Source organism: Papio anubis, chromosome 3 (genome assembly GCF_008728515.1).
Source record: "Papio anubis isolate 15944 chromosome 3, Panubis1.0, whole genome shotgun sequence".
Taxonomy (NCBI): domain Eukaryota; kingdom Metazoa; phylum Chordata; class Mammalia; order Primates; family Cercopithecidae; genus Papio; species Papio anubis.
The window spans coordinates 56,070,087-56,358,444 of NC_044978.1; the positions used below are offsets into that span (position 1 = coordinate 56,070,087).

The following is a 288,358-nucleotide window of genomic DNA, read 5'->3' on the forward strand; positions in this document are numbered from 1 at the left end:
TTTACTTATCTTGGATGGTTTAAGATTTGCTCCTGCTCCCACAATTTCCAATTATTATTTATAAAATGAATAAAGTAAAATTTACAATATCCAACATGTCATTTACCAAAACATTTATTTTCTTTTTCCCCTGTAGAGCTTTATTTATGAAGTCTTCAACAAATGCTCCTTCCATCAGACTGTAAAGAGAATTACTTCAAATGGCCAAAGAATCATCTGTCATTTTCAAAAGGCAGTATCTTTGCTGAAAAGAGATGATAGCTAGAAATTTTAATTGACCGAAACCCTGATGTCTAAGACACTGAGTAAATTTCTAAGAATCTTTCAATTTTCCTGAGGTTAGGAGGTTTGGTGCTGTTTCATACACAGCATGATAAGCCTAAACCACTAACCACTGTTCTCACTGTAGCACAATAGGCTTTGTATTATATGGCCATTCACCTCCTATGTTAGAAACAGATTTATTATTAGTTTCATTGTTATACATTACAGGATTATATTTTTATTAATTTTTATTCTAGATATTTCAGTGAGAAACTGAATAAACTCTATTAGCAACCATATCCCGTGCTGATCTATCTCTCAGAAGTACTTCAGAGTTCTGTGGCTACTGGATCATATAACAGACTCATGCAAATATTTTTCTTAGCAATTATTTTATTTTGAATAAGTAATATTTCTGACAATGTGTTTTGCCCATCTGGAAATGAATTATTTAAGTATGCTAATAATAAATGAAAATGGTAAAATATTTCATAAAAGTTATTTGATTTGATATTTAGTTTACTAGAAAAATGAGAACATTTGCTCCTTAAAATTTATTCACTTTTTCATTTTGTAAACTTCCAAAATAAGTTTTGAGATTTGGATTTCTCTTGCTTTTTTTGAGTCATAATAATTCTTCAGAAATGGGAAAAATCTCATGGTCCACAAAAATTTCAATTCTACAAAGTGATAAAGGCATGAAAAGTTGAAATAATGAAACATATGATTTGCAGTGAGAAAAAGACTTTTTTTAACCACATTTTTTTTAAGATCACAACTACTATATTAAGGTGGAAAAACTCCTCAAGGACAAAAGAGAAGACTCTGATTCAATGCTGTAAAGCCATATATTTTTAATAAGTTCTATATAAATCCTAAGAAACTGTTTTATACATTAATAAATAAATGTGTTTTCTTTAATAGAAACAATGCACTAGGGCTTTAGATGGTCTTTTTCTTGGAAGGCAGCTCTGAATTCTTAACTAACTTACCTTTCAGTCAAAGATAGCCATGGGATATACTCACAAATCAACACATTACATGCACCATGTAAAAGCCAAATTTGGTGTTTTATTCATTGAAAATCATGAAACTGTCGTTAAGTTGCCTTAAAAGCTTTTCTAGAAACATAGTCCCTCGTTGACTTACTAAAGAACAAGTGATATAAAGAACCGTATTTGAAAAGTGAACCACAAATTTATATAAAAACATCTTCATAACTTCCTAAATTTTCCATTGAGGACTACAATACTCCCAAAATATTTTGGAAATGTCACATAAAAATTTTTAGCTGAACTACATGCTACAAAGCTAAACTACAATACAGCAGCCACATTATTTCCAGAATAAACTGTTTTCCTTTTATTACTCATGAGCTAAGCATTATGGTTGTAAAACTACACCTACGTAATATAAAATTTATTTTTGGGCGCAGTTCTACATGGTGGTTTTAAGAAAATCATCTGTTCTCCCATATGGATCCCAGCTTTCTCTTGATATATGCTGTCAAGAATTGGTAGGACCAGGCTCTATCTCCCTGTTCTATCATAATTCGTAGCTATAAAAAGGCCATTAATAATCAGAAACATAATAAAAACTTAAGTCTAGGAATTATATTTCAATGCTTTATACTTTCCCCAAATCATCACAAATACTTATCACAAAATTCTGTTGGTGAAAAATAAATGTGATGAGAGTAAGGTAACATGGGTCCCTTATTTATTTCTCTACTATTGTTGGCTTGTTTCCTGAATAAAAAAAGTCTAATGAGAAAATAATCAGTAATATTTACCTACAGACACACACTCACAAATAATATGTGGTACCAGTTGCAAAAAAAATCAAGAGCTGATCTTCTTGGTCCTATAATCACTTGAATGATCGTGTTAATTAGGCTAATATAGCACAGTAAACAAAAATTGTCCTGACGTAAGGCTGTAAGGCACACTTAGGTTTGTGGTTATGGTGTTCACAGTAGTATTAATATTTAATTGTTCTTTTCGGTTATTTGCCCAATTCCTTCTCACTACTTTCAGATACAGAGTAGGTCACTGGGTAAGAAGGTGAACAAACATATTCATGAGAAATTTCCCCTTAAAAGTGATTCACCATGAGGTGAGAAGTTTCTAGATGTCAGGCAGGAGCAGCTCAGAGAAGTATCTCAGGGTCCAATTCTATAAAACGGGTGTGAGTTGGATGCCCCTTACATCCCAGCAGTGTGATGCTTTGAGGAATAGTTGCGGCCATACTGAAAATGTATGATAAGCATGTAGATATGTTAAGAACGCTTTCCACTCCAAGAGAAAGCCTTCACACCCTGCAATGTCCATGCCTGAAGTATAAAGGAAAAGGTATTAATGCAGGGTGAAAAACTCTTTGTGGGTAGTGTGCCTGAGCTTCAACAGAGATGATAAGAGACCAAAGAGTACAGCATATGCAGGAGTGTCGTTGACCTATGAATCATGTGTATCAGAATTGCCACTTGAATCAGATTTCTGGGGGAACATCCAGGGAATTTTTAACAAGAATTCCAAATAAACTTTGTGTATAATCAATTTTAAGACCAAGTGAGTGGATTAGCTTTCACTGCTTCGTGTACTTGAGCCCAGTGGGTTTGGGCAAACAGGGGAAAAGAAGCCTCAAAAGAAACATATTTCCCACATATAAGACTGATGAATATCTACTCGTTTCTTGCTTGGAAAATAAAACTTGAGACTCCATGTATATGCTCAAGTGTGTGGAGCAAACCTAAGTAATTTGTATTCATTTATTATCACGAACATCTTCATCACTGCTCCACAAGGCTACCATTTAAAACACTTTTCAATCTTGTTTGACATGAGAGGTGATATATCTAGAGATGTCTACTCTCTCTTTCTCTCTCTCTCTCTCTCTCTCTATACACACACACATATACACACTCATACACAAACATATAGAAAGAGAATTGGAGATAATTAGATATAACTGGGGTTCTGTTTCAACATTATACATACATAATGTATATGTTATATAATAGGTATATACATATTTATGCAAATGTTTACATGCTTATATCTACTGCATATTAGTCATAAGACGATATTGTATCAATATATACATATTTAATATGTGTACATAATACATGTAAATATGTATATATAAAATTCATAACGTAGGCTGGGCTCAGTGGATCACGCCTGTAATCCCAGCACTTTGGGAGGCCGAGGTGGGCAGATCACGAGGTCAGGAATTCAAGACCATCCTGGCTAACATGGTGAAACCCCGTCTCTACTAAAAACACACAAAAAAAATTAGCTGGGCGTGGTTGCAGGCGCCTGTAGTCCCAGCTACTCGGGAGGCTGAGGCAAGAGAATGGCGTGAACCCGGGAGGCGGAGCTTGCAGTGAGCTGAGATCCGGCCACTGCACTCCAGCCTGGGAGACAGAGCGAGACTCCGTCTCAAAAAACAAACAAACAAACAAACAAACAACAAAAAAATGTATAATGAGACATGTCACCATATTTATACACACGCATACATATACAGTGAGAAACAGCGCTCCAATTATATAGATTCAATCCCTATCTCAAGGTGCAACCCAAATTTCAACTCCTCCGTGAAGCTATCAGCTAGAAGGAAATTCTCCCTCTTTTGAACTCTAGTAATGCACTATCTAAACCTTCCATGCGGTTTTATAAGCTGTTACCAGAATTTATCCACCACAATGCACTCTTAAAGTAAGCAAGATCCACCTGAAAATAAGCAATATACGGAAGTTGGACAAAGGTTTGGACAAAAATGAAACCCATTCATGTCTCATTAACAAATTATATTAACTAAATATGAGTGAAATAACCAAAGGATAAGCAGACGTAATTGCCTAAGTGAGAAGTTTCAGGCTCTAGAACCAAGGACTTAGAAGAGATAAATTGGAGATGATAATGTAGGTCCGGTGTTCGTAACGTTTCTTTCCCAGTCTCAGAAAGGGCGGGCCAGAACTAGCATAGTTTTAAGATAAACTTATCTCAACTGTGTTGAACGCTGGACAAGGACAAGTTATTATTGCTCGTTGGAATCTGGGACCAGGATTTCCATATGCTTGAGGTGCAAGGGAGAAGTCCCAGAAAGAGAAGCTATTCTGAGTCAGTTTATTAAGATTATAACTTTTTTTTTTTTTTTTTGAGACGGAGTCTCGCTCTGTCGCCCAGGCTGGAGGGCAGTGGCCGGATCTCAGCTCACTGCAAGCTCCGCCTCCCGGGTTCACGCCATTCTCCGGCCTCAGCCTCCGGAGTAGCTGGGACTGCAAGCGCCCGCCACCACGCCCAGTTAGTTTTTTGTATTTTTTAGTAGAGAGGGGGTTTCACCATGTTAGCCAGGATGGTCTGGATCTCGTGACCTCGTGATCCGCCCGTCTCAGCCTCCCAGAGTGCTGGGATTACAGGCTTGAGCCACCGCGCCCGGCCTTATTAGCTTTCTATAAGTTATTGCCTGCTTTATTATGAAAACAAAGTAAAAATTTTTTTTGAGATATGGAATGGGTAGTGACTTCTATAAAGAGAAAAGTTGTATTTCCTTCTATATAACTTTTTTTTAATATTAGTTATCCAACATCAATAAAAAAGCAGATAATATGAGGAGAGTATGTTCAAAAGCTCTTATGTGAGTCAATTATTTAGAACTTAGGAAACTTAAAAGTACAGAAATGATTATTATATACTGGTGTTGACTCTCAAAATATTATTAATGTGAAAAAATATCAATAGTATAAATTCAACTATACCTCCTTGAATAAATTTATAAAACTATCTCCATGGGAATGGATAAAGGAGGAATTTGATGATCCTATCTTAAATGTTATCTTCCCACCCAATTCCCATCTCAGGTGGCAGTATTCGTGGCAGCATCAATAGACAGAAATTTATCTTTTGTGTTAAATACTTCTGGTAGCCAATGGTTTATTAACTCTTATTTTCATAGCAAAAAATAAAATGTTTTTTTTTTGTATATCTATATACACCTGCAAAAGAAATCTTTGTTTCAGTCTCTGATGTACGTTTTACAAAAAAATACTTGACAATTAATTTTCAATTATTTACAAAACCCTATAAGGACAGAAACAATGGTAGTTGTATATATAACTGACTATAAACATAGCTCTTAACATATTGCCTAGCAGGTAATACATACTCAATAAGTGCATGTTGAATGTATACATGCTCGATTCAATTAATAAGTAAATGAATGAAAAATGTAGAAGAAGAATTAAAATCACTTTGACAGAAAGTTAACTATTATTTAATCAGAAATTTATTTACTAGTTTCCTTAAGTCAATAAATTTGTTAATTGCCTGTTATGAGTGAATAAAATGAACCATAGAGAGAAAGCTGTACCTCTTAGCAAACACAAAATTAAGAAGTCATAGTTTTCTAAAAGAATGCTGTATGTTGAGTGTCATTTCCTTTGAAATATTTGCTACCTTCCTGGCTCATATACATTGCAGATATTTCATTGAGTTTCAAGCTTGTTAGTGCTTCAACTATGTTGTAAAATGGAGGGAAAGTGTCTCATGTGTTTTCTAACTGGCTACACTTTGCATGCCCATCTTATAAAAGCATACTGATAATGTTTCATTTTAGATTGAATACTGCCACAACGGACACAATGGACACAGCAGCATTGTTTCTGAATCAGCAGTAACAGTGTTGCCATTAGTGTGACAAGAGCTAAAGCAATTAGTTTTAAACTTGATGAAATAGCTGTTCCGTCCATTTGCTAGATCATGTTGATACATTTCTACATCCTTTTATGTGTTTGCAATGGCAGATGCCCTGTGTGTTAGCCCTAGTGTTCCTGTCTGGTACCCTGACTTGTAATCATGCATGCAAAGAATGTGTTATAGCCTTAAGGGACTGATTATCTCTTTTGTGACATCCCTCCATGGTACTGTATAATTGTTTCAACTGCAAGTAAATTCCTGAAATGCTTAGTGTGGCACACAGGATGAGGGTCTGCTCAACCTTCCAAACTGCTAGTGATTACAAATGGGGAAAGGAGGCCCCTTTAGAGGCATTAGGTTGTAATGCGTTCTTTATGTGCTTACCTATGAAAACACAGATGGAGTTGCCCAAACTAACATGTCAAATGACAGCTCCTGGAAAGTTTATTCTGACTATATAGTGAAGGAGAGTTATCTTCAATGATTAGGACTGTATATTAAAATACAAAGGAATAATTGTATACACCACAAATGCAATATGGTCTGGCTAGCTAAAAATAGACACTGCTTTGATATTTTTGCTGTTGGAAATTTAGATGTTAGTCTTTTATTTACTTTTTAAGTACTCTGTATGTGTGATATGTATAGCTAAGACCTCTACCATCTGTTGATGGCATTAAACATCATGAATGAATTCTTCCTTCCTACAAATACGTCTTTCTTTGAATTTAAAATATTATTACTGTATTTGAATTCTTGACAATAGGAAGAAAAATAAGCAAACTTACTCGAATTAAAATATTTCCTTTGGTTAATCTAATCTTATTTAAACTTGACCAGATGTTTTTAAAGTTATACGTAATTATCTTTGAATGAAAACACAGTACTTTTCATTACTAGACAGAGCCTGAACCTGATTGCCTTCTAATTAACCGAATATCCTACCTTTGAGAAAGCTGGGCCATATTTATCTGGTTTCACAATAAAGTTGAGATTGACTTAGAGTATCAGTGTATGAAAGAGTAGCACTTTGTTAAAGATCTGAAAAAAATATTGAATGGATACAACTACATTGGTGCTTATATTTTGGAGTGAATAACTCGGCCAAATTAAGGGGGCAGATAAATTATTAACAGTTGTAAAATTCTGTTATGTTTGTGAAATAAAAGATTATCATTTTAAATTTATTTACCTGGGTATCAGTGTATATCATATATTTGAAATCAACATCCATGGGCTATAAATATTTTATTAAATATTTTAAGAACACAGGAATATTTATGTGTAAAAGCATCTTTTGACTGAATAAATGTTTTCACTTAATGGGAAAATGCATTGGCAACATTTCTGGAAACCGCCTACTTTTCTTCAATTCTCCTGCTGTTCCTACACTTCAATATTTTCTTTGTAGGCACTAATTTGTATGCCAGTGTGGTACTAGATTGACAGGTAAATTACCCTTTAAAAACATTAAGAATATTCACCAGATAAACTATTATACTAAAATAAATCACAGAGCTCAGTTTTTGTGGCCTTAGTCATGAAAAATATTATTTTTAAATCTACAGTGGAAATGAGCATAAATTATAACATCATTTAAAAAAGAGATTCCCCTCCCCTATGAAACAATACATGAGAAAGTCAAGCTCTGAAAAAGAAAATAACTAAGCTCTGATTCTCCCGTTTTGAAATCAGTATACACAACCTCAAATTAACTGCAAAATCTTTGTAGATGACCCAGGCAATAAAATATACACCAACTGTTACCTTTGATCTTCCAAAAAGCTCTATTTGTGGATTTGGCTGTGGTGTGTGCCAAATAAAATTTGGGGTTTGCACTAGATTTTCTTTCCCTTGTAACATGTTTTATTGTAATTCCAAAAGAGATTCACAACCATGTCTTCTTAAAGAAAGCATTAGACTGGCAATTGGAAAGTAATAGATTAGATTATAGGGGTACTTCAATTTGATCACAAATAGAAAACTTGAAAGTTTCTTTTGAAGTTTCCATTTAATTTCTGTAGAATTTCTGTTCTATGAATTAGTGAAGTAAAGTTGTGATAATTCTCCAGAGTTACAGTCCTACATAGTTATATTTCTATAAAGTTATAGTTACATTTATATTTACATAAATGTATTTATATAAATTTCAATAATACTATTTATAAAAATTATGTTAGATATTTTTAATATTTGCTAGGTGCCCTAACATATATTAAGTTACAACAAAATAATGTGTTAAGTAAAATATCATTCTCACTTTATTATACAGAAATCTAAGGCCCAGCCGAGGTACAAAAACAAGGTAATGTAAATTTTGGACATTTAGTATTCTACAAATAATTAAATATTTATATATATTGGCTGAAATGTAGTACTGTGTCTGCTAATGATAAATCCTATACCAGGTAAGCCATTTACAATTAAAAAGAGATATCCATTCTAAAACCTTTAATTTAAAATGTACACATATCTATATTCACTTATTTAATACTTTTACTTAGTCACTTCATAATCATTTATCATCTTTCACTTCTATCTTCCTAAATGTAATTTAATATAAAGAAAAGAAATTAAAGATTGATTTTAACACAGTAAAAACACATCTTACTTACCTATGAATTCCCTCAAGTGTATTTCCAAAATATGTGAGTAAACATGAATACAGAACCATATTTTATATATATATTATGTTCATAATATGATTTTACTTAAAGTAGAAGTACATCAAGTATATGTCAGATACAATGATCTTGACCCTATTTCTAACAAGAAAAGTGGACACAATCATTTCATCTCCCATAGAATTTTGTTTTCATCTCTGTTAAATATGGACAATAATTAATTCAATTTTTTATTATAGCAATATTATCAAAACACTATCTGTTTTTAAATATCAACTGTTGTTTACATGTTAATTTTTTATACTTACAAAAAATTCTCTCTAATTAGTTTTACTCAAAAATTATTGCTCTACATTTTATTTAGAAAGCTAATCTTTGTGGAAAGTGTAGAACTAGAGTGTAAAATCATTTAAATATTAAAAGTATAATATATTGTTTCATTTTACAACTCTTAAAGATGCAAATTAATACGAATCTGTATAGCGATTAACTTTCATAAGAACATGATTTTTATTCACACTACACTGATAAATTCTGTCCAGGTAATATCGATGTGAAAATATTTATGGACTAGTGCTAATTGTTTTAGAACATTGCTCATGCTTTTTGGATGTGACCATGTTAATATATACAACCAGCTCCAACTCCTGTCACAAAAGGGTAGTCTCTGGAAAGTACCTCAGGGGTTCATTTGGGGCCTCTGAAATAGTATATCCCAGGAATAAAAACACACTAGAAATATAGCAGCCCTCACAAGGACTGAAACCCAGTTTTAAGCACCTTAACTTCTTATTTGATTAAGGTGATGTACCTCTAGAACAGCAGCCTGCCTAGGTACAAAAGTAATTTCTTTCTAGAGAGAAGTCAAAAACATCCAAAAGCTCTAATTTTTTGATAATTTGTCATACACAGAATCATATAATTAATACAAAAATTATCAAATAAAAAAATAAGAAAAATAGAAAAAAGTCAGTATAAACAGAACTAGAAGAATTATAGACATCAAACAGAGGTTTTAAATTGGCTATACCTAATATGTTTAAGAATATAAGTGACAACATACAGAACTCTAGAAAATACCAAGAATTTTTTTAACAGTCAAGTAGAAGTTTTAAAAATAAAAGTCTACATATAATGAATAAAATGTGGAATTCATTCATGGCATTACCATTAGATTAGACCCAGCTAAGTTAGTGTATTACAAATAGTTAAAAGATGTTCAGAAAGAAAAATAGAGACATAAAAGGACAGACAAAATCCCAAGAAGTATGTAACAAAAACAGTGCTACTTGGTAAAACATTCCAATATACATTTAATCAGAGTCCTGAACATATAAAAGTTAGAAAATTACAAAGTAATATTTGATATAATAACAGTAAAATATAGTAAAAATAAAAATTGAAGACAGTCATCAAATCACAAAGTCAAAAAATTGCAAAATACAAATGATAAATACAGAAAAAAACACAACTGGACATTTCACAGTGAAACAAAGAGAAAAAAATAAATAAATAAAACTGACAGTCAGGAGATAATAATATTGCATATTCAAGGTGCCTATGGGGTACAACTGTCACCTAGAATCCTATACCCGTCCAAAATTTGCATCAAAGCAGATAGCAGATCTTGTCTTGCCACTACCCGTGAGACAGATATAGCTTCTGTTCATTTCAATATCTGAGCAGTTAAGACAGCACCAGAGTAATTAAAGCAGCAAGTGTCACAGCCAAACTTGCCTCTAGGCATTGTTTCTGTTCAGTACATTGACAGAGGGAGGAGCCAAGATAGGGTACTAAAAACCGCTTGTGTACACCTCTCTCATGAAAAGGAAACAAAAGAGCTAGTGAACACGGACTTGGCAAGAAACCGCATCAAGATCCATCAAGGCAGCAGTGGGACAGAGAGAGCAGAGAGGAGCCAAGCTGGGCACTGGCCTATCTGGGCTCAGTGGGGAGCCAGGAGACTCTCTCCAACACAGGAAAGGGTGAATGAGTGAGATCTTCTCTACAGGGACAAATGCAAGACTGAGAATGGGAGAAACCCCCCGCCACACACCTCACCCCACCCACTGAGCTTCTAAGCTGAGGCAAAGAGCCACTCAGATGTTTTGTGAGGGCAACTCTCAAGTCCGAGGGGCCCTCTATATGCTTTGGGTCCCAGAGTAGACAAGCACCAGCGCCATAGCCCTAGGAGAGGCCGCAGTCAAGGTGCCTGGGAGAAGTAAGATTCTTCTACCCAACTTCACCAGACAGGGCTTGGCACCAGCTTCCAGCTCAGTGGAGCCTCTTCTGCCTGACCTCAGCCTGCAGCTACAGCCTCCTGTTGTCCTGGGAAGCATCCAGATGGCACAGTGGGCCACCTAACCCACCCCTGCCACTGGTAGCCATGTAGGCAGAGCCTGCTAGAGTTTCTGGCTCAGTGGTCTGACTTCTGTGTGATCTCAGCAGGCGGGCGCAGCTTCCCCTTGTCCTGGAAAATACCTGGATAACAAGATGGGCAATCCCACCCACTCTCACCACTAGCAGTCAGGTGGGCAAGGCCTGCTAGAGCTTCCAGTCCAGCGATCCTTCTTCTATGTGGACTCTGCCAGCAGGCACAGCCTCTTGTCCCAGGAAGAACCTGGGCAGCAGGGTGGGTGACACCACCCACCGCTGACTGCTATTAGTCAGGCAGACAATGCCTGCTAGAACTTCCTTCCCAGTGGTTCTGCTTCTGCTTGAATTTGCTCAGGGGTGTAGGGTCCTGCTGTCCCATAAACACCCAGACAGGGTTGGAAACACCACCATCCCTTGCCTCTTGTAGCCAGATGAGCCACCCTCACTAAACCTTCTAACCCAGTGGTCTCACTTCTGTCTGAATTCTGTGGACTGGTGCAACCCTGTGTTCTGGCAGGAAGCACCTGGACAGCAGATCAGGGCTGACCTGGTAAAGGATACAGCCTGTCTGCCAACTGTGACCCCTGCCAGAGGGAGCCCCATGGACTAGAACACCCAACAAAAGAAACATGAGCACAGAAACAGCAATCGGAGGGGGCCCTTTGAAGACTCAGGAATGGACTAACACTGAGGCCAGTTTACAGAACTCACCTTATACCACAGTGAAATCCCCAAGGGCATCAAAGAAGACAAAAACCAAAAAAACAACAACAACAACAACAACAACAACAACAACAAAAACATACAGTTTTTGGAACCACAAATTCAAAGATTGAAGGAATAACAAGTCACACACATGATGAAAAACCAAATACCAGAACTTGAGCAATTCAAAAAAGCCAGAGTGCCTTTCACCTGCTAACGACTGCACTACTTCCCCAGTAATTGTTCTTAACCAGAGTGAAATGTTTGAAATGTTCTAAATAGAATTCAGAATATGAATAAGAAAGAACATCATTGACTTTCAGGAGAATGTTGAAACCCGATCCAAGGAATCTAAGGAATAAAATAAAACAATACAGGAGATAGAAGGCAAAACGGCCATTTTAAGAAAGAAACAAGCTGAACTGATAAAGCTGAACTACTTACTTCAAGAATTTTATGCCGGGCGCGGTGGCTCAAGCCTGTAATCCCAGCACTTTGGGAGGCCCAGACGGGCGGATCACGAGGTCAGGAGATCAAGACCATCCTGGCTAACATGGTGAAACCCCATCTCTACTAAAAAAAAAAATACAAAAAAACTAACTGGGCGTGGTGGCGGGCGCCTGTAGTCCCAGCTACTTGTGAGGCTGAAGCGGGAGAATGGCGTAAACCCGGGAGGCGGAGCTTGCAGTGAGCCCAGATGGCGCCACTGCACTCCAGCCTGGGCGACAGAGCGAGACTCTGTCTCAAAAAAAAAAGATTTTTATAATGCAATTGCAAGTATCAAGAGCAGAATCCACCAAGCTCAGGAAAGAATCTCAGAGCTCCAAGACCAGTTCGCCAAAATAATTGAGTCAGTCAAAAATAAAGAAAAAAAACAACAAAAAAGAATAAAACTCTGAGAAATGTGAGATTACATAAATGAACCAAATCTGTGATTCAGTGGTGTCCCTGAAAGAGAGAGAGAAAGCAAGAAAGTTGGAAAACATTTATAGGTAATATCCATGAAAATTTCCCCAACTTTGCTGAAGAGGGCAACATTCAAATCTAGGAAATGCAGAGAACCCCCACGAGATGATCATCTCTAAGACATAGCACCATATAAACCAACCCCAAAGCTAGCGGAAGACAAGAAATAATCAAAGTCAGAGCTGAACTGAATGAAACTGAGATGTGAAATAACATACAAAAATCAATGGATCCTGAAGTTCGTTCTTTGAAAGGATAAAGAAGATCGATAGACCACTAGCTAGACTAATAAAGAAAAAAAGAAGATGCAAATAAGCACTATCAAAAAGGACAAAGGAGACATTACCAATAACGTCACAGAAATACACAAAACCCTCAGAGACTACTGTGAACACATCCATGCACACAAACTAGAAAAGTCAGAAAAAAATCAGTAAATTCCTGGAAACACACAACATCCCAAGTTTGAACCCTAAAGAAATTGAAACCCTGAACAGACCAATAACAAGTTCTAAAATTGAATTAGTAATAAAAAAAACTATCAACCAGAAAAAGCTCAGGACCTGATGGATTCACATATTCTATATGATAGAATAGACAAATTTTATCATATACATCAAGAGCTGGTGCCATTTCAACTGAAACTATTCCAAAAAAAAATGAGGAGGAAAGACTACTCCCTAACTCATTGTATGAGGCCAGTATTATCCTTATACTAAAACCTCGCAGAGATGCAACAACAACAACAAAAAACTTCCAGCCAATATCCTTGATGAAAATAGATGCAAAACTACTCAACCAAACACTAGCAAACCAAATCCAACAGCACAGAAAAAAGCTAATTCCCCAGGAACAAGTCAGCTTTATTCTTGGGATACAAGACACGTTCAACATAGGCAAATCAATAAATGTGATTAACCACATACACAGAACTAAAATAAAAAATAAAATAAAATAAAATACCCTGCATAATCATCTCAATAGGTGTAGAAAAGGCTTTTGATAAAATTCAACATCCCTTCATGTTAAAAACACTCAAAAATCTAGGCATTGAAGAAACACAACTGAAAGTAATAAGAGCCACCTATGCCAAACCCACAGCCAACATCAGGCTGAATGGGCAAAAGCTGGAAGCATTCCCCTTGAAAAGAAGAGCAAGACAAGGATACCCTCTCACACCACTCGTATTCAACATAGTACTGGAAGTCTGAGCCAGAGGAATTAGGTAAGAGAAAGAAATAAAAGGCATTCAAATAGAAAGAGGCGAAGTCAAACTGTCTCTGTTTGGAAACAATATGAGTCTATGTCTAGGAAACGCCATATTCTCTGACCAAAAGAGCCACAAAAAGAATAAAATATCTACAAATATAGATAACCAGGGAGGTAAAATATCTCCACAATGAGAATTACAAAATACTGCTCAGGTCAGGTACGGTGGTTCACATCTGTAATCCCAGAACTTTGGGAGGCCAAGGCGGGCGGATCATGAGGTCAGGAGATTGAGACCATCCTGGCTAACATGGTGAAATCCCATCCTTACTAAAAATACAAAAAAATTAGCCAGGCATAATGGCATGCACTTGTAGTGACAGCTACTCGGGAGGCTGAGGCAGGAGAATCGCTTGAACCCGGGAGGCGGAGGTTGCAGTGAGCCGACATCACACTACTGCACTCCAGCCTGGCGACAGAGTGAGACTCCATCCCCCCATTACTCTCAAAATAAATAAATTAATTAATTAAATTAAATTTAAAATACCCTTCGAAGATATCAAAGATGACACAGAGAAATGGAACAACATTTCATGTTCCTGGATAGAAAGAATTAATATGGTTAAAATGACCATACTACCAAGAGCAATTTATAGGTTCAATGTCATTCCTATCAAACTACCAATGACGTTCTCCACAGAATTACAAAAACAATTTTAAAATTCATATGGTACCCAAAAAGAGCTCTAATAGCCAAGGCAATCCTAAGCAAAAAGAGCAAAGCTGGAGGCATTATGCTACCCAACTTCAAACTGTGCTACAAGGCTGCAATACCCAAACAGCATGGTACTGGCATGAAAATAGTCACATAGAACAAAGGAATAGAACAGAGGGCACACCTACAACCATATAATCTTTGACAAAGTCAACAAAAAATATCAATGGAGAAAGGACTCCCTATTCATGAATGGTGCTGGGATAGCTGGATAGTCATATATAGAAGATTGAAGCTAAACCCCTTCTTTATACCATATACAAAAATGAACTTAAAATGGATTAAAGACTAAAATGTAAGACGTAAAATTATAGAAACTCTGGAAATGTACCTAGGAAATATCATTCTGGACATAGGCCCTGGCAAAATTTCATGATGAAGACACCAAAAGCAATTGCAACAAAAACGAAAATTGACAAATAGGACCTTATTACACTAGAGTTTCTGCATAGCAAGATAAACTATCAACAGAGTAAACAGACAACCTACAGAATGGGAGAAAATATTTGCAAACTATACATCTGGCAAGGTCTAATATGCAGACTCTGTAAGAAACTTAAATAACAAGCAAAAAACAAACAACTTCACTAAAAAATGAGCAAAGGACATGAAGAGACACTTTTCAAAAGAAAACATATATGCGGCCAACAAGCGTGTTAAAAAAATGCTCAATATCACTAATAACTAGAGAAATGCAAATCAATACCCTAATGAGATAGCATCTCACACCAGTCAAGATGATTATTATTCAAAAGTCAAAAAATAGCAGAGGCTGGCTAAGTTGCAGAGAAAAGGGAATGATTATACACTGCTGGTGGGGAGGTAAATAAGTTCAACCATCGTGAAAAGCAGTGTGGTGATTTCTCAAAGAACTTAAATCAGAATTATCATTATAACCAACAATACCATTATTAGGTATATAAACAAAGGAATATAACTTATCTTACCATAAAGACACATACACACATATGTTCATCACAACACTATTCACAATAGCAAATTCATGAAATTAACCTAAATGCCCATCAACAGTAGACTGGATAAAGAAAATGTAGTACATTTACATCATGGAATGCTATGCAGTCATAAGAAGGAATGAGAGCATATCATTTGCAACAACATGTATGGAGCTGGAGACCATAATCCTAAGCAAACTAATACAAGAGCAGAAAACAAAATACTGCATGTTCTCATTCATAAGCGAGAGTTAAACATTGAGTATACATGGAAACAAAGTGACAGCAAAAGTCACCAGGACCAGCATGAGGGTAGAAGGTGGGAGGAGGGAGAGAATCAAAAAACTACCTATTTGGTACTATGCTTATTTCCTGGGTGACAAAATAATCTGTGTACCAAACCCCCATGACACACAATTTAACTATTTAGCAAACCTGCACATGTACCCTTGAACCTAAAATAAAAGGTTAAAAAAAAAAAAAAGCAAAAGAAAGTGGCAAATAACTTCAGAATATGCTTCAAAAATGTTTCCCATTCTTTGGGTCATACCATCCATATCATTTGCCGAATGTGTGATAGAATTTTTATTATATTAGCAAGCATTCTTTATAATTCCATGGTAACCTTATATTAAGGAACCACAGCAATTGAAAACCTCAGATATTGTCTTGCCATATTAATGCTGAAGGGATCTATGGAAACAAAGTAAACCAAAATAAGAGCTTTGGGTTCATCATGCTTTGCTTCAGAGACACATTTAACAAATTCACGGTTCAGCAAAATGCTTCTGCGCTTCTGGAATCTAAGTTTTATGGATATGTTAATCTTTTAGAAATTTAATATTTGAGAAATCTAATTTCTTTGTAAATAGAATGGCTACTTTCTAGTGGATTTGGGAAGAATATACAAAATTGTAAACAAAGGTTTTTAGCATTATGATTGGCATGGAATAAGAACTCAATAAATGTTAATTCTTTTTCTCCAATTCACTGAGAATAGTTCCAATGCACAGAGAGTTACAGAAAACCATGGAAAGTGAGTTTAAAATAATTGTAATGTCTTTTGAAATTTATCTTGGCTTATATTTTAAGATATAAATTATTAAAGTCACAAAAGAGCAAAATGAATAGATTTTCAGACAAACGAAAGATCTTTTAGTATATATATTCAATTTTAAGAAGTTAAAGATGCATGTTTTAAATTACAGCATATTCCTTAGAAAATAGTAAAGTAATGCATAATAATGAGCTTCTGAGAAGAAAAATAAGTTAATAAATACTGGATTAATCCAAAAAAAGTAATAGAGAAAAATTTGTATGAAATAGAAGAAAAATAGAAAAACAAGTAAGAATATAGTACATTTAAATACATACATGCACACACACACATATATATATATCAATAATTAAATTTAATGAAAACAGTGTAAATAGAATATTTAAATGATAAAGTGTGGCAGACTGACTAAAATAATAAAATTCAACTATATACATGTAGGAGACATATGCTAAATATATGCACAAAATATTTGAAAGTAAAATTTTCAAAAATATATATTATTTCAAAGCTAACCAAACAAACTAAAACATCTTGGTGTATATTTACTAGTATATATTACGTATATATTATATTATGTTATTCTATATTATATTCACACAAAATAACAGTTATTGCATAGCAAAATTATTAGTTATAATGAGGTTCATTTAATAATCATAGAAATGTCACTCTACCATGAAGACATAAGAAATTCCAAGTAAGTAAGCAATCACTTCATTGTTATTCTTTCCCATGTAACAAAACCACTTCAACAGTTAGTGACTTTAAATAATAATTTATTGGCCAGGCACGGTGGCTCATGCCTGTAATCCCAGCATTTTGGGAGGCCGAGGCAGGCGGATCACAAGGTCAGGAGATCGAGACAATCCTGGCTAACGAGGTGAAACCTTGCCTCTACCAAAATACAAAACATTAGCCGGGCGTGATGGTGGGCGCCTGTAGTCCCAGCTACTCGGGAGGTTAAGGCAGGAATATGGCATGAACACAGGAGGCAGAGCTTGCAGTGAGCCGAGATCGTGCGGCACCACTGCACTCCAGCCTGGGCAACAGACCGAGATTCCGTCTCAAATAATAATAATAATAATAATTATTATTATTATTATTTATTTTTCATGATTCTGAATGTTGAGCTCAACTAAGTGGTTCGCACTCAGGGTCTCCTACATATGATCTGCAATCAGATGGCAGCTAGTGATAAAGACATCTGACAGCTCAACTGAATTGGATGTCCCAAGTGGCTCATTTGCAAGACTGGCAATTATTCTGGCTACTTCCTTGAAGTGTAGGTAAGTTTGTACACTGGAGGATTTGCATATGGCCTTAACTAAGGTCTTGGCCGTCTTACATGACAGTGGCTGGGTGACTGTTCCATGATTTTCAGGTACATGCTGAAAAGCTTCTTAAGATCAGTCTTGGAAATCCCAGAGCATCACTTCCATGGCATTCTACTAGTCAAGCAAGTCACTAAAGCAAGATCAGGGTCAAGGAGAGATGGACTAGAGTCCTCCTCTTGATAGGAGAAAAATCTGATGTGTAGAGGGAAGGAAGATATTGATTGTGGTGTCTTTGGCTACTCTCCCCCATAGAACTTAACAACATAGATTCAAACTATTTTCATAAAAACTGATCAAAATATAATGAAAAATAGACAATCATAATCACATTATAATCCACGGTGAAAACAGAAATATTTTTTTCCTTTCAAGATGAAACAAGCAACCATTCTATCCAGCATTTTACTGAAAATATCAACTAATGAAGTAAGATAAGAACAAAACATAAAATAAGCAAGAATTAGAAGGGATGAAATAAAATATCCATGATTTATATAAGACAATTTTATGTACATAGAAACTCTAAACTATTCTAAAATAGACTATTACAATAATGTGGTGTGTATAGCTCATTCACTTGATACAAAAAAATCTGAATTTTGTTACTGTTTTGTTATAAGTAAAAATTAAGTGTAAAAATTCTACCATTGACAATAGCATCAAAAAAATTAAATACTCTGTAATAAATCAAATGAAACAAGAATGAACCCTACACAAATACAATGTGTAACACATAAAATATTGAAAGAAATTTAAATCAATCTAAATAAACAAGGTATATTCCATGTTCATGAATTGAATAACTCATATTGTTAGGACATTAGTCTTCCCAGTTATTTGTAGATTTAATGAGCTTCCAATCAAGTTATTAGTAGGTTTTATTATAGCGATCAATCGGATCATGTTATAATTCATGTGGAAGTACATACATATTTTGCTCAATGTTGGCCAAAATAATTGTAGAAATCAAAATTAAAATTGAGATTTTACACTATTGACTCTCACTTTATTATAAAATGTATTAATTAAAACAATAATTATTGTATATAAAGATATGTAGACCAATATAACTGAAAACAGTGTTCAAAAACAGATGAATATGGAAACTTGATTTTATGAGAAAACTAGCGTTATTGAGAAGTAGGAAAAGAATACATCTTTTTAAAAATTGGCCAATATCACTATGGAAAAAAATCAGTTTTCATTTTTGAAGGAAACCATACAATGAAATCTATACAGGTAGACTATAGACTTAAAATTTAAAGTTAAAAAAAGAAAGCTTTGAAGAAAAAACATAGGAGAATATATTTATTACCTGAATTTTTTAAATGCTCCTTAATCCTTATATATAAAGAACTAACCAGAATATAAAATATATTAAAATTGAACTACTAAAAATTCCTGTACAAAAAAGGCATCATTCATGGCCGGGTGCAGTGGCTCACATCTGTAATCCCAGTTTTTTGAGTGGCTGAGGCAGGTGGTTCACAAGGTCAAGAGATGCAGACCATCCTGGCCAACATGGTGAAACCCCGTCTCTACTGAAAATACAAAAAAATTAGCCAGGCCTGGTGGTGTGCACCTGTAGTTCCAGCTACTCAGGAGGCTGAGGCAGGAGAATCCCTTCAACCCAGGAGGTAGAGGTTGCAGTGAGCTGAGATCGTGCCACTGCACTCCAGCCTGGTGACAGAGCAATACTTCTTCTCAAAAAAAAAAAAAAAAAAGGCACCATTCAGATAACAAAAAGGTAAATTATATAATAGAAGAAGGTATTTGAAATATATTTTTAAAAATTGTATCACAATATATTTATCAAAATCCCATAAATCAAAAATAAAATACACAGTCAAATAAGATAATTGACAAGAGGCTTAAACAAGTGTTTCACAAAACATAAGAGCTAAATAACCAATAAATATTAGAAACTTGTTCAGTGTACATCAGAGCAGTGCAACTTAAAACCACACATGTGTACATATAAACACACACGAATAGAAAAGCAAATGAAAACACCACCACAAAAACAAAAGCCTGCAAATCCTGTGGAAGAAGTGGAGCAAAGGGAACTCATGTATTGCTGGTAAGAGTGTCACTGGGTCTAAGCATTTTGGAAAACAGATAGTACCTTCTGAGGCAGAATGCACTTAAAAACCATGCATATATGTGTCTAAGAATGTTTGAGGCAGAACAATGCTAATCGTGCAAAATGCGAAATAACCCAAATATCCATCTGCACTAGGATTGATGAATTGCAGTATATTCCCACCATAATTACTATGAAGAATTAAAATGAATGAACTAGTTTCATATGAAACATGGAAAAATATGGGCAAAACAAATTTAGATAGTTAGAGACACACAATAGTACATACTGTATGGTTCCACTTAAATAATGTTCAGAAATACGCTAAACTTAAAAGTCAGGACAGTGATAACCTTTCTTAAGTATGGGAGTGATTGATGGGGAGGGCAAATCAGGGTCTTCTGTGTGAAATAATAGATGGGTATTGTTTTAAGTTGGTAAGTATTATGGTGTTGGTTACACAACAAAATAGAACTGATTCACCACATATTATGTTATGCCCTGACTCTTAAAATGGAACTGTCTTTAAGTCTATCCCTGGCTAAATGCAAAGATCCCATCTACAAGTCTGAAAGAACCACCATTATAAAATGTGTTCAGAATATTCAATGCCAGGGATTTTATTTTCTTAACATTAATGTTCACTTCATTCTTGAGCAGCCTTTTTTTTTTTTTGAAACGGAGTCTTGCTGTGTCGCCCAGGTGGGAATGCAGTGGTGCGATGTTAGCTCACTGCAACCTCCACCTCCCAGGTTCAAGTGATTCTCCTGCCTCAGCCTCCTGAATAGCTGGGATTACAGGTGCCTGCCACCACGCCCAGCTAATTTTTGTAATTTTAGTAGAGATGGGGTTTCACCATGTTAGCCAGGCTGCTGTCAAAACTCCTGACCTCAGGCAATCCACCCGCCTCAGCCTCTGAAAGTGCTGGGATTACAGATGTGAGTCACCGCGCCTGGCCCAAAGAGTCTTAATTAATGCAAATATTATCCTTCTGTTGAAAAGTAAACTCCGTAAGTTTTACTTATTTTTCCTAATTCTGCATTCCAGCAGCACACATGAAAAGACAGCTTTCTCCTATTAGGACATTCCCACATATGTGAGAAACAAAATGTTAAGTTTATTTTAAGTATTTATATCTCTATGGCTTCTGCATTCACATACAAAATTCAAGTTTAGCATTTCTGATAATTTCCTCAGCTAAAATTTTCCGGAAAGAAAAAATTTTAGTGAATTCCTGCTAAGAAATGTCAGACCAAAAGGATTAGTACTGCCCTAGGTTTGAAAGGTCAGTGGGTTTGTTAAAGAGGGAGGGAGAATGATTTCCTGAAGCAGTCTTCACCATCAGAAATGTCCTATCTGGTTCCCAGAAACCCAAATCTTCAGACAGCTCACAAGGCAATATTTATAAATCTTTTATGACAGGGTCAAGGCTAGGGTATTGCAGTACAAGCCATCATCTCTGGAAATAACATATAGGCCCTGCTGAAAGGTATCATGGTTAGCCCAGCATACATTGTAAGAAAGCAGTATCACCTCCACTAGTATTTTCCAATCACTACAGAAGACCCTTGAGGATTATTATAATTGAATTCTACCTTTGTTAATAAGTACCCTGGTGGGGCGCAGTGGCTTATGCCTGTAATCCCAGCATTTTGGGAGGCTGAGGCAGGTGGATCACAAGGTCAGGAGATCAAGACCATCCTGGCTAACACAGTGAAACCCCATCTCTACTAAAAATACAAAAAAATTAGCCGGGCATGGTGGCAGGCACCTGTAGTCCCAGCTACTTGGGAGGCTGAGGCAAGAGAACTCTGGAGACAGAGCTTGCAGTAAGCCGAGATTGTGCCACTGCACTCCAGCCTGGGCGACAGAGTGAGACTCTGTCTAAAAATAAATAATAAATAAATAAATAAATACCCTGTAATTAACTGCATAATGACTCATTGGAGTATGTTCAAATAGTCCTCAGAGAAATTAAAAACCTGATCATATTTTTAATATTTTTTATCACAAAATGTCTAAATTAATGATTAAAGATCATATACATAATCAATTTTCAAAGAAAATATTTTTATACTGATGCTTGAATAGTTTTTATAAAATCATGCAGTCTTGATCCCATATACATAAAGTAGATAAAGTGTATATTTTAAAAGCATTGGGAAAAGCATGTCTCAGAAGAACTTCCACTTCTGATATTAAGCAAGTATGACACCATGAAAATTATTCTGATTCAAAATACCAAAAACCCTGGATTGAAAATAACAAAGTTGTTTTTTTTTTTTTTTTTTAAAAAAACACACACACACACACACACACAGCTGTAGTCATAAATGGTTAAAAAGAAAAAATCCTTTGAGCCCCCAAATGGAGAGGATACTGGAAGACAGAGTGATGAAGTGCAACTGAACTACAGATGTCTTCGGAGGACCTTCTGATCTCAGAACCAAAAGGCTTGCAGTTTAACTACTTTTCCAAGAACTGGAGACAATACTTTGAGTCTACAAAAATGTGAGGTTAAAACTGAGACCTACACAAAACAAAGATGTTAGCCACAAGGGTACCAGGAAAAATATGCCCAAGGGGTATCACTAGAACTCTTCTGTTTGTATTGGCTCTGGATGGGAAAAAAATCGGTCATGAAAACTTGAAAACTTTGCCCTGACTTTATGTGGCTTTAGAATTTGGGTTTAAAGTAAGAATATATTATGGGAAGGCCCAAACTAAGCAATTACTTTAAATTTCAGTAAGATATTGGCATCTCAATTCATTTGAAAATGCAGCTTTTCTCCGAAGAGCAAGCTTCACAGGATTTCTACAGATAACATCTTGCCAAGAAGGCTCATAATCCTAAATCATCAAACACACAGGAAGCAACCATGAGTGAGAATTGGTAGAAACAACCCACAGCAGAATTAATCTGCTCAAATAATTTAGGCTTTTACTACTCACACATAGACTACAAATACTTATATATGAATGTTTAAATGAAATGAAAGTTTATCTCCATCATTTAAGAACAAGGTACTATCAAATAAGTTTAAGTATATTTGATACAGAATTAAGTGCAATTTCTAGATTTTACAAATATAATCAGTAATGATAAGAATCCAGTGTGAAGTTAAACAGTCAAGTAAATATGAGTAACAAAAGAATTAATGATAGTGGATGCAGATGAAGAAATAACTCAAATTTGCAGCATTCTTTTTACAAAAAGCAGAAATAAGAAGTGAAAAAACAATAGTGGGTGATAAATTGAAAGGATCCCAAATTTCCCTTATTAGACTTCAAAAAGACGAAAAAAGGGAAAATGAAGAATAGACTATATTTTAAAAAATATAACTGAGAATTACCCCAGAACTGATATAAACAAGGCACATCCCAAACAAAACACATTATTATTTTTTATTTTTTATTAAGAAGATTGTATTTTTTACAGATGACTGCAACAATATGCATTTAAACTCTTTGCTATAATGTGACGATAATACTCTTCCACTAAGAAAGGAAATCAAATTCTCTTCTCCTTGAATCTGGGAACGCCTTAAGATTTGTTTCTAACCAACAGGATGTAGAGGAGATGATGCTACTTGACTTCTGCAGCTTTGTCAGAAAAGCCCACTGCTTCTTCCTCTCCGTAAATGCTCGCTCCTGTAAGTTCCCCCTCAGAAATCTCCCTCTTGGAACTGAGACACTTGCTGAGACGCCAACTCTAAGCCACATGGAGAAGCCACAGGTAGGTGCTCTACTTAGCTGATGAAGCTGAGCTCAGCCTTACAGTCATCGCAGCCAACGTGCCAGACAAATATGTGAACAGGCTCCCTGAAGATTCCAGTCCTCCAAGTTCAAGTCTTCCCTGCTGAGGCCCTAGACATTTCTGAGCAGAGACAAGCTATCCCTGCTGCGCCCTTTCTGATTTCATGACCTATATATTTCCTGTAAACATAGTGAAACGGTTGTTTTATGTCACTATATATAGGACACTAACGAGTATTTACCCTTACCTAAACACGTGGTAATTTCATTGAAGAATAACAAAGGAAATTGGATAGTCTTAAAAATCTATCTGATAATTTGCTATTAAAATACTTATTTTAAAAAAATATATCAAGAATATGCAGAAAACAACAACAAAAGCACAAATCTGATAGAAAAAAAAATGTACAAAACTGACAAAAGCCTTGAAAAGATACTTAAAATCTGTATGGCCAATAAGCATTAAATACATATTTGCATTAGTCATTGGGGAATATAAATGAAAACTGTGTATAAATGAATACAGCTCACCACACCACAAAGGCTAAATTGAAAAATATCAAGTGTTAGGGATATATAAAGTAACTGGAACCCATACTGTTGTTTAAAGTATAAATTTGTACAACTCTTTCAGGAAATGTTTTTGAAGTGCTTACTAATGTGGAATATGCCTAAATTGTAACCCAGTGAATTCAACTTTTAGCTATAATAGCAATGAAATTATGTACATACATTAACCAACCAAACAAAAACAAAACAAGTACTAGAATATTCATAACTGTTATTGTGAACCTAAATGTTATCAAAAGCAAAATGGGTAAATATACTTTAACACAGTCAAATTGTGTAATACTATGTAGTAGTGAGAATGAACAAACCAGCACAAATAGATGCGTATAAATATTACAAACACAATGTTTAGCAAAAGAAGACTAACACAAAAGAGGACATATTGTGTAATCCATTAATGCAAATCAAAAAGCAGGCAAAAAGTAATATACTTTATTACAAGACTGAATTCTATGTACCATTTAGAGGAAAGGGCTTAATAATTCTAAGGGAGTCCAAGAGCAGAGGTTCTGAGGCTGAGGGTGTTGGTAATACCCTATTTCTTTGTGGATGGGGGTTGATTATTTTGTGGCTCAGAAATGATACTTCAAAATGAAAATAATACTTCAAAATGAGAGCCACAAAATTCACCTCAGAAGCAAAAGTTTATCTCTGACCTTCACTTGCCCTCCTGTCTCATTGTCTCCTGCGGCTAGCCACAGAAATATCCCAGTTCCCCAAGGCAGTTATAGAAAGTGGAATGAAAATGTGGTACATATATACCATGGGATACTATGTAGCCATTGAAAGGAAGGAGATCATGTCCTTTGCAGGGACAAGAGTGGAGCTAGAAGCCATTATCCTCAGCAAACTAACACAGGAACGGAAAACCAAACACCACATGTTCTCACTTACAAGTGGGGACTGAACAATGAGAACACATGGACACAGGGATGGGTACAATGCACACGAGGGCCTTTGTGGGTAGGGTGGGGAGAGGGAGATCATTAGGAAAAATAGCTATGCATGCTGGGCTTAATACGTAGGTGATGGATTGATAGGTGCAGCAAACCACCATGACACACATTTGCCTGTGGAACAGACCTGCATATCCTGCACGTGTACCTCAGAACTTAAAATAAAAATTAAAAATAAAAAAAGAAGCTAGAATCCCTTTTCCCCAAAGCCAGTCATAAAGCTTAAAAATAATAGTGTAACTTATACCTTTCTGCATAAAAACTGGCCATAAAGAAATGATCTGACCTATCTTGTTTGATTGTAGGTCATAAGACTCATTGCAGAGAGAGTCCTACCCCATACCAGGAAGGAAGGAATGCTGCACAGAGAGGCAAAGAAGAATCTAAACAGACAGCCTAAACCCTTGCTGAGTTTCCCCACTCAGTCTGCTATCATTCGATCATACCATTTGGGTCCAATAATATTTCTACACAGCTGTCCATACTTTGTCTAACCTAAGCAAAAAATGGGCAGTTTCCCATGTATCTTTGGGTCTTCATCCTGAAGGCTCCTGTGTCATGTAAAACTGCGACCAAATAAGTTTGTTTGCCTTTTTTCCTATTAGTCTGGCTTTTGTTTGCTAATTTGCAGCAAACACTCAGAATGTAATGGGAAAGTTTTCCGTTGGCCCCTACAATTACATCAATTTCATTTGTGGAAATTCATAGTTGTAAACTTATAGTATGTGTATGTTTTTGTATATTTAATATATTTCTGTAGCAGAACGAGCTGCAGACAAAACTCCTCAGACATCAAATTAAAGAAGGAAGGGGTTTATTCAGCCAGTGGCATTGGCAAGACTCCTGTCTCAAGAGCCAAGTCCCCCTGAGTGAGCAATTCCTGTCCCTTTTAAGGGCTCACAACTCTAAGGGGATACATGTGTGAGGGGGTCGTGATTGATTGAGCAAGCAGTGGGTACATGACTAGGGGCTACACGTACTGGTAATTAGTTCAGAACAAAACACGATAGGGATTTTCACAGTGAATTTCTATACAATGTCTGTAATCTATAGATAACATAACTGATTAGGTCAGGGGTCCATCTTTAACCACCAGGCCCAGGGTGCAGCACTGGGCTGTCTGCCTGTGGATTTCATTTCTGCCTTTTAGTTTTTACTTCTTCTTTCTTTGGAGGCAGAAATTGGGCAGAAGACAATATGAGGGGTGGTCTCCTCCCTTATTCCCCCCTTTTTAGACTCTCACTCATTTTATTAGAAGGAGTTCTCACTTTCATTTTCACTACCCATGTCTTCTTGCAAGACAGATTGATAGTGATTCGCATAATACACTTGTGCTGAAGCATTTTGGTGAACTAAGGTAACAATGAAGCTTTTTATCATTTGAAGAAGTACAGGTAGCAAACAAGGGAGCAGTAGGCAGGTTCCTATTATTATTATTATAACTCCTATTATAAGAGTTTTAAATCCTCCTAGTGCTGAGAACCATTTTCCAAACATGGCCCCAGGATCAAATCCATACCACACTTGCATGGGCACATGTGCCAGTTTTGTCATATCTCTAACTATGTCTTCAACTACTTGCCCTTGATCATCTAATTGTAGACAGCAATTAGTAAGGTTAAATTTTCCATAGACCCTTCCTTCAGCTGCTAGCAGGTAGTCAAGAGCCTATCTATTTTGATAGATAGCATTTCTCATCTGAGTTTCTTGCCAGGCCAGAATAGTCAAGGCTCTGCCAGTTTCTTTAGTGATTATTTCTAATACAGCTTGTAACTGTATAATTTGGTTGATCATGTAAATGGGGGTGCAGTATCCCCATGAGTCGTCTTGTGCCCAAGTAGCAGGCCCATAATATAGTATGATTCTCTCAGGGGGCCATTCATCATCTTTCCAAATTCCTATAGCCATGCTTCTCTTTTCGTGGGAATCATAGACAGGGAAACTCAGGAGTTCGCCTGTTTTTATGGGCAGTAAGAAGAAAGATGGTTTAATAGTGCCAATAACACAACTACCTGTCCACTGGTCAGGTAATGTTGCATAAGCTCTATTACCACCTATCCAGTATAATCCAGTGAGGGCTGTCCAGTCCCAGTGGGACTCTGGGTGGGTCCATACAGTTTGCAACTTTGGGAATTTGCTAAGCGGATTCCTCTCTGTTCCATTTGAACTCCACCAAGTGACTGTTTTTGTGGTACCATTATACAGTTTCTGTCCCAGACAACTAAGTCATCCTATGGGGTGAGTGAATTCTTTTCCTTCTCCAGCTATGCAATATTGTCCAATAATTGAGGCTTTTAGGACCCAGAAATTATCAGAGTGATTCTTTTGAGACGGGAATTCATCAGGAACTGGATCTGTAGGTACTAATTCTCAGGCTTCCCATGGTCATTGATCTCCCATTAAAGTTCCTCCACATACACAATATGAAGTGACATTGAGAGACTGGGCTACATGCTCGGCTAATGGCAAAAACAAATTTCTTGTTTTTCCTGGAATTTCTAGTACTGGTACATTTAGTTCATCATAGAAAGTTTGAAACACTGACTCAGAAGAGTGTTTGTAAACTTCTCCTCGAACCAAGATATTTACTCGAGGATTCAATCCAGCCCCATCAATTCCTAAGGTCACACGCTCCGCTTTTTTCCAGCGAGGATAAAGGGTATTGGCTTACTAGCTCTAAGGGGTTACATTGTCCCTTAGTACAGGAAGGGCCATTTTTTTCCTTTCTGAAGGTGAACTGGATCCTTTTCATTTTTTATCCAAGTGGCCCAAATGACACAAGACCAATATCCACATTCATTTCCACGCAGTTCTAATTCATGACGAATATACTTATTTTCAGTCATATAGCCTTTTTTCCCAACTAAAAGAGCCACATCCCCTTCCTAACTTATTGCTATCAATGACGGCACAGGCATCAAATTTCAAGATTATGCTTTTGGGCACCCCTTTTTCTTCTGTTCTGGCTAATACGTTACTTATATCATTTGTGAGTCCCCACTAGTCTTCAGTCCTTAATCTTATTTCAAAAACTGTGGACATGGGAGGCTCAGAGGGGTCATAACACACATCTGGTCGGTCGTTTCCTGGGCTACATACCTTGTACTGAGTGTCATTATATAAACATGTTCCTTTTAAATGTCCTAGGCATTAATAGTAACTATAGAACAGAAAGATTGTTTTAACTTGTTGCCCTACCTCGATAACCTGATGTATACACTGAGAGCAGTCTTCCATGTGGGGAAAATCAGTGGAACTTTTTACTATACAAGTCCAAATTATAAGGAAAATGAGTCCCACAATGATTCTCCTCATGCTTCGGCCGTGCGTAGACCAGTCAGCTTCCAGATGTGAATGGAGCAGGGCTTGTCCTCCTCCTCAGAGTCACTTTGCAGGGATTGTCCGGGCTCGGTTTTGCCTCCCAGGTTTCATCGGCTGCAGGTTTCACACGGCTGTGGTGGATACAGGCTGGGATTCCTTCTACCTTTACAGCCGTGGGGATGATCAGGATGACGGTCTGAGTTCTTTTCCACCGTGGCTGCAAAGGGGCTACGTTCCAGTCCTTGATCCACACGTGATCACCTGGACAGGAAGGGTGAACTGGGGAGAATAAGCTGATGGGACACTTCTCATTTACCCAAGTTGAGATTGTTTGTGTAATTTTTCCTAAAGCCTGTAGCTGTCGCTGTAATTCAATTTCACCTAATTCTCGGGGAGTACCTGGAAGCTCCCATAGTATAGGAGGAGGCCTATGATACAGTATTTCATAAGGGTAGTATCCTGTTTTCTTAGAAGGAGTGCATCTAATTTTAAACAATACCATAGGAAGGGCCTATATCCTCTTTAATCCAGTTTCCTGACATACTTTCCCTAAACTATTTTTGACAGTCTGATTCATTCGCTTCACCTTTCCGGAACTCTGAGGTTGGTAGGCAGCATGTAGCTTCCAAGGGATTCCTAAGGCCTTTGCTGTCTTCTGTACCAAGTCAGCCACAAACGCTGGCCCATTATCTGAGCCAATTCGTAAAGGCAGTCCAAACCTAGGAATAAGATCTCAGAGAAGCACACATAGGCCTTTTCAGTTCATGTTGCATAAGCCTCCGCCCACCTAGAGTAAGTACACACAAGAACTAGCAAATACTTATTAACTCCACGCATTTCTTTGAAACTCACCTGAAGATCCTCAAAAGGAGACGCTCCATAAGCTTGCATGCCGGGTGGAACAGAGGGGCCTTGCCTCGCATTGTACTGTCTGCAAGTAATGCACCATTGTGCTACTGCTTTGGCAAGGGCTGGCAAGTGTGAGACATAGAAGCACCAGCCTAACAATTTTTCAAGTGACTCTTGACCTAGATGAGTGGTTTCGTGCACGGCCAATACGACTGTGGCTCCCAGCAACTGCGGCACAGCTACCCTCCCATCTGGCAGTCTGATCCATTCTTCTTTTATTACTTGCCCCTCTTCTGTGTGGAAGAAGTCTTTTTGTTCCTTAGAATAGGTAGATACGAGGTCAAGTGTTTGAGGGAGTAAGGGGGCTGCTACCGATGCCCGGTAAGGGGTGGATGCTGCTTTTCGAGCTTCTGAATCAGCTCAAGAGTTTCCTAAGGCCACTGAGGTGGAGGCTCAGTGGTGTCCCCTGCAGTGCATGACTACCACCCTCTGAGGTTTCCACACTGCCTCTAATAATTGTAGAATTTCTTGTTGATATTTTATGTCCTTTCCCCCAGAGTTTAACAGACCTTTTTCCTTATATAATGCTCCATGCACTTGGAGGGTTAGAAAGGCATATGGAGAGTCAGTGTAGATGTTTAGTCTTACCTTCAATGAGTTCTACAGCCCGAGTTAAAGCAATGAGTTCAGCCTTCTGGGCTGAAGTGCCCTGTGGAAATGGTTTTGCTTCAATGACAGCATCCAATGTTACCACCGCATATCCTGCACATCTTTCTCCTTGTGGGTTGATGAAGCTGCTTCCTTCCACGTATAACTCCCAGTCTACTGATGCCCATGGCTGGTCCCGAAGGTCAGGTCTGCTCAATAGACTGAGTCCAATACCTCTACACAGTTATGCCCTACCGGGCTCTCTGATACTAGGAGCAGGGTGGCGGGATTTAGGGTGTTACAGACTTCAATATTTATTCAGGGATTTTCACCTAGCAAGCTTTGGTACTTAGTTAATCTAGCATTTGTTAGCCAGTGATGTCCTTTGGTATTCGTCAAAGTTACCACAGCATGGGGGACCTTTATATTCAGGTTTTGCCCAAGGGTTAGTTTATCTGCTTCTTGTGCCAACAGGGGTGTTGCTGTCAGGGCCTTTTGACATGGTGGCTAGGCTTTGGAAACTCCGTCTAGTTGTTTTGAGAGATAGGCCACTGGCCTTGGCCAGGGCCCCACACTCTGGGTTAAAACTCCAACTGCCATTTTTTCTCTTTCTGACGCATAGAGTGTAAAGGGCTTTGTCAAATCTGATTGTCCTTGGGCTGGGGCCAACATAAGTTTTTCCTTTAACTTACAAAAGGCTTGCTGTTGTAGAGGCCCCCATTCAAAAGGCTCCCGGTCGCCCTCCTTCGTAATCCGATACAAAGGTTTGGCTAGTACTGCAAAGTTTGGAATCCGTAATCTGCAAAACCCCACAGCCCTTGGGAATTCCCTTATTTACCTTCTGGTTTTAGGTTCCGGAAGGCTACAGATGACCTGCTTTCTTTCTGACCCTAGGCTGTGCTCCCCTTTCCGAATAGTGAATCCCAGGTAGCGTACCTGCTGTCTGCAGATCTGAGCTTTCTTCTTGGACACCTTATACCCAGAGTCCTCCAGTTGCCGAAGCAGGTCATCTGTCCCTTTTGCGCGCCTGGCTGCCGTGGAGTGTCCTAGCAGAAGTTCACTCACGTACAGGAGCAAGACGCAGCCTACGTCTTTAGCAGGAAACTTTTGCAGGTCTCCAGCCAGGGCCTCTCCAAAGATAGTAGGGTAGTTCTTGAACCCTTGGAGAAGGCGGGTCCAAGTGTACTGAGTAGTGACACCTGACTCCGGATCTTCCCACTGAAAGGCAAACAGCTTCTGGCTCTCAGGAGCTATTCTGACGCTAAAGAAAGCATCTTTTAAGTCCAGACAGGTAAAAAAGCTGTCCTCAGCTGGCAGCAGCCCTAACAATGTGTAAGGGTTAGGAACTGTTGGGTGCAGAGTCACTGTGGCTTGGTTGACCAAGCACAAGTCCTTTACTGGTTGGTAGTCCTTGGTCCCTGACTTAGGGGCAGGCGGGGCAGGCAGGTCAGGGGTGTTCCATGGAGACTGGCAAGGAACTACAATTCCATGGGCTTTCAAGCATCTGAGATGAACCTGAATTCCTTCGAGAGCTTCTCTGGGAACCGGATACTGCTTTTGTCTAATTGGTTGGGCCTCAGGCTTAACTTCCATGAGTAGGGGGGCTTGGTTGACCGCCAGTCCCGGAGGATTATCCTCTGTCCATACTTGGGGCCATTGCTTAGCTAGAGCTAGTTTTATCTTCTGACCTGGCTCAGTTAGAAAAAGTCTCCATTCTTCTTCCTGGGGGACCGTAAGGGCCATGATAACTCGTGTTCCTGGTAACTTTAGCTGTAAAGAGTCCTGTTTTGTAAAGGAGATGGTGCTAAGCAAGTCTCTTCCCAGCAAGGGCAAGGGACAGTCAGTCATGTACAAAAACTGGTGAAATATCTCATGTCCCCCCACCGAGCAGGTCTGTGGTAGACAGAAAGCCTAGTTGTTGGAAACTTCTGTTGCTCCGATTATATTAATGGTTTTCTTCAATAAGGGGGTGATCAGAGTGGTCTCTACTGAATGTTCAGCACCAGTATCCACAAGAAACTTAATGTCCTTGCTCCCAATTGTAATCCTGACCGTGAGCTCCTTGGGGGCACTTGAGCCTGGTCCCCTTGAGTCCAATAGCCCTTCAGCCAGATTGAACAAAGCTCCCTCGTCTTTACCTGATGTCTTTTGTTCCGAACCACCTTGCTTTCCCTTCAGTTGGGGACACTTATCTTTCCAATGTCCTATTTCCTTACAATAGGCACATTGGTTACATTGCAAGCATGGATGATTAGACTGGGTATTCTTTCCTGAACCCCCCTTTCCCTCTTCTTTTGGGGGAATTCCCTTAATGGCAGTGGCCAGTAAGTCGGCGTTTAGCCTAGCCTGGCGTTTGCCTTCCTTACGGCTTTCTCTGCAGCTTGTTACATCTCTATTCACAAACACTTGATTGGCTATTTCCAGTAACTGTGAGGTATTCATACCTGCAAACCCAGCCTGTTTCTGGAATTTTTTCCTGATATCATCCGCGCTATGACTAACTAAGGCCATGTTAATCATGCGCTGATTTTCAGGGCTATCTGGATCAAAAGGAGTGTACATACGGTAAGCCTCACATAGTCTTTTCATAGAATTATGCTGGACTCTCCTCTTTTCTTTGGATGACCTCAGAGACCTTATTTACATTTGTAGCCTTTTGAGCCCCTTTCTTTAGACCTTCTATTAATGCCTCACGCTACCATCTTAGCCTCTCCATGTCTGGTCCCTCGTTCAGGTCCCACTGGGGATCTGCTCCTGGCAGTTGAATTCTTATGTATTCTTTGGGGTTTTGGTAATTGACTGGGATGTGCTCCTCTAGCCACTTAGTAGCTGCCTAGAGCACCCTTCGCCTTCATCTGTATTAAAGAGGTACATGAGCAGCTGGTGGCAATCAGCTCAAGTAGGACTATGAGTCTGTATAATAGTATGGAGCAAGTCAATTAAAGCTTGAGACTTTTCAGTGTAAGAAGGAGTATTATTTTTCCAATTGAGGAGGTCAGTAAAGGTGAAGGGTTGATACACAAAAGCACGCCTTTCCACCGTGCGCCCGTCCTCATCTACGCTGGCATATTGCTGCTCTCTCAGGGGCATTTGGATTCCACTCTTGGGCTGTAAGCAAGCTGCCAAAGGAGGAGTTTCTCCCATGGTTTCATTCCCTCTCTTTTCTACTCTGGGTAGTCTAGGGGTGTGGTCATCTGGTGGAGGTGGAGGTGTTGTGGGCCCAGGGGTCGGGAGTCCTTCCTCCCGATGAGAAGGGGATACTGCTGGTACCGGTTCCTGCCATGATTTTTTTGGTGTTGGGTCGGACAGGACTTTTGGTGCTGACTTCCCACAGCGGGTGGAGCGAGGTCCTTCCTTAACTGTCTCTTTGCTACTAGTACTGCTGCTGCCTGTCCTCTTAACCACTGTGGGGGTCCAAAACTAGCTGTAACCAATAATCTACATATGGGAACTGATCTGGGTACCCTGACTTACAAATTACCCTGTGCCATACCTTCGAGACAAGGGACCTGTCCAGGCTTCCTTCTGATGGCCAACCCACCTCTAATGCTGGCCAGTCTATATCACACAAAGTTCTAAGTTTTCCTGGTGTCATGGTGACTCCATAGTCTCCCTTAAATCCCTTTTTGAAAATTTTCAGCATAGTCCCTAGTGGATTGGGCTTACTTTGTGCCTGACCCATGTTTCCTCCAGACAAAACACCACGCTTACACCACATGCACACCACAAAACAAAGAATGAGTAAAAAGGGCACAACCACACTTTTAGAGTTTATGCCAAACCAGAATCATAACCAAAATCATAGTATCAAGAAATCTAAGCTAGGTCAAAACCAAAACCAAAGTATCAAGCAATCCACGTCAACTCAAAAACAAAAACCAAAGTGCCCGTACAGGCACAATGTGGGTGATCAGGCCATGCTTCCACACAAATGGAGCAGGCAAGTTTCCAACACTAGTCCTGTTAAGCAATTTAAACCAAGTCAAAACCAAAACCAAAACCAAAGTCCGATAAAGACACGCTGTGGGTGATCAGGCCATGCTTCCACTCAAATGGAGTGGGCAAGTTCTCAAGACTAGTCTTACCAAGTGTCAGATGTTCAGACTCCAAGAACCAGTTCCTTCTCGGTATTCAGCCATTGTGTTGATCCTCCACAGAGACCTGCCACACACTGCTCTGCCGAGGCGTCCCATCAGGGCAAATGCCTATCCAGGAGCACTCTCGGGATCCCTGTCGCTAGGGCTGGGTGGAGTCCCGGGCACGGATGTTCCACAGGGCAGGCTTAAGCTGCCTAAGGAGCTGCCTCGATCATCCCCCAATCACCTCGTTTCCTGTCAGGGAACCAAGAAATGTAGCAGAACGAGCTGCAGACAAAACTCCTCAGACATCAAATTAAAGAAGGAAGGGGTTTATTCAGCCAGTGGCATTGTCAAGACTCCTGTCTCAAGAGCCAAGTCCCACTGAGTGAGCAATTCCTGTCCCTTTTGAGGGCCCACAACTCTAAGGGGGTGCGTGTGAGGGGATTGTGATTGATTGAGCAAGCAGCGGGTACATGACTGGGGGCTGCCGTGCCCCGGTAATTAGATCAGAACAAAACAGGATAGGGATATTCACAGTGCATTTCTATACAATGTCTGTAATCTATAGATAGCATAACCGATTAGGTCAGGGGTTGATCTTTGACTACCAGGCCCAGGGTGCGGCGCCGGGCTGTCTGCCTGCGGATTTCATTTCTGCATTTTAGTTTTTACTTCTTTCTTTGGAGGCAGAAATTGGACATAAAACGATATGAGAGGTAGTCTCCTCCCTTATTTCAATTTGAACTTTTTAAAAATAAAAATAATTGTGGAGAGATAAGGTGGATTTCCTACAAAAGAATGAAAATAGCAGCAGGAAGCCATAATGAAGTTAAATATTTTCAAAGAATTAGAAGAAAATAGGTGCCCATCAATAATTTTATGGCCAACTAAATTATTCAATAGAGTGAAAAAAATACTTTACAAAGAACCAACATGGAGAACACATATCCAAAATAGGTGTTCCTAAAATAAAGTTTTCTAACGCTGCAGGATTTTTTGAAATACATAAATACATATTTCAGATACCAAAAAGACTGAATCACATATTCAGTCTTTTTGGTATCTGAAATACACAAATAAATAGATACCAAAAATATGAATCAGTATATTGTAGTAGCAGAAAGGCATATGGGTATTTAAGACAATTGTCAGCATTTCAAAATGCAATCAGGGTTAAGAAGGGTTAGCATTAGGAAAATCCCAGATTTAAATTCTAAGAATGAAGAAATAGTAACATTTAAATCCAGGTTGTCAGCTCTAATATTTATTTTTTTATATTCCCAAGTGTTTATTTCTTCATCTCAATTAGATTGCAAACTTCTTAAAACAGAAGTCCTTTTTGTGCGAGACCAGGTTGGTCAGGGAGACCCTAACCCAGTGGCACTGCAGGAATGAAAGACACACACATAGAATTATAGAGGTGTGAAATGGGAAATCAGGGGTCTCACAGCCTTCAGAGCTGAGAGCCCGGAACAGAGATTTACCTATATATTTATTAACAGCAAATCAGTCATTAGCATTGTTTCTATAGCTATTAAATTAACTAGAAGTATCCTTTATGGGAAATGAAGGAATGGGCTGAACTAACTGCAGCAGGAATGCGCCTTTCAGACACAGTTCGCTCATGCTAATTGTTTGTGGCTGAAGAATGCCTTTAAGGGGTTGGTTTTCTGCCCTGGGCGGGCCAGGTGTTCCTTGCCCTCATTCTCATAAACGCACAACCTTCCAGCTTAGGCCTGAAGGCCATTATGAACATGTTACAGTGCTGCAGAGATTTTATTTACGGCCAGTTTGGGGGCCAGTTTATGGCCAGACTTTCGGGGACTTGCTCCCGACATTTTTACACTTGATCTTAGCCAAAAGGCCGAAAAGCGATACTCCCAACATTTTTGTTTTGGTCTTTTGTTCTTTTTAACTTCTTGAGCAGTAGCATAGTGGTTATTTCACCTTCAAAAGTGATTCTGATATTGAGATGTAATTGCCTGTTAGGTGGTGCATTTAATGTAGTTGTATTCTTTCTGGCCATTTTATTATTTTACTTGAAAATTTAGAAATTCTCTAAACAAATACATAATTCAAAAATATTAATGCAAGAATAATGGTTTCATGTACTTGTTCAAAGTTGTCACTCCAGTGAAATAGGCTTGTTTGACCACTCAAAAATTGTAAGTACAGAACATTTTATGAGTCAATTCATAAATTGTGAACTATACAGTCTTTCTCTTTTGTTAACAATCAAGTTTATTATGAGGTAGCCACCTCATAATGCAGTGATTGAAAGTTTGTACAACAGTGTGTTTAAATATTGTCTTTGTTAGATATCTTGATTCTGTCCCAGTATCACATTTTAACTGAATGTTCTCATTTATAAATATAAAAAATTGTCATAATGTGATAATATATGAATAAATTTATATAACAGAAAGTGTCTAGATTTTAGTAAATAATCAATGAATGTTATCGATTAATATCATGGAAAATTCTTTGATAGAAAATCATCTATGTCTTTCAAGAATTCCTATGTTTGAATTTGCTTTTAATTTTCTTTATTTTTATTTAAATTTTTTCAGATTTAATTTAAAGTTTACAGGTTAATTTACATTTATGTTTCAAGAGATCTATTTTGCCATTTGAAGTTATAAATTAGATTATTCTGCCTCAAAAATCAAAAACATGTTAACATAAAAGACAAAATATTAATAACTAAGTAATTGTACTAATGGTTAATTTTGCAATTAAGTTCAGATTATTTCTTTGTAAAATTTGTATAGAATTAAATTCTCCCACTTTTGAAGTTTTTTTCAACATACTTCAAATAATGAAAAATGTATGCATGAAGTAAAGTTTTTAAAACAGCATTCTATAGTTTCCTTTTTAATCTAGATTTTTTGAACCTTTTTCAAACCAGGCTAACAAACCGACCTTAAGAAATAATGCAGAAAAAAGTTATTTTAGATGAAAGATAACGCCCCAAAACTTGCCCACTTCTGACCATTAAAAGATTTTGATCACTTCTCTACTCATGTTTGATGATGAAGGTGAAAAAACACTAATTAGACATTTTTTAACTTGCTTAATCTTTTTCTTGTCTATATCTCAGGGAATGTGTTTGATCTGAAGAAGTGATTTAGAATAAATTTCAGTAAGTACAAGCGGAATTTTAAAAAGGTAATGAATTTAACATCTGATGAATTCGAAATTTTATGTAGTTTTGTATAATATCAATTTGGCAATCTCAAACAAAGAAATCTGTCAAGGTAATGTGTATATATTAAGTATCTTAGCAATTTTAGTATCATTTATATACACATTTTATTAATACCTAAAGTTATTGAGTTTAATAGTGAAAACTATATAAAATATTTAAAACATCTTAAGTGACAAACTATTTAAAAATATTTTCATTGCAGCATTTTCAGTTCTACAATGTTTAAATGAAAGTTATAAAAATTTACAAAACATTGCATAATTAAATAGGAAACTTCAATTTTTGTAAGCCTTATTTTATGTGTATTATAATACAGATTGCTTGTAGCTTCCACAGGTCAATAGGAAATCTTTTAAATAGTAAAATCTCAGATGAATTATTCCATATTGCTATAAGTTATAATGCAGTAGAAACTTTTTCAGATAGTACTCAAATTGTAAACATCTTGTTTGTTGTAAACAGTCAGAGCATTCTACATACTCTTATCCTCCTACCTAGATAGAACACAAATTAGATAGAACAGGCTGCTTAGATGCAAAAAACAAAAGGTAAAAATCTTCTTAACATATGGCAAAGAACAGCAACTGACTTTTCCTATGTTAAAAAGTAAAGTTTAGAAAAAATGCATTTTACAGAGTTTAACTGAGCAAAGAACAATTTGCCGATTAGGCAGCCTACAGAACCAAAATAGGTTCAGAGTAACTTCAAGGCTGCCACATGGTCAGGTAATATTTAAGACAGAAAAATAAAAGTGAAAGTAAGGTACAGAAAACAGGATAATTGGTTACAGCTCAGCATTTGCCTTATCTGAATACAGTTTGAGCAGTCAGCTGGCTGTGATTGGCAAACACTCAGCCACTGTGATTGGTTGAGATTCAGCTATTTCTTACAAAAGTAGGCTACAGTCTGTTTACACATCCAGTTAGGCTACAGGTCACTATGTACCAATAAACCTTTAGACCAAACTCAAAATATGTAAAAAGGCAGCTTTAGAGCAAACTTAATTAATCATCTATCATGAAAAGAGTAGAAAAACATTGAGAAAAGAAAATAGATCAGAGCAGCGTGAGCTATGTTTGGTATGCAAAATTTTTCAGGCCGAGAAAGACATGAGTACCTGACTTCAGCTGTCTAACCTCAACTATGCCCAATGGCAATTGTTTAAAAGCATTTTTTTTTTTTTTTTTTTTTTCCCTCTCCAGTAGTTTCTTGACTAGCTGCCTCATTCATTATCTTCATGTTCCTGGAATTTGTAATACACAACAACGTACAGCCAATGAATAGCTTATGTTATTTTAACATGAAATTTTGGTAAACAACTTAGAAACTTTTAAAAACCCACTTGTAACTGTTGTTAATCAACATATATATTCAGGTAACCGTGAATCTGTGCTCTGGTGTTGCAGTCCTCAAACTTGGACCAAATACTATTTATATTTATTAATTCTGTCTCAGCGTCTTCCTTTATGTTGACGACATGAATTAATATAGATATTTATAAGAGTGGAGAGTGAGAATCTATAGAAATACTTTGAAGGTCTATATAAAAGTATGAATTATAAACAAATGAAAATTAGAAATTAGCTACAACTTGTCTATCAGAGGTGCCCAAGAGCATTGGTCACTGAATAATGAGCAAACCAGAGTAGAGCGATGAAGAGACACACGAAGAAGAAGAATAGGCTTGATTTCTCCTGTTCTATTGCTACTTTTATAAAGGTGTGTAAAATTTGATACATCATATTTGTTTGGCTTATCCATGATTTTACTGATTTAGTCAATAATAATCATTATAGCAAACCCAGTAAGTTTTTATTTGCGTTGGATCATGTTCTAAAGTACTTCTTTTTATATTCGCAGCGAGGTCGATACTGTTGGGACTCAGAAAGGAAGACTGACACTTCAACATGCTGAGAGGCCTTGGAAGCTTTCTTAGAATCCAGGTACCTCTAATTTTGTCTGGTGTCCCCCAACTCCCAAGTGCAGGGAGGGGTTTTCTTTTTGATTTTTACATCTTACCAACAAATCTCTCCAAAAGAAACACAATTGTTTCTCTTCTTCGTGAAATCTTATGATCTATGTCAGAAAAGAGGACTGGAATGCAAATGCATCTGGAGAGACTTTTTCACAAAATAATACTTGCCACTTGGACTTATTCAATAGAGAGAATAACTTACAAGTGAATTCTGTCCGTTTATTCCCTTTAATAATTATCGGTTGTTCCTCGAGAGAACGCTCTCCTGTCCCCATACCCACATACATTATGAAAAAGACTTCTGTATTCCACTGGGGTACCGGGTAATTATTCTTCTGTGATTCCTTCATGCTATGCACGTTAAAATAAAATGTTGTATACCTTTTCTCCTATTAATCTGCTTTTCTCCAGTTGATTTTCAATGGACCTTCAGAGGGTGATGGAGAAGTTTTTCGTTGGCTCCTACAATATTATTATTACCACTTTTTTTATATATGAGGAAATTGAGGCACAATATGATTAAGTGACTTGTTGAAGGTCACAGAAATAACTAATAATGCTATCTCTTTCAAAATAGATCCCAATTATAAACATTTTTTCGTTAAAAAAAGAACCCTAATTTAAGGATTACGATTGTGAAAGGAAAATATCTTGGGTCCCTTCAAGCTGGGAACTGCTCAGGGCAAACCTGCCTCCATTCTATTCAAAGTCATCCCTCTGCTCACAGAGATAGATGCACAGCCATCTGTCTCTCACCTACCTGTGACCTGGAAGCCTCCTGTGGGGAGGGCATAGGTGGCTGGCAGGGGTGGGGGGTGGTGGGGAGGAGGTGGTGGGGGTTGGAGGAGACTTGCTTTAAGGTGTCTCCACCTTTCTGGATGGAACTAATGCGCTGCTTGCATATATTGATTGATGTTTTGTGTCTCCCTAAAATGTGTAAAACTAAGCTGTGCCCCAACTACCTTGGGCACGTGTCATCAGGATTCCTGAGGCTGTGTCATGGGTGCACTCCCTCAACCTTGGCAAAATAAACTTTCTAAGTTAACTGAGACCTGTCTCAGATTTTCTGGGTTCACACTGTGGTAACCACGGGGCGGGGGGATTCTGAGTGGCGATACCCTTGACTTTGATGAATATCCTATCAATGCTTGGTACCAGCATGAGCTGACTTTATGGCTCAAACCAGTAGGACAGTTTGCTGTGGTCTGAGAGCACCCCCTCCAGAGAATCCATGACCTCCAAAAATTTGGTTGAGATCAAAAGTTTATTTTGCTGTACAACTCCTCTTTTTGAGGGAGTTTTACTTGCTTCCAACAGGAAGGCAGATTTTCCTGTTTCCATGTTGATGGAAGGCAGGAAACTCCTTTATGGAGTTTGAGCTTGCTTCCAACAGGGAAGATTAGTTTTTTCTTATTTTTTTTCCTTCTAGGATGGTAGAGAGCAGTCTACAGCCTGAGACTCATCACCAGGTAAGAAACTGGTTTGGGATTCTGTCTTGCAGATTGCTTTTAAACGACTAAAGTTAGCATTTAACAACCAGCTGGTGTTAATTTCAACTTACACTTAGAGCTCTCAGAAATCGTATAATTCGTGTGTTCATTGTTAGTTTTGCTTAGCTGTTTTCTTGTTTGTTTCTGTCTTGGTCAAATCCAAAGGAGAACCTTAAATTATGGGGAATAAAGCCTCTGAAGTGGGAGGAAAACAGCTAGCAAAACCAAAAAAAAAAAAAAAAAAAAAAAAAAAAAAAAAGATTTTTATTTTTAACTGCTTAAGGGACTTTATTTACATAATAAGGGCACCTTTACGCCAGGCTGACCAAACTGAAAGAGCAATGGCTGTACTTCTGAAATAGCAGCATTTTGTCCTAGCTGAAATATGGTAAAAAGATTTTCAAAAAAAAATTTTTAAGGAGCTCAATGGTTAAAAGCTAACTTAATTAAAAGGCTAACATCCATGATGTATGAGTGTATGTGTGCAAGTTTGCATTGGAAAGGACTTCATGTTTGTGTTTGTTTTTCTCTCCCAATATCTTTTTCTTTTTTGGAGCAAATATTTTATTTATTTTTTTCTTTTTCTTAGTTGACTGAATTCTGTTTTCACCTGATTTTTTTTTTCTTTTCTTTTTTTTTTTTTTTAAAGCTATTGCAACAGAGGCTACTCTGGTTTTTAAGAAAGAGTGAGGCTGAGCATGGTGGCTTATGCCTGTCATCCCAACACTTTGGAACACCGAAGTAGGTGGATCACGAGGTCAGGAGTTCAAGACCAGCCTGGACAACATGGTGAAACTTCATCTCTACTAAAAATATAAAAATTCGCTAGGTATGGTGATGCATCCCTGTAATCCCAGCTACTTGGCAGGCTGAGGCAGGAGAATTGTTTGAACTGGGACCCAGAAGGCGAGGCTGCAGTGAGCTGAGGTTGTGCCACAGCACTCCAGCCTGGGCTACAGAACAAGACTCCATCACACACACAAAAATAAAGTGCAGTTCAATTTTATGTATACTTTGGCTCAAAGAAAAATAAAAGCATCTCCCTCTAGCACCACCAGATTTTCTTCTCTCTGTACCTTATGATGCAAATTTTGCTATTTGATTTTCACCTCAGTTGTTTCCTTTAAAGTGCAAATGTAAGGCTATTTACCTGACTACTGCCTAGGGTTGTGAAGGAGGATATCAAGAATCTGAAAGTCTAAGAAAGAAAACAAAAAAGTACCGTGTGCATTTCTTTATAAACCTATAAAATATACTTCTATGGTCATGCCTAATATACATTTACCTGTATGTATATGTTCTCTACAAAATGTTTCACTACTAAAAATATATACAAGAGATCTAATTAATTGGCTTAAAGAAACATAAAAGCCCTTAAATCAGCTACTATAAAAGAAGAGACTAGTCAAATATTTTTTCAAGTTTACATAACTTAAGTAAAATCTTTAATAAATAAGCTAGCTTTAAAATTATTGGTAAAGTAATATTAAAAGTGTCTTAAGAAATTATCAGCATACATTTGTGCTGCATTTATTAATCAAGCAAATTTTATACTCATCTCTGCCAAACACTAAAATGTGTCAAAATTCAGCATAGGAGATACAAAACTATAAACCCGGCCCAAATCAGAATGATCTTTGTGTAATTTTTAACAAATTAGACATTTATATGGATTTAATGAAAATAGCTGCATCTTGAATTTAGTAAGATTACCTTAACTTCTAATCCTGAGGCTTTAGGCAGTTTGGTCCACAGGCAATAATGAGGTTTGTTTTGGGAAAGGACTCTTATTGTCTTTGTTTCAAAGCTAAACTCTAAGTTCCTCTCAAAGTTGCTTTGGCCTATGCCTAGGAATGAACAAGGACAGTTTGAAGGTTAAGAGCAAGATGGAGTCAGTTAGGTCCAATCTTTGTTCACTGTCTCAGTTATAATTTTGCAATGGTAGTTTCATAACTTTAAATCATGACTATCACCGTTTTCATAAATAATCTAGGTGAACAATTAAAATAAAATAATTAGCTAAATGTAATGGGATAAATACTTGTAGTCAAACTGATCTTAATTTAGAATATACGACTATATTAAATTAAATGATATATATTTCATTATTTGGGTATTTTCCAATAAATAGATACTGTAGGGAAACATTCTTTCCAAAAAAAAAAAAAAAAAGTGTCCTTTTTTTAAAAAAAAAGTGAAGAAGTTTTGTTTAATTCAAAGTTTATTTAAAGGTTATGTACAAAACAAGGTAAAAGGAACCAGGAGTTAAAAAAAAAAAAAAAATATGTAAAGAAACTTATAAAAATGAAGAAGGTTTTTTTTGAGGTAAAACGTTTAAAGATAAATAATTTCATTTAAGAAATAATCTTCTGTGGTAAATTTAGTCCTAAAATAAAATAACTGGTTGTTTAAAAACGAGGGATGTTCAGGAAAACCAAAAAGTCTGAACATGGGATGAATAGTCGGTGTAAGTCACAATAAGAAGATTTATATATATATATATATATATATATTTTTTTTATATATATATTTTAAATTATGTAATTAAATTGTCATATTATTATGAAGTTTTGGTTTGCTTAAGGAAAACAAAAGTGAGATACTTTTTTTTTTTTTTTTAATTAAGGCTATTACATCCATGTGTCTTCCTGTATGTGCTTTTAAAGTCCTTGTAACACTGAGTTACAGCGCTTTAACTCCTAAGTCTAAAAAGGACACCAAGTCTTGCTAAATGTTAAATACTGACAGCAATTAAAGCCTCATCTTCAGGCCCTGCAGAAGATGCCAATCAAAATAAACTGCATTCCTGAGACACAGGGCAAAAGAATTAAAGCTATTCAATTCCTCAAGGCTCAGTGACTGTCACGGAAGAGGTGGAGATGTAAGATTACAAGGGCCGATTTTGAAAAATAAAACATATTCAGTTTATCTATAAATTAATCATTAGTGTCAAAGGCACACTGATGCAAAACCAGTATATGGCCCCCTGCATCAGATTAACAAGGTTTTCTTGAAGCATTAACCAGCTCCTTAATAAAGGTTATAAAAGGCTTATGGAAGTTATATTTTATAATCAAGATTAAATTTTATAGATCACAAAATTTTGAAAAAGAAAAATAATTTGCTTCTCGCTGTTTTTATTAGGGCTTCTTGTCTAGAAAATTAAATCTCCTCTCTCAAAGAATAAAGGTCTTCATTTTTATTTATGTATTTTTTAATTCTCCAGTTATCACTTTGGTTAAATAAATGACTTTCCAATGACCTGTAATCCTATTTTGTCACACCAAGTGTCTTAAACGTTTTATATTTGATGAACTTCCCAAAATTAAAGTATAAATTATGTCTTTTTCTAACCTAACTAAACCTTTAAGACATTAGATTTCCTAAAGTCCAAAAATCACATTTGTTGGCTTATTTGGTATAAAAATTTTACAGGAAGCATTTGTCAAATATGATATGGTGTTTGGTTTTCTTTAGGCTGTATTTGTATGAAAATGTTATCGGTATGTCTTCCAAAATTATGAGAAACCCCTGTAATTCTGATATAACAGTGTACATTATCAGTAGTAATCATAATTGTTATGTTAAAATTATTGTGTGCCACAGAGGTAACAAATTTCCTTGTCAATTGTGTCTTTGAACTATGGCTGCCTTAAAACGTTTTTTTCATCCATGGATAGTTGTCGTCTTATTTTGGGCCTCTTTAGAAGGTGGTTTATAATTGGCTATAAAACGCCAGTAAACGCTCTGAAATGCAGGTTTCTGATAACTTTGGAGATAGTGACATCAGAATAGAAGAAAAACTTTCAGGACTCATGGAGAGCTAAAATGTTCATGAGTATCAAGCAGAACGGGAATTAACTTCATGGAGGGAACCAATCTTTTTGACTTTTGCTTAAAATGTTTGCTGATCCTTTGTTTTGTTTTTCAGAATCTTAAAACTTTTCTTTTGAGCTATTGACAGCTTTTAATAATTTAGTATACTTCTTATGAATAATATTTGGAGCATATTTGTTTCTTTCTACCTTTGGAATTGGAAACTATTTGTGACTATTGTTAACTTATGGCAATACAGTTATTTGCATAGGTGTAGTTAGAATAAGTTTTCATTTGTAAATGGACACAATTGGGGAAATTATTTTACCAAGGCTTTGACTGTAATGGTGTGCTTTCCTTTAAGGAATAAACTTGACTTATGGAGTCAATAAAGCCCTTTTGAAAAATTGGTGTCGTATTTTATCTACACAGTCCATGTGCAGAGTTTCTGACCTGTGGTAAGTAAAGAATGTTACTTTCTGACAGGCACAGAAGCCCCCAGGTTCATCTTGGAACCTCAAGAGGAGAGGAAATTCACCCAACTCATAGGTATTTGATGGCACAAAGTCATGGCTGGGCTTGGCTTTAAAAAGTCTTGTCTGAGATTCATCCTATGGAACAAAGTTCCATCAAAGTCAATTTAAAGCTTATGTAAAAAATAATTATTCTTGCTGTGCTGTATACAAACAATTAGGCCAAGTATAGTAAGCAAACCAGTCCTACCATGATTTGTCTTTAGTAAAATGAAAAACTTGAGAGAGAAAAAAATTTATGTTTTATAATGATTGTATGCCTATTGTTAGATTCTAGTCTTGTCTAATGTTATTTTTCAGTGTTTATTATTTTCTGCCATTTGGACCGAATTCTATTTTTTCTAGGCTACGACTCTTCAAAATAATGTTTTTAATTTTTTCCTTCTTTTTTTCCATTTTTCCTAATTTGAAGTCACTGAAAACTAAGGTGTACTTTCTTGAAACCCTGCGAACTGAAGCCAGACAACTTACACTTCAGAAGAAAATAACAGTAACCCATTTACATACATAAACCACTTTCATACCTGCCTACTAATGTATGGACTTCAGAGTAATGGGGCCTATATTAATTTTCCCAGGATTGTTCGTTTGTTGTTGTTTTTTCTCCCTTTCTCCCCTCTATTTTCTCTTCACAGGACATGAGACCTCACAATCTGCTAAAAAATGAGCTTTTGGGACCTACTCATCTAGAAATAAACCATCCTAGCCACGAGAGATCAGATGAAACCTGAGGCCAGAGACTTATATTTTTGTAAAATGCTTTCTACAACAGATTTAAAAAAGAAAAGGGGGAAAAGTTTAAGGAAAATATCTTGGGCCCCTTCAAGCTGGAAACCATTCAGGGCAATTCTCCCTCACATTCTATTCAACTTCAACGTGATCCCTCTGCTCACAGAGATAGATGTATATTCTGATTGGGTTTGCTTTAAGTTGTTTCTGCTTTTCTGGACAGAAATAATGGACTTATTACATATATTGATTGATAGTTCATGTCTCCTTAAAATGTACAAAACCAACCTGTGCCCCGACGACCTTGGGCACATGTCATCAGGATTTCCTGAGGCTGCCATGGGTGCATCTTCAACTTTGTCAAAATAAACTTGTAAATTAACTGAGACCTGTCTCCTATTTTCTGGGTTCACAAGATTATTCCCTAGCTCTTATAATTGTGGCCTTCTTTTTCATTGTTTCCAGAATTATATATTGGTGTTTAACAATACCTGATTGAGTTGTTAATCTCTTGTGAATTTATTTTGGTTGTTCAGCTGTTCTTTGTTGTGGATTTTTTAAAGTTATTTAAAATTTTCCAATTATACTAAAGATCTATCAGCAGCTTTTTAATAGGAATGTCCAAAAGTTGGAGTTCTAGAGAAGTGGAGGTAAGAAGGAATTTTGATCAATGTGCAAGTGTTACTTAAAAAAAAAATTAAGTTGAACAGAAACGTAAGCCACTTTAAGTGTTATACCAATTTATTAATGACAGTACACTAGATATAGGCCTGATTTTGCACTTATATCTGCATGAGAAAAAAAATGAAAATTTAAGTTGCTATAGTCTTATGAAAGCATCTTTTGAAACTTAACACTTGATAGTCGGTAAAAGAAAGAAATGTGGTCTTTAGCAGGGAAAGAAAGAACTCATTAGCTATCAGTATTTTGTTTCACTTGATGTTAGCATTTAAAAATAAGTTAATAAGGCAGTATTCTAATTATAATATGACTGTCACAAAAATGAATTACTTTACCAAGGCAATCAAATTACTATGGAAATTGTACTGGATGTGAATAAAAGGCCTATGCTTAGAGTCTTGTCTTCCATTTTATAGTTCTATGGCCTTGGGCAAGATACTTTAAGCTCTCTGATCTTCAGTTTCTGCACTTTTAAAGTGAAGATACTAAAATAGCTTATATTTCATAAAGATAAACTAGGTAAAATTGCCAAGGCTAAAACATACTGATATTTGTTAAGCCTAAATTCTTTGAAGAATCCTTTGACTAAATTAAAACTGAAAAGCTTCAAGCAATTAGATTAACAAAGTCCAGCCATATAAAAGGTGAAAGCAGAACAGCCTGCTAGAATTACCATTTAATGAATATTACTGTTAAATTAATTTATTCATATAAAATATAATTTATAATTTATATTTATATTAGAAATGTAATGTATTTATCAAGACAGCTATATATACCATTAATTAATTATTATATGATAGCTGATCTGATATTTAAATGGAAGTTAAGGGTGTGATTAACAGTATCCACACTATTGTCATAGTGGCCATTTGCCCTCTATCTAAATGAGAAAAAGTATTTTGATGAACATTTAAAAATATCTGAATATTTTTCCGAATTAAAAATATTTTTCAGGTTGAGCCAAATGTCTAAGTTATTCACTATCATCATTTACTCAATGTAACAGAAGCCTTATCGAACCCAGATAGTTCCCTTTTTTACACTAACGTGTACATTTATTGTCTGCCACATCTGGATATGAAAAGTGAAGAGAAACTAAAATATTATTTCCATCTAACTAACAAGGCTCATGTAAAACTGGTAAAAAAATGTAAGAATACTTTTTTGTTCCTTGTACAGTATTATCTACAGCAACCAATAAATTATAGTGCATATCTAATTAAACTCTAAATATGAACAAATTAAAGTATATATATTTGTGATGAATTACTTTTGTTTTTATCACAATTTACTCTTAAATATTAAAATACAAGACTTATCCTTTATTTTTGTTTATGTACAAGATGCTAAAAAATAATCAAGTTATGGATTTCAATACTTAACCTGTGCATCACCAGTCCTAACGGGCCAAAAGTATGTGAAATGTAGCAACTGGGAACAGGTTGAAGGTGTCTATTTTTCAAATACTTTATGCTAAAAGATATTTGTTGTGGAGACTCATTGTAATGCTATCTGCAGGGTCTAGACCTAAGAAAACTGCCTTCTAAGGAAGGTATATTTTATTATGAGTTTCTTTGTAACTTAATATGTAAATTCTCTTGATTATGACCCAATGGTATCATTTTATATTAAATTACATGTCAAAAGTTTCTGATTTGTAAATGCATTTAAATGTGCATATATTAACACAAATTGAAGCATAACATTGACTTTTAAATTATTTATTAGAGAGTTATTTAATGATCAAATATTCAGTATTTTATATTACACACAACATATGACATTCAATACTCTAGATGGACTAGGTTAAAAGTAAATATGAAATCTAATATTTCATTATTTGCCATTAAAATATTGCTGGAACCATGTGTGTATTCTCAAAAGCACTTCATATCAAGTGTTGGCAATTTATATTTTCTCTCTTTCCTGTTCCATAATTTTAGTACTGCTTCCATAGTTGATTCAGTAGTCAACACGAGATTATTACCAAAAAAAAAAAAATTCACTAAATTAATTTAACTTTTGTTTTGGGTAGCATTTCCATTTATAATTGGGAGGAAGTTTTGGATGTAGTAGATATAGGTTTTTAGAAATACAACACATACAGGCTAACAATTTATCAAGATTCTTTAGATATTCTGGTATTGCATAGAAAGTTTGATTCATTCCCTTGTACTCATTCCCTTATGTGGCCTTTTCTTTTTTCTTTTCTTTTTCTTTTTTTTTTTTTTTTTGAGATGAATCTTGCTTTGTGGCCCAGGCTGGAATGCAGTGGTGCAATCTCGGCTCACTGCAACCTCCGCCTCCTGGATTCCAAGGATTCTTCTGCCTCAGGCTCAAGAGTAGCTGGGATTACAGGCACGCGCCACCACACTTGGCTATTTTTTTACTTTTAGTAGAGACAGGGTTTCACCATGTTGGCCAAACTGGTCTCAAACTTCTGACCTCGTGATCCACTCACCTCGGCCTCCCAAAGTGCTGGGATTACAGGCGTCAGCCACCTGCGCCCAGCCGGGCCTTTTCAACTACAATAATCTATGACCAGATCCTGTTTTCAGGGTTATTTGTTAGTTTCATTCTGTGCTATGAAAAGACCTTCAGTGGTTATGTTACTTGATCAATGGTATGACTTCAGGGTGGCTGATTAGCTTTGTGATTCCTGTTTTCCCTCTCATGTTCCAGTGTGTTTTGTTTTCTGTTACTTAACAAACACTAATAATAGACACTGAATTTTGAACTTAACTCTCGAATTAAGCCAAAATAAACTGAACATATATAATACACACACACACACACACACACACACACACACACACACACACACAGGTTGAAATCTTTATTAAGAATACTATTGACCTCTTCTGTCCTGTCTTGGCCTAGATCTTGGACATTAGATATTCTAGGTATGTCTATGCAGACTCTCCTGTGATGTTTACTTATCTCTATGCTCTATACAATGTTACTCTTCTGTCTAAATCTTATTAAATGTTTACTGTCACATTCTCATATACACTTTATTTACTGTACTATTTTACCTTCAGTGCTCCTTATGACAGAGAAAGGCACTGTAACTTAAGTATGTATTTTGGATTCATTGGTGTTTTTATTATTAATTCCTGATACAATTATTAATTTCTATTAATTTTACCTCTAAAATTTCTTCCTGTGCTCTTTTATTTTCTCAATGTCTGTGGCTATTATTCTGCTCTGACCACTGTAACACTTACAAACTGGTGAGACAACAAAATCCTTCAAACTGGTGTCCCTGGACCTAATAGCCCACACCAGCCACTCAATTCATCCTTTATCCATCCTTTACCCGGTAGCCAAAGTAATTATCAAATAATTATCAAAATAATTATCAGTAAGTCTGACCATATCAGTCTCTTGTTTAAACCCTTAAATTGTCCTAAGTCAAAATTTCTTAACATGATTTACAAGTTTTTTGTGATCAAGATTCAGCGTAGCATGCTAAGTACATTTCTGAATTATTTTTATTACCATTAATAGGTGACATGTTCATGATGTTCTAGCACATCTCATTACGTTAGAGAAGGATATTTTCTTCTCTGGAAATATTTTCCCACCATGCTCACTTTTTATTATTTTCTTTATATGCACTAGTTATTCATCAGTTTTCTTCCCCTGGGGTCACCTTTTCTGACATCAAGTACACATAATTTGGACGCTTTCATGTATGAATTTATGCAATCTTAAAACCAAGTACTTACCCTATAAGAGAACATGGCTTGGTTTTCAATTTCTTATTTACTTGTCTTCTTCTAGCAGAGCCTTAAAAACAGAGGGAATACACAATAAACATTTATGGGAGGCAAAAAGGGGCAGGAAAAAGGGAAAAAGAGTGGAAAGGAGAAAGGAAAAAAAATGGCTAAAACAAGATGAAAAGTAAGAAAGTAATATTTTGATCAAAGAAGAAATATGTTGCTTAGTTATTTGCCTATGCTTCATTTGTAAAAATTAAACCATCTCTAATAACAATAATACTACCTTTACTATCATCTATCCTAATGAACATTATCATCTATCCTAATGTATCACACTAGGAATGATCACCAATGAAAATTTTCCATATTGAAAATCAGATAGGCCTTTACTTTTCTTTCTTTCTATTGTTAGTTCTTAAAATGATTGTGTGTTAAACTAGACACAATTCATTGGAAGGAGAAAAACATACTGCAGGTGACAAAATTACAAGTATAATAGAAAACAGTCTGTTTGATATTTTTTTCTTAGTAACACTACAACTTTTAACATTTTAAAAACTGCCATTTTGAGTGCCATAATCAGGTATTTAATTGAACAGAACTGACAAAATGTTAAAACAGTTAATATGCTTGCTCATTTGTTCAATACTTTTTACTAATTCGATGAGATTCATATGTAAGTTAGTAATTTACTCTGCTGCATGATTCATTATAACAGAACACTATTTAATTTGAAAGTCTCAGAAAGAAAGTGATGATACTCTGTATAAGCAAGTAAAATTATCTTGTTAATATAAAATTTAGAAGTTAGACCGATAATATAAGAATGAAAGTATGGGAAAGCTGCAGCTAAAAAATATTAAGATGGGGTATTACATAAAAGGAGAAATAAAGTTTTCAGCAAGATGATTATTTTAATTTGTTTTCAAATTGCAGGTCCTAGGTCAGATATTTAAGGTGAAAAATTCTTTATTCACATAATAAATATTTATTTATTTATTTATTTATTTATTTATTTTTGAGACAGTCTCATTCTGTCGCTAGGGCTGGAGTGCGGTGGCACAATCTCAGCTCACTGTAACCTCCATCTCCTGGGTTCAATCAATTCTCCTGCCTCTGCCTCCCAAGTAGCTGGGACTACATGTACCCGCCACTACGCCCAGTTAATTTTTTGTATTTTTAGTAGAGTTTCACCATTTGGGCCAGGCTGGTCTCAAACTCCTGACCTTGTGATTCGCCTGCCTCAGCCTCCCAAAGTGCTGGAATTACAGGCGTGAGCCACCACGCCCAGCCTGAATTTTTGTGAAGCTAAAAAACATTTGAGATCATTGCTCAGTAATTCTTTGTGACTAAAGGATAAATTTAATTTGAAAATAAAAATAGTATATAAATCTCACAAGATAACATGCTAGTGAAACTGTTATTTGAACATCATAGGTCAGGTGCAGTGGCTCATGCCTATAATACCAGCACACGGAGAGTCCGAAACAGGTGGATTGCTTGAATCCAGGAGTTCAAGACCAGCCTAGGCAGCATACTAAGTCTTTGTCTCTACAAAAAAAAAAAAAAAAAAAAATTAGCTGAATGTGGTGGTTGGAATCTGTAGTTCTAGCTTTGCTGGAGGCTAAGGCAGATCCTTAAGCTAAGACAGATCCTTAAGCCCAGTGGTTGACACTGCAGTGAGCCATGATCACACCACTGCACCCCAGTCTGGGTGACAAAGTGAGACCCTGTCTCAAAAAAAGAAAAGAGAAAAAGAAAAATAATTATTATGAATACTGTGGGAATATTGATATAAATTCCAGAAAATTGAGATGTAATTGTGAATACTTATTCAGTTACAAATTAGATAAACCTAACTAGAAAAATCCTTAGGCCAAAAAGGAAATTTCACTGAACCATCTCTCTTCCCTGTCCCCATTCTCTTTCCCTCCATCCTTTCCTCTCTCCATCCATCACTCTGACCATCTTTCTTTCTCTTTCTCGTTTCTCTGTCCCTCACCCATTTCGCTTTTCCTTTCACTGCACTCCTTTGTCTGTCATTTCTGTATGATCCTTCTTTTATATGTAGATTGGATAAGCTTCTTTAAAACAACAATGGCCAGGACTACCAAAAGCTCTAGTTCCTCGTATCTTCACTATTAAAAAGGAAGCACAGGTCACTAGCCTGGGAATGGGTGTTGATTTGTCCACTTTGAGTCAGATGTCTGTGTCTGGCCTGAGCATAGCTTAGATTAAGTTCTTATTTCCAAGACAGAGGGTTCTAAGAAGGTAAAAGTTCCCATTTGAACCAAATGATTGAGAGAATTTTCCAGATATGAGAGATGATGCTTTTATCAGAAAAACTATATATGGCATTTCTTCAGGTTTTCAGAACTATACAAAAACTGAAAGAGCAAAGGAGAGACCTGAGGTAAAATGTATTTACTATTTAAGGGACTATTTAAACATTAGGTAGTCAGACTTGAATTAGAGTACTAATAGTGGACAATAGCAATCCATGGAATAACACAGAAAAACCTATGACATTTTTCTGAAGCTTTTATTTTTTTTTGAGATGGAGTCTCCTTGTGTCATCCAGGCTGGAGTGCAGTGGTGCGATCTCGGCTCACTGCAATCTCTGCCTCCCGGTTCAAGCCATTCTCCTGCCTCGGTCTCCTGAGTAACTGGGACTACAGGCACATGCCACCACACCCGGCTAATTTTTAGTATTTTTAGTAGAGATGGGGTTTCACCGTGTTAGCCAGGATGGTCTTGATCTCCTGACCTTGTGATCTGCCCACCTCGGCCTCCCATAGTGCTGGGATTACAGGCATGAGCTACCATGCCTGGCCTCTGAAGCGTATTTTCTAAAGTTGCATAACAATGTCAATGTATTAAGGAATAAACCAAGGTGTTTTTTTTGTTTGTTTGTTTTATCTGTGAAGTGATCTAAAATTAACTAGAATTAGTCAATACATCCATTTAAAGCTTTTTATAAAAGCTACATCCTTCTCTCTCTACTTTCTGAGCTCTCTTTGCCTGAAAGCAAACTATTATACTTTGGCAAATTTGTCTTCTGACATTCATCAAGAAGCTGCACACAATCAAACAGCAGAAGACCATGCCTATTTCTGTTCTAGGTGAGATGAAAGCAAATAAAAAGACTTGCAAATGGCATGAAGCCTCACAAATCCATTTCTGGTTTGGTATCCAGCCTAGAATGGAGTAATGGATATTTCAGCTCCGGGTTTGCCTGCCTCCACCTCAAAAGTTTGTTTACTCTTCATGATTCATGATAATATCAATATTCTCCTAGTGCCTAAATTTTGTATCCACAGATTTATTCCCTTTTTCATTTCCATTCAATTAGCTAGTACTATCAGTACTTAAAACGTTTTGGGTTCTGTAAATTTCTAGATATTGCACTTACATTTTCTCATTTAATTTTTCTTAATCTTTACAATAGTTCTGTCAGTTAATTTTATTCTTATGTTTGAATAGAAAAAAAAAAGAAGTAAAGTAGGGAATAAAGGTTAAAGAAATTACAAAGGGTTAAATAAGTAATAAATAGGTGTGGGTTTCAGTCACAGGTATGGCTGACACTATTACCCATGTTCTTTCCACTTCACCTACTGCAGCATTCAGTTTCTTAAATACATTGCTAGTGTCTGCCGCTACTGCTTTAATTCAATTTCTATTACCTAATCTTTAGCTACTCCATTAAGTATGTATTGTACCTCAGGTCTTTCCCTACTTCAGTACATTCCTCAGATCCCAGCTTTAAATTGTTTCTACTGGTTTTTTTTTTTTTTTTTTTTTTTTTTGAGATGGAGTCTTGCTCATCCCCCAGGCTGGAGTACAGTGGCGAGATCTTGGCTCACTGCAAGCTCCGCCTCCCGGGTTCACGCCATTCTCCTGTCTCAGCCTCCGGAGTAGCTGGGACTACAGGCGCTGCCACCACGCCCGGCTAATTTTTTGTATTTTTAGCAGAGACGGGTTTTCACCGTGTTAGCCAGGATGGTCTCGATCTCCTGACCTCGTGATCCACCCGCCTCGGTCTCCCAAAGTGCTGGGATTACAGGCGTGAGCCACCGCGCCCGGCCTGTTTCTACTATTTTACCTCTTACATATTTTAGTGTCTAATTTAAGTTTCTGAAGTATCCTCTAGTACCATAGAATACATATTTTAAAGAGACTATATATCCTAATTTATTTAAAAATGCCATCTTGTTTTGAATTTGTTGTTGTTGTTGTTTGTTTGTTTTGAGACAGGGTCTCACTCTATCACCTAGGCTGGATGGAGTGCAGCAGTGTGATCTGCAATCTCTGCTTCCTTGGTTCCAGCAATTCTCCCATCTCAGCCTCCTGAGTAGCTGGGACTACAGGTATGCACCACCACACCTGGCTAAATTTTTTTTCTATTTTTTGTAGAGACAGAGTTTCACCTTGTTGCCCTGGCTGGTCTTGAACTACTGGACTTAAGCAATCTGCTCATCTCAGCGTCCCAAGTCCTGGGATTATAGGCTTGAGACACTGTGCTTGGCCTTATTATTATTATTTTTTCATATGCATGATAATTTGTCTTTTGTCCATCCTTATACTTTCCACTGGGGTTTTAGATTATTTCTTGGCAAAATTATGTGTGTTTGTTCAGAATTTGTAATTTCAACAGTAAGTAAATCATTAGAAACTAGAGTTATAGCACAATAAAAAAATAACACAAAGAAAAGTGCAGGCACTTTTTCTTAGCCACATGAAGCTGAATTTGTAATTAACATTATTATCACAAATTAAAACTTATTTTATCCTGGTTGATTGTAAGCTTATTTAATTATAAGTAATTTTATAATGGGATTAAAATATTATCAATCATTTTAATTTCATAGTTAGATTTTTACTATATGCAAGCTTTCTTCAGTGACTTTTTTTTAATTGCAAGGAATGAGATAAATTAATGTAATCATGGGAAGGAAAAGGTTATGATGGCAGAGGGGATGTTTGTACCAGATGCAAAGAGAAAGTAAAATAGAATGATTCCATTCCTAGAAGTAAAGGGAGAAAAATGGAGGTGATAGTTGAAGACAATTGACATAATCAGACAAATATGTTCTAGCTCTTATTCTCCATGACAAAATCTTAGCAGTTCCAACATTACATAATTTGGATGGAAATTCTAGAGATTGTGCCCTGATCCACTACAGAATTCTGGGAGATGACGATGAAAGAGAAATTCTTAAATCAAGTCAGATGAACAAAAGCAAACTAAAAATGGCAGCATGACATAGCAGGCTGAGAGAGGATCAGAGGTGAAATAATCCTCAAATTTCCAACATGCTTCAAGGCTGAGTTGAGATCCACAAGACCTTCATGCAAGGGAAGAGATGACCTTGTCATAGAGGATAATGAATGGATAACCTGAGCCAGGCTTCAGGTGGAGTACCTGACTAAAACTGAGGAAGAGTCTATAAAGTCTATATAATTCAAACTGGGTTTGGCACAAAGAAGCACTAGGCATTCACCCAACAAAATAATGGAAACTTTTATCAATGGTCATTTGACAGGTATAAGTGCAAGCAATTTAGAAACTACTCAACTCAACGATCTTGCAATGGAGTTCAATTCAATTAAGGACCAAGAATAAAACCTCTGTATTATGTTATGGGGTCTCCGCCTCCATAATCAGGAGTCACAGGAACTTCTCCTCACACTCAAAGTCCTTTTTGAGACAGAAAGAGGGATAAGGAGGTGGCTATAAGGAGGCTGGTTAAAATGGAGGAAAGCTGTCTGAAACAATAACTGATCAAGATACCTTAATTAATGAGTTTAAGAGTCCCTTTGCTGTAATAACCAGGTGGGAGAGGGATTCCTGAGAGTAGGTTTAGAGAAAGTAGAAAATGTGAAAAGTCATCTATTTCCTTTCAATAGAAGTAAAGAGTAGTACATTTTTAATCCTGATGCAGTTTAAATCATATTTGCAGATGGTAAGTATTTGAAACACTTTTTTTCAAAGCTTTTAATCCCTAATTAGAGGAAAAAATGTGAATGTTGGCAGGGAATAGTATACGTCTTCCTCAATATCTATTTTCTTCTACTTCTTTAGAAATAAAATATAAGTGTTTTAGCTAATCACATAGTCATTCAAAATGAATATTACAATCCCCAGAAACCCTTTCACCACTAGAAGTGACAAAGTTCTGGACAGTTAAGCATATAAAATTTTAAGTGCCATCTGCTGTAAAAAAAATCTTTATGAAATATCTTAATTTTTTTTTTAAGATTAGAAAATATCTTTAACTTGCAGTTACTAGGAAACATAGATATAATCAGTTACCACCTGGCTCTAATAGACTCTTTGGATTTTTCTAAGTAATTTTATTAATAATGTACTAGAGTAATCATAAAGGGATAGTCAAAACCAATTTTATTAGAAATTTTAATTAAAAATAAACCTTTTTGTTTCACATAAACTTTGAAATACAAGTATCGTAAAAGCTAAAAGGAGACTGTTATTCTTCTTTATACCAAAAAAGAATGGCCTAAATTATTTTAGAAATATATTGTGTGGTAAAGTCTACCATATCATCAACTGGGTGAGAATATTATGCATCTTTTCATTCACTAAGAAATATATATTTCGCAAGTTGATTCTTGAGTTTAAGAAAATTAGCTAAGATATAATACTGATAGTCATTGTTTGAGATTCTACATACTCAATAAATTTCACCATCATTGTTATATTCTAGAGCAGTGCTGTGTAATACAATTACATGAGCCATATATGTAATTTTAGAATTTCTTACAGCTATATTGAAAATGTTAAAGTAGGTAAAATTAATTTTAAACATATATTCTATTTAATACAGTATATCAAAAAGGTATTAATATTGGATGTTTCAACATGAAATCAGTATAAATCATGAGATAGCTTACAGTCTTTTTTGTTTTGTTTTCATACTGAGTTTTCAAAATACAGTGTGTAGTATACACATATTACATGTTTCTGGTGCTCAATAGCTAGATGTGGCTACTATTAGTGGCTACCATATTAGATAGTGTAGCTGTATTTATATGTCTCTTTGCATTTGTTTTTTAATGATTGTAAAAAGTCTAACCTTACCAATATTTTTCTCTTTCTCATGATAGGTGGCAAATTTAAAAATTCTACTCAATGAAAGCTGAAGGCAGACTTTAAGGATAGACTTTCTTTATACCTTCTTGAAATAATTATCTAATACTTGGAGCATTTCAATAAGAAATATGAAGAATTACAATGTTATTATAGCATTTTTTGATAGCTCCGTGGTCTTTTGTATACTTTGAAATGTTTGATGAGTAGTGCAATAACTCTTAAGATGATAGCAAAAAGTGTAAAGACATTGCAAAATTAAGACACGAACCCATAAGGTATCTGAGATTTATAACGTTTAGTGGACTCATACAAATATGGTTAAGATACAATGAGTTTTATTCTGTTACTTTAAAACAAAGGTACATTTTTTCTGTTTTCTTTGGAAGAACTCTAAGATAGTTTTAAAATATTAGTTATTGTAAAAAGTTAGAAATCTTCAAAACTATACTCAAAAACCAAAATTAAGTACAATGCACCCTAACAGTATAATGAGAGTTTAAGGTATACGGTGCCTGCCACTTGATATTGTGTCTTTGTCTAGTCCTCTATTCAGCTGCCTGGAATGTGATATAAATACTGAAGGTTTTACTGTCGTCTCAGATGACAGAGCACAAAGTGCACACACTCAGGAATATTAGAATATTAGAATATTGGAATATTAGAATATTATTACTAGAATATTAGAACATTATTAGAATATTAGAATATTATTAAATATTAGAATATGGACTATTAGAATGTTATTAAATATTAGAATATTAGAATGTTGACCTGGAAAAACCTTTAACTGAAACAAAAGCTACCTCCTGTCTTTTGAACATGAGAGATGTTATTTGGGGGTTGCTCTCCATGCAGCCCTCTTACAGAATTGTGTACCAATGAGGATCATGCTCTTTTTGTTTGTTTGTTGTTTGTTTGTTTGTTTTTTGAGATGAAATCTTGCTCTGTGGCCAGGCTGGAGTGCAATGGTGCAATCTCAGCTCACTGCAACCTCCACGTCCCAGGTTCAAGTGATTCTCCTGCCTCAGCCTCCCAAATAACTGGGATTACAGGTGCCCGCCACCATGTCCAGCTAATTTTTTAAAATATATTTTTAGCAGAGATGGGGTTTCACCATGTTGGCCAGGCTGGTCTTGAAATCCTGACCTCAGGTGATCCACCTGCCTTGGCCTCCCAAAATGCTGGGATTACAGGCATGAGCCACTGTGCCCAGCCAAGATCATGCCCACTTTTTAATGCATTTCCACCATTCCTACACACAGAGAGACTTTCATACAGAACAATTATAAAGTCAATACTAAGTAACACTGCCAAGAAAACCCCACACTAATGTATCTTATTTATTAAAAACATAATTTACCTATCTTTATTTTCTTCATTTTTCCTGTTTGTGCTTGTTTAATGAATGCCCGGACAATTCAAGTGTTACTCAAGGTTTCTTTCAGTTTTAAGACTACATTGATGTTAAAATGATGAGAACTAGTGAATTATAATTACCATGTAAAGTGAAATTTACTGTAAAAATAATGGCAAATTGTTGAATAGGTGAAAACTCTGCCAGTAGGTTTATTACCATCTCCAAAATAGTACTAGTTCCTTAAATAGAACTATAGTTGTTACAATATGATTTTTATCCTTTGGGCTTTTTAATGCTTTCTTAAGTCTAGGCGCTGTATTATATCCATATTTGTTTCATGACTGAATATGAATAAAACATGAGAAACTAAGTTATATGTCCAGGTAATATAAAACTGGCTTGACCTCTCTGTAAATATCATCAAATCTAGCAGGAAAACACATTTTCTTTATTTCCAAACTAGAAGGTGGTTTCTTTAGAAGTAAATTACATGCATTTGATAATATGGATATAGGAAACTACAAAGAAGAAAAAGAGTATGTAGGTCAGGGTAATGATCCTTTGCTTATCACAAGCTGACCAAAGTCTATAAATGTTAAAATACTTTTTAGGTTATTTTCTCTGCACAAATTTCAAGTGTTTGAAAAATTGGCACAGAAATGCTATTTTTCACTACTATTTTCTAAACACAACCCCATTTTCCTTTTGGTGTTAACACTTGTAAGAAAATATGTAAACATCAGGCTTATGACTGCAGGGGCTTAGAGGAAGATAATTAGAAATATTAAATCTAAAAAAATAGAAAAGATTTTGTAGATGAAACAAAAACGTGAAATGAGCTTTTTTTAAAAAAGAAAAAATAACCATAAGCAACATGTGTTTTTCTTCTACAAAACTTACTTTTTTGTCTTAGCAACTTTTAGAATGAATTGGGATTACAGGTGAAATTTAAAAATGGGTTAAGATTTTCAAGTTTTCTTATTTTGACTATTTATATCTAATACCTGAACAATACTTGCAACTAGGATTGCTTTTACTTTAAAAACAAATCTACCTTTACAGCGACTCTACAGTTTGAATTAATTTATTGGAAATTAAAAGCACGGCAACAAACACAGGGAAGACAATAACTGCATTCTGAGTTCTGTTCTGACCTTTATCTTTCAAAACAGTAACTCTCCAAAATTGCTGAAAGGTTAACTAATCTCTTAAAAGGTCACCTGTCTTTAAACTAGCTTCAGTATATAAATGCTTTTCTGCTATCCTGGAGCAATTCATCAATAACTCATTAAAATAGCACTGTTTATTTCTTGAAGTTTTTACTTTCTTGAAAGGCTATTTCCTCTTGGTCAATATAACATTTAATGTTATGTCATAATTTACAGAAATATAATTATATAAAACTATGTAGTGCTGTTCAGTTAATTAAAACTATTTTTGAGTATGTAGTCTATGCCAGTCATAGTTCCAGTTGCTAGAAAAGAAAGCTAAGAAATACAGAGCCATAGACCAGAAAAAATGTTTGTTGTAAAACGTGTTTATGTATAGTGAGTATGGTGTGTGTCAGCATGTAACATTTAAGTCAATACAATGACCAATAAACCCTTTGAAAGATAATGAATTTATTTCAATATTGTTGATATTAATTCAAACATTTTCAAAACTTTTTTTCTAACTCATTTGAGAGCCAACGGCACTTTAAAAAAATACCCTAAAGGTTAAATATAAATTAATGCAAAAATCTGTCCTTGAATGTACAATTGGATTATTTTCATGTGATCAAATACCATTACAAGTTTAAGGGGTTGAACAAGGTGACTATGATAGGTGATTATGGTAGGTAAAAAGGGGTGCCTATTTGCAGACAAGAACAGAATTCTAAAGTAATAACACAGAATTGCTTCTATATTCTGCAATTGATTTCAGACAATGTTCTTTTTGTTACTCTGAAGGAAATATTTGTTGTATAATCTTTGATTATTGTTTAAAATAAATCTCACTAAAGCCCACCAAAATGTCTTAATCATTACCCAATCATTAATTGGGGCCCAGTATTTCATTCTACTCAGAATAACAATGATATGCTTTATGAAGACAGGCCTTTCTTTGAAATAAATAACAATCTATCCAACCATTTGGATAAACAATTGCAGTTTTTAATAAAAGTACAAACAGTTTATAAATCCATTTTGCTTAAAAGAGTTCTCATTTTGGACATTTATTAAATTTACGTAATTTTTAAAACTGGCTTTTTGACAGATAATATCCAAGTTTTAGCAAGCATAAAAGAGTATGAAACAGAAAATGCATCAATAAATACAGGAGTATTTATCATATGTAGTAGAACCAAGAATTGTTTTATGAATCGTGTTTTAATTTTATTTGTTTTTATGTATCTTTTTATATATATATATATATATAAATGCAACATAAATTGCATTTCTTGCAAGAGTTTCTTTCAAAAGACTTGAAAGACACTGAATTAGAACCTAAAGTGTGACAGCCTGAAAACATCAATACAATATAATGTCTGATTTTCACAAATACACATTAATTTCACATCTCTTATTTTTCTTCCTGAAAGCTTCAGCATTCATTGAATGGGGATATAAATATTCATGTCTATTTGAAGAAAGAACACGGAGTTTAATTGGAGTTACAGGAAAAAATAGAAAAGCAAATGGATATTATTTAAAGCCATCTACCTATATTGGCATTCAAAATACAAAAGTCCATTTATTATAACACACAACTTACATATATCCATGAGATAAACTTAAATAATACAGTTTACTTGGAAAATATTTTGCAATTGTAGCTATGTTAGCTTCCTAATAAATTTATTTTAAATAAAATTTTATATATCATAATATATGCCTTTAAAAATATTATATTAATTCAGTTTCTAATTCATTGAGGGAAATGGAGGTGACAGTTTTTGACATTGATGTTGCTATTGTTGCATTTTAACTATCCAAATGAAATCCTGTAAAGCTTACGGATTCCTTATTTTTGAATTGGCATTCTTGCCTAGGGTTGAGTCTTAGTATACTCCTGTGTTTCTACTGAAAATTAAATAGGTACTACTCTGTTCCTATCTTAGTATACATTTGTCAAGAAGTCAGATTTTATTCATTTATACTGACATCTACCATACACTCAATTGTTGTCCAAGAGAGTAAGTATGCACTTGTGCATATGAAGCATGTTACATGCATAAAAAGACTGTGTAAAACATATTCATATAGTTTAAGGATTATAATAATATAAACATCTCTCTGCCTACCTTAGAGATTAGAAAGTGAGTATTTTCAGAATTGTCCACCCTCACGAGCAACAAATGAAAGATAATAACTTGTGTGAATGTTGAGTTCATTAGCCCCTTACTTTCTTTACAGATATATGAGTCATTTATGATTCCTACATACCAGCCATCTCATTATGGACATTTTTAATTTTATATAAACAGAAACATTTGTGGATCTGAAGAAGGTAGCTTTTTGAAGTCTATAGCTGAGAACTCCAGCATGTACCCATGAAGACAATACCCAATATGGGGTAAGGAACCACGCACCCAAATCAATGGAAACAATATCTGTGTATCACACTGGGCTGAAATAGCTTCTGTTCTCACTAGCTACCTGAATGCATAACAACAGAAACTACCAAAAATGAAAAACAGATGAAAAAAACAAAAACAAATGAATTTATACTAGTGAAATATAGAATCTATTCAAGTGACCTAATATGCATACAATTGTATTCTTCAGTGGATATGAAAAAGAATGTGGAAGAAAAAATGATTGAAGAAGCAACGGTCAAAGGTTTTCAAAATTTGATTAAAACTATGCAGCCGCAGATCCAAGAAATTCAACACATTTCAAATATAAAAAACCCAAAAATAGGCACATCAGAATCAAATTGGTTAAAAACAGCTGTAAAAATCAAATCTTAAATCAATCAGAGCAAAGAGCACATTATGTTCAGAGAAAATGTAAAAATAATGTCAGGCTTTTTTGGAAGAAGCAAGGCATCCTAAAACACAATGGAATTGCATATTTCAAACACAAAAGGGCAGAAAAGATATATTAAACATATAAAAGATGAAAAAATATATCAGCAAAGATGAGAACTTCAAGAAATGTTAATAAAAGTTCTCCCAGTAGGACATAAATTATATCATAGTTCTGTCTCATCTTGTGAGTGAGATACTGTCATTGTTCGCCCATTTTTCTTTTTGAGGACATTGTATAGGGCAGAAGCTTGGAAGACTGAATCAATGTTTCTGTCTAGAGTCAAGAGCAGGTTTTCTCATAGCCTGGGAAGATAAGGATAATATCTCCCTTTAGAGCAATTGGCAAGTGTATTTGCTGCCCAATATAACAGAAAGTGTGCCCCTATGGAAGAAAGCAAAGTCATGCTTACTGTCTATTATAAAAGACTGAAATTCCCTACGGTAAGACTTCCTCTCCTGTAATGCAACCCAGGTATTTTCTTGCCCTCTTCATGTTGCCCTGTGGGAATGAGGGCTTCAGGAATTGATATAAAATGATGATACTCTTGCTACTGCTATTGCTTCTGGTAATGAACTATCTTTTGTCTCTGACCCAAGAACACAATAACTTCTGTCAATAACAATGAAACTCTGTCAGACTAATTGCTTAGCATGAAAATAAGGTAAAATTAAACTCTTCACTCTTCCTGATGCTTGAACATATGCATTGATCATTTCTTATTTCCTTAATACAGATTGGAATGCACATACTTAACAGTTGGTCAAACACTCACACTGGTTTCTTTACCTGTAGAGTAAGAGATATTGTAATAAAAATGACCAATTGGAATTCCTTAAACTGAGCATCTTACACTTTGGCAGTGATAGTATACTTCTGCCTTCCGAGTACATTTCACATAAGATTATATCTCAACATGTTCACTTCCAACATGTGGACTCTGAGCTCTCCTCACAAGACTAGATTTCTGTAATAGACTCCTAAAACTGATACTCCTGATTCCACTCTTATAATCAATTAAGAAACAATTCTGGTTAAAAATAAATAAATAAATAACCACTGTAGTCATTCTAAGTAGGAAACACTTCAATATAAGGCTTATATTTGATTGCAAATTATTACAAAGGCTGAAGGAGCAAGTATTAGCTTGTGCTTCTGAGGCACACTCCCAGAATAATATACAGTCCTCAGAAATGTAACCGCTATCACTGCAGTCATGACTGTAGCTATGACTTTCAGGGTTTAGAATTATCACTGCCTACAGAAGACTCTGACACCAGCGAGCTGGAGAATAGGCACAATTCTGACTTGAGGCTATGGTATCCGTTCAAGAGGTTGCCTATGGTGATATTGTTTCTTGAAACTCAGGAGACCTCAGGTTTAGAATCTTTTTCAAAAGATCCAAAACTTTGTCAGATATTGGTTAAAATCCAGGAGCCACAGGAGGTAGTGTTCCTTTGACTTCTTTCCATGTAAAGTGTTTAATGATAGAATTTTCTTTGCACCCAGAATCTTGATTGAAAAGGAGGTTGGAAAAATAGACTTAGCTTTCCAACGCTAGAAAATAGAAGATGTAATAATGTTTTGAGGAAAGAAATTCAAATTTCTACTACAACACCTCTATAAGGTTTTTCCCATACAGTTACTTTAGTGATATCATTATGTTACATAAAACATAAAGCCTTACCATTGTATATAGAATAAACCATAAAAATCTTACTACGGCTCAAAGTTTAGTCCATAATCTAATTCCTTTCTTATCCCATCTCCTGCTTTTCCCCTTCTCTTCATTACACTTCATCCACACTGATCATCTTTCTTTTCTGCCAATACTAGGATTTTTCTCTTTAGACTTGGAGAAATTGTCCCTGGAAATCTTCACTAGACTTTTGTATGGTGAATGAATTATATAATGTTTTAGCTCCAGTGACAATCCCTATTAGAAGATTTCCTTTGACACTCCAATATTAAGCAATAACAAAAATTTCACTTGTGGATTCATAACTTTTCTCACTTAGAGTACTTTTTCTTGCATAACATTTTTATTGTAATTTTAGTTATAATTGTTTTAATTTTTTATTAACAATGCCTGTTAATGGTTAGGTTGAAGTCTTATTTATGTCTATTATATAAACATATGTTCATTATTTTGAAACTTGTTTTTCTCTTGAATTTTCAGGTCTATTTTCTATTTTTTTAAAAAAATTAAATTAGAAGTATTTATTCTTTTGTTTTTTGTTTATTTTCATATTATTCTGTCTTTGGGGATATTTTATTTCTGTCTCACAGAGAGTACTGTTTAGAATTTCTAATCATTGTCTGCTTTTTTTCAGTACTGATAACAATTCATTGTTTGAATTATTTTTACTTTTAGTTAAATGTGATTATTACTTTTCAACAGGCCTAGTCTTACTATTTGTTTTTTTCTTTTTATTCATTATCAGAGATACATATATCCATCTGTTTGCAAAGCACAGAGCCTTACTGTTATATGTAGAATAAATCCCAAACTTCTTTATGGTTTAAAGTTTACTCCATAATCTAATTCCTTTCTTACCTTATCTCCTACTTTTCCCCTTCTCTTCATTACACTTCGTCCACACTGACCTTCTTTCTTTTCTCACAACAGATGGACACATCTATTTTGTTTTCATTCTTCAGTGATTTCTAAGTATTCTTTCTGGACATTTAAGTGTGAAAATGACAAATTCATATAAATTTTGAAACCTAGTTTCTAGTTCCTGTTCATCTGTACTATAGAGGAATACTTTTCAAACTCTTTTTGAACTGGAAGCCCCTTTCAAATCAAAATAACATCACATGAAAACTCTAAGGTATTATTTAAAAGAATCTTTAGTATAAAATGTATTTCAGTTAAACTTTTTGTTAAAAAATGCATTATAAAGTTAGTTTTGATACAGTATTTAATAATATTGATAATATATGACTGTGATTTTATATTTAATAGGAACAGATTCTTATTAATTTAATTTATTATAAATATATGGATTTATTGCTAAAACTCTCTATCTTTTAAATGGAGTGTTTAGCCCATTTACATTCAGGATTAGTTTTGATATGTGAGATTTTGACCCTGTCATCATGTTGTTAACTAGCTGTTCTAGAAACTTAACAAGTTTCTAGATTATGTAGCTCCTTCATAGTGCCTGGGGGCTATATGCTTAAATGTGTTTTTTGGGACAGTAGGTGTCATTCTTTTGATTTCATGTTTAGCACTCACGTAACAACCTCTTGTATGACTGCACTACTTAAAACAAATTTCCTCAGTCTTCGCATATCTGAGAAGGATTTTATCTCTCCTTCACTTATGAAGCTTAGTTTGATGGTATATAAAATTCTCGGTTGGCATTCGTTTTCTTAAAGATGCTGAAAATAAGTCCTCCAACTCTTCTGGCTTGTAGAGTTTCTTCTGAGAGGTCTTCTGCTAACCTAATGGGGTTCCTTCAGTAAGCAACTTGACCCATCTTTTTAGCTGCCTTTAATATTTTTTCTTTTTCGTTAACCTTGATGAATCTGATGACTATGTGCCTTGGAGATTGTTGTCTTGTATAGTATCTTGCCAGGATTCTGTATATCTCTATATTTCTTAAATTTGAATGTCAACCTCTCTAGCAATATTAGGGACATTTTTTGTGGACAATATCCTTAAATATATTTTCCAAGTTGCTTATTCTCTCTTTCTCTCTCAGGAATGCCAATGAGTCATGGATTTTGTCTCTTTACACAATCCTATATTTCTCAGAGGTTTTGTTCATTTTTATTAATTATTTTTTCTTTTCTCTGACTGAGCTGATTTGCAGAACCAGTCTTTTAGCTCTGAGATTCTTTCCTCAGCTTGATCAATTCCAGTGTTAATACTTCCAATTGTATTATGAAATTCTTGTAATGAATTTTTCAGTTCTAGAAATTCAGTTGGGTTCTTTATTTAAATGGTTATTTCATCTTTTTGTTCTTGTATCATTTTACCAGGTTTCTTATGTTGGATCACAACTTCCTCCTAGATCTTGATGAGCTACTTTGCCATACAGATTCTGAATTCTATGTCTGTCAGTTCAGACATTTCAGACTGATTGAGAACCGTTGCTAGAGAGCTAGTGAACTTGTTTGAAAGTAGGAGACATTCTGGCTTTTTAAATTTCCAGAGTTGTTGCACTGATTCTTTCTCATCTGGGAGGGTTGGTGTTCTTTTAACTGTGGTATAACTTGAGTATAGTCAATTGTCTTCATTTCTAGATATTTTCACAGGGCCAGGGCTCTGGACAGGGTCTTTATGGCTGAATTCTTGCCCTTGATTTCACAGGGAGGTATATTAGAAAAATACTTTTGGTGTTATAGTTTAGGCTGCAATTCGGTAAATGGTGCAGTTGTGCTCTGCAGTGCAAGGGGCAGAAAAATGACCCCTCTTACCTGGCCCACTTCTGGACTTTCAGGCAATGCCATCTTATCACTGGCCCTGTACCCACATTTATTTTGTTAGTGGTTCCAGGCTGTGGGGTTCCCTAGGCAGAGGCCATGGCAGGGAGATAGATCCACACCATTTCCAGGACTGCCCTGGGGAGGAAGGCACATCCCACTCCCGCTCCAGCCCATAAACCCACACATCTCACCTGTATTATTGCTGTGAGAGTGTGGGCTTCTTTCCTGTTCAAGTGCTGGCCATAGATCTCAGATTGGCCCTCCTAAGTTACATGTTTCAGTGCTGAGGGCCCAGAATCAGCTGGCAGCTCCATCCTTTGAACCCTCTGAGTCAGATTCTGAGTGTGACTTGGTATCTGAAGTGCTCCCAGGCTGCCAGGAACATAATCAGGTGGATCAAAGCACCCAGACTAGGCAGCAGAGGCTGCACTGTGCACATGGTCTTGCAAGGAGGTCATACAGGTGCCATGGGAGGTACTGCAAAACGGATTTGCCCTAGTCCCATGGGTAAGTCGGTGCCACATTCTCTTTGCCTGGCGGTCAGCTGGGACGAGAGATTATTGGAAGGAGATGGGGAGCCCTGGGTAATGGAAGTCTATGGCCACACTCCATCAGAGCTACAACATGCACAAAGACCCCTGGTTCCACACCAGCTGAAACCCTGTCTCAGTCTACTCTCTGGGCAGATCCCTCTGTCAGCTCAAATGTCCATGGAAGACATGGGACCACCTTCAGCCAGGATTCCAGAGGTTTTCAGAGAAGGTGGGCAGTCCCACACTCCCTTTACTCACCCATTTCCCAGGAGCCATCTGGGGCCAGGAGCTAGCCCCTGCATTTGGATACCCCACGTAGGGTTCCCAGCCTCCTCCTTCCTCAGCCTCAGTGTCTACATCACATCTCCATCCACTATTGGTGTCTTCTCTCCGAAGATCTGTTCAAATTGCATTTGTTTACTCAAAACCTTTGTCTCCATGGAAGTGACGCTTCCGGATCGTGTCTAGTCAGCCACCAAAAAAAAAAAAAAAAAAAAAAAAAAAAAACCTAAACCCACTTTAAACATAATGACACACACTAGATTAACCAAAAATTCTGACAACACTAAGTGTTTGCAAGGACATGAAGTAATCCTCATACAGTGCTGGTGAAAAATTTTGTCAGTGTCTACTCAAGCTGGGTTTCTGTCATACAGTATATTATTGTCATAAGGAAAGCACAAGGGACTGCAATTCCAAATTGACTATCAATTGTCAGCATTTCTGTTAACGAAAATTCAAAACCTGTCAAACTTGGAGCATTCGGGGCTGTGATACTTGGAGATATATTCCAATATTAAGAAATTTGGCCTTAACAAGAAGTGTAAGGAAAGTAATACGGATCAAAGCCAAACCTACTACGTTCCATCAAGGTTAGACATTTTGTGTAAATTGCCTTTTCTACAAGGGGCATCATTTCAATTGCGAGCTATGTAAATGGAATGCTCCAGACCTACGAAGTACACTCTCTGATGATTTTAAGTGACGGTTCTTTCCATGAGCAGATAACTAAACAAACTAAGGACTGGATATAAAGAATCATGCAAAAATTCATTTGTGTTCACCTAAAACTAACAGTTGAAAGAAAATAGAGAAGATGTCTGTAAGTATACCTTTGTAAAATATTTTCAGCAGACAATAACAATAACTAATAAGACCTTGACCATAAGTACTGGTCAATGTTATGAGGGAAAGATCAACTATTTTTGTGCACACTGCTAGATTTAATTATTAAAATAATCATCTAAGTAGCAATCATAATGCAAAATGAGAGATATTTCTTTTCAAATAGATTATACATTCAAGCATTTGTAAAAGAAAATAAAATAGGAACCAGCCAACTTATAAATGAAAGAACGTTAACATTTCTGTCTAACTTTATGTTAGGTAAAATAAAGCAATGAAGTATTTTGTTGGTATACAGCAATTATGAACAATTGGTGCTAATCACAGTAAATTGGATAGAAAGTGATAATAATTACAATATTAATAGATAAGTTTTCCCCCTGTAGTATGATATGTCAAAATGTTGACTGTACAATAGATTATATAAAAAAGAAGTGCATTTTCCCTCACAGTATTTGTGAAGCAGTCTCTGTTAACACATTTTCCCACTGAAGTATTTTGTAAATAAATAAAAGATATTTCAAAATGAAATTATATTAAAGCCATGCTTCATTAGGAAATCTAGTATACACATGTAAATTAGCTTTGTAAAGTATTCCATTGGTTCTGAAACTAGATTCACTGCCTAGTGAAAATATAGATAATACAGAGAGCACATTTATTCTTAGAAGTTACCACTACATGCAATCTATCAAAACACTGTAGCAGTAATGTGTTATGTGACACCCATTAATGTCTCGTCATGTAGAAGCTTATTTTTGAAGAGCTTCTAATCTCTTTCATAATCCACCTATAGGGCACAGAAAACTTTACTCTTATACTAACCACTACTAGTTAAAATTCCCAAGCTTAACGAAAATGCCCATCATCAGTATAGTAAATTTTTGAAAAGAAAGGAACTGATTGTCAACTTTGTGGCCATATCTAATGGGAGACAAAGTATGGAATAATTTTAACACCTGGAAAGTTATCTATTAACTCCCAAGTCTGCATTTGTTTCTTACTTGTAGTATTAATTATTCTGGCAGAAAAAAAAGCCATATGAAATACATTTGGAGAAAGTCATAAATCGAATATTGAATGAAGTAATAAAGGATTTATATCACTTTGCAAAAGAAAAAACATAGATAATGACCTATTATGAAAGACATTAAGCAGTCTTTTCTATAAGCCCTGCAAAAATCGAACTGAACATGGAATCATCTTCCATTATCTCCTCCATATATTTCTTGGGTACTCAACCTCTGTGAAGAGGAAAAAGTAAGAACTTCCCAAAGATGTAATGTTTGTAAATTGATTTATTTGTCTAATACTTATTTGAAGAAAAGTTATTAATTAACTTCTGTATTAATCAGAATACAGTTGGTGGCAAAGAATAGAACACCATCACAAATTAATTAATGGTAAAATGATAATTTATTTCACCTGAATTCTAAAATTCAAATAAATAATAACATCAGGTTTCTTTCTCTTTCATTGGTTCAGTTTTGCTTACCTTCCATTGTTGTCTCATTCTCATTTCTTTCTCTGCAGATAGCCTGTGTCTACTTGCTTGGAAAGAAGCTTCAGACTTAATATTCTTGTTAGGTAAAATCCAAAAAAGAGAAGGTAAACACTACCTACTTACAGTTCAGAAAATTCTGGGCAATGGGACACTTTGGACTATATGCCTATACTCCAGGTGTGGTTCAATGAGCAATAATCACGCCAGGACCACAAGCAGTGGTTACCTACTCAGTCAACACATTCCTAGATTTACGTTGTACTCTCTCAACTGGTTGGCTAGCCTTCCTTGTTTACGTTGTATTTATACATTTGGAAATACAATTTCCAAATGCATTTCATATGGTTTTTTTTTCTGCCAGAATAATTAATAATACGAGTAAGAAACAAATGCAGACTTGAGAGTTAATAGATAACTTTCCAGTTTAGGTGTTCCAAACATCTAAAACCATGACTTGTACATAGTAATGCCTGGTCTAAAATTATATGATCTTATACATCAGTGGTTCTTAAAGTATATTCCAGAAACTCTCAGGCTTTTTAGACACCTTCACAGGGTCCACAATATCAAAACTATTTTCATAAAAATACAAAGTTCAAAAAGTTGATTGACATGGCTTCGGAGTTTGCATTGTAAGTAACTTTCAAAAACAACCATTTAAGTTTTCGTATAGTATCAGGAAAAATACCTACAATTATCTAAGAAATGTATTAAAATACCTTTCCCTTTTTCAACTACGTGTCAACTATCTACTTTATATTCTTTAATCCTAAAATTACATAGCAAGAGATTAAAAATGGATGCATTTATAAGAATCCAGCTCTCTTATAATAGCTAGATATTAAAAAGATTTGCAAAGATATAAAACAAGGTCAGTCTTCTATTTTTTCATTAATTAATTAATTTAGACAAGATCTCACTCTGTCACCCAGGCTGTAGTTCAGTGACACAATCACAGCTCACTATAGCCTCACCTTCCTGGGCTCAAGCAACCTCCCACCTCAGCTTTCTGAGTGGCTGGGACTACACATATGTGCCACTTTGATTGGCTATTGTTTTTTTCCATTTTTGTAGAGATGAGGTCTCACTATATTGCTTTTGAACTCCTGGGCTCAAGCAGTTCTCTCACCTTAGCACTCAGAGTGCTGTGTGAACCACTGCTTCTGACCTCTATTTTTTGTTTTGAAAGATATGGTTGTTAGTATATTTATATTAATATTCCATGGTTTTAATTTTTTAAACTTTTCATAAGTTTCTACAGATATATTTATAATTTGAGTTGTTATTTTTAATTCAGAAAATATCAGTACATAAAACCCATGTAAACAAAAGGTCATTGGTGTCCTCAATAAATTTTTAGAGTGTTCAAGAGTTCTTCACCAAAAAATTTGTGAACCACTGCTATACGCACATAAATATATAAATATATATGATATGGTAAACTAAATACAATTCTGTATGAGCAATTGAACTGATTTCACTAAGAGGCTAAACTGTTGTCAGCATGAGCTGGGCACTTTCTAACAAAGAGTCCTTCCAGATCAGAGCGTCAAGAGTACCAAAACAATATTGTATATTTTAAAATACGTACATCAAGATTCTTCATGAGATTGAAAGTGAAATATTTTCCACAATTTAAAATTTCACTAGAGCATTTTCTTCTGTACATTTTCTTCTGTACACTTCTTCTGAGACTGAAAGTGAAATATTTTCCAAAATTTTAAATTTCATGAGAGCACTTTCTTCTGTACACTGAAGACAGAGCATGAATAAGACATTCAGAATGTCTGCTCTCATAGAGTTTATGTACTTTTGGCTGCATACAGAGACCACACAGGTAAACACGCAGGTAAACAAAATAGACAAGATACTTCCAGATTCCTATTAGCGTTGTTAGAAAAGAATAAAAGAAATAAATAAGCTAGAAAGAGACTTGCAAATAGTACAGAAGAATTTAAGTGAGGTATAGGAATGTCTCCATGAGGTGAATTTTGAACTGAGATTCGAATGACAAAAAGAAACCACACAGCAATAGATGTTTGGGAAAACATCTTTGGTTTTGGACATAATATGTTTGAATGTCATATTACATCCAAGTAAAAATTTTGAGTAAGCATTGTTATAGAAAAGTCTGTAGTTATAGGGAAACACAGAAGACCATATTATCTCTGCTGTGAATCTGCAATCTAACAGAGCCCAACTAACTGAACACGCTAAATGAATATTTGTTGAGTAAATAAATTAATGAAGCATCTACTTCCCTGACTGTTAATTTTTACTCCTCATGTAGTCTTCTATTTAATTAGTTCATTATTAATTATCTTCCAGTCTTGCTCCATATGAGGTATAATGACATAAACAGGAAATCTGAGCATTCCACTTACTGAAATCTTGTTAAATTGATTCTTAAATTGAAATGATTCTTATAAATTAAGATAGCATTAATACTTACCTACTATATGAAAAATCACTGGAATAACTAAGAAAATTTAAGTTTCTGCTACTATATCTGCCTATTATAAGTGTTTACCATGTCAGGTTCTGCCGAAGATGAACATATGTATTCATGTATGTGTTCGTTCGTTCGTTTATTCATTCATTTTTGATAAACACTTGTTGAGTCTTTACTCTGCTGCAGCAATTTCCTAAGTATTAAAGATATTCACACTTAAGGACAATGTCTGTCTCTGCCTTACAGGCCAGAGCTGGAGACTGTGCCTTATAGACCAAGATGGTAACCAGTACTTTGGATTCAACAGAATGGCACTTACGAAAAGTTTAATGGAAATATGAAGTGGAATGTTCTATCAACTTCCTGGGGAAGTTAGTAAATATTTTGTAATATTTACATGAAACTTGGAACAGAGGGTGAGAAAGGCCAGTCCAAGCAAGGGCAACAGCATGTCATCTAATTGGCATATTATAAAAACATTGTGGCAATATTTTATTTATTTATTATTTATTTATTTATTTATTTATTTATTTTGAGACGGAGTCTCGCTCTGTCACCCAGGCTGGAGGGCAGAGGCCGGATTTCCACTCACTGCAAGCTCCACCCCCTGGATTCACGCCATTCTCCTGCCTCAGCCTCGCCAGTAGCTGGGACTACAGGGGCCCGCCACCTCGCCCGGCTAGTTTTTTGTATTTTTTAGTAGAGACGGGGTTTCACCGTGTTAGCTAGGATGGTCTCGGTCTCCTGACCTTGTGATCCGCCCGTCTCGGCCTCCCAAAGTGCTGGGATTACAGGCTTGAGCCACCGCGCCCAGCCTTATTTATTTATTTTTGAGACGGAGTCTCGCTCTGTCGCCCAGGCTGGAGTGCAGTGGAGCTATCTCCGCTCACTGCAAGCTCCGCCTCCCGGGTTCACGCCGTTCTCCTGCCTCAGCCTCCAGAGTAGCTGGGACTACAGGCGCCCACCACCATGCCCAGCTAATTTTTTGTATTTTTAGTAGAGACGGAGTTTCACCCTGTTAGCCAGAATGGTCTCCATCTCTTGACCTCGTGATCCGCCCACCTTGACCTCCCAAAGTGAGCCACCGCGCCCGGTCGGTAATATTTTTAAAGAGAAACTGAAAAGGTTGGTGGAAGGGAAAAAGAAGAAAACAGGAAAATAGGGACAGAGAACAGAATAAGAAGGTTATTTGAAAAATTCAAGGGAACTCCCTGAACTGAGGCAGAGACAGCTGGGATGAAGAGTGGCTTCCAAGTTTCAGTCTTTGAACTTTGGGAGCAGATAATGTCATTCATCTGGAGGTGCTAAGGATAAAATGGAAGATTAGAATACCCAAATGGGAATATCAGATGGGCATATCTGGAGGGAGGTTGAAATTTAATCTTTAAAGCATTGTTATATAAGTGATAATTTAAGAAATGACCATGAATATGATCACTCAGCAAAGAGACGATTGGAGAGGTAGGACCTAGTAAGAACATGTGTAGATAAAGAAAAAAGAGCGTATGTAAAAAACTGAGTAGACAGAGATACACATATGGAAGAAAGGGGATGCAATGTCTTGAAAACCAAAACAAGAGAGTACTTTGAGGAGAGATGAATTAATGGTGCCAGATGACACCACTGTGAGTTTTAAAGTATAGTATCTTAAATCAATTTTGATGTAGTGATGCAAGATGAAAAATAAATAATAATGTCCTTCTATCATTTAGACCAATGTCTAGAGTTTTGCTGGGAGATTATGTGCAGTTTTAATTCAAGAAAATGCTCTTTGGAGACGGTTTAGAAGATAATTAAAATGCTACAAGATTTGGCGCAGCAACAGAAGATTAAAGAAAGTACAGATCTTCTGTCTATGGAAAGGATAATTTAACGTAGTTCTTTGAGTAGTTCTCATTTATATGAAGAATTCTTAAATGGAGAGTGTTATCTGGAACAAACTTTTGGAAGTCAAAAAGTTGAGACCAGACTATTTCACCGGAAAATGCACTATTCTAGTTTAGAAGAGTAGAACTAGTTTGTCATAAATAAAGAGAAATGTATGTGTGAATTTGTTTGGGGTGGGAAGCATTAGGAAGGAGTCATATAACCACACATTATGGTACCTAAGGAAACGCTAATGTTTAATTCAAGAAAATAATGTCATATTGAAGTATTTTTGGAAGTTTTATTTTCAGAAAAAAATAAATATACATGATTGTGTTTGTAGACTACATGAATGTAGCATTTTATGGAGATTAAATAGCTTTTGCTTCCAGTTAATAAGTGAATAATACTATTTCACTTTAATATTTCCTCTAAGTAGATGCAGCATCATATTTCTAGAATAAGTATAGCAAGCACAGTAAAACCTTGCTTTTCATCTCCAGTGGCTTCTGAACCTGGAAGATATCATAAGCATTAGAGTCATTATTTAATGTTTATTAGATACTCTGGGATCATATGAAGGTTGAAGCTATAATTTAGTAACAAAAGTAAGTATAAACCTGCTCTATTTTTGTTGCAATCCAAGAAAATAATGTAAATCTAAGTTATCCTTATAATTCTGGTTTATGATGTATTTTTATTGATCTTAATAGTATGAAAATAGCAAAACATTGTCTACTTAGCTATACATAAAACTATCTAGACTTTAAATGGTAGAGTAGTATATTTAAAAATATATGACTGACCTTTCATAACTAATGGTTTGTGATTTATTATTTTACTTCCTTCCATGAAAGTGGACTTTAAGAGAGTGACAGATAGTTAAAGAAATTGAGGGTCTTCTTCCTGGCCAAATTTATGATGGACTTTATTATGCTTCCAAGAAGGAAAAGGATAGCTTCAAGGATGGTGATCTTGAGTATAAATTTAGCCATTATTGATTATGTTGTACTCTAGTTGAAGTTGCTAATCCTTCAGTTGATAGCAAATGAAAGAGTAGTCTGATTATTTCACTTTGAATTTTATTTTATTTTTTTGAGACGGAGTCTCACTTTGTCGCCAGGCTGGAGTGCAGTGGCCAGATCTCAGCTCACTGCAAGCTCCCCCTAGCTGGGTTCACGCCATTCTCCTGCCTCAGCCTCCCGAGTAGCTGGGACTACAGGCACCCACCACCTCGCCTGGCTAGTTTTTTTGTATTTTTTAGTAGAGACGGGGTTTCGCTGTGTTAGCCAAGATGGTCTCGATCTCCTGACCTCGTGATCCGCCCGTCTCGGCCTCCCAAAGTGCTGGGATTACAGGCTTGAGCCACCGCGCCCGGCTTTCACTTTGAATTTTAAAAGACCCATAGTCAAGTTTAAACTTAGCCATCTAAAAATAAAATAATGGAAAAAGGTGTTGTCAGCTAACTAAACAAAAATAGATATGTTTCCATTACTTCAAAAATAATGAAAATATATTTTAGTAAAGAAGAAATCAACACTCCATTTCCCAACATTATTTTGGAAACAGATCTTAGAATGACAATGTAAGAAGACCAGATGGAAAACACAGGAAATAAAAATTACATTTTTTTTTTTTTTTTGAGACGGAGTCTCGCTCTGCCGCCCAGGCTGGAGTGCAGTGGCCGGATCTCTGCTCACTGCAAGCTCCGCCTCCCGGGTTCACGCCATTCTCCTGCCTCAGCCTTCCGAGTAGCTGGGACTACAGGCGCCCGCCACCTCGCCCGGCTAGTTTTTTGTATTTTTTAGTAGAGACGGGGTTTCACCATGTTAGCCAGGATGGTCTCGATCTCCTGACCTCGTGATCCGCCCGTCTCGGCCTCCCAAAGTGCTGGGATTACAGGCTTGAGCCACCGCGCCCGGCCTAAAAATTACATTTTTAAAGTAGTTTAGTACATGGTATAATAGAATCTGGAAACTAAATCTATGCTTTAAAATATAATTAATTACACAAAATTTACCAACGATCTTTTTCATTTGGGTTTACATAAAAAAATTAAAGTGTATATGTGTGTATATATACATATGTGTGTATACATATATGCACTTATGTAATGTCTACATATTCAAACTTGTATAATATAAAACATGTATACATTCGTGTACAATGTTTGCATTTCTTTGTGAGTGTGTATATATGTGTATAAATATGCATATGTTTTAAACGTATCTTGGTCTCAATGAAGTGAAACAGAAAATTGGAAACCATTCGGTTGTTTTATAGATTGTGTAAAAAATAAATTACAAAACCTTTTTTGAATGTTGTAACACATAGTATGGTACTAAATTTAACCAACTGTAGCATATTATAAATCACATTCACAAACAGCTTGCTGTTATGACCATAATAGAAATCATTGCTAATAGTTTCCTCATTGGAACTTGTACTTTGTGTTTAAAGAGAACTTCAAAGGAAATTGCAAAGAAAATAATAGTAAGAATCATTTCTTTTCAGTTCAATATGAGAAAAATTATACACAATCTAAATTAATGTTAATGTATTATATATGTAATTTCACATTTTGGTTAAATAGTCCATTTATCCAAACTTCAGGGCCCAATTTTAAAAATCAGTGACTGTAATTTTTAAAATCAAATACCATTGAAAAAAGTTACTTGTAAATTTTTTACAGCTGTGCAACATCAAATATGATCAGAACTTCATGTTTAAAAATACATAGAAAATTTATTACATTATTTTGATCACTGAGATCAATATTTCAATGTAATTTTTTCATATGGCTTCTTTTGAAAAAAAATAAAAGGATGGACCATGGAATTGAAACAACTGACTGTAAACACTTTTTTTTTCCTATTTTTTAAAATTTATTTGTAGATTTTCTTTACATGTTAAACATTTTTTTCTTTTTTTAATTATACTTTAAGTTCTAGGGTACATGTGGATAACGTGCAGGTTTGTTACATATGTATACTTGTGCCACGTTGGCGTGCTGCACCCATCAACTCGTCAGCACCCATCAACTCGTCATTTACATCAGGTATAACTCCCAATGCAATCCCTCCCCGCTCCCCCCTCCGCATGACAGGCCCCGGTGTGTGATATTCCCCTTCCGGAGTCCAAGTGATCTCATTGTTCAGTTCCCACCTATGAGTGAGAATATGAGGTGTTTGGTTTTCTGTTCTTGCGATAGTTTGCTGAGAATGATGGTTTCCAGCTGCATCCATGTCCCTACAAAGGACACAAACTCATCCTTTTTTATGGCTGCATAGTATTCCATGGTGTATATGTGCCACATTTTCTTAATCCAGTCTGTCACTGTGGTTTCAAATAATATGATTAACCTTAGAGAAATCTACGCTGAAGAAAATGAATATCAGTCATGAGATAGTTTTGATCTATTAATATATATTCTTGTGAATAGTTTAAACTATGTATAAGAAAGTAAATCACAGATCACTTTAATGTACTTAAATAGAGTGTTACAAGTAATTCATTCATTAAAAACTATTAAACTTACTACTACCCTAGACTATAAAATGTGCTTAGGATAAAGACATGCATAGAATACGGTTCTTCAACTTGAGAATTGGAGGATCTCATGCAGGGGTAGACATTGTAATCTAGCTTCTATATCTCTGAATTGATCATCTGTATACCCATCTTTCTCACTTCTATCAGGCTGCGATAGCCTACCCTTATTCCTCAGATGCCACAAAGACTGTTACAGATACAGAGTTTCCCTCTGCCTAGACTGCTTGACATGAGTCCTTCTCAACATCCAGATCTTTGACATCCAGTGCTGTTTGCCTATACTTCTCTGTATAATACTCAGTATGCCTCATCTTTGCTTAAAATGTAGTTTAGGAGACAGAGATCATATTTGTTTTAAGCCAAATATAACAGCAGTCTAGAATTTTCTAAGCTCCTTTGCTGTTAGAGCACAAGTAGTTCTCAGTTGTGAGGATACAAATTAAGCAAAAATCTGCTGTGCACTTTTTAATGAAAGCTTTTGCTTTCCTGAAAACAGACATAGATGTGACTATTCCTTACATCTTTCTGCTTTGATCAGAAGTAGGAAAAAAAGTTATTGCAGCGAGGTATGCAAAAAAGTGAAGGAAACTTCAATCACGTTCTTTAACCTTCTTTAAGTGTGATGGAAGAGGACTGACATATTAAAGAGACTTATGGGTTAAATCTATGCTTTATTGATGAATTATAAGAAAAAAAGATAATGCCATGCAAATATTACAAAAGGAGAAACACTTTAGGCAGAACAATGAAATCAGTTTTATTCATACTGATTATGAGATTCCTATAAAACAGTAAGTTGCCATATATCATGATGATCACTAGGCAGTAGTTAATCCTAGATTGAAAGTCTAAGAAATTGTCAGGTCTGAAGTACAAACATGTAGATTTTGTTGAGAATATGGGAGTAGATAGTTTCCTTTCATACAGTGCATAGAGAGTAAAATGAAAAGAAGGTCTAGGAGCAAACTTTGGAAAACCCAATATTGAATGGGCAGGGATGAAGAAAAAGAGAAAGAAAGAGAGAGAGATGGAGAAGTTATAGTTAAAGACCTAGGAAGATCAGAAAAAAAAAAAAAAAAAAATCTCACAATGCAATTAAAAGGACAGTTCCATATTTGATGATAAAATATTTTAAGTGTTAACAATATATCAAGTTAGAAGACAATGTCAGAATGCAAGCTGGATTTGGTATTTAAGATGTCTGCACTCAGAACAATAGAAAAATGTATGTTACATATCAATTATTTTTTGACTGATAAGCATGTGTGTACATAACTCTCTGCTTTTTACAAAATAACAGCAGTTAAGAGGAAAGGTCCACATTAGTGCCTGACAGTGGACATCTCTCCACTCTGGTCAGTGAGATAGTAGAGCCAAATATAATTTAATTTCAGAAATCAGAAGATATTATACTTACAACTCACAACTTAAATTGAGAGCACTACTGAGATGACTACCTAGTGCAAACTAAAGATTATGTAACTCGTCAATGTATGTAACTCCATCAGGAACAATCTACGCATTCTCAAGTTACAATTTCTAGTCATTTTAGGAATATAAAATGACAAAAAAAAAACCTGCTAGTTAATATTATGCAGCTGGGAGCAGTAGCTCCCATCATTCCCTCAATATGAGAAAAATATCTCTCTATTTATTGAGGGATGTTTCCAACTTAGATTTATACAGCAAACACCGAATTTGGACCTCCACATTACGTGGTACAGTAGTTTTTTTACACGTGATTATTTGGCTCTGTATAAGTTATTATGAATTCTCATGGCTACTTCCTCTTTATGCATCATATGCAATTCATTCGTATTGCAAAATTCTCCAGCATTCTCTCAAGAAGGGCCTTTTTATTTTTGTATGCCTTTTCAACAATTGTGTTCTTTATAGTTTCTTTAACTTTTTGCTAAACTTTAAAATGCATCTAGAAAATTGCACATATAGAAAATTGCACATATCTTAATCATAAAGCTTGCTGAATATTCACAAACTAAACACAACTGAATAATTAGCACTCAGGTCAAGAAATAGGATTCCTCCAGCACCCAGAATCCCTCCTCATTCGCCTTTGGATAGTCCCCATCGAAGGGTAGCCATTATCCTGAATTCTAATACCATATACTATTTAGCTTCTCTTTGTACCTTATATCAAGATAATTTATAATGTGTGCTACTTTGTGTTATGTTTTATTAGCTCAACATTATATCTGTGAGAGTGCTCATATTATCCTGTATAATTATAGGTGATTTATTCTCACTGCTGTATACTGTTCCATTGTATACTGATAATTATACTGTATCTATACATCTACTTTGGTCACTGGAATAGACTTTTGTCTTGTCTGTTTTATGAGAGCTATTTTTTTTTGTTTTCTTTTAATATATTTCTTTTTGTGAGTGTTTCCCACAAATAGAGATTCTAGAAAATATTCTCAAAATGGGTTTCAGTGAACTTATATAACACTTTCTTGAAATGGTTCCTTCTTAAAATGTGATGTTCAGCTTTGGTCAATACTGCCCATTTTTCCATACTGAATAAGAGTTTTTGTTGCTTCACATCCTCCCCAAGAAATTGTAGTTGCTGTTTTTCCTTGTAGACATTGTAGTGAATTTGTAGTGTATCTCATTGTGGTCATAACTTGCATTTTCCTGATAACCAATGTAGTTTAGACCTTTTTATATGTTTGCTGATCTTGGCAACTTGGATCTTTTTTATTAAGTAAAAAATCTTGTTCAGATCTTTTGCTCATTGGGCTTATTTATTTTTTTCTTAAACTATTACTTTGTAAGTGTTCTTTGCTTATTTTGAATACAACTTCTTTTTTTCTTTTTGGGTACATATACTGTGAAGCAATTTCCCACTCTATGGGTTGCCTATTCATTCTCTATATGGTGTCTTTTGAGGAACAGAACTTCTAATTTTAAGGCATTCCAAATTACCATTTTCCTTTATCATGAGTTCCATTTAAGACATCATAAGTCCTCCAAAGTGATAAAGATACTACATAATTTTTTTTCTAAAATATTCACTTCATTGGTATTTTATTTTTGTGTATGGTGTGAAGTAGTAGTCAAGACATATACATAAATGCATACACATACATACATTAATATATGCATATTTAAACAATGCGTATTTAGCTAAACCTACTTACTTCAGTTTTGTTTTTATAACATAAATGGAAAACAATTCTAAAGCTGCATATTATAGAACCCATTATTTTAAAGTGCCAACCTGAAACCTTTGAGGCTTTCTTACAGTTTTAACAAGCAAAATATTGCAGTAAGACAAGACCTTGCCATCCTGACACCTACTGTAGAGAGTTAACTATAATGGAACACAGAAAATCACACACTAACACTGCATTCTCATTATGAAGATCCTGTAATGGGAAGCCCACACAGAAAGCACTGAGCCATGGAGAAATGGAGACACAGAGGCTGGAAGGCAGAGGAGAGAAATACAGAAAAGAGATCTACTGGCCGGGCACGGTGGCTCACGCCTGTAATCCCAGCACTTTGGGATGCTGAGGTGGGTGGATCCCAGCACTTTGAGAAACCAAGTTCAGGAGTTTTAGAGTAGCCTGGCCAACATGGTGAAACCCCGTCTGTACTAAAAGTACAAATACTACGCGGGCATGGTGCCACACACCTGTAGTCCCAGCTACTCAGGAGGCTGAGGCAGGAGAATCGCTTGAACCCGGGAGGCAGAGGTTGCAGTGAGCCGAGGTCCACAATTGCAGTCCAGCCTGGGTAACGAGCTAAACTCCGTGTCAAGAAAGTAAAAAAAAAAAAAAAGAGAGAGAGAAAGAGAGAGAGAGAGATCTATTTAGTGAGAATTTTCATAAGAAACTAGGCATGCTATAAAATTCATACCTTTTACTCTGTTTTCCCTACAACAATCTTTAGTAAATTTCCAACAAGATCCACTTAGTAAAGAATATTGATTTGAAAGAACACCAAGTTAGTAATCTAAAGATGGCAATTGTATTTCGTAAATCCTTGTGCATAATCGATTTCACTTTATAAAGTTGTGTAACATCAGTAGTCCTTGTAATATATACCCAGTAATGTTTCATGTGTTCGGGTGTGAGTAGTCTCTTATGATGTCTGAAAATGTAAAAAACTATGGTGGATACAGAATGACAAACAATATCAGGAGCAGATGTACATAGGAGATTTCAGCAGGCTTTCTTGTCCAGCACATCATTCATTAGATGGCCCAAGATATTTTTATAATGAATAATAAAAGATATAAAAGTTAACATTGTTTAAAGTGTTTCTGAGTGAAATGACATTGATGGTTTAAGTTACTGCAATATACAGACACAAAAAAAGAGAAATACTTTCTCATAAAAAACATTTGTCTCTTAACACCCAAAGTTCAATACTAATGAATCATTAAGTTTATCAGAGATTTCTTTTAACATTTTAAGTGTAAAGATCAATTACTACTAATGTTTAACTTGCTTCAATGGGAAAATAAAAGCAGCATTTTTTGCCTGTCTATGTATTATGAACTTTATTAGGCTACTCATATTTTGCTCTATTTTAGACTTGATTTCAAACTCAAAGAATAGTTTGTCTGCCTTGGAGCTCACAGCAGATCCTAAACCAGAAAATATGCTCAAGAAACATATATTCTGTAGTTTTATGAAATAATAAGTAACGAGCATATTATTCTTTACTACAGAGAGGATAAGTTCTTCTTTGGTGGCCGTATGCTTACATGTATGTTGTAAAAACAAAAAAAAAAAGTATTATTTTATTAATATAGAACTCAATAATTTGGAGAAATTCAATAATTCAATAATTTTTGTGTCTTACTTGATAAAACTTTTCTTATGACAATGTAATGGCATATTCCTGATGATGGTAGTTTCTTGAGTATGGCAGTGGCAAAGCTGTCACCTGCTGATCAGAGATATGACAGTAGTTCTCCTAGAAACTTAATCTTACAACATGGCTTTCCTAAAATCTCAACCAAAAATCTCTCCTGTTTTAGCACTACCCAGGATTACATGAGCCATTTAATAATCTTTAACAAATTCTTTCCTGCTTAAAATACCTACAAGGGACTTTTTCTTCCCCAATTGTACTTTGACCAACAGTGTTTGTGGTAAGAATTACATGTAATGTATATTGTTTAACACCATGATTAGGATACAGTCAAGGTTCAACAAAGGTTAGTAAATATCATGATTATTGAGAAGTTCTCAAACTTGCATGAAGCATGAGCTATAGTTAACCAATTATAGATAAAATACATTACTAGAAAGTTTAAAAACAAAGTAAATTCCTGGCAATTTTGAAATATGACTGGCTATCTTCTGCAATTCATCCTTGTTGTCAATTGCAACTTACTTTAGAGATGTTAACCTTCAGTGTGAAGTGTCTAACAGCATTCTGCCTCACTTATAATTCAGAAAATATTAAAAACTCATTTCTGATTGCCTGCTTTAAAACACAGTATGGAACATAAGATATACTTGATGACTGAATGAAGGAATACAGCATCTCTTTGGTTGTACTCCAAGCTTATTTTTCTAAATTTTGAATTCAAGCCAGAAACGATGCTATTCTGCTCCATCTGATATAAGGAGAAAATAAATTTTTCAGACCAGATGAAGGCAATTCGATCCTCGATGGTTTGCATTTTGGTGTTCTTCACAATTATAGATAATTTGTGCATAATGGAACATTAGAATATAAGTTTTTGTTTGCTTGTTTTAAGACAGTTTCACTTTGTAGCCCAGACTGGGGTGCAGTGGTATGATCTTGGCTCACTGCAACCTCTGTCTCAGGGGTTCAAGTGATTATCATGCCTCAGCCTCCCAAGAAGCAGGGGTTACAGTCTTACAGTCGCACACCATCCCTCCTAGCTATTTTTTGTATTTTTGTTAGAGATGGGGTTTCACCATATTGATTGGCCAGGCTGGTCTCAAACTCCTGCCTTGTCTTCCCAAAGTGCTGGGATTATAGGCATGAGCCACCATGCCCAGCCAGAATTTAGGTTTTGAACACCAGAGCTGTCTTACTTATTGAATCTCATGGTCTTATCTCAGGAACTGTAGTAGTGGCTCACTTAAAAATCACTATTGTTGCCATCATTAATATCAGAGCAACAGTTTATTGTCACTTTGTAATATGTTCGTGTGACCATGCTTGAGAAAAGTCATTACAAACCCAAATTTACCTAGGGGCTCTGAGGCTTAGGGAGATTACCCACAGTTACAAAGACAGAAAGTGGCAAAGCCAAACATTGAACACAGATTTGTTTAAAACAATTGTTAATGAATGAATAACAGAAACCACCTTTAGTGTGAAATATTGTTTTCCCAAGGCATTCCAGAGATTATGCTGCTGTCTGCCTTTCCTATTATTTTTATCAGATGAGCACAATGGTAATTTACTGACCATTCTGTTTCTACAACTAAAGTTGATATGCCTGTTCAAGTTTATCCCCTAGCTTAAAGAAAAAAAAAAAAAAAGAAAGAAAAAACATAAGAATGTCCTGCTTGAAGCCAAATTTTTCTCTTTGACTAAGTCAAAAAGATATTTAGAAAAAAATATTTTATTAAGAAATAGAAAACTACCAAAGAAAAAAGATACATGCACACTGAGCACGCAGATTCCATAGGAAAAAAATGACAAATATTTTGATTTTTTAAATATTAAAGTATAACATAAAATAGTGAATCTTTCTTTGGAAAACTATTGTATATCTGTACAATTTTCTCTGCAGAATATTTCAGTTATTCCTAGAAGTCACATCACTTAATTAAAGACAATTAAGTCACATTAGGAAGATATAATTAAAAGGAGTCAGAAAGCTATCCAGGTACCCCTTCTGCTCCAAAGTTAATTTGTCTCTGCTTTTACGGCATAATAAAAAAAAAAAATACATTACTGCTCAGATCAATGCAAAACATCAATCTGAATTGAGTAGCTTTATTCACAAATCCTTTCAATTTATATTTATTTAAACTGTACTAAGCACTGGGCATGGCACTAAGCTCCTGGGTTAAAAAAAAAAAAAAAATGAATTCTTTGTAGTTCCTGATTGTGAGAAGATTTCAAACAAAACCCTGCAAATAAAAGCTTTCCTAAATAGTAATCATCAAAATAGTAATTTAGGTTAACATGGAAAAGAAACTTCAAAATGCTTTTCATTTTATTGTTCTAAAATATCTAGGGTTCATTTGGATGATAATATATAGATAAGACAGTAACTGATATATTCAACCAAAAGTTAACTATTCTTACACAAATTTAAAATTCCTCTGTGGTGGTTATATAAAATTCTTTATTTCATCAACATATTGCCTTAATATGTAAGTATTATCACATCAACAAAATAAAGTGAAGTAGTACCCACCACAACACTTATGGCGGAGCATACATATTTATTACCTATTAATTATAATAGAGGTAATCTACACACACGTAATTGAGTTTCATTTGTCTTCTGTAATCTCTACTTAAATCTAACCTTTACAAATAAATTCTCCTCTACCTGCTTTCACTCCAAAATCTCTTATCTCATAAGTACATCTTAGACAATTCTTACATATTATCTTTCTCATTCCTAAACATTGTGTATATGGTTTGTTTGTTTTCTGAGATGGAATTTTGCTCTTGTCACCCAGACTGGAATGCAGTGGCATGATCTCAGCTCACTGCAACCTCTGCCTCCCGGGTTAAAGAGATTCTCTTGCCTCAGCTTCCCACGTAGCTGGGATTACAGGCATGCGCCACTACGCCCAGCTAATTTTTGTATTATTAGCAGAGACGGGGTTTCACCATGTTGGCCAGGCTGGTCTTGAACTTCTGACCTCAGATGATCCTCCTGCCTCAGCCTCCCAAAGTGCTGACATTACAGGCATGACCTACTATGCCTGACTTGCATATGGTTCTTAGATGTCCCTAGATAATAAATTCCCAGAAGCTGAAAGTCATTATTTGATTCATTTTCAAATCACAATAGTTTTCATCAAATCTAGATAGGTCAAAGACAGCTCTGGAAAATTATCATATGACACATTAAGGAGTCAAGAATTAATAGGGGTTCTTTGGGTAAAAAGTAGTTGAGAATGTTTTATACACAATGAAGTAGTTTATGTTTTAACCTGTAAGGCAGTGTGGTGTTCAAGTAATATTAGCAGCAAAAATCATTTAAAATGTTATTTGATATCTTAGATATGAAAGGAGAACCTTATAGTTAGAATGGTAACCCAAATATCCAGATATCTTCTTGTCATAACCCCATGTCCAACACAAATGACCCTACCTTCTAAGTTTGAGGATTTTTGTCTTAAGATCACGGTTTCATGTTCATGCAAATAATGCCTCAGTAAGGGGAGGACTTGACTCATTTGAGTTGGAAGAGAAGCTTACCAGCTCTTAAAACGTGGGCAGAAGTAAAAGCCAATTATAGTTAGCAATTGAATTATGCATGTGCTAGCTTTAGAGGGGACCTAAAATCTAAAGCAAAGAGGAAAAGTTCTAAGGAGATTCAAAGTAAGGTTTTAATTTTCAGATATATTGAGTTTGAGGAGTTGGCTTTTAAAAGAAGATTTGAAATGAAAGGGCATTGAATATTTGAGCTAGGGTATCTTAAGACAAAGGGAGAGATTACACATAACAATGAATTTAGATGCTGTGGAAGGATATATAAGTTTGGATAGACTGGACATGTTTATTTACTGAGGGAAAATACATTGGAGGGGATAAAGAAAAGGAGTAGATGATTGATGGACATCCAAGGAGGCAAGCAGAAAGAAATGGGATTCAAAGCACTAATGAATAGATGAATCATAGAATTTAAAAATTAGTCTTCTCATCTGGATCCTTGAATGAACTCATGCAGAAGCCTTCCAGTTACCTGAACCAATGTTGTCGTTTTCTCTTAATCCAGTGTGGGTGGATGTTCTATTACTTGTAACCTGACTAATACAGATAACCATCAAAAATGCTTCTCTTAAAATGTAAAGATGGGTAAGATTATGAGTGTCTTAGAGGATGTTACAGAATCTTTTCTGATGCCTAAATTATTTCTCTGAACTAGAAAGCAAGATTATTCACTGAATGGTGTGGGTGAGGCAGGTCTGAAAATAGTAATGGAAACATTGTAACAATGTAAAGGAAAGAAAGGAGAATAGAAGTATATGTGATAATAAACAATGAAATGTAGCTAACTATAGAGTTACTAAGAGAATATCTTTCAGATTATCAAATTTGCTTAAAACTCCTTGTCTCTTGATTTTGGAATATACACATACTAGAGTTATTCAAACTTGAAAACGTTGTTATATGACCTGCTATTACTGATAATTGCACACATCAAATATTAATCATGTAAATCATGTTAGAAAGCCTTTCTGTAATAAAATTAAAAAATCATAATTTTTTCCAGTACTTACATTAATTCCTTTCTCTCCTCTGAGGTGTTATTTCAATCTCCTTTTTAATTAAGAATAAGTGATGAATATAATTTATCAGTGTTTTCAAGAGCTCCTTATTGGCCTTGATTACATGCAAATCAATTACTTACTAATAATCTGTTTTTAAACAAATAGTATTATTTTTCACACTATTTCTGAAGAGCAATAGATATACTTTTAGATAATTTGGTAAAATATCATTACATAACAATATGTATGTGTATATATATACAAAAATAGAAATATATGTGTGTATGAAATATGTGTGTATACACATACCCACACTCAGTATATACAATCATCTCTCAGTATTTGTGGGGGATGGGTTCCAGGACCCCCATGGATACCAAAATCCAAGGATAATCCAGTCCCTTATATAAAAGGTGTGGTATTTGTGTATAACTTATGTACATACTCTCATACTCTTTAAATCACCTCTGGATTACTTACAATATCTAATACAATGTAAATGTTATATAAATTGGTGTTATGTTGTATTTTAAAATTTGTATTTTTGTTGTTTTATTATTTTTATTGTTTTGGTTTTTAAAAATGTTTTTCATCACAGTTGATTGAGTCTATAGATATGGAACCCATGGATACAGAAAGCTGACTGTACAGAATGTGACCATGTGTTTCCTGGACCCAACTTTGTAAAAGAATGTTTATTTAGAATTCGCACTTTCTGATCAAGAGAGCTAGAATATATTAAAGTGTGAAATAAAAATAAATCATATGTTTGTGTTCATTGTACTTCTATATAAATTACCTAAAAAAAGGAATGTTCTACAACAGTAAAATAAATAAAATGTGTTTTATCCATATATGGAGAAAGATAAGGCATTAATTTTATTTTCCTCTGTATTATTCAAAACATATGAATAAACATTATTTTTGGTAATCCCTGATATAAATAATTTATTTGCTAAAAGTTAATTTATAAGATGATTTTTTATGTTATTGATGTGTTCCTGGGTCACCTGGCTACCACGTAAAGACTATTCAGCAAGTAGATAAAACTGTATATATTGATAATAGAAAATAATTTTACAAAAGTCGATAGAATTACAAATTGTTAGAACACTTAGCTAAAGCTCCTCTTACACAGGTATTCAAGGCATAGTTAGGTAAACTTCAAAGACATTTATAGTAAAGTGTACATAGTTGATATAAAATTTGTACTGCCTTTTATCTGATGTAGAGAAACGAAGGAACAGGTGAAGATAAGCAATATTATTCTGAAAAAATAACCAAACATGAATGCTATTAAAAAGAGATTTTAAAGGTGTTTTAACGTTCTTATAATTAGTCTTTTTAGATTCTTTTCTAAAGTCAAATATTATTAAACTGATAAGCAATTTGTATTATCTTCATGTGCTTTTAACAATCTATCTCCTTCTCTCAAATATTATTCTCTTAAAAAGTCTTCAAATAGGAAAATAAAAAACACTGACATCATTAAGTCCCTGGTAGGAGATCTGACTACCTTTGACTTCTAAAATAAAAATAATTGTTAAGTATATAATAAGGACCAAGAAATAAGATTTTTAGCACCTTATTACAAGTTATAATTTACAGAGAGACATTTATAATCAATATGATCTGACTCTGTGTCCCCACCCAACACTCATCTTGAATTGTAATCCCCACATGTTGGGACAGGGAACTCATGGGAGGTGATTAGATCATGCAGGCAGTGCCCCCATGAGATTCTCATGTTGGTGAATGAGTTCTCATGAGATCTGATGGTTTTATAAGGGGTTTTCCCCACTTTGTTCTGCACTTCTCTCTCCTGCTGCCATGTGAAGAAGGACATGTTTGCTTCCCCTTCTACCATGATTGTAAGTTTCCTGAGTCCTTCCAAGCCACGTGGAACTGTGAGTCAATTAAACCTCTTTCCTTTATAAATTACCCAGTCTCATTTATTTCTTCTTAGCAGCATAATACAATACTCCTCCAATAATCTCAGGAGTATAGTTGTTGCTACTTCCATTAATGAACTAGTGAGTGATACAGCCAGGATCTGAACTCACATAGATACTGTCCAAAGCCATGTCACAATTTTAATTATTTCTCACCTGTCAGACATGTAATTATTTAATGATAATGTCAAAAGGTTTTTTTTTTTTTTTTCTTAAGATGAATTCTCAACAGGACCATCTCTTGCTTCCTACAAATACATAAACACGATCCTAGAGCTTTGTTTGCAAACTTAATGAAAAGGAACTATGTAGAACCTTTAGTACCTTGTAATAATTCTTCTCACTTCTTCTATAATCTGTCTAAACATATATAACATACTACAACATTTATTGTAGCCATGATGCATATAAATTTTATATGCATTTTCCATGGAACGTGCTGATAATCCAGTGAGGAAAGTTAAATAATTAGTCACAAATCATAAAATAAACTAAGGCACAGTTTGGCTAAGTGATTTTTCAAAAGTCACACGGATTTAAAGTATTAGAAGACGGATGGCAACCCAGGACATCTACTTCCATGTCCTGAGTTTGATGTGTGCATAAAACGTATCAGCTTTGTGTATTTCAATTCCAATTCTGCTACTAGTTTGCCAAAGGACCTTAAGTCACATGCCTCTGGCCCTAATTTTCCACTTCTGCAAAATACATGGAACAATAAATCAACCTTTCTCAAAGTATGTCCCTTGTAACTCTCATTTGTAGCTGCTAATTTTATTTTAAAAAAAGTTTCATGAACAGTGGTTAGGAATAATAGGCTAAAAAGTGTTAGATAAGCTTTTTTTTTTTTTTTTTTTTTTAATTGAAGGACTCTTACGAGACTTATTTATTTATTTATTTATTTGAGATAGAATCTCGTTCTGTCTCCAGGCTGTAGCTAAGGAATTGTACATCTTTCAGGAATTGATATAGGATGCAGTATCCATTTGAAAATAGAAATTCCAATACTTCACTTCCACCCAACCCTCAATCTAGTGGAACTGAAGGCTTAGGGAGCATACATTTGAGAATTTTAAACAAGATCTTTAGATCTCATTTTAATCTAACGTATTATATTGTGCTTCAATGTATACTATTCTATTCATTACCAATAATGTTACCATCTATTCTAAACTCATTTCTCTCTCTCTTTCACTCAAACACACACACAGAAATACACATACACAGACACACACACACAAACAGTATAATATGAGATATGCTGTCATAGTCTGGAGATGTAGGAAAAAGCATAAAACCTACGACTTAAGCCTTAAAGTCTTGATCATTTCCATTATTTGAACTATGAACTAACTTTGTTTTACACAGCTATTCGGTTTAAATATGGGAGGGATTAATGTATCTAAAATAATTTATCTTTAAAATTCAATACATAAGATATCTATTTTAGACCTTTTTAATAAACATTAAGTGATGAATTGCTTCATTTTATTTTGTCTTATTTCCCATACCACTTAAGGGAACTAACAGCAGGTGTCATTTGGCCAGAGGCCCCTTCTCAGCTCCAATACTCACTAGCCTTAAAATTAAGAAATAAAGTTTACATGATTTTCACATCTTTATCATTTTAAACAGATTAAAGATAGTACATTTCTCATGTAAGTGTAGTGATGACCAGCATAGCACTTGTCACAGAAGGAGCACTCAATAAGTATCAGCTTTCACTGAACTTTAGAACTATCTTAGTTTTTATTTTTAAATGAATCTTATATGCTTGTCACGGTTTGTGCCAGTTTGGAGCTGCATTTTCTTACAAAAAAAAATGTTTTTATTACTTTTGGTGCATATCTTCGTATGGAGTTGTATAAAAACTCATGGTAGAGATGCTCTTTACTTCCCTTTATTCACTGGAATAAAATGAGGTCTAAATATCTTGTTTAAGAAGAGATGACTTGTCATGCCTGCTGATAAAATCTAGAAACCACTATTGCCCATCACCAATGACAGGAACAATTTTAATAAGTCATTAAGAGTATTACAAGATTTTAACAGTTTATTTTGCTTTTTTATTTCTGTCCAGAATTTCCCTGAACAGGGAATTCCACATGAATATATGCAATGAGTATGTCCCCAGATCATAAAGGATTCTCCCTATAAAATGGAAATTATTTTGTCGAACATCATTCTGATTAAAATTTAATTCATGACCCTAGTTCAGATATTAGAAATAATTTGTGTCTGTGAGTTAACTAGCAAAACTTCACCAAGGTCACAGGATTTTAAGCAGTAAAGTGAGAGTTCAGTTTGTAATAATTTTAGAGTCATCATGCTATCCATTATATATTGTCTGTGTATTTCCTAAAGTATCAATTAATTAAGTGGAACTAACCTAATGCATACATTAAGGCATAGGTTTGAAACCTTTTAATTTTTAAAAACATTATGTTAATTATTTCAGGAAAAAAACATTTTAGTAGATTGGATTTTTAAAAAAATTTTAGTGTCAGAGCTAATTAACAGTTATGTTTTCCTTAACTATTACTTGAGTTATCATCATTTCCTTCCAATACGTACTTTACACATTATAAGTGATAAAGTTTGCAAAGTGCAAAACTTGGTAGAATTTCCTGGCTTAGAATGAATACCTAAGTATTGTATTCCTCACATACACAATTCCCTTTGAATCAGCATTAGTTTCAAAGCATATGCTTTGTTCAAAAAATTTTTGCCCTCCTCTTATATTGATTTCAATTGTACCTACTTAATATCTGCACATTCTAGAAACACTAGAATTAAGGGGATTTTTGTCTTAAATTTTAAAAATATTTCTTTCTACTAACAAACCCAGATAATGTGGATATTCAATTCCTTTGTTTGGATATGATTTCAGGAGAGGATACGCGCTGTAAGTAGAAAAAAAATGGATTGCCTATGAATAGCTGATGCAAGAGAACAATTCTAAGATATATTTTTACTCAATTCAAAATAGGTATGATAATTATCGGATATTAAAAGTTAACACTACGTACTCTTCCAGTATAAAGTTGAGTTTCTTTATAATCTGTTTTTAAATAAGCATAGTATTGATTTCAAGTTGTGAACATATAAAAATCCATTATTTTTTTTTAAATCTTCCTGCTGTTAGTAAAACAGAATGTGGGTGCTTTAAATACTCTTGATGTGTCTGTCACCGGCTCAATAGTTTCCCCTCCTGTGCAGAAGAGGCCTTTGTCTGTCACTGGGATCACTATGGAGGTGAAGATTGCCATGTCGGTTTTCTATCGACTTCTTAAAATGTAAGCACCTCATCCAGGCTGCCATCTCTAGAATGTCAGATTGGGTAGATGATTCCATCACTAGATCGCACCGTGTTTTGCCATTTGAAACCAGATGTCATTTCTGGGAAGAGAGTTAATGCTTTCGTCACAGAGTATTTCTCTTGTTTTGCTTAACATCTACTCACCTTTCGGTTTTGAAGAAATACAAAATACTAGCTGATAAGGCTATCCCCAGGCAGAGTTTTCATGCTACCCATGGCAGTCTCTGCACTTATAAAGACCCTTCAATAATCTGTCAAAAACTGACATCACTGTGTGAAAGCTGTTCATTTCTATATCTCATTTTGGATTGATGTACGTGCACTTTTATATCCTTCAGTTCGACATAACATTTGGCCTTTCATGTTCTCAGTTTAAGCTACAGGGAATTCAGAGCTATTTCAAAGCATAATTATACCAATCTGCATATAAAAGGCTATATGTCCTACAGAGGATTCTATGGAAAGCAAACTGTTTCAAAGAAGAAAATTAGAAGTAATTCCCACAACTAAAATTCACTAAAGTTAATACATTTTTCATCTGATGAGGACAGCTTTATTTTTTTTAAGCCAATAGATCAATCCCAAAAATGGTGGGGATGATTTTTTGTGTGCAAGGTCAGGAAAAGAGGAGTAAGCAAGAACTGAAAATTGAAGAGAAAGTAAAGCAACAGGATGTGTACATTACACATATTGTTTTTGAAAATGGCCACATCACACCAGAAAAAATACTTCATATTACTGTAATACTTCATATTACTTCATATTACTGTATCAGACAATAAGATTCTCACCTACATAATGTATTAACTATTTATTGTTGCATGGCAATATACCCCAAAACATAGCAACATAAAACCACAAATATTTATTATAGCACAATCTGTGTGGTTCAAAAATTTTAGTGCAGCTTAGCTAGGTGCCTCTGGCTAAGGACTCTCAGAAAGTTGCAGTCAAACTGTCAGCAGGGGCTGTGGTTTCATCTGAATGCTCAACCTGGGAGTCTGTTTCCAAGCTCACTCATGTGGTAGTTGACAGCCCTTGATCTTGTGCCACATGGGTCTCTCCACGTAGTTGCCTCCACAACAGCTCTGCAAGGAATCCAAAAAATAGCAAGATAGTATATAAGAAGTTCTTCAAAATGGAAACAATAGCATTTTGATACCCTAATGTCAAGTGAGAAATCACTTCACTTTTATCACATTGATTTTTTAGAGGTGGTTTACTATATCCCATCTACATTCAGGGGAGAGGTATTACTCAAGGCTGTCAATGTTAGGATGTGAAAATCATTATGGGCCATCACAGAAACTGTCAATCCTACATAAACACAGTCATGTTAAATTGCTTTAGGTACTTTTTTATATTGCAAAAGGCATTTCAGAATGCAAGTTCCGTCAATGTGGTTTTAAACTAAAAGTAATTCTACTATACAAACTCTGCATTCCTTTTCCCCAAATATATTGCTCTCCAAATATAATCTTGCTAGTTTTAGAAAGTTTCATAACTTGTAATTGATGAATACAGTTACTTACATTTTGTAAGTAACAGTTTTTATCTTTTTTAAACTTGAAAAATTGAAATTTGAAAAAAAAAAACACAACTCACAAATATAATTGTGTAAATTCTGGAGCTAACAAAGTACTTAGCACAGAAGTTACGCAGCATATGGTTATCCTAGTCTTAAACAGTAAAATGTGTCTGTATGTGCCAACTCTTAATTATCAGCTCATTAACACTCAGGTGTCAATTGCTGGTGGCAAAGGCAATGCCCAAATGGCCTAGTTTCTGTCATGCACAGTGTAATTAAATTGACCTCAAGTACTGAAGCTTGCTAGTTGTCTGATAGTATTTGGACACTAATTTCAGGCCACTATTCAAAATAGAGTAATATGGTAAATAAACCAATGCAATGAGAGAAAAGCTATATTAAGTTTTATATTGTAATATAATATAATAACCTTAAAGACAATTGAATAAATAATCACTATTCTAATCTATAACAAATATAACAATGCATATTACCCCTTTGGTTTTAACATTATTGTTTTAAAATTACTTTAGATTTCAAGATAATGATATTACAAAAAAAGTAAAAATAAGTTATTGTAATAGTGACATAGGGAAAAATGAATTACACATTTTATTATTTTATTTATTGATATGTAATGAAATAAATGAATTATTTATATTTAAAATTTTAGCTATTAATTCCAAATTGTGATTCAATTTCAAACATATCAATGCTTTTCTATATAGCCCTAACAACAGCAAAAATATAAAAAAAAATACTAAAGAGAATCCCATATTCAAACTCTCAATAATGTAAGATCAAATTTCCACATGACATTCTGCGTTATGCTTATAAGACTTTGCTTATTATGTCCATAGATTATTTTCAAGCTCCCAGTTACAGAGAGGGGAGAGGTCAATTAATGCACTAACATTCCTTCCTCCTAAAACTTTATGAACGTGAAAAAAAGTTTAATGAAAAAGTTACAATGACAAATAAAAGACAAACAATTGAGGAAATAACTATGACAACATTCTGAACGTTTGGAAGTAGATAAAAAGGTATAATTGACATACTAACTGCAAAAGTTTTAAAACCTTAGCTGGAATCTAAGAGTGTAAAGAAGAAACCTGGTTTATCCCACAGAAAATTCCAAAGGCTCAGTAATTGATAGCACAAATTAGTTCTGAAGTAGGGGTAAAAATAAACCTAATAAAAAGGACCAAAAATGTTATTAAGAAGCAGTTAGACCTCCAGATGTCCTCATCAACTGTGCACATGTAGGTGATCAACTATTCCCTCTGGTTAGAAGACAGGAGATTTATTATTCTCTAAGGAGGTTGAAACAGAGCGCTCCTACATTAGAAAACAGCAGGTACAGTTTAAAGTGCAATCGTCATACCAAGAAGTCTGGATCTTGGGTCTTCCAGATTTTTTTTCCTAGTTAGTTTTCAGAATTCAAGTACCCAGGCTTATACCCTTATACCTCCAGGCAGAAGACCTGAAAATATTTCTCTTGGTTATCTAACAAGACCAAGAAGAAAAATATGCCTAAACATATTGACCAGGAGTTCTCCAATTAAATGTTAGCCAGATTATCCTACAGACAAACATACTCAACAAGTCCTCCACACAGGGGCAGAATTTATCTTCAGCATTTTAGAGTACCTAAATTCTTAATTATGAGATGACAGCCAAGTATCATAAAACGTTATGAAAAGTCTCTAACATAATTATAGGAGACACTATCTGGAAAAAATGAAATGTAAAATAAACTGTCATCAATATATTTGGATGAATAAAATAAAGTATTGCATACACAAAGAGTTAAAAGTACTTTAAAAGAGGAACATTCAGAAAACAAAAATAACTCTTAGAATTCAAGTAACAATAATAATAGTAATAATAAAATAAAAAGCTCAGTAGAGGTTTGGCATAGATACATAACAAAATACCCCAGAAAGTACATTTTTAAAGTATAGAAAAGAAAAAGTAATGAAAATTGACAGAGCAGTAGAGGAGGTTCAGCATCCAAATAATGAAGGATCCAAAAAAATGAAGAAAAATAAGGGAAGAAATGATGAGAGTAATAACTCGAGAAAATTTCCAAAAGTTGAAAGACTTGAGTTTGAAGATTGAAAGAGCTGACAAAGTGCCTGCAACACAGATAAAAATGGACCATCAAGTTACACAATACCAGATTTCAGACCTTAATCACAATGAGATTGTCTCACAAGTTTACAAAAGAGCTGGGGGATCCTGTGTTCATGAAAAGTTTATTTACAAAAATGGTCCACTTTGTTTAGAAGATGATATGGAAACCCTTTCAAAGAATCAAAGCTTAACAACAGAAAAATTTGGCATGAGTCAAGCCTGACCAAGACCTAAATTCTTCAAGTGTTCACATAGAGTTTTGGTCTTTTTCATACTAGATACTGCTCACCCTTAGTGTCTGAGGCCTAAAATTAAGGCCCATTGTTATGTGTTGGTATCACGAGGAAGGACTCAAAAAGTCTAACTTCAAGTTCCCTTCCCACTCTGCTCCAGAAGATGAGGTCTCTTAACCAAACCATCCTCCTTATCAAGGAGACCAGGCACAGGCCCTGCTTATCCTGGGTTTCCTAGTAGTGGTTTCAGTTCCCTGTGAACACATGGAATTATTCAAATAAGCTAATCACATCATCCCCTTGGAACCAGGGTTCACTTCTTGAAACACAAAGCTTTTCTCCCACAGTCCCTGGTTGTTCCCTTTGTTTCCAAGTGCAACCTCCACATGGTCCTGTGCAGAATGTAGTGTCCTCCTCTCCCAGGATGTGAGAAGATGTGACTAATAAATTGTTGTAGATGCCATTTGTCCAGTGTCCAGCTGCAGATTCTCCATCCCAATAATCCCAGGGCAGGAATGTCTCCCTCACCAATAGAGTGAATAGGAGGCAAGTAAAATAACCTCTTAAAGGATGACCTCCAACCATGACCAAGGACACCTGGTCAACTTTAATTCATTGCTTTTGGCTAAGTGGTTTCATGATACTAGGAAGGCCACATGCGAACAAACCACTAATTGGTTCCAGTACTACTTTGTTCCTTCTCTTCCCTTTCTAGGAAGCTCTTGTTTTTCTCCAAAAGAAGAATTCTTGTTAATTGACTGTACCTAGGCATGACTGACTGTTGGGTTTGGTCTGTTTTTGGCAAGTGTCCCTGAGTCTCCTGCCCATAAAAGTAGTGACAACACAGCACCTTAAAGGTAGGCTGGTGCTTGAGTACTGCCTATCAAGGGTAATCTAGAGCTCTCTGGTTATAGCATCTAATCTGGTGACCTCCATTAGCTGCTTGGGACAGCCACGTGGATATTAACTGTGACTGTACACCCCCAGGAGGAACATGGGATGACACATTGTCAGGTTTGTAGAAAAGAAGAAGACTGATACCCTAGAAAGAATTAAGCATGGCTCCCAGGTTGCCTAATGAGAGCTGCCGTTCAGGCAAAGGTAGCCACCTTGCCCATTTCCTGTGTAACTGTTTCCCTCAATGCATCCCATGCATCCTCCTGACTCCCAGGGGTACAAAGGTAGACATCCATGGCAGCCCATGGTCAAGGCACTGATGGAAAAACAATGAGAGAGAGTTTAGGAGCATTTCTTACCAGCCCCTCTTAAAACAATGGAGAGGTAATGCAGCTACTCTCCCAGTGAAAAACCCTATCCAAAATACCTAGGCTTTTCTTAGTGTTGCTGTTTACCAGCATGCAAAAGTACTTCACTGCCATGCCTGCCTCACAGTCAAAATGACCTTACTAGATGCGGACTCCAGCACTGAGGAGATTGACTGATATTCACTGGGGAATGAGATAGCTGTCTACAGGTGGACTACTAGGCTCCCAACATTTTTACCCTCGACCACACAGAAGGTCTCCACCAAGAGTGATCAGGAAACAGACTGAAAGCTGTGATTATTAAACTTTATATGTTTAGAAATTCAAAATATTCTGAGGAAATTTGTACAGAGAGATTAAAAAAAAAAAAAAAAAAAAAGGAGAGAGGCTGCATGCCTATAGTAGACAATGGTTTTGAGAATGACCTCTGGGTCATGACCCCAGAACTCTTCCATTGTGCCAAAATGTTGTCTGTTTCTCTGTTGCAACAAAGATCATGATTCTTAGCTTGACAGGGTAAAATACCCATGACACCCCTATGGCATAGCATAGGTGTTATTTAAAACCCAACTTAAGTCTGAGGCTCTTAAACCCTATGATACAACCATTTCCTTGGAAAGGGCCCCTAACCTTTACGATAATTATTTAAGGTTTGCTAAAGTAAAAAGTTTATAACTATGAGCAGAGTATAGAAGGGAAAAACTGTTAGAAAAAGAAGGAAGGAATCTTGGATACAGAGAGAGAGAACAAAATTCAAATAAAGGTATATAATTTGACCACTTCTCATTGCTTCTGGAATCTCTATACCATGGCATAAGCTGGCAGTGGACTTCTCCTTGGCCCTACACCATACATCTTTAGCGTGGCAATTTTTGGTCACATATTGGGCTTTTCTGGAAATAGAGAACTCTCATAGATATTGGCTTCTGATCCTCCATACCAAGCTGGCCATTATGCCCTGAGTCATGAAATTAGCATTTCATAAGTTCTGCATAGCTACCTAGTACTTCCTTCAACAGACTGGCACCAAACTGGACCCTCTAATATAGCCTTCCTGCAAGAATGAGTGGCTTCACCTCTCCTCAGCCTCTTGTCTGATGCCTCAGTGCTAGAAGAGATCAACTCACTTGTGGAACTCTTAACAACCTGCGAACAACTGAGAGAACATGTTGATACACTTTATGGATCAACTACCACCATTATACGTGATGGAGCTCAATGGAATTTTACTGCTTTTCATCCCTCTGTCAGGATGTCCCTGATAAACAACAGGATGAAAGGGTCAGCATAACTGGCCAAACATAAGGCAGTCAGTTTTGTACCAAAAGCCCCGGATGGAAAATACCTTCTTCCATACATTTTCATAATCTCTCTGTCTGTTGTCTAAGAGTTGATCCCTTGGAGGTAAAGATCTCTGAGAATCTCTTGCCCCAGAGAGACATAATATAAAAATCAAGGCAACAAATGTCACAATATGTACCAGGGCCACAATACAAGGCCTCACCAGAACACTTCTTATTCCTTTAAAATTGTAAACATTATTGATAGTGATTAAGGCATTTACTTTACTTCTTAAAATAGACAACGTTGGGCTCTTGAAGAAGGTACTCAGTGCAACTTTCATGTACCCTCAAGACCCTGAACAGCCAGGTTAAGTAAGAGGCATAATGCTATCTTCAAAGAATTGCTGTTTAAGCTACTAACTGGCAAATAGAACCCCTGCTATTGCCATAGGTATGGATTAGCTTAAATCCACATCCCTCTGTATTCTCTGCAATAATGCCACACAAGTCCCTCACTTTTCTTTATTGGTCATAAGCGGGATACCACTAAAGTTTATGTTTTTGAAGATTCCGTCATTCATAGCCCTCTTTACCCTGGTCAAGTGCATACTTCACATCCTAGGGAGTTTCTTCCACTGCATAGCAATCTACTTATGACAAAGATATAAACTGATGCCAAGGCTTCAAGGAGCTAGCGGGGGTCTAAAATTAAGGCCCAATATTACGTGCTGCCTTGGTATCTTGTATAACCGAGACAGCCTCAAATGCCCTAAGCCTTCTTCACTCTGATCCCAAAGATAAGATTCCCCTAGCCAAAGAATTGTCTTTATTAGGGATCCTCAAGCACAATTCCTTTTTTTCTTTTTCTTTTTCTTTTTTTTTTTTTTTTTTTGAGATGGAGTTTCACTCTGGTTGCCCAGGCTGGAGTATAATGGCATGATCTCGGCTCACTGCAACTTCCACCTCCCAGGTTCAAGCCATTCTCCTGCTTCAGCATCCAGAGTAGCTGGGATTACAAGCATGATCCACCATGCCCGGCTAGTTTTGTATTTTTAGTAGAGACTATGTTGGTCAGGCTGGTCTCGAACTTCCGACCTCAGGTGATCTGCCCGCCTCGGTCTCCCAAAATGCTGAGATTACAGGCGTGAGCCACCGTGCCCGGCATAATTCCTTTTTATCCCTAAGTAGTGAGGTTTCAGTTCCAGGCCCAGACCCACAGAATTACTCAAACAATTCAGTCACATCCTCTAGTGGGAGGTTGTTTGCTCCGTCCCCGAGTGCAACCCCAGCATGGCCTTTTTAGTCGGGCAGGGTCTTCCCCAAGGTTGTGAGAATATTTGACTAAAAAATTGCTGTCATTGTCACCCATCTGTCCACTGTTAGGTGTGTGTGTCTCCATTCCCATAACCCTATGGTGGGAATGCCTCCTTCAATGGGGTGAATAGTACATGACTAAACTACCCTTTGCATGCCTTCCTATTTTTCTTTCAATGCTTCACTAAATTAGTTGAAGTATATTGAGCTAGCTTGGGTGAAATTATTGGGTGAAATGACAATGATTTTGTAAAATCAGGTTAGTCAGATTTACTCTTGGTGATGCAGCAGTTTGTTCAATGTGATTTCTCTGGGAGACATACTCATATTTGGGTCTAATTGTGCTTACTCATTACCAATATAACTTGTCATTAAGAGGAATAAAAATGCCTACATTTCATTTTAATATAAATCCATAAAAGAACAGTAAGAACTGTCTTTAATTTCTTAGACCAAATTTAACAGTGCCTTTTATGAGAGAATCATCATTATGGATGAACATACTAAGAAGTGGAAATTTTAAAATATAAAGTGAGGTTCTAGATGTTATAATTTATTTGCATATTTTCAAATATAACTACTCCCAAGATTTCAATTTAAAATAAGACACAGAGAATGGAAACATAGCTTGGCACAGGTGGAGAGTTCAGAGTCAAGAGAAAGGATTAGGGTAGATTGTTAGGTTTATTATTAGGTTCTTCCATGAGTTGACTTATATTTGTGTTATTTTCTTCATAGGTGGGATTCAGACCAAAATATTTTTAAGGCCCTGTTCTGCATTAAAATTCTATCATCCTGTGGGAGCTGCTTAAAAAATAGAAAATAAGATTAATTGCTAGTAGAGGTTAGAAGATAGTTGATGAACATAGACTTAACAACTTGAAGGTGTTAAGACGTCTTCAAAAATATTTGTTGAAAACATTAGTTGAACTCAGATGCATAGGAAAGATTTTAAAATGCCTTTTACAATTGTTGCATCTTTTAATTTTTTTATTAACGTTTTCTTTATCTTTATTACTTATTGTTATGGGTGTGTTACAAAACAAACAAACAAAAAAGCCAGAAAGTTTGACTTAAACTGTGTTATTTTTACATGAGTCAAGCCTAATGGGGTACATATACTAGTCAAAGTTATACATACAAAAAAACTTTAAAACTATTTATAATTTACATATATTTATAAAATTACTTCTAAACATTAATGAGAAAGTTTTGACTTAAGATATTTAATTTAAATAGTATTAATAACCATCAGTTATTATACAGAGAATAAAGCAGAATGCAGCATGGATAGTACCATTTTATATTAGAATAAAAATTAAAGGCCGGGCGGGGTGGCTCACCCCTGTAATCCCAACACTTTTGGAGGCCGAGGCGGGTGGATCACGAGGTCAGGAGATCGAGACCATCCTGGCTAACATGGTGAAATCCCGTCTCTACTAAAAACACAAAAAAATTAGCCAGGCGTGGTGGCGTCCGCCTGTAGTCCCAGCTGCTGGGGAGGCTGAGGCAGCAGAATGGCGTGAACCCAGGAGGTGGACCTTGCAGTGAGCTGAGATCGCGCCACCGAACTCCAGCCTGGGTGACAGAGCAAGACTCCGTCTCAAAACAAAAAATAACTAAATGAATAAAAAATAAAAAATTAACAACAACAGTGGAATTGTTCAACTATAATGTACTTCAGGCCCCACATTGGCAGAAAGCATAGTAAAATTAAATAATATAATTAGAAAGCCTTTCTACAAATAAGATACCTTTCTGCACATTGTTTTTTTGTTTGTTTGTTTGTTTTCCTTTACCTTAACTTGTTTAATGGCATTATGGTCCTCTCCATCATTTCTCCCTCGCCTTCATCAGCTGACTGACCATCAAGGTAGTGAAGAAGTACAGTCTATTTGTCCTCTGAAAGGCCTCTCAATTCTCCCCCCTCCCCTCCATTTTTACCAGTTCATTCTAAGTCAGTTGGGTTCATTTGTTCCTTACCTAGAGATTCACAGTAGTCTCTTCTTACCCCAACGTCTCTTTTTCTCTTTTCCATTGTTGCAAGTTATCTTGCTATTTAATTAATCAATTTATTATTATTATTATTATTATTATTATTTAGACAGGGTTTCACTCTGTCACCCAGGCTGGAGTGCAGTGACACAGTCTCAGCTCACTGCAACCGCCACCTCTCCGGCTCAAGTGATCCTACCATTTCAGCCTTTCAAGTAGCTGGGACTACAGGTGCACGCCACTACTCCCGGCTAAATTTTTAAAACATTGTTTTGTAGAGACAGGGTCTCTCCATGTCACCCAGGCTGATCTCCAACTCCTGAACTCAAGCGATCCTTACACCTCGTCCTCCTAAAGTGCTGGGATTACAAGTATGAGCCGCCAGCCAGACAAGTTATCTTGCTAACTCTAAATTAGTCAATTCTTAGTTATTTGTAGCATTTATTTTTATCTTTTATTGTTATTATATGTAGGACTTGGATAGACACTTCTATAGAGTGTTAAAAAAATGCTTTCTCACACACACAAAAATACATCTTAAAGTAAAAAAATCACCTAATATATCCTTTTCACTCCCAATAACTGATTTCCAGTTAGAAGTTTGCTTCTCACCTCAGCAGTAACATCTATAACCAATAACCACAGTGTTGTAGCCTTATCATATAACTTGATAAAAAGCTAGGCCAGTATTACATATTTTTGCATGATGTTAGTGGTATCACCAATGTTTCCCTATTCTGGTTTCTAAAGTTATAAGGACATCATCCTAGCATCAGGAAGACACCTTTAAATGGAGTAATATTTGCAAACACTGTCACGTGAGGCCATACATCATTGTCAAAGAGGCAATGGAAGCAACGTAAGCATCTATGGAGGCATTCAATGAGGTGGTTTGATATTACCACATTTTAAAATAAAATTTAATATACTTCTTAATGTTGCTTAAGGAGTACTATACCACTTTATTTCATTCTTTGTCAGGTTAAAATAGAATTACTTATCATTTGTTTTCATTAATTTTTTCCTTATCTTAACTTATGTATCTTAAAATGTAACTCTCACACACCTCTCATTCTCTCTGTCTTTAATTCAGTTTCGTTTGGTATATTCTGTTACAACCATGTTTTTGTTTGTTTGTTTTGTTTTTTTGTTTTTTTGTTTTTTGTTTTTTTTTTTTTTTGGAGTCTTTGTAGCCCTGTCATAAATAAGGGTGGTTTTCATGTAATGTTAAAATAAATCATTGATTGCGTGGTGTTGAAAGGCCCATGCCAGTTTGTTGATGATCAAATACTATTGCTTTCCAAACAGGCATGTTGATACTTTAAAGACTAACATTAGAGGGGAACAAAAGGCAGATGTTTTACCTATAATATGATCCTTTATGTTCATGCAATTCTTTCATATGAGCCTGTTATTACCTTTCCCAATTACACACACACACACACACACACATACACACACACAATTTTGAGAGAAATATTTTGCTAGAGAAGTTTGAAATTGGCTATTCACTCTATTATTAATTAAGAAACACAACTGAGAATAAGAGAATTCTCACATTTTTGAAGTAACATTTAGAGTTGTGGGCTTACACAATTCACCATGCCAACACTTCTTTTTTTCATGATCAAGATAAGAGTTTTTCATAATGATAGGGAGAAAATGGAGATGGGGATTGTGTTTCAGATTAGGTGATTGCAATGTTATCTAAATGTTCCTATCTTTCAGACAGATTGGTTGAGGAACTGCCCAATGATCATCAGATGTTTTCTACAAAAAATAAAGAAGCATACCAAAACAAAAATATCTTCACCTACACAATATTTTCAATATGGATCAATTAATTCCCTTCACAATATGAATACTCCTTTAGAAATATCAGTTAAGTTACAGATTAATTTGAACTACCTTAACTGGGAAATTTAAAACCTAGTTTTCCTGACAAGGAGATAAAACTTTTGATTCAAAAGAAAAAAAAAAAAAAAAAAAAAGAGGAGATTTTAGTTATATTCTGAACACCCAAAGGACACCTCTAGGGAACAGAGCCTGTCAAGCTAAGTAATGACAATTTCAAGAAGTCTACTATTACAGCAACTTTTAAAATTCAATTCTATTGAGCAGATACTAAACACTGCCCTAATTCATTTTTATGAAAATCATATGCAAACAAAATGATTCTTTCAAATATTCGGTATTTCCAACAAGCATTTATTTGTATGGAAATACATATTCAGAAAGGACATTGGGGTCAGTTAAATATGTCCTAGTGCAAACATACACATGTATTTTTCAACAGTAGAGATAGAGGACTATTTGAGAGTCGTAAAATGAAGGGGAGGAAGAAAGTGAAGCTAGCCAGATGTGTTTTATTTTTTGTACTCCATACTACTGATAAATGGAGAGGCAAATATGAACTGAGCTGATGAGTGGATACCAAAGGCAAGTCTACTTTCATCTTGAGGGTTTGAAATTTGCACTGCTTAGACACAACTCTGTGGCAGGTTGGAATTTTGAGAAAAGAATTTCTTTTGTTTGTAGACTGTATTCTATACTTTTGATAACCAAGATCAGTGGTTAAATGTTGAAAAAAAAAGTAATAACATATACTACTTTCATTGTGAAACTGCCGTTGTAAAATTATAACTGAGAAAATTATTGCAGTGAAAGAGATCCAAACTAGCCAATCCCATCTTGCTTTTAACCTCCAAGCTGTCCTTGTTCACTCCTAGGCATAGGCCAAGCTAACTTTGGGAGAAACTTGGTTTATAGTTTAACTTTGAAACAAAGATGATAACAGCCCTTTCCCAAAACAAACCCCTTTCCTGTCTGGGGAGTAGACTGCCTTTGTAGGACTAAAAAATTAGCCACAAGATTAGAGATTATGGTTTAAGAGTCATGCGGCTGGAGGCTACAAGATTCTGACCTTTTCTAAATTTCTTCCGGGGATAACCTCACTATTGTAATACCTAAGATCACTGTTTGAGATATTTTGGAGACTCTGTACTTAATCAATCAGTTGGCACCACCCAGATTGATAAACTGGTGCATCCGGTCTTGTGACCCCCAGCCAGGAACTAACAGTGCAACATGACAGCTTAACAGCTTCTATTTCCTATGATTTCATCTCTGAACCATCTAATCAGACCTGATTCACTGGTCCCCTTACCCACCAAATTATCCTTAAAAACTCTGATTCCCCAAATACTCTGGAAAACTGATTTGAGTAATAATAAAACTCTGGTCTCCCTAACAGCAGGCTCTGCATGAACAACTTTCTCTATTGCAATTCCCCTGTCATGATAAATTGGCTGTGTCTAAGGAGTGGGCAAGGTGAACCTGTTGGGCAGTTACAAGTCTGTGTTAGCATTGTGCTATGCATTTCAGATTTATCCGCTCATCTAATCCTCACAGCTATTCTACAACTAAGTGTACTTATCCATATTTTACAAAGGGTAAAAGATTAAGATTCAGATGTGAGCTAACTTCAAAAATATCTTCCCGGTTTCCACAGCATTAAATAAGTTTAAATTTGAAATACAGATCATATGGTGTAGTGCTTTTCAAATATTTTGGGGAGTGATTCACAGTAAGAAATATATTTTACATTGTGACCTATTTTATACATATATCTGAAAAAAGTTTCACAAAGAACCATTTGCTTTTACATAAATGATGTATTTTGATGCTTTTCTAATCTATTTTTCTATTCTATTTACTTATTTTTTTATGTTATAATCTCGGGCCACTGATAACTCTCAACCATAAATTTTGATCACTTAATTATTTGATTATTTAATATTTTCCTCCAATTTCCTTGGAAATTAGAATTTTCCTAAAGGCAAATAGTACCATTCATTCGTACATTCTCTCACTGTCAGACCTCAGTATATGTCTGTCATCTAATACAATTTAATTTTACCACTGAAAATTCATAATTTTAAAGAGTCTATGTTATATTTCCCAGAAAGAGTGAAAGTAAGGGATAAAAGGTAGAGATATACAGGGAGAACCAAGGCAACTTGTAATCATAGCTGTTAACATTTCATTGGGAACTATCATTCTTCTGTATTTCATTCCGTTCTCTTCCACTGAATTGGTTTATCAGATGTTCAAAGCAAGAGAAACACCTAGCCACACCCTCCCCCCCGGCCAACTTGTTGCCTTATAAAATGAACCTTGGTTCAGATATGTGCAATTTGAACTCAAGAAAATCAGTTACAGAGAAAAAAACATGAGATTAAGAAGCACATTTCTTATTTTACCTTGTAGTTAATTCAGACCTAAATTTCTATGGGGTTAATTTGATTATTTTAATATTGTAAAAAGTATCTATCCCTTAATTCACATTTTCTACTTGGAAAATGATACCCATATGCATTTTTTCTTTACATTTCTGTCAACTTTAAATATGAAATGCTGTGTTTCTAAAGTTTTAGATAAAATCCTTTTCTTTTATTGCTTGAAGGCACTCATATCTTAAGTACAACCTCTATGTTAATCTTTGTGGACCCTTGGATTTACTACACATCAAAAAAAAAGTTAAAAAGTAAATACAGCATTAGGTGGAAAAATAGATGCTTCTATGACTCATTTTGGGTATCATAAGAATCATATACAACTAAATGTCTACTTTCAAAACTATAAATATAATGAAATTCTTTAAAACCTAGCATATGCTGCTTCAAATGAGACTCAGTTTTGAACAGATGTCCCCTTAGACCTGTTATATTAAGACTGAAATTACTAAATCAGCATTAGATGTTTTTAAACTTAGAGCCATATTTGCCACTGATTTTTATTCAAAGCTCCCTCAGGCGTCAGTGGAAGATGCATGCATGGAAAAATGGCATAATATGTATCCTAGTTTTATTTATTTCATATGTATACAGCAGTATAAAATAATTTATTACATTTACACTCATTTTACTTATGTATTATTATAGCATTCACAGTAACAAACACTATAGTTAAGATTGAAACTCATCTTTAGTTATAATACCCTGTTTTCACTCACAGATAACTGTCTCAAAAATGTGTTTAGAGCTGAAATTCCCTGCTTACTTTCAGCTCTAGCATGTATGAATGTATTGGAAGTCTGAGTTCTATCATTCAGAAATTTTTGAGTCTCATGTGAAATTTAGTATTTTTTGAATGATGAATGCAAGATTTTTATGCAACTCAAAAACATCTGGAGAGTAAAACTTCAAACTAAGCATGTGACAAATTTTCAAGAAATAAAAGCAATTTTTCTAATGTTACAAATACTTAAAAAATAACAGTGATTAGAAATACATGCATGCACACTAAAAGTATTAGAATTTTAGTCGTATTATTGCCTGCAATACTCTGGCGGCACCCATCTACCCGCATTCTTACAGAATGCTATAATCTAAAACCTATGCCAAGATTTGAAGAAAAAAATACTCTACTGAACAGTTTCACAAATTACTGTATAAGGATTTTGTCTGACTTCACAGAGGGATGTTTCTTGAAGTACTAACAATATATAAAATAATTTTACTACTTCATGGTGTAAAAAATATGGAATTCCATTATTTTCTGTTTTTCCTTGTTAAAAAGGAACATAAAAGGATGTTAAGTGCAAAGCCTTTACCACTACAAAATTAGACTTGAAAAAGATAAAGAACCCAAGAAATTGTAATATGAAAAATATAAGATTTTCAGAAAAATCATCAAGTATACCAATATTTTAAGTATTTTTGAGTTCCTTGGGTATCAATAGCACACATAGAAAAATGAGGGGGGAAAATACATGCAATGACAAATAACAGTGCTATGATCAGTCAGTAACTTAAATACTTTTCTTGATCTTGCTGAACTTTTGCCACATTCTGCCTGAGTAATTGTTTTAAAGATTAACTGAGCTCCAGTAAACAATGTTTAGAAGGTAAAATGGTACAATTAATGTACAGTTGTTAAAGATTATGTTGAGAATTGTGAGATTCTTTTTCCTCCTCTTAATTGAAGAAGCAAGATAGCTTCTATAATACAGAGAATCTGATGGCAAATTACAACCCAATTAACAAATAAAACAATGAGAAATTAAAATCTTCAAATATTCAACTATAGTTCTTAATTTGCAATGTTTGATAAAGGCATTGCATTTAATATCTTTATAAAATAAAATACACATATTTCCTTAATATTTGCCGAGAAAAGATGACACACATATTGACACTATTATATCTGTGAAGTAATTCTGATGTGATATTTAAATATGATTTAAGATGATTTCACCAAACTATGTTCACACGTTAAAAATTAGAATTCTACATGTGGATGAAATATTTTCTAAAAGTTGTCTTTTGACATACCTTTGAAACATTAAGACACTGTTTCCACAGGAAATTTTTTTTGACTTTGACTGCTCTAAAACTAACCATGTTAACAAGGAGTAAATGACATGATTATTTTTTTCTGAAATAATTTATTGATGAAATACTGTCTAATAAGATGGATATTATTTTTCTTTGATGTATATAAAATTATGTAAGATTGGATATTAGAATTACCAGATTAAATAGAAAGCCTATTCTAAAATTCCTTGATATATTAATCTAGTAAATGCTTAATTAGAAACTTTCATTATTTGTTGGTTGCACTTTCCATTTTATAGTACCCCTCATGGGAAGAAAACATCTTAACCAACTTACTAGAATCATATCCTTACTCTGCTGTAACTTCTAATTTACTTTGGATGCAACAGATAGTTGATTAATGACCTAATAATTTAGCATTTTATCCTTAAACAATACTATTTGTCCCCCAAATTAGGAAGAAGTTCTGGTTTTGGTTTTGTAGATTGATGGTGTAATTTAAGAACTAAAATGTAAGTTAGTATAACTGGTTACTAGGATATATGAAAATAACTAATACACAAATATATAATATAAAAAATTGGTTCAAGGGAGATTATATACAATGATATAAAAGGTTAAATAATTAAAGAAAATGTCTTTGAAGTAAGTGACTTAATATAATTACTATACATGAAGTGAGCATAATCTTATTTTCAATGCATGCAGTAAGGAAGATGGATGTGGATATTCATCCATGATTGCAAAATGATGCATGAAACGTTTTAATTAAAGCAGAGTGACTCAACAAGAAAATCATTTTCTTGTTAAACAAAAGAATTGGAACAAACAGATTTTTTTCCTGTTAAATTATGTATAAACATTTCCTTACTAAAATAGTCTATCATTCAAAATACTAATGTAGTAGCAATGCCAAAAGTTTAAGAAAATGTTACTGCTGCACTTAGTGAATTTATGTGCTTTTTGTATTACATATGGTCTGTTAGCTTCATATATGTTTAAAGAGACTTCGAAAGGCTGGAACATTACATACATTATTTTGATATATGAACTGACTGGAATATGATATATTAATATCTAATTTGATAACAGTCAAATGAGAGATACCAATATATCACTCTAAATGTACATATCAGGACCTACGTGTGTGTGTGTGCGTGTGTGTGTGTGTGTGTATGTGTGTGTGTGTCTATATGCATTTTAATGTTAAATCTAAGGAAAAATTTCCACTTAAGTTACATAAAATGTGATGAAGAACATTTGTCAAGTGTTAAGTTTTAGTCTATTCTTTAATAACACAGTGCAGCTCAAATTGTCATTGAATATAAGATCAGTTAAAAATTAAGGGAAGTATTTCAAAACAGGTTTCTAATTTGAACTGGGCAAACATTCTGCTATAATGTTGAAGGTTTGATATAATGTTTTGATATAATGTTTTAAAGGGTGAGGGGAGCTGTGACAATTTTGTTTTTTCCTTGAAAGATTATCTTACATTGTCTGATTTTTTTTCCCCTCTCTCCAATGTGTTCTAACCAGCATAAACAGTAGAAAAAACATATAAAAGAAAGGAAAGTGCTTCTTACTAAATTTAATAATTAATATTGTTGACATAAAAGTAAAAGGCAAGCTTAACTTTTGAAGGCTGACTCATGAAGAATTTTTTCATTAATCAAACACTGACTACATTTAAGCTATAAAATTTTCACATGGAATACTGAAACAAAAATGTAACATGTTTCTATCTCTAAATTTATCTTAAATTTAGAGATCTTTCATATTTTAGTTATTCTTTACCAGTTCAGATGTTTATATATCTCCATATATTCATATAGAGTTATAGATGTTATATTCATGTGTAATTAAGTCACAAAACTATGTAAAACTATGCAAAATAAAATTATGTGTGAGTTATATGACTGATGACTTCTTAAAATAGTAATCTTCAGTTACATATTTTACACCACAAAATGTACAGACACCCAGTTTTTTTTTTTTCTAACAACAAATACAGGTGAATTTATCGATTCTTTATAAAAGCTTTAAGTGATTCTAAATTCAAAGCCATAGAAATAGAATCAGATTCATGTAGATTGTTAGATAGTTTGATAGTACATAGTCAGTGCTCTGTCTGATAACATTAATAGCTACGTCTTTGGCATTGAAAATTCAGTATGAGTTTTTGACAAAATTTTGTAGCTTAGAGCATCATTTTCTTTTAAACAAGGAAAAACAGGGTTGAGTAAGATATGAAAATTGGGAGAAAACTATTAATGATTTTTTCTTAGTAAGTTTGTCGTTGGGACCCTGAATTACCTTTTATTTTATTGTATTATGTGGACTGTATGCATCCATTTAAAAACCAACTGAGTTGTACCACATTTTAGGAAAATTATATAATATAATATATATATTTTATATTTATTTAGAAGCTTTGAAATAGTACAGTAAACACTTTGCAACACGGTGTATAAACTACAGAATGTCTTTGATATTTTGTGGGTCTTTAGAATACAACATTTTTTATACCCCACAGGTGAAAAGAACATAATCACAATTTCTCTTGTAAAGTTGGAATAGTTTGGGGGACACTTGATCACACAAAAATAATATAAAACAGTCAAGTTTAAAACAGTGATATTGCATTTATAATGCACAAATTTCCTTTATCTTTATGACTGGCTTCTCGAGGTGAATATAAACATCTAAAGGGCTCAGTGACATTTGGAGAGAGAAAGATAGATAGTGCTGTAAACAGGCACACACTGATCGGGGAGGCAAAATCAGTTGCCTCTAAAGTTTCTACAGTTCTGCACATTTCAACTCATTTCTCAGGCCTGCTGAGAGCAATTAGGTCCTATAATTGGCCATGATGACTCCGCCCGAAATCTAAATCAGTTACACATGACTAACTGGATGGCCAAGATAATGAAGTTGAAAAGTTGATGCTTTTGTTGGTCGACTTTGTGCAAATCATGCTGCTTCAGGTAAGTCCTGTAGAATTGACTAGCATATCCTTTTCCGTGCTGTGAAAAAGAAAGAAAAATACTCTAAGAAAAATAGGTTGATTTTTGGAGTTTAGAATTACATGTTATTGTAAAAGAAAGAAATACAATTAGAAACTAGTTGTACCCTCATACCAAACACATGTAGTGTCAAACTTTTTCACTGCTAGTAGTCATAGCCATTCTGTTGTTTGGTATTCTGAAAATGATAATTTTGATATTCTTATAAATTAGTTTTGCATGGGAAATGGATATTTTATATACCAAAGACGAAATTTGTCAAGATTAACTTCTTAAAGTTATCTAAATAAAACAATTCCTACACTTCATTATGTAAGAGTATAGAAAAATAAAATGTGTGGCCCTTACATTTCTAGAAAATGTCTCTAGCAAAATCTATAAATAACTTGTTTTATATTTAATATCAAAAATTATAAATTATATATATTAAACCAATATTTATTACAGAAAATGGTACCAGGAAGTATTTATGTAGTTAAATAATTTAAAGATGACTCACATTTTCTAGGTTTATTTAATCTCATTTATAAAATTTTAAAACCAAGTCTTTTTATGGTCCATACATTTTTTTAAAGTATTCTTATTTATGAGAATCAGTTTTCTCACAAAGGAATTAATAAAGGCAAAGGGGAGAAAAATATTATCAAATTTGTTCCAGTTATATAAAATATATTAAATTACAAAGCAGAATGCCCAGATTTGATTGTCCAGATTTCATAATTTTAAGTATTTTATTTGTAATGATAAATAATATTTCTTCCCTTATCCATAAACTTTGTAATATTTGACGATAAGCACAATGAGAGCAGTTGTATCATATCAATCAGTATGTGGCACATAACAAACGTATAACAAAAATGTGCTGAAAATAAAGCTAGTTGAATTTAGATAAAATTTTCATATATCTCATTAAAAGTTACAAAGCACATTAAGTAGCAAAACTGAATTATTTTAATTTCATAAATGGTTGCTTTTTTTAAACAAAGATAAGAACACATTGATCTTCTCAACCTTATTCTCTGGTATTTCAACTCATTTCAAGTCTATCTAATTATCTATTTATCCTCATTTATTTTTCCTCAAAAGCTTAGTTTCTGATCATGAAACAGTTGTTTACTAGTTCACCATTTAGCAGGCACATCAATTAAAACCATAGAGTCAGCCAGATGTGGTGGCTCTCGCCGGTAATCCCAGCAATTTGGAAGGCCGAGGTGGGTGGGTCACCTGAGGTCAGGAGTTTGAAACCAGTCTGGCCAACATGGTGAATCCCTGTCTCTACTAAAAATACAAAATATTAGCCTGGCATGGTGGTGGGCACCTATAATCCCAGCTACTGTGGAGGCTGAGGCAGGAGAATTGCTTGAACCCAGGAGGCAGAGGTTGCAGTGAGCCAAGATCGTGCCATTGCACTCCAGCCTGTGAGACAAGAGCGAAACTCCATCTCAAACAACAACAACAACAACAACAAAAACCATAGCAGTCAGGCACTATCATCAACAGAAATGAAAATGAAAATAAATATCTACATGTATTATGTAGTATAATAACTAGTATTGAAAGTAATCAGAACATATTTTGTAATATTATATGATATCAAGAAGTATAAAATGAATTTGATACAATATTGTACCACACAGTAGCCAGGTCATAATATTCCAAAGAATATTCTACAAGTAAATGGAATTATTATTTTAATGGAATGAAATCCTATTTTTCTGTGTCCTTGAGTTCAAACTGTTTCATGAGAAACTTACATGTGAAATAATTCAAATAAATGTGTACACCAATCAGAATTGAAAATTATTCAATAAATTAGAATAGTGAAACCATAGAAGTTCAAGTTTATAAAATGACTCAGAGCAAATCATTACGGTCACCAAATAATTTGTTGTCCAAACTGGACCCAGTGGTGAATGAAAAGAAACACTATCATTACTTACAGAAGATTTTGTGCTTTCTAGACAACCAAGGAAAATATTGTCACCTACAAATAATATTACTTCTTTCAAAATAAGCCGGGTTGGGGCCTTTATTTTTAATAGTAAAAATCAGAAAATGCTGATTTAGAGGAAACATTCTTTTCTTAGTTCAAGAACAAACGAAACTCAAGAGTGGCCTATAGTCAACCTATAAACTAATTCATTATGTCAAAAAACTAATATACTGAAAAACTACATCTTAGTATAAATTCAGAAAGTAGTCAACCGAGCATATGTTTAGAGTATAAAGTATCATTTCTAGTTCTTATGGCTTAAAAGCCATTAACATAAATATCATATGTTCACTTGATTTAGTTAGGATACAAAAAGAAATTGTTTCTTTTTAATAAAAGAAAGTATTAAAATGGTTCACAGTTATAAGAACACAGAAGCTTAACATATGTTATACTCAATATCTTAAATATAAACTTAAAAGACATCTTTTAATTGCTGCTTAGAGTTACATTTTTTTTTTAAGTTCACTATTCTACTTGTCTGAATAATACACCTATTCTACTTGTCTGAATAATTTAATCACCTTTTATTAAATTTACTTCCTCCCACCTATGCGTTAATTCATTAATGCAGATTTGGATAGGACGAATATAAGATCTGAACTTAGATCTGATCTAAGTTCTGAAGGTCAGAACTAATTAGATTGAGGAAGGAAAGTTTCCTCCATGTCAGAAGTTAATCGTACATTTGTGAAGAGTTATCCCTCAGTATCTGTGAGGGCCAGGTTCCAGGTTGCCCCCAGATCGGAGGATGCTCAAGTCCCTTATAAATGGCCTGTAGTGTATGCATATATCCTATGCATGTCCTCCTAAATATGCTAAATTATCTTCAGGTTACTTACAACATCTAATATAATGCCTAACAGCAGGCACATCACTTCGTTCACATAAATTCAAGGTAGTACTCAGTGCATGACAAATTAGAGTTTTGCTTTTTGAAACTTTGCAGGACTTTTTTTTCCAAATATTTTTAATCCACAATTGATTGAATCCACAGACAAGGAGTCCAAGGATGCAGAGGAGCCAAAATCCTGCCAACCTAGAAATAGTTTATACTATTACTAAAGTTTTAGTCACATCCGCTTTATTTCAAACCTTTTAAGGGTTGAGTTTAAACACTGAATAACTATTATTCTTGGCTGGGCATGATGGCTCAAGCCTGTAATTCCAACACTTTGGGAGGCCGAGGCCGGTGGATCACTTGAGCCCAGGAGTTTGAGACCAGCCTGACCAACATGTCGAAAGCCCGTCTCTACTAGAAATACAAAAGTTAGTAGGGTTTAGTGTCACAGGCCTATAATCCCAGCTACTCCGGAGGCTGAGGAACAAGAATTGTTTGAATCTGCGAAGTGGAGGTTGCAATGAGCTGAGATCCTGCCACTGCACTCCAGCCTAGGAGAGAGAGCAAGGCTCTGCCTCAAAAAACAAACAAAACCTATTATTCTTTTAGTGTTGTATGGGCTAATGTTGGACAAGTAGCAAGCAAATATTATCTGACCCTCCCCACAAAAAAAATATTAATTGATGACATTTTAGAGCCAGTACCAGGACAATTATTCCAGTGTTAAGTAACATGGAACATTTGCTGATGCATTTCAGGTTCGACAGAATGAGTCAAATACACAGAGAATCTCTATGTTTTCTAATGTATTCTATGTATGTTTTGGAATTATCAAAGCATACTCGGAGAATTTCTTTTTCTTTTTATTTCACAAAAGCATTTTTTTTTCTTGTGATGCATCAACATGTAGGGAATTGGTCACTTGATGGGAAAGAAGGTTTTATTTTCAATCAAATGAAATCAGAAGTAATAGGAAAAGGATTGTGTTCCTTTTCAATTTTATTCATTCAGTGCATTTATTCTTCATAGTGAGTCATAAATGCTAGATTAAGACAATTATCTTAATATCTAAACTATAGGTGAAAACGTATCCTTAATGGAAAAGAGATTCTCAAATATCTACCTTCTCATAACTTAGCATAGATATAATTTTTAATAAAAATTCCATGGTGTATATTTTTTCCTTATATTGTGGAATCCTATTTTTGCCTTTTATAATTTGCAACTGATATTAAGCTATGAGAAAAAATTAAATACTTAAATTAATATTTTAAGGTATTAAATTGACTAATAACTTAAGACAAATAACTATCACATGTATGTTGCAAAAATAATTGTAAAATTGTCAGTACTGATATACTATTTATTGCATGTAATTGCCTGGTAAAAATTATCTTACATAATACATTAAAATAAAAATTTTATAAATTGAATATTCACATTGTCAAACTTGCAAAAGAGGAAAGAAAATACACTTTATGATTGTATAAACCTCAGACACTAAAGAAATACATTAAGTTTATGAAATACTCTATTTCTGCAATTTAAAGAAAGGACACCCTTCAAATATCTCTGATGCCTGAGACTCTCCACTGCAGTGAAAAATTTCCGGAGGCTGAGATCAGTAACCTATTCCAGAGCTTATTCAAGTGTTCAATAAGCCTCATCATCAGGACACTTCTTTACATATAAATGCATCTAGCGTACAAGAACTTGAACACATTCCCCCCTGTGGAAGTCAGAAATATCTGTTCTCTGCTCTATGTAAAAGCACATCACACACTTCAGAATAGTTTTAAAGTAAGCCTCCATTAGAAATTTGTACAAATAAACAATCCATTCTTTTAACTTTCCTCTGTCTTATTTTTGAGTCATGTTTAAGGGTTCCCTTTAAAATCTTTTTGAATTTTTTTTTTTTTCAGTTTAACCTTATATCCAGAAATAAGCACAGTAGTGTTAACTATTAAAAGAGGGTAACTGCTTGATTTTTTATTTACCTTCCATTTGAACACTCATATTTGCTTTTATTTTTTAAAATATAGTTGTATATTGTTTGGACTTTAAATCATTATCTTTCTCTCCCCAGACATTATGAATAGATTAGATTTTAAATTTAAATATATATGAATCTATGTAAATATATATTTACATAGATTTTTATACAATATATATTTACATATTATTTACATAGATTTATTATATATATATATTTAAAAACCTTGAATACTTTGGTTTATTTATTTATTTATTTATTTTTGAGATAGAGTCTCGCTCTGGTATGCAGTGGTGCAATCCTGGCTCACTGCAACCTCAGCTTCCCGGGTTCAGGTGATTCTCCTGTCTCAGATTACTAAGTAGCTGGGATTACGAGTGCGCACCACCACGCCAGGCTAATTTTTGTAATTTTAGTAGAGACAGGGTTTCACCATGTTGCCCAGGCTGGTCTCAAACTTCTGGCCTCAAATGATCTGCTCACCTGGGTCTCCCAAAGTCCTGAAATTACAGGCATGAGCCACTGTGCCTCACCAAACTATGTTCTTAATTTTAATTCATAAGGTTCATACTCTTTTACACTAAATGTGTTTTTTTCCTTTCACCAGACAGAATGCTTTAATGCTTTTTTATTCTATTTTGACAGAGATAAGACATTATAGAACATAGGTGGAAAACAGGAATTTGGAGATGGTAGTATAATATGTACTATATGTAAACCTGATTAATCTTTTAGAAAGTAAATCTCATAAAATAAATGACTCAAACAATCCTTTAGACCATTAATGTGAGAAATACATAGTAAAGCCAGGTATTGATTTTTACTTTAGTTTATATGTATATAGAATACTTACAGCATAGTTTGCAATGAATAGTTATTAAATTAGAATTTAAATCCAGGGATATTTAAAAATAAGAAAATAGGCAAACATAGTTTTGTGAAATAGAAATATACATCAATGGATGAATAAAATGTATCATTTCAAATAGAAGAGAGAAGCATGTTGAGCATAATAATTGTATCATAGACATTCTCATTCTAGCAACTCTGGCAGCCTTAAATAGTTGGCCATCTCTCCTAAAATTCTAATGTTACCGTTGTGGGAGAGACTATTTACCACTTCAAGCTCTGAGTTAAAAATGGATCCATCCTAATTTTCTCACCTAGCAGAGTGTGTGCAATGAATAAACTTATTTCATAATCTGTGAGGTACCTTCCGAATCAAGTAGAGTTGACATACTGTGAAAGGCCCTAAATTTACTACCAAGACAATTTCAGATATTAGTATTGATCAGTGTTTATTTTTAAACCAAATTTCATTGCTAGGCAAAGGACTTAACAGCTTTAAAAATAGGAGCTTTTATTTGTCCAAAAGTGTACTACACAGATACAATGGTATACAATTACCCTCACATAGCTTTGTATGACAAAGTGAATCAACTGAAACATTACAGATATTTTTTTCTAGATAGAAGATCAGCAGGCACTTAGAAATTTCTATGTGTGTGTGTGTGCGTGCATATATGTGTATGTGTAAATCAAAACTACCTTGTCACAAGGCAATAGTATATTTACAACTGTTTCACCAGGAAATATCTACCCAGTGGATTAGTGCAACTATGCCAACTACTCTCATATTATTAAGAGAATAGATGCAGTTATAGTAACCCAGTTTTGTTTGATTTAATAATACCTCTAATTAATTATATGAATGAACAGTGCTTTTAACTATGACAAAAACTAGTGATAGTGTATTAACTCCTATAGTCAAAACGCTTTGAATATTATTATTTGAATTGACTTGAGGAAGATATCTAAAAACACAGAGTAATCATTTTTAACTTTTCCATTTAGAAACAAGAATTGTCAGTATTCTAAAGATCTATTTTTGAAACTCTAAAAACATTAAACTTTTATATTAAAATATTTGTTTAAAAAAGAAGCCAAGACAATGTACTAGCATAGAAATTTGTAAAATGTTCTTGAACTTAGTTCAAGTTTCTCTAAAAATGTGAAAAATTATGTTCTAGAAGCGTAATAAATTTTTCCTCAGGAGAAAAATAACAGGATATGACCCTAACCTAGCCCCTTTGGGTACCATACCATTCAACAAACAGAACACCATTGCCCAATTAGTATCTCAAAGTAAAGTTTGGAGACTGAATTATTTTTCACATGTGCTGACCCTATACTGGTGTATATTGAGGAAATGTAAATATAATGTATCTTTCTCTGCATGTTTATAATATCACTGATGATTTTTCTGGAATCCTTCATCACAGCCCAATAAAATACGGAAATTGGGATTTGTTCTAGAAATATTTGAAAATAGCATTGTTTACATTAGCAATGAAGTACCCTTAAAATTTATTTTGAAGACAATTCCCTCAGTTATATCTTACTTTAATAACAACAAAGGATACTTTCATTTAAGTTACTGTATCAGTATTGTGTGTATCTGAAGTTCCAACAAAATATCCATACTTAAAAAAATACACAGTTCTTTTTTTTTGAGAAGCGCAGAGCTGATAATATTTAGTGATATTTAGGCACTTACTTTTCAAGTGTTTTCCTTCAAAACAACATTATAAGAAGACTAAATTAGCAAATTTCCTGTGAGGTTGAAATTAGCACTGATTTTCAAAACAGAAAGCATGAAAATCCTGAATGGGATTGGTCATTCTCGTAATTACAGGAATGTTGTGCTTGTATAAGCCTATTTGCACCTATTGTATCACAATATTTACTCCAAATACTTGTGATGTGCACCACTTGATCTTTTATATGAAAACCAAGTGTAAATTCCAACAAAGTAAGATGAGAAAAAAAATACAAGTAAATAATAAGACCTTCATGAAAAAATATATAGCTGTGTAGCTAATGTATTATCCATCAATAACCTACTTAAAAAAGGGTAAAGTTTCAAAATAATTTACCCACAACCAAACAGATTTAAGACACATAAACAATTGGAAGCTCTGGGTTGATAAATATTTCTAAACAGCCTATTCAAAGATACATTCAAAGAAGACACAACACATACAACTTAGAAATAGTGTGAAAATGTATGGCTATTTGCATACTTGATGATCAGATTTCCCCTAACATAATTTGGTTACTTCTATGTCAAGGCAAGTAGAAGGTTAAAAGCAGGAAGGGCAGACTAAGAAGGGGGTTAAAAAGGTTCACACACTGAAAACTGGCCACAGAGAAGAGATGCAGAAAAAAAAACACGGCACTAAAGCACCAAGACTATACGTTCTGATAACCCCTTGAGTTGGGGTGCCATAAAAAGTACAGAGGGCCCAATAACACTTGAATTTCAGATAAACAACGAATGAATCATTTTTAGTAAGTGTATGTCTCATAGAATATTTGGGTGCCAAGTATATTTTATTTGTTAAGTCTGGCAATGCTGTCCTCAGGGCATCTACTTCATGATAGCACAGATGACACTACTTACCACTAAAGCCAAAAAAAAAAATGTTGCATTGTGTTTTTAAATTATAATATAGGACTAGTTCATATAATAAGTTCTCTATATATCTGTGTCAAAATAATTTAAAATTAAGGCATATGAGTTCAGAAAGAGATAAAAAAAACATAATTAAGTTATCTAGAATTTAAATTTTTAATGATTAATTTTCTAATTATCATATATTGTATAATCTTAACTGTTATTTAAATTATTTCCTTGTATTATGATTAAATTTTATCCCCATGTTTTGAGTGAAATTTTTGTTTTGGTGAGATGGATAGCGCATATTAAATCAATATTATTTCTTCTTGGTGTAATAGGTATAATTTTTAATTGCCTATCCTAGAATGAAAGCCTGGGTACATACTTTAGTTTTAGTTATACTCTAGAAACTCATTAAACCACCTCCTTTTCTTCCTTTCAATTTAACCTGTCATCAGATAATTAGAGATTTGAAAAACTGATAAGCAATGAATTAAACTTGGCTTTAAAAAAAACACAAAAATGCTTAATTATTGAAACAAGATAATATGCTTATTAAAGGTTAAAATTCATTTAATTACATTCTAATTAGATGCCAAGATTTAGATCCTTAAATCATTATGTTACTTTTGGAAACTTTAAACTTGGTGTTCAATTAGAGATCATGTAAATTATTATAAACATTTAATTACATAGCAAAGTAAAAATATTGCATTATATATTTACTATCTATGCAAAGTATTACAATAAATTTAAATAAAAGTTCAAATTTTAATTAATCAATCTTTGTTGGGGCCAGTAAAGAATTCTAGTCAAACAGTTTTGAAAATGTATACTTATATATATGCATTATTATTAAACTATCAGAAGTGTACAAAACTACCTATATATCTCATAATAATGTTCTCATAAAGAAAGTAAAATTCTTCAACATGATATTTAAAAAACAGCATCTGATGTACCCATTTATTACTACAATGCCATAAAACAGATATAACTTATGCAATAATGACGATAAGTAAGAATATCATATATATACAAACTGTTACATAAAAACTTCAGAAACCTGAAGGAAAAGTCAGATGAATCGCCTCCAGCCATAGGTATCCAGTACTATCAACAACCTCATGTTCATAAATATTATACATATCCACAATGGCTCACCCATTATGTTTATATTTAAGATAACTTTATATTTACTTACTGTTTACATATATGTTTGCAAATGATACGTGGCAGACAATTGAAAAGGAAATAGCTTAGTGAAATTAGCCGGGAGTGATGGTGAAACATGAACTTTAAGGACTTGTGAAAGAGAAAGTGATATGTCAGAAGAAAGAATAAAAGAACTAGTATAGATAAGGCCAGAATAAAAACAGAAAATTAAGAAAATCTGAAAGAAGATAAAATACAGCGGAGATTATTTAGGACTGGAAATGGTTAAGATTTTTTGTTGCTTTAGTTTGCTTTTTTAAATGTTATTCAGTGACTACTGTAATTTTATTATTTATCTAAGTCAGAGTAGAGGTCTAGACTAAGTACCTTGAAGAAAAAAGAATTGCACCTCATTTCCATTCAGAATATTTCATTTACTGATTCATTGCTGTAGTCTATAAGCATTTCTGGGCTTCTACTTTATCCCAGGCACAGTTATGGAACATGGAACCTTTACATGGAGCACATGATTCAGCTCTAAAAGATCTTACACTCCAATGAACCGAAAATTGTTTCACAAACTATTCTAAAGACAGCAATTACGTATAAGAGTCTATAAGACGTTACAGTTAGAGTGTCTGTATCTCAGTGTCTGAGAAGTCTTCTCATTAAAAGTAAAATAAATTGAATCTTGATTGATGAGTAAGAGATGGTCATGCAGATGAATGGAGAGAAAAGCGGGTTTTCAGATGAGAGAGGATGCCAGAAGAACAGAATGTCTAAACACACAAGGGCTTAAGAAAAAGTATCCACGAAGAAGCTGACCAATCATTAAATGATGTGAAACAGAAATGTAGGCAGAACTTAAGTATAAAAGTCTTTAAAAACTAGAATAAATATGGAGGTTACTGTGGCTCCAACAGAGAGCCTCAAAGATGTGTTAAGAGGAGAACATGAGTCAAATGTTTTGGAGAAATAGTCTAATTAGTTAATATTTATAGCTAGATAGTAAAGGAGAGGAGTCCTCATTGCTTTTGGTAAGCTAGTTAGAAAGGACTGGATTTGAGGAATACAAAGTAAATGCCTCCTTTCTCACAGAGCACAGTGGGAGAACTCAGGGTTAATACTTTCCATATCTGGAAGTAAGTTTGCATTCCATTACTCTAAATCTTCAAAATGTAACAAAACACTGCACTCACAAAGACTGCCTGAATACTGATTCTAAGGATGACTGTGAAAGGAAAAAAGTGATGAAATGAGATGCTCAAAGAAGGGATTCCATGCCACTGTCCCAAGCCTCGGGTATTTCCCACAGCAACAAAACCTAGGAACCTATAGAAGAGTACAGGATTTTTTTCCCATAACATTTAATGAAGAAAAAATAAGGCACATAATGATCACAGACTAATACTGAATTCACTTTATAACCGTGAGACTGAAACTTTTTAAAATAAATAATTGCTTCTAGGTTTCTTCTTTCATAGAGAGACATTTATGTCTCTCTATGATGTCTCTTACCCTAGGAAGTAAACCTTACCCTAGAAAGATCTGGTCTGCAACTCACAGAATTAGTAAAGACATATGGATAATTTGAATTACGGCATTTCAAATAACATACTTTAAGTGATTAAAAGTAACATACATTTGATTAAATCTCTCCTATGCAAAAATAACCCTTGCTACATTTCAATTTAACAATATTTTAAGTTATCATCTTTCCTCACGTCTATTTTTTGCTTCCAAAATTTTTAATTAAAAAAAAAAAAAAAAAAGTCCGGGCAGGGTGGCTCATATCTGTAATCCCAGCACTTTGGGAGGCCAAGGCAAGCTGATCAGCTGAAGTCGGGGGTTCGAGACCAGCCTGACCAACATGGAGAAACCTCATCTCTATTAAAAATATAAAATTAGCCATTTGTGGTTGCACATGCCTGTAATCCCAGCTACTTAGGAGGCTGAGGTAGGAGAATCACTTGAACCCGGGAGGCAGAGGTTGCGGTGAGCCAAGAGCACGCCATTGCACTCTAGCCTGGGCAACAAGAACGAAAAAAAAAAAAAAAAAAAAAAGAAAGGACACTGGCTTTTTGTGCCGTCTCAATAAATGTTAGCTACTATTACTATTGGTACTATTACTCAAAACGTGTCTTGGTCTATCCAAAACAACTTTTAAATCTTAACCTTCACTATAACTCTGGATATATCTGATAGATTGGACAAGTTAGAAGATTTACTTCTCCATATTTATTATTTGCTCTCTAATTCCGCATTTTGGTGCATGCACTTTCCTGCTGCTAGAATACCCTTGGTCTCTATCCATTAAAAATCACACAGATAGTGCTTGAATAGTGGCCCCAAAGTGAGTTCTACACATTCTTCCTTGATTACACTGTAAAGAGTCTTTCTCAAAGATAACCAAAGATATTTTATTCTAATAAATTAAATATCATGTTCCTCCGTAAATGAGATGATAAACTTAACATAGATTCATTGAAAACTAGTGCATTTTGATAAGAGGAAAATGATTAATTGCAGGTGACTATAGTAATTATATTCACAAGCATATTAGATTAAAAAACAATTACACTTATTTAATATTTAACTTCTTCCACAGCTAGAAACAGCAATATTAAATGCAAAAGCCTTATCACTGTATAAAAAATGAGAAATTTTTTCTTTTCATATGAGAAATAAACATAAATGAGAATGATTCTGAAATGAAATTGGGCACTAAAACTTAGTTGTTAGGTATCTTGTTATTTGGGCAAAATAGTGATATATATGCAAAACTGATGTAGAAGTTAGAAGACAGAAACACATAGAATAAAAAAACATGAGAATTACACAGAGAGCCCAATGAATAAACTACAAGCTGAAACTAAAGTTTGGGTGGTTTTTTTAGGTGTTTTTTCAAAGGGGTTTGTGACACTATTTGTTATTTCTGTATCACATTGAAAGACAAAGATACAAAAATATAAATAGAAAGCTGATTGAGAGAATCAGGTTTGCCAGATAATAATATTTTGGTGAAGAACAAAGGAGGCAAAAGTATCTCTAGGCTTTTATGTGTTCAAATACTGATCTGCGACAGATATAGATATATTTGCTATATGTTACAGAAAGACATGGTTTTCCATATTAACAGATGACTTTCATTTACTTTGAGCATTTTAGGGCATCTGTGTCTTTTACACAGGGCTATCAGGACACAATAGGATAACAATATCTTGTATAAGGCTAGAATTTGCACCAATGTGCCAATACAATTCTCTAAACATAGACGAGTCAAATTCTATATGGACATTGATTTTCATCATTTTAATTTCTTTTTGCCTGAGCAAATAGAAATCCTTTTTCTACAATTATCAAATATAATATGCTACTTCCTATACTGAAATAAAAATCTGTTGCGTGTATTCTTCAGATGATTTTCACTGTTGTACATAGCAAAGTATCTTTACTTATTATAAGTATACAAGTTAAGTAAAATAATGAGAATATGAAATTTTAAAAGTTAGAATCATGCTTTGTGATTAACACATGAAACAAATAAAGCTTAACCTTTGCTGAGTATTATGTATTTAGTTCTATAATATCTGTTCCATTGGTTTCTTGGATGGAACAGGAAAATAAGGAGACTGTACTTTTAAAATATGTATTATGTGAAAGAATATATATACTGCAGATGTAAAATAGTGATATATAGTGAAAAGAATATTTGGAGTCTGATTTTTCTCTGGGAGTAAAAGAGAGCATAATTAGTTCTATTTAAGCCCAGAATTGTAATTTTGTCCATACACAGACTGATGTCATTGTTCCAATTTTAACTGAATATATGGTTGCCTTGAACACTTAATGAGTGCTTCTTTTGGGCAGGCACTCACTGCTTTAAACATGTTAAATAATTTAATTTCCACAATGAGCTTTGGAGGAATTATGTCACAGATGCAGAAAAGGAATTATAGGAAGGTTAAAGAAATTAGAGAGGTCCCACAGATAGTAGCTGGCTGGGTCAGTAGTTGAAACCTGGCTGACTGACCCCATAACTGGTGCTCTTCACCACATTGCTTCTCTGATGTGAGAACATGTACAAAGGTCACTCATAAATCCATAGTATGCTATAAGTTCAATGGAATTAAAAGCATACTTGGAGAGCAAAATAAAAAATGATATCTTCTAAAATTAAAAGTTCCAAGCTATAAAAATGGTAAAATTTGTGATGCTTATGGAAAAACTGTTCTGAAATCAATAAGAACAGGGTATGTTTCAAGCATGTATTTACTTAGTATACCACATCCAACCAGGTGAGCAGGTTGTGCTTCAGGCACATTTTAAAGCTGAAAACTTTTCAGGAGTAATCCAATATGCCCAAGGCTGGTTTATTCATTGCTAAAAATCTCAAAGGAAGACTGTTGATTTGCATGAGGTTTAGGGAAGGGAAGGAGGATACAATAATTCAAAATACTTTTGCATTTTTTCGTGTTTTGCATTTTTCAATGTTTCTAGGATGACCCAGAGCATATCACACTGAGAAAACCTCATTGGAATATTTTTATTTGTGCAGTAGGTACAGATCACTTAACATCAAGCGAGGATGCATTGGGCTATGTGTGGTCAATAGTAATTAAGTTGATCTAATTCCCTTTACATTATCAATCACAGTTCTGATAGTATTTATTTTTATTTTTCCTGTGGAGAGCTCTTAAGAGTATTTCAGTTTATTTGACTATTATATTGGTATTTTAAATTAAAATATTAATCTTATTTCCATATATCAGCCTGTGATGAGTTCATGAAACATACGCATTTTCCTATACTCCAGGCCACAAGAACATTTATATAATCTAGTTCCAGGCCAAACAAAACTGAAGACCACTGTGCTTGGAATACAGTTGTGACCAACAATGAGTTTTCTTGAATGTGGGTCACACTGTTCTTGTCAGTAGCTTGGGAAGACTTGCTTAAAGCAGCTAGTTAAAAAGTGTTTATTTACAGTTTTAAATTGTTATGGTGCTTCTTTACAATAAATAATACCACTAAAAATAATAGGGCCAATTGATGTCCCTTTGAAATTAGAGAGGAAAGTAAGTTAAAGGAGAAGAAACTTAAAACATTAGAAAAAAGAACACAGACTTAAAATTAACTTCAAAACAATACAATGTGCCTTTGTAACTACTTTAGATGTTTCCTTGAAAAAAAAAAAAGGTAATCTTTCTCTATATTGGATATATAAGCACACTTTTTATAAGCATTATGAAAACAATTTCTACAAAAATTACTACAAAGAGTGATTTACATTATCAAGGAATATATTACTAGATTTCAAGCTCAATTTTAACTGTGAGAGGCAAATATTAAATTATTCAATGTTAAGTATTTGCTAAAAATAATTCTAATATAAGCCTGAATGTTTAATTTTTGTAATAATTTCAATAGGCATTAATATTATGTTGTCATAACTTGAGAAATAATTATCTTCACACCACTCCATAATATAACTTAAAATTATAGATTTCCTCAATCATTAGCTTAATTCAAGCTCTAAGAAGTTAGAATTCAATCCATCAAAAAAGGCATTTCTGCATTGTCTAATACCAATCATTTTGCCTATATAAAATTAAGTATATTTATATAATAATATAAAATATTTATAAATTGTTTCTAAAATTATTTACTATAGCCTATTTCACAGGACTTACTGTGATCCTTGACAGAAGAGAACTGTCACCTTGTAACAATTTACAAAAGTGATATCTTTATTTTGTCTTATTTCATTTACTCATGCCTATAAAATGGACACTCAGTAGGTAATTACTTCTGTTATTACTAAATTTAGTATTAATGTTTAGCCAACGTAAGTTTTCCATTTTATTATTTTCTCTTTCCTTTTATTTTTCTGAAATGCATGACTAATTCATGCTTCCACATTACCAAGTTAGGCTATATTATAATTTAATCTCCAAACATCAACTCCAGATAGAATAATTGTATATGGCATGTAAGACCTGCTTGCTATATCTTCCAAAGTGATGAAGAAAGCATGTATTCCTTCTAGATTTAAGGGTAGCAGGCAATTATGACTTTGAATGATTAATAAGGGGTGTTTCCTTTTTATTTAATTGTCAGTCGTTCTATACTAACTGCCATCATGGATTGCCTTAAACTTCAATAGAGGATGATGTGACACCAAAAGTGAAAATTCTCATTATAAGAGAAATAAGCCAATGTAGTAAAGAGAAGACTCCATATTAGACAAGGTTAAGATATTTTTCATCTAGAGTCAACTGACTTTGTTGTACAATAATAGCTTAATGTGTAAACTATTATTACATACAATATGAAGTTTTAAACCTGCGAGTTATGATGCATACTTTTTAATATACACAATCTATGGTATTTATTACATATGTACATATTTGACATTTTCATACTCAACATTTATACTCTATGCATCTCCCTAAATCTCGTTCTAAAATTACAATATCTTAATTTTTGTTCCTGGACATTTCATTCTCCATTGCAATTCAACATGTGAGATGAGGAAAAAAAAAAAAAAGACTTTAGGAAACTAAATTTTTTTTCTCTAAAAAATTCCAAAGAAAGAAAGATAAAGTCATTCCCAGAGAAACAGGAAGGGAGGGAAATGAAACCAATGCTTTTTCAATTGTCTCTTCTTCATCTTCAAGTAAATTGAACCTTTCTCTCCTTTGCCAGATGCAGATGAGGAAAGGCATTTTGTGGGAAAATACAATGCAGGGCTAGAACGTGATATTTCACCAAATCACAGATGGCATATGCATACGTATGTAGTTTACACAGCTTTCTAGGTAAAATGTTTCCATATCCCTCAGGAGCAAGAACCAATGTCAAGGTTAGGATATTTCCTGTAATGTGTAATTTAAATCTCACAGGAGCTATATAGATCCATTTCCCCCTTTTCTGCTCTCCATAAAGACAGATTAACTGATTACCATCTTATCTGTGTATCATTTGTTTAAATACTTAACATTTATTATGTCACCTCTTTACTTTTCCTCTCAATTCACAATTCCTTGAGCCATTTAAACTCTCTTCAGATACGCTGTTTCCCAAAATGTTAATCTCTTTACTCTATTTAAAATTTCCTTTAAGCATCATAGTCCACAATTTGTCACAATCTTCTAATATGTGTTCAAAGAAAAATGAAATACAAACATCTCATTTTTTCTACTCTTTTGCTAGTAGATGGTATTCAAGTTAATATATTTTAAATATTTGTTGCTATAAAAGCCATTAAGTTAACAAAGGATTACATTTCAGTCAATAAGACATGAAGACAAGCATAAAGCATTTCTGATAGACTAGCCATAAAGAGAACTCCAAAGATAGAGAAATTATATCCAAGGAGAACACTATATCTTCCAAAATGATGAAGAAAGCATGTATCACTTCTAGGTTTAAGGGTAGGAGGCAATGTGACTTTGGATAATTAATGCTAACTAAATTGTCTTCTTTGCTCACACACTGGTATATATTAGGCTCTGCAGGTGTTTTTTCCCTATATTATCAAGGAAATCACTGGCTATTAAATTTGAGTGGAACTCAAACATACTCCATTATTTCTCCAATTATATCAAGTTTAAACCCCAGAAAAACTAATTTTTGGTTACAGACTAGGATAGTAGTAATGCTTCGGGTAGTAGTAACTCTAAGTGGGCAAAATAATGGATTTCTTGAAATACTATAGTGGTAATATTTTGGCTACTGGACATATTATGTGACAATGTTTTGGTAACTATACAGGTGTACTCATTTTGTAAAAATTTCTTGAGTTATACATTTATGATTTTTGTACTTTTCTATACGCATATTGTACCTTGATTAAAATTTTTTAAAATAAAAAAATTGCTACCTGTAAAGCTGATTTCAGTCATGAATCAAATCAATTGGAAATATAAGTAATATTAATATATGTGAGAAAATTATGGAAATTTAAATAATAAGTAGATAACCAATGATAATAAAAAAACTTATTTTTAAGAAGAAATATTGCTCTTGTGGTTATGTTAAAAACTGTATCTTTTACAAGCAAAGTGCAAACATTAATGGATTAAATGGTAGAATCCTTCTGGATTTGCTTTGAAACATCTGAATGAAGGAGCAGTTTTATCAGTGTTTGGATGAAACAAGTTTGGTCAAGAGTTGATTCTTTAAGCTGAGCAATGGAAAACCTGAAAGATTTAGTACACTATTCTCTCTACCATTGTATGCTTGAAATTATTCATCATTTAAAAATATTTAAAAATATTGCTTATGAGAATTCTTTAGATTTGTATAATATTGTCCTCTGTTGCCATTGTTTTTTTTAAAAAGATTGAGGTAAGTAAAGAAACAGGATAAAGCCATTTCATGACCTCTAATGTAATCATCTGATGTGCATTTCTAAAGAAAATAGACCTAAAATCTGTACTACCAGTGACTAACAGGACAGTTAATTCTGGAATCAGAACTAGGCTTATTAATGGTGAAAATAATACACAAGAATTTTATCCTAATTTTTCAGGTCAGCCTCAAGTTTCCTATACATTTTCTAAGCATACAATGTCTGGCAACTGCCAAGCTGTAACATTAACTCTCATATCTATAGACTTATTCCTACCATTCATATTAAATCTACCTGTGAAATATTTAAGCTTACATACACCATCAGGTGTATATCATCATGACAAATTTATTATATCTATTTTGTCTACTGTTGCCATTGTTGGCTCAGAACTTTCTACTATGTTTTGCACTTTAAGAAACAAACCTATATCTTTTATTGGAAGAGGCGAACTCCTCTATCTTGACTATTTCTGTATCCAAGGTGATTCAGAATTTAATCCAGAAAATATATATTTAATATTGATTTTAGTTATGTGTTACTTCTATGTTTATGTCTTGTTTAAAGAAACTTAATTGAAAAATATGATCAAAACATTTTAAAATACGTTTTTATGGAATAAAGTGGTAATTTTCAGCCCAAATATAGTGACTGACATATAGATGTGCCTTAAAACACTTGGTGATAAAGTAAAGCTAATTTTCTAGTTTGCGTAAAATATATGATGAATATCAAACACAGGTAATATTGGAATCTAGTGTAAGATTCAGGCCAGTCTTAAGGTGGGGAAAACCACCTACTGACTACAACATTTTTACTAGCAGTTAAAAATACTGCCTTTCTCATAATACATAAACACTAGTACCAGAAACCTGTTTCATCTACAGTGTCATAGTTTATTTTGCCATACTTAAGCACTATAAACTTAACAATCAGTACCTTAAAAAAAAAAATAGACTACCCAGGCGGGGTGGTTCGTGCCTCTAATCCCAACACTTTGGGAGGCCCAGGCCAGGAGATAGAGACCATCTGGGCTAACAGGATGACACCCCATCTCTACTAAAAATACAAAAAATTAGCCGGGTGTGATGGCATGTGCCTGTAGTTCCCAGCTACTCGGGAGGCTGATGCAGGAAGATCCCTTGAACCTGGGAGGTGGAGGTTGCAGTGAGCCGAGATCGCACCACTGCACTCCAGCCTGGGTGACAGAGCGAGACTTCATCTCAAAAAAAAAAAAAAAAAAAAAAAAAGAATATACTAAAATGCTAAAATGAATTGAATCACGTATCTGTTTCTCAACAAGCACCATATTGTCATGTTAACAGCTTCTGATAATAAAGTAGCCATTAGTTAAATACATTGACTCCTATCTCCTATGTTGCACATAATCAAAGTTTGTTCCATAGATATAATTAAAAATTAAATATAACTGATTAAAAATGTAATGATTCTATATGGGATTTAAATGTATGTGAGTGTATCCATATGACTGAATCAAGAAACTAGAACATATAAAATGAATTTATAATCCCTTATTGAATGACTTGAAGTTATCATTGATAATTCAGACTAACACTGTGTTGTATATATATACAGACACTTTATCAAAGTTAATTTCAAATATTGTCTCTTCAATCCATACAGTCAAAAGAATTGTATCTCTAAGAGAAAGGGTATGAGTAAGTGTCTTACTATTACCATACATAATGTATATACATTATGTCATATAAGGTACGAATTATAGAATCATAAATAAAATCCTGATTTTTATCTGCAAAATTTCTAGCTTATAATTTGTTTTTAATCTATGTTTTTGGTATGTAATTATGTTTTGGGAGACAAGGTTTTTGAATTTCCTACACTCTCCTCACCTAAATTGAAGTAGGTCAAGCTAATTTACAGTGACTAGGAAGTCTTATTAAAACTCAATACAAACCTAAAATATTTTGTTACACTCCAGGAAACATTAAAATGACTCACATTATGCTGAGTTTAATCTTAATTCAGTAATGTTATTTAATCTTGAACAGTGAATCTCAGAGTTCGAAACAGTTTCTAATCTTTATTATCTAAATGACACTATCTAATTTCTATTAAAAGGATTGAAGATGACGAAGACTCACCCAAAAAATGTCTGGCACATTGAGTATTGTATAATGTTTAATGATATTTATAGGCAATTGAATTTGTAGATTCCAGACTTATTTACAATATCTTTATAACTTAACATATTCAAATTTTGACTCATATATCTTCAGTATGATGAGGCAGGAAAAAATTCCCAAGTAGGTATTTATTTTCATTGAATAATTCTATTTATATTCTAATTGATAGTCTTACTTTGTTAAGCTCATATGATAGACAAATGCTTACACAGTTTTATATCAATGTACAAAATGAGAAAGAGGATGAAAATGATCTGTAATATAAAATGAGGTATATAATAATATTAATATGCTAAATGTTAATTCTAAGAAGTCCTAAATATGCATGAGATAAACTGCTTTGAAAAGCAGTTGAAGAGTCATACTAAAGAGCTATAAAATATTGAATAAAAGTATAATTAACTTTTATTGATTATGTTTTCTCTATATGCCCTTAAATGACAATATTTTACTTAACCATTTATTTGTGAACTCAAAAACGTAATTTTAAAATGTAAATAAATAAATCCTACATGGGAATTAAATAAAGAAAAAAAGTGACTAAACTAGAGGAAAACATAAACCTCTTAGTTTTATAAAAAGATGAAACATGAGAGCTAACATATTAAGTTGCTAGTAAATAAAAGAAAGATGGTATTGCAGATGGGGAAGAATGGGGAGTAATCAAAATTCTAAGAGTGTTAAGAAATATGAAACAATTTAACTCTGCCTTAGGATATGAAATAAGTTCTTAGAACAAATCAAAAGAAGTTTAAAATCTCAAAGTCCTGAAACACTCCATGATATTTTACACAAACACACTAGTTGGGTGCATTTCAATAGCTTGAATTAGTTTAAATTCTACTTCCCCATGTAAAAATCTGTAGGTGTAGCTAACAAAGAATATAACTAATTTAAAACATTTTTTAAAAATTGGAAGAAAAGAATAAAGTTTGCTTGGAGGTATCAACAACTGCGTGTGTGCATAAATGAATGAATAAATAATGACAACATTAATGAAATTTTGCATACTTTAAAAATGCCCATTAATTCATTTTTCATCACATAATTATTTAGCATTTATAATATGCATAGCTGGATAATGAGTCGAAATATGCCAAGAGAGTAATTGTATTGGGAAGAAAAATTGTAGTAGAGCTGGAGCAGATTTTAGCAAAGTTAATAAATGGTAAGAAAGCAGTTACAAAACATAGTACTTATTATTGTGTAAGTTTTGAATATTTAGAATATAAAGTTTGGGGTGAACCACAGGTCAAATTATCAAAATAAAGTCAATTCAATTGAAAGTCATTAAAATGGCACTTTTAAATATTGCAGATAATTATAAAGATAACTATACTGATAAAAGAAACTATGAAATTGTTCTTTAACTGGGGGAATAGAAATTTCTTGCATGCTAACTAGTTCCAAATTACCCACAGGCACAAATTTTAAATGACTTGAAATAAGTCACAGAGAAGTACTGATGTCTGAGTAAGTAAAAAAAAAATTGCTTACAGAAATGACCAGATATTTATATATAAAAAACTGCTGTGTTTCATATCTGCACCTCAGAAGGATTTTCATAGCTTTCACTTTAAATTGTACTAGCTGAGATAGACCACTATACAACAATTAAAGAAAAAGAAACAAAATACAATATCTCATGTATCTAGTGTTACAGAGAAGTTCCCACCAACTGCTGCATCAGTTAGTTAACTGGAGGAATGACACGAACTATGAATAGATGACCATTTTTCAGAGAAGTAGAATATAAAAAATTCACCAAATACAATAATATAAATAATATTTTAAAATAGTATAAAATATAATAAAATTCAGATAGAGAAAATGAACAGAGTTAATTTTTTTTTTTTTTTTCTGATGCCTAGTTATCATTTGTTTCCTATTCCTGGAGTTGAAGTGAGTAAACTTTTTGATAATGACAGATTTATTCATAATTCCTGGATAAAGGGATTTAATGATAAAATAGAATGACTAGTATATTTCTAAGACCATAAAACTGTCCCAAAGAAATAAACTGAAAAAGTGAGAAAATTAGGTTCACCAATCCGTATGTATATAAAAGAGTAAAAGAACAACAAAAAGAACCCACCCTCAGAGTACACATAGTAGCACAACACGGAGGAAAACTAATCAGAAATTAACACATCAAGTAAAAAAGAAAAAATCCTGAAAGAGAGGTCCGTTCATTTAGTGGTGTATGGGCCTATATGAAAGCAAGGCCTTCTATAAAAATATTTATTTTTGGACTTTAACATTGGATAGTGACACCATATTTATGACATTAGAGGAAAATACAAATCCTAGAGAAAGCACTATACAGAGGTACATAAGTATGAGGGTAATGTGTATCAATAAGAAAAATCATTTTGTTTTGAATTCTGTGTATGCTCTTACTGCACTACTGAGTTCAACAAATTATGAAAACTCACAGAAGGCAGGCTGAGATAATGAAGGGATTGGAAGAAATGTTACTAAACAAAACATGTTCTCCAATTTCAATCAATTAAAAACTTGAAGTGCACATAGACATAATATAGATACCTAAAAATTTCCCCCATTTAAAGTTTATTGATAAAAGGTCTAGATAAAGGTTTAGCAGTATTTTAAATGAACTGTTTTAGAAATTTATTTTTTAAATCATGATATGGGTGTGTCAAGTTGAAATTTCAAGAAGGTTAACAAGTTGGCAAAAATAAAATTAGGTCAGGAGACAACCAGAATGACTTTTAGTATACTTGGACTAGTCCAAATGTTGTATAAGATGAAGGCAGGATGTGCCATGAAAATAAATTGTTCCCTTTAGACTCTAGAAAGCTCCATTGATTCAGAAATGTAGTCATTATGATGCAGTTTTTTTCACTTCATTCAGTCCAATTTATCATTGTATGACACTTAAAGAAATATTTTCATGAGTATATTTTGATGTAATTGTATTGAGCATCTTATGATTGTCTTCAATTTTTAGGAATTAATTATGTTTATTGGCAAGAATCAACAAGTATCCAAATAACAAATACTTATGCCTTTATTACTGTATAGTTCAGGCTGATAGGAATTGAATTTCATGTTCATTTACTGACAAAAATCTTAAGAGATGGTGTGCAAAGTATAAAGCCAAAGTCATAAGCAGGAATGACTATAAAAATGTTAAAGTGTTTTAACTAGTAGGGTTTTCTGAAATTATACTAATAATATAACTTTTGTCAATTACATTATTGACTTTACATTCATTTTATATTTTTATTTATGGAGATTATCCAGATGGTTTTACACATTACTTATTGTGTCACTTGAAAGAATGAATTATTTTAAGTAAGATGTCTAGGATTCTAAACAAATCCTTAAAGTTTTCATGATAAAAATGCAATGTTATTTTAAAACTCCAGAAAATATTTTCTTTCATTTTAACATGATTATTTAAAGTGCTGCAGGTAATTATTAATTTTAATTAAAAATGAAAGTGGTATTTTAGTGTTTTTAATTACGCTAATGAAAATTAAAGGTAAAGTAAAACTGAAATTTATTAACGTTTTAAGGTAAATGTAAATATGGCATTTCTGAATATATGGCCATGTTCTACATGTTTAAATTTATTTATGCAATCTTTGAGTGTATCCCTTTGCTCCATATCAACTTAGCAAACTATAACATTATAACAAAAATAAGAGAAAACAAGCTCAGAAAGTGCTCATGAATAATTTAGCAAGTATTGAAAGATGTGTTCAAAATTATTCCTGATTTTTAAAAGTCTCCTTTTATTAAATACATCATTTATGCTCTTCATGTGTCTTTTATTAATACATTAAAATAAAAAGAAACATAACTGTAAGCATATTTTTAAGAATATGAAGTACATTATTTAATGTTTGCATCCACCTATTTTTGTGTAAAAGTTGTTTTCTTGCAGTTTTTAGTTTTAACTTTAGCAATCGGAGGTATAGAAATCAAAAGTTATTTGTATTGACAATGATCTCTTTTGTAATTTTAAGCATATCGTCATTTCCTTCATTATTGTAGAATTGACAGTGACAGTTTCATTAGGCTTTTCAGAGCTTTACACAAACATAACTAAATATACTGCTATTTTTCCTAACATTAAAATGTACATTATATTCATTATGAAACTGCATATTTAGTTAAAAAACCTACAACTTTAATAATTATTAAAATATTCTGATTAAAAGCAAGTAATTAGTGCCAATTTTTAGCTTTTTTAATTATGTAAGGGACTTGCTTTTAGACTTCAAAGATGACACTATTTCTATTCTGAATGAAAAAGAACACAAGTATCAATAACTGTCACCATATGAATTTGTGGGGCAAAATGGTCAGGAGTAGTCTTGTTTTAGAGTTTATATTATCAGACTAACCATAAATTTTTTATGATTATTAAGTCAGAGCCATGGTGTAATTTTAAATATAATTGGATGACTCTAAGATGACATTAAATACTAAAAGTTAAATAAATAAAAAAAAAAGTCCAGACATGATTAAAGTTGTATGAAGAACTAAGAAGAGTAGAAGTGAAAACAACAAAATAGCTATTCTTCTGCAAATTTTCCACCCCGGGTCACACGTCAACCCAAACCCTAAATTTTGAGCAGTGTGAACTGGCTAAAACAGATTAGGGGGAAAACAAACAAACAAAAAAAACAAACAAAAAAAGCAAAACAAACAAAACTACTATTAAAAACTAACTCATTCCAACATACATACATATATATGTATATATATATGTTGAATATATATATGAATAATGTGCAAATAATTAAAAATTTCCTGGTGAAATAATAGATGCATTGTTTTGATTTTTAGCAACACACATAAATGTTAATAAATTTCATAATCCCTGAATGAGATTTCTAAATGAAACACCAGATTCTTAAGAAATAGAAAAATTTGTATTAAATATATATGCAGCGTTAATATTTTAATAATAAAAAATTGCTTCCAATAGTCTTATTAATAAAAAAATCTAGTCAGTAAAGAAAAGACATTTGTAGATGTTTAAAATTCCAGGTCGTCGGCCAGGGGCGGTGGCTTAAGCCTGTAATCCCAGCACTTTAGGAGGCCGAGACGGGCGGATCATAAGGTCACGAGATCGAGACCATCCTGGCTAACATGGTGAAAACCCGTCTCTACTAAAAAATGCAAAAAAACTAGCCGGGCGAGGTGGCGGGCATCTGTTGTCCCAGCTACTCGGGAGGCTGAGGCAGGAGAATGGTGTAAACCCGGAAGGCAGAGTTTGCAGTGAGCTGAGATCCGGCCACTGCACTCCAGCCTGGGCGACAGAACGAGACTCCGTCTCAAAAAAAAAAAAAAAATTCCAGGTCTATATGTAAGTGTAATTTCACCAAGAGCACTAAGAGCAAAAGAGGGCAAGTTGATTTTCCCACTATAGTTGAAGTAGATTTACCTGTTATTATATGGTAAAAGCAAATATTGTATTTATTTAAAAATACAAATTTTTATTAATCTGAATCATATACCCTTCACTTTTTGCCTTGAAATTATTAATAGTATTTCTTTAATGTATATTCTTAGTTTAAGTGAAACAGTAGTTAAATTCACTATTTAAAATTTGGAAAAGTTTTACTTTTAATAATAAATATAATTTTGAGTCCAGAATTCAATTTCAGAGGCAAAGACAGCATCATGTTCCTCACTTACTAAAATTTGGTTTTAGGCTACTTTATTTCACTATCATGTGTGGATTTGTGAGTTAAACTAAAGACATTAGCATCCAAATTGTATTTCAGACATCTCAATATTTCCTGTCTTTAAGTATTTGTTCTCTCTTTGTATAACTTTAAAAAATAAAGCAAAACAAATGATTTTTTGGTTCTGAAGTGCTAAAGTGGTACATCACGCTGGGGTATTTGTGGTTCTGAGTAATTTGAAAAGCTGAAAACAATCTTTCATAAAACACCCCCTGACTATTGTTGTCACCACAATGTATGCATCTAATAAAAGACCATTCCTTTAAGCATATAACACTTGTCTATTTGCATTATCTCTGTCCAGATTAGTAGCCACAACCTCAATGCATTCAATCTTTGCTTTTCACATTATACATCATAAGGGCTAAAATAAATATTCTTCTGTTTTTTTTTCCTTTAGGTTTTTAAAAACACTTTTACTTTTCCATTTCATCGATCATAAGCGAAATGATATATCTACAATCTGTCTCATCTTTTGTTTCTAGCTTATAAATTCCACAGTTATTTTTGTAGTAGATGAAAGAAAACATTATGTAGGATGGATCTGCTATACAAGGTAAGTCATCTTTTGATTGAGTTGTCATGAGTTTTTATCTTTATCAAACATTATTTATGTAGTTTGACCAAGATATTGAATTGTCGGTAACATTTATCCATTAATTAAATGAAAAATATTTATATTTCTCATTACCAAGATCCTCAAAGGAAATGCATTATGGAATCTCAAAGCATTTTTATTCTTCATAATGATTACATAAAATAATAAATTTGGAGAATATAGTCCTATATTTTGAAAGAGCTGAGTGCGATTATTAATGTCTCAATGTTAGAGGAATCTATTATTTTAAATAAATAAAGAATATTGCTCTAAAGTGCTGCCAGCATCCTGTCACTTTTATCCTTGTTTCTTAAAAAAACCTGAACTCCATTTTTACCAAAAAGAGTGGAATGTTGAACTTTATCTCCTCAAAGGGAACACTTTTACAGAGCCCTTTGTGTAATACTTACTCAAATATGGTGGTTTGTAAGGCGCTCGCGTATTAGACAGCAGTCCGTCCAGCTCCTTCCTCTCCAGAGTGCTGTGAAGGGCCTTCTCTTTGCCAAAGGTGGAGAAGGACCGCTCTGCCCCAGGCTGGGCTTCTGGAGTTTCAAACACCTCAGTGTCTGGAACAGAGTCCATGCCGGGAACATGCAGATTGCTGCGATAATCAGCAGCCTGGCGTCCATCAGAAGGGACAAAAGAAGGCATCCAGCACCGATCTGAGTGGCCCAGAGCTTTACATTCCTCAGTGCAATTGGAGAAGAGATCCATACCTGTTAGCAGAAAAAAGAAACTACAGATGTAGTCTTCACCAACATGACCAGTTACTTAGCAGGGTAAGATTACAGGCAGCATAAAGGGTGACAAGTGAAGGTGTCTTAACAAATTTTCCCTGGCTTATCCTGACAGGAACCAAATATCATTTTGTCTCATTTTTGTCCATCACTTTAAAAAGAGAAAATGATCGGCAAATGTAAAAGATAAGATTCTTCTGGCAAAGAGGTCTCTGAAATAGATGTTTCTAAACTACTTAAGGTATTGGGAAAAAATATTGGCTCTAAATAATAACTGGGAAATGGTGAGTAAAAAAAGTAGACATCTTTTAAAAAATCTCTCATGAAGTGTATAATAGAGAAAACAACAAGGTGTAAAAGCTTTAAAATCCATGATCCCTAACAATGATATCTGAATTTTTTCCTTAAAAACAAATAAACATAAGAAATATGCCAAGCACCAAAAATGATATTTAGATTATGAAATTTGAATATGAAGCAGAAAGTGAAATTCAACAGAAATGTGGTATACACAGAGGAATATCAGTAAAAATCAAGAATAAAACACAATTTCATTAGCAGCCAAAAGCATATTTTCTGAGGTTTCTAGGAAATGACTTCCTAAAGGTATTCCTCAATGACACTGTGGTAGTCCATATTACTAAAAAACACTTATCATTTACCACCTTAGACAAATCCAGAACAAACGACTGTAATTAGTGAAACCAAGGTAACCAAATGCAGTGTAAATCAACTGCAGATACTATTGACAAATACCTTATTACTTGCTCTATATTGGAACACACTTGTCCTAGTCAACAAAGAGTTGTTTGCTTACTAATCCTATAATACCAAGATTTCAAAGGACAAGTTCAAATTTCATTGTCTTCCTTAGATTGACAAGATTACAAATATTATCTGATTATGATCAAGAAAGGTCATTCAGTTTCTTAAGCAAAGCATAAGAATTTTCGAGCAATACAGAATACTATTTAATATGAATGCTAATACATAGCACTACACAGAAAAACACATAAACAAAAATAGCATTTTAATGTTTTTCTAAACATAGTAACGTATCTATCAAATATTTTAAAACAGGGCCGAAACGATCTCAACCTATTGTCAAACTTTAAATGGATAAGAAGCTCCCTGGCTCACTGGCATGGAGCTGGGTGTGGAATGACGGTGCCTAGTAGGCCACTTTTATTTTCTAAATAATATTTTTAAAAAAGAAAAAATAATTAAAAAATTTTAAAACAGGATAAATTTGAAAAACAAAAGTATATTATTAGTCTGTAGAAAAGAAACTCGAGTCCATACACAGTCTGGAAAAACATTTTTTAAATCAAAAAAGTAATATTTATTTAATGAACATACTTGATTGTTACTTCTATTAATATCAAAAGTGATTTGAGCTCTTGAACAAGTTTTGGATTTTAAATTCCTGATAGTATTCTGTTATATATTGATTTATGTGTCTTTGTGTATATGTTATCTGCATATAAAAAATAAAATAATTTTTCAAAATTATGAACACTTCAGTTTGTCTAAAAATAATTTTTCAAAATTATGAACTCTCTAGATTAGTTTGTCTAATACTATCTAGATTATCTAGATTATCTAATACTTAACTCTAGTATTTTGGAGTTAAGAACAGCTAATTACATAAATTAAAAAAAGTAACACAAAGCTTCTTATCATATATTAATCTCACTGTGTAATGACTGTTTAAAAATTTTATATTAAACTATGTAGAATGCTAACTCTTACTTTGATTATAATATTTCACTGATAATTTTCCTGTATAAGTCTGGAAATAAATTACTGATCAGTGAACTGTTGAGGAACAGAAACGTGAGCTGAAGCTGGGATTAAGGAATCTGACTGAGAACAGCATGTAAAACATGCAAATGTTTCACTAGACACCAGAGAAGCTCACTCCTTTATCCTATTTTAGGAAGAAGATATGTGAAAAGAAAAAGAGAAAGGGAAACAGAATGTCCCTGATACACGTTTACATACTAACTAGGTAGAGGCTACAGAACCAGAGAGAAGATTTATATTTTGACATGATAAATGCTGCCTATTTGTTAATAGAATGATAGGGGAACATAGATTTTTTTGATAGTAGAAACTGTCTTTAAGAGTAAAATTATTATGAGCAATTATTTATTTTTAAAATAAACTTAATATATACTCAATTTGAATAGCTGATATAATTACATTCCAATATAAATTCGAACTAATACCATTTTTCCCACATGACGAATAAATATCATTTTAAATATGCTAGATAAGACAATATACAACCTTTCACATATTTTTTTGCACCTAGGCCCAACTACTCTTCTACCTGTGAATATGACAATTCTACACATAACTTTAATAATCTAGTATGTCAGCATACATTAGGATACTGCTTGATTTTGGTAGAAATTACTTTTATGTAGTTTATACCCCAATGTGCCCATTTTCTTATCTGGAAAGTATGTTTTTCTTCTGTCTCTTTCGATTATTTGAGTTTGGTTAAAATTTCCTCAGATTACATAGTAAAGTTCACGCACGTTGAGAATCGGTATTAAAAATAAACTGTAGCATGTGCATGGCAAAAAAAAAAAAAAGTGAAGATATAGAAAAGTTTTTTGTTTAAAGAACAGTATCACTCTACCAAGGCAATAAACATGTAAATAACATTCTTAATAAATCTATGAATTAATCCTTTTAAAGTGGAAGTCCTTTAGTAATAATATGCAGCTTCATATAACTAGAAGGAAAGGTAAGGTGGCTCAAATTGTACATAAATGTTTCACCAGTTTTATTGATAAGTGTACCTATTTCTCAGGAAGAAAAATCAGACATAGAAACAAACATTTAAAACATAACATTAATAGTAAATCAATAAACTTCAGATAAGTAACAGAAAAATTAATTGAAAATTGATTTTTTCATTTGTTGTGTAGTTATATAGTTTGAGAGCCACATAAATTTATTCCGTTACGATTCCTCACCTTCGGAAGACATTGTATAACTAACATTTTATCTTTTATCATCTGTGGTTAGTCCCATTAAATATAGTACTTTAATTACCAAATAACCAGAGGTATATTTAAGTTTTGTTGTGATAAATGACTTTATGATGCACAGGGATGCCAGATATTACAGTAGCTAGGATATATTAAAATGCATAACTTTAACACTGCTCTTACAATTTTTTAATAGCTCAAATTGACACCTCAAAAGTTGGTAAGTTTAACTTAATTTTTCTTTTTCTCATTCAAATGCCCTTACTATGGAAACTGTGGGTTTTTACAACAGAAAATTACAGACCAAACCTCAATTAAATTAAAAATAAATAAATAAATAGACTTTAGGGATACATGTGCAATTTTGTTATATGAATTTATTGTGTAATGGTGTAGTCTGGATTTTTAGTGTAACCATCACCTGAATAATGTAAATTGTACTCATTAGATAATTTCACATCCCTCACCTGTCTTCAGTCTTCCCACCTTTCAGAGTCTCCAATATCTACTATTCCAAACCTCAGTTTTGAAATTTTGGTAATATCTAATAAATGTTTCAATATATACCTTTTACTTGCAATCTCTTTTTCTAGTTATTTATTTTTTCCACTTTTCAGAAATAATCTGTTCTGCAAGGGATGACAGCTGACGTGATAGACTGCCTGTTATGCAAATATATATGTAAACAAATGTTGAAGTACATGGTTTTCAACTGGCAAGTAACTTGTCCTGTATACTCAGAGGCAGTGGATATTTCCATTGAGACCAAATTGTGATTTCAGAAGTTTTAGAATTCAATTTGTGCTATTTTTTTGGTGACTGTAATAATACAATAAATATTGTGTGAACATTTCTTTTTGTGCAACAAGCTTTCATTCAAAACATTTTTTTTCCAAATATGATAAATTAATTTTAAAGAAGATAAAAAACTTCTCACATTTTGAGAAGATTTCTAGTCTTTTAACTACTTAAGATACATTAATTGTAACCGCAAAAATTGCAGTATGTTTTAGGAAAACATGGTTTTGAAGCAGATAGTTATTAACATAACTCACTCATGAAAAAATCAAAATAAGTCCATAAAATTTTCTCCCTACCTATAATCTTTCAACATGTATATATTTTTCACCATTTCCTCTCAATATTTTGTCTTCTATATTGCTTCCAGTTATAAATCTCTCCACATTTTCAAGTTGTAGCTCCAAGTTTCACCAGTGAATAAGGTTTTATAAATACTGGTGTAAATTCATTTTATACATAAACCCAAAAGCAAATTTGACAATTATCTAAATTCTTAATGGAGTTTGGAAATAGGTATTTGTGTTTATAATAAACCAATAATTCTATTGCTGATATTGTAGTAATGCAATGGCTTAATGCATTTCAATGATATATTTTATCTACTAATTTGAAATTACTGACCAATCAACTCATTTTGTTTTTAAAATTCATAGTCAAATTTTGACCATGTATTATATCTATATCTATAATTATTTAGAAACTAAACATAGTTGGAAGATAAGTTCTCTTATAACTGAAAGAAAAAATTATTGAAGAGAAATTTGATAATTTTCAGAGAATGTCTAACAAGTAATTCAATCACTCATTAGGATTCTTTCTTCAACATATTTTTTTAAAGGCACAAGGTATTAAAAATAAATCTATAATTAAGCTTAGCATTATTGACAGTGTAGGTATTTTATAACGGGAAAAGCAACCTGTCACTACTAACAGATCACTTTAAATATACCTCAAATAATATTAAAATGTTTAAGAATATACAATTTAAAATATTCTATCTGTACTCTAAAATAGAAAAAAAAATTATGTTTTAATCTAATGACATAATAAAGTTGAAAACACATATCTTTAAAGTCCAGTTCTTTGGCTATTTAAGCTGTGATTAATCAGTTTTTCCTCTTGTGATGGTTTATGTTTGCATTTACCACTTCTCCTTGGACTACTGCCATATCTAACCAATACATCAATAATGCACTGAAAAAAACGGAAAGCACCTTGACAAGGCTATATAAAGAAAGTGCCACAGAGCAGTGGTCAAGGCGAAGAATTTCACACATGGAGCCAGGTGCAGTGGAAAACTGAAAAAGCTTATGTGATTCTCCGTGCAGCTGTCTTCGTGTTTAAAGCCCTTCTATGAACAACATTGGTGACGGCAAATGGCTTAGAAAAAAGAAAAGCAAGAAGGAGGGGGTGTAAGATAGAACAAAAAAAGAAAACTATTCATAAAAGAATAAATAGAAGGCATATCTAAATAAATAATACAGAATAATGTTAATGAAGAAAAAGAAATAGTAGTAAAGAAAAAGGAAGTTTAAACAGGTGAAGCACTGAGCTAAACAGTCTGCACACTATAGTGTGGAATGTGGTACAAACTGAAAGAGAGAATTCGGAGTCTTTATCTTTCCAATGTTAGCTTTGCTTGATAATCTAACTTTTCTCCACTAAAACCTAGTTAAGTGAGATTTGCTTATTACAGCATAATGTTTTTTTTTTTTTTTTTTTTTTTCCTATCCTGAACTTAGAAAGCTATGCTATGAGTAATATTACCTAATTTTGCAAAATAGTAAGATCATTAATATCTGGCTTTACAGTGAAATACAACAGATTTATCTGAAATGGGCTTAAATTTTTGGAAATAGTCTAGCTGCTTGATGTGAGGCTTATAGTACGTAACAGCAGTATGGATTGAAAAAAGTCTTTAAGTAAATGCACTTTAATTCTCTGCATTTGAGGTTTTATACTTAAAAAAGAAAACACTTCAAAATCACTCTTATAATAAAATTAGACATTAAATCTGATTGCAATTCACACACAAAGGTGCAATCTCTTCTTAACATAAGTGTTTTATTACAATCCTAAAATAGCTATTATTGTGCCCAGTATGTTGTGGCTGCCCTGTAACTACTAATGAGATACATAAACGGATTGCTAATTCTATAATACTTTTACATGTTTAAGAACTTAAAGATAAGGAAAAATTTTTAACATTTTGATAAAAATAAAAACTGCCTGGCTAAAGTGTTTTCCACAACACATTTTAACATTTTTGTATTCTTTTAAATGCTTTGACATCTCCAATAATTTGAAAGAAACATTACAGAAATGGTAACACTGGGTGACTGCAAAATAAAGTAGCTACTGGGAAGATGCACTGATAAGAATATGTTCTCATCTATCTTCCAAATTTGGCTCTTTTTGCAGATGTGTATTCATTACTCTTTCTTCAGTTAGGTTATTATGGGTCATTATGTCTGAGGGACTAAACTAATTGAAATGTTCATTGAGATTGAAGTGCTACAAGAAAAACAAAGCCGGGCGTGTGGGGTGGGAAAGGAGTAAAATGCATCCAAAGAAACATGCAACAGATACTCTTTTCAAAACATTAAACATTTTGTTTTAAAAGTTTTAAAAGGCTGACAGTTAAATTAGAAACTCTGAAAAAGAACAAGAATGAGCAATGCTAAATGTACAGTTTTTAAAGATAACAATAAATCATATGCCATATATAGGGCAAAAATGAAAGGGACTTTGTACTCACATACAAACTTCTGGCAAGATCTGGTTTGTTGTCAGGTTCCCAGACACTAAATAGATGCTCTGTTCACTTAGCGTGAAGGCCCGCAAGGGGCAGGGACCTCCGGGGATTCTTGGCAGTTCTCAAGTCTCATTAGGCCTGCATATTAATGACTCACAGCAACATAAAGGGACCCTTGAGCAGCCTTTTTTCCCTTCCTCCTGCCTGGGTTTCCCAAGGCTAAGGCAGCCACAGACACAGCACACATTAGCCAAGTGAGAGGCTTGTAGCAACCACTGCTGCCAGGCCACCATGGGGTGTACGCTGCCCTTTGACACACTGCCTCAGCACCATCCAGAGGTCCACCAAGTGTGTTAAGGAATGAGTGCTCTCGAGGACTAATATCACCTTGAAAATAAGAACCTATCACTCTATGGTTATATTATTAACTAAAATAAAGGTCCAGTCTCAACAGAGCTGAGTTGAACCCAGAGACAGTCTAAGATCGACATTTTCAGGAGTTAGAAAAGTTGACTAGCCTTTCTATTTCTTCATGTGTCATATAAACCCAAAACTAGTTAGGAAAAGTAAAATATTCAACAAATACCCTTCAAAGATGAAAACCAAATAATTAGGAAGGACACCAGAAGTTTATTAAATCATTTTCATTTTAACACACATACTTTATTTCATGTAAGAGTTTCCTTTTAGTATTAGTGATAAGAGTTACCAGTATCTCATAAAACTTGACTTATAATAAGAAAAGTAAAATGAAATAAAATAAATATGTATCACATTGGAACCTGTCAATGACTACCGTCAAGCCCAAATACAAATATTCTCAGAGTTCACCTTTTGATGTGTCATGGACCCTGTTGAAAATATGAAGAAACCAAGGACACTTCAGAAAATACACACTATCACGTATTACCTAACATTCTGAAGCCTAAGACTCAAGATTAGAAACCCTGTTTTCAACCCATTAATGACTTTTAATCACCATTACTTTTCTCATTCAATACTTGGTGGTGTGTAAAATGCATTGTCCTGGAAAACAAGAAATGTGGATTCTAGTGTTCAGTCATCCATTTATCCTCTTGTGACCTTGTGCAGGTCAATCAATTTTATCCATCTTCAGTTATCTCATCCATAAACAAGTTTAAGAATACCTTAATTGACTGAAGACTGGTAACTGGACCAGGTGAGAGAGCTATGTCTTTCTGTATGCAATGTGTCCATTAAAGAACATTACATAAGCAAGATATATTTCATATTCTGAAACTCTCCACAATGAATTCCTAACTTTAACTCTCCAAAGGAGCATTGCATTTTTACAATTCTCTTTAAGTCTGCAATTATCAAAGTAGAGTGACACTCTTTTTCTGTAGAGTTACCAGCATTAAACATACGGAAAATTGCCTAGGACATCATCCTTCCTGGGTTTATTTTTAAAAATAAAAACTATAAAAGTTAGCATTTAGATTGCCCTTTGATCACACTTACCAGCTGACTGGGCACGGTTGGTGGCATCATGATCACTATCTCCCTGTTCACTGTCTCCATGACCACTGTCCTTAGAGCTTACTATGTCGGCTTCCTGGAATGCAGAACTAGAAGTACAAAAATGTGAATATTAGAATAAAAAAGGTGAAGAAACACAAAAAACATTCTTCTGCCACCACATGGTCACAGATGGTGCTGCAGACCCACAGACCTCTTAGTTGGCTTTGTTTCTGCATAAAGCTAGTTTTTATAACCTAAGCGTAACTCTTTAAAAATGATCAATTAACAGGCATTTTGAGCACTTAAGTCATATAAAATTTAGGCATTATTCTACAATTGGAGCTACATACATGTTTATATCATTTTCATAAAATAGATATAAATTTGGAACAGTAAGGAAGACTATCAGAAGCTGTGTAGGAGTGTAAATTGACAAAATATTCAAATATGTTTTAAATGTATATAAATGAAATATAATGTATAATTTTTAATGTTTTGTTTAGGAAACACAATATAATCCATATTTATGTCCTGCCTTAATTGAAAATATTTTATACATTTTAATTTTAATTTAGAATAATATACCTACTTCCTACTTTTACTAGGTAGTAAATTGTCCATTACTTCTAGGGAAAAAAAGAGTCCATACCTGTTAACTCGGCGAGGTCTGTCAACTAGATAGCTGAGCTCTGCTCGCTGGTGTTTAGTCTAGGAAAAAAAAATAAAGAAATCAAGAGCATTTGAATGCTATGGGTTGAACTAGTAGTCTACTTTTGAGGTTAGGGACCATATCTAGCTTAAGTAATTGTATATATTTTTATGAATTTCCAAGCTCTCCTAAGACCTCATCCTAGTGATTTCTATGTAAGGGCAGGGGAGATAGGCAGACACACTTGAAACCACATTTTAGTCACTTGTAAAGGTTAAAAAAATAAAATTGGCTAACTTTAAATGTGTGTGTGTGTTTTTTAAAGAGAAAATACAAATGACTTCATGGCTAAAGCACATATACTATTGTCTGTAACAGAGTCAACCTGTTTATATTCTGCAGTCTTTTTTTCAGTGGCTTAAAAAAAGTGTTTAGGTGCATACTGGTTGACACAAGAAAAACAGCACGCTCAATAAGCAAAAAGTTTGGATATTTTGTGGAATTATGTTGTTGTTTATTTTCAAAATGTGCTTAAGATACAAATGAGCTGTACAAATATTCATGAAAGTCAATTAATAATATCTAAGACTCAAATAAAATAACCTGCCAGGAAAGGAGTTCATAATCCTGCCCGCCCCGCCACACCCCCATTCTTTTCCACTCCAAAGGCTCTCTGCATTTGCCTCCCCACCTCTACCGCCCACACACCTTTCCGGTCCAAACTTTCTTTTACATAAACCAACTTTGTTCTCCCCCCAACTCCCACCCTCCAGCTCTGTCACTTCTCCATCCTTTTAAAAAGAAGTCAGAATTGACAAGCCAAATTCTTTTATGAAGAAAGCCAACAGCAGTGATTTATCCAAAACAGTGGCAAGAAAGTGATTATTAGCTAAAAAGATATATTTAAGACAACAATTGTTTAAGCCTTTCGTTAGTTTACTCTTAACAGGGGTTTGTGCCAAAGCAGCTTCATTCAAATTCACACTGTGTGGGCGCTCGGCTTCAAGAGCGTCTGTAAATGCTGTCCAGAGCCGAACTGAAGGATTTTTTTGCAACCCGAGTTCAGGGGACAAGAATCTGGTAACTTGTTCACTAAAACATGCATTCGAGGTTAGACAACTGTGTAAAGTTAAACAATCTATAGCTTACTTGTACACGCGACTGAAAGCATAGTTAAACAAAGCAAAATAGAGCCAACTTTATTAACGCCTGGGACAGACGCAAAGAAAAAAGACCTTTGCCAGTGCTAGAAAGTAAGTCCCTCCTCCACATTTCCCTCTCCCTTCACGCAATTTCCCTTCATCCCCAGGTTACTGAGAAGGGAAAGGGCTGACAGGAATTAAGGTTTTAAAGGAAAGATGGAAGAGCAAAGGAGGGAGCTCCAAGGTGGCAAAATACCAAGGGGACGGAATGAAAATAAATGTGAAAGGGTGGAACAACGCGAAAGTTAGGTTACACACCAAGGAGTGGGAGAAGGTGACCGCCCATCTTCGCTCCCACAACGATACACATAAGGTAATATCCTAAAAATAGATACACAGTGCACCAGAGATACAAGTGCCGGGCTAGAGGAGGCTTTCTGATGGAGGAGATGAGAGATGGTGGTCCTTTCGCTTCAGCCTTACCTCGTTGGACAAAATGCTTCCGTTGGAGATGATATCAGGCTGCTGGTCGGTGTAACCGGTGACTATGGCCCCGCAGGGGTTGTGCTCAGTGTCCGTACTCCGCGAAGGGCTGCAGGGCTTAAGAAACATCAGGTCGGTCTTGGCGGACTCTGGGGTCAGGCAGACCTGGTAGCAGTAATTCTGGTTGTGGTGGTGGGAGCCAAAGCCCCCGGACTCCTCCACCGGCACCTGGGCCGGGTTACTGGGTACATTGGAGCTCTGCACCAGCATGATGTCCGATTTGCTGAGTTTCTTCTTGCGCGCCCGGGCTTGGCGGCCACAGCAGGTCGAACCTCCGCCACCGCAGCAGCAGCAGCAGAGGCAGCAATCGCTGGCCAGACAAGTGTAGATGTTGAGCTTCTTCTCTTTTTGGCAACGCACGGCCAGCACGATCATGGCCAGCAGGAAGATGAAGGACACCGAGCCCAACGCGATGATGAGGATGAGGGTGAGGTCTAGCGAGGTTTCCCCGCCGCCAGAGCGGCTGGGGCGCTGGTGCTCTCCTGACCCTCCGCCTCCGCTCCCGCCCCCGCCCTGGGGCTCCACGGCGCCATCCACCAGCTGAACCACCAGGGTGGCAGTAGAGGACAGGGGCGGCTGCCCATGGTCGCGCACCTCGATCACCAGCTCATAAGGCCGCTGGGGGTCGCGCTTGGCCGGGACTCGGCGCGCTGTGCGCAGCTCCCCGGTGCGCCAGTCCATGCGAAAGAGGTTCATTTCGTTGCCACGCACGATGCTATAAGTGAGCCGGGCGTTCTCGCCATCGTCCGCGTCCACGGCGGCCACGCGGGTGAGCAGGTAACCCGGCTCCGCCGAGCGGGGCAGCACCTCACGCGCTGGAGTCCCGTTGCGCCCTGGTAGAGGCGCCACGATGGCAGGGGCGTTGTCATTTTGATCTACTATGAGGATGTTGACAGTGGCGTTACCCGCCAGCGCCTGGGGGCTGCCAGCGTCCCGGGCTTCCACCTGAAAACTGAAGTCCTTGAGCTGCTCATAGTCGAAGGAGCGCAGGGCGTACAAGTAGCCGTTCTCAGAGTTGATAGACACGTAGGTGAAGACGCTCATGCCTTGGATCTGGCACTCGAGGATAGAGTAGGCAAGCTGGGCGTTGGCGCCCTCATCGCGGTCGGTGGCGCTCACCGCGTAGATGTAGGCGCCAGGCACGTTGTTCTCAGTCACATACACGTCGTAGACCGGCTGGCTGAAACGCGGCGCGTTGTCGTTCACATCCGACACTTGTACCTGGATCGACTTACTGGTGGAGAGCGCAGGCTCGCCCCGGTCCCGGGCCACTACGGTCAGGGTGTAGGAATCCCCCGCCTCTCGGTCCAGAGGGGCTTCGGTAACGATGGTGTAGTAATTCTTAAATGAAGACTTGAGGCGGAAAGGCACGTCTCCCAGTAGCTCGCACTGCACCTGCCCATTCTCCTCTGAGTCGCGGTCAGTCACGCTGAAAAGGGCCACCACAGTGCCGGGTGCCGCACCCTCGCTCACCGCCTCCTTCACGGTGCTGAAGCTGATCTCTGGCGCGTTGTCGTTAGCATCCAACACTCGCACTAGCACCTTGCAGTGCGCAGGCACGGCGTTGGGGCCCAGGTCCTTGGCTTGCACGTACACTTGGTACACAGGGCTCTCTTCATAGTCCAACTCGCCGCTTACCTCCAGTCGGCCAGTGCGCGGCGAGAGTCCGAAAAGCTCCCGCGCCCGGGGAGAAATGTGGCTGCTGAAGGAGTACACGACCTCACCGTTCTGGCCCTCGTCCGGGTCGGTGGCGTTGAGCTGGATCACGAGAGTGCCTGGGGGCGAGTTCTCTGGTAGGGACACAGTGTAGACGGGTTGGTCGAAAGCGGGCACATTGTCATTGGAGTCCAGCACTCGGATGGTGAGTAGGGCCGTGCCGGTGCGCTGCTGCTGGGGGGGCAGGCCTGCTCCCCCGCCACCTCCCCCTCTTTCTCCTACTCCTCCCCCTCCTCCCCCGTCCACCGCGGTCAGCACGTAGCGGTGCACCGCTTGCTGCTCTCGGTCCAGTGGCTTCTCCAGCACCAGCTCAGCGAATCGGTTGCCATCCCCCTGGGTCTGCACGTCCAGGGAGAAGTAGCTGTTGGGGGTGATCTCGTAGTCGCGCAAGGAGTTGGTGCCCACGTCTGGGTCGAATGCGCTCTCCAAGGGGAAGCGAGTGCCTGGTGTGGCGCTTTCAGAGATTTCCACCGTCAGGTCCGGCTCCGGGAAAGAGGGGGGGTTGTCATTAATGTCCAGCACCTCGATCTCCACCTGGAACAGCTCCAGGGGGTTCTCCAGAAAGACCTCCAGGTGCAGGACACAGGAGGGGCTCTGTTTGCAGATTTGCTCGCGGTCTATTTTCTCGTTCACGTACAGCACCCCGGTCTCCAGGTTGAGGTCTAAGTAGGGGGTCCTTGAGTTTGGCACCGTCTGAAACCCGCGAGCCGAAAGTTTTGTAATGTCCAGACCCAGATCTTCAGCGATATTCCCCACGAAAGTGCCATGTTCCTGCTCCTCCTGTACCGTGTAGTGAAGCTGGGAAAAGACTCCTTCCACCATCCAGAGCAAGGCAAAGAATAATAGCACAATCATCTCCAAAAGGAAAGGAAGTAGCTTCCCGCAGCCAGTCAGCTACCCAATCACCTCCCCCACCACCACGAAAAAAAAAAAATCTGAAAAAATACAAATAAAAGTGCGCTACGTAGGGGCTCCTGTGGCTTTCTGTCTTTAAAAATCTTACTCCTTTTGCTTCATTTTAGAGCTTCCCGCAATTCAGCCTCATTTTTTTAATCTTAGCACAGGAATGGTGACAGGCGTCCCCTTTCCTCATCTGTAATCTTTCCACTGATCAATTAATAAAATAACAATAATACAATAGTCAGCGTCCTTTATTCCGACAGTCTTGGCGCAACGCGGCGCTGGCAAATCCCAAAGAGGAAATTTCGGTATTTCAAGACTGTCCTCGGTTTGTCTTCTTGCTGATGGGAGGAGAATGAGGAGGTGGAAAAAGAGGAGGAGGAGGAAGAAGAAGAAGAGGAGGAGGAAGAGGAGAAGGAAAAGGAGATGCTGTTGGCACCGTTAAACATGCCTCTTAATGTCAACGGCTGGCAAATGCAAAAGGGCTTAAAATCAGCGACAGAATTTTGTGCCGGAAAAGCACAGAACGGCTCTGCAGCTTAAAACTTTCATTCTCTTCATTTCTCCGGATGGATGTTCTTCTTGACATTTTTTTCCTCTTTCGTTCTATTTGTATTTTTTGTCTTTCATCGTCTTAGTTCCCTCTGTCCTCATCTCCACCGTTACTTGCCTCTCTGTAAGTGTAATGAGCAATTTCTTTTCTGCTGTTTTCTTCCCAAGCCTCTTTCCCTCTAACCTCTTTTTCCTTCCAGTCCTTCCTTCCTCCTGCTTCAGCCTCTGAGCTTGTGGTCTGGACTGGCAGTTTCTGAGCTCCGAGCGCTCGGCTTCTCCGTTTTTGCGCAGCGCCCTCATTCTGCCAACCAATCGCCGAGGAGCACCACCCACCGGGCTGCCGGTGACTGGCCAAACCGGCCGCCAAACAGACACGTCACGGGGCAGCCGGGCGGGGCGGGATAGAACTCTCGCCCGAGCGGCCGGGGTGAGTGTGAGTGTGAGAGCGAGAACAGCCCCGCAGGTCCCGAGGCGCTGGCTGGGGACACTGCCGCGGAAAGTTCCCAGTCCCCAGCCGCAGGTAATGGGGAGGGAATAGAGAGGTTCCCGTTTGCATCAGCAAATGCGAAAACATAATAGCAACAGCTGCGGTATCCTCTCCTAGGAGCGGGATTTCCAATGATGCTAATTCTTTTTCCTTTAAGGTATTTTCCCTGATACGGATCATGGAACTAAATCATCTAGAAGGGGAAAAAGTAGCGCAGGGGCCACTAATTGGCAAGGGTTACCTAATTAAGGGACCCTAGCAGAGATTGGCAGGGCATTTAAAAAGTGGGTATTATATGACATGTGTCAATCTAAGGGTGAGGGGTCTGACGGGGCCGCGAGGAAAGGGGTGAAGCAAACGGAGTAGGGGGTGGTGGTGGCTCCTAAAAAGCGGAGGAATTCACGCTAAAGGATGTGGGATGACCGCGCTTATAGACGGGCAGACGCGTTCGACGTGCCTCTTTCTTCCCTAAATACATATTCACAAAATACTTACCAAGTAGATTAACTCACTCGAGGACCTAGCTTCGAGCCGTGAGGGCGTTTATCAGTGACTGAGGAGTTTGATTTGAGCCGCTTCCCACGAGCCCGCCATCCTAACGCCGGGCCCTTGGGCATCCGGCACACAGCAAAGCCAAGCGCTGCAAAGCGCCTCTGATATCCCTGCGCCTTGTGCGGCCAACTGCCACGCAGCGGCTGGGAACACCGACTATTTTCTAATTTTTTTGGCAATTGGAGATCGATCCCTTTACCCACCATGCTAGACTTGACCACTGATTTCTGCCGATCCTGGGGTCAGCCCGCGGGGTGAGGACAGTAGGGCGGCGGCAAAGGCGGGCGGAGTGGTGGGCAGGAACCGTGCACAAGAGGGACCCTAGTGTGCACCGCTGCGGGTATCTGCGAACACGTTTGCACATGCACGGTACTTGCATCCATCCTCCCTGGCCCAGGGCTTAGCTATGTGTAAGCCCCAGCGGAGCCTTCCTGAGTTCTGAAGGACGCGCTTGACCAGCTGTCAGTGCCCATTCCGGAGGCGCAGGGGCAACGTGGCACATCTACATAGCTAGTTCTTGTGAAGTTAAAAAACAGCGCGAACTCTTTAATGCTAGAGAGTGGATAGAATGCCAATTCTCTAAGGAAAGATATGTAAATATATATTTTTAATTAACGGGCTACTAGCAAGGAATTTGTTGTTTATTCACGATAGAAGCCCCTATTCAACCTCCTTCCTTTGCAAAGAGATAGGTCCTTTGCTGCTTTCTGGTAATGAATGACCCAAGAATACGACCACCACAACCTGCGGGAAAGGTAGAGTCTTTTTCCCGACCCGGAGATACGTTGCCATTCCCTCCTGGCAGGGAATTAAGGAGGGCAAGTGTCCATGGGCGTGATTGTAGCCTGAGACGTGCTTCTGAGAGTCCCGCGAATGCACTGCCCCGATTTCCACGCCACCCCCCTCCCCGCAACGCCGGGTTCCCCCGGCCCCCGCACTTCGCTCTTTCATGAAGATGGGTCCTGCCTTTGAGCGCTTAGAAGGAAAGGATGCCAGCAAAAATGGCTAATCCTTTTCCAGCTGCAGTAAATTGGAAGACTGACCAAAGCCAAGCGAAAACCGCTGCAGTTAAAATGATTTTAGCATCATGTCTGCGGCTGAGAATGGAGCGGCAGTGTATAAAGGGACCTGTGGATCAATGAAAAGGGGATTATAGTGTATCTGAATATTAATACGGTATTGCATCTGTACTTCCCACCCCTCCCCCCTTTCTTTTTCTTCAGATCTGCAGAGTTGAAATGAAATGTTTTGAGCTCTTCAAGCTGACTCGTCAGAATCCTGGAGCCTTTTAAAAAATGACGGTAATTTTCTAATGTGTTCATTTGTACGTATGGAAACACTTGTGTGTGTGCGCGCGAGTGCGCGCGTGTTTGCATGTGAGAGACATGCAGCTGAATGACAATGCAGATCCAGAAATTGGGGAAGAGGGTTTCTGCCCCCGAAATATAGATGAACTTTGAGCTGACTTGGGGCGTATGCTGAAAACCAGAGAGCTTCCAGAGGTGGAGATGAGATGGCCAGATTTGCCTGTAAATAATCACTACATCCACTGTAACACTTGAGCTGCTTTTTTTTTTTTTTTTTTTTTTTTTGTAGCAGCTGTGTTTGAATGGAACTCTCTCCGCAAACGTGGGTTACAGGCGTCTCCTAGCGGCGAAATCAGCAAAGGGCAGACCAGAGAATTTTGCTTTGGAGAGCTAGCCTTTTGGGGGCTCTACAAGATTTCTTGGGTCATAGGTGTCTGTGTCTGCACCAGCGTCGCTGAGCCCAGGTCCCCTAGAGGTCTCGCCTCTCCGACTTCTAGTCTCTGTGGCGCCAGCCAGGGACCGGCGGGGTGACGGTGGGGTCTTCTTCCCAGCAGAACAGAACAGAGCCTGGTCCTCCGCCTCCCGCTAGATAGCTCCAGCAAAGAGCAATTCCAAGAGCATTTTGTTTGGAGCCAAGATCAGATATTGGCATTAATAGTCTTCTGTGCTCCTTTACCCTAGAGCCTTTAAAACAACCACACCCCGTCACCCACAAAACAAAACAACACTCCACATTTGCCTTTTAAAATGCCTCTAAAATGTAACAGGCTTACTTTTTCCCTTGCTGTGTCAATCAAACAGATCCTGCCTTTCGTTTTTCTTTTTCATTCTTACTCCTGTGGACCCCAGAATTTAGTGAAATGAGGTTTGATACGGCACCCTCAGTAATGAGGTTGACCACATCTTTGAACTGTAGAGCATCGTATATATTCTGTGTTCTTCAATTCCCCCGTTACTGGAGCGGAAAAGGAGAAGGAAATCTATTGTATGTAATCCCTTCTTCACCCTCCCCCTTCCACCCCCTAGGAATGCAAACTGTTTGACCCAGGACAAACAGCACCCTAAGAAACAGAGGAAAAGCAATTTTATTATTTGGAGGGAGGTTATCAAAATCAGTTTTCATAAAAGTCCTGGTTTATATATTAGAGTAGTAGTGCATATTTTTTATTTCATTGGGCTTTAAGTGCAGCAGAAACAGGGAGGCGCTAAGGATCCCACAAGTGTGTTTTACAAACTTTGAAACTGAGTTAAGGGATTGCTTTCTTCTCTGCCCTTTGCTGCAGAGGGTGGGGCAGAAACAAGTTTGTTAACCAGCCTTTGGATAAATGAGTGTTTGCAGTGATTTAACATGACTTGAAAGCAATTTGTTTCTAAATCCTCTTATTATTGCTATGTGCCCAGAGCTTTGAGGGAAGTGTTTTTTTTGTTTTTTTTTTTTTTCTTTTTTAGAATTGGAAGAAAAAAATTACTTTATCAATAACCAGGCTCCACCAGGATTGACCAAGATGTTTATTCCTGGCACTTGTCATTCTCAGCAAGCACAGAACAGAGAGCAAATACAAAAGGCCCAAAGTGCATTGCATCTTTTATGGGTAAGCATGAAATAGGTTTATCTGTGGTGGTGTAGTCCAACTTAAGAGGTGGGAAGACAAGGCTTTGGAACCAATGCCACAAACATTGTATTAGTTTTTGTTCATCTGTAGTAAAAAGTGAATGCTGACTAGAATTTCTGGGAAAGATTTATAGCATATGCAATTTTAAGAATTCAGGTAACTCTTTAGTTACTGTGTTTTAATCGTTCAAGCCCATCAGAGAACAAACCAATCCTTGTTCTTGGGATTGAAAATACTAGATATCCCATCAAGCACCATTATCTTGATATTTAAAGTAGAAATATGCTTCTCCATTTTGTTTAACCTAGTTAATATTGGGGTGGCTTCACATTTCAGTGCCTTTTCAGTTATCAAGCAGGGCCAACATTTTGTTAAACTCTAAACAGTGAATTAAAAGCACTGAATGAGCTGAAGCAACCCTCTAATACAAAATGACAAATTGCACTTAAGCGATACATGAACAAAAAATGATTTATGGATTTTTACAATGGTCTGAGCAAATGAAAGCAACATGAATTATACATCCTAATGCTCACAATATCATTTTCTAATAATACTGTTTTAGTTCAGATGCTATACTCTGCTCCTTTCTGTAACAGAAATTAATCAATAAGAGGTCCAGGAATGTTTTAAAATTGGGCACTGGTTTGTGATACTGATTCCAAAGAGTGTGTGTGTATGTATACATATGCATATATATATATGTGCGTGCATACATTTTATTTTGGTTTTGGGGAGGTGGGTTGATGACGAATATTGAACATGCATTCTTGTCAGATTCTTCACATATTGTGTCTTTTGGTAGTAAATAGTCCTTTGAAAACTTTTGTTTTTTCCATACCATCTTTAAGAATGTGAATAAATAGATCTCATTCAAAATGACAGTCTTTATTGCCACATGAATTCTTTTTTTATAAATTAAAATGCATTACCTCATCTTACTCTTTTCTTCCATTACTTTGGATATTAAAACATCTTATTTCTCCAAAATGTCTCCTAATCTTTTCATATTTGTTTTATCCTCTCTTTTTCAGGTCATTGTTTTATTCTTTAGAGCATTAGAAACATACTTGGGCTAGTGAAAAGGTCATGGCACCTTAGTTTTGTAGCCTTAGTAGACAAAATATACCCTATGGGTTGTCTTAAATTACGGAAAAAAAAAATCAATCAAATAAAATTGTATGTGCTGTTTGTGTTTTGAGTCTGAAAAATACAAAAATCTAGTTTCCTTTGTGTTATGTTGATTGACTACTCCTAGCATTTTTATTTAACCATTTGTGGTTTGTATAAGTGGATAATTTTTGGTAGGTATGTAGATTTTAAGTGAAGGTGGTGTCTGTGCTGTGTTGCATCCTCAACCACAGGAAACTGCTAATCACCCAGAGGCCTCTAAACTCACATTATTAGGCTTAATCCTAATTATCCAGGTATATTAAAAAAAAAAAAAAAAAGAGAGAGAGAAAAAAAAAAACATTTTATCCCCATTTCTGCTTTTGACAGCATTAAGAACTACTTTTACTGAAAGATTACTGAAATCAATGATGTGATTAGGATTGTAAATAACAACTAAAAGACATCACATTTAAAAAGCCAGCTGCTTTGCTTAACAAGGAGATGTGTAGATTTTACTGACATGGCCCAGAGACAGAAAATGAAGCTTCAAATATAGAGGTCGATATAGAACAATTTCAAAAATTAATTGCAAGTTCTGATCAAGTTCATATGAGTAAGAGAGAAGTTGTCTAGAAAGAGCTCTTTTTTTTTCCTTACTCAATGGTTTTACTTTTTATTTGATAGAGATACAAAACCTGCATAGTTTTAGTGTTTGCCTGGGAAGTGTAAACTATTTTCTTAAAAGGAAACCCTTTGATTTTTAAAATACAAAATAAGATTATTCTGTATAATAAGAATAAGAACCCAAATTTTGATTAGGGTTGCAAGTCATAGAGCTATATTCTGAAGAGTTTTAAACATTGGGAACAGACATTATCAAAAGAATATAAATCACAGTTTGAGAATTACATTAATAATTAGAATTACATTAGAATTAAAATAGTAAATCAGAACAAACAGTAAAACAGATACCTCAATTTAAAAAAAAAAATATTTCTCTCAGTCTCACTGCCTGCTTAGTATAACTCTTTGTATAAGAAACACGATTTCCATGATATCTTATTTAAATGGGCTTGGCAAATGCTGCACTTTATTGCTCTATTTTTTTGCAATTTCATCTATTCATTTTAGGTGAAAGTTACTAATGGTTTTTAAGCAGCTTGATATTTACCTAGAATTGTTACATAAGCTATATTTGGTATTCTCCATCTATATAGGTTTTATTATCCCAACATTAGAATTAAGGCTAATAAGGATGTTCAGAGTTTTAAGTAACTCACTGCATAATTACAGAATTCAAATCCAGATCTTTTGCTGCCCATATACAGGCTCATTTTATTACCCCGTCGGCTTTCTTCAGTCTGTCTGAATTGAATTTACTTAGGAGGTAAAACAAACAAAAAACTCAAATTAACATAGAAATGGAGTTAATCCAGATTTTGGACTGACAGATACGCTGATTTTAGTCTTAGCAAATTGGCTAGTACATTACTGAGTTAAGTAATAGAAATCATAGATTCCACATTTTTTTAAAGGAAGGAACAAGAAAATTGATGAAACAGGTTCAAAATGAAGGTACCTGTGCCTCATCATTCCTAAAGAACACTGATCAATGATCCCAGAAGTATGCCATGTTCTCTTAATTCATCAGAGATTGAAAGCAAAGGAAAATCAAAAAATGTACCCAGTTTACACGGTGCACATATTGGTGTTTATTTTGTAAACATTTCTGAAGCAGTCTTTAAAAGGGGAAATGTGTTTTTGTTAAATGAATTTCAAGTATCACTTCATGCTAATTTCTTCTTCAATGTTGCTTAAAATTGGTTTTAGCCGGGCCCAGTGGCTTAATCCCAGCACTTTGGGAGGCCGAGGTGGGTGAATCACAAGGTCAGGAGATCAAGACCATCCTGGCTAACACGGTGAAACCCCGTCTCTGCTAAAAATACAAAAAAATTAGCCGGGCAAGGTGGTGGGCCCTGTAGTCCCAGCTACTCGGGAGACTGAGACAGGAGAATGGCATAACGCGGGAGGCGGAGCTTGCAGTGAACTGAGATCGGGCCACTGCACTCCAGCCTGGGCGACAGAGCAAGACTCCGTCTCAAAAAAAAAAAAAAAAAAAAAAAAAAAAAAAATAGTTTTAATTATAAAGTTTTGAAAATTAAAAGATTAAATTTATTCATGCCAGGAGAAAAGTGGAAAAGTGGACAAGAACTTAAAAATGCCTTTAAATTTTGAAAGACATAATCAACGAAGATGATTGTGGCATCGTATTTACTACTATAAGTAAAATTTGTATTAATATTTTGGTATAAGAACTGACAGAGAAAAAAGATCAGGTTTATTTTAGAAGTGTACTCAGTAATTCAGAGTATATGTAATAGGCTCTATAGGGTAGGTTATACATATTTTTTACTCATTTCTGAAGGTACCCAACTGTGACAGGAGATGATATGGTAAATTTATGAAGAACATAACCTTGATAATTAAACCAAATTGGTTCATATTCTTGCTTCTCTAAATATTTGAAGTTGGACAGATTATTTTGAAGCTCTATTAAGTGTGTCAGACATTTGAAACATTTATTAAACTACGATGATACATTGACCTTGTTATTTTGAGGTTTCAACTGAAATGATATAGGTAAAATTCTTATTCTGTAGCGGATTCTCAGTAAATATTAACTATTTGTATGATAAGGTGTTTTGGATGAGGTAGTCTATAAACAGACATTTGTTGAGAATAATTGGCATTAATTTTCTTGAGGATTTTATTTCCTTTGTCAAATATACATTATTTACTAAGCAGATACCGAAACATTTGGTGTCCCTATTTTGAGGGAAATTGCAATATAATTTTGAAGACTAGATGCAAATGATAAGTGAAGAAGACAAGTAACTAAATTTTAGTTAAGCTTCAAAAACATAAAAGCCAATTATGAGCTTTTCCCATAATCATATATCACATTTATTTGCTTTCTTTGAGATAAACTTATATTTTTGGTAAGTTAAAATTTATATGATAAAACTGATAGGCAGATAGATTATAAAAATCATTTTCATAAGCAGATAGCTCATTCATTTTTAAGTTTTTTATTTAAATATTTGTCAAAATTTTATTATTAAAGGGTTCTAATTTGATAGAGTCATTTAGTTTTTTTCCGATTCTTTAGCATAGCATCTTAATACCTTCTCCTTTATTCATGCCAATGAGTACTTAAATTCTCAAAATTTAAAACAAATTAGTGAAAAATAAGCCTCCTAAAATAGGATGAATTCATTAGAATACTCAATTCTGAGACTTAAGCCTCAATTGTATTTGAACTTTCTTTTCTTTTCTGCATTTTCCTTGCCATTATCTGCCTATGATTGCTTTTATTAACATTCTTTTTAGTAATTATTACAATTTGAGAGGCAAAGACTCAAACATGCATTGGAGTCTAGCCATACGAATAGTGAGAGAATGGAAAATAAATGTAAATTATGATATATGTTTCTCAAGAATTTCATAGTCCTTGATTTTGTAATCAATTTGATAAAGAATATATATATATAAAACTTCATTAAGAGTATTAAAAGTATTAAAACATATAATGACTATGAGTGCTAAAGGCATGGAGAAAAAAGAAAACACTTGAATAAAATAAATTAAAGATTTCTAGAGAAGGACAGCTTTCATTATGATTTTAAGGGCAACAGCGGTGCAGATTGGTAGAAATAAATATCCGAAGAGAGTTAGATGGACTTGAGCACTAAAGAAATGAAGGCAGGGATAGCAAAAACACTTTTCTAGAAAGGTCATAGAAACAGCAAATGAATGTATTCAATTATGGGCCAATATCCTGAATTTGGACCCAGTTGCTTAAATGCATAATTTCAGCAGTCCTCAATTTTGTTTCATTTGATTTATGTTTTCCCCATCTCCACTAGAAACTTGTCCAATTTGATGTCAATGGAAATGCGTGAGATCTTTATTCAGCTTTCACACCTGAGCAATGCTTTTGGTATGTCTTGGGCTAATAGCCAATGTTCAATCTTAGAATTATGATAAAAACCTAATATTATTGCTTGTTCCTTAGCATATATATTTGAGAACCTTGGCGGCTGCTGCTAATTTAATGGTAAAGTGCTGATTGCTGATTTTCTCAAAGCTTTTTTTAAAAACCATAGCTAGTCAGACTACCTAACAAAGTACCTAATTTAACAATAATATATTTACATTTTGCTGGATAACACAAGTGGCAAAAGTATTGTTTAAGCCCAAGGAACCTGACAAGCATTCAGTTGGTCACAGGTTTTGATGGATTTGTTGGCTGCATAACTAACTAGTACTTAATGAAGATGTGCTGACTGGATGAATGAATGCTTGACTTTTTACCTTTCTGTTTTAAATTTTAAAATATATTTCTAAGATATTATACCTTAGTTTCACAAGCTATGTTTTTAATAATCTGTATTTGTAACAAGTATTTTAAAATTAGTTATTTTTTAAGAAACTTTACCTAAAATGAAAAGTTCACTGTACCTAATTACAAGTGTGTTACAATACTTGATGTCTCCCAATTAATACAGTGCATTTCTCCAAACTGCCACTACTCAAAAGTGGTATCTCTTCTTATAATTTTCTTTTGTTTTCAGATTTTCTTCTATTTCATAATACTGTGTTGAATATATAAATATGTATAGAGTAAGTACAATGGTCAATATTCTGAATCGTTTTGTTCATTTTATAAGGTCATGATGTCATACTAAGAAGAAACCCCCTGAGATGAGAATGTTAGATGTTAAGAGTGAGTATGACTGATACAGAAAGACATTTGCTGCCCTACGTAGAATCAGGAGGTATTTTAATTTTGAAGCATGTTGCAGGGTGAAGTTAAAAAGAAAGGTTGATTAACCTGTTATATTTAAAATGATGTCTTGAATTTCAAGTCAGAGGGGACACTGTTTAGCTTCTAGTTTCTCTGTTCTTCAACCTTCTGAAATGGAGATACTTCAGTTCAAATATGGTATGTTGGTTTTTTCTTCTCTTGGGTTGATGGCTAACCCCAGTCTTCTTTATTCCATAACTGACACACTCATATTGTTTGTGGTTTAGATATTATGGAGTTTGTAAATACTTAACTCTGTATTTTGGCTATCTAATAAGGCATAGGTCGGTTGTCCAGAGTGCAAGAGTTTAAGTGGAAATGTACACACATGCACACCTGTGTGCACACACATACACGTGAGGAAAAAATGGCATTGCAGTTAAAACTTTGTTTTGTCATAAAAAATAGAAACAGATCTGTGAAACAGAAGTGATCACAAAATCAGATGATGCTACACACAGAGTATACTTGGATTACAATGGAGAACTTGAATGATCGTTGTGAAAAAGAAGGTTTAGTTTTTTCATTTTATATAATATACAAATATGAATTCCAGATGGATTTAAGCATTCATTAAAAATATAAAACCACGGGATAACTAAATTTGTAGCGTACTGAATATTTCTATCACTCAGATATGTTTTTTAAAACCGGGCTTAACATTGTACCTTTTCATGTCTACTCCCCAAGGCAAACAAAAACAAAAACCAACCAACAAAACAGAAAAAAAAAAAAAAAAAAAAAAAAACCCAAAATGAAATAGAAGTTTCTGAAGGACAGCAGAAATGGGAAGTTTTTTCCATGATGCAATACACTAAATGGAAAGTAACCTTCTCCTGGAAGCTACACCTAGATGGCCCTAGTCATGTGAAACCAGTGATGATAGCAACAGATGAAGATTCTGGACAGGGAAACTAAGGCTTGAACAGTTTGGATATGTCTGTTATTAAAATGTAAGCATCTTTTGACATTGGAGTAGCAAGAGGGGGTAAGTAGGATTGTTAGCTTTTTAAAATATTCCTTATTAAGAGAATTTTTTAAAAGCTCAATTTTTGGTGCTAAAATCCAAGACACTCTGGAAGGTGGCTTATTTCAGTTGGAAAGATAGTAAGCTGGTTTTCAGAGCCCAAGTAGACAGTATATTTTGGAATCCTGAAGTCTGTTATTTCTAACATGCACAGATAGCATTGACAAATTATCTTCTGACTGAAAATCTAAGTTACTGATGTTTTTGATGGTTATTTATTTCTTATTGCAATTCACATTGGAATTTTTCTAAAGGTTTTTTATGTCTTCATTTATTTGTTTTAGTATATTGGTTCTTATCTGATTAATTATATTTTTTCCTAGAATTAAAATAAAATTATATTTATCTCAGAAAGGCAAAGAATGAGTAAATATTTAACCTAGAACACATGATATGTTTATTTTAAAAGTTTATTGATCTTTATTGTTATTCTTTTTAACAATATATCAGAATTAGGCTATGTTGAGATGGGAAAATTTATTTATAATCTTAAAACAAATACTTCTCTAAGTAAATATGTTTCTCTTTTTTCTTTGTAAAATTCGTAGTTTGGGGTTAGCTGGCATTCTTATAAGTTACATAATATTTTTATGTTTAAAATAAGGGTATGCTTGGGGGCATGAGATCTGATTCTTAGGTTGGGGACTGTAACAATAACTCCTATTTATGTCTCTGTTTTAAAATCAGATCTATTGTATACAAAGAAGAATTTTACATGTAATAGCAGAAATGTAATAAATCTTAAAGTTTTAATTTTAAAACTTAATTAAAAAGATAAATGTCACGATACTTAAGGACCTCTATGTAATATGCTGCTTCTGTCTTAAATTGTTGACGTTCACACTGTCCTTGCAGAATTTTATTGCATTCAGGAACGTTTGTGAATTTTCTTTTATCTAAGAAGAATGTGTTATATTTCAGTGAATTATAGGTGGCAGTATACACAGCTAAATTCCATGTGTTACTGCAGGTAGATAAGAGGTTTTTCAATTGTTTAAAAATTTTATATTTAAGCTTTTTGTCATTCTAGCCTGGTTTCTTAATGACCTCCCATTTTTGGTCTTAATATAAGAACACCAAGTAAACTTCTTTTGATAAGAGAATGCTGGTGAGAAGTATTTTGAATCTCAAGTTTATTCTGAATGTTAGTTAAATGCATTTTTTTAAAAAAATTGCTAAATAAAGATACATTAGAAAGAGCATAATACTCATTGACCACTTGATTTAATATTAAAATGAGAATTTAAAACTAAATGAACTCTTAGAATTACATATCAAGCCAATGACAGAGAATTTTTTATTCTGTCTCTTTCATTTTCTGTTTTAAAAGTTACAAGCAAATATGCTTTGACTGCTAAGTTGTGAAATGCAATACTTTTCTGATTTATTATCCTGAAGTGTGATACCTATCTATGAGAAAGTTAAGTACAAAATTGCTGTTCTTTATGCCTGATATATACCCTGAAAGTATTATATTCACGAGAATGATGAGAAAATTATATATGGCATGAAGAAAGAGAATAAACCTTAAATTGATGATCGATAGTTATACTGTGGCATCTCATGGAGAATAAAAATGTTGAGCATTAGGGCAGTCTATTAACTTCATTCCTTTGAGAAACTTTTACAAAGTGTGTCTCAAGGTTTTAATGACAGTTATTCAGGGACATATGGGGTGGTGGAAGTCAAAGTCAGAGAGGTAAACAGGTCAGACTCTGCTGCCCTGCATGCTTTTCCTGTTGTTTTGTTTTACATACTGAACCTTGTGAAATGTGACACCCCTTTTCCTTTGAAACTGAAATTATTTTATCTAATCAAAATTTCTCATGTGTAGAGAAGGACATTGAGAATGAGATATTCTCAGTGTAGGGTTGACATTATAGAATATAACCTCTGATAAGTAAACATTACTTCGTTTTTATTTATGTTTACTTTTTTTTTCTTCTTTTTTGAGGCAGAGTCTTACTCACTGCAGACTCAAATTCCCAAGGCTCAAGCAATCCTCCCCCATCAGCCTCCCAAGTGGGTGGCACTACAGGCGCACACCACCATGCCCAGCTAATTTTAATGTTATCATTATTTTGGCTGGGCACAGTGGTTTATGCCTGTAATCCCAGCACTTTGGGAGGCCAAAGTGGGTGGATCACGAGGTCAGTAGTTCAAGACCAGCGTGGCCAACATGGTGAAACCCCACTTCTACTAAAAACTACAAAATTTTTTTTTTTTTTTTTTTTTTTGAGACGGAGTCTCGCTCTGTCGCCCAGGCTGGAGTGCAGTGGCCGGATCTCAGCTCACTGCAAGCTCCGCCTCCCGGGTTCCCGCCATTCTCCTGCCTCAGCCTCCCGAGTAGCTGGGACTACAGGCGCCCACAACCGCGCCCGGCTAATTTTTTGTATTTTTAGTAGAGACGAGGTTTCACCGTGGTCTCGATCTCCTGACCTTGTGATCCGCCCGCCTCGGCCTCCCAAAGTGCTGGGATTACAGGCGTGAGCCACCGCGCCCGGCCTAAAAACTACAAAAATTAACTGGGCATGGTGGCACGCACCTGTGGTCCTAGCTACTCGGGAAGCTGAGGCAGAAGAATCACTTGAACCCGGGAGGTGGAGGTTTCAGTGAGTTGTGATCACGTGACTGCACTCCAGCCTGGGTGACAGGGCGAGACTCCAACTTGAAGAAACAAACAAAAAACAAAACAAACAGCAACAAATATATATATATATATAATCATTATTTTTAGTAGAGATGAGGTCTCACTATGTTGCCCAGGCTAGTCTTGAACTCCTGAGCTGAAGAGATCTTCCCGCTTCAGCCTCCCAAAGTGCTGGGATTACAGCCATGAACCACCACAGGTGGCCTATTTGTGTTTTCTTGAGCGTGGGATTTTTTTTTTTTTTTTTTTTTTTTGAGATAGAGTCTCAGTCTGTCGCCCAGGTTGGAGTGCCGTGGCGTGATCTTGGCTCACAGCAACCTCTGCCTCCCAGGTTCAAGCAATTCTCCTGCCTCAGCCTCCCGAGTAGCTGGGATTACAGGCGCCTGATACCACATCTGGCTATTTTTTGTATTTTTAGTAGAGACGGGGTTTCACCATGTTGGCCAGGCTAGTCTTGAACTCCTGACCTTGTGATCCACCTGCCTCAGCCTCCCAAAGTGCTGGGATTACAGGCGTGAGCCACCGCGCCCTGCCCGATTGCAGGATTTTTATTTATTTTATTTGTTTGTTCTTTCCCTCACCATAATTTATTTATTTTAATATACTCAATTACTTTATAATTATTGACTCATAATCAACTTATAATTTTCCAGTAGGGATTATTGTTTGCATTTGCTCACATTCACACTGGCCAATTGTTTTGCACCATTTAACACAAGCAGATGTATCAACATCATTGATTCTTATGTGAAATAAGCAGATTTAAATAAATCCAGATTGAAACTATTTCTTCATAATATTTCCATGTTCTTTTTCAAGGTCCTTAAAGATAGAGTCTCAAAACTTGTATGTTTCTTAAGTACTTTTCAATGAATTTTTATTGCTTTTTGATAAGATATAGTTCTTCAGCATTTGAAAGTCTGAACACTCCAGCATTTAGAGTTAAAAATAGGGATACATCTATAGAAACCCAAGGAGATTTTAGTTAAATGTATTGAACTAAGTTCATTTTAAAATGTGAAGCCATGACAATCTGCTAAAATAGGAGACCGATCAAAGAGTCTCTTTTGGGATGGAGACATGCAATGGGCCCCAGGTTTTATTTTCACTTTCTGAATAATTTACTCACTTTGATAGCTCCTGAGTCAGATAGTGTGTCGAGAAAGAGCAACTTTTCACCTGAAACTAATACTAGACCTAAAACTACCACATTACCATAGGATATGTCTCCCCAAAAAGTCTTTTAAATGTATTAGTTGAGATTTCAATACTTAACCTGTTGCCTAGGTTAAATTAAAATAATAAAACAAACATCTTCGAGATGTGGATGTTGCGATATAAGTACAACTGACTTATTTTGCATGTTTAACTAGGGCCTAGGAAAAATCATTTATACAGGTTGTGCCTACATGGACCTATATGAAAATCTAGATATTAGATCCTTTACTTTTATGGACTCACATTTATATAATATAAAGCCTTCCAGAAATTAATAACTTGTAATGTCCCATGTAATTTCACTTTGAAATGAAAAATGGCAAGTAATTTTGATTACTTGCTTAATTCATTTATTTATTCAACACATATAGAGCACCTGTAATATGCCAAGATGCTTGAACACATTAGTGAACAATGTTCTTGCCTTCATATGTGTGTGTGTATAGACAAACAATATCAATTAAGTATATTAAATAAATAAATCATCTTGAATACTAGGACATTAAAAGTGCCATAGAGAACAGAAAAAGTAGAACAAGTTAAAGGAATCTCTTAATTTTAAATTAAACACTTGTTTCCTATGAAATTTGTGGTGGTTATAAAATACAGATATGAGGTTGAATGGGATAATAAGTGAATATGGTTGTTATGCCATGAGAAGAGAAAACCAAAACCAAAAATTTGGTTGTTCTTTTTTAAGGTTTCTTTCAGGAGTTGCTTTAAAGCTGATTTCTCATTAGCCACCAAATTGAATGTTTTCCCACTCGGCAATTTGCCCCACACACTAAATCGGTGGCAGAAGCACTGAAATAACTTCGTCATTCTAATGGCAAGAAGGCTTTTAAAGAGATTTTGAATAAGTTTCCATTTTTTGATAGTTAACTTTTTGCAGAAATATGAGTTAGTATTTTAAGTGTCAGTGGAGGTCAATCATTGGTTCAGGATGTTGCGTATCCAGCAGGAACCCTGGGAGGAATTTCTTGTTTACCTTAATAAAACTGTTATCATTTATGGGGAGTAGCTAACAGTAAAATATATGCAAGGAAATAAAAAGCAAAGACAAATCTAATTACTATTATTTGAACAAGTAAATTTCATATAGAAACTGATGACAGTGAATTGTGTCAAACTTGACTACTCTGACCGTGTGCCTCCATTGATTGGCCTTTGCAAAAATCTGATTTGTAGTCAAGCAGTAATGAAAATGCTTAAAGATGCTGAAAGTCAGTATAATGGGCACTTTTGGAATGTATCACGTCTTCAGTATGCTTCCAATATACATTTTATAAGATTTCTTTCAGTTCATTCGGTTATATTATTAGATAAGCACTAATCTTGGAAAATGTTATTTCCTATACTGCATGCAAAATCTGTAGTGAAAAATGCTCACTTCTTACAGTTCTCCGGAAGATTTTGTCTTGCTAAAGTTTCGTAGTTTTATTCTACCATTGTGTCTATCACCTAAGGTTACTTATTTATTTGCTTACTGTCTTCACATACTTACTTATTTTAGAAAACCATGAAATAATTACTTATAGGTTGGAACTTTGTGGTAGGTGCTTACAAGTACTTTTCTGGATAAAAATATTCGCATAGAAAAAGTGGTAAGATGATAGGGCCAGTGTGAGTACCCAATTTTTGAACCACCACTTAGTTATGTCTGGGTCATAGATGTATGTGGACTAGAAAAGGAGAGATGGATCCCAGGATAAAGGCGGGAATATCACTAGACGTAATAATATTAGAGAAACAGAAACCTGGGTAAATTCAGTCAAGTTCTACATATGTGATGTTCATAATGATGACAGTCAAGAAGAAAATGTTAAATATTGTCACCCATATGCCTTTTAATAAGGCAGAGATATTTTTAACTCATTTTAGAAAGATGTCTATGAAATTGTCCATATTTATATAAAGTAAATAACAAACTACATTAATGAAAATAATAATTTCAGTAGTGTCTGAAGTCCTTGACTAGTTATTTTAAAAATGCTTTGATAAGGAAAATTATTTGTATGTATTATCTATTTTTAGATTCTGATGGATACATTACATCATTACAGATTGTATTCAATCTAGTTTTAAAAAACTGCTCCATAAATATTTAACTTACTGATTTGCCATGCCTCATTAACTGTAAACCTGTTTGTCAATGAATTTTCTATTATTTATAGGCTTACAGTGCAATGAATTAATATATTTACAATCATATGTTAAAAACTTTCTCAATCACATTTAAATCATTCTTCCTTCTGATACAATGAGCTCTATTTTATCAGAAGTTATATGGAATTATACAAATTTAACTGTAAATGTGTTTCTAACTTAATTTCATCACATAAAGTTGAAACTATATGTCTTAGTGTCTTTAGAAAGATTGTTAAATTTATATAATATCTTTCTGGGAGAAATGAGAGTAATTAAGAGGCACAATGTTACCTATTTAATTAGCCTATTTGTATCCTCAGAAGAATCCTTAGTTGTGAAACGTATGAGGGAGCTTGCCCTTAGTTAATTGAATCAGAGGATTTTAAAAGTCATTTACATTTCTCCCTACTCATTTGGTTTCGTTTTGTTCACTCTAAAATGGCTCACCAAAAGATTCCAGACCATAAACTTTTGTCTAAGTAATATTTTGTTGAAACTTGTGTAAATCTATGGTCAAATCTAGGGTCCGTATCAACCCTATTTTGTTCCCAGAAAGCACTGAGTATATTTTTACAATAAAGAAGTATTCAAATATAAAAATATATCACGTAGATCTTTAAGAGTAAGGGATTCAATGTGTTGACACCCATTGAACAATTCAAAATGCAATTTGAGAGCTACTTCATCTTTCTTTCCTGTGGATATTGCTAAACCACAGGCACAAAGAGCTTAGTTCACATATGGATCCTCCCTTCCCCAGATAATTACATTTACTAAGATAAACTTTACCTATTTTACTTTAATATTTCTTTGAAAGGTAAGTCCCAGTTTAGAAATCAGTGAATGAAGGGCATCATGCTTTTAATTACTTTTAAAATGAATCTAATCTATCTCCTTTGAAAACTCTAAATTAGATTAAACTTTTGAGGGAGAAACAAAAGCAGAGGGGAGTTGCCAGTGAAGTGTTTTGAAGCCAAACGTAAGTTACCAATCCTTTTATGGAATAAAGGAAACTAAGAAAAACAGCAGCTGCCATTTCAGCTCAATAACTCCAGCACCTCCTAATGAAATCATTTTAAGACTGCTGAGTAGAAATAGTTTAAAGGTCTATTGTAAAAGAAACAAGAATTTTATTCATTAATTAGACTCGTCAGAGACTGCTTTGAATTTGCAAAACTGAATAACCTTTTATTCCATGGTTATAGTTAAATCCTTAAGCTCATTTGATTTCCTATGTCCCATTTGATTTCACTTTAAGTTTTCACCTTTACAAATGCATTATAGGCCAATCCCATAATGTTTTCATTGCCCTCTCACTTTAGTAAAAAGGCAACGGAGTAACTCTTCATAAAATTAACAAACGATTGTGGGAATATAAATTGCAGAAATGAAGTCTGCTGATAATGCACAAGTAATAGAATGGAGAACATTTTTGTTTATGTGTTTTCTCAACTTCAGATAGCTAATGGAGACATATGTATATTTTTTAATTTTAATAGTGACATTTTTATGCTGTAGAATATTAGACTTGTGCAGAGATTACTTTTGGTTTTGTTACTTTTCAGTTAAGGTTTATTAAAATGCAGAATTCATGGCAGTATTTGAGATTCTGCCATCTAACAGGTATGAGACATTAATTCATACTTCATTAATTTAGAATTTCTGAAAATTTGGGTCTAGTATGATTTTTTTTTGACAGTGAAAAAGAGGGTATGCTAAAAAATAGTATACATAGTAAGTATGTAAAGTATACATATATACTTATGTATACACTAAGGAAAAGTGTACATACTCAAAAATCAGCAGGTTTCAAAATTTTAAGAATAGTTGAAAATGTTCAAAGCATTATTTTTCAATAACTATGTCATGGCTACAACTTACTAATTATATCATTTATCTTCGTAAGAAATATTTGGTTGTTCTAGAGCTTAACATACTTCACATTATTACAGTTTCTTAAAAATACTTAAAATTTTTTTTTAATGCAATAAATTTGAATTTTAATCAAACAGTACAGTGAACAAAACAGAGATCTATTGCTCCAGCCTCCCTATCAATATACACAGTCCCCAGGGGCAATACTGTGAATCTTTCAGCTGTTTCTTCTGGTATTTGTGCATGGCACAAGCAGTACTCTAATATTTCTGTTTCTTGATTTTCTGCTTTAGAATGTATGTTTCTATTAATGTCTCAGAGTGAGATTTCTTTTAACTATCTGCCCATACATATAGAAACATGTTTCCTCTCTCTCCATTATCCCAAAAGAGCTTTATTATATTTTTTGGTTAAAATATTATTTAGTGTTTACATTATTATGAGCATATAAATTTGCTTTTATCTGAGCTTAGTATTATACTTTGAATACAGTTAGTTTCTTGAGCAACTGTTTTTATTGGAGGTTATATCTTGTTTTATCATATGTTTAATTTGCATATACTTACGACTCCAACACTCCAGAAACACTATAAATCCTGTGAGTACAAACACATCAGGTAATCTCCTGGGTTCTTTTTTTTTTTTTTTTTTTTTTTTTTCAATTTTTTAACGACAGCTTCTGAAACAGCTGCTCTTTGGGCAGCTACATAGCTGCTAACCCCAGACTTCCTATCACCATCATCCTAGACATTCCTTTTGCCTTTCTCATGTGTTCAGTCTTTCACTTATCCTCTTTCTGTTATTTCTTAATTTTAGGAAAACATTTCCTCCAGAAACTTACAAGAAAGGAATCATGGGCATTACATTTTTGAGATTCTACAATTATCAGAAACATTATTGAACATGGTATTTGACTGAAGATGGAATTCTAGCTTAGAAATTAGTATTTTGCCAAATGTTGAAGTTGTTTCTTCTAACTTCCAGTGTTTCTCTCGAAAAATGTTATGATGTTCTGATTCTAAATGCAGATCTGTCTAATGTGAACTGTTGTGCTTGTTAATCTTTCCAGAAGATTTTGTTATTATCTCTTTATCTTTGGTATTCCACAATTTCAAAACAGTATATCCTGTGTGCCACTCCCCATAAAAACACAAACAAAAAAAATACATTTCACTGGGTTGAGTACTCAGCAGGCCTTTGTACATTCTGAAAGATAAATATCTTTCAATCTTCAAAAATATTTTGATATTTCTTTGATGATTTTATTCTTTTCCTTTATATTTTTTGATTTTTTTCCTTAAAATTTAAATCAATGCTCGAATTGTATTACCTTTTATTGTCTATTTTCCATATCTTTGTGATTTTTCTGCTTTCTAAAATGTATTCTTAACTGGACCGTCCAACCCTTCTGTGGATATTTTTATGTCTGTTGTTACATTCAGTAATTTCTAAGAGTTATTTCTTTTACTCTGAGTTTACTTTTTAAATAATCTCATTGTGCTTTTATGGATACATTATCTTCTGTTATGTCTCTGAAATAATTAATATTTTCTTTTGAATTATTATCCTTCTATGTTTCTTCTTTTTCATCCAAGATCTTATTTTCTATTTATTGATTTTGTTCACTTTTCATTTAGAGGATTGGTTTATATGTGGTACTCATTGACCATCCATTCAGTTTTGAATGCTGAACAAAAATGTTGATTTACTGCTCAGAATAAAAGTTGATTGGATGCTTAGTGTGCATGAGTCAGCTTGCAAATGGCTGGTATACCTCACATAAAGGAGAGTCACTTAATTGAGTATTTTTAAGTATAAATGTTTAGGATCCATTTATCCTGGTCTGATGTTCGTAGAGAAGAATTTTCTAATCTCCTGAAGGTGAGTGTATGAAATTGGCTGGGGAGTTCCATTTTTGATAATGCAGACATTCATATTAAGCCCGTTGTTTTTATTTGTCTCCTGTATTTCCCTCCACTCCTATCAGCTATGTCTGGTGATCCAAAGATAAAACCCTCTTTTGCTTAACATCTCCATAAAGTTCATGTGTGTTGAGGAGAGAGGGGTACTTTAAGGATTGGTAGGAAAGTTAAAAGTATTTTTAGAGAAGTAATCTTTCCTGTCATTCAACAAACCTCATTATTTTCAGTCTCATCCCACAAGCTTTAGTAGTTCTTTACAAGTCACTAGTATTTCCCATTTCTGAGTAATTCAGTGTCTACAAGGAGGGGCTTGGCTTGCTTCCTTTGGTTTTTCCCTTGAGGGAGCTTTGGCATTGGCCTTCTTTACTATACTGTATCCGTTACCATTTATCCATCTATTTTTCTTTTACCAAAAAATGTTTAACATCTCTCATCTGCTGTAGTTTCTTCTCCCTTTCTTGTGTTTGTGTGACTGTTTTGCATTCATTCACTTGTCACATGAATGAAATTGAGAAAAAACATGCTCAAGCAGAACTCACTGCATCTTCAATTTTGTAAAACTATTCTGTAATTCAATAATTTTTAAATTTTATTTTAGTGACTTCACATTAATGACACTTTGCATTAGCTGAGATAGCAAAATGTTCTTGTGAGGAAATGGTTACTTGTTAGCTATGGAATTCAAATCTTGGCTGCCCACCACTGGGATAAAGTTGATTTGAAAATGAATATATCTATATACTGATTGAATTCTTCAGTCAGTAAAGATATACTCCTACAATATACCAGAGTGTTTAATTGATTTTCTCTAGTACTCAATTCCAAATACAAAAAAACAGTGTTAATGAATGAGACAGCCTATCAGTAGTATTGCAATGTATGGTTAGCTTATTCCTAGAATAATTGCTACTGTTATTGTCCATGAGTTTTAGACATCACTATTGATGATTGCTACTAAAATATTAATAAAATTGACCAATATCATAAAATGTCTTACCCAAATATATAAGACTCAGTGAACATATTGATATGTACTATTAAATTGCTGTAACTGATGAAGATATAAAAAGAATATACTATTGAAAAGGGAGTAAATTCAAGGAAGAAACGAATTAAAAAGTTATTTAGTGATAGTATTTTTGACTATTTTCTATTACAAAGGAAAGATCAAACATTGTTTAATGTTTTTGAATTAGTGGCTAGATACTGGCATTGATAATTGAGATATGAAATATAGGAAAGATAGAAGTTTGGGTGAGAAATGTTGGATTTGGTTTCAGGCAAGTTAAGCTTGAGGTTATTTTAAAATATTAAACAGCAGCCTGTAATACAGTACTGCAGCTCATCAGAGATGTCTAGGTCAAATATGTAGAATTGATCAGATTAGCTTAGCTACCCAGAATAGAAATATTCCCATATCACAAGTGTTTAAGCAAAATAACAGTTTATTTCACTCTAGTAGAAAAAGGCTATGGAAGGCAACTTAGGCTAATTTGAGCTCAACAAAGTTATCCAGGCTTTTTCCAGATGTCTACTCTGCCATCCCAAGGGCTGGCCCTCGTCCTATTAGGTCCAAAATTTTGCATGTAAATGCTTCATCACAATGGTGTCTCCAATAGCTAAATGGAGTAAAGGAAGAGGACATCACCCTTCTGTTTTAAAGACACTTAGTCAACCTCCATCACCATTCTGTTTACATCTCTTTGGCCAGAATTTATCTGTATCTCATGAAACTACAAAGAAATCCTGGGAATAGAGTCTTTTAATCTGTATGGTAACCCAGCAGGCTAAAAACCAGCTTTCTGTATTTAAGTAAAAATAAGAGAATAGAGGAAGGAGTATGTACCTGACAGTTTTGATTTAAGTTACTGGCACATAGATTGCATTTTGAAATGTAGATGTAGATGTATATGAACCAGAAAAAGTATGTTAAAAATCTTATTTTAAAATCAGATTTTTGCAGGTTGAGCAATGAATGCAGATGAAGAACTAAAGAGAAGTAGAGACAAATCCTTCAAGGAACTTGAATGAAAAATGAGAGACAGGACAATATCTCAGAAATTTAGGTTTGTGAGAGAGTAAAAGTGAAATCAGAAGGAGACCAGTCAAAAATGAGGAACATGATGAGCCTGATGACCAAGTTGAATTTTTAAATGATGCTATATAATGATTTTCTACTTAATGAATGTATGTGCACTAATCCTTTACTTTAGGTATTATCATCTTTTTTTACATAAGTGCAAAAATGTAGGCCTGAAAGGTTAAATAACTTAAATTGAGACACAGAGCTGTGAATTTAACCAATGCCCCAATCTCAACTCATAATCTCAATCTGTCCCACTACCTCTTCTTAATTAGGAGGGATCTTAACTCTTAGGCATAATTAATTTACATTTTTTTTTTTTAAATTAGGAAGTTAAAAAGCTCAGTGAAGGTGAGATGGTGTTAGTCAGAATGAACAATATAAGTATGCTTTCAGTGGGAAAAAACTTTTTAATGGTGATAAATTTCAAAACAATTTATCTAGGATCAGGTGCTGAAGGTGCACATTCTAATTATGTTTCCAAAGTGGAAGCTGATCGCTATATATTTTTTTCAGTGACAGAATTTTTTTTTTGTATTTAAATACATAACTTTCCTCCAAATAACCCCCAAATAATAAACCAGATTAAATAAAATTCACAGTGAATATGCCCAACCAACATCTGTATGTGCAACTAAACACTGTGTCTATTACTGCGGTGTGAACCTTAAACAATATAAAAGTGTTCTGGGGAGTCGAAGAAGCCCAAGTTTTAACTCTGTGGTATTTGGGGAGAGAAGACGCAGGAAGTAAGAGAAAGGGGAAATAAATTTTCTATTTCTTAATTTTGTCCTTCCAATATATTCATAAAGACTAAAAGAGAAAAGGAAGCTTGGGATTGTAAATAAATAGAGGAATACAGGAGTGTGGGACCCTTGCAATGCTACCTGACCAAAACATATGAAAGAAATTAATTCCTTTCAGATTGAAAAGTTGGGAGAAGAGATGAAAAGTGACAGAAGAGGATGGGAAAGAGACAAAAGGAGAGGGGACCATCCAAGGGAAAAGAAGGGACCCATGGCAGGGGAGTAAGATGGAGTTCAGTACCAGTGAGTGCCTGTTTCCATCTGTATCCCTGTTATCTTAGGCTCCACTTGAGGGTCTGTCTCCTTTCTTCAAGCCTCTATGCTGTCAGCATCTTCCAGTCCCCTCCACCCTGCCCCCACCCCTACTGTGCCGGTCCCTTCCCCTTTTCTGTTTACTAGGAGTTGGCTCGTTCCATAACCCTCAAGTCATAGTTCTTTTTAGTCAAAGAGGGAGACTCAGGCATTTGCTACTGCTCAGAGCCAGGAGGTTGCCGAAACCCTACATAGAGAAGGATTCATACCATTTGATGATTCAGTGAAATCCTGCTATAGTACACTGGTATGCTACCTGCCAGGAGGCCTCCTTCCACAGACTGGCTCACAGGGACTAGCATGGGTTGCTAGAAGGGAGGCTGGACCACATTTTGGTAAGAAGGACCAAGCTTGCATCTGGCCATTTGGTAAGAAGGACCAAGCTTGCATCTGTTGAGCAGACCCTGGTACTGGGGTTGTGGATCCCATTCAAGCTTCTATAAGCTGCCTGCTCCTAGTTAGGCATTATAGGATATAAACCAATCTTCTAGGATGGTTGAGGTAGCTGTTGACCACATTGGGAGCTGTAGACCACGGAGTGAGAGAGAAAGAGGTCAATATTTCTGGTTGGAATTAGAATACTGTCCAAGGAGATAGTAAAAAATCTGGATCTGTTGAGGGGGCTGCATGTAGTTCTTGGCAGAACTTGCTGAGTGGAACAGTTGGAGATAGGGAGGAGCTGTCCTGTGGGAGGGGCTGTACTGCAATGAAGCTTATCTGCTGAGGATGCTGAAAGATAAGTGGGGACCAGAACAGAGGGGAGGATGGGTCAGCTGTTTCAGTAGAATCTTAGTGGTAAAGCCTCGTTTCTCCGAAGGGGTTGCTGATGTTGTTGGCCTGTGAGATCTTGTGATTATTCATGGGAGGCTGTTGCTGAGGCATGGGTCGGAAGAGAGGAAGTTGCTGCTGCTACTGCTGGGCAGTATAGGGGAGAAGGCCCCGGACAGACAGGGATGAGATTACCTGGTTGCACAATTCCAGGGCACCTAGTGCCATACCTGGCCTGGAGATCCTTCTCGCACTGCCACCTTTACTGCTTCCAATGCTGTAGTCAGGTGAAGATAGAGATTCTGCTGAAGTAGCTGGCTTTGGTAGCAAAGGGTCACATGTTTCAAGGCCATGGCTCTGGAGACTTGAATTCACGATTGGTGCTGCTCTGTTGGATGCTTAGGGAAAGCTCAGCCCCTTGAGTGGCAGCTCAGCCCCTTAAGCTAATCCGCAGCTGTCATGTAGGTATCTGTTCCAGACAATCTCATTCTGTACTGAATTGTTTCACTTGAGAATCAATCTCTGTTAAAATTCTATATTCTTCTCATCCGTTATATGTCCTGAAAACTCTGTTCAGGCAGTCTTGTGTTACTGGTTTTGTTGATGATGACAGATTTTCAAGTTTGAGCAACATTGTGGTCCATCCCAAAATAGGCAGCTATCCAGTGTAACTGCCTCTAGTGATATGAAGTCATCTGAGGGAACCTCTTAACTGGTTATTGTTTTAATAAATTTCAGAATCTCCTATTTTAATATTAGTAGCATCATTTTGGGGGGTTCTTTTTCAGTGTACTTACTATAAATTCATGGAAATCTGTTCCAGCAAAGCATGTATAATTTTGGCTCAGGTTTCTGGACACCATCTTCCTTAGGACCTTTTTTGTTGGTTTGTTTTTGTCCTTGTCTTCCTTTTCAGAGACTTGCTTTGAGGACTTTTCTTTCTCCTTATCAGAAGGACAGTGAATGTGCAGTTGAATTGCATCCTTGGTCCATCACCAAATGGGGTGGAGGGCTTCTCACATTTTGCTAGGCTATGCACAACTTCAACTTGGAACTGGACTTGGCTGTTGTTCTGATGTGACCATATTTGATGTCCATCTTTGTGTCTCCTGAGTCAAACTGGTATCTTCCCCTCTTTCTCAATTGCTTTCTTGTCTGGAGTCTTAGATGTAATTTTGTCTTTGATTAGAGGTTCTTCCATCAGTTTTTTTTTTTTTTTTTTCCTGATTCTTTCATTAATTCACAGGATCTTTTGAGCAGTGTTACTGTTAGACATTGACCAGCAGTGCAAGACTGATATATACCAGTAGTATGTATTTAAATAAATTATCAATAACTAACAGAGATGAGAATGATAAAGACCTGGGTGGTAGAGAAATATTTTTACTTTGTGTAGGTAAGCCCCAGCTGGGACCAGTTGCTTGATGGTCTGAAATAAGACTATAACATATTAATTTGATTCAGTGTATTATTAATACAAGGTTAGTTAAAATATTCTAATGCATTCATCTCCTAATATGATGTTCTTACATGAAGAATAATCCACTATTTATGGCTCATTGTGGGGAGAAGGTATAAATGTATATAATTATTTGGGCCCTTAATATGTGCTAGTGCATTGAAGTCTTTTAATGTTTTTATTTACATTTTTTTCAACATTTTGAGGTTGATAAGATTATTCTCCTTTTACAAATGAGAAAACTGAAATTGAGGTCAAGATTAAAAGGCTTGTAAGTGGTTGAATCAGAGCTGTACTCAAGGCCAACTCCACAATACAAAATCTAAAAAACTCACTATATAATATTGTCTGCTTGGATGCATGTATTTGTTTCCTGGGGCTTCTTTTAAAAATTAGTCACAAACTTGGTGGCTTAAAAAAACCGGAAACTTATTTTCTCACAGTTGTAAAGACCAGAACTCCAAAATCAAGGTGTTAGTTTCCTCCAGAGCCTTCAGGGAAGAATTATTGCTTGCCTCTTCCAACTTCTGGTAGCTTAAGGATTCGCCTGACTTTTGGCAGCATCACTCTAATCTCTACCTTCACCTGCACATGACCTTCTTCCTTGTGTCTGGGTGTGTTACCTTTTCTATCTCTTATAAGGAAACTTGTCATTGGCTTTATGACCCACTGGAACCCCTGGGTGATTTAGGATCACCCAGGATGATCTTGTCTAGAGATCCTTATCTTAATTACATCTTCAGAAACTCTTCTTCTAAATAAAATAGCATTCTAAAGTTACAGGTGGACATACCTGTTGAGGGCCACTATTCAGCTCATTAAAATGAACATGACCACATTTTTGAAAATGTGTTTTTGAATTGTGAAATATAATAAATATACAGAAAAATATATAATACTAATGTATAATATAATTAAAAATTATGAAGTGATCACCCTTGTAGCTACTACCCATATCAAGACACAGAACATTCCCAGAAATCTAAAATATACTGTTTCCTTTAAGGATCACCTCATTCCTGTTCAATGGAATTATTATGACTTTATGGGAATTACTTTCTTGCTTTTCTTTAAAATCTTACTACTCATATTGTAAAATAAGACAGTTTTACATTTTTTTCAATTCTATATAGATGAAACATTATTATATGTTATACTTTGTGTTATGCTTCTTTTAATTAATATGATATTTATAAGAACTATGTATATCATTGAGAGTGGCGGTAGCAAATTTATTTTCTTTACAGCCTAGGTATATGTTTTTCATTTGTTACATAAGTTTATCACATTCTATTTTTGACTATCACAAACACAAACTATAAACATTTTTTGTTTATTCTGGTATAACTGTGCACAGTTTTATATGAGATGTATGCTCACTAGATGACAGGTTTACAAAGTAGTTATAGCAATATACCTTTCATTAGCAGCTTATGTGAATTCCCAATGTTTTCACATATTTAATAGCACACAACACTGGCTGAAATTTTAGTTTTCTTATAATTTCATAGATGTGCAGTTATATTCCATGATGGTTTTAATTTCTCTCTCTTTTTTTGAGAAAGGATTTTGCTATGTTGCTCAGGCTGGTCTTGAACTCCCAAGTAGCCAGGATTACAGATGCGTGCTACCTTGCCAGGCTTAGGGTAGTTTTAATTTAAATCTCTCTAATTACCAATAAAATTGGATATATCTTCATAGGTTATTGGATTTATACTTTCATAAACTTTTTGCTGGTTCAACTGTTTTTCCCATTTTTCAATTTGATTGTCTTATTTGTCTTTCTTCTTATGGTATGATTTTGGATAGGAGTCCATTTGTTAATCACACATACTATAAATGCTTTCTTTCATGTAGTAGTTGTCTTTGCTGTCTTTTTATTGTGTGTTTTCATGAGCAGAAGTTCTTTTTGTAATGTAGTCAATTTTATTCATTTTTTATTTATGGTTAGTGCTTTTGGTACTTAAAAAAAATCTTTTTTTACCCTATGTTACCACTGCTTCTAATTTTAATTTTTCTTTTTCTGTGCATCTATCACCAGCTAAACCCTTTGCTGATTGACATATTCTTTTTCCAGAGATGGTAATATATTTAGGTTGTAATCAAATCTTGCTTAGTGGGAGCAATTCTGTCACTTTAAGATGTGTTGTATAATTCGTGTACATGATTTTTCCAACTTAACTTGGAAGCTAGTCGTAATTTGCTCATTTTCATTTTCTTAGGAGATTTGTTGTGGTGGGCCTTAGCTATCCTGTAAGTATGAATAAAAGAGGGTTTCCTTTGAAATTGCTTTGCTCTGATAGTGCTCTGGTTAAAGAATCTTCCCAACTGATTTCAAAGTTGATCATACTTTATATTAGTTAGGTATTTGACTACATGAAAAAGTTTACTGTTTATCAAATATTTTATATATGATACTTCAATGAATTATCTAGTGAAAGCTACAAATACATGTAGCTATGATAATTTTATTGAAGACTCTCAGATTCATTAAATTACATAATCAAGGGTAAGCTAGGAAGTTAAGTGCTGAAATATGAACTCAAGTCTGACTTTTTTTCAGTTCTTCCCTTAAATAAAGTTTTAAACTTTGGAATGACAGATTCACTTATTTTAAATTATATCACCAATTTTAAGAAATAAAAGATCCATGTCATTTAAAGTATGTCCAGATTTATCCCTACAAGCATTCTTTCTTTATCCAGATTCATGTAGAGTTATTCACTTTTATGATCCTTTTGGTTTACATGTTAGTTCAATGTAATGTGTTTTCTTTCTCTTTGGGAATTTTGGGGTGAGGTATAGGGAGCCTCTGTCGGATAAAACTTGCTTAAGCAAGTGGATTTTATTTCTTTCTTGTTTCCTTTCTTTCTTTCTTTTCCTTTTTCTTTCTTTCTTTCTTTTTTTTTTTTTTTTGAATCAGAGTCTTGCTCTGTCGCCCAGACTGGAGTGCAGTGGTACAATCTTGGCTCACTGCAAACTCTGCCTCCCGGGTTCAAGCAATTCTCATGCCTCAGCCTCCCAAGTAGCTGGGATTACAGGCATGTGCCACCACGCCCAGCTAATTTTTGTATTTTTGGTAGAAACGGGATTTCGCCATATTGGTCAGGCTGGTGTCTAACTCCTGACCTCAGGTGATCTACCCTCCTTGGCCTCCCAAAGTGCTGGGATTGCAGGCATAAGCCACCGTGTCCGGCCTCTTGTTTGCTCTTTAGCATATGTATTAGATGAGTGAAATAAAGGCAGTATGGGCAAGAAAAAGAAAAAATATTCAATTCAAGAAGTTTATTTACTATTTGTCTACAATACCATTTGACTATGGTTGCTTTAAAAAAAAAAATTCTAGTTAAGCTTATACAGTTTTAGAATATATAAATGCCAGTGCTTTAAAATTAAAATCAGATTTATATATTTGTAATGGGCAATTTATAACCTTCTGTCTCAGAAGTTACTTTTTAAGAGCAGATTCAGTGATTCCAAACTCATCTACTAGCTCCAGACTAATGATGAAGATACATAGTTATCTCTGAGGTTATAGATGGGCTAGGGAAGAAGAAAAAGTGAGCATACTGATCTTTTGACCCTATTTGCAAAAAGATATGAAATATTATAATGAGCAGGTAAGATTTTTAAGAAAACCTATATTTCAAAATGCAGTGTCTAGACTAATATAGCACTTTTGGATAAAAATGCTCACAGTTGTGCAGTTGTGCGAATTTTCTAATCCCTTTTGCCTTCTAGCATAGGACCACCGTCAATTTATCATGTAATTAATTCTTTAAAATTATAGTATCTGTATAATAATAGACTGTAGTGAAAATTTTGGTATTCGAAATAACATCTAACATGTCAGACTAATATTAATCACCATGTAGTAAGCCATCTTTTACACATGTTTCTACCTACGGTTTCTTCTTGGTATTATTTCTCATTTAGAAAAATTTCAGGAGTTCCTAGATTTGAAATCCTAGTATAAATACACTTCTTTAAAACAATTTCTTTTGTTTTTAATTATAATTACATCTTTTTTAGTAGAGCAACAGAGAGGGTAGCTTTTATGTGTCAGTTTCTCCACTGAGTTATGCCCTATCATGCTTTCAGGACATACATTTATTGTACAAATATATGTCTTACTAGTTGGTATAGGTTGAAGTCAGAGTAAATCTTTACCATTCTACTAGGTATTGGGGGCTTCTCTTAAAATCGTGCTTTTCAATTTACTTGGAGTCTCCTTGGCTCCATCTCCTGCTGTTGTAATCATTAGCGGAAGTTCATAGAGAGTGGAATTTCTCAAAATATAGACAGTTTTTTTGTTCAGAACACGAGGTCTGCAGGCATTTCTTTTCATTTTTACTTAGCTTGGGATATTTAGCTGCACCTTTGACTTTAATATGCTTATTACAGAGCCTGAACACAGAATATGCTTCCTCCTGCTTTAAGATACAGATGGCAAAAATCCTTAGTCTGCCAAGGAATTTTATTTGCTTTTAAATCCTAACAGTCCCCCTACATGGCTTTGTTATATTAAGATTTTAATAGTGCAAATAAGGGTCAAGGCTTCTTTGTTGATTAAATTATAAATCACCCTTTGGCTTTCTAGTATCTGACAGTTATTTTCTATTTCATCTTTAAAAGCGGAAGTCCATGAGCTTTTCATCCAGTGATGTAGTTGGATTTTATTCATGTTCAGACTCATTGAAACCTGCCAACCATATAAAAACAGTTGCCAATATGGGAGAAGTCTTCCTTGTGTTGTGATAGAAAGGATTTCACTGTTTAAGAGTAAATTTAAAATAAAAATTTATTCCCTTCATTAAAAGAGGAGCATGTGCCTGCTTGTCCCAGGTGGCTTTCTATAAGAATAAGAAATAGGGTAGACTTATTTGAAAACATCTTCAATTGTTTTTCAAATTGTTTGTATTTATACACATACATACCTAATATTTATATACACACACCCATACACAAACGTCACCCAATATATATATATACACACATATATATATACACATATATACACACACACATATACATATATACATATGTGTTATGTATCACACACATATACATAACACATATGTATATATGTATATGTGTGTGTATATGTGTATATATGTGTATATATATATACATATGTGTGTGTGTATATATATATGATGTTTGACCTTAGAAGCAATCCTCATTTCAATGTCAATTTTGAATTGGTTACAAACATTACTTACACTTGATTTTCAACCAACTTGGAATGCAAAGAAAACTTTTTCTTTTTCTTAAATTAATGCTTCTATTTTTTTGACTTGTAATTGTAATTTATGTGTCTGGATTTTAAAATGATTTAAAATGAGCTGAATTTTGAGTCAGTGCATTTCTCTTGACATTACACTTAGTATGGTTTTGCTCTATTACCTGAGTTCTTTTTTGTAGGTGGAATTGTTATCTATCTAATCTTCTGTAGCAGCAAATATAGGATCATAGTAAAAAACAAACAAATAAACAAAAAAAAAGTTCTATTGATTTTGCCACTGTGATGTTTCCCTATCACTTCCATCCCTTCCATTCATTCTATCACTGCCCTAATTCCGGTCCTCAGTTCCTTACATCAAATTTTTGCAAGTTTCTATTTAGCCATTTTGCTTTACAATTTCTCTCCATTCCAATTCATTCTAAATATTACTTTCAAAAGTATCATTTTTCAAAAATATAGTCTTATCACACTTTTTTCTACTACAGAACCTCCCGTGTCTTCCCATTGCTTTTGGAGTAGTTTCAAATTCCTTAGGAACTGCACAGTTCAATTCAGCGGCCACTAGCCTTATGCAGCTATTTAAATTTAAATATAAACTTAATTAAAAGTAAATAAAAGAAAATGAGTTCCTCCATCACAGTAGCCTAGTTTCAAATACTCAAAAGTCACATGTGGCTAGAGATTACTGAATTGAACAGCACTGTTCTAGAATATTTCTCTCATCATTAAAGGCTCTATTGGACAACCCTGCGTGGAATGTTAAGACAACCCTTCCAACTTACTTTTAACCATGTTCCAGCTTATTTTTTCAGCCTCATTTTCTGCTACACAGTGTTAACATGCCTCTGTGATCAAGTCATATGCATTTACTCATTGTTGAAAGCATCAGTCATTCAATCACCAAACTTCACTGAGCACCTTCTATATGCTGGGCACCAGTCTGTTGGAAGCACCACTGTGAATTTAAAACAAAACAAAACAAAACAAAACAGCTGTCATGGAGTTTATATCAGTGGGGATTATAAACATCCAAAAATTTTAAAATGTAAAATATCTTTTGGCAAAGAGTGCTAGAAAGAAAAATAAAATCTGGTAATGTGTAGAGAATGATGGGTGGTGGTTAGATGGGGTGTTCAGGAAAGGGCTTTTTGATAAAGATATATTTCAGCAGAGGCCTCAATAAAATGAGGAAATGAAACATGCAGCTCTCGGGTAAGTGTAAGCTAGTCATTCTGCTGCATTCAAGCTTTTTGCTACTCTTAACTTTGTGGAAATATTAATAAAGGTCATAACGTTATTAAGTGGTAGCCTCTTATCTTGCTCTAACGTTTTTTGGTCTCAAGCCAGAATGTAATCAGAATCATAGACTATTAAAGCTAGAGGCATCTATAGAAATCATCTAATCCATTTTGTAATTTTAAAAAGGAGGTACCTAAGATTTAGATAGGGTAATTGATTTAAGTGACAAAGTGAAATAATGGTAAATGGCAATTAGAACCCTGGACTCTTAGCATTTTCTGAATAGTACCGAGTTTTCCGAGTAATGCGATCCAGATGCTGATGACATCTTGAACCTTTAAAAGTTTTTTAAAAATGTAATATGTATTTAATGCTTTATTTTGATTTTCTTCAGAAATGTGTTGGTGTTGATATTCAAATGAACCATTTGGTTTTCTCTTTATGCTGAGTTTTCATATGGTCATTTGGAAGACATATTTACAATGATATACACATGTGGCTATCTTTTAAATTTTACTTTCCCAATACAATAAAACATTTATTAGCATTATAAACATGATACACACATATGTATATATGCATGTGCATCGTGGGTATATGTGTATATCTGTCATAATTCAAATATCAAGTTTATGTTCTGCCTTTGTATTCACAGAGTGTGTTCACAAAACTCTAAAATTTCTTTGTGTGTGGTATTAAATAGCATAAAGTAATGAATTTTAATTGAATTATGGCTTTATTCCCCTAATAGAATCCTGAGGAATTGCTCTAAGAACTCACAGAAGGTGGCTTAATGAATTTTTTTTTTTTTTTTTTTTTTTTTTTTGAGAGGGGAGTCTTGCTCTGTAAGCCCAGGCTGGAGTGCAGTGGCCGCGATCTCAGGCTCACTGCAAGCTCCGCCTCCCGGGTTCACGTCATTCTCCTGCCTCAGCCTCCCAAGTAGCTGGGACTACAGGCGCCCACCACCACGCCCAGCTACTTTTTTTGTATTTTTAACAGAGACAAGGTTTTGCGGTATTAGCCAGGATGATCTCAATCTCCTGACCTTGTGATCCGCCTGCTTCGGCCTCCCAAAGTGCTGGGATTACAGGCATGAACTACCGCACCCGGCCCTTAAGAAGTCTTAAAGTCATCTATGATAGGTGAGCACTCAGGTTCCTCTCCTTAAAGTCATCTATGATAAGTGAGCGCTCAGATTCTTCCTTTGTGGGGTGCAAGTTCATGACAGATTCTTCAAGGTTAATAGCTTAGTAGTATAATTTTATTGCAGTCACTGTACTGTCCATGCATAGTAATGTTGTAAGGCACATCTTTATTTAATAATTCTGAAAATATTTCGAGCACCTAACTTCAGCTATTGAGAATAGATATAAAATTATGCATTATGCTCTATAATTTTAGGGAAAGAAATTATTTTCTTGCTACATCAATAAATCTTTCTTTTACATACATCCTTTCCATATAATAAATATCCATTTCTCTTTCATATATCCATGATTAAATGTCTTAAATGAATAAAATATTTCTTTTGAAAATATACAGAATGGTTTGTCAAAACATGTGAAATGCACTGTATGGTTCCAAAATCTGTTTTTCATGTTTTTCTTTGGGGTGTGATCTGTTCCTGTTAGTTTAGTGTTTGTGCCTTAATTGTAGTATATCCTTAAGGAAATTGAATGTCGGTAGACTATTTATTGCAGTTGAAGATATAGCAAAAGAAATAATTAAGTTTCCAGGAGGGAAATACCTACAAGTGAATGATAATACAGTCAGTGTAAAACAGCCTTTCACTAAAGAATGTATATACTATTATTTACTCAAAAACTATTCAGCAACTATTTTACCCACAGGTGAAATGCACTGGAGTGTCTAGTTTTGTGTCACGTGTCCTTTCTGCCATTCTCAGGCTAATGGCACTCTTCATGACAAGCCTGATTGTACTGTTAAGCTCCAGAGGAAAAAATGTGGCTACAGAGTATATTAAAATACATACAATTGAAAAGGAAAATGTTCATTTTTGCAAGCAGAAGATTACCAACAGAATGCTAAAATTGAAGGTCAGTTTTAGAATGAGTTCTCATATTATGGAGTTTATGAACAAACTATGTATTATATAAGAAAAGAAAAATCAATTTTATACCAAAGTAGTGCTTTCAAAAATATATTTTAGTTTTCTTATAGAAAAGTAGAAAAATGAAAAATACATGAACTCTTTCTTAACCCTAATCTATATTTTTTAAGAATTTTTAAAATGTTTCATATGTGAAGTAAAGAGGCAAGAAAGTGAAAAGTGTTTTTTTTGTTTGTTTGTTTGTTTGTTTGTTTTTTTAAATGGAGACGCTATGGGAAAATATAGGCAAATGAAGGAGTACAAATAGAAAATGTAATTTTATTGAATAACAGAAAAGAAAATAGTGCAAAACAGCCTCTCTATTCTTTTGTTCTTGGGATCAAAGCTTTCATTCCTGGTGATTGGTGGAATCCTTTTGGTTGCTATGCTCCCTTGAACAAAATCTTAAATCAAATTAACTCAAATTCTGTGTGTGCTATTAGAAATCATCTCATCTCATAACAGGACTTTAGTATATTTTTCTTAATATCAAAGAAATTATATGGGCTAAGTAATTCTCAAAGCACCATATAAAGTTTAGGTATTTCTTTAGACGAAACAAAATATATGTTCTTTTTCACATTTGTGGTTGATTTTATTATAAAATTTGACAGAAGAAGCCAAGGAAAGAGAAAAGAGAAACCTCTGGAGACTTTGTATTTTCTTAGCTGACAAAAAAAGCTTCACTTTTAGCAATTTTTCTTTCTCTGTTTACTTTTTCTAAAGTCTGACTGAAACCAGACAAGAAAAGAATATTTTATTCTGTTTTTGGCTTTTTACGGGATTTTTTTTTTTTTTCAGCTAGAAGAAAGATTTGAAGTGGCTTTACAAGGTTATTTCCAAGGTAATGTTTCTTTTATTTTTAAATAGCAAATTTTTTGAGATTCAAAATCAACATCCAGTCCATATGTCACTGAATATAAAGTTCCCAGTGATGAAATAGGCACAAAGTTAGCCTTGCAGACTGTAACTGACAAATGTGGGTATAAGGAAAGGAAAGATTTGAATTTGAATTTGAAATATGAAAATTCGAAGCCTAAGCTGTATGCCTTGGTTTTTGGGGATGAGAGTTAGAGACACAAGAGAAATCAGTTGTATTACGACAGTAAACAACACCCACCTTGCTTTGCTTTTGTGTCTGCCTACATGCTTATAGTCCTAAAGATTTATGGAAAGGGCAGAAAGAAGAAATCAAGGCCTGTTTTAATATAATCAATCCTATTGCCCTCACAGAAGAAAATATGTTACCTGTGATAGCAGCTTAACAGTCACAAAGTTTCCATCTTAACAGTGACAATCCACAGATTTTATTACTCTAAGGAACCATTTGGGTAGTTAATATGGAGGGTGCAGAAGTAAAGAATGTAATAATGCTGTAAGTGTTCTAGCAAATACTATGCTTAAGTGATGCTTAAATTAAGATGTTTGACCAACAGAACTCTTTCTTGAATTCCAGGTAGCCATGATCTTTGCATAGACTTTTAATTTTTAAAAAATGGTTTTAAAATTTAAATGTTATGTTATCCAGCAACTCAGATCTCCTTGAGGTTACCAATGATTCGTTTGTTGTTGCTGTTCTTTTCTGTATTGCACCATCTGATATTTCTTTGAAAAGTCATAGTGAATCTTTTCATTTCAGTATTAGCAAAACCATCAAATTTAAATCATTGATAGAAATCTTTAAAAGGTTTTGAGATTATAATGACTGTATCTGTGAAATATCTAGTCATTTAGTTCATTTCAAATACCAATTATCATTCTGATTTGCTTGAGAATAATGACTGTAGGAAGCTTTGTGGTAATTTTTATGTGGGTAGAAAAATATAACATGCACTCATGAATGTCTTGGTATTTGTTTCAGAAAATAATAGAATTTTTTATTACAGCACATGGTAAAAATTATGCCACAAACTATAAATAAATTAATTATCATAGATAATGCCCCCATAGATAATATTAGGTACATTAAGTAGCTAGAATCATGGAGGCAGCAATGCCCTGGCTTTTTATTTTCTAAAAGCAAGACAGTTACCTGCGTTTATCTGGTTTCCGATTTTTGAAATTGCCCCAGAAAGTGGGAAGAATTTTCTTGCTTTAGAATCTTGAAATCTGTGTATGTAACCCCAACTAATGGGGTTTGTCCTGTTTTGAACTTTATATAACCAAATTTTGTGGCATGCACTATCCTATGGTGTTATTTTCAGTGAATAACATGTTTGTATAAAATTCACCTATGTTATTGGATATAGCTTTTAATTTTCCCCTTTATGCTGCATAGTATTCCATTATATGCTTATACCACAATTTATTAATCCATTTGACTGAGTATTTGGTTGTTTGGTGGCAGGTATAATAGTGCTGCTATGATCATTGCTACATTTTTTTCTAGAATACATTCACAAACATTATTGTATATAGGAAGCGGAAGCATTGAGTCGAATGTATGCATTCAAAAGTTATTACAGCAATATATGCTTTCATCTGCAGTTTTAATGATTCTAGGTGCTCCATACAGTAAGAATCAGCTGATGTTTTCAGGCTTTATGATTGTTGCAAACTGGTGGCTGTTTAGTGGTGTTTTGATTTTAATTTGGAATTCTTCGCTTACTAATAACCTTAAACAGCTTTTGGGTTTATAGAGCATTTAAATTTTCTCTTTTTGTAGTTTCTCTTCAAGTCTTTTGACCATTTAAAAACATGGTTTGCTGTGATGTTTTAATTGATTTTTTTTGGAGTTCCTTTCATATTCCACTTTTAAATCCTTTGTCAGTGTTATGTGTTGCAGTTATCTTTTTCTGTGCTGTGACATCCTTTTACTTTCTTCATCTTTTTTGATGAACACTTTAAAGAAAAAAGCAAACTTATTCACTTTAAAGTACTTTTGATGTTTTGTTTAATTTTTTCTCCCAAGATTATAAAGATACTATCCTGTTTTACCATGTTATTCTCTTAAGCCTTTGCAGAGTTTTTTGTTTGTTTGCATTTGCTTTTATTTATTTTTTATTTTTTGACATATACATCTATAATCTATCTGGTGCTATTTTTGCCTAGTGTGATTGGTTTGTTCCCATTTAATTTTTTTCATGTAGATACCTAATTATCATATTTCTTGAGAGTCTGATATTTCCATACAATTCTTTTCTGACAAATCTACATTGCTTGTTTTTCATAAGCAAAATATCTATAATGCATGTGTCTGGGTTCAAGCTCTCCATTCTGTTTCGTTGTTCCATTCCCTTCCTTAGCGTCACTACCAAACTGTCCTAATTATTGTGGTTTTGTAACAAGCCTAAATATCTCATAGAGTATTTGCTTCAATCCTATGATTATTTTAAAAGATCTTGACCTTTGATTTCCACAAAAATATTTGAATTAACTGGTCAAATTCCACACATACACCCTAATAAAAGTTTGGTTTATGATTATATTAAATTAGTCTACAAATCAGGAGGAGATTCATATCTCTGAAGTTTTGATTTTTCCAATCCATGTAATACTCTATATCTGGATTTATTTAATTCTTTAAAATTCATCAATCATTTTTATTAAATCTTGCACATAATTTGTGAATTTATTACTGAGAATTTCATATTTTATTAATAACATTCAAAATGATTTTCATTGGTTTAGTACATATTCTACAGCATAGATAAATTCTTGCTATTTCAAATAATTTAATGATTCCTTACTGGATATTTCATTAAAATATAGTCTTATTATTTTTCTTAAAATTTGTGTAAATTTTATTTTCTCCTCTTGCCTTACTACACCGATGGCAGATTCCAGCACAGTGTTCATTGAAATCCCGTATTTTCTCATTCCCAATCTTGCTCCCAATCTCAAAGGGAAAACTTTCAAAATTAAATATATTTTTGTAAAGCTCTTTAGATCTTCTAAGTCTAAGGAATTTCTCCGTTAGAGTCTGCTTACATTTTCATAATGAGTGCTACAATGTTTTGTCTGTCTGTATTGAGAATTCCATATGATTTTTAAAATAAGATGGCAAAATACAAATACAGATTTACTAATGTTAAGACAACTTTTCTTTATTGGTATAAATCCAACTTAGACATGATATATTATCCTTTTTATGTAATTCAGCAAATTTATTAATGCTTATAAAATTAGAAATATTAGTAAATTTTTAAAAAACTGCTGAGTATTTTCTTACATGTGTTCATAGGTGAGATAAAACTGTAACTTTTCTTTTTGGTTTTGTCCTTGTCAGGTTGTGGTATAGAAGGTGCATATCCTCTTTTTCAGTTCTCTTAAATGATTTATATATATTTAAATTGTTTTTGAGATTTTAATAAAAATCTCCAGCAAAAACATTCAAGCCTATTGCTTTCTTTCCAAGAAGATTTTCAAATTTTAATACAATTATTTAATTAATTGATTGTTATTATTATTTAAATCAAATATAGATTAATGTTAATGGTATAGGAAATTTAGGTTTTGGATGTTTTGAAATAGTTTTGTTCACGTGTAATTGTTTAAAGATTTGTCCACTTTTGGTAAACTTTTGAATATCTTGGAATTTTTTGTTCATAATAAACTATCATTTTGTGATATCTACAGGTCATCTGTCTCTTTTTAAGAGAAAAATAATATCCAAAGAAGTCCCACCACTCAGAAGACTTTTACATTTCATGTCTCATTTGCCAGAATTTCTTCTTACAAGCTCTAAACCAATCATGGTTAGGGTAATGTAATTACCTTGCTTCGTTTTTAGGTGATAGAGTTTTCTTTGCTTTTTGATGATTTTACTATGAAAGTGTGAACACTTGAACAACTCAGTCAGCAATAAAGAATGAGGTTAGAATTGGATTTAGCTGGAAAATCAACATTGTCTAATGTAGAAAGAAAAGAGAAAAAACAGAGAGAAAAAAAAGTGAGTTTGTTTATTTGTTGCTTAAACTGATTGAAGTTGGAATCCTGACCCCTTGTAGCTGGAAAAGTCCTGATTACTTTTCCTGATTGCTTGCAAAATAGTGGTTCTTTATTTCTTATTTTGGTTATAATTTATTTACATAATGTGATTTGTTACCTGAGGGATAGTTTTAGTTTTTAAGTCTACTTGGGATGCTGTAGAGTCAGTGGAGAATGAGCATGTGATATTTTAAGGAATGATGTCATATCTTTACCTGAGCCAGTTTGAAACTTCACTGAGACTAGGATGAGACACTTGCTTTGCTATATTAGTATTCAGAAATGCTAGTGGCTATGACAAAGAGGCCAAAACAACAATGGTTAAGACAAGATAGTATTTTATTTTTCTAAGTCTGAAGTATATGTATTAATACTTACATTAACTATATATAATGTTACATATAATAATATAACTATAATAATATAACAATACTTATATTAACAGTGTATTAAATTGCTTAATTTCACAGGAAGGTAATATTGATCTTGAGAGCCCAGATTGGAAGTAGGACACATCACTTTTGTATGCATACCATTGAAATAATTCATTTAAATGGCTACATATAACCTCAAGGGACACATATAGTGTAGTTGGACATGGATATACATAGTAGTTCTACTATTGAAAGGAACATAATTTATTTTTTGGTAAACAACTTGTAGTCTCTGCTCTACTGCCAGTCATTGTTTAAAGTTAGCATATATATCAGAAAAAGAAAAAAAAAAGTAAATTCTTAGAACTAAATTTTGCAATGTTTCTAATAGTTTTTCTATGACACTGGATTTTTTAATACAATATGCTTTTAAGTAGAACAATGTTTCACAGTTAAAAAGCTAAAACTCCTACCACTTGTATGTCTTAGTAAAAATGTAATTTTGCATTGTATAAAATGTTACATATTTCCGATTTTCTTTCAAAACTAGTATGCACTCTTGGTTCTGATGTGAATACCAGCCATTTAATCACTGGGTTATTTCTATTTATGTAGTAATGATAGCAAGCTTTTCAATACTCAGGAAACTTATTTATCGGTGAAATAGTCCTTCACAAATGTTAAGTCAGTTGAGAGTTTATAGGTTGTTTTTGTTCTTGTTTATTATTTCTGATCTCTGCTTTCATGGATGTGTTATTGTGTTCTAATGAGGTGAGGCTAATCTGACAGAATATGAATAAAATAGAAATTAGATAAAAGATATTGTAAAAGTAAAAATACCTTGCAGAAAAGGAAACATCAATATTTAATATGTTCATTTGTATTCTGTGAACTACGTCTAAAGAAAATACTCTCTAATATTCTTTGTAGAATTTGTACTGGGTGAAACACTGCCAAAATGGAAGCACATTGTTGACACACAAAAATGTTACATTAAAACAACAACAATCAACACTGTGTCATTATACTCTCCTCTAATTGTTATCAAAGCACTATGCTGACTTTAATGCTTTACTCTTTTAGCTATATTTATCAAGAAATTAGGCTCAAATTTTGAGAACATTGCAACAATGGAAATTCTGTTCTGTTTTTCTTTTCCTTTTTTTTTTTTTTTCACTTAACCTAATCAAATATGGTTCTTAGAAGGTGTTTGTTTCAACAAAGTATTATATGATAATTTTTGCCTAATTTTGTCCCCTTTCTTAAAATATTGATCATGAGTAAAAAAATGTTTATCATCCTGCCTCTTAGTCTTCTTGTAATATTCTTTTTAATAGGAAGATGATATTACTGAGGGTATTGAGTTTACTCCTATTGTTTTTAAATCTTACAAGAAATTACAATTTCTAACTTAGTAAATATGAACCAAAACACATTCTTTATTTGTAGTTATTTATTTATTTTAATATACTTTAAGTTTTTGAGCAGTTTTAGGTTTACAGCAAAATTGAGTAGGAAGTACAGAGATTTTAGTTGCACATATTTATTATAATAGACTTTAATATTTTGAGTAGTTTTAGGTTTACAGCAAAGCAGAGTTGAAAGTAAAGAGATTTCCTGTATACCTCCTGCTCCCACACATGCGTAGCCTCCCCATCATCAATATTGTCCAACAAAGTTGTAATGATCGATGAACTTACAGTGACATCATGATCACCTGTAGCCCATAGTTAACATTAGGGTTTATACTTGGTGGTGTGCATTCTGTGGGTTTGGATAGATTTGTAATGGCATGTATCCACCATTATAGTATTATACAGGGAAGTTTCACTGCCCCCAAAATCCTCTGCACTCTGCCTGTTCGTCTTCCTTCCCTTGTAAAGTTTGGCAGCTACTGATTTTTATTTTTTATTTTTTTAATTTTTAATTTAGTTTAATTTATTTATATATTTTTGAGACAGAGTCTTGCTCTTTCACCCAGGCTGGAGTGCAGTGGTGTGATCTCGACCCACTGCAACTTCCGCCTTCTGGGATCAAGCAATTCTCCTGCCTCAGCTTTCTGAGCTGGGATTACAGGCGTGCACCACCACGCTCAGCGAATTTTCTTGTATTTTTCATAGAGACAGGGTTTCACCATGTTGGTCAGGCTAGTCTTGAACTCCTGACCTCGTGATCTGCCAACCTTGGCCTCCCAAAGTGCTGGGATTACAGGCATCGTGAGCCACCATGTCCGGCAGCTACTGATCTTTTTACTGTCTCCATACTTTTTCTTTTTTCCCTAAAGTCAAATAATTAGTATTAAAGAGTGAATAGCCTTTTCAGACTGGCATCTTTTACTTAGTAAATGCTTTTATGTTTCCTCCTTTTTTTTTTTAATGGCTTAATAGCTCATTTATTTTTAGCACGGAGTAGCATTACTTTGGCTGGATGTGCCACCATTTACTCATCTATTCACCTGCTGACTGACATCTTAGTTGCTTCTACATTTTGGCAATTATGAACAAAGCTAATATAAACACCTTTGAGTATATTTTTGTGTGGACATAAGTTTTGCACTTTTTAGGATTAATACCAAGGGAGCATGACTTCTGGATTGTGTGGAAAGAGTGTGTTTAGTTTTATAAGAACCCACCAAACAACTGTTTTTCAAAGTGTTGTATCATTTTGTATTCACATCAGCAATTAATGAGAGTTTCTGTTGTTCCACATAGGAAACAGCATTTAGTGTTGTTAGTGTTCTGCATTGTGGCCATTCTAATAGGTGTGTGGCATCTCCTAGGTGGTGGTATTGCATTGTTGTCTTAGTGTATTTATTTATAGATATATAATTTATAGACTTATTTATGAGCATTTCTACAAAACGATGAAAACATTAACCAAGATTGTATATTCTCTATCCTAGTTTTTGTTTGAACTGAGCAATTTTTGTTGTCTATTATGTTATAAAATTATTACAAATAACCATATTTGTTCCAAATCAAATTAACTGTTAGATTATTTGATACCTGGGTTAGTAAAATAGTCCTTGAGTTATTAAGCCATAAACTAGTATGGCCACTCTTCAGAATAATGGTGTTAGAAATATTTATAAAATTGCTAACCTAAGGGTGGTCATATTCAGTAATGACAATTTTTTTATGAAATTAAACATCTATATTAATTTTGTATTGGTTTTGTATTAGTCTGTTTTCACACCGCCAAGAAGATGTTGCCTGAGACTGGGTAATTTATAAACAAAAGAGGTTTAATTGACTCACAGTTCCACATGGCTGGAGGGGCCTCAGGAAGCTTACAGTCATGGTAAAAGGCAAAGGGGAAGCAAGGCAAATATTCTCCTGAGAACTCACTATCAGCAGAGAACAGCACGGGGGGGGAACCACCCCCACGATCCAATAACCTCCTGCCAGGTCTCTCCCTCAACACATGAGGATGACAATTGGAGATGAGATTTGAGTGCAGACATATCCAAACCATATCGGGTATCAAACATTCAAACATTTCTTGCCCTCATGTAGCATTTCCTAATGTAAGCTTTTGGAACAGGCTATTTTTGGCTCAATTAATTTATCCTAGAGAATATTCATTTTGAACACTAAAAACAAGTGTTTTCTCCTTACTCTTTATGCTTTATGATGATCAACCTAATATTTAAAGTACTAATCAGCATGCAAAAGCTTAATTTTTTTCCTCCTATTCTACCTTCTCATCCTCCTCCTCTTGTCATTGTCTTCTCTTTCTTTAGCAGTAATAATTGCAGTGAGGAAACAGCCATGACAGCCTATTTTAATAGAAATGACATATTTGATTAAAACTTCATTACTTTTAAAAGAATATTATTTATACTACTTTTCAGCTCCATTTTACATTTTTATCACCTGCCTTCATCGCTGTCTTAACTATCAATGTACTGACACCGTTTACCCATACCAATTCAATAGTCAAGTATAATAACCAGGATGACTATTTGTGTTTTTCCTTTTATCATACTAGTTATATTAGCATTAAGAAATATGAAGCCTCTAAACTTAGTTCTTATTAAGTTTCAGTATGGGTCCTCACACTTTTTGGTTTGAAATTACATTATTAGTAGTTGTTGAGACCAACCCCAAACACTTTTTAAAGTTTGTTTTAGATAAACGGTGTTTACTATATTAGAAATTGAAACAAACATTTCCAAAACATGTTTATTGTATATTAACATAAATATTATGGAAAATAATGTTAATTTTGAAACAAAAAAAAAAAAGTGAGAAAAGTGGCATTGTTTTACATCTTTGCAAATCTCTTTAATGTCTGCCTCAATAGGAGATTCATGGGGTTTTATCCCCTTCTGCATTGGTCTGTTGTGATGTCATATGTCATGTAGCCTTTAGAAACTTCCTCTGCATTCTTGTATGAGAAAAAGAGTGTTAAGTGCAAATGATGCTTTATTATTATAAGAAATATGGTTCTGACCTTGTGAATCCACTGAAAAAGTTTTGAATATCTAGGAGTCCTTTGACCATACTTTGAGAACCACTGCTACTGAAAATTATTATCCTAATCATTCAATACATCTTGCTTTTCTCTCAACTTCACCTCTCTTATGATCAGTCGCTTGTGAATTTTTACATTCCAGCGCTACACTACTGGATTTCTGATGATATCTAGGTCAAAATATGGTGTTAAGAGTTATGTCTAACTTTGCGTGTGTAATACCTCTGCTAAGGAAGCTTTCACTCATCTTCCAAACATTACTCAGATGTCACTTTCCCTGTGATACATTAATCACTTGCTTTTCTTTTTCATTGTGTGTACTTCACAAATACTTTTATTATCTCACAACCAGTCAGATATTTATTACAGTTTGCAAACTAAGGTGTGTTTAAAGTATTACTTTATTTCCTTTAAATAAAACTGATTTTACTATTATACTCTGACTTTCTAAATTTACAAGAAATTATATCTCCAATGTGGTAGGTTCTCCTTCCCCAACCTAATGTCCGTTCAGAATCTGAGATGCCTACTTTGTGTCCAGGGAATGGACAGGAGTTTCTGATGACTGGTGATGGTCCACACTGACATTCTCACTGGCTGTGCTTACAGTAGTTTATTCGACTAACACTTTTTAGCTGTTTTCATGCCATGCTTGAGGTGTCAAATCTCTGCTGTGCCTGGTGACCAGCCCACGACCATTCTTTGAGGCCTTGAAGCAATGTCCCATTACTGTTTGGATCTGTACCTCTGGGCCCCACCAAACAATAGTTTAAGGGGAACCTCAACCTAATTCCTGCTTTTCCAAGACTCTTTTTATCTTGTCCCAAAAACTATTATGCTCAGTAGGTATAGAACTTACAAAACAAATTTTCAGAATTCGGACAAGCTAACTTTAATTTATTTTTAGTTATATACCTATTCCAAATACGTGAGGCTTGAGGCTTACTACTTTCTTGAAGAAGAGGCAGAAAAAAGGTAACAATATGGGAGAGGGAAAAGAGCAATAATTAATATACTAAAGTTTACTCAACCATACATATATTAGACATGTTATTTTATTTGATGAGTATTAGCTTTGTATCCCTTTATTAGTTTTGTATCCCTTTCCCCAAAATACATATATACACGCATGGATGGACACGCATGCCAATACTAGATGTGAAGTCCTGATGTAGGTAGATTGTAGCGCCAAGCATAGTGACCAGCATGTATATAATAGGACCTATATAAATGCTTGTTAAAGTCATCTAGAAAACTATAACTACAGTATTTTTACCTGCAAATACATTGTTTATATCTTAATTTTCTTTCCGTTGTCTTTTTTTAATAGATGGGTTCTCATGATGTTGTCCAGGCTGTAGTGCAATGGCTCTTAAGAGGTGCAATCACAGTGCACTATAGCCTCAAACTCCTGGACCCAAGCATTCCTCCTGCTTTGGATTCCTGAGTATTGGGGATTACAGCCAAGTGCTACTACATCAGCTTTGTCTCTTAATTCTCTTTGAAAAAGCATGTAAGCTATAACTTGTTCTTTATTATTTGAATTGAGAGATTGAAGGACTAAAAGGCCATATATAAAATATTGATACCCTTCTTTAAGGACTTTAATATAGTAAAACAAGTTATTAATATACTAAGAACATTTACTGAATATCAATGCATTTTAGACTCTTTGTTGTGGTACAGGAAGTATGCAGTAGGTAGGCAATGTGTTTTCTGATCCAGAATTGTTTATAAAGTAAAATTTCCTTGCCAGCACTGGAAAATTATAATGAACTAGCATACTGAAGTATGTACACTAATCTATTTGTCTACTGGAGTTTCTTCTAAGCATTAAATGAAATGATATTTTAAAATAGCTAGTACAGTATATCATGGCTGTTAGAATCTGCTCAATGAATGACAGCTATTTACTTTACTTTTTTATTTCCCTCTGACTATAGACCTTGTGGGTGTATAGCACAGCTAGCTATTATACAGCGATGAGGAATACCAGTACCTGCTGCTGCTAATAATTCCTTGATGGTTTATCTCATAAAACTAGTCCCAGATTTCAAAAATGTTTTTGAATTTAGGAAATGAGTTAATATTCCTAGTTGTAAGTATCATCTTTGATTTTTACAATACAGATTTTTTGTTGGCATCACTATTGAAAATACTTCCTTTTGTCTGACAGTAAATCAAAACAAACGCTCATTGTGTTTATTTGCATGGTTACATTAAATATGTTATAAAGGCCTCTTTTCTCTGAACTTGGTCTAAATATGCTTTTCATTCTTAAATAGTTACAGGAATAGATGAGTTTTTCCTCTATTTGTAGTTCTTTCAATCCCAAGTTTTGTTCAGTGATCACTATCATTGAAATTCTGAGATGTATTTCACTTTTACACTCACTGTTAACTTGCCTAACTTAGTTCATCTAAGTTTGTGTGCAGGCCAACTTTGACAAGTAATTTAGAAGGTTGTCATATTTGACATGAAACTTCTGCGATCATGGATTTTCTACTCTATTAATATTGTCAACTGAGCTGTTTTCTGACATTCTAAAATAAATGTGAGCTGTATTTACTATTATTCAAAAGACAGATCACTCAACTCCTCTGAATGAAAAATATTTTACTGGCTAGTGAGGAAAGTTATATTCAAAAAATTTAGTGGGATGATCATTCAAATTCCCATCAGTATAATTTAATTGGAATTTTCTTTGGATATACTTAAATTTAACTATGGTGTTGTTCTTTCTTAGGCTAAATGAATACAGCAATTTTTTTTTTTTAACTCCAAGTCAAGAGGTTTTAGGCTGCCTTTGTTCATTTCCATTTTAAATCAGCTAATAATTTCTCTAAAGGTTGCAATGTAAATGTACCATGGGAGGCAAGCCTCTCCCTCCCCACTACCACTTGATGGAGAGGGAAAACTCTTGAATGAGTCTTTACATTGAGCAGAGGCTTTCTTCCAGAATGAAAGGTTTCTGTCAATGCAGTTCCAGGAAGTTTAACTGTTTGCAAGAAAGTGAGTTCAGCAATCTCTTAATCAGCATAGAATAGTGGTTAAAAGCAGGTTCTTTATAGCCAGATGTCTAGGGTGTACAGTCCTGTCTCTACCACACTGGACCTTGATTAAGTTACTTTAACTCCCTATGCTTCCATTTCCTCAATTGTGAAAGGGGGATAAAAATAAAGCAACCTCATCAAGTTGTTATGAGGTGCAAATGAATGAGTTTTCATTTCTTATTTTTAAAACATTAGGAATTATGGCTGGCACACACAGTAAACCCTACATGCGTTAATAATTATATAAATACATGAAGTTATTTATTACTAAGATATGCCAAGTACTGGGTTTAGAGAAACAAGAGAGACAGACATGACTCTTGTTCTTAGGAAGATTATAGTCTGGGCAGCAGGGAGTCAGTACACGTGAATAGACTAAGATGCGGGAGGGTGCTGCAAATTTCTACAAGTTAGTGTAATGTAATGACCTATTTTCCTTCGTCATTTGTGTTAATTCCATATGCTTTACTCACATGGCTTCTGCTGGGGCTTCATTTCTCCCACTATGAACAGTGAACTTATTCCATTGCATACCCTTACAAGACAATTGCCATCAATCTGTTCAAGAATGATGGTGTCCTCTGCTCATCAATATATTTATTAATGCCTCAGAAAAGGAAAACTCTTAGTCATTATTTCTTTTAGTTTTTTATGATCCTATTAATTATTATGCTCTTTATTGATTTGTTGCATCCATATTCTTCTAGTATGTAAACTTTCCAGCATGTTAGGGTAAGTCTTTGTCTTATTCTCTTTTAATTCTGCAGTACCTAGGATAGGTTCTAGTATATGGAGCACTTAGTAAGGAATGAATGCATGCATGCATGAATGAATATGTCTATGTGCTCTTGTGTAAATGTTAATGTTGGATAGATTTCCAGAAAATTGAATTGCTTTTTTTTTTTTTCAGTTCTCTTAAAGAATTTATTTTAAACCTATTATACCACAGTATGTTTTATACACTGACATACAACTCCCTAATAAGATAAAGACAAAAAAGTTTATCTTATTAGAAACAAGATACACCACCACTTATTGTCTTCAAACATTATTGCACTTTAACTTTCTTAATTTGACAAAGCATTCAAGAAACAATCTACAGACTAGTTTTAACAGACAAATAACACCTGTAAGCAGACATGACTGTCCTAAATTGTTTATTAGGTATGAATTTTACAAACTTTACTTATATTAGCGGTAACGGTGGAGCTGGAGAGTATTGCGCCTTCTCCAAGCTGCCCGGCGAGAACCACCAATAGTGTGGTGGAACTTATGGCCCTTTCCATGGCCACGGCTCTTTCGGCCTGCAGATGTCAGCCCACGCATCTCCCTGTGCTTGTGGACTGGCTTGGTGATCCATTGGGTGTCAGGATTTCTTCTGATAGCTTTATGGAATGGATCAATGAGAATAACCTCAAAAAATTTGTATGTGGAATCTTCTCCAACCCAGTAAGAATTCAGAACTCTCAGAGCCCCACAGTGGCGTCCAGCTCGCTCCTCTGCGACGGACTGAAGGCTTCGAGCAAACTTTAGCTGGTTAACACCATGATGGACAGGCTTGCCGTAAGTTGCACCCTTAGGAACCGGGCGTTTTCGGCCACCACGGCGAACACGAATCCTATATATAACGTAACCTTGCTTGGCCTTGTAGCCCAGTCGGCGCGCTTTATCAGGCCGGGTGGGGCGGGGAGCCCTGTGGAGAGCAGAGAGCTGGCGGTACTGCCAGCAGCGGACCCTCAGAAGAAAGCGCATGATATCAGACTGCTTCTTTCTCCATAGCTCCTGGATCTACTTGTATGCACCCATCTTGGCTTACCTGATGGCTGCCGCCAGACGGAAAGAAAAGAGCTGTACTCCCACAATCCCTTTTCTTGAATTGCTTTATCTAAAGTTAGGGGCATTCTAATTTTATGATGTTCCACCTAATTATCCTTCAAATGGATTTTACTAATGGACATTTTCATGAAATATGTATGAGAATGCACGTTTCTATAAATTTTTACCAATACATTACCTTAGTTGTATTATCAGTCAATATGTGAAAAATATTTATATTGGTTTAATTTGTATATCCTTGATTGGTAAATTTGAGCATTTGAAAAAAATATATATATATATTTTAAATGTATATATATGTATACACACACACACATATACTGGCCCTTTATATTTCTTTCTCTGTAAATAGTCTGTTTACACACTTTGCTAATTTGCTTATTAAAAAAAAATACTGATTTGTAAGAAGTCATTTTGTTCTATGGATGCTATTCATGATATATTGGTTTGTACTCTACAACCTTTATAAAACCTTGTGTAGTTATAGTATTTTATCTGTGGTTTTAATTGTATTTATAATATAGCATATTTTCTTATTTTTGAATAACAGCCTAGTATTTTTCTTCCCATTTTTAAGCATTTGTGTATTGTTCTTGCCTACTGCCATAGCTTATACTCCTATACTCTTCAGAATAGGAAAGGCAATCACCAGCTACCTTGTCTTGTCCTTGATCTTAGAGAAAATGTCTTAATTATGTTTTTTTTTTTTTTCCTGTCGGCTATTTGTTTTTGCATGCTTTTTATCAAGTTTAGGAAGTCAATTTATTTTTCTACTTTGCCAATAGATTTTTTTAGAGTTATGGATGGATGCTTAATTTTATCACCATTTCTATTGAGAGTAATATATGATTTCCTTTCATTAATATGCTGATGTGATGCATTATATTAATTGATTTGTAAAAATAAATAACCATACTTGCACTCCTGGAATGAACCCAACTTTGGCATAGCTATTTTATTGTTATTGTTTTTTAACTTTGATTGACCTCAGTTTGTCTATATTTTGTACCTAAATTTTGTACCTAAATTTAACCATGAGTTTTGATTTTGTCTTTCTTGTGATGTTTTCATTAATTTTTATTTCAAGTTTATGCTAATAAGTGACATTTACTTTCCTTTTATTTTTCTTTTAATTTCGTATTTTCTGTATATTACTATAATCATTGATTAATGATTATATGTATATGTTTATATATGTATGTGATTTCAACGACTGTGAAAGCATCCCCAAAATCATAGGGAAAATTAATTCTTTTAGTACTATTTGTAAAATAGAACCTAAATTTTCCACTGATGTAAAATGCCATTTTCTTTTCATATATTAAGGACATATGCTTCTGTGTTTAATTTCCATTTCATTGATCACCTTTCATCAATAATATATTCCTTAATAATGACTTTTTAAAATAAAAACTCTTTATGGCTAAAAGACCATAACACCATCTCTAACATTTTGTTTGTTCAAGATTATCTTATGGATTAAATACTTAAATGTAAAACCCAAAACTATAAAAACCCTGGAAGACAACCTAGCCAATACCATTTAGTACATAGACAGGAGCAAAGATTTCATGACAAAGTTGCCAAAAGAAATTGCAACAAAAGCAAAAATTGACAAATGAGATCTAATTAAACTAAAGCACTTCTTCATAGCAAAAGAAATTAGCGACAGAGTAAACAGACAACCTACAAAATGGGATAAAAATTTTGCAAACTATGCATCTGACAAAAGTCTAATAACCAGAATCTCTAAGGAACTTAAATTTACAAGGAAAAAACCAACAACCCCATTAAAAAGTGGGCAAAGGACATGAACAGACACTTTTCAAAAGAAGACATACATGCAACCAACAATCATGAGAGAAAGCTTAACATCACTGATCATTAGAGGAATGCAAATCAAAACCACAATGAGATACCATTTCACACCAGTCAGAAGGGCTATTATTAAGAAGTCAAAAAATAACAGATGCTGGCAAGGTGGTAGAGAAAAAGGAATGCTCATACATTGTAGGTGGGTGTGTAAATTCTTTCAACCACTGTGGAAGACAGTGCAGTGATTCCTCAAAGGCCTAAAGATAGAAATGCTTTTGACCCAGCAAACCCAGAACCCAATACTGCACATATACACAAAGGAATGTGAATCATTCTATTACAAAGACACATGCATTCATGTGTGCATTGCAGTACTGTTCGCAATACCAGAGACATGGAATCAACCTAAATTCCCATCAATGATAGACTAGATAAAGAAAATGTGGTACATATACACCATGGAATACTATGCAGCCATGAAAAGAATGAGATCATGTCCTTTGCAGGGACATGGATGGAACTGGAGACCATTATTCTTAACAAACTAATGCAGGATCAGAAAACCAAGTACTGCTTGCACTTGTAAGTGAGAGGTAAATGATGAGACCACATGGGCATATAGAGGAGAACGACACACATTGGGGCCTTTTAGAGGGTGGAGGTTGAGAAAAGGGAGAAGATCAGGAAAAATAACTAATGGGCACTGAGCTTAATACCTGGGTGATGAAATAATGTGTACAACAAAGCCACATGACAGAAGTTTACCTGTGTAACAAATCTGCACATGTACTCCTGAACTAAAAATTTAAAATATAAAAGACTATTAGGACTGGACGTGGTGGCTCAGACTATAATCCCAGCACTTTGGGAAACCAAGGCATAAAGATCGCTTGAACCCAAGAGTTCAAAAAAGAGTATCTTGGCTATGTTTTTGGCATTTTACTCTTTCGTATGAAATTTATAATACATTTTCCAGTTACAGAGGGGAAAATACTAGAATTTAAATTAGAATTTAATGTATTCTATAATTTTCTTGGGAGAGAATTGACATCTTCATAATAGTGTATTTCTCCTTGTTTTCCATGAATATGAATAAGACTTTATTTAGGGATTCTTAACTCTCTATCAATATTATCTTAACATCTACATTATGGTTGTTTCTTCTTTTGTTAAGTTTATTTTTAGCATTTCACACTGTGTGTTACTATTTATAATGCTATTTAAAATAAATTACCTAGCTACTTCATGCTTGAAATACATTTAATTTTTGATAAGCCCTGGTAATGAATGCTTACCACTTCTAGTAACTTATCTGATTATTTTTTAGTTTTCAATTCTGATAATTATATGAATTTTGAATAATCGAAATTTTGTTTCTTTTTTTTTTTTCCAGTGATTTTCTTTCCCCCTTTTTTTGTGGCAGACTTTTGTAAGATTTTGAATAAAAGTGATGATAACAAGCATACTTATATTTTATATTACTTCAGAGTTAATGATAGTAACTGTTTCTCATTAAAAATAAGGTTTGCTTTATTGTGATTATTTGAACATCACTTTTGTCAGCCTGTGTAAGTGTCTTTCTATTCCTAGTGTGCTAAATTTTCACTTGTTAGCAATATTAATATGTGTAAATTTCAGCAAGTAACTTTTCTACATTTATTAGGATGATTTTATATTTTTTCTTTTAATATATTTCTGTACATTCATATTTGTAAAATAAACTCAACTTGGTCATGTTGCATTTTTTTATGTTACTCTTGGTTTGATTTTCTAATACTATTTTTAGGATTATTATAGGTATGTTCATAAATGAGAAACGTCTATTTTTTGTATCAATTTCAAAGTAAGGTATATGCACTCTATCTAGTCTCTAAATTGCTCTCTATATTGAAATATCTTATCCTTGAAAGTCTATTTGAATTGGCCTATTAAAAATATCTAGGCCTGGTGATTTTTGGATTTCTTTTTTTAAATTACTATGCTAGTTTCTTTAATAGTTATTATAGTACAAGTGAGGTTTTTTTTTTCTTAATCAGTTTGATATTTAAAAAAATATAAAATCAATTTCATTTAACTTTTCAAAACTATTGACATAAAATTTGTTTATTATACAGTATGATTATATTTAAATCTCTAATTATATATATTTATTATATTTATAATAATATAATATATATTTATTATACAATATGATTATATTTAAATCTCTAATATATCTTATTTGTGTGTCTATCCTTCCACCTGACATAGGTTGCCCTACCTTCTTTTTTTATTAGCCCAACCAAAATTTATATCTATTGGTCATTTTTTGGTGTATGTCTGTTATTGTTTAAAGAGCCTATGTTACATTCTTTCTTTCTTTTAGCAGGGAGCTGTACGAAAAGCAAAATCTTAAGAAAACATGACCAATGTACAGAAAAAATAAAAGTGAATAGAGAAAAATTAGTAAGTACATATAATTGGAAACACCTATTTCTAGATTTTAAAAACTGAAATCAAATTGAAAAGAGATTTACATAAAAGATGGAGGTCTTAAAATTTCTCAGATAATTTGAATAAGCCTTCAAATAATCACCAGATTCAGTGTATGATATTCCTACTTAAGCTTATTTTCTAGTAACTATCCCTGGTAATTTGAAATAATGATCTACTGAAAGGGGCAAAGGAGAAAAAAAATAGACTCTAGAGTTTTGTCTAGGAAGGATCTTTATGATTGGCTTATTAGCACATGAAATTGACTTGAAAGAAATACATCCAAAGTCTATTAAGTTTTTGAGGAAATTGTTTTTTCAATTTCCTCAAAATTCTCCTGAGCTAGGAGAACTCCTCCTAGCTCAAAAAACTCCTGAGCTAGGAGGAAAAATGCACTCAAAACAATCCTTTGGCTCCTACATTTTCATAAGAAAGAAACAACCAGTGTAAGATGGATAGTTCCCAAGGGTAAAGAACAAGCAAGTGTTTCCCAGGGAGCAGAACCTGAGGTCATGGAGAACAATAAACAAGGAAGTAACTTTTGGTCAGGAATGTGGGTCTCATTAAAGAACTTTCCCCACAGTAGAGCAAATCAGGTGTGTCTCAGTAGGGGTGCTTTGTAAGACCTATCCAGCAGGATTGTATGGTTATTATTAAGAGGGGTGTGTTCTGTGTTCTTTTTTCCCTTTCTTAAATGTTACTTTTCTGCTATAGTTATCTTATCCCTGCTCTACCACTGACAACATACATAAGACTGATTGTTTTTATATCATGCTTTGCAGGACCACAACCACCACTCCCAGTCATGATGGAGAGGAGTGTTCAATACCCACAGATCCTGAATTTTGAGCTAATTATACTAAATAGATGGGACTTAGTTTTGTCTGCCATGGGGTAAGCATATACTACCTGAGGGAACAGGTACACATGAATATTTATTATTACAATAACTGTTTGTGCAGAACTTGCTTACTGCTCACCAATATCCTTATTCTCCTCTAATTGATGTTAGAAATAGACTTTTCCTAGCTTCTCTTGCTTTTTTGTGTAGACATTTCCTGAGGTCTAACCAATGTAGTATAAACATAGTTGATATATATCATTTCTAGACTTGACTCATTAAAGATTCCCATGTATGATTATTTAAGCTTTATTTGCTTCCTGTCTAGTGGAATGGAGAAGACTGCCAGGGAAGTCTTGGATGGCATAGGGTGAAGATGGCAGAGTATCTGTTGGCCATTTGGAGGAGGATTGTTCTCTGATCTGTTTACTCTTGTAAACAAGCAATACATTTCCAATATGTGCTATTTCATATTTTGAGTTCATTTGTTGCAGTAGCTAGTTGATCTTGCCAAATAAAAGCAAGATTATTGAAGAAGTAACAGTAAATACATGTATTAATGAATTTATCCTGAATGAAACATCATTTACTTCTAGCTTCACATTATTGTTTGTAATCAATTTTATAACAATACTGTTATAACTATGTGGTCCTAATTCAATGTTCAAATTGCCCAAATTATTTTTTATGGTGAAAACAGTAAGTTTTAACTGAAATAATTAAATTCAACATAAAAACTGCTAAATAAAGGAATATTTCTGGCTTATGTCATGGTCTATTAAAGTGCATTTTATATCATCAGGAATCTGTCCTACTCATTTCCTTTGGCTTAGATTTTCTCTATGTTGATTTCTTTTCTGCACAGGTTCTCTATGGTGAAGATGGCAACTTGCTGACTCAGTCTCAGAATGCCTTAAATCCACATATTGTGGCAAGTGGAGGTCTGCTTCTCCAATATCTCTTCCAGATAAGTCTGGAGAGGACTGTAATTGATCCATCCTGAGTCATATGTCCATGTCCAAAGCAATGAGTTTGGAAAATTTCATGACACACTCCTAATTTTGTGGTAGGAGACACATCAGAACCACACAATGAGTCAGTCTTATTTATAAAATAGAGTTTCATCTTCCAAATGAAAGGAAAAAAAGTTGTAAAACAAAAACAAATATTCACTAATGGGGATCTATCTGAATTTCACCTGTAACTACAAATGACCAAAAGTAGATTTACAGTTCTCCTAGAGTGTCATGAATTTCAAAACATATACATGGAATCATAAGGTAATATCTTAATCACTTCTCTCAACTTTCTGTTGAATCTCTCCTTAATATAAAATGAGAATATTTTAGCAGTAGGAGAAGGATTATTTTTTTCATTTATAGACCTTTATCAGGCACTAATGTAGGATTGAGTTTGACCTGATACAGTGTTCTATCTCTGAGTGCTGTCATTCAGGAGTTTGATTGTAAATACAATTTATTTTATATGATACCAATATAGAGAACAAATTTACTTTTTTTTCTCATATAATCATGTAATCAATTGTTCCAACATAATCCATTGAATAGATATTGTGGCATTTCCCTAATTATTTGTAAAGGTACTGCTATTAGATATGAATATTTATATATGAGGATATGAATCATGGCTCTCTGATTTGTTCATTATTTGCTTGTCTATTCCTGTGCCAGTACCATACAATTGGTACTAATATAGTGTTCTGATATTGACAGGATGAGATGTTCCTTCTAATGCTGTAGCTTTAAATTTGTCTTGGTTGTACATTTCTTTATATTCTTCCATATACATTTGTGGTTCAGTTGTCAGCTTTGAAAATCACTTTTGGGATTTGAATTGGAATTGCATGAAATTTGTAGACTAACTTGTAGAAAATTGACATTTTTATGATATGAATTTCCACATTCTTATAACCATGGGTGTGTTATTTATTTTCACTTTTGAGTATTATTGTGGGTTTTTAATAATAAAAATAACAATCAATAAGTTACATGGTGGTTACTATGTGACAGATGTTGTCAAAGTTCCATCCATATATCAACTTATTATATATTCTTATGGGAAGATACCATTATTATCTCCATTATGCAAATAAGAAAACCGAGGTACAAAGAGCTTAAGTAATGTGTGCTAAGTCATATAAGAGTAAAGCTTTATTTGAATGCATGCAATTTGTCTCCAGAGCTTGAAATCCATTTTATTTTATCTTAATTTTACTTTAAAAAAAAAAAAAAAACTTTGGAGACAGAATTTTGCTCTGTTGCCCAGGCTGGAGTGCAGTGGCATAATCTTGGCTCATTGCAACCTCTGCCTCCCAGGTTCAAGCGATTCTCCTACCTCAGCTTCCCGAGTAGCTAGGACTACACTTGTGCGCCACCATGCTTGGCTAATTTTTTGTATTTTTAGTAGAGACGGGGTTTCACCGTGTTAGCCAGGATGGTCTCGATTTCCTGACCTTGTGATCCGCCTGCCTCGGCCTCCCAAAGTGCTGGGATTATAGGAGTGAGCCACTGCGTCCAGCGTGAAATCTTTACTAGTATCTGATATTGCCTCCCTAAGAACTTTGCCCACTCCTTAGTGATACTACCATTGGCTTAGTATTTTGGATTTTCTAGTAGACAATAATATAATATTTGCATAAAGCAAATACACTTATTATTACATTAAAATTTTTAAACTGCTCATTTGTACTTGCTTTCATAAAGCCTTAACTAATTCCAACAAAGTATTGATTACTGTGGATGATAGTGGTAAATCTTGTTTTGTACCTAATATTCTTTTTTTTTTTTTTTTGAGACGGAGTCTCGCTGTGTCTCCCAGGCTGGAGTGCAGTGGCGTGATCTCGGCTCACTGCAAGCTCCGCCTCCCGGGTTCACGCCATTCTCCCGCCTCAGCCTGCCAAGTAGCTGGGACTACAGGCGCCCGCCACCTCGCCCAGCTAATTTTTTGTATTTTTAGTAGAGACGGGGTTTCACCGTGGTCTCGACTTCCTGACCTTGTGATCTGCCCGCCTTGGCCTCCCAAAGTCCTGGGATTACAGGCGTGAGCCACCGCGCCCGGCCAGTACCTAATATTAAATAAAGTGCTACTAAATGTAAGTGAGATGCTTGCTATAAGTTTTATTAAACACTATAAAGTTATTTCCTATCTATTTTCAAGAAGTTTTTATTATTTTAAATGCATGTGCAATTTTTTAAAGTATTGTTTTACATCTCATATTAAATAAAATGCTTGTAAGTATTTAGTAAATTACTAAATATCGGTGAGATGCTTGTTGTAAGTTTTAGTAGTTAAACACTATAAAGTTATTTCTTTTCTATATTCAAGAATTTTTTATTATTATAAATGCGTGTACAATTAAAAAATGTCTTATTTGCTCTTATTTTCTAATATGAAAACATTTGTGCTTTCCTGAGATGAATGCTGTGCTCTCATGAAAGATTGTAGAGTCAAAAAGTAGCCTCTGGAGTTAAGACTTTCTGGTTTTAGGGCCTCCTATGGCCACTTACTAATTATGGGTCTTAGGAGAGTTACTGAACCTTCATAATGGGTACCAATCCTAGATCCTGTCAAAAGGAATCCTTCTCTTGGCCATGACTTTGGAAGGTCCTTTACATGACAATCACAAAAAAGTATTATTAGATCTAATTTATTAGATAACACTTGGGTGTCTCTAATTGTTATGATGGCAAATGATTAATAGGCTCCCAAAATGCATATATGTATATGTTTATATAGATACACACACAAATGTGTATATGTATATGTATATATGTATATATACACATGCTAATATGTTTATCATACATTTTATTGATATAAAGTTGTATAACACACAACTTACAAATAATAATAAAATACTCAATATTATTTCAATATTATTTATTGTAATTCTGTATAGCCAATTGCTTTTCACAGAATGTTTTCATTGACTTTTGCTGAACTCCTGTATATGAAGCCAGCTTACCAGTGTATTCACTAACAAGTGTAGTCTTGACATGAACGTTGGTTGATATTTTCATTTACATTAATAAGGCAGTGAAATGACACAGACATGTATTTGAACTTCACTTGTTCATCAGTGATGTGAGCAACTTCTTTGCCAAATCAGATAATAGGTTTAGAATAATGGAATAATATTTTCCCAATTTTTTTCTACTAGCAAGGTAGTGGCTACAGACAAGACACGTTTTTAGGCTTAATGCAAGTTATTAACATTTTCTGTATGACTTTTTAAAGTCTAGACAACAAAACTGTAAATCGAACCCTGATTTATAGTATTTGCCCGGTTTTTTTTTAATGTAAATTCTCCCAATATGGCTAATTTCAAGCTACTAGTGTGGAAGGAGATGCACAGTAGCACACCATTATATGATAGCCCCATCTCAGCGGTTAGATGAGATAATCTCAAGAGCATAGAAAGCAGCAAACTGTATTAAAGTATTTAGGAATTGATGAATTTTGAATATTCCTTTACTTTTAATATAATTTATTTAAATATAAGTTTATAAAGTCCCATTTCTAGTAGTGTCTATGTTAAAAATTGGCTTGCAAAATTTTTGAAAATTTAACAGTTCTTGGGAGCCTGTGTGAACACACTCCAACACATACATCTGCTGGCAGAAGGCAGCACTCACTGCTGCCATATGACAACCCATTGCACTAAACATATACTTTGCTACACCTTTCAGGTTCCAGAAAAACATTCTCCACATCTCTTGGCCTATGCTTTAAACCAAAAAGGTGACCACATTAATTATGAAATGTATAGATTGGACTGCTCCCTTTGTTGGAGATGGACTTTGCTCTTGAGCGTAAGGAGGATTTGAGTAGCAGAAGTGCAAAGGAAAAATAGAAGACACATTAATTAACTTGACAAATCTTTCCTTTAGAAAGGACCAGAGCAATAGGTTTTGCACAATGCCATATCACATAAATAGTGCAGAACTTCTTTCTTTTGGTATTGCAGTTCATGGGTTGGAGTTACACATTCACTAATGTTACACAAAGCCAAAAAAGAAATATTTTGCAACTCTCAAGAGTTGAAATTATCGTGAAATTGTATATGTATCCTCTACACAGAACATTAAAGACACGTAAAATCATTAACAAGGAAATGACCATTGAACATTTAAATTGCAAATAGCAATATTTTGTAAAATACACATTAATATTTAAAATTTAAAAATAAATGCATAAAATTACATTTATTGAAATAATATGATTTCAAATTTGAATATTTATCAATTGTAACTTGCATTTTATCTTTAAGTTATTTGGTATAAATGTTTACTGAACTATGACTTACTTTGAGAAAAAGTACACCACATTTAAATGTTAGACTCAAATTTTCACACAAAAAAAGCACGTCTGTGGAGCCACCACCTGATGCAGAAACAGAACTTCCCCAGCATTCCAGAAGTGTTCCACATTATGCTGACTCTTTTGGAGTCACTGTCAATTCCAGAATAATCTTTATCCTGACTTCTTACATCAGAGGTTACTATTGCTGCTGCTGCTTCTTTTATATGTATGAAACTCTACAGCCTGTCTTTTTGTGTGTCTTGATTCTTTCCCTCAGCATTGTTTGTGAGATGTATTCGTATTGCAGCACAAAGATTTAATAGTTCATTCTCCTTGCCATATAGCAATCCATTGCATGAATATGTCACTATTTTTTAGTTATTGATGGACATTAGAGTTATTTTCCAAATTTGTATTAAATATTACTACTATGAATATATGTTGTATATCTTTTGACAAATATGTTTTTAAATGTCTATATATATATGTGTGTGTGTGTGTGTGTAGAATGGTAATAATGCAATTGCACTGCATGTGTGGGTCAAGCTGTAGAACTACAACCTAACTATTTTATAAATATTACCAGTTTGAACTTCCATCAGCAGCATATGAGGTCAAATTTCTCTATACACCATACACCTGCTAACACTTGAAATTAGGTTCGTTTTTCATTTTAATATTATGGTGGTGGATATACAGTGGTATTTCAACCTATTTTACTTTGAATCTCTTTAATAACTATGACTAATGAATTTCAGCATTTTTCATATATATAAATTTGTCACTTGGATTTTTTATTGAAGAGTCTAAATATTTTTCCCTTTTGTGTTCTACTTTTTTTATTGATTTTTAAGAGTTTGTCTTTATTTCATTTATGTTTTTGTTGGATATAACAGATATATATCCAACAACATAAATATTGAAGACATTGATTTTAATATGCAAATATTAAATATTTTTGTCTTTTTTTTTTTTTGAGACAGGGTCTTGCTGTCTTGCCTAGGCTGGATTGCAGTGATGCGATCATGGCTCACTGTAGCCTCAACCTCCTAGGCTCAAGTGATGGTCTCTCCTCAGCCTCTCAAGTGACTAGGCCACAGGTGTGAGCCACCACTCCTGGCTAACTTTTAAAGTTTTTGTAGAGAAGTTGGAGGTCTCATTATGTTGCCCAGGCTGTTCCTGAACTCCTGGACTCAAGCAATCCTCGCAAAGTGCTAGGATTACAGTTGAGAGCCACAAGTTGTGAGCCCAGACTTTTTGTCATTCTCAATAGTGTATTTTGACCAAATAAATTTTAATGTAATCCAAGGTACCATTTTTTATACTATTCTTTTTCTTTCATAAGAAATCATTGATACCCAAGATCAGAAGTATAATCGCCTGTGTTTTCTAATAAAATCCTTGTTGCTTTACCTTCTATATTTAGATCTATAGACCATCTGCAGTTGAGTTTTGTTTATGATATGAGGTGTTAAGATTCATTTTTAATGTAACTGCCTAGTTGATTCAACATCATTTTTGGAATTATCTTCCTTACCTAATGTATTGCGCCATTGCTTTATTATTATATGACCTTGCACGGTATCTGTTTCTAGACCCTATTTAAACACTTTTAAAATATATTTTAGGCTTGTCAATAAAACAGTTTGTAAATTGCAGTAGTTAACAATAAGTCTTGATACCTGGTAATGTAAGTTCTCCAGCTTTCTGCCCTGAGATTGTCTTTGTTACTCTTGGCTCTTTACATTCCCATATATACATTGGAAACAGTTTGCCAACTTCTATGTAGACACACAAGTACCCACACAGGCACCAACTTGGATCCTGATTAGGATGGCACAAAAGCTATACATGAATTTGGGGAAATTTATATTATTCAATTTCTTTAAACATGCTAAATCTGGTATTCCAGTTTTTTTCTAAGTTGTGTTTTCCAAGGCATATGACCATCTCATTTATATTTTCAAACTTATTAAAGTTTACAATATTCTTAAGTTATCTCTTAATGTTTACAGGATCTATAATGTTCTCTTCATTTAAATTGATATTGGTCTCTTTATTTCTATTTTCTGGACTAGTTCTGCAAATAACTCATTAAAAGTAGTTAAAAATTCATATTTCAAATAAATCTTTAATCTTAGATGACTTTCTGCATTGTACATTTGTTTTCTATTTCCCTGATTTTACTTTTACATTTATTAATTCCTCCTTTCTGTTTTCTTTGGTAAGATTTTGTGCTATTTTTCTGTCATCTTGAAGTGGAAGCATAGATAAATCATTTATTTTCAACTTTCATTCTTTTATATGTTTTTAAAGGTCTGAGTGTTCTCTAAATTCTGCTTTAACTGCGTCTTACAAAACTGAAAAGGTTCTATCTCAATTAGATTTCAGTTAAAATACTTTTCAAAATTTCTGTAGTGATTTCTTATTCAATCTATGCATTGTTTAGGGCATTTGGGGATATTCTAGTTAGTAGTTTGTACTGATTTCTTGCTTAATTTCACTGTGATCAGAGAATATTCTCTAAATAATTTAAATCTTTGAAACACATTAAGCCTTGCTAAAGAATCAAGAAAATTATCAATTTTGGTAATTATTTTATGTGCACTTGAAAAGAATTAAAGTCTGTCATTGTAGGGCACAGCTTTCTTTTTATGTCAATATGTTGATGTTATTTATCATATGTCAATATGTATGACAATCATATATCACTATGAATCCTTTTATTCTGAATTTACCCATTTCTTCATTTATTACTGCCAATTATTGGTTCAGCATTTTAAAGCTATATTACAAGGTGCTAATATAATTATAACTGTTATGTCTTTTTATGGACTGACCATGTTATCATTATGATATGGCCTTCTTTGCATGTACTAATGATTTCAATCTTAGAATCTACATTTTCTGTTCTTTTTGTTTCATACCATCTTTTTGTGCTTGTTTATGGCTTTATTTTTAACATCATTTTATATTCAATCTTTTTGTTTTCTTAGTTTTAGGTCATGTCTGTTAAAAGCAGCAGACATGGGAATTTTTATCTCAGTTTGAAAATATTGTATTTAATTGGAGTACTTATTTTCTTTCTATTAAATATAAGAAGTGATATATTTAAATGTATATCTATTGACTAATTGTATGTTTTCTACTTATTCCACTTTTGTCTGTCTTTATACTGTCTTTCTTTTGTATGAATCACATTTTTTATTATTTTATTTCTCTTACCGGTGATACATTCTTTATTATATCCAATTTAGAAAAACATTTGGTCATTATCTCTTCAAATATTGCTCCTGCTTCATTCACTTGTCCTCTTCATTTTAGGTTTCCATTCAACAGTTATGTCCCATGAAAAAAGTGTATCCAGTCCAGCTTACAATTCCAAAACACACATGACTCTGAAGTTAATACCCTATTTTTTAGAAAAGGGCAGAATTGCTTTACTCATGATTACATTATCCTCATCAGGAAATATATTTTATTTTTAATGGTCAAGATTTAATAAAATTAATACTTTTTACTTCTTTGTCATATGTGAAATTGGCATTTTAAAAAACTGTGTGGGGTTTTTAATTGTTGGTCCAAGCTGTGAAGCAGAGTGCAATATGAGCGCTAGTGCAGCTTGGTGCTAGCGCTTTAATTTGTGTTATGACCCCAACTTTTTTACCCGCCATTGCTTTTGCACTATCAATGCAGATGTCAACAAAATGGAAAAGGTAAATAGCATCTTAGTATTAGGATGAAAAGATTTTTCACATATGCAGATGGCGTTTTAAAAAATGTTACCTTAAATTAATCAGGGTTGAACTGAATTGACCTAAGGTTATGTTTCTTAAGGGTTCTCTTCTCTCCCTTTAGCCATTTTCCTTGGGTATAGCTAGTTAGGAATTGCAACAAATTGCAACAAAAGTCTGGAATATTCCCTGGGACCTTTTCTTAGCTGGACTCTAAAGATAAATCTTTGAGTCTTCAGTGTTAACTGATATTAGAAAGCACCCTTCTTTCAGAATGCATTCAACTTAGCTTTGTAACCTTCTACCTCTTGTCACATCAGATTTTGAGCAATAAAGGTAAATCTGACAGTTTGTTTTATGCTGCTCAAATCTCCAATTTTATCTCTAGCACTGGAGACTGCTTAAAGTTCTTCTGATGTCTTTTTGTTCCTCAGTAGTGGTTCTGTCTCAGCTAAACCTGGATTTTCAATCTCTTGCTGTGCCCATTTTTGGTAAATACCTCTTGGAGAAATGTATATGTAGAATGTCAGCTTGATTTTCTATGACATTCTTCTTTTCAGAATGTTGGCCCCACTGGTCCTTCAAGCTTCGAAGCTTTCTGATTTTCTTTAAGAATTTTTTTTTTCCACTTTGCTTGGCTTTTCCTTTTGTTTTTGGTAATAGTAGTACTGAAAGCTATTACATTCTGTTCAGAAGAGGAATATATCGGTTGTAGATTTATTTATTTTTGTTCTGCTAAAGATGATGGTATTTCAGTCTTAACAGTTTTCTATCTCTATCCTTCTGTAATTTATTCTGGGTGATTATGTTTTTTGGAATATTCAGGTCACTCACTTTTTCTTTCACAAAATAAGTCTATTATTTTAATTATCTATTGAATTTCATTTTTAATAAAAAATATATTTTTTACTTTGGAAGTTACATATTTTAAAAATCACTTTCTTATAGTGTCTTTTTTTTTTTTTTCTTTTTTTTTTTTTTTTTTTTTTGAGACGGAGTCTCGCGCTGTGTCACCCAGGCTGGAGTGCAGTGGCGCGATCTCGGCTCACTGCAAGCTCCGCCTCCCAGGTTCACGCCATTCTCCTGCCTCAGCCTCCGAGTAGCTGGGACTACAGGCGCCCGCCACCACGCCCGGCTAGTTTTTTGTATTTTTAGTAGAGATGGGGTTTCACCATGTTAGCCAGGATGGTCTCGATCTCCTGACCTCGTGATCCACCCGCCTCGGCCTCCCAAAGTGCTGGGATTACAGGCTTGAGCCACCGCGCCCGGCCAGTGTCTTTTTTCTTTAAGGTATCTATTTCTTACTAATTACTTAAAACATATTTATTTCATAATCTCATGTTTTTTACAATTTAGAGTCATGGGATCTTTAAATAACCTGATGGCTATGTCTAATGACAAACTCTCCTAGTGTTTCATTCCTTAAAGTAGATGTTGAGATATATATATATATACACACACATATATATATAGATATATATGTGTGTGTATATATATATATTTTGATATTTTACTTTAGGTAACCTTTTGTTCTTTGGATTTAAAGAGCTTTGGTAAAAAGTTTTTTTTTTTTCTTTTTTCTTTTTGCTGAAGTCCTTAGTTGTCTCACTTTTCCCATACTGATTTTATTTTAATTTCATAGATTAAGATTTCAGCATCAAAAATATATTTCAAATTCAGACTTCACACTGTGCATGGATCAAGAAGTAAATTTTTTCAGGTATATTTTTAAACACCTACTCTCCTCAGTAAGAAGCAGGAGAAGCCATCGAAGTAGTTTTTACACCTTTTAAATTTTTTTTTTTAAATCAGGAAAATACCACTTTGGAGCATGATATAAGTATCTCAGATTCAGCCTACCACCTCATGCTCGTTCAAGGTAGTGCTTCCCATCTTTATGAGCACATTAAAACACAATTCAGGGACTTCTAAGACTGATGCATGAACTCAGATCTTCTCAGACCATCAGCTCCTTCTCACAGCAGAGGCTTTCAGTTTCCCCTGTACTTCTGGCCTGTGCTAATTTTGTTTTTCCTCTTACTTCTTTACTTCTTCTTCTTTTTTTTTTTTTAAATTCCCTTTTTCTTTTTCTTTTTGAATTCAGCTATGTTTTTTGAAACATTTTTATATTAGATTTTATCCACAGTACCTATATGTTTGCATTCAGACTGTGGGAGTGCTTTTCTAATTAACTTAGTGTACCATGCTGATGGATGTTTTGTTAACAACTTCATTTCAGTATTACGTTGTCATATATCTCTTATGACTTTGCTTACCTGAGGCAGTTTACTTGTATCCCATGTATTACTTCTATAATACATTGTTAGAGTACCTGGAAAATATAGTCTGCAAATTTTACTCCTCCCAGCATTTCAGTTTGTGTCCATTATATAATTTCTTAATAGTTTGCAGCAAACAATATTATAGTGCTTGTTAGGCAGAATAATCCTACTCCCGCCCAACCCTTCCCTGCAAATATGTCTATGTCTGAATGTCTAGAACATGTGGATATGTTAAGTTACATGGCAAGGGAGAATTGATGGAATTATAGTTGCTAGTCTTTCAACCTTAAAATAGAATTATCTTGATTATACTAATGGGTCCAATGGGATAAAAAAGATCATTTAAATGTGGAAGTAGTAGGCAAAAGTGTCAGAGCCTGAGTCAGAAAAGTAGATGCAATTATGGAAGTGAGGTTAGAGTGATACAATGAAAATACTCAACCTGCCATTACTCACTTTGTAAATAGAAGCAAACCACAAACCAAGGAATCTAGGCAAACTCTAAGAGCTGGAACTGACCGTGAAATAGATTTTCCCTAGAGTGTCCATAAAGGAATGCTGTCTAGCCAACTCCTCGATTTTAGTCCAATGAGACCTTTGTCAGACTTCTGAACTGCAGAACTGTAAGATATTAGATTTGTGTTTTAAGGCACTAAGTTGATGGTAATTTGTTACAGCAGCAATAGAAAACATACACTGCCAATCCCCAATTTCTGTTTTAATCTAAAATATTTTGAATGTCAAAGCAGTCATATATCTTCATGACATGGAAAACAGAGGATTAATGATAAAAGATAGGATTCCTTAGAAATTAACAATCTACAGTAATGGAACACTGTCAGCTTTTAAAGTGTGGCTGTTACAGCTTATGGGTTTCTGGTTTCTAAGCATTCAGTGAAGGAAGGGAAAATAATCTTTCTACTTTATTTGCTGTTTGTGAAGCTGATCCCTCCTAGATGTAAAATAACATTGGATGGTTTTTTCTTCATGAAATTATTAGACATTATAATTAAGGTAAACTAATTATAAAGCAGCAATAGCTTTATTTTCAAAAAAGTAAGTTTTTAAGATTTTAAAAATATTTTTTTCATAGGTATTTTAGTGTGAATTGGAGAGAGCCTGGCAGAAGCCGTTGCCTTGTTATAATTTTAATTGTAAATTAAATATTTCACACAATACCAATACCAATTGGGGTAGCATGTTAGGCAGTATCATTATGTGCCTACATGTGCCTACGGATTTGTATAAGCATATGTTTTATCATGATAACTCTGGCAAACTAATTTGCATCAGTATGTAATCAGAGTCGAGACTTGTTTTAATTTAGATTCTGGATTAGAAAAACTCAGTACATAAATTCAGACCTAAGAGTGTTTGTAAGTTGCATTATTCCTTTTGAGATACTGAGACATTATTACATATTTGTATATCAAGCAGTTTAAAATAATTCTGACATTTTTATGTCTCTACTTTAAAAAAAGCTAGAACTTACTCTGTCTGAAATGCTTTCTTATTCTGCCTCTGTTTCTTTCTCTCTCTTGTCCTCATTTATTAAGTGCCTTGCGAGCAACTTGGGCATGGTCCATCACCTCTAGATATTTTTGTGGAGGACATCCATCAGTTACATTATTCCGATTAAATATGTGTTTGGAGATTGGAAAAAGAGAATGTTCTTTATTATTTCTAATGCTTCCCTGCTCCCCACTGCCGTATTTAAAGACAGAGTAAAGTTCAAATAACTGCTTTAAATCACTTTTATTTTTTTAAAAAAGGTAGAAAAATATAAACAATTTTGGTAATACAAATAATGTATCTTTACAGACATGGAATGTGGTCTTTTAAATTGAACATGTCAAAATGAATTAAAATGCTGGAATATCCTAGCTGTAGTATTAATTGATTAGTATTATACTATTATGTTGGTTATGTCAATGACTTATAAGCTGTGCCATTTCTGCATTCATTGGCAGCATAGCTGATTTTTAAAGGACTATTTCTGGCTTCATTGACATCTGTAGTGACCACAGTTCCTTTCAGTCACTTGCTCCATTTGATGATAGTTTCTTTATTGGCTCAGTGGTAAAAAAATATCTTCAGTGTTATTTGAGTACTCTGAACACAGAAAAACTCAGACATTGAAGCAATGGACTAATTAACATGCTTAATTATGATAATTCAAATGGTAAATGATGCACTTAAGTTTTAAATTATGTTTTTCATTTGTGGATTTAGCAGAGTCTTCTTCCAGCTTAAGGGTAAAGCAGAAATTTGCCCCCTGCAAAAATTCAAAAACAAAAAATATAAAAAACTCCCCAAAATATCAATAGAAAAAGAAAGCAGCCTACTTGGCCTTAAGTTGATTTATGTTTTTGAGCCAGAAATGAATAAACAGAAGCAGTAATTATAGTTCATAGATTATTCAAAACAAAGTAAACATTATTTATTATTGCTTTCCAATTATGCATTTTAAAAATTTATTATTTACTGATTATTTCACAGTCCTGCCACATTAGTATACTTAGACTACTTCCTGTGTTAAAACCAATTAAAATGTACAAATTAAATTTTAATTTGCGTTCTATTTCAAGTGCAATAATGTTCTGAAAAATCTTCATATTTCCTCTTAGAAAAAAACATATCAATCTCAGTTACCAAGTACCAATTAGCATGATTCTTTCAATATATTAGAAATTTTCTAATCACTTTCAATTTTTTTCACATTATAAGCAAAAACATGCAAATAATATTTTAGTGCATTTCAATATATGTAAATTTGTTGTTAACTATTGTGGCTATGTTATGCATAAAATGTAATCATAGAATGTCAATTTAGCTCTGAAACACAAATCTCTGTACATAGATATTCATACATTAGAAGTAAAGATATTTTTCATTTTTTAATAGACTCAGCATTAAACTCATAAAACATATTTCTTGTGTTAAAATAAAATTATGCTTTTTAAAGATGATAAGGCAGATGTTATTCAAGGTGTGTCTGTGGGGAGGGAGGACTACTGCCATAGGTATAGGGACCATTTCAATGGGATTTATCATGAGTAGAGGGAGATTGGGCTCAATTCCAAATATGGCATGACCAAATGGAAATTTCTAGGTGAGTAGTTAGGTTGTTGTTGCAGGATGGAAAATTACCAAAAGGAAACATTATGGGTAAGAGGAGAATCTAGCTAAACTTGTCTAATATGATTCTTGTTGGACATAGGCCACAATGATCAAACATTACCTGGAGGTGGAGGATAAGGATGCAGATCAGATGTCTAGGGTGATAAGATACCAAGAGTTGGGGGTTCTTTCTAAAATGACTTATCAGGAATCATGCTAAAACTGGATTTTACAAAAAAGTACACATGGGTATAGGAAAAACTAATGTTCACTTAAATCTGTAACTTGGTAAATTAAACAATGTTTATATTATTTTTACACAGAGGCAAAAGACAATGTACCATACGTCTTACTTTCAAAACATTACCTCTGGTTGTTTTGAATAAAATAATAAGTTTTAGAAAGGATTCTGCAAGATCATGAAATTTAAGAGTACTCTGTAAAACGAGACTTGGACAAGGACCAATGTGAGCAGAACAACCCAGGGAAATTGCCTAGTTGGAATGCTACCACTGGTTCTATCTTCAGCTGATTCTTATTGCTGCTGCAGTTGCTGTCCTTGTTATACTTGACTGTAGCACAGGTGGTGCAAATAATTTATAGCTGAACTTTGTATCTTTGCATAGCTTTCTCATATTTCACATTTCAGAACAGAATCTTAGTGGTCATTTGTGGGCCAAGGACAGGGAAAGAGGACCATCTTTTCTCCTTCAATCTATGTCTCAGGTCATCTCTCCTTCAAGTAAAATGGACAACCAAATGTATTGTTTGAAATTCTGACTACTGGAAAATATTTTCTTCTCCACTGTCCTTTAATTCCACCTAAATATGATGGGACTGCTGTTTGTATCTGCATGGTATCAACATGCGATACCATCCTTAAGCTGAGTTTGAATTTGGAGCCATAGTTGTGATTTGAGAGAAAGGCTGCGATCAGCAAGAATAGATGGAACTGAGAATGTGAGCCAGTTCCTCATGTAATTTAACTGTGCCTGCAGGACATTCCCGGTTTCTATTCTTTATATGTCCTTATATACTGCTACTTCCACTTGGTATTAAGGTATTGCTGATGTAGGGGAGGGAATGTATCTTATCCTTCTACCCATCTTAGGTTCACCACGCCTGGCTAATTTTTTTTGTATTTTCAGTAGAGATGGGGTTTCACCGTGTTAGCCAGGATGGTCTCGATCTCCTAACCTCGTGATCCACCTGCCTTGGCCTCCCAAAGTGCTGGGATTACAGGCGTGAGCCACCACACCCGGTCAGAAATTTTTAAAATATAAATAAGAAAGGAAACAGTTTTATGACTATCCAGTACAAATGAGACTTCGTGTCAGAAAGTAAAATTTAATCTGAGAAATGAAGAATGCAGTGGGACATATCAGGAAATATTATCACAACATGTGTATGACTTCTATGATTTACAACATATTTCTGGGATAACTTCAGTTTTATTTTAAATAACCAAAACAACTCTTTTCATTAAGTAAGTAGTAATGCCAGTTCTATTATTATTCCAAACTATAGATAGTCAACTACCTTTAGGTATTCAGGCTTCATAACAACATCATAATAAATGCATGAATTTGAATATTTCTAGAAAAGGAGGCATAGTATAATATGCTTTATATAAAAATATAATTGATGAAAAATAAGTCATAGCTTTATAGACTCAATTTCTAAATTGCCTTTACATGCAAAAATATTGCTTTTATTTAAAAGATGTCCTTTGAAATATGTTTCTGAACATAAGCCCTTCTGATCCTATGCTTTTTTATTTCTCCATCCCCTGCTTAACACCAGAAGTCCTCAGCAGAGTGAAACTTCATGTATAATATTTTCTACAGACAAAGTTACCATCAACATCAATAGCAGCAACATGGCAACAGCCAACATTTACAGAACTTTTTACTAAGTTCCAGTCACCGTATAAGTGCTTTGCAGGAACTCTTCTTTTCACTTCTCACAAAAATCCTATGAAGTGATTCATATTGAAACTGAGACTCAGAGAAATGGGATGAATTGTGAATTGGTCAAGGTCAAACAACCTCTGCTAGTTCAGGGGTCAAAAGCAGTCTGACTCCAAAGTCAGACTTTAAAATCAGAGTTAAACCTTTATCTTCTGTTTCAGTTTATGCTTTTGTATAGCAACTCATTTTAAAATTTAGTGGTTCTAAAGAACAATCACATTTAGTATATCTTATTTTGGGGGGAGTTGACTAGACTCAATTGAGTGGGTCTTCTGCTTCACCTATTGCTTCCTGGGGCTATAGTCAGTATGAGTTTCAAAGACGGGAACACATAAGATGGCTCACATAACATGGCTGGTAGTTGGCACCAGCTGTTGACTGAATGCTTAGCTGGGGAAGTCAATAGGAGCACTTTGGATGTCCTCCATATGGCTTTCCTACATTCTCTTCTCATAATGAGTGATTTCCAAGAAGGAACTTTCTAAACAAGTTAAAGCAAAAATGGCAAATCTCTAATGGCTCAACCTAATTAGTTGTATAATGTCACTTCTGTTGTGTTCTAGTTGTCCAAGAAAGTTGTGGGTCCAGTCCAGAGTCAAAGGGGAAGGAAGTAAACCACCTCTGATATGGTTTGGCTCTGTGTTTGACCAAAATTTCGTGTCAAATTTCAATCCACAGTGTTGGAGGCGGGGCCTGGTGGGAGGTGACTGAATCATTGGGGCAGATGTCCCCCTTGCTATTCTCCTGATACTGAGTGAGATCTCAAGAGATCTGATTGTTTAAAAGTGTGTAGCACTTCCTTCTTATCTCTCTCTTTCTTCTTCTCTGGCCATGTAAGATGTGCCTGCTTCCCCTTTGCCTTCCACCATGATTATAAGTTTCCTGAGGTCACCACAGCCATGCTTCTTGTACAGACTGTGGGACTGTGAGTCAATTAAACCTCTTTCCTTTATAAATTATCCAGCCTCAGGTACTTCTTTATAGCAATTTAAGAATGGACTAATACAGAGAACTAGTATCGAGAAGTAGGGCATTGCTGTAGATACCTGCAAATGTGGAAACAGCTTTGTAACTGGGTAAAGGGCAGAGACTGGAACAGTTTGGAGGGCTCAGTAGAAGGTAAGAAAATGAGGGAAAGTTTGGAACTTCATAGACTCTTGTTGAATGGGTGTGACCAAAATGCTGATGGTGATTTAAGTCTAGGCTGAGGGGGTCTTAGATGGAGATGACGAACTTATTGGGAACTGGAGCAAAGATAACTCTTGTTATGCTTTAGCAAAGAGACTGGAGGCATTGTGTCCCTGCTCTTGGCATCTGTGGAAATTTGAACTTGAGAGAGATGATTGAGAGTATCTGGTAGAAGAAATTTCTAAGCAGCAAAGCATTCAATATGTGGTCTGGCTGCTTTGAACCACATACATCATATGAGTGAGCAAAGAGATGATCTGAAACTGGAACTTATATTTAAAAGGGAAGCAGAGCATAAAGTTGAAAAATTTGCAGCCTGGCCAGGTGGAAGAAAAGAAAAACATATTTTCTGGGGAGAAATCTAAGCCAGTTGTAAACATTTGCATAAGTAAAGAGGAGCCAAATGTTAGTAATCAAGACAATGTGTAAAAGCCCTGGAAGGCATTTGAAAGCAGCCCCTCCCATCACAGGCCTGGAGGTCTAGGAGGGAAGAATGGTTTTCTGGGCCAGGCCCAGGACCCCACTGCCCTGCATAACTCTGAAATGCTGCTCCCCACATTCCAGATTCTCCAGTTCTAGCCTTGGCTAAAATGACCCAAGATATGCCTCAGGTTGCTGCTCCAGAGAGTGCAAGCCATAGCCTTGGCATCTTCCACATGTTGTTAAGCCTGCAAATGTGACAAGGGAGAGTTGAGAGAGCTCGGAAGCCTCTGCCTAGATTTCAGAGGATGTATAGAAATGCCTGGATGTTCAGGCAGATGTCTGCTGCAGAGGCAGAGCCTTCTTGGAGAATCTCTACTAAGACAGTGTAGAGCGGAAATGTAGGGTTGGAGCCCCCACACAGAATCTCCACTGGGGCAATGCCTAGTGGAACTGTGAGAAAAGGGCCACCATCTTTCAGTCCCCAGAATTGTAGATCCACAGACAGCTTGCACCATGCACCTGGAAAAGCTGAGGCACTCAACGTCAGTTTGTGAAAGCAGCTAAGGGGCTGTACCCTGCAGATCCTCAGGAGTGGAGCTGCCCAAGTCTTTGGGAGCCCACCATCTGCATTAGTGTAGCCTGAATATGAGACGTGGAGTCAAAAGATATTATTCTGGAGCTTTGAGATTTAATGACTGCCCTGCTGGGTTTCAGACTTGCATGGGACCTGCAGCCCCTTTCTTTTGGCCAATTTCTCCCTTTTGTAATGGGAGCATTTACTCAATGCCTGTACTTCCATTGTATCTTGAAAGTAATTAACTTGTTTTATTTATTTATTTATTTATTTATTTATTTTTTATTTTACAAGTTCATAGGTGGAAGGGACTTGCCTTACCTGAGATAAGACTTTGGACCTGGTATTTTCAGTTAATGCTTGAATGAGTTAAGACTTTGGGGGACTGTTGGGTAGACATGATTGTGTTTTGAAATATGAGAAGAACATGAGATTTGAGAGAGGCCAGGGACAGAATAATATGGTTTGGTTCTGTGTCCCCACCCACATGTTGAATTGTAATCTTCAGTGTTGGAAGAGGGGCCTGGTGGGAGGTGATTAAATCATGGGGATAGACTTCCCCCTTGCTGTTTTCCTAATACTGAGTGAGTTCTCATGAGATCTGGTTGTTTTAAAGTATGTAGAACTTCCTCCTTATCTCTGTCTTTCTCCTTCTTCTTCTCCAGTCATGTAAGATGTTCCTGCTTCCCCTTTGCCTTCTACCATGATTGTAACTTTCCTGAGGACTTCCCAGCCATGCTTCCTATACAGCCTGCAGAACTGTGAGACAACTAAACCTCTTTTCTTTATAAATTACTCAGTCTCAAGTAGTTATTTATAGGAATGTGAGAACAGACTAATACAACCTCGTTTGTGGAGGTGTGGGCATTTTAATTTGCCATGCTACTGATTTACTGCATTGTAGGTCATGTTGATTTCAATAAAAAATTCATTTAGTATTTATATGTTAGCACAATGATGTTAAAATTTCCTTAGAGATATAATTATTAACTTCTGCTTTTTTATATATCTTTGAATCATAAGCATGAAAGGTACCTAACATGATTGCATTAACTAACCTCTTTGTAACTATATGTTCATTGGCATACTTTGTTGGCCTATGAAATGAAACTTTTGTTGCTGGAAAACTAGAGCTATTTTAAAATATTATTTTTATCATCATGTTCTTAAATTTTATTATTGTCCATCTAATCTGAAAATGTTACTTACATTAAACCATTTATTTCTAGTTTTTGTTCTATTTTTATATTATATTTTGGGTTTTCTTCGGCAAAAAGTTTCACAGCAATGTCATTTCAATGACATTTCATTCCAATGTCAAGAAAATGATAAACCTATTATTTTTCCATAAAGAAGAAAAAAAGACACATTTGGTTTCATACATTGTATCCATCAAAACACCATGAATAATGGCTGAAAATATGCATGCCTTTATTAATTAGTTATTTAGTATTACACAATTAACAAAAATAGGACTAATTCACATATTTCTTTATGATTTTAATCATATTATTTCATGATATTGCTAATAAACCACCAAAAGTATGCCAATAAGACTGGGAGGTAATGAAATTATTTAGATTGTAAATAATGTGATATAATAGATTTAAATAGTTATATAACTCTAACCATTATGGGAAAAATTACACTTTTGATCTAAGTATTATTGAAACAATGCCTGGAGAATGAAAGTGGTAGTAGGTAGAGCTTAAAATAATAAAATAAATATTAGGCAAGTGTATTAGTCTGTTCTTGCATTGCTGTAAATACCTGCAACTGGGTAATTTATAAAGAAAAGAGGTATAGTTGGCTGATGGTTCTGCAGGCTGTACAGAAAGCATGATAAGCATGATACTGGCATCTGCATGGCTTTTAGGGAGGTCTCCAGAAACTTATAATCATGGCAGAAGGCAAAAGGGAAGTGAATGCTTCACATGACTGGAGCAGAAGGACAAGAGAGAGAGGGGAGGTGCCACATACTTCTAAACAGTCAGATGTCATGAGAACTCACTCTTGTGAGGATAACACCAGGGGCAATGGTGTTAAACTATGAGAAACCGCTCCCATGATTCAACCAGTTCCCATCAGGCCCCACCTCCAACTTTGGGGTTTACAATTGGACGTGAGATTTGAGTGAGGTCACAGATCCACACCATATTATTCCACCCATAACCCCTTCTAAATCTCATGTTCTTCTCAAAACAGTCCCTCAAAGTCTTAATGTATTCCAGCATTAAGTCAAAAGCCTAAAGTCTCAACTGAGACCAGGAAAGTCCATTTTGTCTATGAGCTAGTAAAATTAAAAATGAGTTAGTTACTTTCAAGACAAAATGAAGGTACAGGCATTGAATAAATACTTCTGTCTCAAAAGAGAGAAATTGGTCAAAAGAAAGGGGTTGGGGGCCCCACACCAGCCTGAAACCCAGCAGGGCAGTCATTAAATTTTAAAGCTCCAAAATAATCTCCTTGGCTCCCAAGGAATTGGGCAGCTCCACCTCTGAGGCTTTGCAGGGTGTAGCCGTCATGGCTGCTTTCACAGACTTGCACTGAGTGCCTGCACATTTTCCAGGTGCACCATGCGGGCTCTTAGGGGATCTAACTTTCTGGGGTCTGGAGGATGGTGGCTTCTTCTCACAGCTCCACTAGGCAGTGCCCCAGTGGAGACTCTGTGTGGGGGTTCCAACCCTACATTTCCCCTCTGCACTGCCCTAGTAAAGGTTCTCCATGGTGGTTCCTCCCCAGGCAGGCTTCTGCCTGGACATCCAGGCATTTCCATACATCCTCTGAAATTTAGGCAGAGGCTCTAAAACCTCAACTCTTGTACCCTGTGTACCTTCAGGCTGACCACCACATGGAAACTGCCAATGCTCATGACTTGCACTCTTTGAAGCAATGGTCTGAGTTGTGTCTGGGGTCCTTTTAGCCATGCTGGAGTTGGAGTGACTGGGATGCAGGGAGCAGTGCCCTGGGGCTGAGCAGGGCAGTGGAGCACTGGGTCTGGACTAGGAAACCATTCTTCTCTCCTAGGCCTCCAGGCCTGTAATGGGAGGGACTGCCACAAAGGTCTCTGAAATACCTTCAAGGCCCTTTCCCCATTGTCTTCACTGTTAGAAATTGCCTTCCCTTTAGTTATGCAAATTTCTGCAGCCTGCTTGAATTACTCCCCTGCAAATGGGTTTTTCTTTTCTTCCACCAGGCCAGGCTATACATTTTTCAAACATTTATGTTCTGCTTTCCCTTTAAATATAAATTCCAGTTTCAGGTCAATTATTTGCTCATTTAAGTGATCATATCCTGTTAGAAGCAGACAGGCTACATATTGAACACTTTGCGTCTTAGAAATTTCATCCACCAGATACCCTAAATCATCTTTCTCAGGTGAGAAGTTTCACATATCTTTAGGGCAAGGTCATAATGCCTTCAATTCTTTGCTAATACATAAAAAAGTGACATTTTCTCCAGTTCTTAATAAGTTTCCCATCTCTATATGAGATCTCCTCACTCTGACCTTCACTGTCCATATTATTATCAGCTTTTCAGTCACAACAATTTAACGTGTTTCTAGGAAGTTCCAAACCTTCTTTCATCTTCCTGTCTTCTTCTGCGCCCTCCAAACTGTTCCAACCTCTGCCTGTTACCCAGTTCCAAAGTTGCTTCCACATTTTCAGGTATCTTTATAGCAATGCCTCACTTCTCAGTACCAATATTCTATATTGGACACAGGTCCAAGCCATATCAATTTTTTTTGTATTTGAACACAGATTCAAACCATAAGAGCAAGCGTATTGGTGCAATATGGGCTGACCATTTTCTAAACTGGGCTTACTGAATTCAATTTGTTAAGCTAAATATTGTCTTTGAAAGTATGTTATATCAAAGCATAGCCAGTATTTTATTTTACTCTTTCCTGAAATGTACGAAATAACTAAATATTTGCTTGCAACTTCCTTTTAAAATATATTACTGAATGTTAAAACTGATCACGAGGTTCTGGAGGCTCTCTACTGGGAGTTATATATTCATCATTGAACTTAATATACATAAACACTTCAAAGTAGAGCTAATATTGCACCCATAATAAAGAGAGAAAAGTTACCATCAGAGAGTGGAATAAATTGTTTAAAATCACACATCAAAGATGTGGTGGAGACTAAATTTGATCCGGTGACTTTCTGACTCCAAGCCTGTGCTATTTAGAATATACTATTAAGTATCTTAAAACAGTTTTTAAAAGGGTTAACTTTGATATAGCTCACCCAATACTCATTTTTTTTTTTTTAATTCATTTGCCTTCTGTCAGGCACCATTGAACGCAATGAGGAAAGAGAAATGAGTAACATAGCCATCTTTGTGGCCTTACTGGTTTCATAGTTTATTGGCAAAATATAGCCACTAGTCAAATTACGATCAAAAATTATAATCACATCAATTTATAATCAAAACATGTAAAAGTGCCAAGAGAAAAAGAAACACGTTACTTCTAGATAGGATAACAGGAAATCAGAAAAGTCTTCCATAATGAGAATTTTTATTTGAGCTGAGATCTGAGGAAGATAGTTTAAAAACATAAAATGCAGGGAGTACTTGGGATGAGTTCCAGCTGGTAAGGAAAGCATATTAAAGGCCTTGTTTGAGAGAAAGCAATGTCTAGTAATTAAAATAAGGCCAGTATTGTACAGCCAGAATCCAAAGAATAAAGGGCAGGGCATAGAAAATGAGTTACTGCAGGCAATGGCAAGATTATGTTTTAGATCATGCAAAATACTTACATTTTAATCTGAGCTAATCATTGGGAAGCCACTGATGTATTTTCAAAAGTGGGTAGCAAATGAGATTTACATTTTTAAAACTCCCCATTAGCTACATTGTAGAGAATGAAGGGGATGAATTAAATGATTAGTAAATTTAAGATATCTTTATGTATCTGAGTGATGATACCATATGACATATTGAATAAATGGTAGAATTCAGGGGAGAGTGCTAGGCCATGAAAAAGTATTTTGGAATAATTTGGAATATAAAGAAGCTAACTAAAATAAATAAGGGTGTAGATTATAGAGCAGAAAACAGTGAGCTACTTATAATTCCTGGAAACAGCAAAGTTTACCGAACAAGTTCAGAAGATTCAGCCAACATTGGAGAATGAGAGTAGCAAAAATGTTGGAAGAAAATGGTTTTGTAACAGCAAAACAAAGTGTTTGAAGGAGAAAGAAAATAGTCAATAATGTTATATGCTCTTAAGGAGTTAATTGAGACAGGAGAGGAAAAAGTAATTTGGATTAAGTAATGTAGAGGACATTGGTTATTCTAGTGCAAACATTTTGACAGAAGTTAGGGGCTGAAGCCAGATTGGCATGAATTAAGGGTGAACACAAGGTAAGGAAAGAAATACAGAAAGAAAAGACCAGTTCTTCCAAGATATAAATCTTATGAAGATGATAAGTAAAATAGATTTATAGCTAAAAGAAAATGCCCTGTCAAGATATTTTGTAAAATTCTATGGTAGTATAATTGACTCACAATAAATTGTATGTATTTAAAGTGTAGAATTTGACAAGTTTTGAAATATCTATACACTTGTGAAATCCTCACCACTCTTAAGATTATAAATGTATTGTCAGTCCCTAAATTCCTTCATGCCCCTTTGGAGTACTTTTCTTCTGTCCTTCCCTAACCCTTTGCCCTATCCAAAGGCACCTGCTTATCTGCTTTCAGTCACAGTGATTAGTTTGTTCTTTTCTAAAATTTTATATAAATGAAAACATACAGTATGCTTACATTGGTTATTTGACTTCTTCCATTTAGCATAATTGCCTTGAGAGAGTGTTTTTGTGTATATTCAGTGTTCAGTCCAGAAGGGCTTCAGGATGGCTGACTAGAGGCATTTGGTATTTGTCTCTGCCAAAAAGCAGAATCAAAATAGTGGTGAGATAATCACACTTCAGATAGGTCATCTGAGAGAGACAACTTGAATAAAGTAATCAAGTAATAGGAATAACATAAAGCAAGGAAGGAGAGGAGAGTGAGGCAGCCTCCTCAGCTGGGATCAGCAGGGGGCCTCTGCGGGGAAGGGGAAAGGGTAAGTGAGTGAACTTCAGAGGTTCACATCCCCACTGCAGACTCCTGCATCCTAATCGTGAAAAAGACTCTAGATCCTCATGGACCTAAAGGCTAAAAGAGGGAGCTGCTTAGAGACTGTGCAAGGCATTGCTTCAGAGAGGGAGTTCATGCTAGGTCCCACATACTTCTTGAGCCCTAAGGAGCTACAGCAAGATGCCATATTGAGAGCCCAGCCACCGCCAGACTGCATCCTACTCTGGAGCATAACAGAACCTGCATCTCTACATCTCTGAAGACTTATTGACATGCCCTGCCTATAACCACAACCATAACCGGCTGCTGACTTCAAGGGTAAAGGTGAGCCATTGGCAAAGACCCTGTTGCCCCAGCAGTAAAGCCACCATGCATTTCCATATGCCCTGACATTAGATTTCCCCACCTGCAGCAGCTGCAGCTATGGATGCAAAAGTCAGGGCTGAAGTGCAAGTAAAGTGTACTCCCTAGCCACCTGCATATGGCTGCGATCACAGCAAGTAGCCATACCTTCCCTAGTAGCAAGGTTGTAGTGTGGCCACTGATGCCCCAATCCACTGCCTCGGGCCTGGGGATTACCTCACTCCTGCTTACCACAGCCACTGCCTTAAAGCACCACAACGGGGCCTGAGAACACATTTGCCCAACCGAGCTCTGCCCCTCCGGTGCCTAAGCATGATGTTTTGGGGTCTGGGAACCATCCAGCCTGTCTACCACAGTAGGCACCTGAGCCCTCTGCCCAGAGGCCTGAGGTTGGGCCCACCCAATGTACTGCTACCACCACGGTGGGGAACCATCTGGATGTGCCACCTGTGGTCCTGGGGACTGGCCCATCAAGCCTGTCACAGCCACCACAAACATCAGAATAAACTGCTTTGGACTTACAGATTAATCTCACCACTGTTGCTGATATCACTCAAACCACTCATAGAGTCCAGGGCCCTAAGGACTACCTCACTGGCTTAACCCACCATTGCTACTACCAGTACACACACAAGTTGCATGGAGGCCCAAGAAATGGCCCACCTGGATGCTAACATTAGTGCCATCATATACCACCCTGGTGCCCAAAGACAAAAAAACACTCAGCTTACCACTACCACCACTGGGGCCTGAGGACAGGCCCACCCAGCGTCCCCATTCTCAATAAAACTTTACCACAGCCTCCACTACCAAGTGCACCCTAAGCCACTGAGGAGACTTAGACACCACTGACATTGTTTACAACTAAAATCATATGGAGACTATACTATTGCATGCAACCAGAATCAAAGCCAAAGTGCCCTATCTCATCAACACCATAGATATATCTTCCGGAAAAAATTATTTCATACAAAAGTAAATTCAAAAAATTAAAAGAAGTGACTGTTGCATCACATGTGTAGAAATCAACATAAGGGCACAAGAAAAATGAAAAAGGAACACTACAATTTTCCAGCAACAAATTTCAATGAAGAAATTTATGAAATCCCATAAAAAGAATTCAAAATAATATTAAAGAAGCTCAGTGAGATACAAGAGAATATCAAAAATAATACAAATAAATCAGAAAACCAACTTAGGATACAAATCAGAAATTTACCAAAAATATATCATAAAAATTAAAGAAATTCTGGAGCTAAAGAAATCACTGAATGAAATACAAAATACATTCAAAAGCTTCACAGTAGATTAGATCAACAGAAGGAAGAATTTCAAAACTTGAAGACAGGTCTTTGAAATAACCCAGTCATAACCCAGACAATTAAAAGAAAAACAGAATTGAAAAGAATGAGCAAAGCCTTAGTGTCACATGAACGCAATAATGTGACTAAATATTTGAATTGAAAACTTTCCAAGTCTAGAAAGAGATTTAGACATCCAGACACAGGGAACTCAGAGATCCCTAGAGTGCTACAATGCAAAAAGGCCTTTCCTATAGCACATCATAGTCAAATTGTTAAATTCAAAGACAAAGACATAATTCTAAAAACAGCAAGAGAAAAGCATTTCGTTAGTTATAAGGGAAACCAATTAGACTAACAGTGGATTTCTCAGCAGAAACCTTACAAGCCAGAAAAGAATGGGATGGTATGTTCAAAGTGCTGAAAGAAAAATTGCCAGCCAAGGATAATATATCCCCTAAAGGTATTCTTCATAAATGAAGGAAATATAAAGTCTTTCTCAGACAAGCAAAAGCTGAGGGAATTTCTGAACGCTAGGCTGACCTTACAATAAAAGCTTAAGGGAGTTCTATACCTGAAAGTTAATGAGTGGTATCTATCATCATGAAAACGCATAAAAGTGTAAAACCCACTGTTACAACAAACACACCAACAAGGAATAGAAAAAGCTAAAATAGGACCATTTCAGAAAACCATGAAACTACAATAATAAGCAATAACAAAGAAAGAACAAAGGATACAAAAAACAACCAGAAGTCAACTAATGAAACAGCAAGAACAAGCTCATAAGTATCAATAATAACCTCAAAGGGAAAAGCATTAAATTTTTCACTTAAGAAAAGGTATACTCTATGAATGGATTAAAAAAAAGTAACCTAACTAAATTCAGACTATAAGAAACTCATATCACCTGTAAAGACACATAGAGACTGAAAATAAAGAGAGGGAACAGACAAAAGATGTTCCATTCAAACGGAAAGCAAAGCAAACAGGGTTACCTATGCTTATATGTGGTAAAATAGACTTTAAGTAAAAAACAATAAAAGGAGGCAAAGATCATGATATAATGATAAAAGGATAAATTCAACAAGAGGATATAATTTAAAATGTATGTGCACCTAACACCAGAGTGCCGACATTTATAAAGCAAATATTATGAGATATAAATGAAGAGACAGATTCAAACACAGTAACAGTTGGAGACTTCAACACCATGCTGCTAGCATTAGCCAGATCATCTAGACAGAAAATTAACCAAGAGACATTGGGTTTAAATTGCACATTAGGTAAAATAGACCTAATGAACATTTAGAATTTTTATAAGGTGTAAATCATAACTTTTTTCTTTTGTGGATTATGCTTTTAAATGTCGTGCTAAAGAAATGTCAGTTTAACCCAAATTCATAAATATTTTCTCCAGGGTTTTCTGATACAATTTTTGAGTTTTAGGTCTTACATTTGATATAAAATCCATTTCAATTTAATTTTTATATGGCATTCCTCTAGATTGAAACTTTTCCAATAAAATGTGTTGAAAATATTAACCTTTTCTCTTTGCATTTTCTTTGCACTTTTATCTAAAATAAATGGACCCTATATGTAGAACTACTTATAGACTCTGTTCCACTGATCTCTTCTTTATTTGTATGAGAGCACTACATTAAATGGATATTATTCTTTCCTAAAATGTTTGATATAATTCAGCATTGAAAACATCTGGTCCTGACAATTTATAGTAATAATATTACTAGTAATATTATTAAGTATTACAGAACCATATCTCTTATGAATATAGATACAATAACCCTCCACAAAATGTTAGAAAATAAAATACAACTGTATTAGTCAGCATTCTCTAGAGGGATAGAACTAATAGGATAGATGTACGTATGAAGGAAAGTTTATCAAGGAGTATTGACTCACATGATCACAAGGTGAAGTCCCACAATAGGCCATCTGCAAGCTGAGAAGCATGGAAGACAGTTCAAGACCCAACACCTCAAAAGTAGGGAGGCTGACAATTCAGACTTCAGTCTATGTCTGAAGGCCTGAGAGCCCCTGGCAGATCACTGGTGTAAGTCCATGAGTCCCAAAACTGAAGACTTTGGAGTCTGATGTTCCAGGGGAGGAAGCATCCAGAAGAGAAGAAAGATGAAGCCCGAGAGACTAAACCAGTTTAATCCTTCCCTGTTCTTCTGCCTGCTTTATTCTCGCTTCAATGGCAGCTGATTAGATGGTGCTCACGCAGATTGAGTGTAGGCCTGCCTCTCCCAGTCCATTGACTCAAATGTTAATCTCCTTTAGCAACACCCTCTTATATAATTTTTGAGTTTTAGGTCTTACAGTTAGATATAAAATCCATATCAATTTAATTTTTATATGGTCCTTCTCTAGATTGAAACTTTTCCAGTAAAATGTAATCAGGATGGTTCTGGTATAGTCTTTTACTCTGTAGCACAGAGCTTTGTTATGGCAAACACTCTTAAGTCGTTTCGAAATAGTTATATTTCCTCTAACTTTGCCAGAGCCAGGAAGGCATCTTTCTTAACTTTCCCCTGTGAGAACTTAGAGGAGGTGATGTTCCTGGAGGTAATCCCCCCCCGAAAATGTTTTGACTTCTTTATGAATTAATCTCCAGGGATTCTGTCTCTTTCATGCTAGTCCATACTCAACTTTCAGTATTCAGTTACAATTACAGTGAGGTATCCTATCAGTTTTTGGCTCTAGTGGTTTCTGTTCCAGGTAAGCCAATCTAGCCTGTGACTCTGTGGATCCATATCTCTCTCCAGATTTCCCAGTGCCTTTTTGCCTTGCAGCCTCAGTGATATGGTTTGGATTTGTGTCCTTGACCAAATTTCATATCAAATTGTAATCTCCAGCATTGGAGGAGGTGCCTGGTGGGAGGTGATTGGATCATGGTAGCAGATTTCCCCATTGCTTTTCTCATGATGGTGAGTTCTCATGAGATCTCGTTGTTTAAAAGTGTATGGCACCTTCCCCACTCCCTCTTTCTCTTGTTTCAGCCATGTAGGACATGACTGTTTCCTCTTTGCCTTTTGCCATAATTTTAAGTTTCCTGAAGCGTCTCCAGGCATGCTTTCTGTACAGCATGTGGAACCTGGAGCCCATTAAGCCTATTTTTAAAAAATAAATTACCCAGTCTCAGGTAGTTCTTTATAGCAATGCAAGAACAGGATAATGCACTCAGTTCTCTAATGTGTCCAAGAAAAGTCACTGGTTTTCAGGCTTTCCATATTTATGTTTTTGCAGTTATGATGGCAGGAGTGATAATTTCCTAGCTGCTTTAATATGTTAGCACTGAAGCCAGAACTTCTATGATATGATTATTCCATTCTTTTAGCTTATTTTGATTTATTTCAATTTAGACCTATGACTTTCTCTACATTTTATAGAACTTCATAGTTAAAGGAAAAAAAATAAGCTAAGCTAAAAAGATAATTGTAAATTTAGATATTTTGAACCTACATAATACAGCCATGAAAGAGTTAATAGGTCCTGGATTAATATTGCATTTTATAATGAAGATATTTGAGTGAAGCTTATTTTTATCCTTTCAAGATATGTTGCTACTAACAGAAGTAATAAACATTGTTTGGTCGAATATTTTCATACATGTTAAATTCTCTATTATGATATTTGCCATTACAAAGTGATAGGCAAAGTACATATCAAATGAAGTCTCCCATCTCAGTGAATGAACACTGTCTTAACAGTGCACTCCTTTTGAGCATCTTGCTAAAGGACTTCAATTTTGTTATAAATGCTTCTTGTATTAAATTTTCAAAAGAGGTTTATATACTAAGTAAAAACCTGAATTTGATTCTCTCAAATTACTATATCAAAACTAATGGAAGATATGTTGCTGTTGGTTAATTTCAGCTGGAAATTCTATAATAAATATTTCTGGAATTGTGATGGGCTGAAACCTCCAAATTTTATGCTCCCGTTTCTGTCCCCAAAAGCTATCTGACCCATTATTATTGTGTTTAAAATTTAATTTACTATTTCATAATTCTATGAAACTTCGTATGATAATTAGAGATATCTCTAGAGCAAAGTAATTTGAAATCTAACTATTAGCTTTGGGAACCTGAATGAGGCAAGCCCAAATGACAATGACTTATATCTGTGCATCCCCAAATTTCCAGAATATATCCTCTGAATACCCAGGAAGTGGGCTTAAGCAATGTCAAACTGAAGTTCGTCTTTTCTGTTTCTGTGCTGAATTGGAAGCTCTTATATTTCATGAAATGTTTGATTTTACTATGCAGTAGTATGTACCTCCAACTGACTGTTAGGCACTTTTGATTAAGAATAAATCTAGTTGATCATCTATAATGAAGAGAATATTTATGATATTTTGCTGACCACACAGCCTCAAGTATCTCTCTAAGACTATTTTTTAAGAAAGAAGATGGCATTATAGATCATTGGTTATCAGTCTGGATGAACATAAGGATGATCTCAGATAGTTTCGAAGAGTTCTGAAACCAATGTATCTATGAACAGAGATTCTTATTTGGTTAGACATAAATATGACCTTGGTTTTAGGATTTTAAAAACTATTCTTATATAAAGTCAATATTAAAACCAGTGATCCTATGACTATAAAGTAACTATGTCTTTTTAGATTGGTTCTCATGACCCTTAGTTCAAAACTGAAGAATTTGATTTCCTAACAGCTTGCTTTAGTTTTGATAAATGCTATGATTTGAATTCTTGTTCCCTCCCAAACCTATGTTGGAATTTAATATACATTTAATAGAATTAAGAGATGGGATTTTCTGAAGTGATTAAGCCATAAGGGCTCTGCCCTCATGAATGAATTAATGTCAATGTAATGAGAATGGGTTTGTTATTGTGGGAGTAGGCTCCTTGTAAAGAGACAATTTTGTCCTAGTTTTCTTGTTCCGTCTCACCCTCTCTTTGTCCTTTTACTAAATGGTGTCTTGTGCCATGTTATGTCACAGCAAAAAGGCCCTTGCAAGATGCTGGCTCCTTATCTTGGATTTCAAAGCCTCCAAAATTGTGAGAAATAAATTTCTGTTCATTATAAATTACCCAGTCTGTGGTGTTCTGTTAGAGCAGCACAAAACAGACTATGACAACAGACAACTATTATAACAATGAACAATGTTGAAATTCCCTTTTTAATATAATATTACTGCTGAATTTTTTTTTTTTTTTTTTTAATTCCTCAATGAGCACAACTAAGTTTTTTAGGCAGAAAAAATTCTGTACTTAACCCTGTTGTTAACAGCCACTATGATTCACTGACAGAGTCCAACACTTGCTGGGGCAAATGGTGTTTGAAAAAGTCTTTATATTTTTTTTGCTTGATCTTTTTATGCTAAATTTAATGTACCCAATGAAAACAAAATATCAAGTACCATGAATGATGAATCATTTTATTATGCATTCCCTATAGCTGATCCTCTTTTAAAAAGTTTTAAATTATTTTTCTTAATCTTAGAGCTTTTAGGAAACAAAACTCAAATTATTTTATCTGAACATTAATGTATGAAAACAGTCAACATATACTCATGAAATTATGTATTTTAAAAAAATAAAAATATGCTTCAATTTATTTGTAATTTAACCTTAGTTCCCAGAGCTGTATAAGTATCATACAAAGAATATATACCAGGGAGTCTTCAATTCCCTGATAGGAGCAATTACACAAACCATTGTGAGGTTGACTCTTTTTGTTGAGTTGCTGCCAGCTACACTTACAAATTAACTTTGAAACATTGTGTGCCACAGACAAAAAACAGAAGTAAGGCTATTTACAATGATTTTACTTTTATTTCAAAAAAGTAAAAAATTATCAAACAATTTTATAAAAATAGTAACATATTTTAATACTTATTTGCAATTTATACTCTTAAAATACTATGCAATTGTATGATCCATAAGGTAATTATGAAATTTCTAAGAAAGGATACTGTGTAATATACAAAAGACCCCAATTTAAACTAATATTTAAGCATCTTCTTTCAATGTTCAACAGCATAAACTTCATGAAAATAACATTAAAACTAGCTTGCAGGCCTTAAAACAATATGACGCATAACATATGTAACACTTTCACCCTACAAGCTTAAACCCAGAATATGCCTTGCATATAAACATAAAAAGTTTTAATTTAGGTAAATCATAAAAAGTTTTAATTTCGGTAAATCAGAAATCATCAGATGAATTGTCAATTCTAGTAAATGAAGTGGTTTTATGATGGTTTCTATGAGCTGTATGCTATCAATGGTAATATTTTTCACTTTTTCTGGAAGTGTCATGTAATATAATTAAACTTGTCTTCTGTCTTTTGCAATTGTAAAAGAAGTCTTTAAAAAGCCTAAATATGGGCCGGAAATGGTGGCTCATGCCTGTAATCCCAGCACTTTGGGAGGCTGATGCGGGAGGATCATGAGGTCAGGAGTTCGAGGCCAGCCTGACCAACTTGGTGAAACCCTGTCTCTACTAAAAATACAAAAATTAGCTGGGTGTGGTGCTGCGAGCCTGTAATCCCAGCTACTCAGGAAGCTGAGGCAGGAGAATCGCTTGAACTTGGGAGGTGGAGGTTGCAGTGAACTGAGATTGTGAACTGCACTACAGCCTGGGCGACAGAATGAGACTCTGTCTCAAAAGAAAAAAAAAAAGAAAAAAAAAAGCCTAAATATGTGGATCTTAATTAATACATAGAACTACCTAATGTAAGAGGTAGGAGCAAGAGCCATGTGTTTGGATTTAAGTTTATCGCTTTTTCATCTTGCCAACTATCCCTTTCTCAAATGTCTTACTACTTGAACTGTGGGCATTTAGCTCACTATTTTTTAATGTCTGGCCAGTTTATTATTTAATATATTGTAATATATAAGTGCATCATATTCTGATCTAGATTTTAAGTTACTTATACATCTGAGAGATCTTTTTACATTTGTTTTAAGTTCTGTAGGGTCTAATAAAAACAATAATATCTTTTAGAGATTTAGCATATATGTTGACCTTTTCTTCTAACAATATTGATAATTACTCTAGTCAAGTCTTTTCCTACTCCATGGAAATATGGACTTTACTGTATTATTTCTTGCTACATCCTTTGAGGAGATGTTGTTGAAAAAATGTTGGGTGGGCAGGCTACATATTTTTCTTTTTCAACTTTTCCTATAAACCATAGCATGGATCTCTATAAGCTCATTTTCACCAGATTTAACTGTAAGGGGTAAATCAATGGGCGACTGGGCAATTACATTTAGTCTTCAGGTAAGCACAATGAATTAAATAGTATTTACACTACATTTTGCTTAAGGGAGAATGGAATAAGTAGTATTGTTCCTGAATTTCTATATTGGATTTTCTTCCATAAAGCCACTGCTTTGGTTTGAATGTTTGTTTCCTCCAAAACCCATGTTGAAATTTAATTGACATTGTGACAGTGTGATTAGATGAGACCTTTCAGAGGTAATTGGGTCATGAGGGCTCTGGCTTTATGGGTAGAATTAATGCTGTTATAAAAGAATGAGTTTGTCCCCCTTTTCACACTTGCTTTTCTGTGTTCCGCCATGTGTAAAGGTGCAGCAGGAAGACTCTCACCAAATGCCACACTTTGATCTTGGTCTTCCCAGCCTCCAGAACCATGGTAAATAAGTATCTGTTCATTATACATTACCTAGACTCAGGTATTCTGTTGTAGCATGGCAAAACCAAATAAGATAACCACTAAACCTTATTTTTCCTCAGATATACTGTCAAATGAAGTACTATTTTTAAGATTTCTACATATATAATGCCATTTTCCCAAGACATATTTAGGAAAAATTCTAGTAATTTCTAACTCTTGTATTAGGATTTAAGAAACATAAAATCATCTCAATGTAGCTATAAAGCAATAAGAACTTTGATTAAGTTAAAACAAATAATAAAAGAAAAAGAAGGTTGAACTCGCAGAATGCCCTTCTTTTCTCATTATTTTCTTCTTTAAATCCAGGGAGCTGGCCCTTTTACAGGAAAAGGTAATTTTAAAATATCAAAATAAAACTCTTATTGTCTCATTCGTATGGGGATTGAACTTGCCTAGAAATGGCATATCAGGAACACATTTATTTATATATTTAGTTAAGTTAAATACTCTCGAATAGTTAATGCCACTTTGTATTCTATGACTACTTTTTCTGATAATCTAAATAGTTTACTGAATCTTTGTGTATGATTATGGTAAACTGTCCAAAAGGTCAAGATGATGAAAGAATTCCCTCTTATATATTGTGGTAAAGCTGAGAATAACATTTAGATATTAGATGCACACACAAATAATAAACATTATGTATAAATGAAATATTGCACGTATTGTCTTTATGAAGTGTTACACATTTGTTTTTAATGTTTAGCTCAGTAGTAGTTACATTCATTCCATAATTCATCTGAGATTAGGTTTTAGGTGTAAGCAGTACCTCCTCCTTTATTTATATGTGCACAAAGTTGTCTGGAGAGACTATCAGGCTTAATTTTCTGCCAATGAAAAATGGTCAAGAGGTTAAATATATTCAATAATAATATAAAACTATTAGTTTTAAAAATTCTACAGGATATACTTTTTATATTTAAGGCCTTACTTTAAAAACAAACAAACAAAAAACATTTTTAATGTTGTTTCTATAAGAACCTAATAGTCTTTAGGATTTTGTTTGTGTATGTGTGTGTGTGCGCACAAGCGCTTGGTTTTCTCTATGAATTCAACTATAATGAGAGCAGCACCATTTATTGATTTTCTATTCTATTTCAAACATTATGTTCCAGACATTTCAGAAATGCTACTTCATTTAATCTTTTAAAAATCCTATAATATAGATATAAACATACCCTGAAGTCTCCTCTGATATGTGGCTTTTTCGCTCCTGTAATTTGGCAAGCAGGAGGGTAGTTCCTCGAGTAGGAGAGAAGGTTACAGCTCTTTTACTCCCACCTCCCACAACTAGATCGGTGGGTAAGCCAGGGACGTCACAACTCTTTCGCTCTCGCAGTTGGGCTAACAGGAGGGAGTAGTGTTCAATGGTTTCTTCTCTTACATTGTTCGGGGAGCAGGAGGGAAGGTTACAACTTTTTTACTCCCGCCATCCGCAGCTCAGCAAGTTCCAAGTTCTTGTCCTGCAACAAAGGAATAAGATATGTCAACACCAGAAAGTAAATAAGGCAGAAAAGAATTTTGAATGACAGAAGGAAAACTCTCAGCTGCCAGAGGGGATCTGAAAGCGGGTTAGCCATCTGTGAGGCTGAGTCCTGGGTTCTTTATGGGCTTAGAATAGGGAAGTGTATTTTGATTGGTCCACGGGTGGTATTGGAAAAAGCACCATTGGACTGGTTAAAGGACATCATTCAGAAGGAACCAATTGAGAGAGAGTGGGTAGGACAAGGGATAGTTCTCACTGCAGCCGTGGCCTCTATCTGGAACTGGCAGCTTGGATTGCAGGCTTTAAGCTGTCCTTGTTTTGAGGATTGGGTTTCCTGACTCTGCTTGCCTAGGAGTTTGTCTGTCTTCTGTCACTATCACAGGCATTCATGATCTCTTAGGTAATACTTCACTAGCTTTTAACATACCTCTCTCTTTCAGTATATTCTGAAACTACTATGGCTCATATGTTTACCAGTATTTTTTTTAATGAAATATAGGTCAGATTATGAATAAGAAACAAATGTAATTTATGACAGTCTCCAAGTAAAGTACAAATTTCATCCCATTTTTACATTATTCTTTATTTTACAAACTCCTCTGTTGACATATGCCATGAATGGATCCAACTAAATTTAACTATTTGGGAGGCAGGAAATATAGGGCTAAAATATAGACTTTTAAATTTGCTTTAATGTTGCTTAACTCTGTGACCAGGAAATTTACATCTGTAAAATTAAGATTATAATATTTAACTACCACATAGCCATATAATACCCATATACCGAGGGTAAAATGCTTAATGTATACATGTTGCTTTGTTACTGCTTAATATGTGCTAGCCTTTATGTTATTTATTTAATGACGTCCCCTCCAAAAAAAGATAGATTAAAGTCCTAACCCTCATGACCTCAGAGTGCAGTCTGGTTTGAAAATAGAGTTGTTACAGATACAATTATTTAAGATAAGTCTTTTATATTGGAGTAGGGCAAGTCTCTAATCCAGTGTGAATGGTGACATTATGAGAAGACATGGAGACATAAAGATAAAGCCATGTGAAAACGGTGGCAGAGATTAGAGTGCTGAATCTGCAATCCAAGGAACGCTAAGTGTTACCTGGCCTGTCACTAGAAACCAAGAGCGAGATGTGGGACAGTTTCTCCCTCAGACCCCTAGGAAATAACCAACTATGTTGATACCTTGATTTAAGACTTTTAGACTCAAGAATTGAGAGAATAAATTCCTGTTGTTTTAAACAATCCAGTTTTTAGTACCTGGTTATCACAGCCCTAGGAAACTGATACATCTTATTATATCAACTCTTCTTATGTATATTCTTTTATCTTTATTCCTCTGCTCCCACTTTGCTAGTTGTGCTTTTCAGTAATTAACTCTTACTTTTGCTTTAAGCTCAGTTCTCTAATGCATGTCTGTACCTCTATCATACAATCCACACTCTTAGCTATTAATTAATATATCTATATCATATCCTTTATCATAATATGATTTTATGATTTACTTCTATATAGTCTGCTTTGCTGGAATATAAACTCCCAATATTCAAAAACTAAAATGTATCTGCTTTGGATTCTTTGTTAGTCCAGTATCTTTCACAGTGTCCTGCACATGGAAGAATCTCAAAAGGTTTCTGAATGAGAATTGTTTTGTTTTTTGTTTGTTTTTAGTAACTGTGACCATAACAGAGTATTGTTTCTATAATTTCTTTGTAATGCTAATTCTGAAATTTATAGAAACATTGAAGGCTTGTCAAAATCATGTTGGACAAATATGCTAAGTAAATTCATTTCTTTATAATAATTTGCAATTTTATTAGACTACAAATATATCATTAATATTTCAGCATTAAATATTTTTTTGTCAGAATATTTGTTTGCAAATTAGAGTAATTCCAAACTTCTGAAGATTCAATTTTTAAATAAATGCATATATTTAAAATTTAGGTTTTTATCAAGTTCAACATTATGTGCCGAATTTTAAATGGTTAAATTATTAGTAGAAACTTGGAGAAGTATTTTATATCCAAATATCATCAGCATAATTTACATTTATTTTTTCTTACATTAAATCACAAAATAAAAACTCATAATTTTTAAAAATTTCTTCCTATTTAACTAAAATGAAGATATATAGAATATTCCGCATCTGCCATTTATTTTGTTAAAGCTCACTAGATAAATATATCCTCATTCTATAATAATAAATAATGTGTTTGTAATTTAAGCAGTAAGATACCCCCAGCAGGCTGAACCCTGGGTAGCAAGGGGAAAAACATGATTTTTTGATGCACTGAACCTTATAGTGCATACCCAGGAACATGCTGAGTGTAATATTTTTTACTTATACCCGAACAGTAGAGATTACTATTGGTACCTGACAGAATTTGTGAGGATTCAAAGGCCAGGGAAACATAGTTCTGACTAGGAGACTGCTATGTTTGTGGTTCACAGAGGTAAGATGTACACTTTACCTGTGTCTATTCGTATTCTGTCAATTATATCACCATCAGACTTGCGACGGTCACATGTTTTGTTTTTGTTTCCTTTTTTTTTTTTTTTTTCTGAGACGGTGTCTCGCTCAGTAGGCCAGGCTTGAGTGCAGTGGCGGATCTCCGCTCTGTAGACTACAGGTCCCGCTACAGCCGCCCACCACCACTCCCGACTAACATTTTTGTAATTTTAGTAGAGGCAGGATTTCACCATGTTAGCCAGGATGGTCTCGATCTCCTGGACAGTCACATGTTTTATACCTTATGGTGCTTTGTTAACAAAAGACCAAGCGATCTATGGAGGAAAAATGAAGAGTTTATTTTCTATTAAAAAAAACAAATCTGCAGATTGGAAGGGCACAGCCTTCAATACAATGAAAATGTGCTCTCTGAAGAACAAAGAAAGGAGCTATCTTAAATAGAGAAAATTCTCACCCAGGTTTTCACTCAGGCACGTTTATGCAAATGGCAGTTTCAAACTTGTTCCGTTCTGATTGGTCAAAATATTCAAGCTCTGATTGGGTGGTTTCCAAGCTCAAAACCAGATATCTCTGTCAGATGGTTCTTTCAAATGACCAGTTTCAGTAGTGGCAGGGGTAGAGGGAGTCCAGCCACAGTTTATCTTGGCACCAACTATAGGGACTGGTTTGGTTTGACTGTTGAAAGGGAATTTCTGTAGCACCTTTACAACATCTTCCCAAGAACACAAAGTATGTGACCATTCTCTCACCCAGTCATGGCTGCCTGATTCTGTTTTAACTGTGAACATCTCCATTAGCCATGGGAGTCTATTTTGTCTGTCATGTAGGGGTATAATTTAACACTGCCATGTAAACCTGCTTTCTCAATGCATTTTCTCATATGGTAGTTGAAATGAGATTTGATTTTAATTTGAAGGACAAAGTGAAAAAATTATAGGGTCTTTTTTTCATTACAAAGTCTTAAAGCTCAGTATAGGTTATATTTCTCCTGTCAAAATTTAGTACACACCCATCATTGAAAAAATGTTAAGGAAAAATTTATGGTCTGGTTACAAGTAGAATAACATTTTTATTTGTCTCTAAAAACCACTTCTTAAGGATTAATGAAGTCTCTTCAATGAACATTTCTTATATTTCTTGCATTAACAAAACCTGATCCTATCCTGAAGAGACTTCTTCCTTGACTCCCTTCCAGGTGGAATTTGTTGTCTTACATACTCTGACTACACATCACTGTCCAAAACTAGGGTAAATGTTCTCTTCACTTCCTCGGTGTTTCTGTGTTGTTATTCCTTGATCCATTTTTTAAAATGGAAAAAATAAAAAAAGAAAATCCACTTTGTCCATTTAGAGCTCATGCCATTAGGATAAATGCCTTTACCCTTACACATCCAAAGTACCTACCATTTTATTGAAAATGTTGTCCCATGAGGTGCATTATTAATACTAATTGTAGAAACCCCATCCAACAATATTGCTTTTCAGGCCTTTCACGTTCTCATCTCCAACAGCTTATCTTCATAACATGTTTTAGTTTCCTCCTCTTTACAGTTTAACACCTGCAACTGCAGGACTAAGGAATATTAAATTCAGACCCTTTAACTCTCATTTCCTAGCAACTTTCTCTCTTCTTTGCCATCCTAACTTATTTTTTCTCTACCATGTTGGGTCCTCAAGTCCATTTATGCCTTTAATTTCATCTAGATCTCTCCACCCTGCTATGATAGATTTTTCTAACACTGAAGGTGATTAACCGTCACAGTTTGGTTGAAACTAGGGGTTTCTGGAAACTCAGGACTTTTGTGCTAAGACTGAGACATGAGACAGTCCTGCCAAAAACCAGAGAGGTTAGTCATGTTACTTCAATCACTGTAACCCCAGAATATTCTTGCTCTGTTCCACCAGCCTGGTAAAATTACAACCTAATTCCCTGGAGAAAATCACCTAGCTTGTTAAACTGGCACCACTGGAAAATACAGTTTTTTTTTTTTCTTAACATTGCCTGAGAATAGTGTCATTTATGTCAACAGCACTTTCATTGGTTTGTGATTCTTCATTATTGTCCTTATACTTTCAGCCTCTTAAGTCCCACACGGTCCTCCCTGTGCTTCCCTAAAAAATTAGAAACAACTTAACATAGTAGTAGTTACTGCCAACAGGCCTACATTTTCACCTTTATTACCTCCATCAACATTTAAAATTAACACCCATTTAAATGGAAGAGGAATTACTTCTTACTCAAAGCTAATCTCTTCATTTATAGTCTTGAGTTAGTTTTACCCTGCCTTTCTCAACCTTACTTTCATTTGGTGACCAAATCTAATTTATTCTTGCTGTGTATAGTCCTGAAACCATTTCAATTTTATCTACCTCCAGTGCCAACACCCATCTCTTAACTTGACCATTAGCTTCATAACTTGACCTCAACAACTTCATAACTAGTCATTTTTGTCATATATTATATATATATATACTTTCCAATTTATATATTACATTTAACTGAAGTGATCTTTGAAAAATGCAAACTAATCATTTCTCCTCGTGAATCAAAATGATTTAAAAACATTTCATTGTGCTTAACATAAAACTCCAACCACTAACATGACATGCAAAGTACTAAAACATTTGGCCTGAGATTTTCTGTTCAGTTTATTTTCTCCTCTTTCAATTTATACTCCAGATAAACTAATTTCTTGTATTTCCTGGTACAAGCATGCTGATATTTTGCTTACAGGTTTTCCGTATGTTATTACCATTTCACCAGTCCCTTTTCAGCACCTAATTACTACTTACTCTTCAGATTACATCTTACATATTACCTTTTAAGAATCATTTCTCAGAGTCTTAGACTGGTTAGGAGCTTCCGTAATTGTTCTCACAGCATGCTATACTTCCCCATCAAAACACCTGTCAAAATCTATTGGCTATCTTCCCTAATTGACTATGAATTCTCCAAAGAAGCTTGTCTTTCCTTTTTACAATCATATGCCTTAATACTTGGGACTTACTGGATAAGTAGTATACATTTATAAATAAGGTAAATAAATAATACAACTTAATTTTAAAAATTCTTTTTTGGTATCTAGTTATATTTATTTTCAGATATACATGAGCCTAGTTGTAGTAACCATTTCACAGTGTATACATATATCAGAATATTATGTGTACACTGTAAATATATACAATTTTTAATGTCAAAAAAATTACGAGATAAGGAATGTTATTTAACACACATTCGGAATTCCTAAAACTTTGTCTGGAGCAATACAAATATTTACTAGAGATATGAAAATATTTTAGTAATTTTTAAATGTATTATCTTAAAATGTAGACCGATTTATGATATTGGATCATTTAAGGGATCAATTATTTCTCATTTCTAGAAAAGAGTTTATTGAAAGATTCCTTTAACTTTATTTTAAAATTTTTTTGACTTTTATTTTAAGCTCAGGGATCCATGTGCAAGTTTATTATATAGATCGACTCTGTCATGGAGGTTTTGTGTACAGATTATTTTGTCACACAGGTAATAAACATATTACCCAATAGGTAGCTTTTCAATTCTCACCTTCCTCACAGCCTCCATCTTCAAGTAGGTCCTGGTGTCTGTTGTTCCATTCTTTGTGTCCATGTGTGCTCAGTGTTTAGCTCCCACTTATAAGTAAGGACACACAACAATTGGTTTTCTGTTTCTGCATTAATTTGCTTGGGATAATGGCCTACAGCTCCATCGAAGTTGCTGCAAAGACATGCCTTCGTTCTTTTTCATGGCTGCATAGTATTCTATGGTACATATGTACCACATTTTCTTTATTCAGTCTACCATTGATTGGCATCTAAGTTGATTCCAGGTCTTTGCTATTGTGAATAGGGCTGTGATGAACATCTGCATGCATGTGTCTTTACCATAGAACAATTCATGTTCCTTTGGGTATATATCCAATAATGAGATTTCTGGGTTGACTGGCAATTCTGTTTTAACTTCTTTGAAAAGTTGCCACACTGCTTTCTACAATGGCTGACCTAATTCACATTCCCAAGAACAGTGTATAAGCATTCCCTTGTCTCCACAACCTCACGTATCTGTTTTTGGACTTTTTGTTAATGGCCATTCTAACTAGTTTGAGATGGTATCTCATTGTGGTTTTGATTTGCATATCTCTGATGATTAGAGATGCTAAGCAATTTTTCCTACGCTTTTTGGCCCCATTTATGTCTTCTGTTGCAAAATGTCTGGGTGGTTTGTTTTTTGTTTACTAATTTAAGATACTTACAGATTTTGGATATTAGACCTTTGTCAGATGCATAGTCTGACAAAGGGCAATTAAAAGGCACAGAGTGGCAAGTTGGATAATATTTTCTCTCATTCTGTGGGTTGTCTGTTTACTTTGCTGATAGTTCCTTTAGCAGTGAAGAAGCTATTCAGCTTAATTAATCACATTTGTCAATTTTTGTTTTTGTTGCAGTTGCTTTTGACATCTTCATCATGAAATCTTTGCCAGTTCCTGTGTCCAGAATGGTATTTCTTAGATTATCTTTCAGGGTTTTTATAGTTTAGGTTTTACAATTAAGTCTATAATCCACCTTGAGATGATTTTTGTATATGGTGTAAAGAAGGGGTCCAATTTTACTCTTCTGCATAAGGGTAGTCAGTTATTCCAGAACCATTTATTAAATAGAGTTAGGGTTAGAAGTCCTTTCTCCATTGCTTATTTTTGTCAACTTTGTTGAAGAACAGATGGTTGTAGGTGTGCTGGATTATTTCTGGACTCTCTATTCACTTCCATTGGTCTATGTGTCTCTTTTTGTACCAGTACCATGCTGTTTTGGTTACTGCATCCTTGTAGTACAGTTTGAAGTCAAGTAGTATGATGACTCCAGCTTTGTTCTTTTTGCTTAGGATTGCCTTGTCAATTGAGGCTCTTTTTTTGTCTCCAAGTGAATTTTAAGATATTTTTTTCTAATTCTGTGAAGAAGGTCATTGGCAGTTTAATATAAGTAGCATTGAATATGTAAATTGTTTTGGGCAGTATAGCCATTTTAACAACATCAATTCTTTCTATCCATGAGCATGTAATGATTTTCCATTTGTTTTTGTGAATCTCTGATTTATTTGAGCAATGTCTTGTAATTCTCACTGTAGAGATTTTTTTTTACCTCCCTGGTTAGTTATACTTTTAAATATTTTATTTTTTATTTTCTAGCTATTCTGAATGGGATTGTGTTCTTGATTTGGCTCTCAGCATGGATGTTGTTGATGTATAGAAATGCTGCTGACATATATACATTGCTTTTGTATCCTGAAACTTTGCTGAAGTTATTTATCAGATCTAGGAGCATTTGGGCAGAGACTATGGGGTTTTCTAGGTGTAGAATCATCACAACATCTGCAAATATAGAGAGTTTGATCTTCTCTTGCCCCACTTTTATGCCTTTCATTTCTTTCTCTTGCCTGATTGCGCTGCCTAGGACTTCTAGTAATACGTTAAATAGGAGTGGTGAGAGTGGATATTCTTATCTTGCTCCCCTTCTTGAGGGACTGCTTCCAGCTTTTGCTTATTCAGTATGATGTTGGCTGTGGGGTTATCATAGATGGCTCCTAGTATTCTGAGGTATGTTTTTTCAATGTTTTTGTCTAGTTTGTTGAGGACTTTTAACATGAAGGAATGTTGGATTTTATTGAAAGCCTTTTCTACATCTATTTGGATGATCATATGGTTTTGTCTTTAGTTCTGTTCATGTGATAAATCATGTTTATTGGTTTGTGTACATTGAACCAACCTTGCATACCAAGGCTAAAGCCTACTTGATTGTGGTGGATTAGCTTTTCAATGTGATGCTGGATTTGGTTTGCTGATACTTTGTTGAGGATTTTTGCATCTGTATCCATAAAATATATTGGCCTGAAGTTTTGTTTGTGTGTGTCTCTGCCAGGTTTTTGTTCATGATGATGCTGACCTCATAGAATAAGTTAGAGAGGAGTCCCTCCTCTTCAATTTTTTGGAATACTTTCAGCAGTAATGGTACCAACTCTTCTTTATACATCTGGTAGGATTCAGCTGTGAATCCATGTGATTCTGGGCTTTTTCTAGTTGGTAGGCTTTTCATTATTGATTCAATTTCTGAACTCGTTATTGGTCTGTTCAGGGATTCTATTTCTTCCTGGTTCAATCTTTGGAGGTGGTATGTTTCCAGGAATTTATCCATTTTTTTCTAGTTTTCTTCAGTTTGTGTGCACAGAGTTGTTCATAGTAGTTTATTCTTCATTTTGTCATTGGTAATTGTGTTTATTTGGATGTTCTCTCCTTTTTTTTATTAGTCTAGCTAGTGATAGATAATGTAATAGATAACTAGCTAGACTAATAAAAAAGAGACTTATTTATTCTTTCAAAAAGCCTATTCCTGGATTTATTTGTCTTTTGCCTGTTTTGCATCTCAATTTCACTTAATTAAACTCTGATTTTGGTTATTTCTTGTCTTCTGTTAGATTTAGGGTTCGTTGATGGTTGTTACTCTAGTTTCCCTAGATGTGATGTTAGGTGGTTAATTTGAGATCTTCCTAACCTTTTGATATGGGCATCAAACACTATTAACTTTCCTCCCAACATTGCCTTAGATGAATCTCAGAGACTGTGGCATCTTTGTCTTTGTTCTCCTAGTTTCAAATAATTTCTTGATTTCTGCCTTAATTTCATCACTTACTCCAAAATCATTCGACAGTTGATTGTTTAATTCCATGTAATTCTATGATTTTGAGATATCTTCTTAGTATTGATTTCTATTTTTATTGAACTATGGTCTAAGTATGTGGTTGGTATGATTTTTTAAAAATTGTTTTATGGCCAATATTGTAGATTTTAGATTGTGTGCCATGTGCAGATGAGAAGATTGTATATTCTGTTTTTGAGTAGAGTGTTCTGTAGATATCTGTTAGGGGCATTTGGTCAAACGTCAATTTCAGGTCATGAATATCTTTTTAAATTTTCTGCCTCAATTATTTGTCTAGTACTATCAGTGGGGGTGCCACAGTCTTGCTATTATTATGTGCTAATCTTGCTTTATGAATCTCAGTGCTGCTATGTTAGGTTCATATATATTTACTATAATTAGGTATTCTTGTTGAATTGAACCCTTCACCATTATGTAATGCCTTTCTTAGTCTTTTTAGATTGTTGTTGGTTTAAAGTCTGTCTTGTCTGAAATTAGAATAGCAACCCTTGCTTTTGTCTGTTATTCCTTTGCTTGGTAGATATTTCTCCATGTCTTTATTTCGAGCCTATGGGTGTCACTGAATGTGAGATGTGTCTCTTGAAGATAGCATGCAGTTAGATATTGCTTCATTATCCAACTTGTGACTCTGTGCTTTTTAATTGCCCATTTACATTCAAGATTAATATTTATATGTGCAGTTTTGATTCTGTCATCATGTTGTTAGCTGGTTATTACACAGACTTGATTGTGTGGTTGCTTTATATTGTAAATAGGCTATGTAATTAAGTGTGCTTTTGTGGTAGCAGGTAACTGTCTTTCATTTCCATGTTTAGTACTTCCATAAGGACCTCTTCTTAAGCATGTCTGGTGGTAATGAATTCCCTTAGCATTTGCCATTCTGAAAAGGATATTATTTATCTTTCACATATGAAGCCTAGTTTGGCTGGATATGAAATTTTGGGTTGGAATTTCCTTTATTTATTTATTTATTTATTTATTTACTTATTTATTTATTTTTGAGAAGGAGTTTCACTCTTGTTGCCCAGGCTGGAGTGCAATGGCATGATTTCGGCTCACGGCAACCTCTGCCTCTCGGGTTCAAATGATTCTCCTGTCTCAGCCTCCTGAGTGGCTAGGATTTCAGGCATATGCCACCACACCCTGCTGATTTTGTATTTTTAGTAGAGACCAACATCACCATGTTGGTCAGGCTTGTCTTGAACTGCTGACCTCAGGTGATACGCCTGCCTCGGCCTCCAAAAGTGCTGGGATTACAGTTGTGAGCCACTGCGCCAATCGGGAATTTTCTTTCTTTAAGAATGCTGAGTATAGGCCCACAACCTTTTCTGGCTTATAGGGTTTCTGCTGAAAGGTCCGCTGTTAGTCTAATGGTCTGTTAAGGTCAACAAATTTGACTTCACTATTCTCTCTGTCATATCCCATTGCTTCAGCTTTGTAAATTATGGTCTTCATTTATAGATGGCCTGCCCCTTCTCTTAAGCTGCCTTTAACACTTCTTTTCTTTCATTTCATCGTGAAGTATCTGATGACTATGTGTCTTGGAGAGTACCAACTTGTACATGATCTCGTTGGAGTTCTCTGCATTTCCTGAATTTGAATGTTGGCCTCTCTCGTGAAGTTTGGGAAATTTTTGTGGACAATATCCCCAAATATGTTTTTTATATTGCTTGCTGTCTTCACTTCTCATTCAGGGATGGCAATGCATCAGTCAGAGATTTGATCGATTTATATAATCTCATTTTTCTCCAAGGTTTCATTCATTCATTCTTTCTTTATTTTTTTACAATATTTTTTCTGACTGAGTTACTTTGGAGATCCAGTCTTCAAGCTCTGAGATCCTTTCCTCGACTTGGTTGATTCTGCTGTTAATATTTGTTATTATATTACAAAATTCTTTTTTTTTTTTTTTTTTTTGGACAAGATCTCACTGTGTTGCCCAGGCTGGAGTGCAGTGATGTGATCATGGCTCACTGCAGCCTCAACCTCGGGGCTCAGCTATCTACCTCCTAAGTAGCTGGGACTACAGATGTACAGCACCACACGTGGCTAATTTTTATATTTTTTTTGTAGAGACAAGGTTTTACCATGTTACCCAGGCTGTTACCAAACTCCTGAGCTAAGGTGATTCACCCACCTTGGCCTCCCAAAGCGCTGGAATTAGAGTCATGAGCCACTATGCCCAGCTGTTATTATAAAATTTTTGAATTAAGTTTTTCAGCTCTGTCAGATCTGTTTACTACTTTCTCAAAATGGCATTTTCGTCTTTCATCTTCTGTATTGTTTTATTATATTCATTAGATTCCTTGCATTTGGCTTTTAAATTCTCCTGAATTTCAATGATCTTCATTTCTAGCAGTATTATGAATTCTGGCCGGGCATGGTAGGTCATACCTCTAATCCCACTTCTTTGGGAGGCCAAGGCAGGTGGATCACTTGAGGTCAGGAGTTTGAGACCAGCCTAGCCAACATGGTGAAACCTTGTCTTTACTAATAGTACAAAAATTACTCAGGTGTGGTGGCAATCACCTGTAATCCCAGCTACTCAGGAGGCTGAGGCAGGAGAATTGCTTGAATCTGGGAGATGGAGGTTGCAGTGAACTGAGATCGCACCATTGTATTGCACTCCAGTCTGGGCAACAGAGGGAGACCCTGTCTCAAAAAAAGAACATAAAACAAAAGTTCTAAATTCTATTTCTGTCATTTCAGACTGATTAAGAACCATTGCCAGGGACCTAGTGTGGTCATTTGTAGGTGAGAAGACACTCTGGTTTTGATTTGCTAGAGTTCTTCCACAGGTTCTTTCTTATCTGTGTGTGCTGATGTTCTTTCAATCATTGACGGATGTTTCTGTCTTTTGAATTTTTGTTTGTTTGTTTGTTTTTATTTGATGCCTCTGGGGATTTTATTGTGGTATAATGTGGGTTCAGTTAGCTCTTAAATTTTGTTTCTAGAAGATTTTAGGGAGCCAAGTTTCAGATTATCACTCCTGGACTGTGTGCTGTAACTCGGGGGATGGGACTAGGCCCCTGGCTTTGTTCTCTGACCTCTCGAGGTTGGGAGCCTGCTGGACTAGAGGGGCTGAGTTGTTCCCAGTCTGCTGGTCACAACATTCCAATGTGTGACGCCAGTCAGAGTGCTTCACTGGTACAGCAGCCATGGTAGTCATGCTCATTCATGTGTGCCAGCAGCTTGGCAATGTGGTGAGGTGCACACACATTGGCTGGGGCAGGGTACTGGTGGGAATAGGGCTATGGCATTCCTGTGTGTGCTTGCACTGGTAGCAGTAGCAGCATGACAGTAGTGGGGTGCTGGCAGGCTCAGGGCTGTCAGCCTCTGTGCATGCGTTTGCACTGTTCAGCATTGGTGATGCACAGACAGAAGGGCTGCCAGCATCCACAGGCAATGGTGGCTGTGGGCGCAGGGCCATTTGCCTTTAACTTTGACTTTACTCTTTTCTCTGCTATTTTCCATTGCTTTAGCTTTGTAAATTATAGTCTTCATTCCAAACAGAGTTCATACATGACCTGAGATAGCAAGTATTATTTGGCTTATAACTTTATCTGACTTAGATATCTCATACTTTAAAATAGGAGGCCATATGTAACTCTCAAAACATATTTGTTATTTAGAACGTAAAATAAAAGTTAAAACATATACAAAGCCTCCAGTTTACAGGAATATGGATGGGAGATTGCTTTGTTTATGGGCAATAAAATGTTGCAAACTAGGTATGTACTGCCTCTTTCATTAAAAACCACTAAAAATACAAGAGTAAAATAAATGAAGTAAAGAGATGATAAAATATAATCTCCTGGCCTAAATGCAAGTAAAAACAAATTCCAAAGAATTAAATTTCTCCAGAAGGTAACTTGACTATGAGTATATTTTCTAAACTGGAGGAAGTTGAAATTCAGGCTTTTCTGCTTTAGAAACAAAACACCAGAAATGAAACCTAGAACAGGTTTGGTATGGCCTATGGAGTGGAAATATATTTGGCATAAATGTGGAATCCCAAAGCTATTCTGTCACAACAGCAAACCAAAAGAAACTCTCCTATCACTCATTAGCAGATACCTACAAGAAATTGCCTTATCTTCAACAGATCAGTGGACAAGAGGAGGAAGGTCCATGCAGGTTTTAACCAACAAACTCATTCATTATTTTAGCAAATAACAATTCATATTGATTTGATCTTTGATTTGTAGCCAACGAGTAACTAAGGTTCATAGAGATATGGAAAATAAAGCAAGATAGGGCAAAGTACTTTGTTTAATTTCACAAAGCTGTCAAATGGCAGAGTTAAAACTATCTATGGTAGCAGTCTTCCTCAGCTATTAAACTGCCTCCCTATTTCATGATGCTCCCCCAAATATCACTTGAAATATTGATGTTCAAATTAATAAAAACTTATGTGTTTTTACCCTCCATTGAATTTTTGATTGCCAAACTTCTAACTCAAAAAGATATGTTCCTATACTCACTTTAGATTTTATGGAATTAAAATGTCATGGCAAGGATGTATGTATACGTGTGTGGTACATAAGCTATGAGTATTGACTTCCAGATTTCTACAGTGATTTTCTATTGCTAAATCCAAATATTCATATGTTTGATAGAAAATATTCACAAAGTAAAATATTTTAGATAAGATAGTAGAAGATTAAATAGTTAAAGATATAAAGCCTATTATATTTCTTATTTAGTTTCCTTTCTATAAATATAGATAGTAAAAAATAACATGCAAAATAAAATATACATATAAATACATATGATAGAATTTGCTGAGTTTATAATATTTTCTAGTATCCCATACCTTCTGTTTATTCCATGTTTATTTTAAGGAAAAATAAATTCTATGTCTGTTTTTAAAGAATCTAAAATATGAAAATATTCCAGTATGCATATGTTCTTATAGCAGGAAAACAGAAAGATGTTCTTTGAGACATAAAAGCCCATACTCACATAAATATATTTCCGCAATGCAAGTCAAGTGAAAAGAGTTTTAAGTATAATAAAATTAACCACGAGAAAACCAGTCAAGAGAGTTTAATCAAAATGCTAGCCATTAATAAATTCAAGTAATAACAATCCTGGCTTAAAATTATGGACTATTTTATGCCTAATAGAAAGTAAAATATCAGGGGAAAGGAATGAGAAAAAATCCTAACTTCTCTAAATTGGCATCCAACATTCTGAAATATCTAAATCTTTCTGCAACAGACATTTAAGATCGAGGTGGTATAACCAACAGCATCCAAGAGATGTCAAGAAGATTGTTAGATATCTCTTTCATTCAGTAACCTCTTTCTACATGGTGGTTATGTTACCTTTCCCCTAACATTTCCTCAAACAACCATGTGGTAGCAAGCCAATGATTATAAGAACCTAAAAACATATTCTTTTTAACTTATCATAAGTATATACATTTTCTGGTATCACCAAGAGTACTTCTTTGTCCATGAACATGAGGTATCTTCCAGTTTCTGTGTGTGTGTTTTAGAACTTATTTTATCAATGTTTTATAGATTTATGTGTAGAGATATTTCACCTCTTTGATTAAATTTACTCCTAAGTATTTTTTGTAGCTGTTGTAAATAGGATCGTTTCCTTGATATTTTTTTTTTTTCCAGATAGTTTGCTTTTAGTGTGTAGAAATGCTACTGATTTCTGTATGTTAATTTTCTATCATGTAACTTTAGTAAATATGTTTAATTGCTCTAGCAGTTTTGGTGAAATCATTAAGGTTTCTCTGTATTAAGATTGTGTCCTTGCAAACAGGGGCAATTTAACTTCCCCATTTCCAATGTGGATGTTTCTTTCTTTCTCTTGCCTAATTAACATAGTTAGCACTTCCACTTGAGTATAAGTGACGAGAGTGGGCATCCTTGTCTTGTTCTTGAGTCTAGAGGAAAAGTTCTCAATTTTTCCCTGTTAAGTATGATGTTAGCTGAATATTTGTCATATATGACCTTCTTTGTGTTGACATACATTTTTTTCTATATCTAATATGTTGAGAGGTTTTTTTTTTTTTTTTTTAAAATCATGAAGAGATGTTGAATTTTGCCAAATGTTTTTTCCGCATCTGTTTAAATAATCATATGGTTTTTCCTCTTCATTCCATTAATGTGGTATATCACATTTACAGATTTACGTACGTTTATTCATCTTTGTAACCCTGGGATGAAGCCCATTTGATTGTGGTGTGTGACTTTTTTTGTTTTAATGAAGGATTTGATTTGCTAATTGTTTTGTTGAAAGTTTTTGTATCTACATCCATTAGAAATATTGGCGTGTACTGGTCGTTTTTCTTTTTTTGTGTCGTTTTCTAGCTTTGATACCATGGTAATTCGAGCCTTGTAAAAAAAGTTTGGAAGCATTCCTTCCTCTTCAATTGTTTGAAAGAGTTTGAGAAAGATTGTTATTTGTTCTTTAAATGCTTGGTAGAATTCAGCTGTGAGGTTTTCAGATCTTGAGCTTTTCATGGGTGGTGGATTTTTATTAACGATTCAGCCTCCTTACTCGTTATTTGTTTGTTCAGATTTTCTATTTCTTAGTAATTCAATCTTTGTAGATTGTATGTATCTAGGAATTTATCCATGTGTTTTAAGTTATGCAATTTGTTGGATCATGATTATTTACCATAATATATTATTATCTTTTGGACTTCTGTTTCAGTTGTAATGTCTTCTTTTTTATTTGTGATTTTATTTATTTGTGTTTTCTCTCTTTTTTTTATAGTCTAGCTAAAAGTTTGGCTATTTTGTTTATCTTTATGAAATATTTTTAGTTTTATTGATCTTTTCTGTTGTTTTCCTAGTCTCCATTTTATTTCTGCTCTGATCTTTTGTTCTTGTTTCCCTAGTTATTTGAGGTACATAAACAGTCGTCTTACAGCTGTTTTTGCCATATCTCACGAGTTTCTGTATGTTGTGTTTCAATTTTTATTTGTTTCAAGATCTCTTTTCTTGAGACCGAATCTCGCTCTGCCACCCAGGCTGGGGTGCAGTGGCGCGATCTCTGCTCACCGCAGCCCCTGCCTCCTGGTTTCAAGCGATTCTCCTGCCTCAGACCCCCGAGTAGCTGGGATTGCAGGTGCCCGCCACCACATCCAGCTAATGTTTGTATTTTTAGTAGAGACGGGGTTTCACCATGGTGTCCAGGCTGGTCTCAAACTCTTGACCTCAGGTTATCTGCATGCCTCGGCCTCTCCAAGTGCTGGGATTACAGGCATGAGCCACCGTGCCTGAACTTCAAGCTCTCTTTTTATTCATATCTTTATTTCTTCTTTTACTTTTTGGTTTTACAGAATTGTATTGTTCAATTTTCACATATTCATAAATTTTCTAAAATTCCTCCTATTGTTGATTTCTAATTTCCTACCATTATGGTCAGAAAAGATATTTGATATGATTTTAAGTTTCTTAAATTTGTTAAGCTTTTCTTTATGGCCTTACATTGATCTATGGAGAATGTTCCATTTATACTCAGAAAGAATGGATGTTCTGGTGATCTTAGAATGTTCTATACATGTCTGTCAGGTTCATTTGGTCCATAGTGTTGTATTAATACAAATCCACTGTTTTCTTATTAAATTTCTGTCTGCAAAATCTATCCATTACTGAAAATCATATATTTAAGTGTGCTAATATTATTGTATTAATATGTCATTTTGTCCTTTAGTTTTGTTAGTATTTTCTTTATGTATTTAGATGCTCTCGTGTTGGGTACATACATATTTTCAATTGTTATTTCCTCTTGATTCTTTGACCCCTTTATCACTATACAATGAAATTCTTTGTCCCTTGTGACAAATTTGAGTTAAACTCTATTTTGTGTTATAGATGGATAGCAACCTCTGCTGTCTTTTGTTTAGCATTTGTGTGGGATATCTTTTTCCATCCCTTCACATTCAGCTTATGTGTATGCTTAAAGCTTGAGTGAGTTGTTGCTTGTAGACTGGTAGCATATGGATGGAGCTTGTGGTTTTTTGTTTTGTTTTGTTTTGTTTTGTTTTGTTTTAATTCATTTAACCACCTTGTCTTTTGACTGGAGAATTTCTTTCATTACATTTAAAGTAATTATTGATAGGTCAGGATTTATACTGCCATTTTGAAACTGATTTTCTGACTCTTTTGTAGTTTCTTGCTTTCTCTCTTACTGTCCAGCTTTGTGACATGATTTTTTTTAGTGGTGTGCTTTAATTCTTTCTTTTTTTATTTGTGTATCTACTACAACTTTTTTTCTCTGTGGTTACTGTGAGGCTTACATAAAACATCTTTTAGTTATAAAACCTAATGACAAGTTAAACTGGTAATATCTTTACTTTGACTGCATATAAAAGCTCTACATTTTAACTTCTCTTTCTCCTTTATTTTATGTTATTGATGTCACATTTTACATTTTTTATATATTGTGTATCCATTAACAAATTACTATAGCCATGGTTATTTTTAATACTTTGTTTTTTTTATATTAGCATTAAAATTGATTTACTCACCACCATTACAGTATTAGAGTATTTTAAATTGGATTACATTATTACTTTTAGAGCAAGTTTTATAGTTTCATATGCGGGACAGTTCTCTGGATGGCTTTGGACTGACCCAGTTTTCCCTCCTTTCTTTGTTTGTCTGTATATCTCAGAAAAACTGTAGAATGTACTGATAATGCAATATCTTTAGATGAAGAACCACTGCTTGAAACAGACTAAATCTTTTTTTTTTTTTTTTCCTGTCTCTCCTACAGAATATATCATCTTAAGTTAGGGCAGAACTCTCTGAGATAGCCTCGGTTTTGTATCTGTTCACTGGAGGCAGGGTGCTCTTTAAAACTTTTCCCAGGGAGTCACATGGCCCTTGAGGTATATAACCTAGGGTGGGTTGCCTTTTGGGTTCTTCCAGTTGTGGTGCAAGTTGGACACATGCAGTGAATACCGCATCACTCCAGGCAGCTTTCTTAAACACTATTTTTGTACTAGAGGATTAGATAGAGTCAGAAGGCTGGAGTGTAAGGAGCTGGGGAAAAAGGTATTAGTTGAGTATGTAAGGATCACTTTATCTAGTCTTTGGTCTAAGCAAAGGTATTACAGTATTACAGCTAAGACCTCAAAAGCACAGGCAACAAAAACCAAAAATAGACAAACCAGACTGTATTAAGCTAAAAAACATCAGAACAGAAAGGGAAACCAATCAATATAGTGAAGACAGAATCAGATGAATGGAGGAAAATATTTGCAAACTATTCATCCAATGAGGAAATAATATTGGGGATATACAAGAAACTGAGCTCAGCAGCAAACTAAATAAATAAGTAATAATAATCTCATTAAAAAATTGTCAAAGAATCTGAAAAGACATTTATCAAAGGAAAACCTACAAATGGTCAGCAAGTATATGAATAAATACTCAACATCACTGATCATCAGGGAAATGCAAATCAAAACCATAATGAGATATCATTTTACCCCAGTTAGAATGGCTACTATAAAAAATAAAACCCAAATTAACAAATGCCAGCAGTGATATGGGGGAAAGGGAACTCTTCAAAATTACTATATATATTTTTTAAAGTATTCATTTTTACAGCTGTTTACAAAACTTATTTCATCTTATATTCAGAGATTACATGTGCATGTTTGTTACACGGGTATACTGTGTACTGGTGAGGATTGGGCTTATGGCATATCCATTACCCAAATAGTGAACAGTGTACCCAATAGGTTATTGTTCAACCCTTGTCCCCCTCCCTCTCCTTTGTTGGAGTCCCCAATGTCTTTTATTTCCATTTTTATGTCCTTGTGTACTCATTGTTTAGCTCCCATTTTTAAGTTAGAATATGTGGTATTTTGTTTTCTGTATCTTACTTTACTTAGGGTAATAGCCTCCAGCTCCATTCATCTTGTTGCAAATGACATAATTTCATTTTTTTTATGACTGTGTAGTAGTATCTGGTGTATCTATACAACGTTTTCGACATCCAGTCAACCGCTGAGGACACATGTTGGTTCCATTACTTTGCTATTGTGAGTAGTGCTGCAATGAACATATGAGTGCAGGTGAATATTTTTGGTTTTTATTTTTTTAATATAATGATTTCTTTTCCTTTGGGTAGATAGTAGATAGTAGTTAGACTGCTGGATCAAATGTTAGTTCCATTTTTTTTTGAGGAATCTCCATATTGTTTTTCATAAGATTGAACTAGAAAAGATAACTCTTGTACTCTGTTGGTGGAACTGTTAATTAGTACAGCCATTACGAAAACAATATGAAGGTTCTCAAAAAACTAAAAATAGAATTACCATGTGATTTAACAATCTCACTATGTGGGATTTCTCCAAAGAACAAAAAATCAGTATATCAAAGGGATGCCAGCACCCCTATTTTTAGTTAAGCACTGTTCACAATAGCCAAGATACAGAAGGAACCCGTGTCAATCAACTGATAAATGGATAAAGAAAATGTGATTATACACACACACACACACACATATGTACACACACACACACATATATGTTATATATTTTGTCATATATGTGTATTTAGAAGACAAAATCTGTTGAATGGGAGAAAGTATTTGCAAACTATTCATTCAATGAGGGCCTAAAATTGGATATATATAAGAAACAAGAAATATGTATTGGGGGATAAATGTATATATACATATTTATATGTATATATCTCACATTTTCTTTATCCATTCATCAGCTAATGGGCACATATATATATATATAAAATCACATTTTCTTTATCCATTTATCAGAAAATGTGATTATATATATATACACACACACACACACACACATACATATACACACACACAATGAAATACTATCCAGCCATACAGCAGCATTAAATCCTGTTATTCACAACAACATGGATGGAACGGAAGGTCATTATATTAACTAAAATATGCCAGGCACAGAAAGACAAATATCATTTGTTCTCACTCACATGGGGTAGCTACACAAATTTATCTTATGGAGGCAGAAAGTAGAATGATAGTTACCAGATACTAGGAAGGGTGTGGAGGGCATGGACCAAAAGAGGTTACTTAATCAGTACAAATATTCATTTAGACAGAAGGAATAAATTATATTGTTTAATAGCACAGTGTGGTGACTATAATTAACAACAATATATTGTATATTTCAAAAGAGCTAGAAGAGAAAATATGAAATGTTTCTAGCACAAAGAAATAAGAAATGTTTAAGATGATGGATATCCTAAATAACTCAATTTGATCATTACACATTGTATGCATGTATCAAAATATTACATGAACCCCATAAATATGTACACATATTATTCATTAGTAAAAAATGACTAAAATTTTTAAAAAACAATAAAGACAAAAAAGAAAATAATAATTTAGTTTTTATTTTAATTGTACTAGAATGTTTCCAGCAGGCAAGTATTGATATCTGATTTATGACACATATATACTTTATATAAATTATTCTTGCTTTTTTTGTAGAAAAGGAATTGTGGAAAATTTGAAAGCAGAAAGAGTATTCTTCAGGCTACTTCCAGCCAGGAGGAAGGGATTAAAATTAACCTGTGTCAGTAAATTTTTTAAAAAACATATTGAACAAGTGGAATATATAGGAATTGTGTACAGCTTATCTATGAAGAAGTCTATATGTCTTACTGATTTTTGCCTTGAATGGTGGGATGAAATTCAGCATCATGTACTATGTTAGGGAAGGCATGAAGAAGAGAAGATTTGGGGTTAGTTATAGAGAGTAGAGGCTAACAGATTATTAATTTTTGGAATTGGTTTTGAGTTACCTGTTGGACATCTAACTAAAATGTATATGATAGAAATGTACATAAAGGAAAGACAGATATCCAAGGAGGCAAGTGAGTATGGTAGTGAAATTGTCACTGAATAGGAAAGAAATCTCACGAAGAGGTTGAGAAAGAAACCAGGAGGTAGGGATGCCCTTTAAAACAAGAGAGGGGACAGTTTAGGAAGGAAATTTCAGTTAACTGTTCCAGAGAAGAGCAGAAAGGAATAAAAAAGTACCAGTGTAATGTAGCAATAATGGCAGTAATTATTGACCTTTTTATAAATAGTTTCACTGGGATCAGAAACTTTGGACGGCAAGGATACCTCTTTCACTCAGAGAAGTGTAAAAACAGAATAATATTTAGTTTAGGTTATTATTTGGAGAGGCAAAGTTGCAATAAATATTATATTAGGTAGAACACAAAGTCATGTACTTGGAGTGAGGGTAAATGGATTGGTTAAGCATTTGATGGGCGAGATGAAAATTTGAGTAACTACTGAGGGTAGCAAACTCGGCTAAATCACATGCTAATAAGAACAGTAAATATTTTCAAGGACTATTGAAAAACATTTGCTTACATTAAAAAATCCATCATTATATTCTTAAGTCATTATCAGTGTGAATATTACACTAAACACATTAAAATTACTAAATTAAATGTATTTCAACATCTTTTATATATACTAAATTGTGGTTCACACATTTTTAACAAAATTATCTCATAAAGAACAACTATTTTTGTACATTTCTGATCCAGTAGACATGCTGTTTTATTAATTAGTGTACAAGGAATTGTTAAGTTAGATGATTATGTTCAATTAAGTATAATGAATATAATTAATGTAGTTGGTGTTTTAGGTTCTTGAGTTAATAGTGCCATTAAATGCTGCTGTTTTTGTTGTGGTAGTGATTATTGTTATAATAGAATACAAAACTTTGAGATGATAAGAAAGTTGAACATTTTTCTACTCTTTTATAGCAAGTTGTACCTATACATTCAATATATATGTGTATGTATATGTGTGTATATACATACATATGTTTATCATTTAAATAGCAGATCATAACTTAAACACATTATACAATGATAGACTTCTAAGTCATTACATTAACTACTTCAGAACATTTATTTCTTGTTTATTTAGAAAGAGTGGGTTGGAAATTGAAATATGGGTTTAAAATTATACTTAGAAGATGAGTATATAGTCTTTTAATTATCTGAAATGAGAAAACATTCATTTCGTTACTATAAAGATCTGTTAAGCATTATAAACATGCCAAATATTTTAGATAAGGTAATTTTTCTTATTAAATGCTTTAATATTTTACTTTTATGTAAAAACAATTTCAATATTAGCCGTCAGTAGCAACACACAATAAAATTTGAATAATAATTATAATTTGTTTCCCTACCTACTTCTACAGGCAATATTAATGAATATTTAAGTACTGATAAATGAAAATTCTTCTTATAGCTTTAAGCAATGCTGTAAAAAGCATATGAGCTACGTTTCTTGAATTATTTATGGTATATAGAGCATAAAGAAAAGATTTTAAAAATAATTTAGAATTACATTGATTCTAAGCAAAAGTTGTATTATATTACATTGGTAAATGGGAAGAAATTCTTATTTTGTATGTATTTTCTCATTTTATATATGACCATGCGTAATTCCATGTGTTTTATTTTCTCTTATCTTAGTCATGTAAGCCTGCAGCTCGTTTGGCTTCTATTGTGTGAGCTAACTGAAAGTTCCTACTTATAAATGTTTTGAAAGGATAAGATACCCCATAAATATTTATCTCCTTACTTTAGAAACTCATGTTATGCATTTTTTTGTGTGTGTGATAAAGATTTATGTTTCCCTCCTCAAAAATGCATGTTCTTAATGTTTGAAGTTTCCAAGTGGTGTCTTAACATGCAATTTCACAATTTATTTTCTGAAAATGGGAGATGACTTTTCTTTGTATTGGGTGTTGAAAATGTGTCTGGAGTTCTAGTTTGTCAACCACATAAACCTTTCAATATAGGGAAGAAAATGTTGTTTCTGATGGTTTACTTTCAGCGAAAATAAACTCATCATAAAATAAGGGTGAGGTATTTTAATTCAAAAGACTTTTCGTGTAGTCAATAGTACTGAAAACATTTAGAAACACTGAAAAACACAAATTCTTTTGTCTTCAATATCCTTTCATGTAAGTAAAAGAGTTGGAATAAATTTGTGTTTTTCAAACTGTGCTCCTTTATTCCTTTCAGTTAGGATTACTGCATGTGGCTGTGTACGGTGCAAAAACAGAGGACTGGCAACCTATAGGCTGACAGGACCTTGGTTCTAAGAGTAACCCAGAAAGGAGAGGGCAATAAGTCTAAGTAGTAAGATTCTGAATCTCCAATTCATAGATTCAAGAGAGTAGCTATACTTTTAAATGTTATATTAGATTGAAATTACTGATTCCTTGAATTTGTTTTCTTATAAAATCCATCTAGGGGTGTGTGTGTGTGTGTGTGTGTGTGTGAAGAATTAAAATGATTGATTTAGTTTTTATTGTTTAGTACTATTTAGTTTTAGTTTTTATTTTTTCTTGAATCAGTTTTGGAAAATTGTATTTTATCAGAAACATTTCCATTTTATTTTGCTTAAAATCTCTTCAACAAAATTTTTTGTAGTTTTTTCCATCTTTTTATATCTGCAGCATTTGTAGCTGCATTTGTATTTTAATGTATAATATTGTGTATTTGTGTTCTCTCTTAGGTTCTTGACTGGTGTTAGAGATTTACCAAATTTATTAATTTTTTAAAAGATTCAACTTTTTGTCTTGTTAAAAAGTTGTAAAAACCTTTTACAAGTTGAAATTTTAACTGTGTTTATTTGAGCAAAGAAAACCAAAGCAAAGCAAAACAAAGCAAACAAAAATAAAAAAGAAATGATTCACAAACGGGCAGCTCTCCAAACCAGATCAGGTTCGGAGAATTCCAACCAATAACATAATCTGACAGCATTTATAGAAAATAGATGTGTCATTTAGGGAACACTTAATTGGTTATGGCTTAATTGAGTAATTGGTTACAAAGCCTCCTCCAATTAACTAAAGCTCAGCTACTACAGTTAGACTTGACATTGGTTTTGTCTTTTTAGTGAAGGAGCTTAGTGCAAATCAATGGCCGCACATAAATTTTATTTAACAGTCTCTTTAAACCTCTTTATGGGGCATATGTGATGTTTGAATACAGGCATACAATGTGTAATAATCCAATTAGGGTAATTGAAGTATCTATCACCTCAAGCATTTATCATTTCTCTGTGTTAGGAACATTCCATTTTCACTCTTTTCAGTCATTTTAAAATATATGATAAATTATTGTTGACTATACTCACTCTGTTTTGCTAATAAATTCTAGATCTCATTCTTTCTATCTAACTGTATTTTTGCACCCTTTGACCATCCCACTTTATCCACTCCTCCGTGGTGCCCTTTCCAGCCTCTGGTAACTACACTCTCTATCTCAATTAGTTCAATTGTCTTAATTTTTAGCTCCTACATATGACTAAAAACATGTGAAATTTGTTTCTCTCTGCCTGGCTTGTTTCACTTAATGTAATGTCCTCCAGTTCCATCTATGTTGCTACAAATAACAGGATTTCATTATTTTTTATGGCTAATACTAATTCCTATATATGTACCATGTTTTCTTTATTGATTCGTTGATTCAGAATCTTGGCTCCTGTGAATACTGCCACAGTAAACATGGGAGTGCAGATATCTCTTCCATATGCTGATTTTATTTCTTTTGGATATGTACCTAGCAGTGGAATTGCTGGATCATGTGGTAGTTCTATTTTTAGATTTTTGAGGAACCTGTATAATGTTCTCCATAAGGGCTATGCTATTTACATTCATGCCAACTATGGGATGTGTTTTCCCCACAATGTGTCAGGGTTCTCCTTTCACCACATCCTCACCAGCATTCATTATTGTGTTTTGTAATTTTTGACTATGAGTTGTCATTGTTATAAGTCTTATCTCAGGTGATCCTTGTAGCTGGATTACATGGATATTCTTCCAGGAGGAATCGTGCTTGATCTTGTCAGGTTCCTGAGAACACCACAAACTAATTTCCTCTTAATTAAATTAATAGTCTTGAGATAACACTGTAAATTCAGACATCAATCTGTGACTTAATTTTTTTCTTTCAACTTCATCAAGTAATAAAGCAGGTTTAGAATTTTCCTTGTGGTGTGCTTTACTTTGGAGCAAGTTTATTTCCATTTTAAAACCTCTTCCCAGGTATTTATCTTATCCTAAAATTAGCTTTGTGTATAGTATTCCCCAATCCATCTCTACCTTTCACAAACCCCTGATCTTTATATAAAAAGTGATTTAATACCTGGGTTCCGACTAGTCCCTGATGGCGTCTGGCAACTCAATTGTTTAACATTTCTAAACCACATCCCATTATCTTCCTTGGTCTCCATTTTCTTCAGACATTATATATATGAGAAAGGATATTAAATTAATATTACCCAGCATTTTATGTATTTTATAATCAGATTTTCAAATCAGATATCATCTTAAGAGTTCTGATGTTATAAAAATTTTAATATCACTGTAATATATAATTTTAAAGTCCCCTCTAATTCACTATAATTTATGATCCTTTCATTATTTTATAAGTAGCGATTAATATATAATTAATTGCTTATGGGATAAAATAAATACTTTAAGAATTTAAGTCTACATAGATAGCAAAACAAAGACCAACTTCTTACGGTCAACCTAAATTATTAATGTGTGGATTCATTCAGTATGAATGTGTGCTTCCCTCATCTTTACCTACTCCAGTCATAAAAGCAATTTTTTTTATTTTGCTCTGGAAGAATGCTTTACAATTTTGACTTTATGATAAAAAATATATCTGAAACAAAGCAATAACTCCTTAATTTGATATCTTAACTCTAAGCATTACACTGGTGCTATTTAGTATATTGAGTCTTGGTATGAGCATTCATTGTTTATTTTGATAAAGTGCCAATGTAGATATATTTGGAAAAAAATCGTGACATGATACATATAAAATTTTAAGACATTATGTGAACTTTAATGAAAAGGCCAGCAAAACCATATTCATTTAGGACATCTTAATGATTGATCCTTATATTAAGTCCAATTAAATGTGTATAATAATAATATCTTATAATGACTTTGTAATATTTCACTTTATATATTAGCCAAACAATATCACTGTTTATATATAAAGAAATTGACTTAATAAACATGAATAGTATATATCACGCTAGAATTGCCACCAGTTGCTTTTTCTACATTTCATCTTCTCTTTTTGTTTTTCATTTTATGCCTACTTTTTTTTTCTGCTTTCATGTCTCTCTCTCTGTATTTATTTACTTATGTTTGTTGCTTCAATGCTAATATCCTTACTTGTTACCAATAATGTGCCTACTTTACGTTCTTTTTTTTTAAAAAAAAGATTCCATTTCTACCCCCCTCCCCCAACAACAACAACAAGAGCAACAACAGCAACAACAATGTAACACATAGACCAGCAACACTTCAGGGTAGCACCAATTTTTTTTTATTCAGTGTTTAAGTCTACCAAGACTTATATCCATAGAAATTACATACTTTTGACTCTAACTTGGAGCCCACTCATGTTTTGGATTCAAAACCCATCTTCTAAACAATTTTATTCTTTGTTTCTTCTATCCCAGCCGTATACCTGGGAAGCTACTTTATAAATTATTGCTGGATATGGCTTACAACCATCGAGTGCTTACCCTAAGTTCTATGCTTATTTTCTCCATTGCAGGTACAAATATTTTTCTAACTGAATACAAATACGTAGTACCAATTAAGTACTTTAAACTAATATTTGAATAGTGCTTTATAATTTATAAAACAATTTCATGTATATTATTTCAACTTTGTGTGGAAAGTAGTAGAATTATCTGCATTTTATGAATGGAGAAACTGACACTAAAAAAAGATAAAATGATTTACCTAATATGATAGCATGAATTCCAAAGTTTATTGGAGATGTATTTATCTAGAACATTTCCTGGCCTATTTTAGATGATGAATAAATGTTTACTGCATGAATAAAATAATGATAGAGTCGTTTTATATCAAATCTCTTTTGCTTGCTACCTCTGTGATCTTGCACAATTTTCTTGAGCATTCTGAGCCTCAATTATGTTTTCTGAAAGTTGAAAATAACAGTGTTCTTTTAAAAGAACTGCTGTGTATAATGTTAACTATGGGGCTTTAAAAAATGAAAGAACTACTAAGAATATTAAATGAAATAACATATTATGACATAATGAACAGTAAATACTAAATGAATTTAGCTTTCTTCTTTTATCTAAAGAGTCATGGTTATTTTTTTGTGTTTCAGGACATACAACAATATCCTTCATTTAAACCAGGCATTTTACTTCTCTGCTATGTTCTTATTTTTCCAAAAATGTGCTGCATATCACCGTCAAAGTGAAGAAATACAAAGTTTGGAGTCTTTATTGATAAAATAGGGCTACATTTACATTTATGAAGGCTATGCATATTTAGTTGTCATAATTTACATTTCCATACTGTGGCTGTGACAAACTAAGCCTAAAACTCACTTATAAATTCAATTAAAGATTAAAATTTATTTTTAAAAATCAGTCTATTTTATAAGCACATAAAACAAAACATCTCTCCTACATATTTATATTTTTAAACAGAATTAGAATTGTAAGAGAAAATATATTACAGAGGTGATTCCTCTGTAAGATGCAACTGAGATGTAAGATGTAGACTTGAGATTTCTCCAAAGAATTTATTCCTTTGACATTACCACTGGCATCTACTGAAACATTCCTTGTACTGAGAGGATAAAATATTTGACATTTTATATACAAAGACTACTGCAGTACAAAATAAATATTATTCTCTTGTTTGATCCTGCCCCCCCCATTCTGAAATTTGAGAAATTCTTTTTGCCTCTTTTCAAAAATACAGATGAAATGTCAAAATCAGAGTCATGTTGAACAGTTGAAATCTTGTCTCCATGATTTTCTTTTTAGTTTGGATTTCTGAAAGCTGACTCAGACTCACGTTGCATAAAAAGTTTCTTTCCTCATCTCTCGAGGATAACCTGATTTTCTGCACATAAATGCAGCTTAAATGCAGGCTTGCACATGTTAATGGTGGGTTTCTTGTGGCATACCCAATAGTTGTCTACATGTTGCAATTGTGCACTCATTAACTTGTTGTTAACAATAAACTCCTGAATAGCACTGGCTAAATCTGACTTTGCCCATGTATTCCCAAACACTTCTTATGTACTCTATATGCATCTTTGTACATATTATTAAACTGCCTTGGTTAAGAAAGACATTCTTCCATCTTTTATTTAGTGCTTATTATGTGCTATGTACTGTGTAGATGCTACAGATACAGAAATCAATACATTGTTCTTTCTTGTAAGTGTTAATGAATAACAAAGCCTGGAGTTCTTTTTATTTTTTATTTCTCGGCTATAGATACCACATGTTCAGATATACTTGTGACTTTATAACAAAGATGGGACATGTAAAATCTAGAAATTTCCTATTAATAATAATATTTACAATAGGAAGAAATCATTTTTACAAATAACCTAGGAACACAGATGAATTATAACTTGGCAAGACTATTGTTTTATAAATGGTTCATTTTCTTATAGCTGCATCAATCCTAGAGGGTCAAAGAGTTGGGAAAATAAAAACCTAATCCACATTGCTGATAAAATAAGAGCTTAACTTGCTTAATAATGAGACACTGTAACGGTTTAATTGTGTGAACTAACACAAGAAAATATCCACCTAATGCTTAAGACTGCAATAAATTGAAATAAAAGCGAAGTCAAAATATCTTAGAAATTAAACATTATGCCCAGGCATGGTAGCTCACGCCTGTAATCTCAACACTTTGGGAGGCCAAGGTAAAAGGATTGCTTGAGGCCAGGAGTTTAGACCAGCCTGGGCAACATAGTAAGACTGTTTCTACAAAATTTTAAAAATTGCTGAACATGGTGTTGCGTGTCCGTAGTTCTAGCTTACTCAGGAGGGTAAGGCTGGCGGATTGCTTGAGCCCAGGAGGTTGAGGCTGCAGTGAGCCACGGTGATCACACCCCTGCATACCAGCCTGGATGACAGAGCAAGATCCAATCTCAGGAAAAAAAAAAAAAAAAGGAAATTGAACATCTTAATACTTTATGTCATTAACAAAACCAATTCAACTATTTTTCTGATGGCACTATTAGATAACTCTGCAGAGTTAAAAAATAGTCCCAAGATGCTAATAATACTAGACACAGATATAGTAATATAAAATGGGATTTCCAAAAATTATCATTGTACAATGCTAATTCACTGAACACAGGCTTACGTACATCTTTGCTCTTGGTTTTTTTGAGCCATAAGGGTTTTTTATTTTGGGAACTTAAACTATGAGCTGTGCTGTGCAACTCTCATCTTTGGATATAAGGGCTAGAGATGATTTCTTAGTGCCAAGGAAAAGGAGCTAATTTAATAACTTTTACTAATGCCAAGAGAGTTTGAAAGGTATATTTTTCTCTTTTTATCTGTCTTCATCTTCTGCTTCTTACTTTATTGTTTCTGTACCTCTGTATCTTCACAATTTACTATCAGACATGTCTTCATAGATTTCACAGTAAATAACTCAAACTGTGAAATTGAACCAAATATTATTTTCTTACGTTGTGTTGTGATAACAAATTATTTCATTTTAAAATTTGATTGAAACTACAAACATTTCTTGCTTACACTTCATGAGTGCTATACATCGACTGTATCTCTGCTAAGCTTGTCTGGTCTCCACATGCCTTATAATTCTGGGATACAGACTGAAAAACAAATGATATCTTGGATATGTATTCTCATGGAAAAGTGTAGAAATGCAACAGCCCAAGCCATATTGTAGAGTCACATTTAAAACTTTCTCCTGGATGAGGTTATAATAAACATGATGTCTTCTCACATTTCCTGGGTCAAAACTTGTCATTTCACTATGCCCAAAGTCAATAAAATTGGTCTTACGTTACTCCTCTAAGATAATGACATAACAATGCGTAAGACTGCAAATTCCATTACAGAGATAAAGAGTGAACAGCTGGGAGTATTAATTCAATCTACCACAACGTCTTCAAGCAGATCGTTTTTTTCTAAATTGCCCATCTTGTTGATAATACGTTTGATCACCATGTATTGAAGATGGCAATCATTTGTAACTTCTGTTTATTCCTCACTAAGCACACTTAATTGACCACCAAAAATGTTATGATGCTACCTCTTCAATATCTTTTAAATATGTTTCACTGTGTTTTCATCTGTTGCTACAATCTAAGTTCTAGCCATCATATAATTTATCATGTAAGTAATTACTTCTATTGCCTTCCTAAATTGACTGATTTAAGACGTCCCTTAAATTCCTTTTCACACCAAATAAAAAAGGGTTGTTTCAAAATAATGCATTATGAGATGTTGCTCCTCTGCATATTTTGTGTGTTTTTTTAAAAATTCCAACTTTTATTTTAGTTACACAGAGTACATGTGCAGGTTTATTACATGGGAATATTACGTGATGCCGAGGTTTGGGGTACAGATCCTGTAATCCAAGTAGTGAGTGCAGTACTTGATAGATAGTTTTCAACATATCCTCCCCTCCCACCCTCCCCTCTACAGTAGTCTGCAGTGTCTATTGTTCACATATTTATGTCCATATGTGTTCAGTGTTGAGCTCCCAGTTACAAGTGAGAATATGCAGTATTTGGTTTTCTGTTCCTGTGTTAATTCACTCAGGATGATGACCTCCAATTGCATTCATGTTGCTGCAAAATACATGATTTTGTTCTTTGTTTTGGCTCTGTAGTATTCCATGGTATACATGTATCACCATTTCTTTATCCAATCTACTGTCACTGGGCACTTGTGTTGATTTCATGTCTTTGCTATTGTGAATAGCACAGTGATGCAGTGATAAACATAGGAGTACATGCATCTTTTGGTAGAATGGTTTATTTTCGGTTGGGTATATATGCAAAAATGGGATTGCGAGATTGAATGGTAGTTCTATTTTAAGTTCTTTAAGAAATCTCCAGACCGCTTTTCACAGTGGCAGGACTATTTATATTCCAACCAACAGTGTATATGCATTCCCTTTTTTTTCTGAAACCTGTCTAGCATCTGTTTTTTTGTTTTTTGGTTTTTTTTTTTTACTTTTTAATAATAGTCATACTGACTAGTATGAGGTAGTATTTCATTGTGATTTTCATTTCTCTGATGATTAGGGATGATAAGCATTTTTAAATGTTTATTGGCTGTGTGTCTTCCGAGAAGTGCCTGTTAATGACTTTTGCCTATTTTTTATTGTTGTTTATTATTATTTTGCTTGTTGATTTAAGTTGCCTATAGATTCTGGCTATTAAGCATTTGTCAGATGCTTAGTTTGTGAATATCTTCTCCCATTCTGTAGGTTGGCTGTTTACTTTGCTGATAATTTATTTTGTTATATGTAAGTACTTTAGTTTAATTAGATTCCACTTATCTATTTTTGTTTATCTTTCAATTGCTTTTGGGGACTTAGCCAAAAATTATTTGCCAAGGCTGATGCCAAGAAGAGTATTTCCTAGGTTATCTTCTAGGATTTTTATAGTTTGAGCTCTTCATTTGAATGTCTAATCCATTTGAGTTATTTGTTGTACATGGTGAAAGGTAGAGGTCCAACTTCAATCTTCTGCATATATCTAGCCAGCTACCCTAGCACCATTTATTCAACAGGGAGTCTTTTGCTCTTTTCTTGGTTTTGTCAGCCTTGTCAGAGATCAGATAGATGTAGGTATGTGGCCCTATTTCTGAGATTTATATTCTGTTCCATTGGTCTATGTGTCTGTTTTGCAATATATCATGCTGTTTTGTTTGCTGTAGCTTTATAGTATAGTTTGAAGCTGGGTAATATGATATCGCTGGCTTTGTTCTTTTTGCTTAGGGTTGCTTTGGCTGGTCAGGATTTGTTTTGGTTCCAAATAAATTTTAGAATAGTTTTTTTTTTTTTTTGTAATACTGTGAAGAATAAAGTTCATAGTTTGATAGGAATAGTATTGAATCTGTAAATTGCTTTGGGTGGTGTGGCCATTTTTACAATATTGTTTCTTCTAGTCCATCACCATAGAATATTTTTTCTATTTATTTGCATTGTCTTTGATTTATTTCAGCTGTGTTTGATAGTTTTCCTTTTAGAGATATTTTGCCTCTTTGATTAACTGTATTTCTAGGCATTTCATTTTCTTTGTGGCTGTTGCTAGTGGGATCATGTTCTTGAGTTTACTCTCAGCCTGGACCCATATTAGTGCATAGAAATGCTACTGATTTTCATACATTGATTTTGTATATTGAACCTTTAGCAAAGTTGTTTATCAGATCTAAGAGCCTTTGGGCAGATTATTTAGCATTTTCTAGGTATGGAATCATATCAATGAAGAGAAATAGGTTGAGTTTTTCTTTTCCTGCTTAGATGCTTTTCATTTCTTTCTCTTGTCTGACTGCTTTGTCTAGGACTTCTAATACTGTGCTGAATACCAGTGGTGAGAATGGACATTCTTGTCTTGTTCCAGTTCTCAAGAGGAATGGTTCATGCTTTTACCCATTGAATTTGATGTTGGCTGTGGGTTTATTATAGATGGCTCTTATTATTTTGGGGTTATGTTCCTTTCATGCCTAGTCCATTGAGGGTTTTTATCGTGAAGGGATGTGGGATATTATTGAAAGCTTTTTCCATGTCCATTGAGATGATTATACGGTTTTTGCTCTTAACTCTGTTTACGTGCTGAATCAAATTTATTGATTTGTATATGTTGAACAAGCTGTGCATCCCAGGAATAAATGCTACTTGATTGTGACATATTAACTTTCTGATATGCTGCTGGATTCAGTTTGCTAATATTTTGTTGAGAATATTTGTGTCTATGTTCATTAAGGAAATTGGCCTGATGTTTTCTTTTTTCATTGTGTCTCTGCCAGATTTTGGTATCAGACTGATTTTGGCTTCATAGAATGAATTAGGGAGGAGCTCTTTTCCTCAATTTTTTTGGAATAGTTTCAGTAGGATTGGCGTCAGTTCTTACTTTTAAAGCTGGTAGAATTAGGCTGTGAATACATTTGATCCAGGGCTTTTTTGGTTGGTTGGTTCTTTATTACTGATTCAATTTCAGAAGTTCATATTGGTCTATTCAGGGTTTCAATCTCTTCCTGAATCAGTCTTGGGGGGTTGTGTACTTCCAAGATTTTTTTCAATTTCCCTAGATTTTCTAATTTGTATGCATAGAGTTGCTCATAGTAGTCTCTAAGGATCTTTTGTATTTCTGTGGGATCAGTTGTGATATCACCTTTGTCATTTCTGACTGTGCTTATTTGGATCTTCTTTTTGTTTGTTAATCTAGCTAGTGGCTTATTAATCTTATTTTTCTGAAAAACAAACTCTTAGTTTCATTGATATTTTATATGGATTTTACCATCTCAATTGCATTATTTAATTTTAGTTATTTCTTTTGTTAGTTTTGAAGTTGATTTGTTTTCTTTTTTTTTATAGGTTCTTTAGGTGCTAAGTTAGATTGTTAACTTGAGATCTTTCTAACTTCTTGATGAAGGCATTTAAGGCTATAAACATTACTCTTAACACTACTGTGGATGCATCCCAGACATTTTGGTAAATTATATGCCCATTTTCATTAATTATAAATAATTTTTAAATTTCTGCCTTAATTTAGATGTTCACTTAGGAGTTATTTAGGAGCAAGTTGTTAATTTCCATGCGCTTGTATAGTTTTGAGAGATCTTATTGATATTTATTACTGTTTTTATTGCACTGTTGTTCAAGAGTATGTTTGGTATGATTTCAATTGGTTGAACTTACTGAGATTTCCTTTATGACTGTGTGGTTGATTTTAGCATATGTTTCGTGTCCAGAAAAATATATATCCGGTAGTTGCTGGGTGGAGTATTCTGTAGATATCTATCAGGTCCAGTTGGTCAAGTGTCGAGTTTAAGTCCATAATTCCTTTGTGAGTTTTTTGCCTTGATGATCTATCTGATTCTATCAATGGGGTGTTGAAGTACACCACCATTACTGTGTGGTCGTCTAAGTCGTTTTGTATGCCAAGAAGAATTTGTTTTATAGGTCTGAGTGCTCTAATGTTAGGTGCATATGTAATTAGTGTATTAAAAGCTTCTTGTTGGATTGCCCCTGTTATTTTGTAATATCCTTCAATTTTCCATCTTTATTTTTATTGGCTTTAAGTTTGTTTTATCTGATATAAGAATAGTGATTCCTGCCTTTTTTATTTTCCATTTACATGGAAAATCTTTCTCCATCCTTTTACTTTGAGCCTGTGAGTGTCATTATATTTGAGATCATTGCCTTGAAGACAATAGATGGTTGAGCCTTGTCTTTTGCCCAGCCTGACACACTATGTCTTTTAATTGGGGTGTTTATCCCATTTCCATTCAAGATTAGTTTTGATCTGTGTGATTTTGATCCTGTCATTGTGTTGTTAGCTGGTTGTTATGTAAATTTGACTGTGAGGATTGCATGGCCTGTGGGCTATGTGCTTAAGTGTGTTTTTGTGGTAGCAGGTGTCTTTTTTTTTTTTTTTTTTGTATCTGTGTTTGTTTAAGGACCTATTATAAAGCTGGCATAATTGAAACATATTCCCTCAGCATTTGCTTGTCTGATAATGATTTTATCTCCTCTTATCTCCTCTTCACTTACGAAGCTTAGTTTCAGAGGATATGAAACTCTTGGTTGGAATTTCTTTTCTTTAAGGACATTGAAAGTAGGTCCCCAATCTTTTCTGGCTTGTAAGGTTTCTGTCTCTAGTGAGACTAGGTAAATTTGTAAGGACTTTATCCTCAAGTATATTTTCCAAGTTGCTTATTCTCTCTTCTTCTTTCTTTGGGATGCCAGTGATTTGTAGATTTTTGTCTCTTTACACAATTCCATATTTTTCAGAAGTTTTGTTCATTCTACTTAGTTCTTTTTTAGTTATTATTTGTTTTGTTGGACTGAGTTGATTTGTAGTACTGGTCTTCAAGTTCTGAGATCCTTTCCTCAACTTGGTCTATACTGCCGTACATACTTGTGATTGTATTATGAAATCCTTGCAGTGAATTTTTCACTCAATAAGTTTAGTTTGGATTTTTCTTGAAAGAATTATTTTATCTTTCAGCTCTTGAATTCTTTTATTGAATTGCTTGGCTTCCTTGGATTGAGTTTCAGCTTGCTCCTCGCTCTCAATGAGATTCCTTGATATCCAGAATATGAATTCCATGCCTGTCATATCATACATTTCAGATTGATTAATAACAATTTCTGGGGAGCTGGGGAACTCATGTGGAGATAAGGAGACCCTCTGGCTTTTTAAATTTTCTGGATTCCTGTTTTGATTCTGTTTTACCTGGTAGAGTTGGTGTTCCTTTAAATCTGGTGTAAATTGAGTATACTCAATTGGCTTCATTTCTGGAAGTTTTAAGAGGACAGACTCTGTACAGTGTCTTTGTTGTTGAATTCTTGCCCTAGGTTTCAAATGGGAGAGAATTAGCAAAGTGGTTTTTGATATTGTAGTTTGGGCTGCAATTCAATTGATGGTGCTTGAAAGCAATGGGGTGGTAGATAGTTGCTCCTTTGTGTAACTTTGGATCTGCAGCTGTGCTTTGTGGTGTGACGTGTAGAAAGGTGGCATTCCCCTGTACCCCACCCCAACCAGGTCCACTCCTGAGCCTTGTGGGAGGCAACTCTGAACTCTGACACTCTACCTGCTATTATTATTATTTTTGTTAGGTGTTTCAGGTCATGAGAATCCCTCAGGCAGAGACCTGGTAGGGAAATAAGCCACACTCTTACTGGATCAGCCCTGTTGAGGGAGGCATGCCTAGGTCCCACGCCAGCCTGAGAATCTGTGCAACTCATTGCTCTCAATATTCTGAGAGTGTGGGTCCTTCCTATACCTGGAAATTGGGCTCAGAGTCCAGCTCAGCTCTCCTGAACTGTGGGCCACAGCCCTGGAGCACCAGTACCTGCTCCTGGCTCCCTCTTCTGGACACTTGAGTTTGTATTAATAGTAAAGCTAGGATCCCAAAGGTCCATGGCAAGAGTGGAAAGTTTCCCAGTCTCTTCACTCACTCCAGCCCCAGGAGCTGTTCAGGAGCAGAAACCAGCCTTAGCATTCAGGCATCCCACACAGGGTCCCCAGCTTCCTTCTTCTTTGGCTTTAGCATCTGTGTCTTTTTTTCCATCCACATTTCTCTCCATAGATCTATTTAAATTATGTTGGTTTAGTTGAAATTCTGGTCCATTTCCATGGGAGTGGCACTTCTTGGGCTGCATTTAGTTGGCCATCTCCTTTTTGTGATTCTTCGTGACTTTATGGATGAAATTTTTAAACCAAATCCAGATGATCTTCTAGGCCTTTTATGATATGGACTTTGGTTGGTGCTCCAACCAAAGTTTCCAACTTTACCACTATTCTATGCTACATTGCTCTTTTTCAGATTGTACCCTCATTTTGAACTTTCTTTCCCTTGTTTATTCAGCTAATGTTTCCTCTGATAAGGTGCTAAAACAACACTATATCTGGGGAGGATGTCATTGCTACCCCCATTACAGACTATATTTTAAGTAATCTTCTCTGTAGTCTCTTAGCACTGTATACATATTGGTTTTGGAATTCACACTTTAACATAAATGCATGAAAATATGTGTCTCCTTTACCAGACCATAAATACTAAAGGAACACTTTGTAATATAGCTCTGAAATTTGGTTTTTCTGTATTTAAATGATTGAAAAGATTGTTTTATTTGATTTCACTTTTTAGATGACTACCAGTATTTTTATAATGTTTCATACATTCCATAATATGAAATATATAGCACTTTGCTAAATAACAAAACTTCAACTTACCATAGCTTGATCCGCCATAATGTGTGGGAAATAATTGGACCACAACCAAACTTTCAGCTAAACTTACCTGAATTGAGGCTCAGATATAAATTCCTTTTACACTATTTTTATAGTGATGCATCAAGTTATAAAAATGTTAAGAGATTTTAGGGAATTTTTTTTTTGTAATTTATTATGCAAATTAAGTTATGCTTAAACATGTAGATCATCTCCCTAAAATCCAAAGAGAGAAAAATTAAATTAGTGAGAGTGTGCTACTTTGAAGGGTATAAAAGGAGTTAAAATTGTTGGCTCTCAGGTAATCTTATATGAATATCAACTATCATAAGGAGCATTAAAAAATGCTGTAGGTATGTTACAAAATCTAATTCCTTTATGCTAATTTAATTCAGATATTGGTGATTTTTGTTGTTGTTGTTGTTTTGTTTTGTTTTTTGGGAAAGTAGTCTCCCATGGTTCCTGAGTGTCCTTACAGATCCTTGCTGAATATTTCAAACAGCAAGGCCCAATATCTCCTGGTAATAAGCAGTGCTAGTCACATTAACACTTAAGTAGGTCAAGAAAACCATGTGACTACTATGCAACTCCTTGCTCCCCAAGGGATGGGGATGGCTTATTCTTACCTTGCTACAAGAAGTACTGAGCCCTTGAACTGGACTTCTTTGTGGTGATACCACCCACCTTACCACCCCCTCCATCAGGGCCCATCCTGTCCCCCCATGGGACTCTACCTTAGAAAATCCTTCATTACCATGCCAAAGCTCCTGCTGTTTGCTCTATGGTAACTAATAAACTATTTTGCTGGATTTCTTGAGTTTCAGCACTGCTGAGTTCTGGAAAACCTACCTGCTTTCTTTTCTTAGTCATCTTATCACTCTTTGCTGTAATCTCAAGTTGGGATTCTTCCCTGATAGATTTCTTCTCATTCTAATTAAGTGTGTTTCGTATTCAAATATAACCATAGTCTCAATATATGATATTTCTCTTATGGAACAAATGAAACTGTATATCATGTGAAAAACATAAGGACTGCTATATACAGTACTTTGGCTGCAGCTGCCAATTTATAGGGACTTTTAAAATTGGATGTATGACATACAGGCTGATGTATTTGAAGACCACCGCCCCCCCTCCCCTGTTTTTTTTACTATCTTTGGTCCTTCATAATTTGAAGACATGCTTCATTATGTTTTATTTTAATTATACTTTAAGTTCTGGGATACATGTGCAGAATGTGCAGATTTGTTACGTAGGTATACATGTGTCATGTTGGTTTGCTGTACCCATCAACTCATCATCTACATTAGGTATTTCTCCTAATGCTACCCTTACCCTTTCCCCTGACCCTGACAGGCCCCAGTGTGTGATGTTCCCTTCCCTGTGCCCATATGTTTTCATTGTACTACTCTCACTTAGGAGTGAGAACATGCAGTGTTTGGTTTTCTGTTCCTGTGTTAGTTTGCTGAGAATGATGGTTTCCAGCTTCATCCATGTCCCTGCAAAGGACATGAACTACTTCTTTTTTATAGCTACATAGTATTCCATGGTACGTATGTGCCATATTTTCTTTATCCATGCTGATATTCATGGGCATTTGGTTTGGTCCCAAGTCTTTGCTATTGTGAATAGTACTGCAGTAAACATACATGTGCATGTATCTTTATAGTAGCATGATTTGCACTCGTTTTATATACCCAGTAATGGGATTGTTGAGTCAAATTGTATTTCTGGTTCTAGATCCTTGAGGAATCTCCACACTGTATTCCACAATGGTTGAACTAATTTATACTCCCACGAACACTTTTACACAGCATCTATTGTTTCCTGACTTTTTAATGATCGCCATTCTAACTGGTGTGAGATGGTATCTCATTGTGGTTTTGAATTGCATTGTGGTTTTGAATTGTATTTCTCTAGTGACCAGTGACGATGAGGTTTTTTTCATATGTTTGTTGGCCACATAAATGTCTTCTTTTGAGAAGTGTCTGTTCATAGCCTTTGCCCACTTTTTGATGGGGTTGTTTGTTTTTTTCTTGTAAATTTGTTTAAGCTCCTTTTAGATTCTGGATATTATTAGCCCTTTATCAGATGGATAGATTGCAAAAATTTTCTCCCATTCTGCAGGTTGCCTGTTCACTCTGATTATAGTTTATTTTGCTGTGCAGAAATTCTTTAGTTTAATTAGATCCCATTTGTGAATTTTGGCTTTAGTTGCCATTGCTTTTGGTGTTTTATTCATGAAGTCTTTGCCAATGGCCATGTCCTGAATGGTGTTGCCTAGGTTTTCATCTAGGGTTTTTATGGTTTTAGGTCTTACATTTAAATCTTTAATTCATCTTGAGTTAATTTTTGTATAAGGTGTAAGGAAGGGGTCCAGTTTTCAGTTTTCTGCAATATGGCTAGCCAGTTTTCCCAACACCATTTATTAAATACGGAATCCTTTCCCCATTGTTTGTTTTTGTCAAGTTTGTCAAAGATCAGATGATTGTAGATGTGTGGTGTTATTTCTGGGGCCTCTGTTCTGTTCCCTTGGTCTATATATCTGTGTTGGTACCAGTACCATGCTGTTTTGGTTACTGTAGCCTTGTAGTGTAGTTTGAAGTCAGGTAGCTTGATACCATCTTCAGTAGTTTTTTCTAATTCTGTGAAGAAAGTCAGTGGTAGCTTGATGGGAACACCATTGAATCTATAAATCACTTTGGGCAGTATGGCCATTTTCACGATATTGATTCTTCCTTTCTATGAGCATGGAATGTTCTTCCATTTGTTTGTGTCCTCTCTTATTTCCTTGAGCAGTGGTTTGTAGTTCTCCTTGAAGAGGTCCTTCACATCCCTTGTAAATTGTATTCCTAGGTATTTTATTCTCTTTGTAGCAATTGTGAATGGGAGTTGGCTCATGATTTAGCTCTCTGTTATTGGTGTACAGGAATACTTGTGATTTTTGCACATTGATTTTGTATCCTGGGACTTTGCTGAAGTTGCTTATCAGCTTAAGGAGTTTTTGGACTGAGATGATGGAGTTTTCTAAATATACAATTATGCCATCTGCAAACAGAGATAATTTGACTTCTTCCCTTCCTGTTTGAATACGCTTTATCATTATGTTCTTAAAATATTCATTCAGCTGGGCGTGGTGGCTCATGCCTGTAATGCTAGCACTTTGGGAGGCCGAGGTGGGCGGATCACCTGAGATCAGGAGTTCGAGACCAGCCCGGCCAGCATGGTGAAACCCCGTCTCTACTAAAAATACAAAAATTAGCTGGGCATGATGGCATATGTCTGTAATCCCAGCTACCTGGGAGGCTGAGGAAGGAGAATTGCTGGAACCCAGGAGATGGAGGCTGCCGTGAGCCGAGATCATGCCACTGCACTCCAACCTGGGTGTGACAGAGTGAGAGACTGTCTCAATTAAAAAAAAATTATTCAATGTAATTATTGATGTGATTACTCTGATTATTATCCATTTGGACCAATGTTCATTGTAATGTACACATGAAAATTGAAACTCCATCCAATAAGCTTATTTTTTTTTCCGAAATAAATTTATCTTCATTACATATAAGTTAATTCTAAGAAAACCTTTGCTTCTACTGTTCTTAATCTTTTCTTTCTGCTTCTTTCATGTCTTTAAAACAGATTTTCTGTAGATACACCACTCAAGGAACATGAGAAAGCAATTTTTTCAATTGTAGGGCTTCCTCAACTCTGTCATTTAGTAATATGCATGGTGAAATTTTAAGTGAAAGCATAGTGCTATTTTTGGCTTCCAAAAATCAATTTACCATGAAATCCATCCTTCCACACCTCCAGCAAAGAAACAAAAAAGTAAATAGTGAACCTTGGTGAAAGACTGTTCGCATAGAATGCTGTGATATACCTCTTTGGTTGTATACTGACAAAACATAGCAAATGATTTGTGTTCTAAAGTTCTGTATGTTGTTGTGTATTGGTGGAAAGATGAATTTGTTAGTTTATACAAATTTGACACCATGATTTTTGGTTTTTTTGTAATATTGTCAACCATAGCTTCCTGAATGATTATTGCAGTACACTTTAGCATTAGTAATGATTTTCTTTTTCAAATCCAAATTACAGATCTTTTCAAATCCAAAATACAGATTATAATATTACTATTATAATAACAATAATAATAGTAAAATCCAAAAATCATGATTTTACTATTATTATTATTACTTTTAATGCTATTTATTATCAATGCAAAATATTATACAATTGCTCAGTAAAAAACCTTTCACTGAGCAATTGCTGTTGAGCACTTTTCCCACTATTGATTAGTGTCCCCTCTATTGAGCACTATTCCCTCTATTTATAGGTGAGTAATTGATCCAGCATATTTAGCAATTGAACAAAGTGAAATGATAGTGCTCTAGATTTAAGCTGGATCTTTCTGATGAGAACATTCAAACTACAAACAAGCACATACTATGCTTCCATTAAGAAAAAAATGCACATGTTTAGATAAACTATATATTGCTGATATTAAAATTAAAAATTAAATTGGTGGGGACTGTAGAGTTAATAAAATTATCACATGGCCTTTTAATTGTGATCTTCTGTTGTTAATTATAATGTTTACTCAAATAACAGGATAGATGAGATCTAAACTATAGCCTTGATTTTAGTAAGCACATAACTTTTTCATACATATCATTCCATTGCATTTGATTCAGTTTTTATATTGCTGCTATAGCAGAATGCCACAGACTGGGTAATTTATAAAGAAAATGAGTTTATTTGTCTCACAGTTCTTGAGGCTGGGAAATCTAAGCTCATAGTATTATCACCTAGAGAGGGCTTTCCTGCTATGTTCTAACATGGCAGAAGGCCATGTGAACACACAAGACACAGAGAGGAAATGACGGCCAAAGTTATCTGTTTATCAGGAGCCCACTCCCACAATAACTAGCCCACTCTTGTGGTAGTGGCATTAATCCATTCAATAGGGTGGAGCTCTCATGAACTAATCACCTCTTAAAGACCCTGCCTCTTAATACTGTTACAGTAGCAATTGGTTTCAACCTGAGTTTTGGAAAAGACATGCAAACCATAAATTTCCCTGAATGCTTTTCTGCATTTTAATTTCTCTTTTAAGGTCATTATAAGACAATATAATAAGAAATAATTTTGGAGAGTGAAATTTGAGTAATTAAGCAATTCAGCAGATCTGAATCTCAAACCAAATAGTTTTAAAACGTGTCTTGTTATAATCTATAGAAATTCCTTGTTTGTTTACTTTTCCATCACAAATATCTTAGAACATATAAATGGTATCTTGGTTATGTGAAGGGATTGGTGCTTTCAGAGATAGCCCAAGTGACTCTTTTTGCTTTTTAACCACTGTTTCTTATTAGTATCCTAATTATATCATTTGTACTTCTACAGGGGAAGGTATTCCTGAGGGCACTTGAACTTGACAAATGATATTTAAAATGAGCAATAATGAAAACCTTTGTGAAACTGAGTTTGGAAACACAGAACTAAAACCTAACTTAAAGACCAGCTTGCTTTCTTAGGGTGTTACTATATGCAATTGTATGTTTTAAGGGATTAGATTTATCCATTTATAAATCTGCATCAGTGTAGAAAGTGACTTGCTCTGCTTTTCCTATAGAGAGAAAATATCATGAGCATTATTAATTTTAAATTAAGCCAGATAACAAGATCTATATATGAATAATAGGATTTATAGTTTTGGGGAAAAATTACAAAAACAATTTTAATGAGAAAATATTACTTATCCTAAACAGAACTATGTTAGTAAAATTCCTATGCAATGTAATTTATAACACTTGCATAATATTAAAATGTGATGAATGAGGAAAACTTAATAATCTTTGGGATATTTAGAGGTTTTCTAATTAGATAAAACAAGCAATTAAATTCACTTATAAGGACATCCTTGTAAGGACAGATGAATTATCACTGCACCATCCAAATTTGATTTTGCCAATTTTACTTTCCAATTAAGTTCAGAAATGGCAAGACTGTGTTGCTGCAATTAAGTGTCATTTATTCTTCATTTCTGTATTTAGCAATAAATTATTAACCATCTACTATTTATGCTGTCCTATGTTCAAGGAACTGGGTATGTAAAAGTCAATAAAGCATAGTCTGTTCTGTCAAGTATTTCAAGTAAGAAAAAATTCAATTAGCTCCTTTGTTAATTGCGTGCTTTATTTGCTGGAAAACTTGAAGTTTTATGCCTTGGGCAATTATTTGTATATGTTAAAAGCAAGACTTCAGAGTCTTCAGATGTCTTTGTTGATGTTTATGATTGTGTTTAAAAGAGTATTTTATGTATCATTAGATAAAGAAAATGTGTAAACATACTGTTATGTCCAGCCTAAAGCAGGACTACATCATTACAATCTAGTGAAACAGTTTATTCTTAATGTTGAATTATGGTATATTAAAAATGATAAACTTCTATCATTTCCTTAAACCATCTAAAATAGAGGTTCATGAACCATTTCAGATAATTTGGGAAAACTCTGATGATGTATGTTATTTAAAAGCAGTAGCACTTTGTAGAGTTGTTTAACTGAATGTTTCCTTTGCTCTGAGTTTTCTAAAGTGGATACTCCTCCACTCCTCTGCAACAAACAATTTAAAGAAGTTTAACTCCTGACAGCCTTTTACTACATAAAAGCCTAGCACATTGATATACTATATTGTTCACCTGTGATTTTCTTTTATGATATTTTATCTTGAGCTATTCTAAGATTGCCACTTACTCTGTATAGAAGGGCAAATAGGGTTAAGCAAAGGAAAAGTTAACAAAATCAGAGAAAAAAGTTTCCTGATGGTACTACAGTGCTACAGGGTCAGTTCTATTTATAAAAGAAGATGTGGATTAGCTCACTGAACATTTACAATTCAGATGACAAGAAGATAGTTTTAAGAGCTGATTTGCTATTCTCAGGCCAGTGCTCTTGCCAAGTGAGCTAAAGTAACTTCACCAGCTGAGCTAGTGGAAGTACTTAATATACTCATCTAAGATCTCCATAAGAGTAGCTTTTTGGCTGCAACAAGGCCTGAAGCTGTCAACCTTCTCCACTGTCACCAGGAGATATCACTGCAGTCAATTAGAATTACTATAGAGGATTTGAGCAGACACACACATGCATCTTTTCGTTCTTGCATAGGCAGCTGCCCAAAGGTCACTAATCCGTGACTGGAGGGAGGAAGTCTTGGCAGTGATGCAGCTTGTGCATTGACTGAACAGCTATAATCATCTGTCCAAAATTCTTAGTAGGGAGCATCAGACTGATTTCTCAACATGGGGAAATGAGTTTCCTTTTAAAACCTGTGTGATATATCTTGGTATAATTAAACAGATTAACCTTAGTCACAAAGGCAACTTTCCTGTAATTTGAAAATGAACAGACAAAAACTGGAAAAAGGAAATGAACATGTTAAGTGTTCACCCTCTAAGTATTTCCCATAATAGTAATAATTGTAATAACGATAAGCTTGGTGGTAAGTTTTTTTTGCAAATGTTTCTTCAATAATGAAAAACATTTGGGTGGCTCACACCTGTAATCCCAGCCACTTTGGGAGGTTGAGGAGGGATGATCGACTGAGCTCAGGAGTTCGAAACCAGCCTGGCCAACATGGTGAAACCCCGTTTCTAACAAAAATACAAAAAAATTAGACAGGTGTGATGGCATACACCTGTAGTCCCAGCTCATCTTGAGGCTGAGGCAGGAGGATTGTATGAGCCGGGGAAGTGGAGGTTGCAGTGAGCTGAGATCACGTCACTGTACTCCAACCTGGGAGACAGAGTGAGACCTCATCAGAAAAAACAAAAAAAAGAAAAACATCTGGAAACTAACCTTTTATTATAAACATGAATAATTATCTTATTCACTATTTTAACTTAAAGATTTTGGCAGTTAAGCACTCTATTAACTATATTGTTTAATTAATTTAAATTACAACTCGGAATGTTTTTATATTCTTAAAAATTGTTTTACATTCTGGGTTTTCAAAAAGTATGAGTTGTGTGGCAGAGAATGAATAATTTTTCTATTCCTGAAAGTTAACTAATTATTTATTAGAAAGTCAGAAATATGTAGAAAGCAAGGGGATATTTGAGAAAGTGAAATGAAATTAATAAGTGGTATAAAATTAAGAAAATTAATATTAGAGTTTTCTTTGAGGTAATCCTTTATATATTTATATTTTTCCTTGAGACAGAGTCTCACTCTGTTGCACAGGCTGGAATGCAATGGCGCGATCTTCGCTCACTGCAACCGTACCTCCCAGGTTCAAGTGATTCTCCTGCCTCAGCCTCCTGAGTTGCTGGGACAACAGGCATCTGCCATCATGCCTGGATAATTTTTGTACTTTTTTTTTTAGTAGAGATGGGGTTTCTCCATGTTGGCCAGGCTGGTCTTGAGCTCCTGACTTCAGGTGATCCACCTGCCTCAACCTATCATGAGATACTATACTGT

At 34.7% G+C, this 288,358-nt stretch overlaps 1 protein-coding gene, 2 long non-coding RNA genes and 1 pseudogene across 5 annotated transcripts; 2 read left to right on the forward strand and 2 right to left on the reverse strand.

The window, feature by feature from the left end:
• Positions 1–91,746: 91,746 nt before the first annotated feature.
• On the reverse strand, positions 91,747–152,968 carry PCDH10 (protocadherin 10). 2 transcript variants are annotated; one of them, XM_017959043.3, is made up of 5 exons: positions 149,487–152,968; positions 147,862–147,920; positions 147,213–147,319; positions 138,843–139,148; positions 91,747–94,118 (listed from the first exon to the last, which is right to left on the reverse strand). In XM_017959043.3, the coding sequence occupies exons 1-5, from the start codon at positions 152,115–152,117 to the stop codon at positions 94,048–94,050; spliced, it is 3,174 nt and encodes a 1,057-aa protein (XP_017814532.1). In that variant the 5' UTR covers positions 152,118–152,968; the 3' UTR covers positions 91,747–94,047. The 2 variants fall into 2 exon arrangements, with proteins under 2 accessions (XP_017814532.1, XP_003899241.1); XM_003899192.4 differs by lacking the exon at positions 91,747–94,118 and adding an exon at positions 110,696–112,145.
• Positions 152,969–152,984: 16 nt separating this feature from the next.
• On the forward strand, positions 152,985–181,831 carry LOC116274143. Its single transcript, XR_004182681.1, has 5 exons — positions 152,985–153,234; positions 154,977–155,054; positions 156,510–156,652; positions 161,713–163,641; positions 172,388–181,831. It is a non-coding gene; the product is annotated as an uncharacterized LOC116274143 (long non-coding RNA).
• Positions 181,832–201,487: 19,656 nt separating this feature from the next.
• Positions 201,488–202,211, reverse strand: LOC101020433 (annotated as a pseudogene). Its single transcript, XR_647311.4, has one exon. The product of XR_647311.4 is annotated as a 60S ribosomal protein L15 pseudogene (transcript).
• Positions 202,212–206,158: 3,947 nt separating this feature from the next.
• Positions 206,159–209,539, forward strand: LOC110743332. The gene is made up of 3 exons (XR_002522216.2): positions 206,159–206,443; positions 207,253–207,364; positions 208,177–209,539. It is a non-coding gene; the product is annotated as an uncharacterized LOC110743332 (long non-coding RNA).
• Positions 209,540–288,358: the final 78,819 nt, after the last annotated feature.

Bases quoted from the DNA above. Each gene is read 5' to 3' on its own strand.
- PCDH10 (XM_017959043.3), bottom strand. From the start codon at position 152,117: ATGATTGTGCTATTATTCTTTGCCTTGCTCTGGATGGTGGAAGGAGTC. The intron at 147,921-149,486 runs GTAAGGCTGAAG...TTTTTTTCCTAG, and splicing joins GAAGCATTTTGTCCAACGAG to ACTAAACACCAGCGAGCAGA. The intron at 139,149-147,212 runs GTAAGTGTGATC...TTCTGCTAACAG, and splicing joins CAACCGTGCCCAGTCAGCTG to GTATGGATCTCTTCTCCAAT.